Source organism: Amphiura filiformis, chromosome 16 (assembly GCF_039555335.1).
Source record: "Amphiura filiformis chromosome 16, Afil_fr2py, whole genome shotgun sequence".
In the NCBI taxonomy this organism is placed as follows: Eukaryota; Metazoa; Echinodermata; class Ophiuroidea; order Amphilepidida; family Amphiuridae; genus Amphiura; species Amphiura filiformis.
Window position 1 is genome coordinate 1,760,991 of NC_092643.1, and position 288,358 is coordinate 2,049,348.

General features: G+C 37.0%; 2 protein-coding genes across 2 annotated transcripts; both read right to left on the reverse strand.

Annotated features, from left to right (window-relative positions):
* Positions 1-20,123: 20,123 nt before the first annotated feature.
* LOC140135413 (ankyrin repeat domain-containing protein 27-like) lies at positions 20,124-210,104 on the reverse strand. Its single transcript, XM_072156903.1, has 24 exons — positions 209,994-210,104; positions 206,786-206,963; positions 205,385-205,564; positions 204,290-204,380; positions 203,839-203,913; positions 201,429-201,577; positions 199,448-199,570; positions 197,775-197,982; positions 194,259-194,394; positions 190,189-190,378; positions 189,343-189,473; positions 188,301-188,383; positions 187,138-187,253; positions 185,437-185,529; positions 184,439-184,550; positions 183,550-183,713; positions 182,449-182,568; positions 163,276-163,440; positions 159,174-159,374; positions 157,920-158,039; positions 154,385-154,546; positions 150,821-151,034; positions 119,195-119,370; positions 20,124-21,239 (listed from the first exon to the last, which is right to left on the reverse strand). Exons 2-24 carry the CDS (start codon positions 206,885-206,887, stop codon positions 20,136-20,138), a joined length of 4,215 nt encoding a protein of 1,404 aa, XP_072013004.1. The 5' UTR covers positions 206,888-206,963; positions 209,994-210,104; the 3' UTR covers positions 20,124-20,135.
* A 42,372-nt stretch (positions 210,105-252,476) lies between these two features.
* On the reverse strand, positions 252,477-283,692 carry LOC140135454 (mitofusin-2-like). Its single transcript, XM_072156948.1, has 16 exons — positions 283,504-283,692; positions 281,761-281,875; positions 280,460-280,619; positions 278,903-279,024; positions 275,472-275,694; positions 273,815-273,940; positions 271,758-271,818; positions 260,816-260,895; positions 260,140-260,261; positions 258,998-259,124; positions 257,619-257,711; positions 256,464-256,563; positions 255,685-255,920; positions 254,942-255,132; positions 253,931-254,071; positions 252,477-252,787 (listed from the first exon to the last, which is right to left on the reverse strand). The coding sequence occupies exons 1-16, from the start codon at positions 283,661-283,663 to the stop codon at positions 252,670-252,672; spliced, it is 2,175 nt and encodes a 724-aa protein (XP_072013049.1). The 5' UTR covers positions 283,664-283,692; the 3' UTR covers positions 252,477-252,669.
* Positions 283,693-288,358: the final 4,666 nt, after the last annotated feature.

The following is a 288,358-nucleotide window of genomic DNA, read 5'->3' on the forward strand; positions in this document are numbered from 1 at the left end:
TGCAGACAAATTAACTCTCAAAAAATGACTAAGTTCAGCTAATTAATATGCAAAATTGATGCCAATAGAAAACCGTACATGATATAAAGGTGCGGGTTTTTTTTAATACATATGTATACAAAGTTCTTTCAATTGATAACAAAAAATACACAAAAAGTAATTAATTATGCAAATTAGGTAATTACAGTTAATTATGTATTTATGATATTATTATGCAAATTAGGCATGAGTAATTTTGGGTTTTTTTTTCAATATTTAATGAACGTCTGTTCATTCATCATAAATTTTTTAAGAATGATCCTTTATGAGGTTGAATAAATGAACTGCGGTTAATTATTTAAAAACAATACAAAAAATAAAAAGTTTGACATTTTGACGGTGTCTGGAATATAATTTTCATTTTTACTGTAAACATGGTATGTGTTACCATTACTCAAAGCCAAGTCCGAAAAGTAAAAATAAAAATTCAGTTGCAATGAGACCTTAAATTAACATTTTGTCATCACGATTAACATGGGAGGACAATCGGTAAATGGAACAGCTATTTTACTGTACCGCGTGTACAAAAGTAGTATGGCCTTGGACACACACAATGGCTTAGCGCTATTGTGGTTTGGAAAATTACTCCCTAAAAATATCATTGATTAATGTTTTGCTTCAACAAGTTTTAGGGAAGTGCTTCATTCGTTGTCGACGGAAATAATTTACATGCTAAGAAAGATTAGTATTTCAGCTAAATGGTGGTAGGTAGGTCCCTTTACTTCAATAGGCCTATATTTACTGACTTATGAGCGATCTTCAAAAATCCATAAAAACAGGCAGTAGTTCTTAAACAAAACAATTTTTAATTTTGGGGGACCCGATGGTAGCCTCGGGAAGGCTTCACACACCATATATTAAAAATTCAAACAATTTGGATAAATGAAGCATATGAAGAAATTCATTTATCGACATGGATGTTTTCTAAAAATTGTCAAATTTGAAAGGCGCCCTGTTCAATTCACTGTTATGCTTGCATGCACAGTGTAGCAGAATTATTGTGCAGCCACTGTGACATACCTAGTATTAGTTTTATTATTAAAACTTTAAAGTTATTCCCATTGTGTAAGTTATTTGCTCGGTACTTTCTGTAATAATGTTATTTTAAAACATTATTTGCTCTGTATTTGCTGTAATCCTTTTGTTCTCATTTCAGAATGATTGCGTATTTCACCATGATTGCGTTGTGCAAACGATAGGTATATTTAAAAAGATACACTACCTGCAGATCAAGTAATATTTGACGAATAACGGAGATTATTGTTGAATCCTACAAAAACACCAATATGTCTTCGGCAACATGAATACCCAAACGCAATCTGATTCCTCCAAATCCTTCGGGCAAATCCTTCCCTTTTCACCCATGGATTGATAAAATGGAACCGAAATAACACGGGAAACAAACAAATCACATATCAGCGCGATTGGCGGCGTGGAGTGGTTTCATCTTTATTTAGTTCTTTATGCCATGTTCAAAAATAAATGTGGGTAGTAAGTAGTATTGATGAACAAGTGGAAATGAGAATTTGGCGGCTAATATGCAACTAGCAATATAAGCTGTAAGAATGCAGTTTCGTTGCAAAAAAGTGCTCATAGAACTCATTACTTTCGTAACTCTGTAATTTTAGAGGAACTATAATTTGATAATATCAAACGATAAAAGACACGTCAACGGATGAAAGCATGTATTGTGTTTAATATCTTTGCGTCTAGACGTCGCATGGGAGTAGTTTAAAAATATGTCATGAAATTGAGCAAATAATATAGCAATGGCTGTGTATAATTTTGTTAACTGTATTTTCCATGGACCTATTCGTGTTACTAATAACATTCATGTTACTAACAAAATGTATTATTTTTAGACATATAGTTTTCGTATGCAACAAGTATCATAGAATTGAGAAACAATGTGGTTCCTGCTAACGTTCGAAAGAATTCTGACATAAATTTAACGTAGATCTTAAAAACGCAATCTCTTTTGACTGCGGTGCAATACTTTTTAAAGACACCTTTCACAAGCTACTATAAATACCTAGGAAAATTATATTAATTTGAAGTTTGTTACTGACATCCTAAATACTTGCAGATATAGACATTCTTGAGTTGCATATTGGTAAAACAAGCATTTTCTATCGCTAATATGCTTATCAAAATGGTACCCGTCGGCTTTGGTGTTTTTGGACAGACTGTTTCTTCCAAATGTTACATTGGATCTTTCAGAAATGAGTTGAATGTCCAGTTCATGTACTTTATAACATTAATCTACCAAGGTGGATCTAATGTTTCACTTTTAAGTGGTAGTCTGGTCCATAATCACCACAAACTGATGGACATCGACAATGATGATTACCCGATTCAAACAGCTCAATCTAGCATCCTATGTATGTAAATAATTATATAAAGTACAAGCTCGTAATAGTGCAAAATGATAAAAGAGTTCATGGTCGATATGACTAATTAAGGAAATCTAAATGGTGAATCAATGAATTGAAACAATGCAGGAGGCGGAATCTACGACGTAAGTATAAATGCAAATGGCAAAATTAAATATATGGCGCCAAGAACAGGAATAATTAAAGGAAAAATTAAATATATTGTCTGTCAATAATGTTTGCCAGCTGATCTTATCTCGCTGTCTTTCATCTTAAATTCAAAGTTGATATAAATAAACTAAGTTACTTTATAGTAAAATACAATAAAAATTTGCTTGCATGTTTCTCGGTACATTGTGAATTATGAAGAAAGATGTGAGATAAAGAAAGGGAAAAGAAAACGAGAGAGAAAGGGGGAAACAAAATGAGGATGGATTGAAAGGCAGAAGACAGGACAGACAGACAAAGAGAGAGGAACAACGAATCTAAAAGATGCGATACGAGGAAGTATATACCATAACTAATTATGGCAAGATATTGTGTCCGAAAGTCAAAGCCAATCCTAGTAGTAGTAATGCAGTCGCATGCACAGTTGTCTGTACTTGGCCCTTTCATTCTTCGTTTTTCCTTCTTAATCCGTTGATTAACCTTGATTTCTTCAAACCTCACAAAAGCCACAGCAAACTACTTACTGCAAACCCTTGGCTACTATTTTTGCAGTAAAAGGTAAAATGATGATGCAGGTATATCAGAGTGAATTGGTAATTGAATAGTACTCTCTGTGTGGCCTTGATTAAGGAGAATAAGAAACAAATACAGGCAGCTGGATTAATCACAAAAATACTGGGGCAAAGTCATACAACAACAGAAGAATGAGTATCGTTAATATTCAAAGTACACAAACTTATAAAGGATGCGGCGTTAGCTGAAAACAGACTGTGTCAGGTGGTGTTTTAGAACGTTGAAAGAATATATAGTACAAAAGTGACTCTATGTTGTCACTGATGTAAGGGTTACTTAATAGTGGTTATTGTCTTATGAAATAATGAGATGGATGACATTGATAATGGGACTATGTCAGCTGGTATTCAACAAGGCAACGAACGCAAGGTTCTCTGTGAGGTCATCATCCTCTTCCATACAAAATAAATAAATAATTCTTTACTATTATTAACTTGTGATGACTTGACATCGACAACCCATCCATTTGATCTGGTTACACTTGAGTTGGAATAATTATAGTATTTTAATTGGTTATCGTTCACTACGTCCCATCTTTTGCGTGTACTTGATGTTAAGGTCTCTTCAGTTATTATATAGATAATTGAAAACACAAAAATGTAGCACAATTGTAGACACTAACTTTGACCATTTCCACAATCACAACATTCACAAACTTCTTGATATTGAACCCGGACCGGATGGTAAATGAGTATGATCGGGATAAGAAAATAAACACTCGATTTGTAATCGGTGCAATCATAATCGGCAAAATCTCATCTCAAAAGATGGACCAAGTAGTCTGATTGACAAGGTGGTCAAGTATGCAAGCAAGTAATCAAGCAAACAATGAACCAAGCAAGCAATCAAAATAGTGAATTTATAAAACGATTCAATAATGTCTATATAAATACCCATGACCAGAGAGGCAGTGCTGGGAAAATATAGCTTTGAACTATAAACCTATTTTAATAGCAACGTCCAACGTCCCTCTCAATAGTAGTTAAAATACACAAGTATTCACTTGTAGTAATTGCGGATATGAAAAAAAAAACCATACATTTCAGGATATTTCACAATTTTTCATTTTAACAAGTTCCCTCTAATTTGACATTCACTGTTAAAATTGAATTCATTAGTTCACCGCCATTAATGCATGATTTAAAGAACGGAAAAGAAATACGCAATAGATAGTGAAGAATTTGCTACATCGCATTCTTCAGAGAAGTACACTTTTCCATTTAAACTTAAAACCTTGCAACGAGAACTTAAAAAGTAGTGTCAATTAATCAGTAAATCTACCTTTAAGTGTCAATCTAGAACACGTATCAATTTCTAGGCTTTTATCCCTCAAGGCAAGACCAAAGGCCCGTCATATATTGCAACATTTTCACACCCATAATAACAAGAATAGAAGCGAAGAGGCAGGAAAGTAATAATGAAAGCAGCGAGGTAAATTGGCAGTATGTTTTAATTCATAAAACAGGCAGGTGTGTTTATTGTTCCTTTTAATTGCTCATAACTAGGCCACATGCTCTTCACAGGTTGGCTTTCACCTGTTCCGTTGACAATAGTCAGTTAGCCAATTCGATGCTGGGAAACCTTTATAAGGGAAGGTATCTCTGTATATTATGTTTGTTTATTTATAAGTGATGCTTGAAAGAAAACGCACAACTGCAAGGTGTTACTGATTATAAATCCAATTCTTCACATACAGCAGAAGAAATTGACGTGCGTAAAATGAGACACTGTTCTATTATGAATTAGATCATTTGCAAGCAAAGGTTAAACACATTCAGAAATGATAAAATGAAGTCACTGTTGTGACTTTATCCGATAGGGGATTTGACTTATGTAATACAGTAAGTCAAAGAATTAAGGTACCAGTTATGTTCACCCCTGTATATCATAAACAAAGACAAATATGTCAAAATTAAAACAAGCAGCCAATACCGGTACTCTTTAACTTTGATTTAAGACCTTATTTGTTGAAATTGGTTGAGAATTAAAGAAACGGTGATCTAAAACCTAAGGAAGAAACGAAATCAAAAGTTGCATTTTTGTGTTCTAGTCAATGAACGCACTGCGCTAGTTTTAACATGCTAAGCAATGGAAGCACTGCGCTAGTTCTCTTGTTCAAGAACGCTTTGTGTACAAATCAATAGGGCATGCAATGGAGCAAACTGCCGCTTTTGAATTTGCATCTTCCTTGGTTTCTGGATCGTCGTGTTTTTATTTCTTGAACGATTTCAACGAATGTGGTCTTTCTTGCAGCAAAGTTTTCAAAAATGTTTTTGAATGCTGTAAAAACCTTGTATACCCTATATACCTATAACCCGACATTTAAATGTTTTCTGTGTTGCATGTGTTGTGTTTGCTGACTAATACCAAGGAAACTGTCTCATGGATATATACTTTTCCTTCTGGGACACTCTGTATTATAACAAAATATATAATTGATATTTTGATAATACCTAGGAGTTGTCATTGGTGGAATGCGTTTTCAACAAAGTGTTGTGTTTCGCCAGCTGTGGGAGAATTTCTGTTTTCTACCATTACAATTGTACTTTATAGGGTGAATCGTCACCCGAAGGTGATTAGAGAAAGATGGTGCATTCACTGATCAAATTTCTTTGTTTTCATAATTTGCTCCAAATACCTGACCATTTCCTCCGATTAAATACCGATCAAAATGTCTTGCCTTAATCCTAAACCAATGGGACATAATTACAAAATGTAGGCACACTTTTACCCAACCTAAGTCCTTGCATGTTCTATCAACAACCCAACAGTTGCGTTGCAACTATTGCTTTCTTCAGTTTTAGTAACTGCAATGCTGCACCCATTCACCAATCACCGTACTTGACGTTTTTCACCAAGGTAGCATCCGGGCATATTTTATATTCCGTCGGGAGTATAATTGCCCATAAGATACTCTATTGCTAACACCGTGAGCTCCTCTCTGTATTTCGCTACTAATTTGCTCCAAAAGTCAAAGGACCATGCAAATAAATGAAAAATAACATAATCCTATCGAATGAAGTCACAACAGTGACTTCATTTTATCATTTCTGAATGTGTTCAACTTGCAAATGATTTAATTCATAATAGAAGAGTGTCTCATTTTACGCACGTCAATTTCTTCTGCTCTTTGTGACGAGTTAGATTTATTTCATTAGCACCCAATACGGCTGTTTGTTTCCTTTCTAGCAACACTTAAAAATAAACAAACAAATATAAGGAGATACCTTGACCCTCTAAAGGTTTCCCAGCACCGAATTGGCTAATTGACTATTGTCAACGGAACAGGTGAAAGCCAACCTGTGAAGAGCATGTGGCCTAGTTATGAGCAATTAAAAGGAACAATAAACACACCTGCCTGTTTTATGAATTAAAACATACTGCCAATTTACCTCGCTGCTTTCATTATTACTTTCCTGCCTCTTCGCTTCTATTCTTGTTTTATGGGTGTGAAAATGTTGCAATATATGACGGGCCTTTGGTCTTGCCTTGAGGGATAAAACCTAGAAATTGATACGTGTTCTAGATTGACACTTAAAGGTAGGTTTACTGATTAATTGACACAACTTTTAAGTTTTCTATAATTATGTTTTAAATCAACCCTCTGACAAATAGTGCCATTTTACAGCCTTTTTGATTGGTTAATTTAATTAATTACATAGTATATTCATATGAGGGACCAATTAAAATACAGCTTATAAATGTTTAAGCCGGGTTCTCGTCAGCCCTACCGCCATTCTTACCATCTTGCTGATTGTCTTCTTATAACCAATCAGCAGGTAGTAGTTATTGGGTTAAAATGGAAAACTGTGCTTGCCTCAAGAATGTGATGTAACAAAATCCACACTACTTATTGCTTTCTTGCCTTCTTTTTTCCCGAACTCATGCACTTAAACATGTCTGATAGGCACTGAACTAATGAATCCAATGTAAACAGTGAGTCAAATTAAACAGAACCTGTGAGGTTCAAAATTACGATCTACTTAAAAATTGTCATCTATTATGAAATTATTATTCGTTGCGACTGTTCATATCCTGCCAGTTGATGGGAATTTGATTCGATAGACAACTTGAAAACTTGCATTAAACTCGATTTTGATTAATTGATTGATTTATTGATTGCTTCATTGCTTGCTTGCTCTATTGTTTGTTTGCTGGCTTAATTGATCAACAGGACAAAAAACCTGAATCATTGCCAATATAGACAAATCCAACGAGCCAAGTCATGGTCAGGATTTGGTCGGCCATTTTCGGGTCCCCGCATGCACCAAACAGGTGTTGCAGTGGCGTAGCCAGTGGGGGGCAGGGGGCCGGTGCCCCCCCCCCCCTGCTCGTCATGGCCGTCGGTACATGTAAGGCCGTCAGTAGACGGAAGGTGTTGTTGAAAAAAAAAATTCGTTCACAATAGACTAATTTTCACCCAGGGTGACAGGAAAAAGGGGAGAATTGTAAAGAAAATGATGAAAAATTGTGAATTAAATGCCTATTATCCTTCAAGGCCGCATCATTCATCTATAGCGGCAATATAGTGATACATTTCAGTGTCATCCAGTAACCACAGAGTTGCATAACCACTTTTGATTTATTGCGTATTTTGTTCAGTACAATGAACCCTTTTCTCTAATTGAATCTTAAGAATTTGTCTTTTTCTACTGATAATAAGTAAATGTGTTTTAAAGTGTGTACTTCCAAGGTCAAGTACAACAAACTAGGTTATAGAAGTGACATAATTTAATTCATCAATATTCAAGCTCTTAAGCAGTAAGATAAGAAATTTGGTGTCACCATAGATTTTTGATAATCTATGGTGTCACCTCATTTTAAAGACACATACATATTTTATTCAATAGCATTATGCAACTAATGTACCAGTTGCCTACCATATAGAGTTCAAGGACACTTAAGAAATGAATTTTCCATCAATTCGATTTTTGAGTTGAAAGCCTTGTGGTTCGTCTTCTTCTTACCATGTCCACACATGCTAGATATTGTGTTTCAACCAGAGCCACACAGTTCTTAGCAACAATATTATCTGCAAGGTTCCTGCTTTGCATTCTTGCTCCAATAGTCATCCTATTTTGGAAGTTGATCACTCTTGACATTCCTTTCTTAACCAGTCCACTAGCATTAGTTTATTTCTTGACCCAGGTGATCCTTCAAAGCATTTTTTGCCAACACCATAGTTTGAAGGCATTGATTTGCTTGTAATCAGCCTTTGACATGGTTCACAACATATAGGTGTACTTTGCAATGAGAGAGCTTAGCTTGTATCTATAGAGGCCCTGCATGAAATTATCGATTGGCTCCAAACAAAGGATTTGAGCCAGTGTCCTTCACCATAGTTATGGCGGAGTGCAGTCCATTCAATCAAATGTTGTCATCAACCTAGTCGTAGTGTAGGGTTATGTGTGTGAGACGAACTGTCACGGTAGATTGCAATCATGCTTTTGTTGAATGCATTTGAGTAGTCCGCCATATTTACGGGATGATACGTCACATGCAAGGCCTCTATTGTGTCTTAACTGCCTCAGTGATGCCTCTAACCAGAGAAGATCTTACATATCACATGAACTCCAAAATAAGCCACAAAATACATACAAGTGTAGGTTAAGTAATCAACTTTATTTCCTCCTCATTCATAAACAAAATAATTAAAAGTAAATGTGATACAAAAATCATATTATATGATTCAAGCTTCAGTAAAATGATAACATAATTTTCATTTTCTATTATTCTTCTGTACATAATTGATACTATGTAATATGTACATATTTCATATGCAGTATTTTATACAAAGTCCACATAGAGGATACAATACATTTTGTTTATATTGTTTATAGTGAATAAAACTCATACAAATTACATTAATCATACATAATCAGTTTTCAGCCAGGTGACTTTTCAAGGGGGCACAATTGGAAGAAAATGGGCAAAAAAGGCTTAAAAATTTAGATTCTCACTGCATCCCACCAGATGGAGGTGGGCAAGTAGGGGGCCATGCCACTCTACATTATGGGTATATGATTAACATAACTGCACCTAGAGGGGTATTCTTGGATTTTGGTGGGGTTCCCATACTCATACAAGCCTATTAGGCAGGACAAGCAGAAACTCCTGGATAGAGTATGAATATCACATCATTTCCCCAAAATCCCCAAAAGGATCCATTTTGCTGTATATCTTGGAAGCAATTCTGTTCGAAGTGTCTGTAAGCCACAGAGAGCAAATAAAATTGTATATATTTATGAAAAGTCCAAGAAAGGGTACATAGGATATTGGGGTCTTTCTGTGATCTTAAGGTCCCAAATAGCTCACATAGGGGTAATTTTCACAGTTGTAGAGCCATTTAGTGTCATTGTAGCATCCATGGTGCATCAATAACACAGATCATGACCTAGTCCCCTAAACATCTCGACTGCACAGTGCCAGAAGTGGGTAAGTGCAATAGTTGCCATGTGTAGCTGCCATGTGTAGATGAGTACAATACATTGTGTGTAAATTGCCAAATATTCACAAGGCAGCTATTACACTTACTCATTTCTGGACTTAGGGCACTAGGATAAGATACAGTTTACTGCCCAGGCGTAAGTATGGCGACCCAACCAAGATCCATTAATCCTCCCCTGGGTAAACGCTATCTATTGAATATATAATCAGTTTGCATACATTGTTACGAGTTTGGCAGATTGCCAAATAGTGATTTGTCCCTTTGTATTCAGAGGGCAGGAGATGAGACGGTAGAGAGCTAGAGGGCAGCATATCAATTACTTAACAGCGATTCAAGATTCAAGATTGATTGTATTCAGCAGGATAAGTGAGTGGAACAGGGCAGCATAAGGGTGCACTGTCTGATCCCCTAATCTTTAAATCAATAGATTCACGCTTAACATGAATTTAAGAAAGAGATGAATCGCCATTTGGCATTCTGCAAACTCATAACAGTGAGGGAGAATGCGATTTAGTATACATTATGTCCATGGAGAGGAAAATAGGGCACTGCTGGATAGCTCCTACAAAAGTTACAAAATACAATGTATTTCATAGCTATTGTAAGTGAGATAGCTTGTAAATTGTGTTTTGTTTATATGGCACTTCATTTTTTTCAAATTGATTTTTAACTGGGACAGGTTGCGGATAATGTCCAGTAAATTATACTAGTATAATATTTATATGAGTTAACGTACATATGGAATGAATAATGAATAAGGTAAGGGGCTCATATACATAACACCCATAAATAAAAACAGCGGATACATTAATTTTAATGTCAGATTATGTTGTACATAAATGCAAATGACAAATTATGTTATACATAATTTAGATAGTTAAATAATATTCTTTGGGTTACAGGAATTGATACTGCTGTGATACAAAATATACACATTTATCTTGTTTTAAGGGATCAGATTTAATAAAACATATCCCTTCAATTTTGTTCAAAGTCGCCTTTTTTTACATGCATTTAATACTTGTCCATAGTTATACTAAAATCACTACCTGATATTGGTAAGCTTAAGGGGGTACTACACCCCTGTGGTAAATTTGTGACTATTTTTGAATTTTTCTCAAAAATAACAACACCCTGGTAATAAAAATTATGTATATTATTGGGGCAAGGAATCCAATTACTACACTGAAATTTCAGTGACTCAAGACAAGCGGTTCAGTATATATGATAGGAAATGAGGTACATGCTAGCGGTACCTTATTTCTTATCATAAATAACAAACCACTTGTCTTGGGCCACTGAAATTCCAGTGTAGTAATTAGATTCCTTGCCCCTATAATATACGTAACTTTTGTTACCACTGTGTTATTAGTTTTTGAGAAAAATGCAAAAATAGACACAAATTTAAAGGGTGTAGTACCCCCTTAAATTAATGGCCTTCATGAAAATTAAATCATGATTAATTAATCAAATTCAGGATCTCAAACTTATTTCCAAAAGTTCAATAGCTGAGGGAAAAGAGAGTCCCTTCATGTTTTTATCGATTGACTTCAAAGAAAGGCTTCAAACTAGAGTCCCTGACCATGATGCAGTCTATTCAATAAACTGCTGGGATCAACCTATGGTGCAAGTTTTACATTTTCTGTGGAATAAATTGGTTAGCATTGAAATGAGCAGAACATTTGGCCATGACTGCGGCTAACAACATCACATGAAGGGCTTCTATACTCGTAATGTGTCTTTTATTTTCAATTTGATAGATTTTTGTCTGTAAATACCAGTTCAGTCGGCACACTGAGTATCCAAATAATCAAAATACAGCTATATTTTGTCCTGGATTTTTGTTTTCTCAATCTCATCTGATATTTTTTCAATCTGACAAAGTCCCTTTAACTTATCAAAATGATTTTGCAGATATTGCACTGCTATTACAGTTCATACATACATGTAGTACAAGACAATGTTAAAAAATGACATTGATTTTCAATACTGCTTTCGAGTTCCATCATAATTCAGAACATGCCATAAAACTGACACAAAACAATAATGCACTTGAGCAAATTGATGTCACATTTTGAAGGTAAAATCACTATTTTTTACAGGTGACCTGTTTTAAAAAGCCACTTTACAACATCATGTAACTCACACAAATTGGGTTTCCCAGTGCCCGAGGTTTATAAATAGCACTTTTATGTTGATACAAGAACAGCATTCTGACATAGCATACATGGTGTGAGTCCCCAATAGAGGGAGCACTGAGGCTCACTTAACAGTCATTCTACAATATTTAACTCTTCACACGGATGTCGACTGCAGACGACAAGTTTCAAATTTTGTTTTAATTTTTCAAAAATTTCAGAATTGTAAATATTTATGACCATATTTGGAATCGGCATGACAAATGCATTAAAATGAGTATAAACAAGCCTAGTATTGGTTCAGTGGTTCTTAAGATAGCTCTTGATATTTTGAGAAAATATCTAAAAACGTGGACTTTTTATGTTGAAGCCTATGGCTAGCATTCAGAGCATTACTGTACTGCTTTTAAATTTTCATTTCAATGGGAGGGGGGAGAATAAGCGATGCACTTCTGTTTCCTTTTTTAGCTTGTTTTTGTTCACTTACTGCATAATCTGTGTACAACACACTGTCACTACTTGAAAACTTGAAAAATAATCATATGAACTAGATTTTTATTTTACAGGGTCATTATTTAATTCCAGTTTTTATCAAAACCTTTTTCAACAACCCATATGTTATAAATAGTCTAGTCCAACATTTTATATCAGTCTTTCTATACTGGGCTATTCCATTTAAAATCCACACCACCCCTTCCACAGAGGGAGTATGAGTTTCGAATAGGGTAGCTTGAATTTGAAATACTCACTCCAGTTGTGGAAGAGCCATATGTGGTAAAGCCATAGTCCAGGGGGAGTATGAGTTTCAAAATTATTAACTCTGACCAATTACATTTGAAAAACATACTCCCTCTGTGGAAGATTCTTCCAAAATCTTCCACAGGGGTAGTGCGGATTTCAACTGCAATAGCCTAATTTGTGCAATCTACTGTATCTATTTTCAAGGAATTCTGAGCATAACATACTCTCTTGTAAATGTAACTGTTATGTTATGTTTGATATTTGTGTAAGCTTTGAAAATGTGCTTTACTGGTTTTTTTAAAATTATTATTGTGGAAATTTTTTTTATTGTAAAGTGCCTCTTTCGATGTATGAATCAGGTCGAAAGTGATGGCCACTTAACTGTTAACCCAGCATACACACAAAATGTTTACCACCATTTGTTTACAAATTACCAAAACATTTTAATAACATTTAATGTCAGGTTATAAAATGTCCATAATACTGAATAAATTGAATTGAATTAAATAATACTGATTGCAATGAAAGGTTAGATTTATTAGGACTAGTATTTGTGTTAGGGTTAGAAAAAGTGTTTGGGTTAGTAAGAGATTTTGATATTGAGATTAGCATGATTAGGCTAAAGGAAAAGATCAAGTGCTGTACCATGGTGAATACTGCTATTATGTTTCTCTGATTTTCATCACAAGTATGACAGTAGGTACAGTGGTGCTGCCACGGGTAGGCGTGGGTGGCAAATGCCCCCTCCAGTCAGAACTCTTGCCCCTCCCAGTTAAAACCGAAAATTACAAACAAATGTCCACTTTTTGCAGCAATTTTGCGCAAAATTGGTTGAAATTCACATTGCCCCCCCCACCCAAAAAAATTTCAGGTACTGAATTCAACATACTTAATAGCCATTCTTTGATGAATTATCCATCAGCGTAAGCATCCTCTTCCAGAGTAATTATTTGCATGAAGTTGGATCGAAACTCAAAAATCAATAGAAGAAAGATTGTCTTGGCATTCAGTTTCAATGATTGCAACTTTTATTCTACTTCTTTATCATAAAGTGAAGCAACAGAGGGTATGCAATACGACATTACCCTCATTTAAATAAAATTCTGTACTCCGTAAGGTACCACAGGGCAATTTGCATGATAATACAATAAAACAGGTGATAGGTATGAATGGTTGTGGAATCGATCTAGAGACCTGTCCCTCTATCATCGTAAGCTATTTTAGAACTGTCCTCCAATATGGTTGCCATTTCAATCGGTATACTGTTCCAGTTAGTTTATTGTATACACTCTATAGTTTTGAGTGGAAAAATGTTCAGTTTACCCTCACAACTTTGGCCTATTGCAACAACTTTTATTGCCAATCATGCAAGTCATTTGAAGCAATAGAAGCACTAATAAAGTCAAATATAAGGCAAGGCGGGGGTTCCAAGATGAAAAAGTTGTCAAGTGTAAAATATATTTATTATATTCATTTTATCCATTTTACTTTTAGGCACTCACATTTTCAATTTAGCTGCATTTTTTCAACTTCAATAAACATTTCATTTGGAAAAGAATCAAGGTCTGCAAAAAAGATGGAAATTTACGTAATTTTGGGTTTTTACAGGGCGAGCGAGAGTTCTGACAGGGGGCATTTTCCCCATGCCCCCATGGTGCCACCACTGGGCTTGGGAAAAGTGCTAAAGCCTGGTCCCATCAGAATCAAAGTGTGTTCCCTCACTGAATACAGATAGATAATACAAAAGGCACATACAAGTACACAGAGATTCTACTTCAAAATCTTGCCTTAGGCCTACCAGTGATATTGCCTATTTATGAATGGCTTGAGCCTGCATATCAGGGCCCAAGTGTGTTTCCATACTGAAGACAGCTAAGAGACACACACATCATAAGATTCTACTTTAAAAATCTTGCCTTAGGCCAACCAGTGATATTGCCTATTTATGAATGAGCAATGCAAGAAGATGGTGATAGGCGTATTACTTCTAATCCCGCTATTTACCAATCATCTCAGCTCCCTATTTTTAGACGGTTCATTCATAATTAAACGCTGGCATACTTTTATCATCACAATCAACTTCTCAAAGCAAAGCAAAAATATATAACTCATTTTATATTCACGATACATTTACTTTGTAATAAAATAAGTACAAAATGAAAATGGTAGCAAATATTGTGAAAACTATTAACAACTATACATACAGTAGGTTTGCAGAAAGTCACTTTCATTAATTAAAAATATTAAACATATCTTGTGAAATCAGAGCGCAGTATAAATTCAGATGTTTTCTTCAGCATGATGTACGGTTTGGTAGTCAAATCTAATTGAATGGCAAGCGTTTTAAAAGTACAACAAAGCGGCAGTTAATGGCAGACAGCAGTTAGTCAGCCAATCATCAAACATACACATACATATTCCTCTTGTATGGATCATTAGGTGACTGATTCTATGTGTACTGAAAGTACGGTCAGTATTCCAATGTGAAACAATGGGCCATGCCTGTTGAAATCCATACGCCCCCTATGGAAGACATGACCTTAATCTCCCACACAGGAAGTGTAGATATCAAATGGAGTCCCCCGTTCCGGTAACCCCATTTGAAATTTACACTCCCTGTGTGAGAGATTAAGGTCATGTCTTCCATAAAGGGTGTATGGATTTTAACTGGAATAGCCCATTCTGATCCAACCAGGTCAAAGGCGTCAATTGTGAAATGAGGAACATAACCTCAAACAACCTTTGACCTCTGTATGTGACCTTGGATACCACCAATACCTGAAGGTGCCCACAGGTACAACCCAGATTTGGTTGCATTAGGATTTAAACTGTTCATGAGAAAAGATTTTAACCAAAAGTCTCCTGTGGATACTCATCAGGTGCAATACTACTGGTGCACCATAGCTAAAGTAGGTACTCTATAGGTACACTGGAGTGTATACATCAGAGGATAGGTAATCCAGAATCATATTGACTGCTCAGTGCCAGAAGCAGATAAGTGCAGTAGCTGCCATGTGAAAATTTGGGCATTTACACAAGGTAGCTATTGCACTTACCCACTTCTAGCAATAAGCTGTTGATATAGGAGATAATCTACAGGGGCACTTAGTACTCTGCTGAATGGATACACTGTTGGTACTTTTGAAGGTACATTGTGGGTACTTCTTTGAGGTATACACTGGAACCATTGTGGTCTATACGAAGGAACCTTATTATAACAAAACCCCTACAAGAGGGAATTTGCCTGTGCACTTCTTTCATCTACCACTCTCTAGACAACATGGTCTATTTATGGACAATGTGATGAAGTCACCTAATTTAGTGCATGATCTAATTTTGAAATACAAACAACATCGGCATGTTAAGACAGCATGAAACCAATCACATTGGCCCACATAGTTATGGTACAAAATTCTTTTGAGTAAAAAAGTTTTCATTTCAAGCTTTGATGTCAAGATGATTATTTTACATTATGAAGAAATTGCCAAAGAAATTGTTGTTTTTCTTCTGATATCTGGTTGACTCATAAAGTTCTCACTAAGTTTCCCACATAGTTAAGGTACAAAACAGTTTTGACTAAAAAAGTTTTCATTTCAAGCCTTGATGTCAAGATGATTATTTTACATAATGAAGAAATTGCCAAAGAAATTGTTGTTTTTCTTCTGGTATCTGGTTGCCTTAGAAAGTTCTAAGTTTCCCAAATGTAAGACCTGTAAATCACCACGACATTTAGCTTATAAGTTGTAGAGACAGAGGTCATGTGACCCAGTCAAGCAAAATGGGGTAAAAAAAAAGAATTTATAATTGAGCACTTCGTGAAATAACATTCCAGCAAAAACAAAAATGTTTTTAAAATGTTACAAATGCATTATATGTTATGGGTTTAGCCAAAACATGTAAATAACATTTAAATGTTGGGTTGTATAAAGGGCATGAAACATGTTTTTTAAATGTTTTATGCGAACAAAAAAAAACCATTTTAAAATCTCTGTCAAAATGTTATTGTTAAATGAATTTAGCTGAGTATAACATTATGTTCAAATGTATTTTAGAAAGTTTACAAAAAATGTTTTGGAATGGTATTCAAATTGTTATACCCTTTATATAACCTGACATTTAAATGTTTAGGCAATGAAAAAAAAAACCCTTTCAAAACGGACCTTTCAAGTAGGGTCGGTCAGTCAGGCTTTTTTTTATTTTTAGAAATGACCCAAAAAATCACCAAAATCTGTAAATATTTTGCAATTTGGGAATATACACACAAAAAATTGGTCCTGAAATTTTAGGAAAATATTTTTTCCCAATTTGTTCAAAATCTGGGTCCCTCGAGCCCGTAGAACAGGGTTTTCCTTTTTCATCGCCTTACTGGGATTTACTTGGTTACAGTTTGATCTGATGCAATCTCAATTATACCTATATATGATGACTCCAGTTAACTCAAAATCAACTTTGCAACATCATCCTCTTTGGGCTTCCCCAGTTGAAATCCATACATCCTCTGTGGAAGACATGACCTACACAGTGGGTGTAGATTTGAAATAGAGTCCACACATTTAGGTAAGCCCATTTGAAATTCACACTCCCTGTGTGTTAGATTAAGGTTGTGTCTTCCATAGGGGGTGTATGGGTTCAAACTGGAATATCCTATTATGCATAATCGTTGGGCAGGAAAAACCTCCTATGAGTTTGTGGCCCCTGAACATGTTTAAAACAAAACTGCCAACAGGTTACATAAAAGGTTTCACTTTAAACATGTTCAGGGGCCAATAACACATAGGAAGTTTTCCTGCCCAGTTACACTGAGTTACTTATCCTCTTATCGTCTACAATCTTTGGAAATAAGTCTTGGAACGCTTGCGTGTAAAGAACAGAAAACTATCACCCCCTCTCCCCCGTGGAATGTTGGGAAATGCTAATTTCAAACTTCAACAGTTTTCCAAAGTGTTCCAATGTTGACAGAGGGGAAGGGTAAATAATTGTAAATGACCCATCCATAAACAAAACTGGCATAGAAAATGCAGTCATTGATATACCAAATGGCTGGAAATGGGACCAACATTTGTGGCACATCTTCGTATGGTCAGAAGTACAAAATCTTCAGAAAGAGCATGTGGTTTTTGAGCAAACACTCAAAATAGGCAAAAAGGTTGAAAGAAATTCAAGGTTATGCAAACCATCCATTTTGGCACTGAATAACACAATAATAATGGCTGCGTGGAGCACAAAAAAGTCAACTGCTTGTACAACTTGGTGCACAAATAGGTTTATTGCTAAGGATAAGCAAAGATGATTAAACCTTTTGTGCTCAAGCCCATGTAGTTAGCCCTTTAGTAGGGATGGCCAATGAACCATCAACTTGATTAGAACACTCCCATAGACATGCAGGGAGCTCAACTGTGCACTGCTTGCACAGACATTTCTAAATTGATCTCATTCTTTTATTTTTCAATATTTTTCTGTACAAATTGGGGAAGTTAATGCCAATTATATTTTGTAACTATCTTGCAAATTACAGCAACATAACTTATTTAATTTTCCTTTAAGTTCGAATCAAAATTGGTCCATCACCACAGTGCGCTTAATTGCCAGTGGCTGAGTTCAGCACTGCTCAAGAATGGCACAAAATATTCATGTCAATAATTTCAGGTGAAAACGTGGCCTACTGAGCTGAAATTTGGCAGAGTTGCCAGTAATACCTCTATCATACCCTCTGTACAAAGGTTAAAATATTGAACAAGTAGATCTCGAGTTAAAATTAAATCACCAGCTTCCCTTTGGAATTTTCATATTCCTTTCGAATCATGCTAAGAAGACACCTTTCTGAACATAAATGTGAAGTTTCGTGCTCATTTGATGTATTTTTCACCTGATTTCAACCCTAAACATTTTCTTATATTTATACCATCTGCACTGATTTGCTGCTAAACACGCACAGGAGCTGTACTTTTAAAATACGCGTCTAATCAATAATGAGTCTTTCACTCCATTGTTAAAGTATTGTGCTCCCTGTAGCATATAAAGTGACCAGGCCCTGGAGTGTGATGGTTTTGTAGCACATGACAGTATTCATTCAAGCCTATCAAGGTCAGTTATTAGCCACTTGCTGAATGGCTGGGCATTATCAGCTATCAAAGAGATACCTTATGCTACTGCCAATCACAATAGAGGTTAAACATTTTGTTAAAACCCCAGAAGTGATATCAGGACAAAGCTGTGCATGTTGGTACTTGATTGTTTGGATTCCTATGTTGAAAATCCCTTGTAGTACATTAGTATTTTTCTTATGTGTAGTGTATATAATTGTAAAAAAAAAGTTCACCTGGACTTTTGATTTTGTGCCACTTTGGCCATTATGGATGATTTTTGGCAAATGTTTTCTAAAAGCATGATTTGAGTGCCACGCTTAGAAGAAATACTTAATGCTATTGACTAGTAAAGTGCCATTTCATAAGAAACCCTTTGATACTTTCACAATATGCTTGTTTCATGTTTGCATATATATTAAAATAAAGAAATATAAAAGGTAAATATATGCTTATACCAATTTTGCTCACATTGCTATATTTAGACTTTGTCAAGTTATTTCGTTCCAATGACCGGTCAGAATGGGAAACTTTGAAAATTCATAATCCGAAAAGTTTTTGACCGATTTTGACCATTTAACCACCATAATACTTCTGTTGATGAGTTCTTTCCAGAAAACAATCTTTTGTAGCAATAGGGGCAACATGAAATTATGATGGTCATCCCTACGGCTTTAGTGCTCCAAACAAATGATAATATGCTTAGACACAAGGCAGTTGCCTTCATTTGTAAAGCCATATTATAACATTTCCAAAAAAAATAGATTAGTATTTTGTTTCCATAAAATGTTAGCTTTTACTGTTAGATATGCCCCTTTTAATTTTGAAGAGAAGAACTGAGGTAAATTAAAAAAAAAGAAAATTGAAATTTACTACCAGCACCAATGTCACCAATATGTATCACTCTGTCGGTCTTGCTACGGCAAGGTCCTTTGATGTGTGTATGACTATCCTGTATGTCAATGTACATACTGTGTTTATGAACATCATGTATGCGGTCCACTAACATTTCCATGGTAATAATTAAACGACAGTTCCTGCACGATTTTGACAAAACTACAGCACTAAAGTCTTGATTTTTGTAGGATGTGTTAGTGTAATAAAGTACATTACAATCACATAAAAATCAGAATTTTGAAAAATATTAAAGGTCCTAAAGTCCTCAGCAGATGTTACAATATGGCTTTTATGTTTCTCTCTCACTAAACCAGTTTAAGTCACATGCAGTGACTTGAACAGTCGGAATTTACAAAATTGATAAAAATTCAGTTTTTGGCAATTTTAGAACAAGGAGTTATTTGTGATGTTTATGAAAAAAGCATGAGATGTTATGATCAGGGACAAGTGATTTGCTCGGAACTTTTTTTCTGCGCAATCTCCGCGCAATTGGCTATTTTTTTCCTATGGGCACGGATACATGATTTGCACTGAAAAAAAGTTCCACGCAATCTCCGCGTAATTTGCTATTTTTTTCCACGCAAATCGCCTGTCCCTGGTTATGATCAAATTGATCTGATTATGCTACATTTATGGCATTGTTATAGACAAAATATTTTGTACATAAAAGTGGACTTTAATCAGCGAATAATGGTTCCATATTTTCCACATCAGAATCGGTCAGAGGTGCATCGACAGACTTTGCAGGGCTGCTTGTATCAGTGCCGGTATCCACACCCCTATCAACATCAGGGGTTGAGCTAAGGGCTTCGGCAAACCCAACCCGTCGCTCATCCCCGTGCTGCGGGGATGTCTCCGAAGATGCGCTTGCTGCTTTCCTCATATCCATTGCCATGGCGGCCATTTCTTCTATCGTAACGTTAGACGAGCTGCGTTTGTGAGTCTTTACTGTTTCTGTGGGGATCTCCAGTTCCGTTTTGCCGCTGCCCTGGTAACACTTATCGCTCATGTCCTGCATCTCTGTTGGGGAAAGAGGTCTCGGATTACTTACCCGACCCACTTTATCATCGTCCATTTTATCGGTGACATCTCCACTAGCTTCAATTTCCTTTGAGCCTCCTCCACCAGTTTCCTGTTCTCCGGCACTTGACTCAACATGACTTTCTTGTGATGGTTCCTCATCACCAATACTCTCTAAATTGTCATTTTTTATTTGGATTTGTTTACTTCCTTTCATCTCAGGTTCACTGTCCTCTTTGTTTACGCTTTCGTCGTGATGCACGGCAACGTCGATAACTGGCACACGTTGAGCTTTTACATCACTCGTCGCATCCTCCTCCTCGGCAACGTGACATGTTCCATCATCCCGCTCTCCGCTCGTTACCTGCTCTGATTTCTCATGTGGCGTAGCAGAATATTTTTCCAATCTCGCTCTGCTACCACTCTCATCCCCATCATCGTTGGCAGTTTGCACATATGCATCATCATCTATAGTTACTTTACTAACCTCTGCGGTTTCCTCGGCAGACGTCTCGCGTACGTCCTGCGGTCTCATTTCGCTAGAGCCTCTCTCTAGTTTCATTTCTTCGATGTCCCATTTCCTCCTACCAGCGCCATCATCATCCTCATCGTTGTCGTCAGTTTTAGCATCTCCTTCCTCCTCCCTGTGTCTCTCTTTAATTCTGACATCCTCTGCCTCTAAACGCCATAACCTTGGACCGCTCTGGTCTCGAGTTTCAACGTGCTTGAGCATACGGTGATCGAAATGCTGAATGGATAGCTGTAGGTAAAACAGAGAAAGAAATACAAGAAAATATGTAAATAATAAGGCAATCATCACAGGATGGCAAATACACTAATGTACAGGTGGAATTTTTGTGAGATCAATTTTTCACGCATTGCCAATTTTGAACTGTTTCAGTTATTTTTAAATTTGTGATTCTATGCTTCCTTACACAGACCTATACACAAAAAAGAAATGTATTCACACATTCTTCTTAACCCCATGAGAACTACCTGCTGATTGGCCAAAATGAATATTGCGTCAAATTTTGAACCAATCAAGGAGGGTATTAAAAAGATCATCTACAAATGCAAATTTGACCTTAAAGCCTAGACATAATTGGCAATTGAAATGAACATTTCAAGTTATTAACCAATCAGAAATGTTGTTAGATGACCAGTAGTGTCCAGGTGGTTAAAATGCGAAAAATAAATGTAGCACAAAATTTCAACTTTTACAGTATTCCTGAACAGTGTTTGAAACGACTGAAGTACAAGTAAATCTCCCGCTTTCTCATCAATGTAGGATTAAAAAGAAATGACTGATAAGAAAGGATTTAAGTTAACAAAAAAATGTTTCAAACAAGCTGATAAATGATGTTGGCAATGTTTGAAAGACACATGTTACAATTTTTGGTGTGGTTCTAAATGTTTGATTGCTGTTATTTTCAAGGTTGACTCAAGCAATAACAAAAACAACAACACCATATATATCTATTTGTAGAGGGACTAGCTTGTCATGTGGGGGTCGGACAGTTGGGATTTTCTATAGCTAAATTACCCTAAAAAATCACAAAAAGCTTGAAAAGCCTGAAAATATTTCGCAAACATATTTTGAACATTTCAGCCCAATAATGGCTGGTAGTAATTGCATACACCTAACAAAAATTCCCCCAATGCAAAATCTGTGTCCAAAAATTTCTTGCAGATTAATTCATTTAGCACAAATATCGCCAAATTTGAATTACATTCTGGTACACCAGAACAAAATAACAACACAGTGGTCTATGGAGCAGTGTACTAAACATGCATAACTTGCAAACGCAAAATCAGAATCACTGAAATTTTGGGAATAAGCTTTTTTCATGCATATCTACTGAAAAATGTCATAAAAAGAGGATGCTATAATCACAAAATATTTCTTTAAGATGAATACAAACATACCCAGTATATATGGTACAGTGGTTCTTGAGATAGCTCTTGATATTTTGAGTAAATGCCTTTGACTTTTAATATAAGCCTATACTATGGCTAGCATGCAAAGAATTAAGCACTCAGTGCCCTGCAGAAGCGCTAGAGTACAAGCATAATGGGAGTCCTTCCCCCTTCTCTTTTCTTCTGCTAATGTTCTTTAATGTGACCAAATACAAGTGATAAGCTAGGCAGAATTAAGCACTCAGTGCCTTGCAGAAGCGCTAGAGGACAAGCATAATGGGAGTCCTTGCCCTTTCTCTTTTCTCCTGCTAATTTTCTTTAATGTGTGACTCAATACAAGTGATAAACTAGGCACATTAGAAATTCATGAATCATATTGCAATATTGTATGGATCAAAGAAAATTTCACTCCCAGGTTTTCACTACTTAAATTAAATTGTTTTCCATTCAAAGATTATGAATAATTTAAATTTGCATTATCCGAATAAGATTCATTCATTCATATCTGAAATATTGGGTATTGAAAAATTGCATCTTGCTAACAAGTTGATGGCAAAAAAATAATTAAGTTATTCCAGTTGAAATCCATACACCCCCTATGGAACACAAACCCTTTAAATTTCACACAATGAGTGTGAATTTCCAGGGGGTGGTACTCACTAAAAATGGGTGACAGGGATGTTCGGCCACATTGACCCCCATTCAACTCCCGCTCACTCAATGACCCCCTTTTTTGTTTTCTTGTCACAAAAGACCTTTTTTTTCAAAAATTTTGGGAACATTTCTGAAAATCTCTTACTGAATGACCTGTTTTTTCATTATTTTTCTTCAAATTTTTCAAAAAATTTGAAAATTTTGCAACAAATTTTATATCTTGACCCAAAATTTTCCCTAGTCTCACGGAACGACCCCCTTTTTTGGTAAAAATGTTTTCCAGTATCATGGAAAGACCCCATTTTTGGGGGCCTTCTCACTGAAAGACCCCCCTTTTTCGGTATCTAGGCTCTCACTGAAAGCCCCTAGTTTTGAACTGCTATCCGCACATCCCTGTCAATTCTAAAGTCGAGTGCCCCCGAGTGAATTTCAAATAAGGTTGCCTGAATGGGCGACTCCACAACTCGAAATCTAACCCCCTGTATGGGAGATTTAAGGTTGTGTCTTCCATGGGGAGTATGGATTTCAACCGTAATAGCCCATTTCACACATAGTAAGACACCTTTAAATTAGTGCGGTTTCTTTCTTCATTTCTCAAAACTGATTTTGATCCACTACAAGTTGAAAAATGTGATTATTATTTTCTTTTTGTAATTTTCTGGTGCAATATGTTTTACAATCATAGCTTAAAGGTCATTGGAAAAATATTATGTAATATGAAAACATAAGTATTGAAAATTCTCACAATACCGGTTATAAAACCAGCCATGATTGAATCACATAATAATGGAATCATTTGTTGCAATCACATTCATGCATGTATTTTTCACAAATAAATTGCGACAGAGTGTAGAATAAAAATTCCCTTTAAAGGGAAAGCCAGCTTCAATGCAGAAGATGCCTTGTAATAAGTTTGGGTGGTGGCATTTTAGGATCACTCTTTTTATGATCCATCATGTTTCATGACAGTCCACCAAACCATCAATGATGAGAACATGCACACAGAAACAGCAAACCAAACAACTCCTATAACTTCCTGTCAATTAATTACTCCAAATTGTTCTGTCTTTTTGTCTTTTCTGCCTTTTAGGCTACCCTTAGCTCATTATTAATATAAAGAAATGCAGTTTTTAGTTAATTGGCTAAAAACTGCCATCCTACTTTGCCTTATACATGCACATTAATTTTATATTAATTAGCAATTTATACGTAATATAGCACATTATAAAATGTATAAAGACTGATATTGTTCAATTATAATAGGCCTACATGTATATAAATTATACCCATATCAAAAATAGGCCCTGAAATTGCATCGATTTTTTCCCGTTGAAAAGACAAAACTGATGTTTAAGATAAATTATTTCATAAATGACATTTTGAGTCATTTTTATCCATAAAACGATACAGGATATAGGATATTTTTACTTTGACTTTTACGTCCATAAAGGTTTTAATCATGTTATCAATACACTCACATCTCATGCTGTGCTGATCTCCAGGAGGTCTGCTAATGTAAATCTAAGAACGCCTGATAACAAGGATTCTATAATTTTCTTTCGTTGATATGCTGTGGAAACTATTATAGGCCTGGCATGAACTTTTAATGTCATATTTCCTTCAAACCATAACTTTTGAAATTCTCACTGTTTTCATTCGTTGAAACGGCAAAACATACTTTCTTTTTCTTACAAATCCAATAACAGGTCTATTATATATTTTCACCATAAAAAGTTCCGCAAAAGTAATTCAAACCAATGCTAGTACCCGTAATCTCTTTAGCAAACAAAGACGATCTCCGAATTAGATCATAGCCAGCTAACGCTGGCGAAAACATGTAGTGTCAGATAGAGCACAGTGGGCTGAAGGTTAGGGCATTCAACCCCATATGACTCACAATCACAAGGTTGTGTGTTCAAGCTATGTCAAGGCCAATGTGTTGGGTTCTTAGGCAAGCCGCTTTATCTTGCATGCTACACTCCACCCAGTTGTACAATGGGGAGCTGTTAGGGATAGTCATACCGGTGTAAATGTTGTTGGCAGCACATGGTGTGATATATCCTCGTGGCAGCAGAAATAAATGTGAAGCACTTGGAACAAATACCACTATGAAAATACTTAAATAAAAATGGCTACCTTGGTAAATTCTATACATGGGTGCCTCCCTCAGAAGTTGGAAATTTTAGGAAAATGAAGGTCCAATTGAAGTCATTCTGTGCACCTTATTACACAATCATTGATATTATTGCTCAAAAGTGTATGGGTGTCCAAAATGGAAGTCAAAATGGCAAAAAATATGACCCTCATATATTTGGGGCCTCCTCTTCTGAAGAAAATGACAGCCCCTGTAAGTCAGTGAACATGAAAAAACAAATTACACACATGTACTTGGCGAAGAGAAAAGGGTTACAAGGAATTTCCAACATCAAACCAATCAGAACTGTTTTTCTTTGCCTTCTCTCTCATGCAGTGAATCAAAACATCCTTCCACTTGCATTGTATGGTATCTATAAAACACGACCCAATCAGGCACAGGATAAGAATCAACAAACTGAATTGCGGGACATTTTCATGAAATGTTTATTTTCTTGCTTTTTGTGTTTGTTTAATTTCAGAACCATGAATTAAAAATCCAGCGAAAATACTTTGGACCCACTGGCTTTAATGTCCTAGTTAGGCAGGAAAACCTCCTATGTGCTTATGGCCCCTGAACATGTTTTTAAACAAAACTGCCAACAGGTAACAATAGAGGTTTTGCTTTAAACATGTTCAGGGGCCAATGACACATAAGAGGTTTTTCCTGCCCAACGTCGATGTGTAGCTGTTAGAAACCGTGGATAAAAGATCAATGTACTTGACAATGAGTAAGGGCAAGGAGGAGAAATCCAAATATAAGACCAATCACAATTGCTGCTCTTTGCTTTCAGCCACATGTAGTGTTCCTGCAACCATCGATGTTATGAATCAAAATATCACTATGTTGGTATGACGGTTTACACAAATGTGACGCAGTAGGAGTCAGTGAGATACAGTTTTAGGATGAAAGGAATTATGCCAATAAGATGACATTCAAATTGTTTACATTTTTTACTTTAATTTTTCAAATTTTATAAACTTTTGGTTTTCAAAGTAAGTGTCGTTTTTTATTTTCAGGAAACTATACATTAGACCTTTAAAAAATCTGCATACCAAAATCCACAAAGCCAATTCAAGTGAGGTGTAGAAAAATAGTGAAATAGCACTGATACTCAACACATGAATTGAGTATCTGTGGGAATAGATTGCTGAATAATATTATATGGAAACACTGTCATTTAAACTGGCTCACCCACGAAGGCTCACCCAATTCTCGTTTGGTCACTAATAAATTGCTTTATGGTTTGAGCAAGGCCGAACTGTGGCTAACATCATATGTGACACATTACAAGATATTATACCTTATAGACTCCTATTGGTTCTAATTTACCAACAGTTTAGTTGAAAGGGGAATAATATAACTCATCCAACCATACCCTGATCAATATAGCCTTCCTGCATGACACCTGTTACCAACTGTCAACATTTGACAACTAGTTGACTCTGACAAAAGTCACTTTCTGGAAAGCTGGACTGGGTCATAAAGAGCACTGGACATGGGGAACACAACTATCACATAGAATTGCTTACAACTTCATGGGACATGTAGCATAAAGGAACCATTTGTGCAATTCTTAAATGAGGATTTCAGTTTTATCAGAGAGAGAACAATTTAAATGTGAAGATATGAATTAAATATTAGTATGTTTTATCGTTTTTCATATAATTTGCAAACTTTAATCATTGTTATCTGATAAATATTGTTATGCATTCACAGGAACACCATATTCATGAGGATCAGGTGCATCACTGTGGGGATCACTGTTAGTACCTTAACTCTCTTCACGCGGGTGTCGACTGCAGACGACATGTTTCAAATTTTTTTTTTTAATTTAAAAAATTTCAGAAATGTAAATTTCTATGACCATATTTGAAATCAGCATGAAAAATGCATTAAAATGAGTACAAACAAGCCTAATATTGGTTCAGTAGTTCTTAAGATAGCTCTTGGTATCTTGAGAAAATATTTCAAAACTTGAACTTTTTCCGTTGAAGGGGCATGGCTAGCATGCAGAGCATTAAGGGACCTTTAAACCTACATTGTATCACATATGATTTAAGAATTGATGCACAGATTTAGGCATTAAGTAAAATATAGACCATGAAGTAGAAAACTTGGGCAAGGACAAAACATGACTTGAATTATGTAATATTTGGAGATATTTGCGCGTTAAACCTTTTATACTTCATATCATTTCTATTTGTTATCTAGCTTGCTTTTGGCCATCAGTAGTGGTGTATTTACGGAAGTATATTTCTCCCTTTTGTAATGATTGTATATACAGTGGAAATTTGTTCCATTTCTTGTGCTCTCTTGAGAGAAGGAGTTTTTGTCTGCAACTGAGAAAGAGAGAATTACCGCGAGTATTACCCCATCTAGGTGTAAATGTAATGTCAAATTGTGACATTTCACATCATCACGTTTATACAGTATATATGATAATACACAGTCTCCGACATAATTCGATTGGAACCTACTAGAGTAAGTAAAATACAGACTAAATCAGAAGATTATTGCATCTGCGCAAAAACTTTTCCTACAGTTTGACTGGGTACATCCCCAACTCTAATGGTCATAGTTCCAACTAGAATTTTGTGGTTCTCATTTGTAGCATCTGTGACAAACTCAACAGAACAAATATGGGATATTCAATTTCAAATCCACACTACCCCTGTGGAAGATTTTGTTCAAGTCTTCTGCAGAGTATGAGTTTTGAATCAAACAGACAATTGGGTAACTTCCATTTGAAATACTCACTCCAGTTGTAGAAGATATACTAGTAAAGCCATAATACAGGTGGCGGTATGGGATGGGTTTCAAAATGATTAACTCTGACCATTTACATAAATACTCCCCCGTGGAAAATATTTCCAAAATCTTCCACAGGGGTAGTGTGGATTTTAAATGAAAATAGCCCAATCCGTCTTGGGTGTGGATAATGTGCGAGTTGCGAGTTGCGAGTGCGAGTGCGAGTTGTGAGTTGCGAGTGCGAGTTGCGAGATGCGAGTTGCGAGTTGCAGTTGCGAGTTGCGAGATGCGAGTTGAAATTTCCGAGTTGCGAGTTGAAATTTCCGAGTTGTCAAAGGAAGTTGCGAGTTGGTTTGCGAGTTGCGAGTAGACATTTGCGAGTTGAAATTTGCGAGTTGCGAGTTGAAATTTGCGAGTTGCAAGTTGAAATTTTGCGAGTTGCTAAGAAGAGTTTCGAGATTGTTCACAAATTCAACACATGTCAACATAATATTCTTCACATTCTGAAATGAAATCACATCACCTTAATTGGATTACTTATATGGGGATTTAATTAAAGACTACATGCACATGAGAGTATTGAAAATATTTCTCCGTATGATACATGTATGATAGGCCGATATCTTTAAAGTTAATGTTGCAGGTGACTTTGGGGTAATGTTTTAAAAGTACACATAGTGTAGCACTACTTACAGGCTCTGTTGCTTTAGTATACTATAATATTATAAAGCTGGGTTGCATTCATCTTGGTTGCAAGTGAAGCGAGCACCGAGCTTAGCGAGGGCTACTATTGGTGGAATATATCTTGGATCATCACAAGTATCAGAGTACACCACAGAGCCTGTGCTACATATAGGCTTATAACAGGAAAGAGCTCTAGTGGTGTCATGCATCATTGATTCTCTCACATCTGCACAAACAGGTTATAAATTACCTAGACTTGTGCCCGAGTTTACCTCATCTGAGTGGAGCCGAGTTGATTCGAATCCGAGTCCGAGCCAAGTCCGAGTCCTTTTGTATCCGGACTCCAGACCAGGGTGCCAAGTCTGAGCCAAGTCCGAGTCCAGCAAAACTATACGAACTGAGTCCAGCTCAAGTCCTGACTCAGTCCGAGTCCATGTTCAAAATTAAAATTATGAACATTATATCAAAGACTCCAAATAGAGATGAATTTGAACTGGTCCTATTTAGGTAGGCTATAGCATATGGGAAGCACGGTGGCCCAATGGTTCAGGTGCGAGCATCATAATCGAAAGGTTGTAGGTTTAAGCCCCACTGAGGCCAGTGTGTTGTGTCCTTGAGCAAGATAGCTTAATTCCCAATTGCTTTACTCCACCCAGGTATAAAATGGGGAGCTGCTGGGGTAATCACAATCTAAGTCGCTGACAGTACCTGCGCATCAGTTGCGGACTTGGTGAAGCACAAATATTCTGATATATCCTAATGGCAGCGGAAGTGTTGAAGTGTGCTTATAATTAGGTCATGCCTAGCTGAAGCACACATTTAATAAATCACTAACATTTACTTGATCAAAATGAATCTTTAGTTCACATATTTGTGAGTGTGTTGATATTGTTTCTCTGTTTAAAAAGATCCCTACTCTCTCAGGACTGCTCTCTTTTATAACAAAACTGGTGAACATTATATTTTGTCTAATTTTGAGAACGGAAACTGTTTGGAATTGACATCACATTAGTCAGTTCAATTAAAGCAATGTTTACAGTAGAACATGCTTGAACTTTTCTATCCTTTTGTCTGGAAAATTTGATACCCCACTACATCTCATTACAATCTAAAATAATATAACACTGTAATGTGGTTGAGCTTGATGTATGCTTTGAACAGGGAACCATAGAATTTTTAACTCTCAACGTAATGTCCAATGTTGTGCATGGAACTAGAGCACAGGCAATGAAGGTCTAGTTCCAATAGGGGTAAAACAATTTCTGCAAAAATTCGACAAATTAGCAACTTGGAAGAACTCGCAAATGTAAACTCACAACTCGCAAATGTAAACTCGCAACTCACAAATTTCAACTCGCAAATGGTAACTCGCAACTCGCAAATCAACTCGCAACTACCCTTGACAACTCGCAAATACCAACTCGCAACTCGCAAATCAACTCGCAACTACCTTTGGCAACTCGCAAATTTCAACTCGCAACTCGCAGATTTTCAACTCGCAACTCGCAACTCGAACTCGCAACTCACAACTCGCAAAATACCTTAACCCATCCGTCTTTAACCCATCTGATGATTTTATCACAGTTTCAAGTTAACAGGGGCAGTGTATAGGCTTAATAATTAAATATTCCTTTGTCATATACTTGATTTGCTTGGAGAGGAATTGGTGTTTTTACAAAAGTCTGATCATTCTTGTAAAGACATGTTAAAACAATCCCCCTGGGACAATCCAACATGATTGCTAACTGATGGACCAGTGCAATACAATGTTTGACCTATGAAATGAATTATACCACTTAGTTCTCTGGGTTGATAGGATGAACAAATTTCAATCTTTCCCCAGAGCAGCCAGTACACATAAACATTGAAAAACAAAACAAAAACCAGTGCATCTGGCCTGATTCGAACCGGCGACATTCGTAATACAAGCACAATGCTCTAGCCAACTTTCTTACCTGTGTGACTGTGTATTTGTTATAAATATGCAGTTCTGATGCCTTCCGATAGGAATGCAACAAATATCATTCAAACCTAATGCCTTTATATCTTCCATTGCGTGCCTCTGTGGCACATCCCTACCCAAACCAAATTTGAGTACCCCCAACCCCGGGTCCAGGAGCATAATTTGGGGATAGAATCCCACAGATCCAAGTCACTAGCACTAAAATGCTATTCTTGTCTGCATAAGGATTAAGGCCTCTTTGATAGTTATGATCCAATTTTTACCCGATAAGATTCAGTATGTCCATCATGCCATACCCTTACTGTCACTCACTTAATAAGACGAGATTCAGACGTCAGTGTTTTGCCAGCGCCTGGAGCTGATTGTTCTACATATTGGGCTTGGGAGTTATGCAAACAACCTACATTTTAATGGCTACAATGATTTTACTACGTAAATCCTGTCTAAATGCGATCAACTATGGAAAAATTAATTTTGTATGATGGTGTAAAAACAAGAGATAAGTGATGAAGTAGGGTGAGGTTGGTGGTGGAAGTAGAAGGCATGTCTTATATTGTGTATTTCATTTTATATAAAAATGCAGGTTGAAGGGCCATTCATAGCACAGATCTATCCCAAACTACAATATTCCACTCACCTGTCATTAGCTTGCACTTTTCAGATATTTATTAATGTAGTAATCAACCGCTATAATGACTAAGCTGTAGACACTGTATTTTCATGTTAAAGGGGTGTGGTTCAATATATTGCAATTATGGCTGATTTTATACATTGATAATAATGCAGGGGTGTTCTTTGTTTGTTCAGCATCATAGTTAGGATGCCAACATTAACATCCAGAAAAAAGGGAGGATTCAAACAAAAAATAGGGAGGGTTTCAAAATGCAAATTCAATGGCACAAAACTTGCCAGAAATAGGGAGGTTGCCAAATTTGGGTGTCAAAATGGACAAAAATGTTTACAAAAATAGGGAGATTCCATCTAAAATAGGGAGAGTTGGCATCTTTGCTATTAGGATGATCAAAGTAAGAAAGTAGCAAGCTAATGTATATAATTAAAATGTCAATTAACAGAGAAAATGTCAAATAAAAAGCAAATATTTAAATATTTTGCAATTCTCAATTTTGGATGCAGGAGGGAAACAGTAATCTCAAAATCAATTGTGATGGGCCTAAAGGTTATTTTCCCCGATTTGTGACCCCTTGGCACAACTGAGCCCGGATGTCGCCAGTGCCACTATTGAGATATGCTCCATCGAACTTAATAATAAACAATAGGAAACAAAGGATTTATTGACTGTTTTATTGATTTTTCACTACTAAAATGTCAAGTACTATAGACATGATATACATCATTTTAAAGCTAATTTCAAGCAGAATATTTTGGTTGAATATCTCAAAATGATGATTGGCGACTTCAGGGCTCAGTTGTGCCGAGGGGTCACATTTATCAAGCATTTTGAGTGACTTCAGAGTGCGTTGTTTATTGACAGATCTGTGAAAGTCCTTTAAACACATCCATGTTTTGTGTACACTAGGATCTGGTACTGCCCAAAAAAATTGATGAAAGATGTAACTAAAATTCTGTTTAAAGGTTTTTTTGATGGTGAAAATTCCCATTATAGGGCTGAATTTAAGGGATATGTGAGGGCAATCAGGCTTAAGGTAAAAAAAACACTTGCTATATTGGCTACTTTACTGTAGATCTCTACGGGGATTTAATGCTCTAATTACACATTAACTCAAAATTACTCTGTTGCCCTACAAACATGACTCCAATTAAGTATAAGTTGCAACTGTGTTAATATTACTAATATGCCAACAAAATCGGATTCGAAAAAAAAAAATTAATCAAAAAGATCTTACATTATGAAAAATCATGCCTCACACCAAAAGTTCCACATTAAATTCAAGGATAAATGTGAACCATGAAATATATACCTGTGTATGATGGTAGTGCTTTATAAAATGCACAATGGCATAAATGATGCATTTCAGACTGCTCTATGCAATCTAAATAATATATGAAGAAAACAGTTTGGAGTCAAATACAGTAGCCGGATCATGTATTTTTAATCACAGCCTCATCTTCTATCAAATATTGATAACTACTGTTGGTCTAACATTTAGGGCATCACAATTAAATGACTGTAAACAAAACTTAATTCTAGGGGGAAAACTCACGTTTCTCAGTGATGGCTGCGCAGCCACTCGAGCCCGCCAAGGCGAGTATACGACCAAAGTATATCATAGAGTATCAGAGAGCACCACTGAGGTCCTGGGTTTGTGCCACAGCTTTTCCCAGGTGACGTTATGAGCATTTGGTTTCCAGTCCATACCAGGGGTGAAAATAAGGAGTGATGGACCAGGAGCTACTTACTTTTACATAAAAATGGCACCTGGTTCAACAAATTTAACTAGGAACTAGGGGCCATCTCCAATCACCAAAGGGCCAATATAAATATAGTTGCTTTGAATTTGAAACTTTTGGTTCCCTATCCAGGGAGGGGGCCAGTTTTGTGAAAAAGTGTCCCCTGGTGGTCAATTAAATTGAGATGGAACTAGGGGCCATTTCAGAGTTTCTGGGGCCAAATGACTCCCGTCTCCCACTTATTTTCACCCTGGATCCATATGTCATCTTGCAGGTTTTCTCCAGGTTCTCCGGTTTCCTCCTGCATCTAAAAGTGGGCTTCTTCACTGAGTATATCGATCTTTCTTGTCTCCCGTATTGAATATGATAATCAGGTATTGGAAAATGATGCAAGTGGTCTGAGCCCGGGTCTGAGTAACCAATTAGAGCCATGCCGTCAATAATTGCAAGCAGTCACCAAACTTCTCCATTTTTTGTAACAATTTGCCAATAAACAAAGTTTCCAAAATAAGGATACTGACGTGGGAGCTTGATTCATAACATAATTATCAGATTGAAAGAAGCCTCTCTCTTATTTGCTATGCAAATAATAGCTTCACTTTTTTCTTGTCACCATAACCAATCACATCCAAACAATTTGACACCGAAAAGAAAATTTTTAAAACGAAAAGGAAAAAGTGTTGACGTCGGAGTTTGATTCATAATGCCATTATAAAATTGACAGCAGTATCTTCCTCGTACTAAGAAAATAATAGGATCACTTTTTTGTCAATAAATCCCTCAAAATCTGTGCAACAATTTGCAACACTAACTTTTTAACAAAATAAGGTGTTGACAGGGAAGTCTGGTTCTTATAATGCAACTGTATTGTCAGCAGTTGCCTCCTTTATTCTAAGCACATAATAGGTTCAGGTGTTTAATAGGTGTTTGACCTGCCATTTCTAGCCTCCTTGATGTAGTTTGTCATGATTTTGTTGAGGAGTTTAGTTACCCCCATCCACGCATACAGATTGGCTCTTGGGAGTCGGCACGGACCTGCTAGCAATCACCGTTCTGTCTTCACTATTCACCGATTTGTAACACAGGAATCTTTTCTTCCTGTTAATGTCTTTATGCAGTTCATTGACTTAAACTAAAATGTGGCTAATGTTCTTTTAATGTGTTTTACCGGAGTACATTTGGCAAATACAATTTCATTGGATCTATAAGAATGTATAAATGATGGCATGGAAATGCAGTAGCACCTCACTGCATTTCAAACTCTTGTCAGTGAATACGAGCTATTCCAGTTGAAGCCCAATTAACTCTCTTTCCTTCAGTACCTCACTCTGTCAACTTGTCATTTGAACACCTCTAAAAAAGAAAGTTCCACTTGTTTGAATGGTCATATTTAGATGTAAGCAGAAATAAGTAAAAGCAATAAGGCCTAAAAATGTTTTCTGGTTTTTTTCCATATTTGAATTTTCATATTTTTAGTATAAAATTCAACAAAATTTTGCCCGTTTGGAAATTGTACCTGCAAGTCAAGAAGTGTCAAAAAGAGAAGAGTCGAGTCAAGAAGAGTCAAGAAGAGACAGAAAGAGTCAAGGAGAATCAAGTCAAGTCAAGCATCTGTGAGTCAAGGAGAGGAAAGGAGAGGAGATTAACTCTCTTCACGCGGGTGTCGACTGCAGACGACAGTTTCAAAAAAAATTCAAAAATTCAACAATTTCAGAAATGTAAATTTTCATGACCATATTCGAATCAGCATGAAAAATGCATTAAAATGAGTACAAACAAGCCTAGTATTGGTTCAGTAGTTCTTAAGATAGCTCTTGATATTTTGAGAAAATATTTCAAAACTTGAACTTTTTCCGTTGAAGCGCATGGCTAGCACGCAGAGCATTAATTGATGGTGCTCAAAGTTAAGATGACTCAAACTAGCAGGGACTTTCTTTTTTAGTGTGTTTATATCTCACTCTCTCCCCTTTTCTAACACAATATACTGGAATTTTCAAATCACCACCTACTTCATTAACACAAATGTTTGAAAGCTTAATTAATATTGGTATTCAAAAGTTACTCTATTAATTCTGTCACTATCTTGCTCTCTCCCTCAAAATACCACTACATTAGAATTTCAAATTACCTACTACCTAGAAGTAAAACAAATGTTCATTACAAATCATTGTTGTACTACATGGTATACAAGTAGGCCATTCTGAAATAGCAACAATGTGCTGCAAAGTGGTTAAATCTTCTATCCTGAACACAATGCATAAGTGTATATAGCCACAAATGCCAGTCAACCTTATTTGTGCCCCCAAAATGCAACATGATGGCAAAATCTGAGGACTTCTATTTTGAAATATTAGCACTTTTGAGATTAGCACTCATCCACTGTAGTTAGATTATAAAAATATCAAAATATGACATGATATGACGAAGTTATACCACACAATGTTGGTCATAAAAACACTGAAAAACATGCTGGCTTGAATGTAAAATTGGCCTACAGCTCAAGAACAAGTTCTGCAACATTGCCCCTATTTCACATCTTAGATTGTGTGAGTGCGAACAAGTGCAATAGCTGCCTAATGTTAGAGTTTGAAATGGCATTTGAAGAAGAATCAGAAGACTTGACATAAATGTTTATCTTATTGGGCTATTCCAGAAATTAAAGGCACTCCCCCTAAAGAAGACATAGGATTCCCAACAGTTTTCACTGTTTTTGCTCTGGGAATTCCCCTAAAAATGGTAATTATTCTCAAAACCCTAAAGACGACATGGGTATTCCCAAGAAAAATACCACTTTTTAGGCTTGGGAATTCCCAAAAATGTTGGCAAAATTTTGCCTGTCTTCTTTAGGGGGGTGCCATTACTCTTCTGGAATAGCCCATTAGGGCAGTTGGGGTGGTTTATCAGGTGGTTAAACTTGCTTACTTGCTTCTGGAAGCATATCATATCAAACCCAGAATTTGTTGGTCTCATCACATACTGAGTTTAATACAAAATTGTTTCACAAACATAGCTGTAAGTTTAATATCACATAAACTCTAAAGATTGACATGTAAATTTCACCAAAATTAAAACTTTGATGCATCCTCTTCATAAAAAATACCCTGTTGGGGAAAATTAATTGAGCAATCTTTTGAGTAACATTGTTTAACATGATATATATAGCACTGGATGTGAAAATATTGTATTGCATCAAATAGATCAGTATGTGATGTGACCAATGCAGTGCTACCAAATTGGGCTATTCCAGTTGACATCCACACTACCCCTGTGGAAGATTTTGGAAATATCTTCCATAGAGGGAGTATAAATTTCAAATAGAATGAACAAATTACCAGCTCCACTCAATCTTCCTCAAAGAAAGATTCGGGTTGAATCTTTCTCAAAGGGCGTATGAAATTCAAGTGGAACTGCCTAATGTGTTCATTCCATTTGAAATTCATACTCTCCCAGCAGAAGATCTTTCCAAAATCTTCCACAGGGGTAGTGTGGATTTTATATGGAACAGCCCAATTTTCAATGTCAAAAGGTAGCTATTTACACATACTACTTTCTTGCACCCAGATGGTGATGCATCAGCAACTAAATTAGTCAAGTAACAACCCATGACTAATTGATGATTCGGTTCAGGTAATTGCCCATTTAGTATCCAGTATAATGTTATACTGATGACAAGATCAATTAGCCTAGATATAGAACTTAATACAAAGTCACACACATCTGACATGCATACAGAAATTCATGCCCTACACTCATTGAATCCACATTTAGGTGAACTGAACTACTTCAATAGAAAAAGTTAGTTTAGTGAAGTTTTCTTCTAATACAAGTGAAATTGAGATACCATAAGCAAACTTTGTTATAACATACATTTCCACAAGCAAATAAGTATTATAACCTTCCACTAATAATCCTTCAATCTTTTCAAGGAAATGATGACGAAAAAGCAATTTTTTATTAACTCAAAACATCAACAGCAATATGTACCTTTCCCCAACAGATTTCAGAATCCATATCATGATTATTTCCCCCAACAGATTTCTGAATCCATTTCATGGTCATTTCCTTAAGGGCTGGGGTATGAACGTTTGGACAGTATTTATTTTGGGACATTAGAGCACATCAGACATATCGAATTGCATTCTGAATACGAAGAATGTTATTCTGATATCAAATAATTTTGATTTTTTGAAATTCGCAATTTAATACACATTTTATTACAAATCATTAAAATTGATATTTTTGATATTTAACAGTACTTGAAGTAAACTTTATAAATCTGATGATTTATACTTAAAGTGTATGTAGGTGGGATGAAAAGCCGACGATCAATTGGAAATTTTGACCTTTCGTATTGAAGATATGGATTTTTTTTCCCCAAAACACCAAAAAAAATTAGGTCAATTTGAAAGGTCAAAATTTTCAATTGACCGTCGGCTTTTCCTTCCTGCTACATACACTTTAAGAATATATCATTAGATTTATATAATTTACTCGAGGACTGTTATATATCAAAATTTGAAAAATATCAAATTTTTATAATTTGTCATAAAATTTGTATTATATTGTGATTGTCAAAAAATGAAAATTATTTGATATCAGAAAGACATGCTTCGTATTCAGAATGCAATTCGATATGTCTGAGGTGCTCTCATGTCCCACAAAAATACTGTCAAAACGCAATAAACGCTCATTTTAGATCCCTTAACAGATTTTACAAAATCCATATCATGCTCATTTTACTTCAGCTTATGCGTATCATGATTGCCAATGTACCATGTGGCCATACATTAAGCATCTTATGGTAAAATGATACTTATAAGTATCATTTTTAACCTTGGACCAATGCTTCAATGCAGAACAATAAGAATGTCAATGACATCTACAGAAAGTTATCTTATTTATTAACCCTAACACTGAACACGAACATTAAAGAAGAAACAAAAAAGGAGAGAAGATGAACAAAGAAGTCACTTGGCACCCCTGCGATTCGAACTTTAGACCCCTTGCCTGCCAAGCACACAATCACGGACCGGTAGCCACAGGGGTTTCGCTGCCCCGGGCCAGTGATTCTGTGCGCATAAAGCACTTATGGTGATTGCGTCATGAGATCACATGGGATTCATGCACAGTGGTTATCCTCGTGGTAATTTGTGGTCTCTAGGCATGTTAGGGTTAAGTAGCATTTTTTATTTAACCTTGTACCGATGCTTCAATCCATTATGTGCAAAGCAAAAAGAATATCAATAACAGCAGCAGAAAGTTATCTTATTTTTATTAATCAAAATGATCAACCTGTGTCTGTCTTCCAAAATATGTAAATCAGCTATTAGCTTGTGCAAGCCATGGTTGCTTGATTTAGATTACATTGATTTAAACTGTAGTTCAATTGCATGATTTTTTCAATAAAATCATGACTTTATTATTTTATTTATTTTTGGATTTTACTAATTATGAACAATTCAACATAGTTTTGGTTATATAATTGTCTGCATTCCATTTTTATGTTTTGTAAAATTTTAAATTACTTAAGGGGGTACTACACCCCTCGATAAATTTGTGTCTGTTTTTGCATTTTTCAAAACTAATAACACAGTGGTAACAAAAGTTATGTATATTATAGGGGCAATTCCAATTATTACACTGGAATATCAGTGACCCAAGACAAGCGGTTCGTTATTTATGATAAGAAATAAGGTACCGCTAGTATGTACCTCATTTCCTATCATATATACTGAACCGCTTGTCTTGAGTCACTGACATTTCAGTGTAGTAATTGGATTCCTTGCCCCAATAATATACATAACTTTTGTTACCAGTGTGTTATTATTTTTGAGAAAAATGCAAAAATAGTCACAAATTTACCACAGGGGTGTAGTACCCCTTAAAGAACCTTTTGTAGGTATTTTACCAGTTAGGATTTTTACGCATTGTGTTTGGGGAGATTTTTTTTTTAAATCTGATATAAATTAAAAAGATCTGACTTAATATTTTTTAATCTGATTTTTTGATCAAATCATGCATCAACAATTAGCTTGTGCAAACTCTTCACACTAACTCACAGCTTTGTGCTTGCAACAAGATTGCACATTTCATACTAACTCACAGCTTTGTGCTTGCACATTTCACACTGGCTCACAGCATTGTGCTTGCAACAAACAAGCTTGCACATTTCACACTAACTCTCAGCGTTGTGCTTGCAACGAGCTTGCACATTTCACACTAGCTCACAGCTTTGTACTTGCAGCAAGCTGGCATATTTCACACCAGCTCATAGCTGTGTGCTTGCACATTCCACACCAACTCTCAGCTTTGTGCTTGCACCAAGTTTGCACATTTCAAAATAGCTCACAACTTTGTGCTTGCAACAAGCTTGCACATTTCGAACTAACTCACAGCATTGTGCGTGCAACAAGCTTGCACATTTCACACTAACTTGCAGCATTGTGCTTGCACATTTCACAATAGCTCACAGCATTGTGCTTGCAACAAACAAGCTTGCACATTTCACACTAAGTCTCAGCGTTGTGCTTGCAAAAAGCTTGCACATTTCACAATAGCTCACAGCTGTGTGCTTGAAGCAAGCTGGCATATTTCATACTAGCTCACAGCTTTGTACTAACAACAAGCTTGCACATTTCACAATAACACACAGCCTTGTGCTTGCAACAAACAAGCTTGCACATTTCACACAAACTCTCAGCTTCATGCCTGCACCAAGTTTGCACATTTCACAATAGCTCACAACTTTGTACTTGCAACAAGATTGCACATTTAAAACCAACTCACAGCATTATGCGTGCAACAAGCTTGCACATTTCACACTAACTTGCAGCATTGTGCTTGCAGCAATCTTGCAGATTACACACTAACTCACAACTTTGTGTTTGCAGCAAGCTTGCACATTCCACAAACTCTCAGCTTTGTGCTTACAACAAGCTTGCAAATTTCACACTAGATCACAGCTTTGTGCTTGCAATAAACAAGCTTGCAGATTACACACTAACTGTCAGCTTTGTGCTTACAACAAGCTTGCAGATTTCACACTAGATCACAGCTTTGTGCTTGCAATAAACAAGCTTGCAGATTACACACTAACTCTCAGCTTTATGCTTACAACAAGCTTGCAGATTTCACACTAGATCACAGCTTTGTGCTTGCAATAAACAAGCTTGCAGATTACACACTAACTCTCAGCTTTATGCTTACAACAAGCTTGCAGATTTCACACTAGATCACAGCTTTGTGCTTGCAATAAACAAGCTTGCAGATTACACACTAACTCTCAGCTTTGTGCTTACAAGCTTGCAGATTTCACACTAGATCACAGCTTTGTGCTTGCAATAAACAAGCTTGCAGATTACACACTAACTCTCAGCTTTGTGCTTACAACAAGCTTGCAGATTTCACACTAGATCACAGCTTTGTGCTTGCAATAAACAAGCTTGCAGATTACACACTAACTCTCAGCTTTGTGCTTACAACAAGCTTGCAAATTTCACACTAGATCACAGCTTTGTGCTTGCAATAAACAAGCTTGCAGATTACACACTAACTCTCAGCTTTGTGCTTACAACAAGCTTGCAAATTTCACACTAGATCACAGCTTTGTACTTGCAATAAATAAGCTTGCAGATTACACACTAACTCTCAGCTTTGTGCTTACAACAAGCTTGCAGATTTCACACTAGATCACAGCTTTGTGCTTGCAACAAACAAGCTTGCACATTTCACACTAGGTCACAGCTTTGTACTTGCAATAAACAAGCTTGCAGATTACACACTAACTCTCAGCTTTGTGCTTGCAACATGCTTGCACATTTCATACTAACTCTCAGTTTTGTGCTTGCAACAAGATTGCACATTTCACAATAACTCACAGCTTTGTGCTTGCAACAAGCTTGTACATTTCACAATAGCTCACAGCTTTGTGCTTGCAACAAGCTTGCACATGTCACACTAACTTTCAGCTTTGTGCTTGCAACAAGCTTGCACATTTCACACTAGCTCATAGCTGTGTGCTTGCACATTCCACACCAACTCTCAGCTTTGTGCTTGCACCAAGTTTGCACATTTCACACTGACTCTCAGCTTTGTGCTTGCATCAAGCTTGCACATTTCACACTAGATCACGGCTTTGTGCTTGCAACAAGCTTGCATATTTCACACTAGCTCAGTTTTGTGGTTGCAACAAGCTTGCACATTTCACACTAACTCACATCTTTGTGCTTGCAACAAGCTTGCACATTTCACACTAGCTCAGTTTTGTGGTTGCAACAAGCTTGCACATTTCACAATAACTCACATCTTTGTGCTTGCAACAAGCTTGCACATTTCACACTGGCTCACAGCCTTGTACTTGCAACAAACAAGCTTGCACATTTCACACTAACTCTCACTTTGTACTTGCAACAAGCTTGGCCATTTCACACTAACTCACAGCTTCGTGCTTACATCTAGGTAGAACCATAAGCTTACACAAATTGAAAAGTGACTGTTATGAATATCCTTAAAATATTGAGATTTTTCACCATACCCTCAAAACAACTGATACACAGTCATTAACCTCTAAATATTACATTACAGCATGTCATTCCAACTAATGTTAATTCAGGACAATAGAGCAGTAAGTCAATAACACCACACATTTGGTCACTCAAGGCCATACTCGATTCTCCAAGCAATGGTTTCATTTTACTTGATCCCAATCTTGTTTGCGAAACACCCAGATATCTTCTAACATGACCAGCCTCATTCTGCAAATGATGGAATCATGTATGACTATAATTGCTGCCCTTTGTTAGATATCAATTTATCATTTATGAAGTCCATTACATTAACTTAAAACCCAGGGTCTGTTTTGTTCCATACTATTAACAAGCAAGTAAGGGAACTGATTGAAAGCTTCATAGAAGATGAAGATGGAATGATGTATGACAATAGTTGCTGCCCTTTATTAGATATCAATTTATCATTTATAAAATCCATTACATTGACTTAAAACCCAGGGTCTTGTTTTGTTCCATACTATCAACAAGCAAGTATTAAAGGGAACTGATTGAAAGCTTCACAGGAGAACATACAGGAACATCTAATCTCTATTGTGAAGCTAGTTTAGTGGGTTGGCAAAGAGCATGTTTATACTGAACAATTGAATTACCATGCTTTTATTCCCCTGCATTTTTAATCCTCTCACATCAACTGGGGCGTTTCTACCGTTTCTACTGTGGCCGCTACCGCATATCCCTCATACCACCTTTCATTCCCCGTCAACCGTTTGCTCAGTAGAAACACGCTGTATGTGATCAGGTGGAGGAACAGCCTCATGCTGGCAATTGATGAGAAAGAGAAAAACCCATAAATAATGGACTTATAACATCAAGAATTGGAGTGGGAATAACTTTGAGTTGAAGACTTTATGGAACAGTTGGAGAGGGCAAGGAATAGTGGAAAATTATATCTCAAGAGCCAACAGCCTTCCAGGCAGCCTTCCAGCTATGGCAACAGATACAATGTTGATGAGTACAATTTTGATTTGATCATATGATTCAAAATGTCCGCAGCACAAAGTAGCTATTGTGTAGACCTGGTAATATCAGTTGCAGACAGTCAAGGCTGTGTGGTAGATAATAAGTATCAGCTTACATTGCATATTTAATGGTCACCTTGGTAAGGTTCCATTATCATGTCCCTTTGATACATTGAGGCCATCTATGTGTGACACTGAATCCACATCAATGTGCACTACTTCCAGATCCAGATCAAATTGGACTTGCATACTGACTTTGAGACTGTCAACGTGGCTGTCATTGTTATAACATATCAGCTGTAGCATGTTAAAATGCACATCACACCACTTGTATGGGCATTAAGGTGCACATTGCATTACAAGATATGTGGTAAAAGTTGGGAGGGTGTTGCTTGTACATGTTCCCCGAGACATGTTCATCACACAGTGCAGTACTATAGCATGTTAAAATTCAGATCACACCACTTGTTTGGGCATTAAGGTGTACATTGCATTACAAGATGTGCGGTAAAAGTTGGAAGGGTGTTTCTTGTACACGTCCCCCAGGACACGTTCATCACACAGTGTTGTAGCATGTTAAAATGAACATCACACCACTTGTATGGGCATTAAGGTGCACATTGTATTACAAGATATGTGGTAAAAGTTGGGAGGGCGTTGCTTGTGCACCTGTTCCCCGGGACACGTTCATATCACACAGTACAGTATCGTGGTACACCTGTTTAAAGGCACTGCAGGCCACGGACGTACCAGTGGCATACCAGCAAAAATTGCAAAATCATCCCACTGATCCGGTACCACAATGACATTACCCAGGCAAATGTGAGTGAAGTTTGCAAAAATTGCGATTTCAATGCTATTAATGGCCATAACGGGCCAAATGGAAAATTCACATCACAAATTTTGGTCATTTTTGTTCTGGTATTTCAAGCCAGAGGGCAACTTGCTTACCCTTCCCCCAGTCAGTATGCATAGAAGTACACATTGATGCACATTGTTGCAGATCACCTTTCCCGTGTAGCGCATTTATGGTATATTCATAACATTCGATACAATTCTATCAATATGATTGCATTCATTTCGATCCACATAATGTCTAAAAGCTAATGTTTTCAATAGTCAATACCAAAATCACTAGGAGCAAAATGGTCTCAATCCCAATGGTGCAGTTCATCAACCTACATTCAACAATCATACCTTAAAATTTGACCTCAAGTAAGGGAGTATGAGTTTTTGTACCCAGCATTCAAAGGTCATTCTATATGTGCAAACATATTGGGGTTGGTTAAATAACTGTGCTCTCTAACAGATTAGCATGTCTGAGATTCAATAACACTATGGTTTAGAGGAGATATTTTCATAAAGAATTTTAGAACGTAATTACAAATTTATGATACTTTTTTGCCTTTTCAAAAATGATTATAAATATCATGTTATAATGGATTATAATTGAGTTTGCAACCTTTAATAATTTAAGAAGATGGTGCATTGCCTTGGTGAGTAAATGGTTTCAATGCATTTGTCAGTATACATTACATTGTACCAGAGACTTTTTCTCATCTTCTCTGATAGTACAAAGTCATATATTCTGTCGCTCGGCGTGATGTCACAGTGTAACACTATCAAGTCCAAAACATTTTAAAATTGGAAAATTCAAGACCACTCCATAGACACCCCATAAAAAGTTTCACTCCAGTTTAGGTGAGTGAGTATGTCAAATTTAACAACCCTGACCAACAGAATAGAACCGATGGGTTGTTGTCCTGTCCAAAGGACATTGTACTCTCATGGTTTATTTACCCAATTCTAAATAAATCATAGGGAGAGTGGATATCCAAATTTTATCTATTGCCAAAGAAGGCAGACTTGTTTTCCCAGCAGGTTCCTAATGTTGGGAATTGAACACCAGACCTAATGCACCATCAGTAAGCAAGTAGCCTAACCACTGCACCATGCTGTAAAAGATCCGGAGGTTTATTGACAAAACCGCCTCTTCCACATGTAACTTTGGATCCATTTAATTATTAGCAATTTATACTGATTTCAGAATTTTCATCACACTATGCTATAGATCAGGTCATTTAAATTTATTCTTGTGTTGTCTGCATAAGAATTTTATGCACTTGCGTAGAGTTCACCATATTGCTATGTAATTTGACATTTATAAAGCCTTTCTTCCTTCCGTTAATGTCTGGCGGAACTCATAACACATCCATTCATATACCCAGACCTAATTAATGATCAATCCGGGTGATCAATCAATTAAAGTACAAGTTCATGTGATAAATTACTGGGAAACAGTAGACTTTCCCATAGGGTGATAGAACCTGCTAGTATGGGTGTCAAACACAGAAAACAGCTACATACAACACACCACTTCAATTATACATACACAATAGGTGTTTGCAGACATCAATAATCAGTGGCAGATCCAAAGAGGTGGAAGAGCAGGGACTCATTATCCTTGGGTACGAAGAGGAAGGGTCAACAGCAGACTCCAGTCTTATTTATTCGCTGTAGCAGTAGTGACGTAACAGGATTAATACAATACCACTCTTTTCAAAGATGTTAATCGTTCAGGTACGAGGGAACAGCATGATACGAACATTCTGTAGAATTACAATTCAGGTCTTTTCCCCTGTTCTTTGATAATCTATGTGCAATGCATGGAACAGCACAACATCTACTGCAGGTCAATACATTCAAAATATAGTGTAAATCCATTGCTACGGTAATAAATCCTGTTACATCACAACGTCTAGTGCAGGGCAATATATTTTTGTGTTCTTTGCATTATGGTTGTGTGGTCAACATAGCATTAGTCCAGTGCTGATGTCTGACAGACTTTCCTTGGCACTAACCAATTCACTGCACTCTCACTTGTGCAATTGTACAATGGTTTGTATGTGTCCTTGGTTATCTGACATACAGTAATTAAATGTGATGTGATCTGAAAAGGTGGAAACACAAGTGACAACAGTCTCCTAATTGAAGACCCACATATATTCTCCAGTTGGACACCAAACATTTAAATACTCCCTGATTATGGATAAGCATATTACTCCAGATAGAGGACATAGCATATTACCCCCAATAGAGGACATATCATCAAACTAATGCATCTTTTTACATTTTTCCTTGCCTTTCAGCTGCAACAACTAAGGACATAATTGAATAAATTGTTTGACCTCGTTTGGTAGCAATTACCAATGCATACATACATACAAAGTCCCATACATGGACACCATACATAGATTGAGACTGACACACACACCCAGTCAATGAACTTTCATAAGTGACAGAAAAAACCTTGCGATATGCCTTTCCTAATGAACTGTCAGTAACAATACACTAAAGTATCATACAAAACAACTTAATGTAGTCCATCACCCCAAAATGACATTCTTCATATCTCTTCGCTCATCCTCGATGTATAGTGTATCGGATTCAATTAGCCGAAAGATTAATTTAAACTTGAGGCCAGCGGGCAGAACAGATATGCAATTAATATGTTTGGAGCATAGTGAAGGTAACTTGTACTCTAGGCCATGTGAACTTGCTCTAATGTTTCATTGGTTTCCTTACAACATGATGGCATTATGAACCAAAATGGCCTCATCCTCAAATGCATAGTTCAATAACTCTATTTAACAAGCAGAACTCAAAATATGACCTGAAGTTGTGGAGTATGAGTTGTTGTACCCAGTACCTACAGAGGTCATACTATGAAGGTACAAACAGAAGGTCAAATAACTATGCCTGGACAGATGAGAATGTGTGGGTTCTATAGACGATGGTAACCTTCTTATTTGAGAGTTCAGTTTAAACTTGATATATGCATATCAGCAATGATGAAAGGTAGTGATGAAGGCAAGCCATGACCCACTGGTGCAAGATGACCATCCTGTTTTACACATTAGGGTAGGATCCGGATATGATGAGTGCCCATATTGGAAACTTCCATGCTCTTGAATAAACCTTCTATGTGTGCTTGAATCAGTTACTACTTCTGATTCCAGAAAAATACAGCACTAACTTTTCTGGATTATTTTATCATCTTGTTTTGACAAATGAAACATAACTAAATCTTAATCCTTTAGTTATAAAGAACTGGTAATAAAAGTCAAAAGGCCAATTTTTAGAAGCAAGTCCCAAAACAATGTCGTTTCAAATTCAAGGACTTTGAAATGATCTAGGGTTGGCTTGATGCAACCCACAAGTGTAATTCGGGAGAAGGAGGGAGTTAGTTCAAGAAAACCCAATCTGCAATAGCTGCCAGGTGTCAGATTTTCAGACATGTACAGTACGCCAAAAAATTAAGGTACCAGTTGCGTTCACCCCCTGTATATCCCAAACAAAGGCAAACATGTCATAATTGGAACCAACAGCCAATAGCTTCATCTTTCAGCTCGAATTTAAGACCTCATTCGTTGACATTTTCCAAGAAATAAAGACATGACGATCCAAAACCCAAGGAAGATGCAAATATAAAAGTTGCAGTTTGCCACATTACATGCCCTATTGATTTGTACATAAAGCGTACGCGAACAAGATAACTAGCGCTGTGCTTTCATTGATTAGCACGAAAAACAAGCATCGTGCTTTCATTGATTTGAACACAAAAGTGCAACTTTTTATTTCGTATCTTCATCAGGTTTCGGACTACCGTTTCTTTTATTCTCAACCAATTTCACAAATAAGGTCTTAAATCAGAGCTAAAAAGTACAGGCATCGGCTGCTTGTTTTAATTTTGACACATTTGTCTTTATTTAGAATATACAGGGGTGAACACAACTGCTACCTTAATTCTTTTGCTTACTGTATATAATATTGAATGCAGAACTAGGGCAGCTATTGCAGAGAACACCATCTTGCATCAGCCCTTCATCATTCCATTTTCCTCTCAATCTACCGTAGTCAATGCAGACATTGGTCTGACACATCACAGTCCTCTCAATCCCGCACTCAATCCAGACATCAGTCTGGCATATCACGGTCCAGTTCCTGCATTTCTTCAGTGCTGGTAATATTCTTCATGACCAGGGTCCACTGATTTCTGCAGAACAAATTCCCACAAAACTCCATGAAATTTCTCTGAACAATATACAGTGGCATAGCCAGTGGGGCAAGTTACCCCCAAAGAAATTTTCATGGATGAAAATGGGGACGGCAAAGAGTAAAGTGTCATTAAAATAGGAATGAAAATTGACAAATGGGGACAAAAATTTGGCTTTTCACCCTCACACTAAAAATCTGGCTATGCTGCTGACAATATACCCAGCTCATATTCTTTCATGTCATGATTTGCAAATGTATAGTCTGCTGTTTGTTTTCATCTCCTGTCCAGTTAGCCCAATTAAATTGAAATAGAAATAACAACTACTTTTTTCAAATGCATTTTTTGCAGCAATTCACCATTTATTTTAATCCCATGAGAACTACCTGCCGATTGGTCAAAAAGAAGTTTTCATTATCAATTGGACCAATCAGCAACATTGTTAGAATAATTTCACAACACAAAAAAATTGGGGTGAATTATTTGCAAAACTCCATTCTGATTGGTGATAAAAGTGAAAATATCATGTAATTGACCAATCAGAGGCAATGTTAGATTGACAGGTAGTGCTCAGGGGGTTAATGCATTTCCAGTAGTAGTGTAATTTGCTAAAATGTTGTCCACATAAGTTGTTGTGAATATTGTGGCATGTTTTATTGTGCAATCACCGGACCCTCCTTGGTGACTAATTATATTTTACTCTGATTGACCAATCTGTCTGGATCTGTGAAAAATGGATTACATTGGCTACAAGCAGGTTCAATGGAATTAGGTTGATGGATGGGTTCAAATACATATGACCGAGTGTGACCAGCATCAGCATCGATGAACACACAGACGCCTAGCATTTCTATAGCCCCCTTTACATTCTCTTAATAAAGGGTAACCTCACTGATAGCCTCATCCCCTCACCTTACCCAATCAAAATGCAGATCTTGGTATCAAGTGAAAGCTCATATTTTTCTCAATAACATATTGAAATTGGGCATTCCAAATTGGTATATTTTATGAATAAATCATCAAAAAACTGTTGAATTAGTCTTAGCCAGCGGGGCAAATTTCCCCCACATAAATTTTCATGGATGAAAATGGGGTGGCAAAGAGTAAAGTGTTATTAAAATGGTAAAAATTGGGATGAAAAATTGATAAATGGGGACGAACATTTGGCTTTGCTCCTTCACACTACAAAGCTGGCCAAACTGCTGACAATATACCCAGCTCATATTCTTTCATGTCAAATTTTGTATGATTTGCCTGTTGTTTTCATCACCTGACATCCAGTTCTCTCAAATAAATTGAAATAGAAATAACAACTACTTTTTTCAAATGCAATTTTTGCGGCAATTCACCATTTATTTTAACCCCATGAGAACTACCTGCTGATTGGTCAAAAAGAAGTTTTCATTATCAATTGGACCAATCAGCAACATTGTTAGAATAATTTCACCACGCAAAAAAATTGGGGTGAATTATTTGCAAAACTCCATTCTGATTGGTGATTAAAGTGAAAATATCATGTAATTGACCAATCAGAGGCAATGTTAGATTGGCAGGTAGTGCTCAGGGGTTAATGCATTTCCAGTAGCAGTGCAATTTGCTCAAATGTTGTCTGCATATGTTGTGAATATTGTGGCATGTTTTATTGTGCAATCACTGGACCCTCCTTGGTGACTAATTATATTTTACTCTGATTGACCAATCTGTCTGGATCTGTGAAAAATGGCTTACATTGGCTACAAGCAGGTTCAATGGAATTAGGTTGATGGATGGGTTAAAATACATTATGACCGAGTGTGACCAGCACCAGCATCGATGAACACACAGACGCCTAGCATTTGTATAGCCCCCATTACATTCACTTAATGGTGGGTAACCTGATTGATAGCCTCATCCCCCCACTTTACCCCCATCAAAATGCAGATTTTGGTATCAGGTGAAAGCTCATATTTTTCTCAATAACATATTGAAATTGGGCATTCCAAATTGGTATATTTTATGACGAAATCATCAAAAAACTGTTGAATTAGTCTTAGCCAGTGTGGCAAGTTTCCCCCACAGAAATTTTCATGGATGAAAATGGGGTGGCAAAGAGTAAAGTGTCATTAAAATGGGATGAAAAAATGATAAATGGGGACGAACATTTGGCTTTGCTCCTTCACACTACAAAGCTGGCCAAACTGCTGACAATATACCCAGCTCATATTCTTTCATGTCAAATTTTGTATAGTTTGCCTGTTGTTTTCATCACCTGACATCCAGTTCTCTCAAATAAATTGAAATAGAAATAACAACTACTTTTTTTCAAATGCATTTTTTGCGGCAATTCACCATTTATTTTAACCCCATGAGAACTACCTGCCGATTGGTCAAAAAGAAAGAAGTTTTCATTATCAATTGGATCAATCAGCAACATTGTTAGAATAATCTCACCATGCAAAAAAAATTGGGGGGAATTATTTGCAAAACTCCATTCTGATTGGTGATTAAAGTGAAAATAGCATGTAATTGACCAATCAGAGGCAATGTTAGATCAGCAGGTAGTGCTCAGGGGGTTAATGCATTTCCAGTAGCAGTGCAATTTGCTCAAGCATTGTCCACATAAGTTGTTGTGAATATTGTGGTATGTTTTATTGTGCAATCACCGGACCCTCCTTGGTGACTAATTATATTTTACTCTGATTGACCAATCTGTCTGGATCTGTGAAAAATGGATTACATTGGCTACAAGCAGGTTCAATGGAATTAGGTTGATGGATGGGTTGTAATACATATGACCGAGTGTGACCAGTACCAGCATGGATGGACACACAGACGCCTAGCATTTGTATAGTCCCCTTTGCATTTTCTTAAACGGAAAGTCTGTTTCATTGGTATCTGCTGAAATCATCACAAAATATACTCTTTTAAGTACAATATACACGTGTTTTTGTTTCAGTAATTTTATGTTTGATTTGATTATACATTGTAACAACCAATTTAAAAAAACTTAACTTCAATCATTCCTGATCCTATACTACACATGATTGTCACTCTTTCAATGCACTTTTTCATGTACATTCTAAAGGTTGCATATTTGACACATTTCTGAACAAACTCAATTTAATCTTTTGCAGTTTACAACACTTGCTTTGAAATGGTTAAGTTTGCTACTAAGCTGATCCGATATGATGTCCTAAGGATACCCTAGATCTTTGTTCAGTTTTACTCAATGCTATAACATCATGACTGCACACAGTGTAACCCACATTTTGCCTAATAAACCTGATATATGAGATCAATACACAGTGCAGAGGTAATTCTATGTTGCAATCTTGTGGGAGTGTTACACTGATGCTTTAATTTCTAAAGAATACATGATAGAATCCACTTTTCACCATCCCAGCTTCCGCCTAAAGCCAACAAACCCTTGAATTTGATATTTAAAATTTAACCATAAACCACACAAGAGTGATCCCATCACATTCCCAAGAATTCTCCAAAAGTCTTTTGATATCATTTTCTCATCGCAGGGAAAGTTTGCATTTTTGGTTTGCCTAGGTAGGGTCGATGAGGGTCCAATACGTGAATTGAATTCAGTGAGTGCCTCGACTTGTGTTATAAAAAGGTATATAATTATGATGATGCTTTAGTTGCATGGTGTAGATTGGTCATCCTGGAAGGAATTCAGTCAAGAATAGGGTTGAATTGTTAAGGAGTGAGAGTCAGCTTGAGAGAAATGTTATACTGTATAATGTCGCTGCGCTTATAATGTAATTCTTTCAGTTTCAATGCACTTTTTCATGTAAATTCTAAATATGCAAGGAAAAAAGCCCAGTAAAGGTTGCATGTTTGACACACTTCTGCACAAACTCAAATTAATCTTTTGCATGCAGTTTACGACACTTGCTTTCAAATGGTTAAGTTTGCTGTTAAGCTGATCTGATATGATGTCCTAAGGATACCCTAGATCTTTGTTCAATTTTACTCAATGTTACAACATCATGACTGCACACAGTGTAACCCACATTTTGCCTAATAAACCTGATATATGAGATCAATATACAGTGCAGAGGTAATTCTATGTTGCAATCTTGTGGGAGTGTTACACTGATGCTACAATTTCTAAAGAATACATGATAGAATCCACTTTTCACCATCCCAGCTTCCGCCTAAAGCCAACAAACCCTTGAATTTGATATTTGAAATTTAATGATAAACCACACAAAAGTGATCCCATCACATTTCTAAGATCTTCTAAATATCTTTATAACTCCCTTAATGGGTATTATGCATGGATCATGTTTATCTTCTCATCGCAGGGAAAGTTTGCATTTTGGGTTTGCCTAGGTAGGGTCGACGAGGGTCCAATACGTGAGTTGAATTCAGTGAGTGCCTCGACTTATGTTATAAAAAGATATAAAATTATGATGATGCTTTAGTTGCAAGGTGTAGATTGGTCATCCTGGAGGGAATTCAGTCTAGAATAGAGTAGAATTGTTAAGGAGTGTGAGTCTGCTTGAGAGAAATGTCATACTGTATAATATAATTCTTTCAATGCACTTTTTTAATGTACATTCTAAATATGCATGTAAAGGTTGCATGTTTGACACACTTCTGAACAAACTCAAATTAATGTTTTGTGGTTTACAACACTTGCTTTGAATTTGTTAAGTTTGCTAAGCTGATCCATTATGTCCTTAGGATATGTGGATCTTTGCTCAATTTTAATGAATGTTACAACATCATGATTGCACACAGTCACATCAGTATAACCCACATTTTGCCTATTAAACCTGATCAATATACACAGTGCAGAGGTAATTCTAGGTTGCAATCTTGTGGGAGTGTTACACTGATGCTTCAATTTCTAAAGAATACATGATATAATCCACTTTTCACCATCCCAGCTTCCGCCTAAAGCTAACAAACCCTTGAATTTGCTATTTAAAATTTAACGATAAACCACACAAGAGTGATCCCATCACATTCCCATGAATCCTCCAAAAGTCTTTATATCTCTCTTAATGGGCATCATGCATGGATCACGTTTATTTTCTCATCGCAGGGAAAGTTTGTATTTTTGGTTTGCCTAGGTAGGGTCGATGAGGATCCAATACGTGAGTTGAATTCAGTGAGTGCCTTGACTTGTGTTATAAAAAGATACAAAATTATGATGCTGCTTTAGTTGCAGGGTATAGATTGGTCATCCTGGAGGGAATTCAGTGAAGAATAGAGTAGAATTAGTAAGGATTGGGAGTTTGCATCTAGTGTATACTGTGATTTTCTTTTAAGATTGTGGTTTACATTTTGTGTGAATGACATTGAAAACTTGTTGTGGCCGTACCGACACCAAACTCAGTTTAGCAGTGCCCATGGAGTTAAGATTACCACACAATCATGGTGAACAATGGAGACTAGATGTTTCATCTCATCATGCTCTGACAAAACCACATTTTTTTAAAGTTAGAAATAAATGACACTACAATCTCATCACATGACAAAACCACATTCTTTCCCGTTACGAATAAATGATGTTACACACCATGACAGAATGACAAGAATGTTTTTGTTCTTCACAAATGTCATCATTACTAATAGTAACATGACCCTACACCGCCTACCCAACATTACCATCATACGTACTCGCAGCAAACAAGAAAAGATGTGTAATAAAACTACTACGTGCAGCTCAAGTTGTGCTTAAATCTTTCGATCAAATTTCGCTGAATGCAAGCTTACAGTGTTGTTATTTTTCAACACACCGAAATGTTGTGATAAACCCTCATTGCATCCACTGTGAATTGAGGCATCCAGTCAACATACTTGGGACCCCTTTGGGTATACATGAGTGAGATAAAAGACAAAATGAATTGGCTACAGTATGCAATTGTCAAATTTTAATGACTATAACGGGAACAGTTTTGGGTATCGGACGTGAGCCAAGATGCTGTATTCCCCTCACATTTCACGCCTAACTCCATTTGAATGATGTGATTGACGGATTGGATTGTAACACTTAGAATACCCCTGTACCTTCGGCAATGTTCATACGCAGTCGATTGTTACTTATTCGACACATGGCAACATTCTACCTTGCCAGTGAATGATAACATGCAATGCAATGATGTAACAAACAAATTGAGGAAAAATCGATTTGTCGGTTTTCCAGTTCTGACAATCCTATGTAAGTGAAAATAAAATAAATATCAACTATAGATGCAAATATACACATTAATAGTATGAAAAGTAAAATTCTACAACTTTTACAGGACACATTTGAGAGTTTCTCAAAATGAACGCAAGGCCAAGTTTCAAGACAATTCTGAAAAATGAAATCTGCATAAGTCTGTATGCATAGTTTAAGTAAATATTAGCCTATGTGTCTGTACTTCTGGTCATTTAACCACATTGACTGCATTAATTCTTGTTGCAAAAATTAAAATAGAAAAAAATAATACAAGGAATCTAAAAATACTTGTATTGTGAAAATAGAATGTCTGCTTTACTCAGGCAAAGAGAATATTGATTGGGGTACCTTGCTCAACATGATGAATCTACCACGTCTGTATTACAGATTTCGAGAAAGGTAAGTACTTTTTCAAAAATAGGGGATGTGTTACATCATAATATTTCTAACTGTGATTTCAGATTGCATAAGTGACACAATCTATTTCCAATCTGTTCATAGTCAGCAATAATGAAATTAAAAAAAATATAAGAAGCGAAAAACAAACAAAACGAAAAGCATGAGGAATTGGCTTGCAACCAAATACCATATTTCCTCGATAGTCACTCCTGGGGCGTTGCATTTTCCAAAAGGGGGCGTTTATTACAGGTCATTTTTAGACCGAAAATTCCTGCTAAAATCATTAGGTAAGCTTAAAACTCACACTGAAATGATGAACTATGAACTTAGGAACAACGACTTCCGGTTCACTTCCGGGTTTATGATTTTTTCGCCAATTACCGATGCCATTACCTACCATGTGTGCACCTTGGTTGGCTTACTATACAAGATAGCATGGAAATATCAGCATTTTTTAAACATCTTGGTTGGAAAAAGTGGTGGGGGCAATTAATTGATTTGAAGGGGCGACTATTCAAGGAAATACAGTATGCCAGAGACACAAATATTTCAACTTCAGTTAGCTGAGCAAGTTAGTAATGGTAATAACTAAATTACAAAATGCCCTACTTTGGTCTGAGTCGATCAGATCATATCACAAAAATGGGATTATAAAAAGAAGAAACTTTACTTGGTTTTTTCTTCATATCTTCAAAACCAAAATGTATATTTAAACAAGCGTGGTATTATTTTCAAGCTTTAATTGTTATCTGTCTAGTAAAGGTTAAATCGCAATTAATTGTCATACCCATAGGGTCTTTAATCACAATGTGTCACAAATGATTACATTAACAACATACCATGTGATCTTTCGCTCAACATTTTCTAAAATCCATTCAAGCTGAGATTTGATCCTGTTCTGAACTTCTGTTTACTTTACAAACAAATGTGTTGTTACAAATGTCTGTTGCTAATAGCACAATCAATTAAGCAAGATCATTTGTTTACTTTATAATTAGCTCTATGCTCAAAATATTGATGCAGATATAAATGCCTTTAAAATACTGATGTATGCCAAGAACAGAATAACCTAAATAATTTACAGATTATGTATGAAAAAACACCATTGTCATTGTTTACTTTATAATTAACAGCATACCTGAAATATTTACACAGACAGATCTACCTTTAATTTTTAAAGTATGCCAAGAATAGTTTCACTTTCTAAATAATGTTACAAATTGTATATGAAAATAACAACATCTTTTTCCACGAAAAAGTATCAGGCACAGTCAGTTTTGCTTAAAAATTAAATTGATATATTTCTTCCTTGCAGGCAAGATGTTGGCTGCATGTAGTATCAGGATTTTTTTATATAGTATCAGCATTGATTTTGTATGTAATGTAGAACACTTGCCCTTGTGGCGTGTACCTAATATACTAATATGACAATATTTCCATACTTGTCTGAATTTCAAGCTTTCATTTTTTTATTATTATTATTTTGTTATCTAGAACACGCACTGCTACAAGTTTTCAGTGTGAGAATAGCATAATGCATAATAGTAATATTAATAGAATTAAAAGGAAATCATTTACCAATATTCAATGCAAACATGCTTGAGTGTCTGTGGTTCTATAGTTCCTATCTTTTAGGTGGGGTAGTCTGATTGTAACAAATGGTGTTTTAAAACTCACTTTGATGCCCATAACCCAAACATTCTTATTCTAAGTTTTGATTAATATTGCTCAAGCTACATACATTCTAGATGCATAAAGTGTGTATTGCTAAAGCCCATAAACAGACACAACTAGCAGGGTGGCAATAACCAAACTACCATTTTTTTGTTCATAATGCCTAAACAAAACATACTCCAGGCTTTAAATGTAACTGGCTTATGACAAAAATATGATCTTTCCCCTGATACCAATATCTGTATTTGGATGGGGTAAAGTGGGGGTTGAGTCTGTCAATCTGGTCTTTTTAGATTGTGGTGCATTGATGTTTGGTGATGCCAGTTCGAGCCCAGGTGCAGTCCAATTTTGGCATGTTTGAGCTAGCTTGAAATTCCCCCAGACAATTAAGGAACTAACTGCTTCTGGTCTTGGTTATCTGTATGAGAGCTTCGAAGTTGATCCAGGCTGCGATGTATGGTGTGTCTTGATGAGCCACCGTGGTCAGCAAATTCCTATGTGTGCTGAAGCTTGCGGGTTTATGCCTCACACTATAAGTCACTTTTGTTAGTAATAAGTAAATTTGGAACAATATGAAAAGAGTTAATCTAAATCAGTTCCAATCTTCTACTATTTTCGTTTGTCAAATATAGCACATTTCAAAAGCTATATACTATAATGAAAATCCTCATTTGAGTTTCCCAAGAGACAAAGATTTTTCATGCTTTCAAAGACAGTGAAGCAGAAAATAAATTGAATGTAATTCCCCTCCATATTTGATGATCATCTTAATGACAAAGTACACCGGTTCTGCTTGACAATATAACAGTTTGTTATTTTAGGATGCAACGCTCTATCCGACTTTACATTATATTTGTCACATGTTATCAATTGCATTGTCTATACAAATAATACAAATTCACTTAATTTATATTTGATTATCAAGGACAAATTTCACAACCTCAAATACACTGTAATACATTGATATTGAATACATTTGATCTAATCGAAAACCACAACTCAAACTCCGGAGGTATTTTCTCCACAAAGAAGACTTTTCACCATTAATTATTGTTATTTTGACATTTAAATGCGTCAAAAACATTGAAATAAAGAGGAAGAAATATTGACCTGAATCGTGAGAAAACTTCTTTCCATTAATTGATGAAGCATGTAGCAGTTTACAGATATAGGCTAATGTTCTTGCTTGATGTGCTATAAAATCATCACATCAAGAAAACAACTTTGTGATAACTCCAGGCACAACAACGATTTTCATAAATGTCAATTCCCAATTAAGACCCCAAGCTGCATTCTATGAATTTTCACTATGTTTTTTCAAATCAGATCTTAATTGTCACCCGCTGGGCTAAAACATCAACATGATCAATGGAATAATACAAAACTGAAAGCATTTTCTTATTTTTGTGAAATATTTACGACGCTTGGTAGATTTTTTCAGAGATGATCGGTGTTTTACTTGTGAAAAAATGACTAAGTAGGATGTATAGTTAATGGCACCTTTGAGTCATTTATAAAGCTGCTTAATGGATAAAGCTTAACATGGTTTCTACAAAAATAACAAAATAAGAACGAAAAATTCTACAATAAGAAATGGCATTGCCCTGGATAAATTTAGGCACAAAAATCACAACCAAACCTAGTTTGTGCTGGATTTGTAGTAGGAAAGATATTAATGTCCTGTTTTTATAACCACACCCTAATGTGTAGCTGGCATATATATTTACCAAATACAAAATTCCTATAAAAAACTTAATCAGTTCCAATCTTCTGCTATTTTCTTTTGTCAAATATAGCACATTTCAAAAGCTATCTACTATAATGAAAATCTCATCAAAACCACACTGAGTTTCCCAAGAGACAAAGATTTTTCATGCTTTCAAAGACAGTGAAGCAGAAAATAAATTGAATGTAATTCCCATCAATATTTGATGATCATCTTAATGACAAAGTACACCAGTTCTGCTTGACAAAATAACAGTTTGTTATTTTAGGGTGTAACGCTCTATCAGACTTTACCTTCTATTTGTCACATGTTATCACTTGCATTGTCTATACAAATAATACAAATTCACTTAATTTATATTTGATTATCAAGGGCAAATTTCACAACCTCGATTACACTGTAATACATTGATATTGAATACATTTGATCTAATCGAAAACCACAACTCAAACTCCAGAGGTATTTTCTCCATAAATAAGACTTTTCACCATTAATTATTGTTATTTTGACATTTAAATGCGTCAAAAACATTGAAAACAAGAGGAAGCAATATTGACCTGAATCGTGAGGAAATTTCTTTCCATTAATTGATGAAGCATGTAGCAGTTTACAGATATAGGCTAATGTTCTTGCTTGATGTGCTATAAAATCATCACATCAAGAAAACAACTTTGTGATAACTCCGGGCACAACAACGATTTTCATAAATGTCAATTCCGAATGAAGACCCCAAGCTGCATTCTATGAATTTTCACTATGTTTTTTCAAATCAGATCTTAATTGTCACCCGCTGGGCTAAAACATCAACATGATCAATGGGATAATACAAAACTGAAAGCATTTTCTTATTTTTGTGAAATATTTACGACACTTGGTAGATTTTTTTTCAGAGATGATCGGTGTTTTACTTGTGAAAAAATGACTAAGTAGGATGTATAGTTAATGGCACCTTTGAGTCATTTATAAAGCTGCTTAATGGATAAAGCTTAACATGGTTTCTACAAAAATAACACACACAAAAAATCTACAATAAGATTATGGCATTGCCCTGGATAAAATTAGGCACAAAAATCACAACTTAAGCTAGTTTTATTGGATTTGTAATATGAAAGATATCAATGTCTTGTTGTTATAACCACACCCCAATGTGTAGCTGCCATATATATTTACCAAATACAAAATTCCTATAAAAAACTTAATCAGTTCCAATCTTCTACTATTTTTTTGGTCAAATATAGCACATTTCAAAAGCTATATACTATAATGAAAATCTCATCAAAACCACACTTGAGTTCCCCAAGAGACAAAGATTTTTCATGCTTTCAAAGACAGTGAAGCAGAAAATAAATTGAATGCAATTCCCATCTATATTTGATGATCATCTTAATGACAAAGTACACCGGTTCTGCTTGACAATGTAACAGTTTGTTACTTTAGGGTGCAACGCTCTATCAGATTTTACCTTCTATTTGTCACATGTTATCAATTGCATTGTCTATACAAATAATACAAATTCACTTCATTTATATTTCATTATCAAGGGCAAATTTCACAACCTCAAATACACTGTAATACATAATTTGAATACATTTGATCTAATCGAAAACCACAACTCAAACTCCGGAGGTATTTTCTCCATAAATAAGACTTTTCACCATTAATTATTGTTATTTTGACATTCAAATGTGTCAAAAGCATTGAAAAAAAGAGAAAGAAATATTGACCTGAATCATGAGGAAACTTCTTTCCATTAATTGATGAAGCATGTAGCACTTTACAGATATAGGCTAATGTTCTTGCTTGATGTGCTATAAAATCATCACATCAAGAAAACAACTTTGTGATAACTCCAGGCACAACAACGATTTTCATAAATGTCAATTCCCAATGAAGACCCCAAGCTGCATTCTATGAATTTTCACTATGTTTTTTCAAATCAGATCTTAATTGTCACCCGCTGGGCTAAAACATCAACATGATCAATGGGATAATACAAAACTGAAAGCATTTTCTTATTTTTGTGAAATATTTACGACACTTGGTAGATTTTTTTTCAGAGATGATCGGTGTTTTACTTGTGAAAAAAATGACTAAGTAGGATGTATAGTTAATGGCACCTTTGAGTCATTTATAAAGCTGCTTAATGGATAAAGCTTAACATGGTTTCTACAAAAATAACACACACAAAAAATCTACAATAAGATTATGGCATTGCCCTGGATAAAATTAGGCACAAAAATCACAACTTAAGCTAGTTTTATTGGATTTGTAATATGAAAGATATCAATGTCTTGTTTTTATAACCACACCCCAATGTGTAGCTGCCATATATATTTACCAAATACAAAATTCCTATAAAAAACTTAATCAGTTCCAATCTTCTACTATTTTTTTGGTCAAATATAGCACATTTCAAAAGCTATATACTATAATGAAAATCTCATCAAAACCACACTTGAGTTCCCCAAGAGACAAAGATTTTTCATGCTTTTAAAGACAGTGAAGCAGAAAATAAATTGAATGCAATTCCCATCTATATTTGATGATCATCTTAATGACAAAGTACACCGGTTCTGCTTGACAATGTAACAGTTTGTTACTTTAGGGTGCAACGCCTATCAGATTTTACCTTCTATTTGTCACATGTTATCAATTGCATTGTCTATACAAATAATACAAATTCACTTCATTTATATTTCATTATCAAGGGCAAATTTCACAACCTCAAATACACTGTAATACATAATTTGAATACATTTGATCTAATCGAAAACCACAACTCAAACTCCGGAGGTATTTTCTCCATAAATAAGACTTTTCACCATTAATTATTGTTATTTTGACATTTAAATGTGTCAAAAGCATTGAAAAAAAGAGGAAGAAATATTGACCTGAATCGTGAGGAAACTTCTTTCCATTAATTGATGAAGCATGTAGCACTTTACAGATATAGGCTAATGTTCTTGCTTGATGTGCTATAAAATCATCACATCAAGAAAACAACTTTGTGATAACTCCAGGCACAACAACGATTTTCATAAATGTCAATTCCCAATGAAGACCCCAAGCTGCATTCTATGAATTTTCACTATGTTTTTTCAAATCAGATCTTAAAGGAGTATTTCGTGATCCTAGCATCCTCTATATATGTCATTTTTCATTAGATATCCACGGAAAAAACCTATTCCCAAAATTTCAGTTGATTCCGATTTTGCGTTCGCGAGTTATGCATGATTATGTGCATTACACCAGAGCTCTGGTATTACACTGCTCCATAGACAATGCGTTGTAATTTCGTTCTGGTGCACCAGAACGAAATTCAAATTTCACGATATCTTTGCTAAACGAATTAATCTGCAAGAAATATTTTGTACATAAACATTATGTAGCTAGCCTTGATCAAGTCTTTCTCCCGTTACTTTTCTCTATTCATGCTCTTCTTAATACTATAGGACCCATGGTCGAAGTATCATATACTGGACTCCCTCTGATTTTTAGTCAGGTCAGAATTTTTGGGTAGGACGAAAGCCTTGACGGGTTTGTAATTGGATTAAATCTGGCCCTACACAAATGAATGGGAGAGCAAATAATCTGCAACACAGATCAGAAGAAACCAATCACATGCTTCCCCTGTTTAAGTCACTGCTATTTGGGAATCATAACTTTTAAAAAGGACCAACTTTGAATTTCATTTTAAAGAAATCAATGGTTTTGTTAAGAAATGTTCAACTATAGGAAAAACTATATCCCATTCTCAGGAAATCAAGCTTAACCATCATAAAGGAAGTGACATTATTTGTATAAATATTATATATTTCTTTTTACATTTTGTGTATAATTTGCAGTACAAACCTACTAAAATAAATGGACTTTCCCAGATTTTGAAAAATAACTGAAAGCCTCCCATGGTGCATTATGTAATCAATTACCAACTCTACAAGTCCTTGGCGCTGGCAACATGAGCTAGGGAGGAAGTATAGTATACCTTGTGGGCATGGTGTGCATTTTGCTCAAACACTACCCCCGGCAGTGCACAGTATGCCTGGGGTAAAGAATGATAAGAAAGTGATGATGGTAAATAATTATTTTGAAAGAATAGATAACTTCAAAACTTTGGAAAGAAATAGACATTTTTGGAAGATGTGGCAAAGCTTCCATGAATTTCACATTCACTAACTATGGACGCCAAAGGACTTGAAACAAGTCTATATGTAGCCAGAGGTTTCCAGTGATATAAAAATCTCAACTTTTTTTGAGAAAAGTGGGGGGATGAGGCTGTGGATCACGAAATGCCCTTTTAATTGTCACCCGCTGGGCTAAAACATCAACATGATCAATGGGATAATACAAAACTGAAAGTATTTTCTTATTTTTGTGAAATATTTACGATGCTTGGTAGATTTTTTTCAGAGATGATCTGTGTTTTACTTGTGAAAAAATGACTAAGTAGGATGTATAGTTAATGGCACCTTTGAGTCATTTATAAAGCTGCTTAATGGATAAAGCTTAACATGGTTTCTACAAAAATAACACAAAAATTCTACAATAAGAAACGGCATTACCCTAGATAAAATTGGGCACAAAAATCACAACCAAATCCAATTTTTATGGGATTTGTAATATTCAAGATAATGCCTTGTTAACAATAGATAACCATACCCTAATCTGATCCAGTAGTAATCTATGGTAGTGTAGCTAGCATATTTACTGACTGCATAATTCCTCAAAAAATAAGCTTACAGGGCTTTTGATTCAAACACTATAAAAAGGATTTTGTGATTATGGGCCTATATTTAGCATAATCTGTTCTAAGCCAATGTTAGAATTCTGATCTCACATCATAAATACAAAATAGAAATCTGAAACTGAAAAAGGTATTTTGTGATTGTAGTCTTATCCTCTTCTTATGGTATCTTTCAGTAGATATCCTTAAGGGGGGTACTACACCCCTCGATAAATTTGTGTCTATTTTTGCATTTTTCTCAAAAACTAATAACACAGTGGTAACAAAGGTTATGTATATTATAGGGCAAGGAATCCAATTACTACACTGGAATTTCAGTGACCCAAGACAAGCGGTTTGTTATTTATGATAAGAAATAAGGTACCGCTAGGATGTACCTCGCTTCCTATCATATATACTGAACCGCTTGTCTTGAGTCACTGAAATTTCAGTGTAGTAATTGGATTACTTGCCCCAATAATATACATAATTTTGTTTACCAGTGTGTTATTAGTTTTTGAGAAAAATGCAAAAATAGACACAATTTACCACATGGGTGTAGTACCCCCTTAAAAAAAGCTTAATCCAAAAAATACTGTTGATTCCTAATTTGCATTTGCTAGTTACCAACTACTAGCTAAAGATTTACTTGCTAGTACCTACTAAGTCCTGACTTGACATTTTATTCACTGCTACCAAAATATGTGTCAATTTCCGGAGATCATTCGGCATGGTTTTGCTATGTTATTTGCCTGAACACATAGCACTTAGCTCCTCAGCACCCAAAGAAAAACGCTTCCAGCATTCATCACAATGCCAGCCCGTTGACTCACAGCAACAAAGATGACCGACTTTACCAAGCACACCCTGGGAGCATACCAAGCACACCCTGGGAGCATACCAAGCACACCCTGGGAGCATACAACTTTTCATCTTCTTATGTAGTCATTGATCCATGAAAATTGAATGAAATAACTACCTGGTTTATCAGTTGCTCAAGTTATTGGCATATTTTGCATAATAGAGCTGCATTGCAAAAAAAGTAGCATACATCTTTAATATAGTACACAGGGATTGAGTTTTAAGGCCCGCGAGTGCAACCACACACCATCAAACATCTTAAGTCGCCTGTCCGAGTGCGATTTATAGTACACAATTCCTAAACTTTTTACTGAGTGCAAGTTAATAGAACAACTGACAACCCACTTTAACATTTCCAAAAGCGTGATTTGTAGCACTTCTGTTATTTTTAAAACTCAATCCCTGAGCGTACTAAGTACAAACAATCCTAGTGTTAATGTATTTTCATTTTAGTTCAGAGAAGTTACGGTGATGATACATACCCAGAGATGCCAACATTAACAACCAGAAAATAGGGTGGATTCAAACAAAAAATGGGGAGGTTTTCAAAATTACATGCAACTTTAATGGCACATAACTTGCCAGATAGAAATAGGGAGGTTGCCAAATTTGGGCATCAAAATGGACAAAAATGTTTACAAAATTAGGGAGCCTCCCTCTTAAATAGGGAAGGTTGGCATCTCTGCATACCGCAATGACAGTTTTGTGCTGTATCACAGCACTTTTTCAATTTGAATGCTCAGCTTTACCGCTTCTCGTCACCTGCTTCCTATTGGATGCTGTCATAGGTGTAATTTTTTAGCATCTGGTCATATAATATGCAGGAGGAAGTAGATACCACAATCCCTATTGTGAGTGTTAGCCTGCCCCCCTCTTTTTTTATCCATATTGTTTCCTTCATGTGTCTCCTTTTCCTGTTGGCTTCAATGTCTCTGATTTTCGCATATACATGACGAGCAGCGGTAAAAGCTGAGCATTCAATTTGAAAAAGTGCTGTGATATAGCACAAAACTGTCCTTGAGGTATGTCACATCCAGTGGCGGCACCACAAGGGGGAATGAGGGGGCAAATGCTCCCCAGTCAGAACTTTTACCCCCCCTGAAATTCACTTTTCCCCCCTAATGCCGCCCCCACAAAAAAATTCCTGGCACCCCCACTGGTCACATCACCTTTAATTGCATTTGTATAAAAACTATTGAAAATATAATTTTATGAACTATATATTTGTGGGTGCATTTTGCCATTTCTGATAATTTTGTAGTTGGTCTTAACACAACTTGTTTGGCATTTGGCTTTTGCTCGTTCTCGACATTATTTTATGGAAAAAATGCCCTTTACCCTGTTGTGGTCATTTTGATCTTTCTCTAGAAGCTTACAAATGAAGCATTCGGCATGATTTGGACATTGATATATACCACACGTAATGTATTCAGGCAATGCCCGCTACTTTGTGGTCAGTTTGCCCATAATAGCTACAGACGAGACTCGTGATTGTCATCCTAACGGTCAGATATAGGCAACCAGGCCAGGATAAACATTCAAACGTCTTCGCTAAACGAATAACAGAATAAAATCCATTTCAAGTGGTCAGTATTGCTGTCATGGAACGTACACAGAGTGCATTGCTTGTGTCATGCACACAACCATTTCACAGTTACAGATCAATAGTCCGAAAAACCGAATTTTAACCCTAACCCTGACCTTCACTCTATACTAACCCTAAACCTAACCCAAACCTTATTCCTAATCCTAACCTAACATGCCCTGAACCCTAACATTTTTTCATACACTCCTATATCAAAGCAGCCAATCAGAAAAGCAGTTAGAAAAGTATGTGGAGTGCATTGATAGTGTATAATGGCACTCTGTGTACTAAAACCAATATTGCAAGAAAATTTGACCCATTTTTATATGCGAGGGCCAAATTTTTGGCCAAATTTAATAAAATTGCAACATTTTTACACAATTTCACTTTTTGGGTGCTCCAGTAAGGGTATTTGTTTTAAAAATTTTGAAAAAATTACACTTTTATATCAAAATTGCATAGAAAAGGGGGCCATTGTTATACCACATGCACAAAAATGAGACCTGTATTATACAGCACATCCCTGTATGTCATTTGTACTGAGGATGTGCTCCTTTTCTTATAGTCGTGTTCACATTTTGAGTTACACCCGGCGTAAACGTACGCTAATATTGATCAAAATTCCCCAAATATTTCCCTACTCCTACCGCGTGTCCACACCTAGCCTACTCCGAGCAGTACGCCGACTAGTTCCACCAATCATTCACTTCTGGTCGGCGTAAACATTGGCTACCACTTCCGGTGTTTCTGTGACCTTTATCAACCACGCGATATGTAATTTCTTAGTTCTGACCAACAAAAGGTCAAACTTACTCTGGGTGCCAGGCGTAATCTGCGTTTACATTGCAACTTACGCCTGGCGGAGGTTACACCCAGCTTGCTACTCCTGACTTTTTTCAGGAGTAAATCGTTGGACGTACGCCTGGCGGAACTTACGCTGACCATCGTTCACACTGTCACTACTCCTGGCAGCGCCTACCGCTACTTCTAGCAACTTGTGCCGACCAAGTTCCGCCGGGCATATGTCCGACAATGTGAACACGACTATTGGCTGGAAATTGTGCTCCTTGCTCACCACCTGCCACTGCATTCGCCATGCCTATAGTATGATCAATATTGGTAACCCTGGGTCTTCATCCTAATTATGTTGTTCATGGAAAAAGGGGAATCCCCACGGGATTCGTTACTGTCATCGCTGAGTACTGAAGTGTAGACTATATTTAGTGCGTATCTTTCCTCGCTTTTCATTTATTGCCTCATTACATTGGCTTGTTGATGTTGTGAAATGAGAGACAAAAACTAATATGTCGAGTTTGTTTGTTTGTCAATCTGCTAGTAGTGATGATAGGAAGCAGTCAGGTAGGCTGACAGTATGTGGTGCTTTAATAAAAAGGCAAAGGACTGACTTATAGTGTTATTTCATAAGATACTAGCCTCGATCAAGGCTTTGTTTTTACTTTATCTGTAACTAGGTCAGCCATCCGGCGGCGGGAAGGGGGTGCGTTCTCAAGTTTGGTTTGGGTAGGAATGTGCCGCACGACATCAATATTTTTGGTGTAAAACAACTCGGCTTTACCTCGTTGTTGTACTTAATGATGTCGCTTGTGTTATATGAGATGATAGATGCACTCCAGTGGCTAAAAACAATATTCTCTTAATTCTCAATCAAAGTTAAGTGCTGCTAATTAAAAGCATGGCCACATATACATGCATATATTTATGGGCATCAATAATCCTGGGGGGACGGGGATGTGTCCTCCCACCTTTTCAGCCACTTTTTGACAATTCATGCCGGATATTCCACCCACATTTCAAGACGGATTGACAGTAATGCCTATATTGCTTGCAGGGTGTGTTAAAAGATTTCAGCCCGAATCGCAGGTCAAATAATCGAAAAGTCGTCCAATTTTTCTCTTTACCATTGGTTTCTATGGGGCATGAAACTATCGGAAGTCACGGGGGCCAATGTTGAAAAGTCGCCCAAATTTTTTCTTAACCATTGGTATCTATAGGACAGGAAATTGTCAAAAGTCACGGGAAAAATCTTCAAAAGTCACCCAATTGGGCTACTAAATCGCGGGGTTTGGCAACCCTGATTGCTTGAATAACTAATTTAGATTCTGGAAAAGGAAAAAGACAAATGAGATGTGATTTTCATTCATTAACTATGGACGCCCACAGACTTGTACAAGTCTAATAACATCCTTGCCCATCTTCAATGGAAGGTAATGAGAGTACAAGAGGCTCTTTTGGGGAGTCAACTAAGATTGCTTTTTATACTCCCTACCAAAACAATCTGGATACTTAATTGCACAAGAGTCAATTGCTGTGTTAAATTGGTTATATCATAGCACATGCCAATAAACTTAAATTTGAAATAACACATGCATCCGCAGGAAGAAATTCACTTTGACCCTATCGTAGTTGTCATAATTTCTATTGTTATCTCAAGATGATACCTAGGGTCACTGGAGCATAGATACCGTAAGGCATCGATACAGATCTGTATTCGCTGTAATAAGAGGATTAACTACCATAGCATTAGATGAATACAATTTTTGAATATATCACACTGCACTACAAGCAGGTTGCACTCATTACCTGTGTATGTCTGCAATCATAGATTGAATGCAATACCACTTTCTTTCAAGATACTGATCTTTACAGGTGTGAATGATCAGCATGATATGAATATTCTATAGAATTTACGATCCAGGTCTTTTATCCCTGTTCTTTGACATCTATGATTCAATGGATATGTACCGCATGAACGTTGTAGTGCAGGGCGATATATTCAAAAATTATATTCATCTATTGCTATGGCAGATAATCCTCTCATTTCTATGGCAACTTAAGTGAAAGAGTATCTGGATTGTTTTTACAGAGAGAACACTGCATACAATTTACAATTTACAGACTCAATTTTTAAGGTTCAACACTCAAACATGCCACAAACAAAACATATTGATTCCATCCATATTATGGGCATTCAAAAATTGTTAATATTGTTCATGAATCGATGACACAGTAGTTAACAAACACGTGCCTCAACTCAACCTCACTGTTTGATGCTATCTGATAGCGCCAATTACACTGACTGAAAAGACTTTGTGGCCACTTGCGCTATGCTCTTTGGCCAGTGCCACAATCAAGTACTAGCTGAGCCATTTCTAGTAGCATTTTGATCTCTGAGAGGAGATTGTTTCTTTACACAACAGGACATAAATTATACTGTCATCTGAAAACTCCACGGGCACTACCGGCCAATATATTGGCTTCTAAAAACTAGTTTGATTGGTTACAAACAGGGCTTTATTATGTATTGAGCCAATCAGAGAAGTGGTATTAGTTAGTAGGGCTGAAAGAAGGGATTAAGCTTAAAACCTAAAACCTCTATTTTGATTGGTTACTCAGATGATATCACATAATTAACCAATCAGAGTCACTGTAAGAAAGGTAGTAGTGCCCATGGGGTTAAACGGATGAACTCTTGGGAGGAATCTGGGTTAAAGACAATAATGATTTAAAGTGGCCTCATGTATTGACAGGCAAGATAAGAGTGAGGAAAGAAGTAGCGCTATTGAATTTCATGTGACATCATTTGAGCACCAATTGACAACGACATAGGTCAGGATAGGGTGTCTTGTTTTATTGAGCTCTATATAATTCCTTTGTTTTTCAACTCATGATAATTATTAGTGATGCAGTTCCAATATACAATTGGAAGGATTGAGACAAATTTATTGGTCAAGCTTTGAGTTTAGAAATAGTGCACAAGACAGAGTTTAGCGCAGTATTTTTAATACTCATAGCGGAACCAATATATGTGACCGTACACCACGAATGAGCCATAAATTTGCCAAATTGTATTCTGAGTTACAGTGTAAAAAGTGTATAAAGGTCGTATTCATAGACCTAGTACCTCAAGTTGGTGCTACATGTATCTCATTTTGGTAGTGCCAGTCAAACACCTTTTAAACCAATCAATAATCATATTGTTTAAGAGGATAATAAGCTTCTACCTATGTCTATAGAATTCTTCAATAGCTCTAGTCTTTGTTTGCTTTGGCTAAATCCTGTTCAAGTGGTGGGTTACAAAGCATTGTATTTTGTCTTGGTATGTATATTCAACAATTAACAATGAGAGGACATTTCTGAACCTTGCTGACTTGGGGATGATTTGAAATTACCGCCAATTATGACTGTTTGATATTTATTACCAGCAATGTGGAAAAAGAGACACACGTAGAACCGAAATAAGGTACCATATACCATTTGAAAGCTTAGATATATATTTTCTAAACACAAAATAAAACAAACTTGACAGGGGCCAACTTTACGGCTGGTTTGTGGTGGACGGTCACATATTTGTGTTTTGTGCAAAAAAATTATGCGGTTTGTAACAAAGGCATGAAAATACCAAAGGTTGTAATTATAAAGAAAGAATATGCAAATGAAGTTGTCAATATTGCAATAGCAATCGCAACTGTACATTACTACTTAATCCAAAATCAAGAAACCCCTGGCCCAACACTTTTATATACTTTCTTTCCAGATTGGTAACAACATAGGTGCCTATTTCGCTGGTTAGAGTATAAATCGTGCACACTAATCTAATCACACAGAGCATATAGAAAAGTGTACAAGCACGGTTTGATGGCACGTCTTCCAGTTCTTGAGTTTAAGCCAATAACATACCAAACATACATAAATAAATATACAACTCCATATTTGAGTGAAAACACCGCTAAGTCACGCTCCTCTCCACCCTACTTGAAAATACTCAATGCGCTATTTGTGCCGTAGAATACAACCTTAATATATTTGTGCCACAAAGTCCCAATATCTATCCAAAGTTGTGAATGCCTTGTTACTTAATGGTTATGATACATCACCCCAGAAATGTAGTAGGTGTCGTATCTTTATTGCAGTGAGACTATGAATATCAATGATATAAAGCGTTTCAGACATTTTCCCAGGTCTTGGGTGATGATAATGATCATGAGACTCGTTATCGCTGAAGGTTTCAATATACAGGTCTTGCCATGGTAAAAGAAGGTATCCAAGTAAGCTTATTACAATTATTTACTTCCTTTTATTTATGGCTAGTCCCGTAGACATTCTATGTTCATTACACACAAACAGGTGCATGAACTATGAAAAGGAAAAGAAGTTACTGTCTTTTACCAAAGATTAATGTAAATTCCTAAATCATTGCATGGGAATGGTATAAAGCTGGTATCATTTTGATAAAGTTTTGCTTTTAAAAAATGCCCAAATACTGGTAACATGTTCACAAATGAGTCAGAGAAAATGAAAGTCAAGTTTACTGAAGTTTACTGAAGTTGATCGAACTTTACATCCTTCTTAAGTATAAATAAATGATAAATTGCAGCGACATCCTGCCTACATCTGAAACATTGAATAGATTCAAAGATTAATTTACTTTGATACATCCACAAACTGCAATTTTCCAAGAACGTACTATTTATTACCACCGCTGAGAACATGAATAAGTACTACAACTAATCAGGCTATAGGGTAACTGGGTTGACTGAATGATATAGGTTTATGCTAGAAAAAAAAACATACATGGATTTTCTGCCAAATTCATCACAATGTGTTTTTTAGTCTTTATTTGTTTTAAGGTAGGGGATCCAGTGAAGTTTGAATTTCCTTCAAACTTAAGAATAATATCATCGAAGTAGTGGTGGTAAAAAGAAAATAATTTTTTTGATAGTTGAAGAAGCAAGTTCTGTAGTTTCAGTACACCAGAGTACCATCATACTACTGAGGACCCTCATTTGATAACCTAAATAACAGAACCTGTAAACAAATCTTAGAGTATTAAGAAAGAACGAGACAGACAGACAGACAGAAACACACACCCCTGAATGACTAATTTTGGTTGATTACACTGGGCACTGGGTAAGGGGGGGTACTGAAGTATTGGTTTGGGTTGGAATGTGCCTTTGAGAAGTCGAAAGTGGACACATATTGATACTGATTTTCCAAGAAAATTTGAGACATTTTATGCCTGTTAAAAGTAAAGTTGGAGTATTTTGTTCAAATTTTTTTTTAACCCAGAAAAGAAGCTCATTGTCATATCAGTGTCCCAAAAATGAGACCCAAATTTGTGGCATATCCCAGTATTGTCATTTCTACCAAGTACCCCCTTCACTAGATCCAGGGTTATGCAGCAAGGTTGTGTCATTCTTTCATCCCTCTCTCTTTCTTTATCTCTCCCTGTATCTTTTCTCTGTCTATCCCTCCATCCCCCTCTTTCAGCTTTGTGTGTAGGGGTGTGCCTGTGGAGCAGTGTGTGGTGTGGTGCGGTGTGTGTAATAACCTGCAAACGTGGACCTAAATTAGGATACACACAGTGAGACCATGGACACATCTGCAACTGTGGACATCTACGGTTGCTGTCTATAACCAGGACAACTCAAATAATGTAAAAATGCATTTAAAAGTGGTCCACCTTTGGGGGTTCAGGACAGGTCACAGTTGTCGGTAGTGTGTGGGGTAGGTCCACGGTGTGTTGATTGAAATCGGGAGTGTGTGTCCTTGGTTAGAGCATTAAATCATATGCAGAATGAGGTCCTCATTTGCAGGTATTTACAAACAGGAGTGTGTGTTTCTATCTATCTGTCTGTCTGTGTGTCTGTCTGTCTATCTGTCTGTCTGTCTCGCTCTTTCTTAATACTCCAAGATTTGTTTACAGATTCTGTTATTTAGGTTATCAAATGAGGGTAATCAGTTAGTCATGTCATCTTATATTTCCTGTGTTTATGTGGGCTGCTGGGCAATTCAGATTAAACAGAACACAACTCAATAATGCTCATTTGCAAATCTTGCATTTTCCCACTTGATCCAATCAGTTAAAACCAATCAAACCTTAACCCCGTGAGAACTACCTGCCGATTGGCCAAAAAGAAGTTTTCATTGTCAATTGGACCAATTAGCAACATTGTTAGAATAATTTCACCACGCAAAAAAATTGGGGTGAATAATTTGCAAAGCTCCATTCTGATTGGTGATTAAAATGAAGATATCATGTAATTGACCAAACAAAAGCAATGTTAGATTGGCAGGTAAAGCTCACGGGGTTAATATAATCAAAAGTCTCGGCTGGATAGATACAACCTCTGTGCATTCACTAATCCCACCAATGGATGCGATGCCCTTGACAAATGTCTTTTAATATAATGGTGTAATGATGTTACACTGGTCATCTTCAATGATCTACAGCGATTTAAACCTGTGTGAGACATCTCATGAAACCAATGCGAGACTTCTCGGCAACTCGTACAACATCAGGTCAATGAGGTCGGTATTCCTTACAGCAGACTGGGCAACAGACACAAAATGCCTGGGATTGTATGCGACAGGAATACCGACTGATAGCAATACAAACATATAATAGATAGATAAATCGGCTCTTATAATGCAAAAGGATGGAACTTACACCTACTTTAACATCCAGACAGTGTTTCTATCTAAAACTAATGCAAGACTTTTTAGCAGCTTATACAGTATGGTCAATGATGTCAGTATTCCTTAAATAACAGCCATGGCAACAGAATGCCTCGGATTATGTGTGACAGGAATAACAATTGGGTAATAGCAATTACAAACATATCTCAAATTGTCTACAGCTTCAATTCACAACTGTAGATGTATTAGAAGCTTGACTAACCAGCATTACCTCCTGCACATGCCTGGCTTATTATGCTCAAAGTTTGCGCCATGTCAGTAATCGAAAAGAACATAACATATTGGCCACTGTAGTGAATATGTTAGGCCTATACCTTAGTTACTGGTTCAAGCTTGGTTTGTACACCTGTTAGCAACCATTGACTTTGTGTTGTGATCATTTTGATTGTGGTTCCGAACACAGATAGGGTGAACCAGTTGATCTGGCAACAATCAATTCTGACATCACACTACGACAATAGCCAGGGCATTTCAAAACCCAGGGGAATCACTCAAATTTAGCCCCTTAATAAGATAATTGAATATAGAATTTACCCCCTATTGAGTTTTTGGCTAGTAAAAAAATGCCCTTTTTGGACTCGTAATTTACCAAAAATTTGAAAAGGTACCCTAAACAAGTTGTTCAGATTCAGAAAACTACCCTTATTCTTGAAAATCAGTGTTTTTAGACCCTAAATGCGTCACGCACGTAACTTGCCTTGCCTTAAAAAACACCCCCCTTTACTTGTTTTTTGGTCACGCATGTGTACAGACCATTTATGTGAGTGGCCCCCCAGGTTTCAAAACTACCAACTTGCGACTTTACACTCATTCTGTGGTAGCAGTCATACAATATGTGGCACAATCTGATACAATCACACCAAAGGAATCAAATTTGAAAATTATAGGAAAATTAAAAGAGAGAAAGAGCACACAGCTTAAAATGTTGATATGTTCTCAGCATGTAATGCTTGTAAAGTTGACATGTTCTTGCTGTATGTAGTAAATGAAAAGTCATGTTTATACATATGTTTAAAATAAATACAAATGAAATCATATACAACAATATCTGGATCAATGAAAACATCCTCACACAATTTTGAAAACAAAACGAGAAGAAATGCCCACAATTTGCCTATGATTACATACACTTTCCAGCTTCTTTGTGTCTTAATATTGGTGTTGCTTACACAACATCCACATGGATCTAAAAAAAAGAGAAGAAAAAAGAAAACTTAAACCGCATCTAATCTGGGTTGACATTCAAATTGTAGCCGTAAGTAAATAGTGAATCTAAGTTACAAAGGACTACATGGTGAGTTTCAAAACACTTAGGGCATATGCTTTTATGTGGTTGAACCTTTCTACTAATCATGGAGGAGTGTGAATGCATTTACAAGTCTTTACTATTTTCAGAACAAGTATTTCGTAACCAGGATAGGGCTGTCAGAAAAGCAGTCAATTATTGATATATAGATAGATATATAGACATGGATATCATGAAAGTGAGAGTTCAAAGAGTTGGCTTACACAACGCTGCTAGAATTCTTTTTTAACTAACATTGTTTTATGCTAGAGATAGCATTTGGAGCTATTCACTACGTCAGTGTAGAGTATCTGTCTATATATTAATTTATCTACAAAAATACCTGGATGTATAGATGTTACCCTTTGTTATAAATCTGGGTGTATATTGTACCCTTTTAATGTAGCCTTTTTCATTGGAAAATTTTACTGAATAATGGCATTTTGTGCCATTCACTGAATATTGGAATTGAGCATTGTGGATTTTGCTGTAGGCCTATATGGTAGTTACACACATTTTGGTGCTTTTGTTCGACTTTCATACCACCTTCCCTTCCTGAGATATTGTAATATTTACCGTTCGAAAATCTTCAGGAATATATCGAAAATTTGAATTAAAATTCCTCTATATTCTAAGGAATATTGCTTTTTTTTAATTATTATTTTTTCATGTTTTATGCCGCATACAACGTTCTTTAACTGAATTACTTTAAATAAACAAAAATTGGAGTTTCCGAAACGTTCAAAAAATGGCATTTATTGCCGAATGAAATGAAAAATTGAAAAACATAAATAACAAAATTGAATCTTTTTCTTATTTCAAAAGCATTTATAAAGATGCATCAAAGTTAAAATCAATTTCTATTGCAATAGTTATTTCTAGACAGGGGTAAACATCTTGTGTTGTGAAAGGGCTTACATCCACAAAATGCATGAAATAAAAGAAACAATAAAATAACTGTGAAGGCTAATAATTTGTACCAAACCTATATTTATGTCCTTATCCATCAAAATTTTGTCCCAAAACAAAATGAATTGAATCAAACAATTAATAAATGCAAATTAAACAAATGTGTTTTCTTCCACAAGAAAGATTCCACCTCTGACCTACAATTTACTGTAGACAAAGCTCCACATTGCCCTTCCCATTGTAAATAGTTCACTCTTTTTTACTATCTCTAGTGGAAAACATTTGCAATGTGCTTTTAGCGATGTTTACCATTTGCTATCTACTGTAGACAGCACTTTATACGCCTTCATTTACTTAAGACTATAGCGTGCATCTCCCAATCAACTCAAACATTTTACACAAGAGTATTTGCATCATGTTTTTCCACAATGGGATATTCTATTTGAAAAACACCCCCCCCCTCCCATTAAGAAGATTTTGAACTTTCAACCAAATTAGCCATTCTAAATCCAACACTTTTCATCAAAAACAGTGGGAAATGTGGGTAAGATTTTGGAATTCCAAACAACAGCTAGCTTCAACTATATTTATAAATACCAATTTATAAAACGCACATTGACCCATGGCAGCACCATACCAAGACAGCCAAGTGGGACCATTTTAAATTCTCAAATGATTGACTACTAAACAGGGTTAACTGATACTAACTTTTTAAACAAATATCATCAAAGTTAGTAATAACTTGACTAACAAAATTATTTACACTTGGGGATTCTGAATTTTGGATATGTTATGAACAAAAACATTTTGAAAATATTTGCCGACGGAAAAAAATACTCATCGATGGAAACATTTATAATAATATAACAAAGTTGAAAAATAGACAATTTTGATGTACAATCTGGTGTCGCTTTACTGCTTTTGCATTCAAATGTACAGGAAGACCACTTGCCTTGCCAAATGTCACTCTTTCAAACTTCCTGTCTACAAGCTGTTATGGCAGCACTGTCTGAGGTAGTCACATGCGTATTTATAAATAAGTATTTATAAATATAGTTGAAGGGAGCTGGATAAAACTTCCCAAAGAAGGCTAAATTATGTAAAATCCAACTAGGTCTCAACTTTTTTTGATTTTATCATAAAACAGGCAAAAATGTCCACCTGGATTCACCTTGTCATTTAACTATGAATGACATAGCAGACTCATCTTCCACAGGGAGTGAGAAATGCAGATGGAATAACCCAATACGCTGATGTGTTTCTCTTAATTAGAGGCATATACATTTAAGAAGTGCCAAGAGTTTCCTTAGAAGACTGTCACTCATCACACATATCAGGTGTACTTTCATCCGATCTTGCTTAAAAAAGAACACATATACATCGTCAGCAAACACGACCGGCATCAACCGAGATTAGTTTCATCAGAGGAGCGGAGGAGATGATGAGAAGAGAGGAAGTTTGACCATTAGAGGAGAGACATCTACACAAACCGGGCAACTCCCAGTGCCCTGATATTGGATGCCAAATAAACTGTTTGTGCAGCACTCTCTTGTCAAATCAAATTAACTCAGTTGATGGGAGTATCATGGTGACACTATTGTGGTGACACTAGACTATGGACCAAGATGCTCTCATTTCCAATGGCAAAGTCCAACATCCTGCATTCAACAACCACAGCTGAAAAAGTTGACCTCATGATGTGGGTACACTTTTTGAACCCAAATGCATTCAAAGGTCATTCTGTAAGCCATATTGGGGTTAAAGAACTGTGTACTCTTATATGAGCATATCGTCGCTGTAATGACACTTTTCAGTCAAATTGAGATTTTCTACTGATTTTGTAGCTAGCAAGCCAGGCTTTATACTGGCAAAACCTTGTATGTCTATCTGCAACTATAAACACATAGTCACCTTATTTTCAAAATTGCAGTAACAAAACCTTGTATCTAATATATCAGATATGTTAAGATATAAATATGCAGTTACTAGGTTTTGGTCTTTACACATTTTAGCCAATAGGGAAAGGAATGTTTATTGAAAGTATTGTGCAAAACCTTATATCTCCAAAAATCAAAACTATGAAACTCCATTTTTGTGTCTTTCTTTATGTTTAGAGTTATTATAGTCATGACTGTAGCAAAGCGCATACAAAACAAATACAAATAAAAAAGCATATTGGTATTTTCTCTGCTAAGAATTGAGTAAAACTGAAAGGCCATGTACAAATAGAGATTTCTCGAGGATATCCCCTTTGACAGCCCTCAGAAATGGGTAAGTGCAATAGATGGAACAACCCTGACCGACCAAGAGAATTATGATAAGGATAATGAACTGAGTGCAATGCATTCGTCAAGATAATCGCACGCGCCGTGGAGTTATTGCATTTAGCTCGAGAGCCGATAGGCTCAAGAGCTAAATGCAATAACTCCATGGCAAGTGCAATTATCCTGACGAATGCATTTGCACGAGTACATTATCCGTCATACACTTTGAGTGTAGGCCTATTAAAACAATAGGCAATATTAATTGCTGCATTCATTATATTAGTTTTAATATTAGGAAAATATCTTACATTTTAAAAACACCGTCAGGACATTGACCAGCTACGTAGCATTTAACTGGTAAAGAAAATCAATCCCTGTATAAGTATGGTATCGATGGTATCGATTAAGCCATACGTCATACTTTAGTAACTTATTCACGCATGGTTTGTAACCAATTGACTTTATGTTGTGATCATTTAATATCGTGGTTTCGAACACAGAGAGCACTGAACCAGTTCACCTGGAAACGATCGATTTAGATGTCCGACTAGTACTACGGTGAATATCAACTGGACTTTATAGCTCTATAATTTGAACTTTAAAATCTACTTATATTAAAACACACGACATTGGGATTTAACAATTTGTTCATAGGCCTGTGTTTGATGGCCTATGGTATTATAAAGCATGATCATGATATTATGCGCTAGTGTGTGTTTCCCGGGCCCGGCTATGTTATTTTAGATATAGGCCTACATGTATTTCATTTGTAAAATGCTGAATATTTTGCAATGGTGTCATCTTGTATAATTATGATCCACCTGTTTTTGGCCCTTTTTAATTAATAGAAGCTCGATTATTCTCATTTGATGTTTGATTTATTTGAGGTCATTAATCATAATTTATGACAATGATATTTGCACGACGATTGCCGAATAGGGTGCAACTCTACTAGTCTTATTATAAGACTGTCCGAACCCAACCCTAAACCCTAACCCTAACCTCTGTAAACGAGGACTGGACTCAAGTCTAGCGAGTTGCACCCTATTCGATAATTGTACCCTATTATAGAACACCGTTTGTAACTATACCATTTTAACACCACAGAATGTATATTCGTACTTTTTTGTTTGTTTATATATCGAACAGACAATTATATAGTTATGTGACCTCTGTGTCGAAAGCGTCACCTAACTCTACTATATGGTTATGTGAAAGTAGTATTTCTAGTATTTGAGCGTGCACGTATTATCTAGAATCTATTGTTTAGCGTGCAGGTTTTAGATAATGCATTGTTTAGCGTGCAGGTTTATATAATTTGGGCTGTGAAGGGTAGTTCGCGAAAATAATGCACGGGAGAAGAATACATAACGATGAATAGAAACGGGCACTAGAAGTGTATGAGAATAAAAAGGTTTAATGAAAGTAAACCTCTCTGAGAAACAACCCTATTATATGAAGAAGGGTCAATAACCCCGTTTGCCACAGACATACCTCTCAAGTTGTAAACCATCAATGTATAGACATCAGGTTGGTACAAGCAATTAACTGTCATTTTGGTCAGCTTGTTAAAAGAAACATGACATATCAATTACTTTCACTGATTGGTCATCTATTGTTGTATCCAAGTAATAATGTTATTATTTGAATCTTGGAGTAGGGCCAAGGTCAGTCACATATGTGATGCGATCAAGCAAAATCAGTCGGAACTCGGAAATATTGATTTTGAGATATAGTCAAACAAAGGAAATATTTCCTTTTGATTCCTGTTGTTTTGGAAACTCATCAATTGCTCATATCTTTGAAACTGGTGTTCAATTTCAATGGGCGTTTTCTGCAAAATGCAACTTTGCAAATGCTATTTATTATCCTATAAGAAACTGAAAATTTAATATTTCCGAGTTCCGACTGATTTTGCTTGATCGCATCACATATATAGAGACTTCAACCTCTGTCATTTTTTGAAATTGCAAGGTTGAGAAAAAATTAATAAAAAAGATATTTGAAAAGAGTAGAATCTATTCTCTATGCTACAAACACATTTGATTGATATGGTCTTGTCAGTATCAAGATTTCTTAGACTGGGGGTACTTTTTGTTCAGATTTAACCATAGGCCTTGATTTAACTCGCAAATCCATGTCTCAATATAGTTTCTCATCAGACTGGCAACCCACTATCTTGATCAAAATTACTTGAAATAACAGAATTATTTGTATTCCAGCTACAGATCAGCCTGACTTACTATTGTACCAAAAACATGTTGATTTAACCCTAACCCTAAGCAAGTTGATTATCTAGCTTCCCTAACCATATATCTCATCCTATCCCCTATCAACCAATCTTGGGTGCTTCTATTTTAGTAGTACCCAATCCAGGGTAAAACTAATGGAAATACATGTACACCGAATGCCTAGGGTACCCCCTGCCTTTGCATTGCTGTCCCCCAAAATGTGCATCTTTGGACGTATTCTTTAGCCTGTGATTGCCTTGGTGCCCTCCTCACAAAAAGCCATAATGCTTACCCTGCCAAATCTCATTATTCAATATCGATCAGGGGGAAAGGGTGCATTGTAATGATGACTTCTAGAAGGGTTCAAGCTCAATTTTGATTGGGTTCTTCTTCTTTCCTACATATACTGCTATTGGGGCTATAGAAGCTGACCAAAAATGGGCAATTCCAGTTAGAAATCATACACCTCCTATGGAAACCATGAACTTAAAATCTCCCACACACAGTTTGAAATTCACACTCCATGTGTAGAATATTACCAGGGCTGGATTTTAATCCAGCACCGAATGGTTAAAACCATTGGGCCAAATGGGCCCGGACACAGAGCCCCCAAATTGCCTGCAAACAGAAACGTTTACATAACGTCATGTCCATCTTCCTTTTTATCCTGAAAAATACAAAAAACAAGTAAAAGCCTAATATATAGCAAAATTCGCCTTAAGTAGTATGAAATTGAAATTTTTTCGCACACACAAATGTCCTAGCAAAATCGGAACAAAATTGTTAATGCTTCCGCCCCCACTGTTGATCTTTATATATTACATGACTGCTTCGGTTGCAAATGCCTTCCCCAAGATGAGTTTAGGGGCCTCCAAATTTTGGTCTGGCCCAGGGCCTCCAAAAAGGTAAATCCGGCCCTCAAGATTACAGTTGTCTTCCATAGGGGGTGATAGATTTCAACAGGAATAGCCCTATATTTGGCAAGATAGAATTCCTATCATCATTAAGCATGTTAAGTGATTCTTACTCTCCCATTTGCACTGCCTCAATAATGTATTCTGTTCCTAGAATCCCTTAATATGTAATGCCTTTTTGGTTTAAATTAACTTGAATTTTAATGATATAAGCATACGATTAAAAAAGAGAGAGCAACCTGGAAAAGAATTTTAGATGAAATTAGCTGAATTACGGTTTTGCATGAATGCATGATGATTTTCAATATAACCCATGGATCCATCAAAGCCGAACAATTCAGCTGTGTATTGTTAATGCTTAAAGTGGTATAGCAGATCTATTATGTAGCTAAAGAGCTCAAATTCCATACAAATTGAATGAAAAAAATATTGTTAAATGAATTAGGTGCTCACAGAATTCAAATTAGAGTTTGATAAAACCTAATAAATAGACCCATAAAATTGCACAGAGATTGAATATCATTTGCAGCTGCATGCTTGAATGCATCAACAATAATTATTCAGCTTATATTTTCACAAATGCTATGCACAATTCATTATTATTTCTCTCTTCTTAATTTTGGAATCATTTTTTTCACAAACCTATGGCACTCCCAATCAAAGGAATGAGATTGGAAGACGGTTGATGGATATTTTCACATTTGTGATGCGATCGAGCAAAATCAGTCGGAACTTGGAGATATTAAATTTTCAGTTTCTAACAGGATAATAAAAAGCATTTACAAAGCTGGATTTTTCAGAAAATCCCATTGAAATTGAACAACCCGTTCCAAAGATATGAGCAATTAAAAAGTTTACAAAACAACAAAAAACTTGAACAAAAGGAAATAGTTCCTTTGTTTGGCTATATCTCAAAATCAGTATTTCCGAGTTCCGACTGATTTTTGTTTGATCACATCACATTTTACCTGTGGTTAGACATCTTTATACTGGTACAAAATGCTTATAATATTTTAACCCCCTGAGCACTACCTGCCGATCTAACATTGCCTCTGATTGGTCAATTACATGATATCGTCAATTTAATCACCAATCAGAATGGAGCTTTGCAAATAATTCACCCCATTTTTTTGGGTGGTGAAATTATTCTAACAATGTTGCTGATTGGGCCAATTGATAATGAAAACTTCTTTTTGGCCAATCAGCAGGTAGTTCTCATGGAGTTAAGTGAATATCAATGTCAAGGCTTGCTATTTACCCCATCTACAGCAGAATTATGCCCATATTCCACAATTTTCATCACATTTTCCCCCTTGAAAGCTGCCTTGATAATTCAGTTTTTAAACAGACAAAAGATTTTCTCTTCCAATTCTCACAACCAAGATGAAGATCAGCATTATCTAAAAGATATAAAAAACTTTTAAGTTGTGTTGATGTTAAAACATCTACCGGTAATTTCAGCAGTACTATTATGCATCATATGAAATGCTTCACTTTTTTTGTGTTATCATTGTTATATGCTTAGCATGACGAAATGGAGCATGAAATATTAGAGCATTAATATTAAATTAAAAGATGAATTTATTATGCTCCTCGCAATTTATGCTAAAAATAGTAATACTTTGAAGTTCCTTTATAACAATGAAATTAGATCATTTAACAACTGTCATGTTAAGTATTGGGCTATTCCATTTGATATTCACCCCCCTGTGGAAGATTAGACTGCTATTTGAATTCCAGTTGCATCACACCAGAGAAGATCTTGCCCTTCCCAGAATCCTTTGCAACATGATACATCACCTCATTTCATCAAATGACACTCCTATTTCTTTGTATAATTACGTTCAACTTGTTTTCATGTTGAGAGCAGACTGGCTAAACATGGGTCGATTTGCTGTCAAAGTGGTGTAATAATCGGGTTAACTACCATAGCAATACGCCGTAGAAGTGACGTATCTAATTGGATTAACTACCATAGCAATGGATGAATACAATTCTGACTATATTGCCCTGCACTGCAACGTTCACACGGTACCGATGCATTGAACCATAGAGGTCAAAAAAATGCTAATCACTCGCACCTGTCAGATTAGTATCATTGAAAAGAGCGGTATTGTATTCAATCTATGATTGCAGGCATACACAGGTGATGAGTGCAACCTGCCTGTAGTGCAGCGCGGTACATTCATAAATTGTATTCATCCATTGCTATGGTAGTTAATCCGATTATGACGTCACTTCTATGGCGTATAGGTTCAAAAAAATTTTGATGATATCGCGCTGCAAGTTGCACTCATCACTCATAGAATGAATACAATACCGCTCTTTTCAATGGTTCTAATCTTCCAGGTGCATGTGATCAGCATGCATATGAATATTCTATAGAAATATGATCCAGGTCTTTATCCCTGCTCTCTGACACCTATGGTTCAATGCCGAGGTACCGCGTGAAAGTACTAGTGCAGTGCGATATAATCAAAAATTGCTTGAACCTATTGCTATATAGTAGTTAATCCGATTATTACATCATTTCGACAGCGAATAGTCATGAAGTAAACATAATTTACAAGCTCTTGATGTGCTCTGTTCATTGAGGTACCTTCTGTCACTATCGACACGTTGCACTGGATAGCAAATCAGTATAGATTATTGAAATTGAAGAAATGCATTGTGGGAAGAAGTGTAAGATACAATGTATCTTTCCTGGCAGCAGAGAGTCAATCCAATTAGGGACCGTTCACAAACACTTGTAAGGGGGGGGGGGCCTGATGCAAAAAGGGGGCCCTGAAAATTTTCCACCCTCCTAAGGGGGGGCCCTGAAAAAAATGACCATGATTTTTCCTGGGAAAATGGAGTTTATATGCTTTTCTATGGGATTGACCGATAATTTTCATGTCGAAAAAGGGGGGCGCTGAAATTGTCGAGGTCTGTAAAGGGGGGGCCGAAAAATGTTCGCGATAATTTTTTTTTTCATCAGCCCCCCCCCCTACAAGTGTTTGTGAACGGTCCCTTAGTATGTTTTGCTTGTTCTATGTTAACGTCCAGTTCACAACTGGTAGAATTTTTGGAATTCTGTTGAGTCTTACACAATTGCCCCCTCATTGGAAAATATTGTTTGGAATTCCAAAATCTTCCACATATTTTCCAATATTTAGGGGTGAAAACTTTTGGATCTGGAATAGCTAAAACAGTAAAACTGTGTTAATTCAAGACCAAATGAAAGACTAGTTTGCGTATGATGTCCTGTCAACTAGACCGAAAATACCGTACTGTCCAGGTCAGCAACAAATCACGCTGCACCATTGCCTGACATCAGACGCAAACTAGTCTTTTTACTAGTAATTAGGTCTTTGATTATAATTACGGTTGAAATTCAAAAATGATCCTCAAGGGGGGGGGTGGATTTCAGATGGAATCGCCCATTGCTGGTTTGTCACTAATCTGTGTAAATGAAATATTCATGACACTTGTTCCCTAGAATATTTAAAGGAGGTTAGTGCAATGCAATAGCTGCCCTATAGACATTTGCCAATTTCTGCATTCCATACTGTACACATCTAAGAATCTGACACCTACCAGGCAGCTATTGCAGGTAGGGCATTCTTGTCTTATACCTTTGATATGATGTTTAGAGGAAACATGCTCCTTTTTTTATAAACTGCTGGAGAGGGTTGATGCAGCAAACTTCATAAATGCTCTTTTGTTAAGTTTTGAATACACGAAGCAATATCATATTCCCTAACATATTACGGTACCACATTCGACCTAATTTGCACACCGGGTGATTAAGTCAAGTCATGTCATGAGGGGAAAGAACTTATTAAAATGATGAAATGAATGTAACAGATAATAAGACAATCTTACTTTAATAGTTCATCTCAAAGCCCTTCCCAAGTTAAAAACCTAATGCGGAATCCATTTCTTAAGTGTTTTTGGTGGACCGCATAGCGGGAACTGCATAGCGGGAACACCCTACATTAGTGTATGTTACTAGCTTACTTACTAACTAACTAACCATTTGGTCTTAAATGGGCATATCTCGAACGAGAGGTCAACCAAGGTCAAAGGTCATATGGGTCAATGGGATAGGCTTAACTCGATCCACCAGTTTGCGGTGCAATAGCCGCTCTTTTTTTTCTTAATCTGTGGGACGAGCTTTTTGACAAACATAGACCACCTTTTCATCTCTTGAGGTTTCACAATATGAAGAATTTTATTGGGATATATGATTTAAGCTATTTTGACGTCTGGCGATATCAGACGTGAGATTTTTATGTGGTGGATTTGAAAAAAAAAACAGTGGGGAAAAAAAGAATAACATGCAAAAAGCGGGCAATTTTTCCAATGCACGCTGGGGCTTGAGACGAACTATTAAATTAAGATGGCCTAGTGTGCATAAACAGTATATCTGAAGACAACATCACCATAATCTTTAACCTGGAAGTTTTAGATGGTAATTTTATTCAGGCATATGGGATTAGTTGTACACGTATATTTCATAGGTGGGGGGACTTCGGCAGTTGTCCCTCGATAAATACCACAGAAAGCACTTATTAGGAGAGGGCACTTTATTAAGTCAAATACAGTAATAGTAGTTAACTGAGATGTATGAATGTGTAATGAAAATTTGTGACATGCATGAGATGCAGGTTTCAACTGCACCAATTTCCTTACTCTATTGATATTCAGTACTCTATTGATATTCAGCCTAAAATAATTGCCACTCCCTAGTTAGCTTGTTATCCGGGCTTGCTACAGGCCTTCATTGAAGAAATAAATGTGTACAGGACAGAAAATGTGAATAAACTCTCAAATCTGACACTCGTCTTGTCTCAAAATGTTGACTCATCTGACACTTGTCTCGAAATCCTATGGTCTGATATGTCCATTGCCATGACAACATAACCTCTTTACTATCAACCATAATAGTCTCATACCCAAGTGCAAATTTTATTAACCTCCAGTAACTATTGTACATCAAAAGTTGACCTCAAGTCATGGAGTATGAGTATGAGTCCAATACATTCAAAGGTCATTCTGTGATCGTATTCAGTGATATTGAGGTTGAAGAACTGTGTCCTGTAGATGAGCTTGTTTCATATGTTAGTGTCTACACATCGTAGACATTCAGACAATGACGTCAAATCTGTCTACATTTTAGGCATTTTATACTGATACCAAATTGTGACACGATCTGCTCCATGGAGGCCAAAGGAGGCATTTTTGAACATTGAGTTACTAGATAATTATTACCTTATAAAAACATTAGGCTATACTTAAAACACCAAAAGGTCTAGCATACTTGGTTATAAACTTACAAAGTTTTGTGATATCCATTTTGCTATGTATTTTCTTGTTTTTTGCTCCTTATTTTTGCCTTCTCAATTTCATATTTGCCGCCTTTGACCTCCATAGACCAGATCGCATCACAATTGATACCTGGTTATATGATTGGCATATGGTAAGATTTGTTTAAATTTTAAGTGCAAGGTCTACTCGAAGATAAGCCATTTTGAAATCTAAGCTGCAATTTCTGCATACAGCGGTTTAATTTTCGTACTTTTCACGGCTGAACTGGCAGCTGTGAATTATTAACTTCGCAAAAACATTTATTACACATAGTACTTTTAATTCTCATTTCCAAATATATTCACATTAAAATGTGAATATATTTGGAAATGAGAATTAAAATTAAAATTAAAAACCCACTTAACCACCCAGAATTGATAAAAATATCAGCAAAAATATCCCACTATACAACAATTCTACATTAACTAAAATAATTAGTTGCTTTCAAGAAAGCACATAACATGAAATGACCCCCTTTGTGAAAAAATAGTGCATGTAGTACTTCTTCTCTGTAAAAAGTTTTAAGACATTTTCAAATAGCTTTTCCTCAAAAAGGGGGCATAACACATGCTGTGGTACATTCCATTGTTGAGAAAAATAGGGTATTTATTTGAGGCAAATTTCAAATGAAAAAAATCGCTATGTAAGCTTAACCACTGTGGAAAATTATGACTTAATTCCAGGTTAAAACGGCTGCCAATTTAGGAATTTGTAAAAGATTATCACAAAGAAAGAACAAAATTGTAATTTGTATTTACTTCGCAATACCATTCCAGTGTAGTCCAAAGTAAATACAAACAATAACTTCCCAGCAAACACAAAATGTTTTACATGGAACGTTTAAATGTCAGGTTATATATATAGGGTATAAAATGTTTTAATAATATTCAGAAAACATATTTGAAAATTTAATGCAAATCATTCTAGCATAATGTTATTAAGTGTTGACAAAATATTTTGCAAATATGTTTGTCAGAAATATTTTGCAATAACATTTTGACAACCATTTTAAAATGTTGTTGTAGTGTTTATTCATAAACCTTTATGTAACCTGACATTTAAATGTTAGTAAAACATTTTGATCAAAACCAAAATGCATTCATAACATTTAAAACATATTTGTGTTTGCTAAGTTTACCCTTTGTGGATACCAAATTGTAATTTTTTAGATATTTTGAACATTTTTGGCTATTTCCGAAATATTGGTAATAAATTGTATTAAAAGAGGCTACAATAAGGCTAAGTTGCGCAGAGACAATCTTAAACCCCTGGACCCATCCATGAGGACTTCAAACTTTGCAATATTTTTCTCAGAAAATGTTCAGCACTCTTCTTCAAATTTTCAAAAAGACTAAACATTTTCTGGAGGACTGCACCTCAACAACCATCACGTTCCATTAACAACTAAATATTAATCTAATAGCACAGATGCACCTGATTCAACTCCAGCGAGATCTGATCAAAATAACATTTCCGAAATGCTTTCAATAATTGGATGAAATTTGAACAGACAAGAAACAAATCCCCTTATATTTGCACCACTTTCAACCAGCAGAGATAAGTTAACTCTCTTCACGCGGGTGTCGACTGCAGAAAAAAATTTAAAAATTCAAAAATTTCAGAAATATAAATTTTCATAACCATATTTGGAATCAGCATGAAAAATGCATTAAAATGAGTACAAACAAGCCTAGTATGGGTTCAGTAGTTCTTAAGTAGCTCTTGATATTTTGAGAAAATATTTCAAAACTTCAACTTTTTCCGTTGAAGCGCATGGCTAGCACACAGAGCATTAATATGAAAACCTATATACAACCCTATGAGTCTTACCACGCAGCTCTGTGGTATATCTCCTAGAATCATCCTCTCAATATCTTGAAATAACACATGAAATCTAAGAAACAATGTAAGATGTGTTTTGAGTTGAGCCCCTATCTATAGAAATCAGATCAAGTTATGTTTGGTTTAAATTGAGTAGGAATTACTATTTAATCATCTCCCACTGATTGTTATTTACAAATGCAATGCTCAAATATGGATATGTCTATAGAGGGCAGTATATAGACTTGAAACTTGAAGCTTGCATATTTTTGTAATACTATTTTTTTATAAAGCAGGTTAAAACATTTTAAAGTATACAAATGTCACATGGGAATGTCAACAAACTTCAGATAACATACTATTATTGTTCTAGTTGCAACAAATTAAAGTCAACAATTTTTTAAAGAAGATGGCAACCTTGCTCTGTCTTTTTAGAGGCAACAATTCAGCCACTAGGCAAGGAGCAACTATACTTTGGTAGCTCTTCATAGTAGACGAGAGGTAAGCTGCTCTAAATGACTCTTTTCAGAGGCTCTAGTTCTAGTACTACTGGATATCTGGGTGGACAACTTGTTTGTTATATCGTGCCCAGCTTGTCCTCTTGAACCATGAGGGTGGAGTTCAGATATTAGGACCGGGGATGATCCCCCTTCTCTTTTTCGAATAGCTCTGACACTTTAATGTGTACAGTGGTGACTTGTCCTATACACAGGACCAACGGCTTTATGCGACTTCCGAACCACGAGATGTCGCACATACACTGCCTTTACTGCACATGCTAAACAGTGCAGGGGGGGGGTGAGAAGAGATTCTACAATTACATTCTGTGGTGTAACTGAACGCAATTGCAGGATTTCTGACCTTTAGGAACATTATTTGGGAAAGGAAGAGAATTCTCACCTAAGACAAGTATAAGGCTCAAACCCTCGCCGATTGTATTCTCCCGACCGACAGTGCAATGCTTTAACCACTCGACTATCTCACCCAAATTCAACTGCTTATAATTAGTACAAATTTGGTAGGAAAGGAGCAACAAGCTTGGAATTACTCTTTTCAGAGATACCAGTTCTTTGGTACGCAAGGGAAAATTGCACTGAATATTTCTTTAAAGAGTCACGAATACATTAGTAGACAAGGGGCAACCTACATTAAATGATACTTTATGGTATAATGTAATCAAAAGTGCGACAAGTTTTAATCAATTTTGTTTCATATGTTGAAAGCTACGTTTCTGCTCAAAAGAAGACTCTGAAAAGGCATTTCTTTACGCATCAGATGCTGCGGAAATTGTTCTTTATCATATGATACATGATAAAGTAGTGCACAGGTTACAATTGAATACCTGAGTGGAAGAAGGGCCCAACTCCAATTTTTTACAAAAATGAGTTAGACCCAGCATTTTATTGCCAGCAGACTGATCTTCCTTGTGTGTGAAAGATGAGCCAAAATCCACTCTCTAAATAGTCTTTCACGTACACTTAATCATGGTTTTCATGGAAGAAAGGCCCAACTCCATGGAGTTGGGCCCTTCTTCCACAAATATAGGGTTAAAGATGAATTTTGTTCATCCATGAAATCTGCTTTTCACTACAATAAATTTTCTTGCTAACATATTACATGAGTTCTACATGTGCAATTAATGGTGATTACGTAATTTCTGTAGCTATTTATAACACAGAACTGGCACTTGCAGTATATTAGTGGAAGAAGGGCCCAACTCCAAACTCGTATTAAGACCTGTACCGCTGCCTTGGAAACATCAAATATAATTTCGAATGTATGTACTATTGTATGTTCATGTATTGAAGGTCCCCTAAAGATGAAAACGTTCTGTCTATAAAACTTTTCTAAAAATTAAGTTTTTTCTTAATATCTCAAAAACAGTTTTGATGGAGTTGGGCCCTTCTTCCACTCAGGTATTCAATTATAAGAAATTACAACTCCTAAATGCAAGTTTTACATCAAATCCTACTGGCTATTGGTAATGCTACCCTAGAAAATGTCTTAATCGTGCCATTGTGAGCCACAATGATATTATATTTAAGACAAAATCTGCGATCAATACATGCATGCAATTTGCAATTCTCATCCTCCCAGTAAAATACACATTAACACTGAACATACTCAAGCATACGTACAAGTAGCATTATCTTTAATATCTCATTTATGAAATAATGAATATTTGCTTTAAATGTTATAATACAAAATATCTAATATTGGTCTAGAAATACAATCAAAACAAGTCGATATCTGGGGCACAAAAAAAATCCACTTACATTGGTTACATTTATGTCAGACAGTTATCCGTGAGTTTTGACAAGCGGTGTTTTAGCTAAGTGGGTCAACTCATAGTAGGCTAGTAGCTAATGTAGCCTGGAAGAAAACCATCTATATACTATGAAACCACATCACAGATGATGCTTTCCCTGCATGCTTTGTTTCTGAACCATTAGGTTATTCCAGTGGAAATCCATACATCCTCTTTTAAGCAGTCAAGTTAGCTCATTCGATAAGGCGTTCGACTATGGTGCAAGAGGTTGTGGGTTCAAACCCTGGCGGTGCCTACGCACTCGTGGAAAATTGAGTTTGAAATTCCCCTGGACAAGGAACTTTCTGCTAATTGTCTTGTTGTAACCCGTATGAAACTCGGGGAGCTGATCCTGGTTGCGAAGGTTATTTGTGGAATGTCTAGGGTGGGCGCTCTTGAAGCAGCAAAGTCCCTGAATTGTTGTTGAATGGTTTATGGAATGATGTGGGACCGTAGTGGTCAGCGACAACCTGTAAAGTGTGATGGGGCTTGTGGATCAACGTCTGGGCATTGTGCCTGTGCGTAGCGCACTATAAATCACTGCACTTTCTTTCTTTTTTGAAGACATGATCTTCTCCCACACAGGTCTAGGGTTCTAAGGAGACACCAAAAATTGGCTTGAGTCAAGTCATTTGGCTTAGCTCAAGTCAAGCCACTGTACAATGCCAATGGGGTCCAGTCAGGCTGGCACATATTTATTATCAGTTTGACATAGTGCCTAATATCGATTCATCTATGTGCTAAATTCATGTTAGTTATCCATTACTTCGCTTTCCTTGCTAGAAAGGAATCAGCTATGTTGCCACTAACCCTGTATGCTGCCCTCTTTTGCTCACTTATCATGCTGATTCACTGTTAAATAAACGATATACTGCCCTCTGGCTCTCTATTGCATGATCCCCTGTTCTATAATTCAAGAGAATTCATGTGTCAATGAAAAGAGAAGAATCAATATTTGGTGCTCTGCAAACTAATAATGATGTAATCTAGCTCAATTTCCTGCAATGCATGATGGGAGGAATATATTGTCTACTGTGGAATGAACACAGCAATCCACGTAGGCAATCACCTTTGCTCATTACAGTGGTATATCACAACCTCTCCTCATTTTAAAGGTATGCTGACTATACCAGCATTTCCCAAGCAGGTTTGTGCATGTGCCCTGAATGAAAACCATCTACAGCCAAGGTTACCAAACATTCCAGCCCAAATCACAGGTAAAATTATCTAAAATTCACCCAATTTGTCTTGGCCATTGGTTTATAAGGGACAAGAAACTACCGAGAGTCGCGGGAGCCCATGTCAAAAAGTCACCCAATTTTTTTTAACCATTGGTATCTATGGAACATGCGGCGGTCAAAAGTTGCACAGAAAATCTTCAAAAGTTGCCAGGGTCTTAGCTAGAAATTGAGGGTTGCCCGTCATTTGAATAAAATTGCCTGTCCTAATGTGACATTTAAAACATTTACCAGACATCTATAGCCCATTGGGGGTTAAAAGAGTTCAGATATGTGCTGATCTGGCCTTGTTCTACAAATTGGGTGTACTAAAAAGGTCAATTAGCTTCTCAAAACATACAATTTATAATATAGCATCTGTTAAAGGCATTAATTTTGCCCGTCCCAGGAGCAAACTGGCCGTCTAAAATGACGGCCAGACAGGTGGCTAGCTAAGACCTTGACAGTCACCCTATTCGCTGTCAAAGTGACATAATAATTGTTGTAACTACCATAGCAATAGATGATGAATACAATTTTTGAATAGATTGCCCTGCACTACAAGCAGGTTGCACTAGTCACCATTTCTTTTATATTATAATGGTTCAATACATAGGTAACGCAAAACGTTGTAGTGCAGGGTGATCTATTCAAAAATTGTATTCATCTATTACTATGGTAGCTAATCTGATTATTAAATCACTTCGACAGCGAATTGGGCAACCAAATGACAAGTTTGATCACTCACCTGTTTTTCTTACCTGAGAGTTACTTTGCCTGGTTGCAAAACAACAACAACAACAACAACAACAACATCCCACTTGTTTTGCTTTTGGCCACCCATGTGTACAGTTTATTTCCTGAGTGGCCCACACTCATCCCTGGTTATGTATGATAACCGGTAGCAATGATCTACATGTAGTGTGATAGGCATGTTCCTTGCCCTCATTTTGTATTGATTAATTTCTCCACTTATTACTTACAGAGTTGACGCATGGTTGCCTCTGGTGTACGCTAAAACCACACCTTGCCTTGTACCTTCATTGGTAGGTAACAGGCGGGCTTCGTAACATTGCAAAATGATAATAAGTTCCAAGCAACATAAGGCATGTGTAATGCACCTTAGTGTTGATAAGATGGACACAATAGGGGATTTCTTTTATGCGTGGATGAACTAACCAAATAATTTCTGCCTACATGTTGATCAAATTGTACACCTACATAAGAACACCTATACCTTCATGAATTTATTATAAATATGCAGTTCTAATACCTTCTGCTAGGAATGTGACAAACCCCATTTAAATTGAATACCTATAGACCACTTGACATGGGACACCATTGCCCGGCAGTATGCGCACAAATTATGGCAATATCCATTGTTCTTTGCCCTGCAATGTGCGTACGCATTGTAGTTTGCTTAGGGCATATGCATTTTAAATTGCCCACCACATTTCATATAATACAAGAAAGTTATTGAGCAGTGTAGCAGTTCGTTCAAGCATATCGACAGACCAGTCCCTTGTTTTTGTTGATAAACCATGATGTCAAGTGAACTATAGATTTCAATCTTCCAATCTTCCATGCTTCTGTTGTTCAATTGATTAGAGCGTCATGCTAGTATTACAAAGGTTGCCGGTTCAAATCCGGCAAGATGCACTGTTGTTGGATTTTTTCACAGTTTATATGGGCTGGCTGCTCTGGCTAAAGATTAAAATTTCTTCACCTATACTTTGCTTACTTGTCTTTCAAAGTCCCTCAGGGTTAATACCCTATACTGGCTGCTCCCAATGTCACTGCTTTGCGAAACTAGGCCTTTAAACTTTATCAATGCTTTGTGAAACTGGGCCTTCATACTATTAATCCAAAACTACTGTAAATTGACAAAAAACTTGTCTTCATTTCTGCTTTATGATGATACCCCATCTGGTGCAGTACATTTTAAGAGACAGTTCTGTCTTCATTTCTGCTTGATGATGATAGCCCATCTGGTGCTGTACATTAAACCAGACAGTTCTAACACTTCCGAGTATCTGATGACTAAAGCAACAGAGTAAGTGTCAAGTTCACCTTGACATTCGAAAAATGTTATCGATAGCTACAAATAACAAAATTGAAACTGAAAGGACTGAAATTGAACCCTAATATCTAATTGGAATGCCACTGTGAGACCCATGTGTTGGGAATCTAGTCACTCATATGAATTTGAGTAATAAAATCTCAATTACTTCTGTTGTTAACACTTCCAAAGAGTGCAGCTGCTGCAGTAGTAACATACGTACACCAGGGTCTTTCTAGGATTTGACAAGTGCCTATCATTTTCACTAAAACTGCCTGTCCAAAATGTAACCCTGAAAATATAAACCAGATATCTGCCCCTTCTGGTTCAAGTAGTTCAAATAGCTATTGCTATAACCTTCAGTTGTTAGCCTGGTCTTGTTTTGAGTTAAAGGCGCACATAAAAGTAACAGATGTGGGAATAGGGAGTATAAACTGACCAGTAGATACCAGTTGTAGTCCTACTAATTCATGGCATATTGGACGGCCTAGGGGAAAGTTAGCCCATATTTGCAAGACTATCCTTACCTTCAAGGTGAAAGAAACCTACTCATGTTACCCTCTGACCATGGTCTGGCCTGCTGTCAGATCTTACCCACGGAAAGATGACATTGCAATATTCCTCTTTACCAGCCATTAATTTTACCTGTCTCTGGAGCAAACTGCCTGTCCAAAATGATCTATGGATAGGTAGCTAGCTAACACCCTGATATTATTCAAAATGTTCTTTTTCGATTTTAGCAGTCAAATTAGCTCAATCTGAAAGCTGCTAGAATGGTCAAAGATCCCACATGTGGAATGCTATCAGACCTCAGGTCAGTTTCAGTTAGCAGTCTCTGCAAGATGCTCTAGTTTTATGCTGTAAATGCCCAAACCACACTTGAGTACCCCCTCCCTGGTGTTAATGCCTAGATAGGCCTTAACATGAATTTAAAAAAAAAGATTCTGATGCATTGGTGTGAAGCAATGTGAGTTCAAGCCCTGACATTGTCCCTGTTTGTTCTCATGCAATAATTGCGCTATGGCTGTGATGGTTTATTGTGGATGTACAAGGATGTTACTGTTGTTAGCTACAAGTCCCTGTATGTTTCTAAATGGTTTCATGGTGTGCCGTGGGCCACAATAGTCAGCAAATGCGGGTTTATGCCTGTGCATAGTGCACTATAATCACTGCACTGTTTTAATTGTCATCTTATTCTTTCTTTAAATTTTGCATTTCCTCAACCATAATTGCATTCTACATGAAAAATGCAAGTACAAATTTCTGTAAAAAATATGCCTAGTCAGTAGTCGTCAAGTATTTGATATGTATAGTCTGGGCCTTCCAAAAAGACATCTATTTCTTGCAATATTTACTCTTGTTTATTTTGTTTTTGCTCTGTTTTGTTTTTATTTTTGTATTTGTCTTTCCTTCTGTCTTAGCTTTGGTGAAACATGCACAGTATCTGACAGGAAGCAGAACCAGGAATGATAATTAAAATGGTGATGAATGATTTGAGTAGTGGTTGTTTTTGAATTGCGCTATTCTAATTAAAACCCACACACCCCCTATGGAAGACATAACCTTAATCTTCCACACAAGGACTGTGAATTTCAAATGGGGTTACCTGAATGGATGACTGCATTTGAAAGCTACACTCCCTGTGTGGTACATTGCGGTCACATCTTCCACAAGGGGTATATGGATTTCAACTGGAATAGCCCATTGATGCTGCCATAGAGTAATATGCAGTCATCACCGCATACAGATTGTGTAATTACGAAGTGTCAAGATGACACTGCCATTCATCTCTGATAACTCTGCCCGATTCACGCTGTCAATCAAATCATAGCAACTCTAAACCAAAACAGACTCGTGGTCACATATAATGTGTCAACAACTGGTCAGGATCAGATTCTGCGAAGTTCCGAAACTAAATCCGGGGATATATCTTCATGGATCAACATTTCGCACTATTACATAAGTTCTGAATTTCCGTTGAGTAATTGGTGCGTAGGAAATAATCCACATGACTGGGTCAAGTGAAATGTGGATACAATCGGGAAATTACAATATGGGAGGTATTGGTTCTCTTAAGAAAAACAACATTTCATCAGTTGAAGTTAAGGAGGCAATCAGATATATGCTGTATAAATCATTTTGTAGATCTTCTCAAGCAGATGATCAACATGCATAAATAGATTTGATCTGATCATACTACCTCATACAAATCTTGCAAATAACTGATTATGTACAAGTCAATGGCTATCCCTAGCATTGACTGCTTGTGATCATATGTTATCTATACTTTCTGAATTCGCCAGGCTAACTTGCATTAGGAAAAAAAATAACATTCATATTCTGTATCCACAATTTCACAATCCTGTTAGATGTCTAATTTTTAGTAGACCATTAATTGCAACAGAATCTATTTCACAGGCATCCATCTAACAAAAGAAAAAAAACCAGAATTAATGATAAGAACAACAAGAAGAAGGCCACTCCCAATAAATTATGTTAACAGTAACAACCATAGATACCACAAAATACCACGATGAAAACCACTGCGCATGCGTGCATCCCAGGGTCTGCGATGACGCAATCACCCTAAGTGTTATATGCTCATGGAATCGCTGCGTAAGCCGTGTAGCTACAAGGTCATGCGGGGGGCTACATGTAAGGTTCAGATCCTGGGGGTGCCAAGTGACTTCTTTCTTCATCTTCTCTCCTTTTTTGTTTCTTCTTTGACTTCTGATAGCAAAAAGCAGGGTTGGGTGTTAGGGTTAATAAGTTTACCATTACCTTTGGGTCAATACAGAAGAACTTCACAATCCAATCTCAACTGCCACAGAGGTCGTTTATGCTGCAAAATTCACCCAAAACTTTTATTGCTGCTAAAAGCAAAGACTTCTTTCCCTAAGCAGTAAAACAAACTACATAATAGCACTAAAATATCATGGATTATCTAATATCTCATTTGGCCTATACTTACCCTATGGACCACAATAGCCTCATCCCAATGGCATAGTCCAAAAACCTCAATTACATAATCATAGTGCAAAATTTGACCTCAAGTTGCAGAGTATGAGTTTTTGTACCCAAATCTTCAAAGGTCATTCAATGAATGTACAAATGTATTGGGATTAAAGAACTGTGCCCCCAGTAGATGAGCATGTTGTGGATCCTAGTGACTGTCACGTTGCAAGTTGAAGGTGACAGGAGAGCATTTCAGAGTTTTGCAATATTAAAACACACGTGTGATGCTTGTAGCTAAACCAGAATGTACGCCATTGGCTTATCATATGCGTGTTTAACTCTCTCCACACGGGTGTCGACTGCAGATGACATGTTTCAAAAAAATTCAAAAATTCCAGAAATGTAAATTTTCATGACCATATTTGGAATCAGCATGAAAAATGCATTAAAATGAGTACAAACAAGCCTATAGTATTGGTTCAGTAGTTCTTAAAATAGCTCTTGATATTTTGAGAAAATATTTCAAAACTTTAACTTTTTCCGTTGAAGCGCATGCCTAACATGCAGAGCATTAATACAGCGAGGCTTGATATATGCTGTATTGTTGCATTCATGATGAGATGGTATAATATGCTATCATTCTTAAAGGTGTATTTTTAGATTCACAACTTTTCTCTCATGTTGTTTCCTTTTCAATTCTCAGACACTACGATATTCCAGAGGGCCTTGGTCAATGCTATAGGTGTACTTTGCAACAACTCCAAGAGTGCTGTTGTGGTGGTTGGCAACATCTCAGACAGAGTCATTGCTAGTGCCCATCATTTTCACCAAAACTGCCTGTCCAAAATTTGACCCTGAAAACATAAACCAGACCTCTGCCCCTTCTGGGGGTTCAGTCAGTTCAAATAGCTATTGCTATACCCTTCATTTATTAGTCTGGTCTTGTTTAGAGTTCACAGAACTTATTCATGCATTAATTTTAGAATTAAGCATATGTCACAGCCATTAATTTTGCCTGTCCCTGGAGCAAACTGCCCGTCCAAAGTGACGGGTGGACGGGTGGCTAAACACCCTGATCTTAAGCGTAATTTACATGGAGACTCTATTGCTGGAAATTTATTTCCAGCAAGGGAAAGTCCCCGTGTATATTGGTAATTTTGCCAGGCAATGCTCCTGGACCTCTGACCTTTCATAGTTTCCTCAAAATAGAACCGGGGCTATTTTTTCAGGACAGTATACACTCTCCAGAGAGTTTTCTCTGGTATGTTGATGACATATGCACACTTTTGTTGTCCTCCTCAAAGTTCAAGTCCATTTCCTTGGCCTTTTCAGCACATTTACCTGGTTTATGGTTTTATAGGTCACATAGCTGCCCCAGATATAGTTGATTGAGGTCATAATTGCTGGACTCTATGTCCCCATGTAAATTGCATGCCAGGGCAAGTAATCCATCAAAATAAAATGTATGGTTATTATGTAGGCAAGAGTAAAGTCCCCATGTAAATTACGCTTTAGAACAGTTCCAGGTATCCACCGGGGTACTGAAGGGGGATGTTCTGGCGCCATTCTTGTTCATCATACTCATAGACTATATACCTGATGTAAACCAAGGCTACCTACTCTGGTGTAGTAACACACCTGTGTCAGTCAAGTCGATTTTATGCTCTTTATGTTCCATTGCATGGCAAAGGAGACCAGGGTGACAAAAATTGAACAACGATTTACAACCACATGGTATTGCCTCACTAGCTGTGGAGCTATGGTAGTCCTTGGGGAAATTTTGTAGTCGCCTGCTCTGCAGTCAAATGAAATAAAAAATGTTTCCCTTCTACAAGGAAGTTGACATTTTCATTGGCCCATCTAGGCTGCAGTTTGATTGAGACATATTAAATAAAAGTATCCTGTTTCTGACGTAACTTGTTTCAACTATAATGGGAAACCTATAAATTACATGGTTCATAGACATACAGGCTGAGTCAAAAAGAAGTAAACTCATGTTTGAGGGGCTGCAACTCGAGATCTGTAAGGAATTTGCTCAAAATGAAAATACCGCTGGAAAGAGCAAATTCAACACGTCTAAATAAAAAAAGAATTGTTGCAATTGCTCACAGCAAACTAAAGTTATACTCGCTTTGAATACAACCACTCATTTTTGTAGCTGCACACAGCTGGATTTATTGTTGAAAGCTTTTAATTAATATTAAACAACGTCTATGACGGTACTATAGTTTGTATGGATACCAATTCAAGTCTTTATGAACGATCCGACAGAAACCAGATTGGGGAATGTTGGGTAAAGGATTGAGCTGATCTTTGGTCTTGCTGTAACGCATGACTAACTCTAGCAATGTTCACTTGTGATCTAGCAGTTCGTGGTCTGCCTGAAGCTTCCGGCTGGCTGTTCCTTAGTGTCCATTGCACATTGAGCTTGTTCACATTCTTATATACTGCTCCCTTACATGAAACCCGGTTAGCTGTAGGAAATTGAAGACGAAAAAGATGCTGAACTTCAGTGGGACTCTTAGTTTCATGATACTTCGTCGACAGAAACGTGCGCTCCCGTGCGGTAAATTGTGGTGCCATGTTGTCATTTAGCCCGTTTTATTATAATGTAGTGCAATTAGGTAAATGTCATATTGAAAAGAGCCTTGTAACATGTAGGAATTATTGTTCTAAACCACACCTGCCACAGAACTTTATTTGCATTTGAATATCGCGCCTTACCAATCAATATAATAGGTAGGCCCCTACTTGGGAAGTGAATCCGTGTGCAGCTACAAAAATGGGTGGTTGTATTCAAATGAGTTTAAATTGAGTTTGCTGTTAGCAATTGCAACAATTCTTTTTTGTATTTAGACGTGTAGAATTTGCTCTTTCCAGTGGTATTTTCATTTTTAGCAGATTCCTTACAGATATCAAGTTACAGCCCCTCAAACATGAGTTTACTTCTTTTTGACTCAGCCTGTACAACAATTGTTATTCTGGGTGAGTGGTCATATGGCCAGGCCAGCACCCTAGGCCAGATATTACTCCTCATGTGGCTTTTACTTCTTGGAATGACGGAATGAATCAATTCTTGTCAAACACATTTATTCCACATACCTTGCAGCAACCAACATTGTGGTCAGTACCAACGACCTTCAGCTGGGTTGTGACGTTCAACACCTTGATATTCGGTAACTTCAGGTTGGTGTATGACGTCATATGAAAACGTTTAACATCACAACCCAAGTCAGTGGTACTGACCGCATTGTGGTTGCTCTACTACGGTATGTGGAATAATCTGGCCGATTTCCAGACGATTGAGAGTATTCACACAACAAAAATACATTTTGATACATACAGTGGTGGCACCCCAGGATTTGGGGGGTATAGGGGGAAGTGAATTGCAGGGGGGCAAAATCGAACAATTTTGCAAAAAATTGCTGCAAAAGTGAAAATTTGTGTGATTTTTGCCTCAAAAGTGGGAGGGTAAACTGGGGGGTGTAAGAAAAAAACTGGGGGGAGGGGGGAATGCCCCCTTGCCCCCCCTAGCGCCGCCACTGGATACGTACTGAAAACAAACCCTAGTGCTCCTTTAAGACAGAATGAGCGCCACATCACAAACTAGTTAAAAGAGATATTCAAATGAAGCATTAACAATCATGCAATATTCATCCCTGCAACAGAAATATTCAAAATGCCAAAGCATTCCCCCTCCCATCTACATTTTCTTGACAAGTTAGGAGGTCTTTGACACCGCATTAATCAATGCCGAAAATCATATCCCTAAAAGATAATCCATGAATGACCCTGAAAGCTTGCCAATACAAGCTATCATCATGTATACCGGAGCTTTACCTCAGAGTTAGTTTACCTCTTAAGGTAGGATAAGATAAGGTAAGATATGCACAGCCTAATGTGCACAGTTTAAAACAGTATTGGGTCAGTCCATGTCAAAACAGACTGAGTGTACACCCACCCTCTTGGATTATGCTCTCCTTTGGCTCAGGGGTACCTTTCATGGACCCCTAGGTGAGGTCACAAGAAAAAAATTCAAATTCAATTTCGTTTCCAAATGGCGGGCCATCTAAGTTTGGCGACCTTGACCAAAATTGGGAATTTAAGGTGTCCAAATGACAAAGCGCTCTCTTTGAGAGGCATTTTCTTCTTAATTAAATCAGTTGTGACCCTCTTTTTGAATGTGGTCACTCACTGGCTGTGTCTGAAATGCCTAATGCCAAAAAAGATTGATTTGAATTTCGTTGGGATTTCAGAGGGGTCAAAATCAGCACTTCATACTGTTCAATCAAATTATCTTTGATTTTGAAGGACCCATGATAATGCCACAGTGCACTTATAGGTCCTAATTATGTTCAGAATGGATTAACCATGTGCCAATGTCTATGAGCAATTCAAAAAAAGAGACATTTCTAGACCCCCTACAGAATTTTAGGCCCCCCTAAAGTGGTTCAGCCACAAATGGCGCTTAAAATCGGCAAATTGTGACACCTAATAACTTTAGGTGTACACCAGATATGAATTTCTAGTCTTTTGCATCTGAAAGAATGTAGTCTAATGTTACTAGGAACATAAGATTTGTTTTGTATTTTTGTGTTTTGATACTTTCAAAAGGGTCGTTGACCTATGAACATTTTTTTTTTCATAGCGCCCTCCTGAAAGGTCTGACACATAACAAACTATACATTTTTGGAATCCTCATGACCATACGAGTAATTTGGTATATTACTTGACATAATTGGGAGCATTCTGAAAATTTGACCCCATAACCTGTACTTTGCATGTGCATCGTTGCCAGGAAGTGCATTTTGACCCCTTAAAAATCCATACAGAGGATTAGAAAGTAGTTTTTCTTATTACTTGACTCAAGAGCAACTTGAAATATCAGGATAAATAATACAAATGGCTATAAAGTGATCAAAAATATAAAAAAATATCATACTAAAATTGGCATTTTGTACCGTATCCTGTATGCATGGTATGTTAGGCAAAAATGACTATTTTTGAAAGCGTCAACTTAATACTAAAACACAAAAAATACAAAACAAATCTTATGTTCCTAGTAACATTAAACTACATTCTTTCAGATGCAAAAGACTAGAAATTCATATCTAGTGTACACCTAAAGTTATTAGGGGTCAAAATTTGCCGACTTTAAGTGCCATTTGTGGCTGAACCACTTTAGGGGTGGCCTAAAATTCTGTAGGGTCTAGAAATTTCTCTTTTTTTAATTGCTCATAGACATTGGCATATGGTTAATCCATTCTGAACATAATTAGGACCTATAAGTGCACTGTGACATTATCATGGGTCCTTCAAAATCAAGATAATTTGATTGAACAGTACGAAGTGCTGATTTTGACCCCCTCTGAAATCCCAACGAAATTCAAATCTATCTTTTTGGCATTAGGTATTTCAGACACAGCCAGTGAGTGACCACATTCAAAAAGAGGATCACAACTGATTCACTTCAGAAGAACGTGCCCCTCAAACAGCGCACTTTGTCATTTGGACCCCTTAAATTCACAATTTTGGTCGAGGTCGCCAAACTTTGATTGCCCGCCATTCGCAAACGAAATGGAATTTGAATTTTTTCTTGTGACCTCACCTAGGGATCCATGAAAGGTACCCTGAGCCAAAGGAGAGCAAAATCCAAGAGGGTGGGTGTACACTCAATCTGTTTCGACATGGACTGACCCTATTACTGAAGAGTAGGATTTATACCATTTTTGCAAATATTGTGCAAGAATTTTGCATTTTTCATAATTTCTGATCAATTTTTCTTCAAAAATATCACCATAATTGTTTTACGCATGGGCAATATCTGGAAAAAAGTAAGCTCAAAGAACTTCCTGTTGCTACATTAGGCAAACTACACAGAAGATATCTTGCCCTCTCAATCCTTTGCAACATGATGCATCACCTCACTACATGAAATGACACTCCTATTACTTTGCACAGGTTCCCTTATCTTTCATGTTGAGAATAGACTGGCTAAACATGAGTCGATAGTCAATAAACATATTTTGCAAGATCTGGATATGCTCTGCTCATTGAGGTACTTTTTGTCATTATATCCACTCATGTTGCATTAGATAGCAAATCAGCACAGAAAATTAAAATGGAAGAAATGCATTGTGGGAAGTGTAAGATATCTTCTCTGGGCAAACTACAATGCAATTGTAATTTGAAGACATATTTACTCTAAATCTTGTCCACATAGATGCTAACTCTCTGAAGGATTACACGGAGGCAGCTTCTACAGACATTTCTCTGTGATAAATTATACAAGGTAAAGGACTGGTTGGTTTGTTAAAGCCTTAATGTACGATTTCCGTCAAATTTTAATTTTTTTATTCTTTCTTCAAAATGTTGAACTAATATTAGTAATAACTGCCGGGAAGGGCTGCTGTCCATTTTAAGTGGAAATAACAAGGTAAAGTGAAAGAAACCCCACTGGTTATTTTGTGCATTTAACATACAGTTCTATGGGAGGACATATTATCATAATCTTTAAATTATGATAATATGTCGAACTTTCCTCTGTTGACCTACAAAGACAACAAATTTGGCCGATTCCATTTAGGTGCAAGTTGGGACATGTGTAAACATTACAAATATGCAAAAACAAATAGGTTTGACAAAAATGAACCAATTTCATATTATAAGATCGTACATTATGGCTTTAACCCAGCCATAACTTCAACAAATTAAAGGTAGCCTAACTCTCAGATAAGTAAGTCTTAACTCGTTATCGTCTGAACATCCCTCCTGACGTGTGGGCTTATAAATAAATTCAGCAGGATGCTGTCTGAAGGGCATCAACTGGATTTACCTGCAGAAAAACATGGTGCGAGGAGAGATGCATTTCATGAAGCTAAAATCCATAGCCATTATTTTCACTCATATTTTCTATTGTTTAGAGTAGATCATATTGTATATGAAATGCCTGCTTTCCATAGAAGCTTGGGTAAACAAAACACATCTAGGCTGGTGATGGTTTCAACTCTCCCTGCATGATATCGACTGTACTGTTCAAAGTATTGTGATTCTCTGCTTTTGTGTATTATCCATTTATTCCCTGCTTATTTCTTATCTGAAAGCACTTTGTATAACACAACTATTTTCTGAGTTCCCAGATCAATAGATGCTTAAGAAAGAAGATTTTTCACCTTCAAAAAGTGTTCAAAAATCAATTTCAGTCATTTCTGATTTTGATGTGATGAACTGCATAGATAAAGCAGTATGATTGGCATTGCTGATGAAATAGTGCATTCATGAGCGCAGTCGGCCCTCCGGCATTTGGTGGGTTGGTTGTCAAGGTCGGATAAATATCCTCAAAATGCAATATATCAAGCATAATTTTGGAATCTCATGCTAAACTCAATATGATTAGATATCTCAATAAAATAGTGCACTTGAGGTGATAGTCAGACCCTCTGGCTTTCTGTTGGTTTGAGAAGGTTGGAAAAATATCCTCAAATATCTATCCAGTATTAAGTACATGTGACACGATCAGATCCACTCAAGTTGAAGTCTGTGATTATGAATATTGAGTTATCAAAGTTAGCTTTATCATGCTACAAGCTTTTTATCTGTAACATATTTGGTTTGTGAGTTAGGTTATTCCAATCTTATTTATGCCTTCGGTGTATGCCTTAATTTGCTTTTGTGACCATGGTGACAAAATTGAACTCCTAGACAGAAGAGAAACTTATAAAAAGGACTTTATAAATAGAGGTTATCTATAAGTTGCATATCTGCTATACCTTGTTTAGGACTTTCAAAAGAAGCACATGCATGTGCAGCCATGACTGTTTCAAAATAGCCCGCCAAAGTTATGCAGGCAACACCAAGGTCATGCATTGAATTGGTTTGAATGAGGAATACTACAGGAACCAGTGCCTTTTGTTAAAAGTCACACATGAGTAAAGTGGATAACCTCTATTGTTGAGTTATTAAGCAACAGTGGTGAAGACCATGTGCCACGAATCAGCCAAGTCAATTTTTTCTCTGTGTCACTATTTCTCATCAACTCCCTATTCCCTTCATTCATGTTCCATTCTCATATTTTTGACTTCTTTCCTCAATTTTAACATTCCCCATATTATATCTGTATTTTACTGCAGATTACTTATACAATAGCCTACCCATAGAAGCCCCATGCTATGCTAATGAAGTAGCCATCATTATTTCATGTCAGATCAGGCAGGCAGCTGAGGCTGTGAACACCAGGTGCTGTCTACTGAAGATAGCGATTCTATTTGTTACCATCCGCAACAAATGTGCTCTAATTTTGACACAGATTATTATATGGTCCATTGAACCTCTCAAAAAAACAATAGAAACCAAAGGATTTCCCTAATTTTTTACCAATTTTTACGACATTGCAAACAAGCAACAAGTAATATATCATTGTAAAGCTTATTTCCAGGAAATGTTGCCTATATCTCAAAATGTGAAAATGCTGACATTACAGCATTTGGACACTAACATTATTAGTCCATAAGATATTGTATAAAAGTTCATCTTTTTTTTCTGGAAGAGGCTTTAAGTGACTCTACAAAATCTAAGAAAGCTTGGATAATTTGAACAACTTTTTACATAAATTTAAAAATCAATCCATTTTGGCCACAAAAAAAAAGCGCTGTTTAAAATAAATCTCCAAACTCCAAAATCTGGATCAGTCGGACCTGTAGAAAAAAAAGGATTGTTTTGTTGTTGCCTTATCACAGACATTACCAGGCTTCTCCAAACAGTACCTTTACTGGGTAATGGTACTTTGCAAGACTTGTGCATTACTACATGATTTAAGGTGTTTTGATGTTGGTTTTGGCTCCCTTGTGTATCGAACAAAATTGTTGTCCTTGAAAAAAATAAAAAATTCTTCATAAACAACATAAATCCACCCAAAGCATTGTCTTATTAGCCATGTGATACAAAGCTCTGAGGTTTGTATTGATCAGTTGCTGCAACATGCAGGGGGAAATATAAAATCCTTCCATTATCGATGTTGATGTATGATTGTCTATAGGCAAAATACCCAATTCTCGATCATGAGAGCCGGTTTGGGTATGCACAGATATTTGCGTTGAGAGTACTACACCAGACCATACCCTCATGGAGCAAGCACATATTTTGAGAATTGATCAATCACGGTCTGAGATCACATGATCGTGTTGTTCCCCAAAAAGTATGCTGACGCAACAGTACACAGAAGGTACGTCCTCTCAAGATCAAGAATTATATATTTTGCCTATTGTCTCCAAAGTACTGTAAACATGGTTCGTTCCAAATGAACTTGTTCAAAAAAAATGTCTCCAAAGTACTTTTTAAAGCTTCATGTGCATAATTTGCACAGATAATTTGGTTTCACTAGCAACTAGCAATTTCTAGAGTAAGTTAAAAACATCTACCATTTTGGAGCCTATTATGTCAAAAACCTGCAACTTGTTTTTCCAACAGACTATCAGAGTTGCAATTTGTTACAAGCAGACAATGTTACTTACATAGTGACTGGATCCCACGGGGAAACCTGCACTTTATATTCACCCCTTAATTTTCACCTTTAACACTGTTGCTTCCTCCAGGCTACCTGACAAACACTATAAGTGAAAATGGTCTTAATGTCAGTGGCACAGGTTATAATATATAGACCTCCATTCAACAATATATTATAAATGCTTAAATATTTGACCTCAATTCATCAAGTTTTTGTACCCAATTCACTCAAAGGTCATTCTATGAATATACAGGCATATTGAGGTTAAAGAACTGTGTACCGACAGATGAGCATATTTGAGACTTGCGTTTGAGATCTTATTGACATACTTGCATAATAAGCAGATCGACAGCAAAATATACTGCTTTAAGGGCACTGATTATCTTATCTTTGCTCGCGCTAAATTCAAGGGCATCGCCGTTTGCGAACGGGGCTAGTTCTAGGCCAGTAGTGCCCAAGAGGTTTGCTCGTGCTATTCGAAGGGCATTGCGGTTTGCGGATGGGGCTAGTTCTAGGCCGGTAGTTCCCATGGGTTAACCTACTTGCATATATACAGCTTTAAGGGCACCGATTATCTTCGCTCGAACTACTCAAGGGCATTGCGGTTTGTTAACAGGGCTAGTTGTAGGTCAGCAGAGCCTATGGGTTTAACCTACTTGCATAAAATACTGCTACAGAATTAGATCACCCGAAGCTTATCCATCAAGATTGCTGTTTATACCTCCTTTTCCTGCCCCCAAATCAATATAGAGAATGAGCTGTATGACAACAACATTACACAAACTGACCTAAAACAAATTTTGTCCTGTTTGTGCAAGAAAGACGACTGGCTTTTGCTACTGTAAAAGTGGCAGTGGCATAGCCATCATTTTTCCAGAGGGTGGGGGACACAATTTGACAAGCACAGGCAAAATTTCATGGTGGTTAGCATCCCATAAGGGGGCGATGTCCCACAGGAAGCACCTTCTTCTCCTCCATCTCTTCTAGGCTACACCACTGGCAAGTGGAAATTTGGAACTCTGTCAGTTTCATGCTTTAAGTGCTTCCTTGTCCTAAACCTGTATACAATTTGAAGTGAAGAAACCAGTTTCTTTGGTTCGCAAGCCATGTAGAAAATGTGTGACATTTAGTGAAAAAGAAACTAATACAAATTAATGTCTTGTTGCATGCTTACAAATTCAAATTCCAAAGAAATTCACCACCTTTATTTTAATACAGGTGGTAAATTTCTTTTAAATGATATAAATATCTTTTTTGTGTGTGTACTTGCAAAAGTATACTCTTTGCAAGTACACACACAATTATACTCTTGACAGAGAAAAAAATGTTGCTTTCATTATCAAGCAAAGGTCAATGTTCTACACTTATTACTGCAAATTTATTTACCCTAGTTCATCTCTTGAGCATGGTCTGAAATTGGAAAAACTTCAAGCCATAAAGATTCATGAAAGGTGATTCACGATAGGAATGTTAAAGTAAATGGCTAAGTGCTCCTGCACCATCTTTGATATCTACTTCATATAATACACCATCATCGATCACTTTTCTTGCCTTTATCTCCTTATGCATTTCAGAAAGAGATTTACTATCGGTAAAATGGGCATCTACCTTTTTCTCTCCTTCCTTTTATTTATTAATAGTTAACCGTCTCTTATGGCTGATATAAAGCGGAGGCTTGTGTATATAGTATTATATAAAACCAACATCGCCCAACATATTTGATGTGTCAGATTTCAAAGCACACATTGGAAAAGTGCTGAGCTGATACTTAGTAAAGTTGACAAAACATCGATAGCATTGGCAATAATCTTGGCATGCCATTTGTGATGGAGTGCCGCGTTAGCTAACCTTTAATGCGTGCATGCATATATAGGGCCCATTTGATTTGAGCAAATCTGAGAGAGCAAAATACGATGACTGGGTTTTTTTCTGTCGTAATACCTTGTACATTTGGATATAGAAATTTACTGTACTTTATGTCAGGGTAATAGAATCGATAAGACACTGGTGCATGCAGCATAGCATTACATACAGGGGAGGCATCCCTGGTCCTCATGGAAGAACAGAGGATACCTTAAATTATCCACTGAATGAGTAACCCAGGTAAAAGAAGAAATAAAACAAAACAAAACAAAGGGTATAAGTTCAAGCCCCAGCAACGTCAATAGTTTGTTTTTGTGACAAATTTGAATAAACTTGCAATTCTCCTGGACTGAAGAAAAGCTTTTAATTAAAAAGGACTTTGCAGAACAATTGTTATCTTCAGAAAATAATAACTAGTATAGCTGATAACATTGCTCTGGCAAGCCTATTACTTTTGGTCAAGTGTAGTCAGTGCAGATTTCACTGGACACAGCTTATAATAATATTAAGCATTCATTCAAAGTACTGGTGTACACACATGCCCTAGTTTCAAGATACTGCATTGTGATGCATGAAAGGAAGTGTGCTGCCACAAAGAACTATATAGGCCTACTTGCTATCTTCAGTAGATAGCTGCTAAAATATCTGGTACAAGACAAGTTTGTGTTCAGCATTTTTTGGTAATGACGACTAATATCTTTGGTAAATAGCACTTATATATAGTGTGTAGCCAGACCCATAGACTTGATGTGTTTATTTGGGGGGATTGTTTCAAAAAAAATACCTAAAATATCACCAAGTGACCTCTTCATTGTGCAAAACTATGTAAATATTAAATATTCAAAGAGGTCCATTTTCATTTGGTGTTAAAATACTTGGTTTATACAAGCCTAGAGTTTATTTTGTTCTAAAAGGGGGCATTTTACATTAACATGTGCACACGCTACGACAAGTGATTTAACCAGAATATGTCAGATATATCTTCATACATTATCATACATTGGGAACATGAATGAGTTTTCATCCTTTCATCAAGATAATAATAATAAAACCACATAGCATTGCATCCAAGGGAGGCAATTCCCTGAGGGGAGAACAACTATATTTCTTACAGTGTTTCTGATTGGTTAATAATGCTATATAATCATCTGAGTGACCAATTAAAATACAGCTTCTAAATATTTAAGCTCAATCTTCTTCAGTCCTACCATCATTCTTACAATGCAGCTGATTGGCTCACTAAATCATAATAGTCTTCATGTAACGAATCAGCAGGCAGTACTCATGGAGTTAAGCCTCTTCAGCCCTACTGCAATTCTTACCATGCAGTTGATTGGATCCATAAATCATAATACTCTTCATGTAGCCAATCAGCAATTAGTACTCATGGTGTTAATACAAATCTAGCCCGTTGTACAGACACCCTTCCTCGCATCCTGTTATTTCTAAAAACACCCAAAGGGATAGGTATATTCTTATTGCATTCACTAATTTGGCATTCAAAATCTCTATTATGCAAGGAGGTACTAATGAATGCTATAGATTAGTATTTGGATAGGCTCAATAATCAAAAATCCTTAGGCATGAATGAAGGTTAGTACCATCCATTCTGTCATTATACAATGCTGTATCTTATTATTACTATCACAATATGAAAACATTACACACAAAGAACCACACTTGTTTGAGTGGGTGACATTATTTGATAGCATTAATTAAAGGATGAAAGTGATATGGACGTGTTTAGAATTTTGTTAGCTGTGGTTTCATATCTCACTTACCGAAATAGAATTTAAAATCTTCCAGAAATCTTCCATATTGTAATGATATTTTTGAAATTAAGAGTGATTCTACAAGTAGCAAATTGCAAACAGATTATACGGTGTGAAATTGCTAAGCCTAAAGATATTCCACTCACCATAGGGGAGTGACGGTCAGTGTGTTATCAATAAGCAAGCTTGACAGAATTGCAGAAGGTGTGGGTTGAACATGTTGAAAGGCCTATATTGTATTCAAGTTTGACATAACCACATACCAGTAACTCTTTCATGTACCTATTTAATCCTCCTTTTCATTCCTCTCTTCCTTCTTTCCTAATTGCTGCCCAGTCGCCACATTATACCGACTCTACCATTGTCCACAGAGAGAGTTCATCAGCAATTTGTGTTCCCGTGCAAGCGTGTCACATTGCGTGTACACCAACGCGCCGACGATGCATGAAGATAAGTAATGCATGATCTTCCTTATTTCCCCCTAACATTTAAAAAAAATCACAATTTCCAGATATTTTCCTGAAAAGAGGATGGTTTAATAGACATAAGACTATACTTTAAGGCGACGCGATCTTTTGTTGGTCGAAGCAACCAAAAAATAGATTTCCATTATCTGAATGAATATATTATTGAAAAATAACACTTTAATGTTTTGCAAAAGTTCATTCTACAAATCATATACTTTGAAATCTTGCTTGATTTATTGTTGTTAATGAGTTATGTACATTTTACAAAAGTGTTGTTGTTTCAGCCCTCTTTACAACATAACTCAAGAACCACAGGACCTACAAAAGTATATCTGTGATATTTGAATTCTTCTACACACTCGCTATGAAATGATCAATGCAATTTTTGCCAAAGCTCACTACTATTCGCAAGATGCTGTGAACTACCAAGTCACAACATTTTAAAATAGTTGCTAACCTTAAGACAGTATTGTTCTTTAGTCATTAGGATCAGTAACCAAAGGCATCAGTACACAAAGTAGAAAGTCTCCTGGCAAATTTCAATAAGAAAACCAATACTAGACAGTCCTGGAGGAAATCCACATTGGGCTATTCCGGTTGAAATCCATACACCACCTACGACATGACCTTAATTAAAGCAATAATGTGCGATTTGCATAAAGAATAGATTCCTATTTAAATGTTAGTTTTCACTGATAGTTACTGATCACATTGTCCCCTTTTAATTTCAAGCCAAATAAATAAGGTAAAACAAAGAAAATGTATATTTCATTCCAGCGCCTATGCATATATTAGCTTTGCCGATCATATTATATGTATCACTGAGCGGAGCTTCACGCAGCTGAGACGTAAAAATAAGACGTAAGACTAATAGTGATATGCACAGAGTTCATACATCACTGGTTCAATGATATATACATGTACACATGAGGTTACATGCACGAGATGTGTTTGCCATCATTCTATCGGTGAACTTGGAATAAAACTGGAAATATCCAGATTTAATATAAAAACTTAAATTTTAATGCAATTAAAGCACTTCAGGCTTAGCCTTCCGCATGGTATTTTAGTACACCATTGAGCATTACAATCACGCAAAAAGTAGAAATTGGAGAAAAATTGAGGGCGTCGCTGTAGAGCAAATCACATGACTTTCATCTCTCACTCATACAGGGGGTGTAAATTTCACACAGGGGGTATGGCTTTCATCTGGAATAGCACATTACCTTCACCCATGGTATATGCCCATTTGCAATTGGTGACTGTTGGCAGAGCATAGAGACTTGCATTATATCTTGTGGCATTCAATATTACCCCTTTATAAGATCACAGACCCTCTATACATGGTAAGATGGAACTGGGATTCTCTGGGGCCATTGGTATCACATGATGGCTTAAATGTTGTCATCCTCGAGCAGCCCTCATAGTTTCCAATCCCAACCCACTGATAAATGTAAATAAAGATTTTGTTGTTGTGAAATTTGGGGTGAAATGGCCAGGATTAAAAACAAACAACATAGTTCGATTCCTATCAAATTCATACCATAGACAGTGACTTGTAGGCCTACAGTGCCATAAGCCTACTATTTTTCAGTAAAGAACTCTGAAATTGGGATCCTAAATGCAGTACATGATATCCGGTGCAAACCCTACACTTTCCCCAAATTTCTGCTCAAGGATAACAACATATTGGGTTTGACTGCCTCCCTCTCCCAGACTGAAATTATATAAATACAATTGTCAGGCAGTCAACATTTTGTGGAAGGGACCAATTTTTTTGTATTTGACAAACACTAATTAGGATCAATGATTACCGGTAATAGTTAGTGCTCAACATTTTTGAATTCTTTCTTCTGAATATTAATATTTTGCTTTGGAAGGAAATAGTTCATAATTTTTTGAAACTGAGCATACAACCTTATCCAAAGAGGTTTTTATGTATAAATATTAAAAGTCACACAACCTGCCCATACCTTGACAAAAAAGTAAGGAAATTGTTTAAAACATGCACTCCAATGATGTGAATTAAATGTGCACTCAGTGTGCAGTGATAGAGTACCATCTGAAAATTCTGTGGTTGGAATTAACTTTGTCATAAAAATCTACCAACACAGATGAACTTTCATAAACTATTAAGTCCGATTCAGACTTCACATTGTGGCTGCGATATCACTGCTAGGTTTTGACGAGCTTGGCGGTGAAAATTATCATTGTCAATTCAAACAATAAACTGCAATTTTTATTGCACATTTAAATGCATTTTTGCATCAAAATCTACATTTCCAACATAGAACTTGTTCACAGAATTCTTACAATCAAGCTCCATTCAGTGTCGCTTTTATTCCCCATGTGGCGCCCTCTCCCAATACACAAAGGCGCTTAATTGTAACTTATCACTTTACTTTAAACATAAATTACCTCCTTGTTTTTGACTGTTAATAATTCTCTTTTTTGCAAGAGTAGTAAACATTTAAATTAATGCACAGCTCACAAAACATAGCTGCATTGAAATGAATATTTTAAATTATTGATTCTTGGGGAATTGACAATTTAATTTGGCTCGCATTTGCATGCAAAGATGATAATTCTGCAGTTATGTGCTTTGAATTTCAATATTGTACCTGGTACAAGACGGTAGAAAATTATGCATTACATTATTACCGTCTTCGACCTAATTAGCACCCCTTGGTAGAGCCCCTGTGGACTATTCAAACTCACACATTTTTAGCAAACTTTAATTGCAATTTTAGGGTAAGGGATATTGGGCTGTTCCAGATAAAACCCATACACCCCCTATGGAAGTCATTACTTTAATCTTCCATACAAGGGGTTGATTTCAAATGGAGTCACCCATTCTTGCAACCCCAAGGGATATTGGGCTGTTCCAGATGAAACCCATACACCCCCTATGAAAGACATGACCTTAATCTTCCAATACAGGGGGTGTGGATTTCAAATGGAGTCACCCATTCAGGCAACTCCACACTCCCCATGTGGGAGTTTAAGGTCATGTCTTCCATAGGAGGTGTATAATGGATTTCAACTGGAATAACCCATTATTAAATCACCGGGAAATCCACTGGGAATTGAATTGCATTAGCGTTACAAGTTGGCTTTCTATTATCCTGAATTTTCACATCATTTTACAGGAAATATGTCCATTTTGACTGAAGTAGTTAAGTAATACAGCACACCCTTGAAATGACTTTAATGCCGAGGATGCCAATTAGGTTAACTATTGCATCACTTAATATGAATATCCTACTCAGTTGTGACATGAAACTTCATTTTTCACTCTGGCCTCACAACTTTTTCACAGACCTACATAAATTTACACACTATATGACCATAAGATATTGCAAGGTATCTCAAACACAGATGGGTCCCCGGGTCCCTCATATGTGGTGTGATCAAGCAAAATCAGCCTGAAGTCGGGCATATTCAATTTTCATTCTACTGAATGTATAAAGCATTTCATTTTGCAGAAAATCCCATTGAAATTGGACAAATTGTTCCAAAGATATATGAACAGTTGAAGGGTTTCCAAAACAATAGGAAAGTAAAGAAATTATTTCCTTTGTTTGACTATTATTGCAAAATTAATATTTCTGACTTCCGACTAATTTTAACAGAGATAACAAGCAGTTAGTTCCTTGCCCTGAGGAATTTCAAGTTAGCTCAGTTATTTCGCAGACTACACACAGGGGTTTGAACTCACATCGCCACACTTCAATGCACCGGAGTCTAACACAGGAAAGTAAATGACAGGTTAACTGGGTTGCCCACCCAGTAAATTATTTTGTCTACCCAGTAAATTCAACTTGCCCATTGCCCAAAAATGAACACAAAGTAAATTATTTTCCCTGAATTGGGAGCAAAATAAATTGAAATGCCCACCCAGTAAATTATTTCCCTGTAAAAGTAAATTGTTTTCCCTGATTTGAGGGAAAAATAAATCTAATTGCCCACCTAGTAAATTATCCTAATTTACCTTCCTGGTCTAACACCTTACCAATTGAGTTGACTTGACTGCCAGCATGGACCCTTAACACAACCTTAGACATAAGCAGACATAGCAACAAGAACACATACCACAGATATAAAATGCCCTGTAACATTATTTTCAACCAGATCAAAATACTGTGACATAATTTCAGCCCTGTATCATAGACCAGTTAACAATAGTATCATAAACCAGTTAACATGCCCTGTAACATTAGTTTCAATCATATCAAAATACTGTGACATAATTTCAGCTCTGTATCATAGACCAGTTAAATGTCAGATAACCCACAAAGTATGTTGTCTGATCCCGGACTACATTATTCTATATTATAACCTGCAACTCGGTCTGATTATGCAATCATCATGTAAATCGGATTACGAGTGAGCAGACCACCCTGGCCAGACAGATAATCATGAATGTTCTTGCATGCGCTGATACGTGTCTCTACGTGCGCCAGCAACATTTTAAAGTTCTTTCCTAAAATAAAGCTGCCTTTTTTCTTACTGCATAACCCCATACTATTTGTTTATACTCACTTTCATGCCTTTGTTATGAACGACTCAAATACCACCAGAAATTGAAACATTTGTGGCAATTTTCATGAAATTTTCACTTGTTGTCTGCCATTCGTCGTCTGCCATCGTATCCACATTCAAAGAGTTAAAAAGTGTTGAGTCTGACCACAAAGCCTCTTAGTTAATAATTCCACACCGGCTAGTTACCTAACTATCTACCGGCTGGCAATGACCTTCGGAGACATGATGCACTGACACAAATTAATATTTTGTACAACTTGTTTCTCTTCTTTCCTTAGAGCTTCCAAAAAAGATTATATAGAGAGAGTACATTGGCCTCTATATGACTCTATGGGACAAATAATGTCTTGAGTTAAGCTTGCCTTCTATACAGATGGGTTGAATTAGTACACAATAGTCAATAAGCCACATAACTGAGATGAATGAACTATCATGCTGTACAATGTGTTAAACCTTCAAGCTGGAATGCCAAGTGCTGAAACAGGCAGGCAAAAAACATTACAGAAATAAACAGAAATTAACACTTTGCAGACCTTATTTAAAGTAATATTATGGTAATACCTCAATTAACCCCCTGGACACTACTGGTCATCTAACAGCATTTCTGATTGGTTGATAACTTGAAATGCTCATTTCAATTGCCAATTATGACTAGGCTTTAAACAATTTATGGTCAAACTTGCATTTGCAGATGATCTTATTAATACTCTCCTTGATTGGTTCAAAATTGGACACAATATTCATTTTGGCCAATCGGCAGGTAGTTTTCATGGGGTTAAAGAGCACACAGTGACAGGACTAGTAATGTTTCATGGTTCTTGGGTTACATTTGAATCTCTGGGTTAAGCTTCTCAAGTCTGACATGTTTGTACATTAAAACTCGACGATAGTTGCAAGCAAAATGCAATAATACTTGGCTTAATTGTCAACATGCTGTACAATTTCACTTAAGATTCCTTTGAACTCACATCAAATAATTGTACATATTTTGTCTTGCAGTTGCATTTTTTGAATAAGCAACCATGACCAAAGCTTTTATGAAACAAATCTACTTCACCGACTCTATGGATTTTTGCAACGCCTGCGACTCAAATCGCAGCCAATCTTGAACCAATTTGCCAAAGTCAAAATTGGACAGAGGGGAAGGCTTATGACTGGGGATTTAGATTTTGTGCAGTTGTATAGAGGTCGGTATCCGATGGGATTGATATTAGGTAGTTATTTGTTGTGACCGGGGGAAATAATCTCTCTTTGGTCGCTAGGTATTACGAGGTTGACGACCACAAAAAGAAAAAGCTATTTAATTACCCGATTCTATCTTGACTAATAACATCAAATGCACGGGTGAAATACACAATCCCATTTTGTTCTTTAAAATTAAGCGGGCAATAGGAGGGCAAAAACCTATCAGACAAACACAGATTAGATACTATAGTGACCCAATTGGCTAATGCCTCATATCGTCAGCCTACTACGATAATTGCCTATGTCAATTTTGAGAACAAAGTACAAAATATGGTTCAAGCATGCATTCAAACATATTTATTCACCAATCTTTGCACAAGAACAAATGATGAGACAAATTAAATGGAATAATTAGGGTGATTATGTAACTGATGCATGCTTGAACTGTACTTTGTTCTCAAAATTACAAAAAAAAAGATAGCACAACCTCTTGATATAGATAGCAACACTCCTAAGGCTTCTGTGCTATCTTCAGTAGATAGCAACATTCATAAGGTCCCTTCAAAACAAGGCATTGCACATATCTTTACTAGAAAGCTTTGACTATTCTACATGTAATTGATAGCAACACTCCTAACTCAAAGAGATAGCAAAGCTCAAGTACTATCTTCAGTAGATAGCAACACTCATATGTCCCTTCCCAGTTCAAAACAAGTCACTACACAGCTTCACATATTCTACAAATAATTGATAGCAACACTCCTAAACTCAAAATTTGCTATATTTAGAAGATAGCAACACCCCTATAGACGAATCTTAATTCACGCATTCCTACACCTGACTAGCAGCCTTTAGTTGGGTAGCCGTCAGCTACAATGCACTCAAAATGTGAAATGATTCGGCCTTGGCGGAAAGTTTAAACTGCATTCCATCACCCATTTTACACCTTGCGCGAAAACACAGGCAGACGTAGACAAAAGAATAACACAATACAGTTCCCTTCGACAAAACACACAGCATGGTCTATTCGCTGTTGAAGTGACATAATAATCGGATTAACTACACATGGTATCTATGCATTGATATACTTGCAAACAAAAGGACTATGTATGAATGCGACGGGATTACCTGCGGAATTATCTCCATTATATATATTATTAGCTATTATTCTATTAACTCCTCGTCCTTGCATCTTCTCTAGGTGTTAGGCGGCTTTTATTTGCACAATTTGGACGCTCAAAACACCAGGTTGGTGCTAGCGGCTACCCAAAGATGTCCGACCAAATCCTGACCATGACTTGGCTACTTGGATTCGTCTATATCCTCTTCAATAGATAGCACAACATCTACCTACACCCATATACTAAATAGGTGTATAAGTTATGCTGATACACTAGTCAGTAGATAGCAACACCATGCCATCTTCTACGGATAACCAGTGTCCTATACTCCCTACAGTAGATAACATTCTATGCTACCTTCAATAGATAGCAATATGTCATAACTTTATATTATCTTCACTAGATAGCAACACCTTCAATGCTATATTATACATAGTTCATATAAGATATCTTCAATACAACTCTATACCATCTTTAATACAACAATAAGGTATAACATGCCATACATAGTAACACCACAGGCCAATCAACTTATATTTTAGCAGGTATAGACTGTATGTGGTGCTGAAATGCAATGAACTTATCTCTCCGTGTGAGGGCACTATATACACATGGATAACATGCATACACAGATAGCTATATCTTGTTGGGTATGTCCCACAGTTTTGATAACCTTGGTAATACGAAAGCCACAATTGTGGCTTTCATGGGGTTGCTATGGTTAAAATCATTACAACTGTTTCATACAATCTTACAAACATGATGTACAATTATATCTATGGGCTACTTTAGCTATAGTATGAAGCAGGGATGTGAGAGTAGACCCCTACATCCTTGTATGAAGGCATGGCAATTTTGTATGGCAATTAAGATGCTAAACCTGAATCTGTTTTTAAACTATCTAAAAAATGTTATACATTGTAGTTGCTGCCCAATGGGCTATTCCATTTACAGACCACTCTCCCTCTGTAGGAGATTTTGGATATATCTTCCACAGGGGGTATGAATTTCAAATAGAATCACCACATTAACCAGCTCTTATTTGGAACTCACTCTAACTCTGTGGAAGATTCAAGTTGAATGGAGCTGCCTAAATGTGTTCATTCCAATTGAAATTCATACTCCCCCTATGGAAGATATGTCCAGTATCATTCACAGGGGGAGTATGGAACGTAAATATAATAACCCATTTCATGCCCTGGTCAAGTATTACATCATATGCCATTAACCCCACCTAATTCTCACATTCCCAGTGATGTGTCCAGATAAATATCACCGTAAAACCAGCCATTTCTATGCGTCAATTATGAGCTAGAAGCGTTACAACATACGCCATTTACCCCACCTATGCAAATTTTGAGATTAATCTTTCTTCAGTTCAAATGAATTCATTCTATTCAGTGATACCATCTTTGTCATTATCAAACACATTTACTACTTGTCCTTTTTAGGGTCACAGTCTTAGTTAGATGGAGATGCCACAGGAGTACCATCTTGGCAGTGTCTTCAGTAGGTGAAGACTCCAAACCATTTTTTAATATGGCAGAATAATAAAGCTTACATGATTTTTCTCTCTTGTAAGTTAAAGCTTTTAAACTAAAATATTGACGGAAGAGTAAAATGAAGAAAAACATTTTAAATTATACTCAAAGGTATTGATGCTTCAACTTATTGGCAATTCAACTTGTCATCCATTGATTCTTATTTGCTATTTAGTACTACTGCATATTTTGTTGGGCTAACACTAACCCGCCAGGGGCTTTTTGGCAACGGGAAGGGAAAGAAGGAAGGAATAAAGAGAGAAAACAAAGAAAGAAGTTGTTTGCTCTGGGTTGGATTCGAACCCGACCCCTCGCATGCCAAGTACTGGGTCAGCGACACTTTGCCACAGGTCTTGGGCTTTGCTGGCCAGCGAAATCGTGCCTATATATCACTTAGGGCGATTGCATCATCACACCACGTGGGATGCACACACGAACAGCGCATATATCAAGTAGTATTTTGTAGTACTCAGGCGTGTTAGGGTTAAGAGTGGCAAGAGAGGCTTAACCATGAATGTAAACCAAGACACAGACAAATGTTTTATGGTTACAAACCATGTCAAAACAAATTTCTAACTGAGCCAAATTCCTGACAAGTTTCATCATGTGGTTGAAATAAAATGCCACTGTGGTCTAACATTTTGTCATATCTTAGCCTTGATGTTATTGTGGTCTAACATTTTGTCATATCATGGACTTGGCTCAATATATAGGACTAATACCTGCAAATTATAAGCATCCTCTTATTACCTGATGACATATTTATCTGTCCAGCCTTGTTACAAACCCAGCTAAAAACAAAATTTCTTACCGAGCCAAATTCCTGACAAGTTTCGTCATGTGGCTGAAATAAAATGCTTTTGTGGCCCAACATTTTGTCAAATCATGGACTTGGTTTAATATATAGGCCTAATAACTGCAAATAAACATCCTCTTATTACCTGATGACATAGTTATTTGTCCAGCCTTGTTACAAACCTAGTTAAAAACAAATTTCTTACCGAACCTAATGCCTGACAAGTTTCATCATGTGGCTGAAATAAAATGCTATTGTGGTCTAACATTTTGTCATATCATGGACTTGGTTCAATATATAATACCTGGAAATAAACATCCTCTTATTACCTGATGACGTAGTTATTTATCCGGCCTTATTACAAACCCAGCTAAAAACAAATTTCTTACTGAGCCTAATTCCCGACAGGTTTCATCATGTGGCTGAAATAAAATGCATTTGTGGCCCAACATTTTGTAACATCATGGACTAGGTTCAATATATAGGACTAATACCTGCAAATTATAAGCATACTCTTATTACCTGATGACATATTTATTTGTCTGGCTTTGTCACAAACCAAGCTGAAAACAATTTTCTTCCTGAGCCTAATTCCCGACAAGTTTCATCATGTGGCTGAAATAAAATGCTACTGTGGTCTAACATTTTGTCATATCATGGACTTGGTTCAATATATAATACCTAGAAATAAACATCCTCTTATTACCTGATGACGTAGTTATTTGTCCGGCCTTTTTACAAACCCAGCTATAAACAAATTTATTCCTGAGACAAATTCCTGACAAGTTTCATCACATGGCTGAAATAAAATGCTATTATGGTCTAACATTTTGTCATATCATAGCCTTGACGCTATATTATGGTGTAACATTTTATCATATCACAGCCTTGATTCACTACTAATATCTGCAAAAAAACATCCTCTTACCTGATGGCGTAATTGTTTGTCCAGCCTTGGGGTGCTTTTATCGATAGTTTTGGTACGTTTCAGCCTATGCGGTGGATCAAAATCCCTTATTGAGCGATGTAAGTCCTTCAAGGCCATGTCCATCTCTGTGGCAGCTCTCAGAAGGTCTTTAGTTGGCACCTGTTGTACAGTAGTACCTGTAAGGTGAATTGTAAAGAAAATACTACAGGTTACAAAACAAATATTTATTTTCAAAACAGATATAATTTCAATTGAATCTACCATGATTTTAATAGTATAAACTGTATAAAAATGCTAGGCCGGTGAAGTATTACTTACAACTATTACTTGAAACTAATAAAAATGGGAAACGTCATGTTTATCTTCAATTCAAAAGGTCAAAATTTTCATGATGGTTGGCTTTTTATCCCAGCTACATACACTTGTAGCACGTAACTTGTAGTATGTAGCATTGGGTAGTTGTAAATTTAGTAACGTATCGAAACGTATGGAAACGTATGGAAATGGATGGAAATGGATGGAAATGGATGGAAATAAGATAGGAACGGATCGAAAAGAATGAAAATGGGTCGGAATAAATCAAAATATGACTCGAACATCTTAAAATGGGTACAATAAGAGCTAAAATTCATCAGAATGTGTTTCATCCATCCCGGGCATCCATCGGTCTAAATACAAAGCTCGTCTCCGAAGACTTCACCACTAGTGCTAGGCGATACGTGATACCAATAGCTTCCTCCATGCTTTCAGCGGCATGGAAACACCCAAACACTATCAAGTTTCTTCAACTTCATTCAATTATTTAAATCAATAAACTAACTTTCTTTCCTTCCTTCCTTCCTTCCTTCCTTCCTTCCTTCCTTCCTTCCTTCCTTCCTTCCTTCCTTCCTTCCTTCCTTCCTTCCTTCCTTCCTTCCTTCCTTCCTTCCTTCCTTCCTTCCTTCCTTCCTTCCTTCCTTCTTCTTTCTTTCTTTCTTTCTTTCTTTCTTTCTTTCTTTCTTTCTTTCTTTCTTTCTTTCTTTTTTTTTTGCCTTACTTTTCTTTTATTTCTCTCTTCTTTTCGTGTCTTTTTTCTTATATTTTGTCTTTCATTTTTCTTTTTTTTCTTTTCTTTTCTTTTCTTTTCTTTTCTTTTCTTGTGTCTTCATTTGTTTTCTTATCTTCCCTATTTTTGCATTTCTTTCTTTCTTGCTTTTTCTTTTCATGCAAATAAAATTCAAATAATGGAAGGAAAAAAAACAATTTTGTTTTAATTAATCAATTAACACAAGAAGGAAATAATGAAAGAACAATTCTTCTTTAATTAAGAATAAATAAATTGATTTTTATTGATTTTTAGATTAATATTAGGCCTAAATGATATTAATAAATAAAATAAATAATTGTACTTAATTTTTCTCAATAACACTACTTATTAGCATTAAATAAACTCCATGCATTTTTTTACCACCCAAGTCTAAAATCATAAAATAATGACCTTGGTGACCTTGACCCACTAACCAAAACAAACATTTTGCTTAGTGATCCTCTGGTCACAATCCACACACTCCCCCCCCCCGACCTCCATGCAATTAGCTACTGCAGAACTAGAGCAATAGCAATTGCGTGCATGTTTACTTGCTACCCGGCGATTTGAAAACATTTCTTCGCTTATTTTGTACGCTTTTGCAGTACCTTTGCATCAATTTCGAGCCATGGTGGAATATTTTGACCCATCTCCATCCATTCTTACCCATTTCCATCCGTTCCTACCCATTTCCATCCATTTCCATACGTTTCCATACGTTTCGATACGTTACTAAATTTACAACTACCCATGTAGCATTAGATTTATAAAGTCTGCCTAGTTTACTTCGAGGACTGTTAAATATCAAAAATGTAAATTTTTCATAATTTGCTATCAAATTTGTATCAAATTTCAAATAATCAAAATTATTTGATATCAGAAGGATATTAATCATATTCAGAATGCAATTTGGTGTGCCTGATGTGCTCTCAGGTCCCATAAAAATACTGTGCGAATAATTAGCCTGTTTGTCCTATGGTACAATTGCTCAAGATTCAAATGTGTGCATAATTCTCATAAATATCATTAGCGCATCATCGATGCTGAACTGGGCAATTTGACGCCCCTAAGGGTGGCACCCAGGGGCTTATTTACGCCAATGACAATTTTGGTTTTGATTGAAGTTTGCTCAATCAAAACCTGATTATGATGAGGCATTCACCTACCAGTGACAGGTTATACCAATACATACAGACACACACACCCCTGCAAACCCTAAAAGTTCCTTTATACAAGTAAATCTAGAAAGACTAAATACATGAGCATATATCTGAATCTTATATTTTAGCACAATTGTGCAAAACCAGCTTTCCCGCAACTTTTATCAAAGAATTGATCAAACTAAAGTGCATTACTGATCTATAGGTATTCATATTCTCTGACACTGATTTGCTTCGATAAATAGTTTCTTTTAACCGATGTGTGATGTATTATATAAAAAAAGGTTGCCCACCCCTGCTGTATGAACAAGAAGAAATATCCATGCGCATGGAAATTTCACAATTTTCGCAAATGATAATTTAAGAACTTGTCATAACTGTCAAATATTTATATCCCCTATAGCCAGAAAAAAGGAGAAAGTAAAAATGCTACAATTTTGCAAAAAAAAAATCCTATTATAAAAATAGAGTTTCTTTCAAATTGTGAACATTTTGTGTCACAAAAATATTGTATACTGATTTCTATAACCCTGACAAAGGCGTAAGTGCCATGGATCAACGACTCATCCAGGTTAGCGGATGTAAGATTCCAGCGTACAAATCCACGCTATTAGTTTTAATGCATGTCTTCACTTATGGTACATCTTGTCTTCTTGTCTGAACGTCCCATTTTGAAATTCAATCAACATCATATCTACCTCCTCATGTAATTTCAAACCATTATTGTTACACAGAAGGGCGCTAAAGTTGCCTATTTATGTGTTGTTTTAATGCTAAATCTACATCTGAGTTTGCTCAAATCCTATGTTACGAACTCAATACTGTCAGCGATAGCCAGAAATTCTTGGAGACGAGATTCAAAAAAAAGAAAGGAAAAAAAAATCAATTGGCAGTGGATATGTGGGCTAATCACTACGCCAACATGTATTTATTTACTACGAAACATGATCCAAATGGTATATAATGGTTAGGGTCAATGAACAACAACATGATTATGTTTCCTGTTAAATTGTTTTTGTGTTTTTAACGTTGGCGTCTTCTTTATTATTTGAAGAACACTTCCATAGTGTTAGATAACATAGGCTGGGATTAAGGTAGGAAATTCTTTGTAGATCAGGGAGTGTTGAAATGTTAAGACTATGATTTAGTTTTTGAGCCAAGAAACAGTATGACCTATGCGAACTGCTGTATAAGGTGGCACCATTACTTCATTTACTACAGTGTGTCCCAGTATACAAATATTAACTGTCTATGAGTGTGATGGTCGAAATATAATCACGAGGTGAAAGATGGATTGTTCCATTCCACGAGCCGGAACGGCGAGTGGAATGGAACAATACATCTTTCACCGAGTGATTATATTTCGACCATTTTCACCGAGTGATTATATTTCGACCAAATTTAAGACAGTTAATATTTGTTTTATATCACTCATGCATAAATTCTATTACTAAAATACTATTTAAGGGATCCAAAATGAGCGTTTATTATGCGTTTCGACAGTATTTTTGTGGGACATGAGAGCACCTCAGACCTATCGAATTGCATTCTGAATACTGGCATGTCTTTCTGATATCAAATAATTTTCATTTTTTAAAATTACAATATAATACAAATTTTATGACAAATTGTAAAATTTTGATATTTTTCAAATTTTGATATATAACAGTCCTCGGTAAATTATATAAATCTAATGATATATTCTTAAAGTGTATGTAGCAGGGAGGAAAAGCCGACGGTCAATTGAAAATTTTGACCTTTCATATTGAAGATATGGATTTTTTCCCAAAAGACCTATTTTTTTGGTGTTTTGGGAAAAAAATCCATATCTTCAATACTGAAGGTCAAAATTTTCAATTGATCGTCGGCTTTTCATCCCACCTACATACACTTTAAGTATAAATCATCAGATTTATAAAGTTTACTTCAAGTACTGTTAAATATCAAAATATCAATTTTTAATGATTTGCCATAAAATGTGTATTAAATTGCGAATTTCATAAAATCAAAATTATTTGATATCAGAATGACATTCTTCGTATTCAGAATGCAATTCGATATGTCTGATATGCTCTAATGTCCCAAAATAAATACTGTCCAAACGTTCATACCCCAGCCCTTAAGGTAGGATATACATTTCTTCATCAACATAACACCATGTTTTGCCGTGATATACTTCACATTTTGGGGTCCACCCCATAATTAAATCGGCGAGTCCAAGAGTCAGCGCACGGCTTTGCGCGAGGCGCACTCACGGCAGAGCACATGATGGTAAAGACTATCACACGGAGAGGGTGATAGTAAAAATGATAAACGGTAATCAACCAATGAACTGTCTAGAATTTATGTATGAGTGATATAAAATGATCTATATCATGTTTGAAGAAAAAAAACACATTACAAGTATAAGATCAACAGTGTATCTAATTTTAATATGCGAAATAAAATGGTACACAAGTCATTTATTGATGAAACAGCTTGATTCATTTTCACATGACATTGATTTTATTGAAAATTTACAAACCTGGATGTGTAATTTACAATGCATAAGCCTCACAAGACATGCTTTATCACCATCGTCCAGCCATATTGTGCAATGGGCTATTCCATTTAAAATCCACACTACACCTGGGGAAGATTTTGGAAATATCTTTCATGGGGAGTATGCATTTTAAATGGAATTAACATATTTGGCAGCTCAATTTGAATTTCATACGCCCTCTGAGAAAGATTCAGTCTGAATCTTCCACAGAGGGAATTTGAAATGGAGCTGCCGAGTGTTCATTCCATTTGAAATTCATCCTCCCGCTGTGGATGGTATTTCCAACATCTTCCCTGAAGATGAAAACATTGTGTCTATAAAACTTGTCCAAATATTAAGTTTTTTCTTAATATCTCAAACACAGTTTTGATGGAGCCCTTCTTCCATTCAGGTATTCAATTTTGAATGGAGAATCATTTTTCCAAGAATTTGACATACTGACGTATAGGTTTAATGAAAAATTAAAATTAATTAGTGAATGACCAGAGAATGACAAGATGTAGTCTATACATTAAATGTAACTTAAATATCTCTTTTTTCATACCAATTAAAAAAACCGGTTCATTTTAATTTTAATGTAATGTATGACAAATGGGTAAAAGTTGCAAAAGCTTCAAATGCAATTATCTCAAAATGGCAATTTTCGTGATATGTCACTATATGTCATTTGAGCGATGATTTAATGGGGATTGTTTTCCACCGTGTATCTTTAAAAGTAACAAAGATGAGTAAAGGAAAGTTAGTATGGAAGGACTCTTGAACTAACTTTCCACAACTTGAGAAAAAGGCAGTTTTTAAGAAAATCACACACAAAAAAGAGTTTTTTCCATACAAGTTAGAAACTGAGAGGCCTTCCTTCATTTCTATGCACCTTGCGGATATTACACAACATGCTCAACTGCTTACATCATTCAGTCGTCAACAACAACCAAGAATCTTGTGTTCCCAGCATGCTATTCCAATTGAAATCCATACACCCCCTATGGAAGATGTGACCTCAATCTTCCAGGGAGTGTGAATTTCAATTGGATGCACCTACTCAGGTAACCCCATTTGCAATTCACACTCCCTGTGTGCAGGAGATTAAGATCATGTGTTCCGGTGTTCGGATTTCAACAGGAATAGCCCAAATAATAATTATTTAATGTTTCTAAACCAGTGCATAACAGCTACTTTTAGAAAATTGCAGATAACTGCTTCATCTGCAGTTTGGGGGCACTTAACACAAATGACCATACCGGTATATTCCCTGGGAAAGACCCCTGGCCTGGTTTTTTGAACGTGCAGCTCCTAAAGATCCTTGAATTTGACCAAAACAGAATGCTGAAGAAACACTCTTGATTTGGATAATTTCGGCTCTTAAAGACCCAAAAATTGCTCATTCTTCTCATTTCTTGTTTTTTTTCCCGGAAGGAATACCCTTGATTTTGACCGTTTACAGCTCCAAAAGACCCCTTTTAATGGTACCCCACGCAGTCCACCATCTCCAAATTATTCCCGGGGGAAATACCCACCAAAAAATTGTTGATGATCCACAAATGACCTTTTCGGTAAATCCCATAATTCTTTGCGATTAGACCCCAGATGTCATCATTTGATGTCACACCGACTTGTAAGTAACAATGTTCGCTAAAAACGATGTACGCTTCCAGCGTGACATCAAACGACAACATCTCAGGTCTACTCGCAAAGGCTTATCGGATTTACCGAAAAGGTAAATTACAACAAAGTATAGCAAGATTTCATTTTCAGCAATGCATCATGGGTAGGGAAATTTTGTCTGCTGTAGTCTGCAATGAAGAAACCAACTCTAAATAGGATAATCAGTCTTTGTTTACTCCATGTACCACCGGCAATTAGTCTACCCATGCATCTTCAACACTTCTTGGTTTATATTTTTAACAGACATTCAATGGCTCTTTTATATTGCATGTTATCTTAAGACTTGTGATCGTTCATCTTGTCTCGTTTCATCAACCCACTATTTCTTCAACTTGTTTACAGGAGACTCAATTACAAAGCACAACATAGCCCTTTCGACACAAACACTGTTTATTCCTTCTTGAGACTAAGAAAATAAAGTAATAAATGCGAGAGATTCATCACATGTTATGTGTTACCTGCAGTTAGCACCATTTACAATTGATCTTCATGGCCTGAGATGATTCAAAAACCATTTGGTATCGCTCCTGCACTTATAACAAGTGCGCTTATTTAGCTGTGCAATATGGAGGAGAAAAGTGACTGGTATTTCATGAACAAAAAAGTTCACAAAAATCAAGAAAATAAGTATGTTTTTCAAAGTTATAGTCATAGGAATGAATGCCCCCTTGGTTGATATAATACTCATTGATGTAAGCTTTTAAGCTTAGCCTATACATCAATGAGCTCCCTACAGTTGTCAAGCTTTATGCTGGTGGCACTGCCATTTCTAGCCTTGATCAAGGCTTCCTCCTTACTTTTTCTCTATTCATGCTCTTCATTGGATCCATGTATAATCAGTGGTAGAAGTAGGCCTATCATATACTGGACTCTCTAAAAATTTTAGTCAGGTCAGATTTATGAGCTAGGGAGGAAGTGTGCCTTGTGGGGTGGGCGTGGTGGGCATTTTGCTCAAACACTACCCCTGCAGTGCACAGTATGCCTGGAGTAAAGTAAGATTAGAAAGTCCACTATCTGGCCTCAACAATTTAATGTCAAATACATTTTTACAAAGTTATGATGCTAAATAATTATTTCTATTAAATGAATAACTTTTGAAACAGAAATTTTTGTGGCAAAGCTTCCATGAATTTTACATTTACTAACTATGGACGCCAAAGGACTTGAAACAAGTCTATGCCATTTCACATGTTAGCAACAACATTCTGGTATGCAGAGTCTTGCTAAATGGCTTAGCCAACATAGGCTGACATTGAATGTGATTAAAACCAATAATGTTGTTTGGATCTGAACACTTGAATCCTCTGATCCTAGCTCATATCAGCCCCTTTGGTGTGTCCCACATATTGTCACCAAAGTATAAGTGCATCAGTGTCATAGACCAGAGAGGGATGTCCACTTTTGGTCCACACACTAATGCCCTTGCCTTTTCAAAGTCTCATTGAAATGGGCTATTCCATTTAAAATCCACACACCCTGTGAAAGATTTTGGAAATATCTTCCACAGGGCAATATATTTTCCAAATATAACTGGTCATGGTTAATCATTTTGAAACCCATACTCCCCTGCATTATGGCTTTACCTATATCTTCCACAACTGGAGTGAGTATTTCAAATGGAAGTTACCCAATTGTCTATTCTATTCAAAACTCATACTCCCCTGTGGATGATATTTCCAAAATCTCCCACAGGGGTAGTGTGGATTTTAAATGGAATAGCCCAATGGAACAGTCCATATATCACCTCATAAAATAGTTTTACCATTGTGCTCATAACCGTCAATAGTTTGGATTTACAACAAGCCCCCTTTCTCATCCCAAGCATAAAACAATTCACTAATTGATAAGAAATTTTTGCACACAAAAACCTCAATAGCTAATATTACAAATAATTGACACCCACTCACTCAATATGTGCAGATTATTACAGGTACTTTAATGGTATTGTTTCAGTCAGCATTCATTATGTAATTTGATCAAGTGATATTTACAAGACAAATCCCTATCCATTTGCTACCATTTACAGATTGCACTCAAGAAAAACTGTGGCCTCAAACTGATATTGATTAGCAGGGTGACCCAAATCCACGATTTAGCAGCCCTACTTTTGACGCTTTTCACCATAATTTTGACCATTTCCGTCCAGTAGAAGCAAATGGTTAAGAAAAATATTGGGTTACTTTTCAACATTGAATCCCACAACTCCCTGTACTTTTCATGTTCTATTCTAATGGTTAACTTAGAGAAACATTGGTTGGCTTTTGTGTGATTTGACCTGTGATTTGGGCTGAAAATCTTTTGCAACTCTATTGATTTATCTTGTGAATCAGGTTGATGATGTAGTAATGGGAGGAGTTTGGTTTGGGATATAAAAAAAGTGGACCAATATGTGTATAAACTTATTGATTCTCCTTGGGACCTCCATACCCATAGGCAGCTCTGCAGCTCCCATCAACCCCAATCTTGTGTCTTCAGCTCTTTGCTTTAGCTACACATACATGTACTACTGCCTGTCCTACAGATAATTAATCTTCTTCCTCTTGGTCTCTTCCCATCCATCCTTCCTTCTATCATTATGTCCAGGAACCCTCAATATGTGAACATTTCAGTTCTTTCTGCTTATGATGGGACTTCTTAATGACCTCACTTCTCCCACAGCATTTAAATACTTCCACATTGCTTTGCACTTTTTCCATTCTTCTCCACACCAACATCTCGAAAGCTTCCAGTTTCCTCACATCCTCTTTCTTCAGTGTCCTTGTCAGGGGCGTAGGCAGCTTTCTTGGTCAGGAGGGGCAAAATAAAATTTTGGGGGCACAGACGAAAAAAATTGCAGTTGCATCATACAATACATTTTTACAGAGGCTTTATTGGGACGATTTGCGCGTGTAGCGCCAAAAAAATTGTATTTTGCACTATTTTCGCACATGATTGGGGTGAAAAGGGCTTTGTGACAAAATTTTTATATTTTACAATATTTAGGCCATGATCGGGGTGAATTTTGGTAGAAAAGGGCGCTCCTTGCCCCTGTTCTTTTCCTTTGCCCTCCAGATTTTCTCATTCATTTTTTTGTCAGAGGGCACTTTTTCTTTCATTTTTTTGTCAGGGGGCACTCTGCCCCCTTGCCACCCCCACTGGCTACGCTTACTGGTCCTTGTCTCAGCTCCATACATGACCACAAAGTACTCATTAACTACTGACTTTACAATTTTCTTCTGTATGTAACTGTTTAAATTTTTGGTAAGCAGCACTTTTCTTTTATTGAACATCCTTTGCCATGTCAATCATTGCTCTTATCTCTGTTAGACTCCTCCCATCCTCTGTAAACTGTTTAGTTCTTTGGCTTCCGGTTTCATGTTGTTTTGTACCTTAACTTACTTTGAGAGAAAATTGGCATGGTTAAGATTTATTTCCTACAATGTATTTACCAGAGGCTATTCATGTAAAAAACATCACTTAGTCTGATTTTGGGATCTTAAAAACTTTCATGACAATACTGGTTGCCAATGATGAGATTTTCCGCTGATCAAAGCCGTTTGTCATGTTTAACTCATGATTTCTAAGAAAGGTTAGTCAGAGGCATCCGGAACAACGCATGAGTTCAGAATGCTTGAAAATGACATCTTTCTTTCTGTTAAGCTTTCATCATCATTCATCATCAACAGATAGTCAAATGTCACAAGTATACTAGGGCTGCCATTGTCCAACGGCTACATACATTGAAAGTGCCCATTTTGCTATTTTGATAAAAAGAGCCCTTTTAAGCACGCTACTTGTGTAAGTGTCAAACCACTGAAGAGTTCCCAGAAGGCGCTAACATGATCAATGATTGATCAATTTATCAAATTGTGGCGTTTCTTGAGTGACAAATAGTTGGTTCAGAGTTTTCTGTGAATTCTAAGACTTGAAGCAGAGTAGTTGCCTCAACATTTGCCCCCTATAGGAAACAAATTAGGAGTAAATTGGGGAATGTTCAAACTCTACATCTTATTCTTTGCATGTACTGTTAGAACATAATGTAAGGATAATGTTATCAGGAATTCTTTTCACCTTAGGTGACTCTCTGGTATGTACCATCAAAGATTGCTGTGGGTAAGCTTACTTCATGTGGGTACTCTAAATTCATGGCTTTACCCTGTTATATTCTATTATATCTGACACAATGGGAAGAAACCACAATCTGTCCTCATGGGCACTACTACCTTTCTTACAGTGCATGTGATTGGATAATTACATAATAAAATCATCTGAGTAACCAATCAAAATAGAGCTCTTAGATCTTTAAGCAATTTTAGCTTAATCTGCTTCAGCCCTACTGACAATTGTTACCATATATGTGGTGCGATCAAGCAAAATCAGTCTGAAGTCGGCATATTCAATTTTTTTTCAAAGTTTTTTACATGATTGTATAAAGCATTTGCAAAGCTACATTTTGCTAAAAACCCCATTGAAATTGAACATTTAGTTCCAAAGATATGATAGTGTTTCCAAAACAATATGCAACAAATGAAATTATTGCTTTGTTTGGCTATATCTGAAAATCAATCCAACTTCCGACTGATCTTGCTTGATCACATCACATATCGTGATAATTTGCCTTTTTGGTGAATCCCATAAGCCTTCGTGTTTGGATTCCTGATGTTGTCACGCTGATGCATACATCGCTACTGTGCACTGCAATAATGGTGTGCTCATTGGCATGACAACATCAAGGGTCCAAAGGCTTTATATGTGATTTACCGAAAAATGTGCATTTCATGGGTTAATAAACTGCTTTGACACTCTCTTCTTGGTATCTTAAAGCGGCTGTTCACCACACCTCAGGCAGAATGCATGTGTGGCAACAAAATCAAATGAGTCGGAAGTCAGTAAATGCAAATTTGTGGTAGACGCTGAAATATACACCCCAATTGATTTGCAAGATTTTTTTTGCAAATGTAAATGCTATAAATAAGGCATATTGCTGATAGCAATTGTTAGGCAAACGTGATGCATGCTGGGAATGAAAAGGACTAAAAAAAATCGAATTTGAGCCCTTTTCATTCCCAGCATGCATCATTTTTGCCTATCAATCGCTATCAGCAACATACCCAATATGATCCATTTCAAAAATCAATTTGTAATAGACATTACAGTACTACCAAAATCTCAATTGTTGAATTTCTGACATTCGCCTGAAATACTGTGTCGTTGGCTCAAACATATCAACATTGTTGTACAATCAACCTTGTTATACACTACTCGAAAAATTTAAAGGATCACAATCTGACAATCTTGATTTTACCTTCTTTCTTTTTGTTCTTATGGTGCAAACCAAGGTGTTTTTCAGTGTCACAAGACTTCAGTACTCGGTGTAGTGCAAGTGCAGGCATGAGAATGATGATCCATGAAAAAACCTGAAAAGTTTGAAAAAGCCTGAAAATGCGTGTGGAATTACATGTAGGCTAAAAAGACCAAAAACGGGCTGAAATTAAAAGAAAGTGCGGAAATTTGGACCAAAATAAAAGCCTGAATTCAGGCTTAAGCCTGAAAATTCTCATGCCTGCAAGTGTTCTGTTGCCTGAAACATTACTGAATGAAATGACACTCACCTGATTTACAATATTAAAATACTAATAAATAAGTCTGATCCTTTTAATTTTGTTGAGTAGTGTATATATCATATATGCAACAACATAAGCCAAGATGAAATCTTCCCTGCTCTCTTGGGGTATAAAATAAATCTATTGACCAAAAAAGCAATCCACAAAGCCACAAAGTACTAAAAGATGAAAAAAGCAAAACTCCTCCTTGTTTTCACAGCTTCAGACAAGGGAACCGAGCAGTAATTTCACCACCACACATCAATTCATATTTTCTCTATTGAAGCCTACGGGGACATGAGGGAGCAATGATCTATCAAGTGGGAAGGATTGTTGGATAATAATACATCAAGCTGATGCTTTCATGAATAGTTTTGCATACGTGTAAGTTACACTGGTAAAGTCGCCATATTTCTCCCACAAAACTAACCAAAAATACTTCCAAACACTTTAGATTTACTATTGTACTAGTAGCTACCAACAATGCATTTCTGAACTCATTTTTATGTAGATTTGTAATACACTGCATTTTTCTACAATAACGCAAAATTCCTGTCAACTGCTTCCAAAATTCTGCACCTACAGGGTTTAGATAAAGTGGTAATTTTCATAAAGGTTTTATTTTCGAGGACAGAGTTCCATCCACGAAATTAACAACTCGCAAAAAAAAATGTAATAACATATCTATTGGAAGTACAGGGCTAGAGCAGGAATAGGCAATCGTGAAAATAACACATTCCTAAACATCTCTCTCACCTTCAAATTGTGAAAATAAATTGATGTAAAAAAATCGTCACTTGTACAGTCAGTAGATGAAGAAGTGAATTCTCCGGGGCGAAAAGCGGTTGCTGTGAGTGCTACGAACAATTCTCATGTTTTCATACGGCCGTCAGCTATTAACTCTCACCATCACCAAGGTCAGACTGATATTTTTTCGACAAGAAAAGTGACATTAATGAATCTGCCAATCTGCGCACACGATGTTCAGGAAAGAAGCTATTATCATGGGGGGTTTTTGTAACTGTTAACTAAATATAGCGATGACGAGAAAGAGAGGGAGAGAACTTGTAAAAGTAGCTCACAGTCTGAATGCCTGCAGAAGCACTCATACTTGTTAAGTACTTCTGTGGCTGAATCGGGCTATTCCATTTAAAATCCACACTCCCCCTGTGGAAGATTTTCAAAATATCTGCCACCGGGGGAGCATGTTTTTCAAATGTAATTAGTCAGGGTTAATCATTTTGAAAACCATACTACCCCTGTATAATGACTTTACCTATAGATTCCACAACTGGAGTGAATTTTTCAAATGGAAGTTACCCAACTGTCAAACTCATACTCCCTCTGTGGCAGATATTTCCAAAATCTTCCACAGGGGTAGTGTGGATTTTAAATGGAATTTTTATCGTCATTTACTTTATTTATTTAGTATAAACGACAACATGGATATTATGATTTATTTTATGACAAATTTGGCTTGTTCTCAAACCAGTAAACAGAAATTGTTTTAGAGAAAACGTTTAAATGTCGGGTTATATTAAAGGGTATAAAACATTTTAATAATATTCAAAAACATTTTTGAAAACTTGTAATTTTACAATAACATTTTGTAATGTTGTTGTAGTGCTTTTTCGTATAAAATGTTTTAAACACATTTTCATTACCTTTATGTAACCTGACATTTAAATATTATTAAATGTTTTTGACCAAAACCAAAACATGTTTATAACACTTTTATAATGTTTAAAAAAATTCGTGTGTTTGCTCCATCCTTGACAAAAATCCCAGCTATGTCATTATTGAAAGCTGATGAAGACTGGTATTGGACATTTTCAAATTATGTTGCACACATTTAACTCCAGTATCAGATTTAATTTGAAGAAACAAGGTGGATGGTGGAAACAACACTGGGTGGATAATCTACACCATGATATAATGATTTGATAATTTTGAGAAGTTGTATAATGTATGGATGGGTTGGTGGCTGGCTGTCTGGTTAGCTGGGTTATGCAACAATTAAGTAAACACGCAGCGAGCAAGCGAGTATACGCAAACAATCAAGTGTTATATTTAAGTCGTAGCATAATAACACTAATATACCTTAAAAACGAATATCCAAACACAGAGCGAGTGACTTACATAATGTCCTAACGGAACAAGCTTTACAAAGTTACATAATGGTTCCGAGATGATCTTATTTTATCCCACTGCTAATTAAAACAATTAGCTGGGGATAAATTGCTTTCTACAGGACCCAAGGATGTATTCTATCTTGCTTACCTTTTCATTTTCAGGTTTGAAAGCATTTTCATCTTGGCAAAAACAAATTATTTCAAAACACCGCAAACATTTCTAGTGCTTGGTCAGTAGTTCTTAAAATATCCTAAAAACACTTTTCAACATATTCAATATTTTGTAAAATATTAAAAACTTGTATGCTGTTATAGAGTGCCTCAGTGTGTAAATTATTAACACTAATCATATTACCTAACACTGTCAACTAATCCATACAGATGAAAGTGATCGGGCATCTTACGACAGAAAATAAAGTATAGAAACACCATCAAAAATTTCATTATGTACTTCTATAAAAACCTGACATATTGCCGAAATTGATATGCAATCAACGGAAAAAAATATCTTTAAAGCAAATTTGTAACCAAATCTGCCGTCAATTTAAATGGATGGTCCAAGTGAGGCATATTGGTTTCACTGTTGCTTAAGTGAGATAATCTAGAGACTTGGCTAATTTTAATGTGCAGCCAGCTTTGATTTCAGCCCCTCTGGCTGTTCGACCAAATTACTTGTTTTCTATTCACTTTTCAAGCCATTTAGTTAATGTTTCAGAAGTTTTTCGAAGTTTAGCCAATACTTCTGAGAGTCTGTAGATTGATACTTGATAAGCTACTCTGTAATGGTATAGAAGTTAGAAGTGGATGGTCTATTAGTGAGGTATATGTCTAAGTGAAGCTAAGTGAGGAATATTGTCAAAGTGAGATATATTGTCTAAGTAAGGTATATTGCTTTCATTGTTACTAAATGCACTATTAGTGATCCGTGCAAAGGAGTAAAAATACTGGTCTTTGTTATTGGCTTTCTGGTTGAAAATCGCCTGAAAAATACAGAAATGTGAGGTATGAGCAATTTAGGGGTATTTTAGAGCTGAAATTATCAAAGTCAGGGTATTTCAGAGCTCTATTTTGGTCAAATTTAGCGGGTCTTTCGGAGCTGCGAAATCCAAAAATGGGTGTCTTTCCGGGGGAACATGTACCCGTATGGAAATTTGTGTTAAAATGTATTTGCTGCATGCAGCACCTTGATTAAATAACTGTTACATGTACTTACATATTAAAATGCAATGTATAATTTTTCATCATTTTTATTCTATTATCATTTTATTTCTACAATGATGATGATGATGATGATGATGATGATGATGATGATGATGATGATGATGATGATGATGATGATGATGATGATGATGATGATGTAAACAAAGAAGATGAAGATGACAATGACAAAGATGACGACAACAATGTAGATGATGATGACAATAATAATAACAAATACAACAACAACAACAACAAACCATTTTCTGAAACATCAACAATCACATTTCCCATCCCTGATACTCGCATTTTGACTAAGAGTATAGAATGTTGCGCGGACGTGTTCATTTTATTATCACAGAAAATTGTCAATGTATCATATAACATAGCTACATATATAACGTGCTAGATATTGAGAACATTATGAACCCTGGACCATGGCTATGCTTTAATGATCACTCTAATGCTGGAAGCAGGATGTAAACAAACACCTCAACAACATTGAACATGTAATGCAATATGTTGCTCATCAACATGCAACTTGGCCATTTTTAATAACCGGAACAGGGAAACAGAATCATGTCTCACTTAACCCTATGGGCACTACCGGTCAAAATGTAGCAGCCTCTAAGAACTATTTTGATTGGCTGCAAAGCGGGCTATATCATGTATTGAGCCAATCAGAGATCAGGTAAGAATAGTAGAAGGGAATTAAGCCAGAACTTGCTAACAGATCTCAAAGCAATATTTTGATTGATTATAACATATAATTAACCAATCAGCAGCACTATAAAAGAAGGCACTCTTCCTCCGTTGCTTACACTCTTTGCCCCCTCCTAAATTCAAGTTCACCATTCCCTCCCCATAAATTTTGATTGGTCCCTATTTTTGTTTTTGTCAATGGCATAATGATGCAAGTTCAAGCCCTGGCAGAGTCCATGTTTGTTCTCTTGAAATAATTGAAGTAATTTGACATTCCCCTAGACAAGGAAGTACCTGCTTACTGTAATGGTTACCTGTAACTATACTGGAACTCAGGGAGCTGATCCTGACTATTTCTACCTTGAAACTTGCAGATGGCACTCCATCTTTATTCAATCTGAAGAAATCTTTATCTATAGTATTTTTGACCTCTGACCCAGCAACAATGTCACAGTTTCATGGAAGTTAGAACATGTTTTACGCACAGTCTTCTTCACCTTGAATTCAAACCACCATTGGATGGTGTCCATACAAAGTCTATAAAATAGGATGGAATTTGAAAGAGTGTAGACTTACAGAACTTGGTTCCAAACTTCTAAGAAAATTGTGCATCATTAGGAATGGGGAGAAAAGACTAGAAGAATTCTGGAGAAAAGACCAGTAGAGATCTGTGGCTTGACATATGTAATGATACAGTGTGATCTAAACTGCCCTTGCATAGACTCATGACCCCAACACCAGACCCCACAACATAAGGGATGGACACATATTTGCAGCACTTTCCCACATAGTGGTTACAGACATAATCCACATAATTAAAATGAAGAAGTAGCATTGGGCTGGCTATCTTACAAGATCAACAGATAATAGATGGACATAGAATGTCACAGATTGGAACCCTTGGCTGGGCTCAAGACACCAAAGCAGACAGAAAGTCAAATGGAGGGATGAGATATCAAGTTTCATAGGGATCAGGTGGATGGCAAAAGCAAATGACAGGAATCTTTGGTGCTAACTTGGGGAATCTTTTGTCATGCATTGGGCTGAATATGGCTGACAACGATGATGATGATGATGAGTAAGAGTAGGACTAGGGTTAGGGAGAACCAGTCCTGTTAAATTGTTCAACACTTTTTTAGGCTATATCTAATAATACACTGTAGCAAGAAACAGTTCATCTGCTTAGCAAGCAACAGCTCAGCTTCTTTAAATGAGTAACATATATACATACATATATACAGATAATACTCATTCATGAGGATCTAGAAGCCAACAGCTATTCATTGCCAGTCCAAGCCAGACATTGAGCTACAGGCTAGAATATATACATGAAATATGTGTTAAACTTTTCACTTCTTTGCAACTTTGATTAGTTCTTGGTAAGTTACTCCTAATTTAATCTCATTCTAAGCACTGGCATGGCCAATATTTTTCCAGAGGGGGTCAAATGGGGGAAAAGGGGCAAGGTATCTTTCTAGGTGTATAATTTGACCAAAATAGGTCTAAAAATCTTTAAAATTCAGGTTTTTTTGTTCGTTTTTGTTAATGATGTCCGCAGCACATACCCTCCAAGTGATAAGACTGTACATGACGTAATAACAAACAAACAAAATATTATACAAATATTGACTGCTATGAGGGGCATGGTGTACGCCTCGGAGCATAGTCATGGTTTTGAGATCACCGCGGGCCTATAATTTTAACCATGCCCCGAATAAAAAGCAGTCAATATTTGTTTTATATACCAACTCTTAAGATTCTTGTCATCTGTTTGGTTAGAAAGCATCGATTTTAGGAAGAGAAATTAATAGTTCAATGCGAACGGCACAGATTACAATCTGCGATTTCCGCGTACTTATAGCGCGTGAAAACATTAACATGTGCGTAATATCATTTTACAATGGGAACAAAGCACACACAGAACTATGCCTGGGGAATAGTTACTTTTGCAGGCATAGTCAAAACTATATGCCCGCGCTTTTAACCAATCAGATGGTGGGAATCTTTAGATGAGGTATATAACACGTTTTAGACAACTAGGAGATCACCAGTCTTTTGTGCTTCATAAATGCATAGAGTTTGAATTTGATTGCTCACAAGCGTTACATGAAATCTTTGTATGTTGTTACCATTGGGGGATTAAGTTGCTGAAGGCGTCAGGGGATTAAGTCCCCTCCCTGTAAATAATAAAAGTCCCCCGTACAACCACATCCTAAAATCATAGGGCTACTATTGAATCTTCTCCCCCATAGAATTCCAATGTAGGACTACACTGACAATGAAAGAAATACTGACAGAATCGACCCCCTCCTTCACCATAGTCTACACAGTAAAATCAATTTGCCCAGTAGGACTACCCCCTTGCAGCCCTACAGTGAAAAAAGAAATAAAACCACTTCCCCCCACCATAGGAAATAAAACATAATGGCATTTTTATTGACATATTCCTCACTCTAAAGCTATACCTACAACTTTCGAATATTTGTGATCTCTGATGGTGCTTTCAAGAACCTCTATCCCAATATATTTGGACATGTGATGACCAGACCTGCCAACCTCTGGGATCACAAAACTGTATTCTGAAACCCCAAAACCTGCATTTTTCATTAAAAAACTGTATTTTGTACGACAGCGTGAAAACGCACGGGCGATCTTGCTATCTGGAAACATCTCATGACCACAACTTTTCCACCTCATACCACTTGCCTGGATTCAACTTTTAAAATACTGTTTCATATTTTTTTCAAGTCAATGTCCGTAAAATGGACGTAGACGGGCCCTGATCATTTTCAAACTAACAAATACTGGTTTTGTGTTACATAATCACACTTGCCTGTATGTAAGTGATAACGTCCAGCCATTGTACATCTAAATGCATTGAGTTAATTGTTAGCATAACTAGATCCGATGGGCTATTCCATCCATACACCCCCCCCTATGGAAGATATGACCTTAACCTTCAACACATGGAGTGTGAATTTCAAGTGGGGATACCTGAATAGGTGACTCTATATGAAATTTGTGTGGGAGATTAAGGTCACGTCTTCCACAGGGGGGTGTTGGTCTCAACTGGAATAGCCCAATTGCACTATTCACTGGTATCTCAGGCAAGCTCATCCGTCAGTACACAGTTCCTTAACCCCAACACATTCATACATTCACAGAATGACCTTTGTATAAAACTCATACTCTACAACTTAAGGTCAATTTTGAGCTATCAATGTTGACTAGAAATTAATGAACTCTGCCATTGGGGGTGAGATCATTATAGCTCATAGTGATTGTCGTATAACTCAATGGTAATGGTTACAGCATCTTACTGTCCTTGATTCTTCTCTTCTTCAATATTTGTCTGTAATAGCTGCCAGCATAGACTGTAACTTTTTTACAGTCTATACTATGCTGGCAGGTGTCATATCTTTAGATATGTACAATATAGAATGCAGAAATTGTTGAATGTCTATAGAGCAGCTATTACAGGTAGGGTTCATCTGCAATATTATTACAATAGCTGCCAGGTGCCATCTTTAGATATGTACAATAAATAGAATGCAGATATTGTTAACTGTCTATAGAGCAGCTATTATAGATTAGGCCTTCTTGCCCCTTGGATTTACCTCTTATATTCGATCCATCACACTTACCCAAGATGTCGATATTGAAGGGAAAAAAATCCTTTTAGTGCATAAAAACCCTTGATACAGTTTCAATTGGGGCCAAAAAACTCTGTTATGCACCATTACAACATCATTTCAAAGCATTAATCATATACAATGGGGTTGTAATGTAATTGCAGTCCACTCACACTTGCACATCTTTTATTTGCTCAATTTTCCAACAATGATTAATGGACAGGATATAGTAGTTTCAAATCCCAGCCACCATGATATTTTCTGTGGTACATGATAGATCCTATATGGTATATCATGTTATTTCCTCAGGGCCACTCAAGTTTCATAGTATAGACGAATCCAACGAGCCAAGTGATGGTCTGGATTCAGTCGGCCATTCCTGGGTCATGTCTGCACCAAACTGGTGTTGTTACTGCCCAATTGGGTGGATTAAATCTGCTTAAAAATCGATGTTGAATTGCATTGTGTTGTAAACTTTCATCATTCTTTTGTCTACGTATAACAGGGGTGATGGAATGCAGTTTAATATTAATAATACCACTTCATCTAAACCCTGTAATCTAAAGTGAAATCTGGGAGTAAATTGAGCAAGAAATGGTAAGATTTCTAGGGATTTCAACATTCTGATGATTCACAAAAATATACCCTATTTTTTAATTTCGAGTACACTGTCGTCAAAAACGACCCTATATTTTTTAAAGTTCGCGAACATAGTTTTAAACAAATAACCCCTTTTTTCATGAAATTGGGAACCATCATACGTAACACCGGGTCTTTACCCAATCTGTTTTTACCGAGGTCCTTACTGCATATTCCTTGCATCAACCTGCATTAACTTGCATTACCCGTCAACTGTTTGCTCAGTAGATACACACTGCAGTAAAATGAGCTTAATTGGAGGATTTACAGACAGGTCTGTAGATCCATTCCACTTACCATTTTAAGGAAAATTAACACTGGCAGAATTTCATTCTAAAAAGAGGATGAATCATTATAATGATGATGTATTTGCATACACTCTATAACTTTTAATGCTTTATTGCTACACACAGGCCCATACGCAGGATTGTTTCCCCTTTTTTTGACTAAACACTAGCAAATTAGAATTTGTTGGGACTTTTTATACTTTTGCAAATTTGGGGAGTGCAGTCGCACCCCAGCACCCCCTGCATACAGGTCTGGCTACACAACTACCAATAAACTGCAAGTGATTTAGCACCAACAATTTCTTCCTTCTCTAACCATCCAAAGAATAGAATGAAAGCATCATCCTTCTATACGACCACCAGTGAATCTCAAACTAATTAAACATGGCATAAAGATGGGTAATATTCCCAAGATGATATTTTCTTTGTATAGTCAAAGGTAAGATGAGAAAAAAGACATCTGAAAGTGGTATATGAATAACAACACAGCTGGCAAAACTGTCTCCAGTGAAGCAGTAGTCATTCAACTATATATTACCAATGAGTGATAGCTTGCGCAAACTGCTGGATAAACATCACCAAATTCCAGCACTGTCAGGAGGAAGTATTATCTCTTGAAACAATATCATTACTCTCTCAATGCAATTTCTTGCATTACTATAGTATAGAGAGCCCGGGGTACTCTGTACAATTGATCATACGGACGATGTGCTGCAAATATGGGGTCTCATTTTTTAGCCTCTGGTATAACAAAATTCTTACTCCTCTTTCTAGGTCAATTCTGGTATAAAAATGGTAATTTTGTCAACATTTTTGAACAAAAAAATACCCCGATTTCCCTTTACTGGAACCCAAATTTTAAGATTTTGGGAAAATGTTGTAAAAATTTCGCAAAATTCTGCAATTTTGGCCCAAAAATATCTGGACTTTGGTATTACAAAAATCCAGTTTTCTTTGAACATTGGTGTAAATATGGATTCTCACAATTTCTCAGAGGCATGTCCCTACACAAAGCAAACTTGAGCACCATCCATTCTCCCCCTCCCCTAGAATAGAGAAAGGCAGATAAAAAAAATGTGGTTTTAAAAAAGGTCTGGTTTCCTGCTTGTGTACTGGTTTACTGCAGCTGCAAGGATGAGAGCTCCTATGTGGTTAAGGATGTATGAAACCATCTTTATTTCACAATATTTTTTATTTCCCAAGATTCCCAAGATGATTTTATCTTATTTTGTATTTTACCGTCAAATTGGAATTTTTCAAGCACACCCCGAGTAGAGAAAAGCAAAAAAAAGACAAAATGTGGTTTTAAAAAAGGTCTGGTTTCCTCCTTGTGTACTGGTTTACTGCAGCTGCCAGGATGAGAGCTCCTACATGGTTAAGGATGTATGATACCACCTCTTCTTTCATAATATTTTTTATTTCCCAAGATGATTTTTTATCTTTTTTTTATTTACTGTCAAATTGGAATTTTTGAAGCACCCCGAATAGAGAAAGGCAAAAAAACAAACAAATTATGTGGTTTTATGAAAGGTCCGATTTCTCCTTGTGTACTGGTTTACTGCACCTGCCAAGGTGAGAGCTCCTACGTGGTTAAGGATGTATGATTCCCCCTCTTATTTCATAATATTTTTTATTTCCCAAGATGATATTTCTTTTTTGTATTTCACTGTCAAATTGAACATTTTTGCGGACCAGTAATTTTCATGTTTATCAAGCTCCATGCAACTACCGCGAAAATGAAAAGTGCATGTAATGTTCTTTCATGTATGGATCTATGTAAGAAAACTCAAAAGTATGAATTGAGAAACAAGCGAAGTAGTACAAAATGGGCAAAGCTTGAAAAATGATATGTGTGAAAATGACAACTTTCACAGTATTCCAGCATTTTAATATCATACAAAGAGGAAGTGCCAGAAGAAATAGAACAAAATAAAAGTTGGATTGTAAAGTTTGCATGGTGTGGGTTGTCTGTGGGCATATGCTGAACTTGTTGCTCAAGTTCCCCCCTCCCTGGTTACGGGCCTGGTGGCTGTCACCTAAACTGTACCTAACCACACAAATTTGGAAGAAAACTTAACATAATATTGACCTTGTTGAGTTAAAATGGTAGAAATAAACCTCAAAATCTAGTTTTTAGCCTATGAAGTCCGGGTATGAAGTCAACTTCTTATATTCAAATCAAATTTATTTTTAGTGTATAATTTTGGTGAAAGGAATGCCCCCACAGAAAACCAATCCTTACAACTCAATGCTATTGGCAACTCTTTCCATCTCTTATATCCCAATATACTATCTACCCAATAGACCGTCCGCGTCCAAAACACATCAAGAGGATGGCCCCTCTGGACTTATCCGTGAGCGACAGAACACAATAACCTATGACGCTTCTTACTCATATAGGTGTCAAGGACAGAGCAATCTACAACGGGAGCTGATTTGTATAAAACTGCATCAATGCAGATATTCGCAGCCTCTATTACATCTAAACAGATATTCTGCACTGTGCTGTTAATGCATGTAACCCCATGGGTACTACTGTCTTTCATTATACAGTACTTGATTGGTTAATTACATGTTATAATCATCTGAGTAACCAATCACAATACAGCTATTTAGATTCTGGAACAATTTTAAGCTTAATCCACTTCAGCCCTACTCATATGCACTCTTTCATTATGTGCTGCATGATGTGAAAATGTATGTAAAATTTGCACTGCACTGTGCAGTCAGTCTCAATACGTACTACACATTGAATCCGGATTGTCCACATTGATCTGAGTTAGCAACAACCAAATTGATGTGGATCTAATACCTAAGATTTCTCCAACAGCTTCCGTGGTAAACCGTATATATAGCTCCATCACTTGATGAAAGTACGTTATTAGTAGACATGAGTTAAAAAGCTATCTGGGCTAGAACTATTGCAACTGTAGGGGTGAGCTTGCCTCATCACACACTTTAATGTTTAAGGTGCAAACAAACATTTTTGCATGAAATAGTTTGCCTTTTAACTGCTCCAAATATTGAGCAACTAGTATATTTAATTAAGTCAATTAGATCACAAAGCAGCAGGGAAAGAAATCCTGTGGAATTTGGGGATTACAATTTTGTTTGATATGCATATCAATTACCACAGGTGTATTGATTTTATTGAAAAAATGTGAGCGAAGATAGTTGGCCAATTTCGTACAGATTTTGGTGATTTTTTTTTTGTTATTTGCCAAAAAAATGACTTTACACGCTTTACACTTTCAAAATATCAAGCATTAACATATACATCCCTTCCATTTTTTCTTGAGAAAGTACGTACTCTAATATAGAATGTTGTTACTGTGAATCCATGAATGAGCCAGATTTAAAAAAGCTTAAGTCTTGTTGAAGTTGAAAGGTAGCTCACTGACTCGTATAATTAAAATTTGAACAACTATATCAGGTTGATCAATTTGTTTTCCTTTAGCAGGGGGGATTTAGTTTCCATCTTGCCGGTAAATTGCATGCAATATTAATTACCCATGTGCAAATTGCAAAATTTACTGTCATTATTTAATGAACTTGGCTACCCACTAGAGATTCGGTGAACTTGAGTGAACTAGTAATGCTCCTACTCTGCTACATGGGCTATGTGATTTATAACATCACACTGTCTTCAATCAAACCATTCAACTCATCTTTTAACCCGTGTGCACTACTGTCTTTCTTACAATACTTCTAATTGGTTGATTACATGATCACCTGAGCAACCAACCAATCAAAATAGAGCTTTCAGATCTATTAGCAATTTTAAACTTAATACCCTACAGTCCGACTGACTATTGTTACTATATCCCTGATTGGCTCAATATATGATATAGCCCTCCTTGTAACCAATCAAAATAGTTCTTTTTTGGCTAGTAGTGCCATAGAGTTAACAGATCTTTCTCTATCCTGCAACACCCCTCCTCTCTCTATATGCTATCTCCGCTATCTCCGCTATTTCTTTGCCAGTTCTCTTCTAGATCATTTCCTCTCTTCTTCCATTTTCTCTCTCTCCCTCTATCTCATAATTTCCTTCTTTTCTCTCCCTCCCTCCCTCTTCCTCCCCTCCCCCTCTCTTTTTGTGATCACCACTAATTTCCATGTTACAGCCCATTGTTACTGCGCTGCAATAAATATGATGTATTGTAACAAATTGAGATGTTAATTTTGAAGATTTATAAGTTGTAAAAACTATACGCTAAAGCCCATATCATAATTAAATAAACAATAAATTCTTAGCACACAAACTACTGCAGTGCTTTTCTTAAACTGGGGAGGGCGAGTTAGCGCAGCGGTAGTTCCCTCGCTTTGCACCACTGAGGTCCCGGTACAAGCCCGGCGCGGCCCAAGGACTCATGTGCACTTGGTTTATCCCGATTCCATACTCGCTCTCGTAGGTTTTCTCCGGGATCTCCGGTTTCCTCCTGTACCGCAAAAAATTGGTGATTAGTTGTTTGGTTATCAAAAACTTCCTTCACCCAATTGGTGGATGTTACAATCTAAATGCGGATAGGTGTGCGCCGCTCGGCAGCAACTGGCCTAGTTGATGTGACCTGATTGTGATGATTCACCATTGCAGCGAAATTACAGTGCTTTGAGTCCTCTAAGATCTGGAGAAAGGCGCTTTATAAATCCAAAATTTATTTATTTATTTATTAAACAACAGAATACCAAACAACAGTCGGCACATCTTGGCTTTATGTCAAAATCAATTTTTCATGACTTCTCAAGACATGTTTACTCAAATTTTCATCCCAAATGTTGTGAGCAATCATGATGCGATTTAACGATGGCCAGACACCAGCGTCCCTCTGGGAATTCTCATGGTCACGTTTACCAGCTTTAATGATACAAACACCAGAGACACAGGCTGGTACTCCCGACGCTGGGTTCTGCTTCACGTACCCCATCACTTATTGGTGATGATGTGCTTTAAGCTGTGTAATCTATGCCATAATGCTATCCAGCTTCTCCCTTTTCAGGCAGCAGGCTGTGTACTACTATCACACGTTCCAGTAATTGATGGTCCATTCTTAAAACGTGCTCGCTTTGGCAATTTGAGTTCATTGTAGCATGTTGTCAATTTTCAGTTTGGGTTTAACATTCTTGTCCTTTGGAATAACACACAAATACGGTAACCGGCACACATGATGGTGTAAGAGAGCATGACAATACAGTAGCAGAGCAAACTGCACAGGGGAGCATGTAAAGCATTCCTTTAAAATACAAGTTACAACAGAAATACCAATACTAACCTGATTCATGGGTATTTTACAGAAGGGCTTATTTTTTCCATACCTTAATTTTTAAGAGATCCTTACTAATACATGACTTGCCATGTTTTTCAATAAGTAAAAAAACTTTTTTTCTTCCATAACTTCCAAAAGTGCTTATTTTTTTCCATACCCAAATAGTGTCAAATTGTCAAGTTTATATACCCCTGTAATGTTGATGATCAACATGGGCATTAATTATGAAGAAAACAACCAAGAGAAGGTACCAAATCATTGGAATAATGAGTGGGCTCAATGTCTTGGCACTTTGGTGTACATAAAAAAAAACTGCAGTGATTTATAGTGCGCTACACAAAGACACAACGCCTAGACGTTGAACCACAAGCCTCAGCACACTTTACAGGTTGTTGCTGATCACTAAGGCCCTACATCATTCCATAAACCATTTAATAACAAAACAGGGACTTTGCTGCTTCAAGAGCGCACACCCTAGACATTCCACAAATAGCAATTGCAACCAGGATCAGCTCCAGGGGAATTTCAAGCTAACTCAATTTTTCCACGCGAGCGTACTTTACCACCGCCAGGGTTCGAACCCGCATCATCTCATACCAACAATTCCTAGTCTGAAAAGCTTTTCTACTGGAAAAGATGGAAAGTGATTTAGTTGCTGCTTCTGGAACGGAAGGCTTCCCAGGACCAAACCTCCCAACTCGCCATCGCCCATCCCAAATAGTGAGCAGTAGTAGCAAGTTTGCCAAAACTGATAAACACAGGAATGTTGTTTGGTCTGGGCTTGATTAGCTATAGCATCTACCTTTAACAACTGTGCCCATCCTTAAAAAAACATTGATGCATATCAAGCCAGGAAGCAGCCACACCCAGCCATGGCACTTCACTCAATAAACTAAATTTTAAAAGGGACTCTGGCTAAAGAGAGAAGAAAGGTTGGAAGACACAAATTTATGAACTTTACACAAGATGGGAAACACTTGCTAAATACACTAACATCAAATTCCTAACCCAAATGAAAATATATACACCCATCCCTTAATCACAAGTAACCAGAGCACCGCAACATTTCCATATTTTTCATCACAATCTCGCATCTATATCGATCCAAGCCAATGCATTCATACATTTTGTTACATTTAATTTACTAAACTAGAAGAATTGATTTCCACGCTACACTTTTTCGACACATGAATTAAACATCCAATTAACTGTGCTAAGGAAAATAACTAGGTGGTGGTGACACACACCCATCTTCACATTCACAAATGCACTCATTGTTTAAAAATCAGGCCACATTTGACAATAGATACATTTCCTCTTGTTTTTCATCCAAAATAAAGCCTTTGAATGGAGCATGAACTACGGTGGTATTTTGCATGAATGTGTCTTCCTAAGCATGAAAAATGTGCTCTTTGTCAATACTTAATTGTAAACTTTGGCTACCATTTAAGTACTATATTTTACATTAGGCATGTCCACAGAGACAGCTTTATGCTTAAGCAACTCGGTTCTCAAGCAAAAATATAGTAAAATCCGCCCTGGGAACTGTCTCGATGTTTCCGATCCCTAAGTTTGCTTCCAAATATGCCCAAGAAATTTAGGGGATTTTGCGATTTCCCCGAGTGATCCTCGAGTGGTCCTCAAGTGTGAAGGATACATTTTCTGATTCTCAACAGCTGAGCTTAACCTATGACCTTGGTTTAATACTGCCACATTGATACAGGCATGGAGCAAAAATTGGGGGTATTCGGTTTCCCTCGGAATGCGCTCGAGGCATTCGTTGTCATGCACGCACGATATGGGTGATGGGCGCATTTGAGAGATGCACTTGATGCGACCTGCAGGCGAGTACCAAGACGCTTCAGGTGGAACGCAGAATTGTTTTCGTTCGTATCCGCGCACCGTCGGCAAGGACCCATATACCCCCGATTTTCAACCCATAGCTGAAGACACAGTTTTACGTGGCGGTATAGGGAGTCCCGGTTCTCCTCTAAATCTGTGAATACTGCTCAAATTAAGCATTTGGCACGCCACTAGATAGGTCACAGTAAACCTCTGGTTGCAATTCCAGAGCTGATGTTATCAGGCACTCAAGGATTCCAAGCTTCAATTGAGTCATGTAGACATGCAACTTGGGGATTAACTTAGAAATCGCAATTCTCGAGCACAGCGATATTCGAGAATTGTATGGACGTCTGAACACGACTTCTGTAACCAATTAAATGCATCACTTCAACTATGTGGATACAACTTCCTTTTGTTCTCTTTTCATAAACAATTTTAAAATGAAACAGTAACACAACCACTTTCTTGTTATAAAATATCAAAGTTAATTTATTTAATGATTTTTAAAATAGTAATTGTGACAATATAGTCAGTCAATTATTAATTTAAGCAGCAGCACCCTAATTTGATAGATAGACATTAACCTATTAAGGTTGTGCTACAAAATATTCAGCTATAATTTGGTTAAAATTTTTAATTTAAGATACATGTTTATTAAGCTGGACACTTGGGGAGAAAAAAAAGGACACTAAAGCTTTTCAATTTCAGCATAGACTTCAAAGTTTTTCATAGTATAATTCTAAGAAAAAACTCACATTTCCATACAGTTTCGGCAATCCAGTCTGTTGCCTTCCTCGGACCAATTGATCCTGAGGGCGTCATCATCTTCCGATGACATCATACCATCCAACAAAGGATCGATTGGCAGACACCATTGAGAAAGGCAACAAACTGGATTGCCGAAACTGTATAGAAAACATGAGTTTTTTCTTGGAATTATACTATGAAAAACTCTGAATATTGTATTCTTGATGAATCTCTTCAAAAATTATTTCAGCATAGCCTTAATTTGGTAAAAACACTATCTTTGAGTTTCACACAATTAGGGCTGACTGCAGTCATTTTCACTTTTAAAATCAGTTTTCACTTAACTGGAAAAGTGGAAATTCTCTCTCAACATTAATTTCTAATCTTTCTGTGAAAATAAAAGTGCACAAATAATTATGTTCTTTCATGTATAGGACAATGTAAGAAGCCTTAAAATCACAAATTTATAAACAAGCCAAGTAATTCTGAATCGGCAAATTAAAGTGTGTATAAATTACACAAGAGAAAACTGACGCTACCAGAGAGTCACGCCTCTGATTGGTAAAAATATTACTGTTATCAAAGAGTTAAAAAAACATCATAATTTGCAATACCTGATTTCTAATTAAAAGTTTTTGTTATCTATCTAATTTAAAGTTTTGGAAATACATTTCAAAAACATATTATTAGAAATATGTGAACTATACAATCTTGTATTAATCCCAAAGGGTTTTAGAATGTTTTTAACTTAAAAAGACAGAATAAAAGTTTTTTGTGAGTTGACATATGTCCTCCAACCATAAAAGTAACCTTTTTTAAATGCCCTGTAGTTACGTTGACAAAATTCCAAGTAATTAAAAATTGTCAAATTCAATCAATACTTTTTTATTCATGATTCATTTACTTAATTTAAAGTGTCATTTTAATTGCATATATCAGGAAGCGAGAGTGTCATCAGTGAACATCAATGGCAATATTATGAAACCTTTGGTAATGAACTCTGGAAATATCTATTTAAAATTCTCTTGGTCCGGGTTGTTCCATCTATTGAACTTACCCACTTCTCACAACACTCGCAAAATCCCTATTGGTTTGTACAGGGCCTTTCAGTTCCAGCTAATTTTCTCCACCTAAAAAATACCAATTTGATTTGTAATTATTCAGAGTTTATTCCCCTGATATTTAACTTTTTGAATTGCTTCACCAAGAGGTGTTTAGTTTATGGCATGTTTTGTTATTTCTACTATTGAGCACAACGATAAGTGTCCCCTTCATGTCAGAGGGCGCCGAATGGAACAGCCGAATCCCGGCAAAAACAACCAATGAGATGAAGCGATCCATCGCAACTGACATTACGTCGACTGACCGGACAGACCTATATAACATCCAACCAGCATCACCTACAGCTTGCAAGTACATCAATAGTTCCATGTTTGACGACAACATGGGACACTATTAATAAATAACTCATGCTATAGTAACTGAACCCCTTGCGATTAATTTCATAGAATTAATTATTCACATCCATGTTCCAGATACCCGTCTCTCAACACGTCTCGTCTTTCATTATGTAATTCTCTTTTTATTTTGACTCAATTTAATATGGATCTATAAGGCACACATGATATAACTACGCAAATATATCCCAAATCTTAAAGACACAAAACGACATAATTTGCGTCATATCAGGTAACACATCCATTGGATCGCAGGAATTTGTAAATCGCAGGTAGTGTATCTTTGAACAATTTACTGAGAATTCACATCACACTGGGGACGCATGTTTGAACAAAATTTTGCTCAACAGAGGTGCTAAGATGATGCAAATAACAACTTCAATATCCTTTCATAGTTTTTTGAGAAAGTCCTTACCCGATTTCAAAAGCAATTTGTCAACCGACTACAAAATTTGCCACAGAGGTATATACTATGACGATACAAATTACAATATCCATACATATTTGTTTGTAAAAGTCCTTGCCTAATTTCCAAAGCAAATTGTCAACCGATTAATTTTATCCCTCGCTTGGATTGTGTGTGTGTTTATTTACTTACCAGGACTATTTGTGTTTTATATCAACCAAACACAGACACCTCCCAACTGGGGACATCCCTGGTTGGCAGCATTTCCTAAAATCCCTTAAATACCATAAAAATATGAATAGACAGAACTGGGGACCAAACAAATCAACCTCATTTGGTCAATAATGATTGTTTCCTTGTGTGTGTAAGTTTATACGAGATAACTATTTGTCCCTGTTTGCATTATTAATAACGCAAAACAAACATGTCCATGGTTTTCACACATTTTGGGTGGGGTTTGTGTAGGATGGCAGTGTGGGGGCGCTGGGTGTTATCATCGACAAACAAGGACACATATATGAGAAATCGAGTACAACAGTGGACACACACGAAGAGTGGATGTCCACGGTTCCAAGATGGTGTTTCTAGATATAAAATGCCATAAGACAGTATTTTGGCTAATGATTGACCTCAGTTGCAAGTATTGGGCAAGTCCGCATTTGTATAGCATTAACTTAACCACATCCACAGTAAGGTGAAAAAAAATCAAACTTTTGCATCCATGGTTGGATAGTAAAACACTATCTTGTTTGACAGTAATTACATAGGAGTGTGTGGGGGTAATGGGGAGTATATCATACAGGGATGCCAGAAGCCTGAAGTGACTTTGCAGGAAAAGCCTGAAAAGCGTATGAATGTGGGCTAAAAGCCTCAAAACAGGCTGAAAAAAAAATAAAGTGCATATATATAGAGTAACAAAGAGTAGGAAATCCTACAATTGAATGAAATCTGGCATCCCTGATCATATGTGTAAAAATTTATGGAATATTATGGAATTTATGGAATAAATGGATGAGCTGAAGATAACCATTTATTATTGTACAGCAGATTTTCTTTCAAATGGAGGTTTAATTTTTAAAATCTCACTATATTCTGCTTCAGAAACAAAAACAAATTTAATCTGCATAATTAAATTATAAATTTTTTTATAGGAGCTATTCAACAACTAACAGCTCCCCATTGTAAACCTGTGTGGAATGGGACAAGCAAGATAAAGTGTATTGTCCAAGGCCCCAACACATTGACTCTTATGGGATTTGAACCCAAAACCTCATGATCCATAAAATGGCAATGAAAAAGGTCTTACCCATTTCCTGTGGAGGAGAAGATCCCAACCTTGGAGGAGAAGATCCCAGCATAGGAGAAGAAGAGCCCAACCTTGGCGGTTTGAGTAACGGATCGCTATCGTGACTACTGGCAAGGTCCTCCGATAGTGCTTCCTCGCTCCGAGATTCCTCGCTTGTCTCCGCGTCCAACAGTTCTACGCTCGCTTTCTTCAACAGATCCACGATATTATCACGCTGGAGATATATGGAAATGGAATTAAAATGGTTTTAATCAGTATGTGGATGGATATGGAATCATTCGATCTGGCCCTTGGCCAGGTGGCCGAGCACTCGCATCCAGCAATGAACATTATGGGGGCTCGTCCGGGAATATGCTTACTATGGCAGGCAGGGGTAGCGCGAGCACAAAAAATCAAGGGGTCCAATTTAATTTTTCTGGACCCTTTGATACGTGCAAAAGCAACATTTAAGGGGTCCGATGAGAATTTAAGGAGTCCATCTGTCTGAAATTCTAAACTTCTGAACTTGTCAAATATTCCAGTGAAATTATTAGTGTTGTTGGCCTATGGTGATTCAAAAGATTTACTGATCTATTTATTTTTTTATTTTTAATTGATGATTTATGCCTCCATGCATCGTTAAATTAAGGAGTCCATACAGTTTTTATCGGACCCTTTGGTCACTTTCAACTTGAGATTTAAGGAGTCCAAAATGGGCAAAATCAAAAAATAAGGAGTCCTTGGACGCGCAAACTCCTTAAATGTGACCCCTGATGGCAGGGGTTAAAGTAGTCAAATTGTTTTGCTCTTAAGCTGAAAATTTTAATACCATCATCCAAATTATAGAAATGTAAAAAAAATATAAATATATATTTCCAGAATTTTTTTATGGCCCTATTTCTGGAATTCTGGAAATTTCTGTAAGATTTACATCAATGTGGAATTAAATTGGTTAAAATTGAAACAATGAAATATGTGTGGCAATGGGTATATGTCAGCAAATGTGAATAATTGGTATAGGGAGACATGCATTGCTGAGATACTAAACCTAAATTTTAGAATTTCATCAGCCTCATGTACTTATACTTGCAATAAATAACATACAAAAAAACTCTGTGCTGCTGACAGTTTTTTGAAAACTAAGATAAATTCTATACTCAAATATCATCCAGTCTTGCAGATATGGGTCAACTCAAAATATGAAAAAACAATTCAATTTTTGATTGAACTCAAGTTCACCTAAAAGTATTCCTTTTTATTTTTCTGGCATAAAGTATTTTGTCCCCGGCTTTTTGTAATTTAAAATATACATCCAAAGTTTAATACACAAGCTATGGTGAATGTGCCAAATTCCCACTAGACCTGACAACAAAGCAGCAGACAGATTCTACAATTCTAAGCTTGAAAATCTGACATTTGCATGAAAAATGTACCATTTTCCAAAAATAAATTTAAATCTTGAAAAGATGACATTTGCATGAAAAATTTACCATTTTCCAAAAATATATTTTTAATTGAGTGTGGGCTTCAATATTAAATCAGTCAATTGCCTAAAAGCATCTATTCATAGAGGGATTATTTAATAGTTTAAATTGCACAAGTCCCAATGGCACTTTTCATAAATGGTAATAGAACATACGATACTGAGGTATCATTGACAACATCATTACATCTTGGAAGTAATTGTGCTATGAACATAATTTTTGTGCCATTTTAAAGGTAATTTTCTGTCTGGTGCTTGCTTCCAATTTTTTCCTTATCCTCCAGGATTTTGCAACAGAGGAGATATTGCATTATAAAGTGTAATCCTTTCATGATATGTTTGTTAGTATGATCAATTTTGGTTGGCATATCTCATCATCATTGACTTTCTTTTTTCTCTCTTAAAGATGTTTTCTTGGAAACGGCTAGAGACCAACCAAGAAAACATCAGAGCTAACAACATCAGCTGATGACGAGGAAATTCCTTGAAAGCGCTCCCAGTAAGCGAAATAAACAAGTAGCGTTGAAGTTTAAATTAATAATTTTTATTACCACTATGTATGAATCTGCAATTCTATATAATTCAATTTTTGATTGAACCCAAGTTCACCTAAAATGATTCCTTCTTATTTTTCTGGCATAAATAAGCTTTTTGTCCCCTGCTTTTTGTAATTCCAAATTTGCATCCACAGTTACACAAGCTATGATAAATGTGATTACATATCCCACTAGACCTAACAACAAAGCAGCAGATAGATTCTACAATTATAAGCTTGAAAAGATGACATTTGCATGAAAAATGTACCACTTTCCAAAAATATATTTAAAGCTTGAAAAGATAACATTTTCATGAAAAATTTACCATTTTCCAAAAATATATTTTTCATTGAGTGTGGGCTTCAATATTAAATCAGTCAAATGCCTAAAAGCATCTATTCATAGAGGGATTATTTAATAGTTTAAATTGCACAAGTCCCAATGGCACTTTTCATAAATGGTAATAGGACATACGATACTGAGCTATCATTGACAACATCATTACATCTTGTAAGTAATCGTGCTATGAACATAATTTTTGTGCCATTTTAAAGGTAATTTTCTGTCTGGTGCTTGCTTCTAATTTTTTTCGTTATCCTCCTGGATTTTGCAGTAGAAGAGATATTGCAATAGTATAATCCTATTGTGAGTATGCGTTTGTATATTTGTAGGTATGATCAATTTTGGTTATTGACCCTCTTTTCTCTCTTAAAGGAGCATTTCATGATCCATAGTCAGGGTGTTGGCTGGCCACCTGTCCACCTGCGAGATCAACTTTGATGCATGTGATATGGTCTGTGAAATGCACACCTACATCACTTCCGAATTCGAGGCTAACCATTGTATAGCTAAGACCCTGTTTATAACCTCATCCCCCACTTTTTGCAAATAATTTGATTGCTATTCTGTATAATGAATACATTTGTATGCTCTGTTGTTGAAAGTCATACTGATGCTAAGTAAAATAGCAGCTCAAAATAATGTAAGCTACAACCCCAATAAAAGATATAATTGAAAATGTTGATCCCATGAGGAAGCGAAAAGACAATTGATCCATAAAGTAAAGTAAAGGAGTCGAACCTGCATTTTACAGGACACAGTGGCCATCTCTCTTTCATTAGCGATTAGGCCAGACTCCACAAATGTTGCTGTGGGGGGATCGCCACACCTCTTCCACACCGAGTCTGATACTTTCCCAGCATTTAAGAAATCCGTTACCCATTTATACCCCTGGGTGGAGAAGAGTAATCGAGATAAAGTGCCTTGCTCAAAGGCACAACACAATGGTGTCGCTGGGGTTCGAACCCACGATCTTCAGATTTTGATCCATATGACATGGCAAAACAAGATTCCCTCAAACTAAAACTTATTGGGGGATAGTGTGTAAGTAGGGTCACCACAAAACAAAATTTGTGGGAGAAATTTAAAACTCATAATTAATGTTCCTTTAATTACATGGCAGGAAGATGAGATACACATCTCGACCATGTTTGTCCAAAACCACAGGGATGTGTAAATATTACTTGCTTATTTTGTTTTTTACAAATTTCCATCAACCTAGCCTACCTGAGCCAGTTGTATAGGAGTGAGTTGTGCTTTGTTTCTGCTCAGTGGATTAGCATGTCCTATTCGAATCAGTATCTCCACCAATTCTTGAAAGTTGTACCGAGCAGCTTCGTGGAGAGGAGTGTTGCCACGTTGATTTGTTTGGTTCACGTTGGCACCATGCTACATGAATGAAAAGAAAGAAAATTATTGCATACATGTACATGAATCAATCAAGATTTGGCTGCTGTCACATGCTCACAGTTTCAGTTTATTTATTTACCATATCAATAATGCAATGAAAAGATATAAAATACATAATGGAAGGATGAACAGACAATGTGTTTTCCATTGCATAGAGACTGCATTTTTGGTTCTCCACAGTGATATTTGGTTCTCTGCTGCACATTTCCACTTAAATTACCAGAATCAGCATCATTTTTTAATCATTCAAAGCATTGATATGACAACAATGTTGAGGCATTTGACAAAATGGGGTGGCCAAATGTACAGAACATAATTGGGTTTCTTTTCTTATTTTAACTTTTAAAAAATATGATACACAGACTTTAGTGGATCAGATAGCAATGTTTGCACAGTATTTTTTTGTGAGACCTGAGAGCATATCAGAAACACCAAATTGCATTCTGAACATTTTATAGGTCTTTTGGGGGAAAAATTGTATATCTTCAATACCAAAGGCAAAAATTTTCAAATGATGGTCGGCTTTTCCTCCCAGATACATACACTTTAAATACATATCATTATATTTTTGCTTAAGTTTGCTTCGAGAACTGTTAAATGTCAAAAATATAAATTTTTAATCTTTTGTATCTTATTTTGCAAATTTCAAAAAATCAAAAAATCATCAGGACATTCCTCGTATTCATAATGCAATTTGGAGTGTCTGATGATCAGGTCCCATAAAAATACTGTGCAAACGTCATTATCCGATCCCTCAATGTATTCCATTAAATGGGGTAGTTGCTACTTGTGATGCGATATACACCAATAATGCCCATCTAAAACTTAGACATGGAATAAGCTGTAGTATGTGATAACATTTTTGTTAATTTCCAATCAGCTTAACATTTACAAACCACTTCAGAACAATGAGAAAAAAATTGACTAGTAGCTTAATTGTTCCAATTTCATTGCACATTCTATTCTACTTAATGCATATAAATATGCAACTGATTGCATTTAAGAAGCTATTATCCTGCCACAAAATGAGCTGCCAAACAGGAATTCTAATTATCAATCAGAAGCACAATATACAAATTACCTCATCATAATGCCCGAGGGGATTGATATTTGATTGATCATAACCATAATCAAATCATAGCATTACACTGATCTAGATATGTCATGTTATGAAAGCTCCTTGAAACATATCCACGTACCATTTACAAGAAATTCTTGGCACCCTAGTTGATTATTGTCTAAATTTAGAAGTAACTCATCTCTTTACTCTGCTTGTCAGTCAAAAGAAGATTGCGCACCAAAATATTCTGTACCTTAGCCAAATTGTGCTGTTCCATTTATAATTCACAACCCCTGTGCAAGATTTCACTGTCATCTTATTTTCTATTGCATCTTATGCTCAATCCAGAGGGACATTTTGCTCATTTTATGTTAAATTCCAATTGAAACTTGTTGAAATTTATGAAATCTAGTTGAATTTTGCACACTTTGGCCTAAAATTTTGTTTGGAATTCTTAAAATATTCCAAACCTTTTGTACTTTTCAACAGATCTGAAATTTTTTTATTGTTTAATTTGAATTTAGTTGTAATTCCAAATATCCCACAGTGGTGATATGACTTTCAAATGTAATAGCCCATTATCAGATCTCATTTCTGTAATTGTCAGTTAACATAAGATTTGTATATCTTCAATATCTTGTAAGTACCTACCGCCAAACCACCCCACACCTTAGCCAATTAGCTGCTCTCTTTCCCTAATTGTAAATGAACATTAGATTGCACACCTGTAAAGGTCCTACAGCCAAATTATTACTCTTCTCCTGTAGCCAAATCATCATCTTGAACTCTTTCTCCAAACTGACAGTCACCATGAGATTAAGCACCCATAAAGTACTTACTACAAACATATTATGCCCCCTTAGCCAAATTATGTTCTCGTTCCCCTAATTGTCACTCAACATCTGATAACACACCTAATAAAGTACCTAAAACATACCCACAAGCCACCCCTGCATTGCCAATAAATTTTAATCTAAATAGTGGGGTAAATCACCAAAATGCAATTTGCAATTTTTGTTCTTTCACCACTGTTACATTTTTACAGTGATCCAATTTTACAGTGATAAATGCTGACAATTCATCCCATTTTTCTATTAAAAACCATCCTTTTCTTTATAGCAGAAAATTACCACAGATTGGGGCAGAAATCTTTTGAAATTACTTAATTAGGCTACCAAACCAAATTGGTTCTTGGATAATCTGGCAAATCACCTAATTTTTACCTAGCGGTAAAATCATTTATCATACCATTAAAACCATAATAGGGAAACATCAAAAAATGCCGCTTGCTAAAATATATATTTTTGAACTAGGTCAATGACATTTGACTAATATCTGTACTTGTGTACCATTTTAACTTGAAGTTTAAAAGTGCTAAACTGCAAAGAAAATATAATGGCTTCAGGATTGTTCCATTTGTCACTTTAAAGAAGCTCAAGGTTGCTTTATATGTGCAAAATTGATATTTTGAGGGTTTTGTATGTTTGTTTTTTTTTGGTTTTTTTAATTTTGAAACATCTAGAGTGTGATAATATTTAAATGTTACAATTTGGCATTCCCTGCATTAATTTGCATTTTTGTTTCCAGTAGTAAATGAGCATCTTGGTTGGGTCGGCATGATTATTAAGAGAGCAGTAGTGTTGCTTAATGTTAAGAAGTACAAGTTCCCTGTTGATTCGGTAACTTATTGGTTAACCTGCCTGACTGACTGGTGCCATGATAAGTTTTAGGAACCCACCCTATTAACAAGTAGTGTGCCCGGAGGGTAGAGTTGCCACAAGTCATGACTTGTGACTCAACCCCATTGAATTTGTACAGTGACTCAATTGACTTGATTTGACTCAATCTAAGAATAAGTCTAAATGACTTGACTCAAGCTGAATTGTTGGTTACTCATTACAACCCTGCCATAGGGGTACTCAAGTTTCATGGCTTAGTAGAAATCTGAAAGTGGACCCATATTTACACCAATTTTCAAAGAAAATTGAACCCAATGATTTTTATAACAGAGGGCCAGATTTTTGGTTGAATTTAACCCACTTTGGTCAAGTATTTACAAAATTTCAAAATTTTTGTTGAAATTTGGGCTCCAGTTCGGTGAAATTTAGTATTTTTTCATCAAAACATTAAAATTATCCACTTTATACCAAAATTGACCTAGAACAGCCATTGTTATACAAGATACCCCAAAGAAGAGACCCATATTTGCAGCATATCCCCAATCCATTTGGTCATCTGTACTGAGTACCCCCTCCCCCTGGCCACATTGTTAACCAGTGGTATGGCACTTACATTAATGAGTATCTTAGCTGGGTCTGCATGACCGTTGAGACAGCAGTAGTGTAACGGTGAGTTGCCACGTGCATCTTTGATATTGCACTTTGCTCCTTGCTGAAGTAGCATGGAGACTACCTGTACGCAAACAAACAAATAAACAAACAAACATAAAAATTCAATACGACTGTAAAAATATCAAGCAGCTCACTTTTTTCAATTTTTATGGCACTTTCCATGTTTTAATGTCTATTTGCCTTCTATGAGGAAGATTAGGATTTCTTTAAAAGGTCCTTGATCAATTGACAGCATCAACCCCCATTTTTCTTCACCAAAATTAAGATTTTGGTATGAAAACAAAGCTCATTATCCCAGTTAAATTTAACGCCCAAGATATTTTCATTTAAAGGGTGTGAACAAAAACGTTGTGATTTGTGGTAACCACACAAGAAGTGTATGCGCTATCCTATGGGCATTATTATATATGTTTTTGCTTCTCATTTCAAAACCACTGGAGCAATACAACTCAAAATTTGGAAACTCAAAATAATGGTAGGCCTCAATCTAAGATAGAAGACAGAACATGAAAAATCAGGACTACACCTTTTTACCAGCTTTTATAGCGAAATTCTGTGAGATTGATTCCAGGAATCCTCTTATCACAATAGGTCCCACATTATATCGTTATGAGTTTGGCAAAGTGATGAATATCGATTTGTCTTTTTTGTGTGTGTTAAATTCATGTTACATATGTGACCTGATCTGATCCACTCAGGCCAAAGTAGAAACTTTTGAAAATTGAGTTCCTACCATTACTAATTTGCTCAGTACCACACTGATGTTGAATCCCCAGGTCTCTTGAATACTTGGTTGCAATGTAATGAACCTTTTATTCATTCATTTTCTTATGTTTTTTCTCCTCCCCTTTGCCTATATCTCAGTTTCATTATTGCCGACTTCAGCCTGATTGGATCAGCTCTGGACACATATGAATTATCTTGAATTAGTGAACACAGGATCAGCACTTCAGAGCTAGAGGGCAGCATTTCACTTAATGAATGGTGACTCAGTATCATAAGTGAGCCAAATAGGGCAGCATACAGGGTTAGCTACTGGTGCACAGTCTGATCCCTGTTGGCTGATTCAAGAGAATTTGTGTGTAACATGCATTTAACATAGAGACTTACATTTGGCAGTTTGCCAAACTCATAAAAATATATCATCAAAAAAACATTTCAAATCACATTAATTTCTGAATAAATCCAAACTCACTCCAACATGATTGTATTGGCATGCCAAATGCAGGGGAGTACACTGCTGACTACTGCTATTCCTGTTATTAATGTTGCCCCCTCTTCTGAGCAGTAATGCCAACATAGGTTCACGGCCATGTAAGGCAGCCACATGAAGGGGAGTAAATCCATCAGAGTTGACAGCATTTACACTAAGGCCTGTAGAAGTAACTGATGTTCGCTGAAATAATAAAGCAAAACAAAGATGTTACACATGAGTATATACCGTAAAGCGGTGAGAAAAAAACAGTCCTGTTCCAGGGGTCCCACTGACCCAGATATTGCATTTTGGGGATCTGCTTTTTTATGTATGCATGTAAAATCAACCATTTCTGTACTGTTTGGATTTTTTTCCCAAAAGTGGATTGATTTTGATCTAAGTGAGTAAAAAAACAATTGCACCGTTTAACCCTATTCTATTACCCCCATCAAAAGTGATATATTTGAGTGGTGTGGAGGTATCATATTAACTACTGCGTTGCAGTGTTATTGGTTGGGTAAAACCAATAAGTGGCATACCATTGGCAAGCTTGGACCTTAAGCTTTTAGCAAAACAAGTTAAATAATTAATTATGTAAATTTTATGTAAATTAGCTCATGAATAATTAATGAGCTCATAGCCAAATATGATGAAAATAATATTTTGATTTACATTTTTGAAGTGTATGAGTACATCAATGTTGCATTTTAATGCAGTTTTAAATACACTGCCGTGTTTCTACATATTTTAAAAAGAAATCCAAGTTACTTTGGACTATATTTAAAAAAAATTATGGATATTTTGGGCCATTTTTAGGGCAAAATTTGATCTAAAAATGGTTAAAATATGCAAGTTTCCAACATTTTGAACCATTTTATGATGTGTAAATGGTAGTTATATTAGGAAAAAAGGTTTTTTGTAGATAGAGAAGTGATAAATTATCAAAACTGTTCAAAAGATAAGACCTTATTTGTGTTTCATATTTGTTCACTTTTTGGGACAGCCATCAGAGCTAAACAAATAAAAGTCTCCCCCGTTGCATTAAGCTTAGGCGTCAAATGCGTTGCACTTTTTGTTTTCTCTCACGACTCCTTGCGCGTTTCTGTACTCATGTCTTCATTTGTTTTCCAGCACACAAAAGGTTTTCACTTCAAACTTGACAAAGGTCTATGACCGAAAATTTGTATAATATTTTTGCAATGCAAATAAATTATGTGGTTTGACACTAAATATTTTTCTTGGACTATATTATAGAGTTAAACAAGTAATGTCTTGGCTAAAGCCAGGGGGGATAAAATCAGAAAACATTTACCGTTCTACCGCCTTTGGGCCTCCATGGATCAGATCGTGTCACATACGATGATACAATGCAACATATTGTCAAACAGTGCAGAATAACCAAAACCAAATGGGCTAATCAAGTTGAAATTCATACACCCCCTATTAAGGACCATCGATATATAACTAATAATCAATAAATCAAGTATCCATTAATATCGATATTGCCGATATTACTTTCTGAAGAAAATCAATATATCTAAGTTGCCGATAATGAAAAAAAAAGTATCGAAAAATTGGGCGTATGCAGTGTGTTCGCCACCACTATTACACTAGAACAGACATATTTTGAAATGTCAAAACCTGTGGAATCAATAACTGTTGATTTACTTTACCGCAGTTGAAAGTTTATATTCCATATTCTACTTTTTGAAGCTTTTGGCAACTTGAATTTTTAGATCACAAAAGTTGGGAGGAAAATCGATATATCAATTTTTATCGATATTGAGTGGCTGATATATCAATTTTTTTAATCCTGACATCGACGGTCCTTACCCCAATGGAAGATATGACCTTAATCTCCGACACAGGGAGTGTGAATTTCAAATGGGGTTACCTGAATGGGTGATTCCATTTGAAATCTACAGTCCTTGTGTGGAAGATTAAGGTCATGTCTTCCATAGGGGGTGTATGGATTTCAACTGGAAAAGGCCCATGTCATCATTTGTTATAGTTTACTTAGTATTTTAAAGCCAAGACATCTATCATTATTCATTACTACTCGGTAAAGAGAAAAATTCTTAGGATATTGCCAAGACTGTTGTACTCTGAACCTGCACAATAGGTTATCAAGAGATAAACTGAGCTCAAAAAGAAACTTATAATTTTTCACAAGGTCATATCTTGAAATCCTGTCCATCAAAATGAACCAAAATTACACACAGATTTACTTCAATACTCTACTCTTAACACATGTCAGTAACCAAGCAGTTATCCAACTGACACAGCAGCAAAATGCACTGACATGGGACAGCTTCCTGGACCACATTCACAGCCCAGCCGTGTTTCATGAAAAAAGTGTATGAAAAGCAGAAAGCAGCACCGTTTTATCATGTGTGCATTCTCACAGATTTTTTGTCCTGGGTGCCAAATGTTGGGCTGTGAAAGTGAAGGAAGTCCACAAAGCTGTCCCATGACAGTGCATTTTGCTGTTGTGTCAGTTGGACAACTGCTTGGTTACTGACATGTGTTTTAGTAGAGTATTAAAGATACTACACCCCTGCCCAATTTTGTGCCTATTTTTGCATTTTTTCTCAAAAATTATAGCGCATTGGTGACAAGTAAAATATGTATATTATAGGGCAAGGACTGCAACTACTGCACTGGAAATTTTATTTCAGCACAGACAACAGTTGTGGAGTTACAGTCAAAAATGAGGAAAACCAATATTTAATCAATAAATCAATAACTACTTGCCTTGAGTTGCTGAATTTTCAGTGCAGTAGTTGTTGTCTTTGCCCCTATAATATACATATCTTACCTGTCACCAATGCGCTATAATTTTTGAGAAAAATGCAAAAATATGCACAAAATTGACCAGGGGTGTAGTACCCCCTTAAGGTAACCCTGTGTGTAATTTTGGTTCATTTTGATTGACAGTGTTTTAAAATATGACCTTGTGATTCACAAGTTGTAAAAAATTATAAGTTTCTTTTTGAGCTCAGTTTAGAAGTGGTACCAAGACAGTGAGAAGGGCATGAGGGGACATTTATCCACCCCTACATCTTTGGCTTTTACCCCCCTCCCAGTTCCCCCCGTTAGAAAAAAAATCACTGAAAACCCCAATATTTTGGGCAAATATTGCAAAATTTTCCCCAAGATTTCACTTTCCCCCATCCCTCTTCCTCCCCATACCTGAAAAAAATTTGGTGCTGCCACTGACAAGAGTACATTATGTTGGTACTTACATCATAATTGCTTTCTCTCACTAAACTGAAAATATTACAAAACAAACTACCTTTGGACATCCTCCCTAATCATGTAATAAATAACAATGTAAGATTTTTTTACACTTAAACAATAAAGAAATGTAAAAAAAAGGTAAGGACTGGGACAGGTCACCACCACAGATTCAACTCACTTTTCCCAGAATAGCCCACGCTACAACCACTAGCAGTCCAGCCTTGATTCAAGCCCGTATCCACCCGGGGTCACATACTGTATGTTACGTGTGTCAGTAACAGCCAACGATGGTGATCGATGGGGGTGCTCAAATATAAGGTCTTGATCAACCTGTATTATATCTCCGAGATTCTACCAAATATAGAAAATAATGAGATGTCGCTGAATATTCATGACTTTAGCCATCCAATCATGTACCAAGATCTTGTTTGTCATTTATTGTTTGAAACGTAAACACTCGCGCCAGTGACAGCTGTTTCGTATCGGAAAAACACAACCCTCTCGACCGCAAGATTGACAGCAAATGGGCGGTCTGATCATCGTACAACCACCAATGAAAACAGTGTATTTCGTCAGTGCATTGGGTCATTTACATACAAACATTAATGAGCTAAACAAGTTGTACAAGACGATCCCCGATCGCGGTTTGTATCAAATATCATGAAGATAAAACTTACAGTGCCAATTGCTGTGAGTGCACTTCGCTTGCCAATGATGGTGCGAAATATAACTGATCAGTGCAGAAATTAAGTTGATTTTATTGGCCATATAAAGTGGCCGGGGCTTGAGGAAATTAGCTGGCCACAGTGAGACCATCTTGAACAAGACTACTAGCAGTCAAGCTGACCACTCACTCACTAACCTTTTGTAAGGTAGCACACTTGCTGCACTGACAGAGCGGATGACATAACACAGCATCAGCGTCTACATCATCATCATCGCTGTCATCGCTGTCATTCAACCAGTTCAACAGATACTTCACCATCAGGATGTCACCATCGGCTACGGAACGCAATAGCTTCTCCACCTGAGGGCATATATAACATGTCATAGAAGAAAAAATGGTAAATGTATATAAAGGTTTATGTATAAATGGATGACATCTACAAATGTACTGAGAGTCTTGCTGTTTTGGGGTGTTTTTTAACTGAAACATAATATAGGGTTGGGGTGACATTATTTCTTTAAATAGGGGTGGAATTTAAAATGGACAATAAACTCAAGTCAGCCAAGCTAACGGTAAAATTTTTTTAAATATTTCTTTAACATTGCAACTAAAATTACGACATAACAGGTAACAAAAATATAAATATACACTCTTAACATAAAAGAGCGAAAGAGTGTTCGGAGGGACCGCTCACCAATGAGTAAAAAGTTGAAATTTCAAACTTTGAAAAGTAAGTAGAAGTAACATGAAATTTTCCATGTATTAGTAGAGAATTCATCATTGAAAGTTAAGTTGACCATCTGCAAATAAGTTCATCAGGATTGTCAATAAAACAGATAATTGAAAGATTCTTGTGAACAAATCCAATATTTTGGGTTGATTGTCATTGAGGTACGTAACATCAACCCAAAATATTGGATTTGTTCAGAAGAATCTTGACCATATTTTATTCTTTGAAATTTCACTCTTTTCTCTTTGTCCCAGAATGGCCCCTTGATACTGTACTCCAAAAGAGTGCATTTTCACTCTTTTTACATTCAGAGAATAAAGCTTTCAGATGGTGAGTGACACATTTGATACATTTCACACAAACTAATGTTACATCTTTCTATGGCTCTATTTTTGTATTAAAATCTATAGCCATTTACATGCCACTATAGCTTGTCAAATGGGCTATTCCATTTAAAATCCACACTACCCCTGTGGAATATTTTGGAAATAACTTCCACAGGGGGAGTATGAATTTTAAATGGAATGAACACATTATGCACTCCATTTGAATTTCATACTCCCTCTGAGAAAGATTCAACCTGAATCTTCCACAGAGGGAGTGTGAGTTTCAAATGGAGCTGTCTATCATGTTCATTCCATTAAAATTCATACTCCCCTGTGGAAGATATTTCAAATCTTCCACAGGGGTAGTATGAATTTTAAATGGAATAGCCCAATAAAGCAATATTACACCGACTGTCACACTGTCCTTACAATATTGCCTTTTTTCATTTGATTGCTGTGCAATAAAAATCACATTTGTCAGTGATGAGGTGACTAACCCATAGGAGATTCATATCACACTCTTGACAAATAGTACCTGTTCTAAAGGCTGTTATGTACGGTGATCTCTTCAATATTACATTATACATGTAGGTGACATTGTGATACATAATGTGATATGATCTGATCCAATCAAACCAAAGTCTACAATAATGAAAATGCAACGTATAGGCAACAATAAGGAGCAGAGGAACATAAGAAAATGGACTTCTAAATAATTGGTCAGGTTTTTAGTGGGTTCGCTGTCCGACAAGTTTAGAACTGTCAAGCTTTCGCCTGACTTCTTAAGAATGAGACATGTAGGCCGCCCCTTGCCTATTGGTGGCTCTGAAAAGAGCTGTTCACTGAAGACTGCCTCTTGTCAACAGAGAACAAGCAGACCTTGTCTATCTGCTAAATTTTTAGGTTTGGTGGCTCTGAAAAGAGCCGTTCACTGAAGACTGCCCCTTGTCAGCAGAGAACAAGCAGACCTCGCCTATCTGCTGATGCAACTCCAGAGAGTTTGCAACAAAGTTGATCATCGACTGTCGTCAGATGATCATTTGACTCTTAAATATTGCATAACTTATGTCAGGGATCTAGGGATTTCAACACCAGTAAGCATTTGGTACTATGTATATTAGTAATGGTAATATTAGTAATGGTAATAACTCAATTTTCAAAATGTCCAACTTTGGTTTGAGTGGATCAGATAGATTGTGTCACATGATATTGTATTAAATTGTATTAAATAACACCATTCTGATTGACCATTCTGATTGACCACACTGAGGCAACTGATTAATCAGGATGTTGCTTTGTATTGGCATCATACTCAGCTCTATAGTTGTTTTTCTTTTCATTTTGACACATTCTTAGAATCCCAAATTTTTTATTACAACAGTATTGCCTCTGTGCATCTCAACAAGGAACGGAAATACTGCACTTGTATTTTATGTATCATGTGGTTTTGTATTATATGTATATTTTGTGGTTTTTAAAGGCATTATTAGTTAAATCAGAAAGTCTAAATAAATCAATGAAAGTCAGACAAAATCAAATTTTACTCAATGTTCGGAGTATGCCCGTACAGACACTTAGAGCTTCACACAAGTTAATGGAACTTCTCTTTCTGTGTCAGGTGGCACTCTGTAGTGCTGCTTTGGTCTTCACAAGAGTACGCCATATCACTCGATCTGATGCGAAGTGCGTTGCACCTTGCATTCCTTGGTTAGAAATCAGCTTCACGTCATTAGTCCAAGATGTCGGTGGATGTCCCCTTCCTCGTCGGCCTTCCATAGCCCTTGCAAAATTTGTTTTTCTACACCTCCATGTTTCTTGACAATATGGCCAAAGTAGTTCAGCTTTCTCTCCATTGTGCCATTTCTGATGGTTAAACTTGTACCTATCTTGTCTAGGATCCAAGAATTTGTTCTCCTGTCTTTCCATGTCACTTGCAGAAGCCTCCTGTAACACCACATCTCAAAAGCATCAACTCTTTTCCTGTCATTCTTGGTTATATAGCCCAAGACTTGCATCCGTAAGTAGCTATGGAAAACATAGTTACACAAAATTGGCATACCTAGAGGTCAATGGATAGGCCTTGGAACTTCATATTAATCAATACTGTGCCAGTTACTTCCTTTTTCCTGACAAATTTTCATATGAAAAAAAGCATAATGACAATTTGAATGACTTATCCTTCACTTTTACGCGATTCCTAAAACACCTAATAATTTTACTCCTTTGCAGAGATCACTGATATTGTGCCAAAAAGTGTCAAAACACTCATTTTGTATTCATTGTCATACCTTCCAATCCCCAAGAGCTGAAAGCATAATATCTGAACTCCATAGAAATGCCAAAATAAGATCTATATATGTCTTGCTTACGTCAAAAAGTTTCAAAAACATTTTGTATTCATTTTGATATCTTTAACACTTATTCTCCAAACATCAAGTACCGAAAACATAACATTTGAACTCTGTAGAAATGTCAAAATAAGATCTATATGTCTTGCTTACGTCAAAAAGTATCAAAACGAAGAATTTGTATTCATTTTCTTACCTTTACACAGAGCTAAAACATAACATTTGAACTCCATAGAAATTCTAAGTAAGATCTATATATCTTACTTGGGCCCAAAAGTGTCAAAACAACCATTTTGTATTCATTTTCGTATCTGAACACTTATTCTCCAAATCCCAAGAGCTAAAAACATAACATTTGAGCTCCATAGAAATAAGACCTATATATGTCTTGCTTAGAAGAAGCATGTAGTGATTTGGTCCCATCTACTGATCATGTGACTGGATCGATGAGGACCACAGAAGATATCTTACACTTCCCATAATGCATTTAGTTTTCTGCACTGATTTTCTATCTAGTGCAAAATATGTTTATTTCTTGACCATCGACCCACCTTTAGCCAGTTTATTCTCCAAATGAAAACAAAGGGAACCTGTACAAAGTAATGGGAGTGTCATTTTTATCCTATAGTGATGCGCTTAAATTTTGCAAGTTTGACACCCTTTCTGATAGGAGGGAGGAGCACTGTCTTAGGTTCGCCGAAGGGCGTGCCAAAACTAATCGCACAAGTTCTCTCATCCCTCCTACCAGAAAGGAGTGTCATGGCCGTTCTTTGCGTAACAGTAATAATTTTTCTCAGTTTAGGACCAGGACTAACCGTTTCAAAAATAGTCCTCTTACTTTCTTTGTTGATATTCTTAATAAATAATTTTTGCTATTACTTTGCCACCCAGAGTTGTTCTGCATACTATACTATTCTATGCTAATCTATTCATGTCATTTTATAATGTTAAAAAGTGCAATATTCATAAAAATGATTTTATATGCAATTTTCTAAAATAATGTTAATTCAAATTGTATATTTTTGTGTGTTTCTTATCATGTGCAATTTCTTGCTTAAATATTTAATTCTGATTGTTTTTATATGTGTATTTTTATATTGTAATTTATTGTATGTAATTTGGCCCACGGGCCACGAGTTTGCAATAAAATCAAAAATCAATCAATCATTTGATGAAATGAGGTGGTGTATCATGTTGCAAAGGATTCTGGGAAGGGTAAGATATCATCTCTAGATGAGGACAATATCACCAATTTGTTTGTGACATATGAGTTGATTTTGCATTCAAACCATTTTGTCCTATATAGTAACCCTATGAGCACAGCCAACCCAATTATCAACTTGGCATCTAAGAACTATTTCAATGGTTACAATATACAAATATTGACAGCTCAACAGGGAAATTGCTCAAAATATTGCCCCAAGGTGAGCTGGAGACCGTGGGCCTGCTATTTTCCCAAGACGTATGTGGAGGGGAAATATTTTGAACCATTTTCGGAATAAAGAGCAGTCAATATTTGTTTTTTAACATATGAAAATATTCAGACTGTCAGAGCCTCAAACATGTCAAAAAGTAAGTAAACAATGAGCAAATGATCTGATTAGCGAGTATCAGCGTCAAATAGACTGAGGTTGCGATGATCAGTGGGGCAAGAAGTTCCTATGAAAAGTAACTATTGACCAGTGTTTCATATTTATCAATACTGCCATTTTCTTCCATTATACCAATAGTTTTCATGCATAATGACAATTTGAATGACTTATCCTTCACTTTTAAGCCATCTAAAACATCTAATATATGAGTTGATTTCCATTCAAATCCTTGTGTCCTATATAGAAACCCTGTGAGCACAGCCAGCCCAATTATCAACTTGGCATCTAAGAACTATTTCAATGGTTACAATATACAAATATTGACAGCTCAAGATAGAGGGAAATTGCTCAAAATATTGCCTGTTATTTTCCCAAGACGTATGTGGAGGGGAAATATTTTGAACCATTTTCCGAATAAAGAGCAGTCAATATTTGTTTTTTAACATATGAAAATATTCAGACTGTCAGAGCCTCAAACATGTCAAAAAGTAAGTTAACAATGAGCAAATTGTCTGATTGGCGTCAAATAGATTCATCGAGGTCGCCATCATGAGTGAGACAAGAAGTTCCAATAAAAAGTGACTATTGACCAGTGTTGACGTCATCACCGGTCAGTAGTCACTTACTGTGAAATATCGGGGAAATAGTCAGAATATTTTATGGCATGTATTGCAACATCCACTACAGTCCATGTGCCTTCCTCAAGGCAGTAATTTAGTTTTTTATTACATTTCAGAAAGTAATGATGGCAAGCATATAAAACTATGTATTTTCAGAGAGAACATGATATAAGGAATCCAAATAGCATTTACACAGATTCTACTAAACAGCTGGTGTGGTTGAGGAATAAATTAGCTACTTTTTGAATTTTGACAATTGACCACACTGTTCTGGATATATAAGAATTTAATGAAACTCCCTCATTTTCAAACCTTTCCACTGATTCAAATATCAATCGATGATCTGTATTCGGAGTGCTAATCACTGCAGATCATCAGCGCATGAGGCGTCTATTGTCATTGATAGATATTCGACTCCGTGGAATGGATTGAAAATGAGGTAGTTTCATATAATTCTTTTATTTAAAAAATGGAGCGGTCAATTGTCAAATTCAACTAAAGTATGTGATATCAACCACATCAGTTATTTAGTTATGTTTGGCATTAAAGTACCCAAAAAATTAAGTTTCCGACGATACAGTTCGTTCAGGGATACCCTGTATGATAACAGACAATGACTCCTCAATAAGTGATTAGGCCTAAACAAAATTGTTTGATTGATGTAACATTTAAAAAAATTATGGTAGGTAGGTAGGGATTTTTTTTTAACTAAAGCTGTAAATTGCATTTGATAAAGGCCTTGGAGCTTTTTTTCTTCTTTGTTTTAAATATATTTTTTTATTTACTTTTTTATATATTTTTTTTTGCAAAAAAAAGTCTAGGGTCGGGCCTAATTTTAGGGTAGGTCGGGTTCGCCAATCAACAAATTTATTTTTAGGCCAAACTATATGAATGCAGTTTTGATATGGCCTATAAATACATATTAAACTACTCTAACAGATCTGTACAAAGGTTGTAATTCTTATCAGTTTGTACCATGCAGAGCTTTATCTGGCTATTTTAACATCCCGGTTCATTTGTATGCAACCTTTTCAAGGTACATGATCATTATTGTATGAACTGCCAAAATATTAAACACAACATGGCTGCTTCTGTGTCATCAGTCCAAAGAAGGGAAGATTTCAAAGAGAAGTTTTTGACTTGCTCCATTTGTGCCAAGCCGTATGACAATGATGAAAATAAAGCAAAATATCTGCCTTGTTTACATACCTATTGTGAGGCATGTTTGCAAAGCATTGCCGGTAAGCGATCAAAAATTGACTGTCCAAAATGTCGTAAGCTTGTTACATTACCAGGGGGAACTGTCGTAAATCTGCCCAACAACTACATCGTGGAGAACGTGAAAGAGTACCAAGATATTTTCAACTCGTCTACCTCTTGTGGCAGTTGTGACAGTCGGCAAGCAGTTACTTTTTGTCATAATTGTGGTCTGTTTCTGTGCCAGAAATGCTTACATGCACACAAGCAATTTGGCCCCCACAAACACCATAAGCTCTCAACAATCCTGGAGCTAAAAGAAAAGAAATGCAATCCCATGATGCAACAGCAGCACCATTGTACAAAACATCCAGAGCAAAATGTGACATTATACTGTACGGAAGCCAACTGCAAAGTGCCAGTTTGTGCAACATGCGGCCTTCTAGACCATCAGAGTCATAAGCTTATTGCGTTATCTGTAGCCATAACTCGAATTATTGATGATATTCACAAAACCTCAGCAGACGTTAATAGCAGAAGCCGAGAGTTGGCTAGAAAGCAAACAGTACTAGAACGCCAGCAAGAAACTCTAACCATCAACTTTAAAAAGAAAGAAAAAGAAATGCAAAAATATGTGCAGGAATTACACCAACAAATTGACGCTAATTACAACATAGCTCACACTGACTTGACAAACTTGTACGAAAAAGAGATGAACCATTTGACTACAAGTATTGAATCCATAGACTCTCTCGCAGCACAAATGACCAGCTCCTGTGAGTTTGCAAACCAGTCGTGTGAGATGAACCATTCTATGCAGCTTCTGAACTCAAAACACCACATCATGGACAGACTGAATGAGCTAAACCAAACAGAGCTACCTAACACTGTATTACACAACACTGACTTTGTTTTCACTGAGAAGCATACAGCTAAAAGAAAGATTCAAGAATCACTGCAGGATTTGTATGAAATTGGGTGGAAACAACATGTAGACCCACCGGGCTATTCCAGTTGAAATCCACACTCCCCCTGTGGAAGATTTAGGAAATATCTTCCACAGGGGGAGTATGTTTTTCAAATGTAATTGGTCAGGATTAATCATTTTGAAACCTACACTCCCCCTGTATTATGGCTTTACCTCTATCTTCCACAACTGGAGTGAGTATTTCAGATGTAAGTTACCCGATTGTCTCTTCTATTTGAAACTCATACTCCCTCTGTGGAAGACTTTGGCTAAATCTTCCACAGGGGTAGTGTGGATTTTAAGTGGAATAGCCCAATGTACCATTCAATTAGGGCTTCCATGTGCAAAGAAAAGAAGGATAGCCAAAATTCAAACTGTAGATCACAGTGGACGTAAGGTAACCATTGGTGGTGCAAAAGTATCGGTTACACCAGCGCATCCTGATCGCATTTGGTGGAAGCCAGACCGCACATGGTTTGCCAAGGACAACAATGATGGCACATATACAACTGAATATAGCACAGTCAGCTACTCATCCCTTGATATTGCCATAAATGGGACAAAAATGAAAGGAAGTCCATTCAAAAGAGAAGACAGAGATATAAAGAAACTTGAATAAATTAACTTCCAGTACAGTACTTTATGACTGATCAATGGATAATTAAAAAAATTAACAACTTGAGCAACTCAAAAACCCTTAAAATTCAATCAAGTAAAGATTTAAAAAAATGCTGTTGAAAGGTAGCCAGAAAAGTCACATTACAATTTTTCTAGCCACTGCAAGCGATCTTTCCATTCCAATTTGGTGGCTAAACCAGGTATTGGCATTACTTTGGATAACTAAGATGACAGATGACAGTTATATAAGTAACAAACAAACCACTTGATGTCATCTGTCCTCAAGATGAATTTCATTTCCAAGAAGAGTTATTGATTGAATTTTTTTCTCCTCTGTTGTTATAGCTTTAAAGAACTATGACAAGTAAAAGACTTTCTAAATATACACTATATAGACTGTAGATTACCTGACGCTTAAAACCAATTATAAATCGGAGACCCATTTTTACGTAAATATCATCTGACCCTTAAGTGCCAATGAACAAATTTTTATGTAAATATAATTTCCGAAATTGTATATTGCTTATGACTACTTCAAATTACACTTGACATAAATGGTGGTAAGATGACCCAGAGGATATGCTATGCTCAGGGTTGCCAAACCCATGATTTGGTAGCCCAATTGGATGACTTTTGAAGATTTTCCCTCGACTTATGACAATTTCCTGTCCCATGGAAACCAATGGTTAAGAAAAAAATTGGGCGACTTTTCAACATTGGCTCCCGCGACTTCCGATAGTTTCCTGCCCCATAGAAACCTACAACAAGTGGTCCAGTTGATGACATCATCAGTGCAACTGAAAATTGATGCAAGTTGGCATTTTGCTTACAAACAAACATCCAAATCAATAAAATGGTATTGGGCCTATTTTTTTTTATATCAAACATTTGTTTCCTCTTTTTATTTTAAACTTCCCAGGTAAGTATAATGGCTTTTATTCGTTAAAATTGGACAAAATTAACAAAATCATGCATCCATCTTCAAAATCAAAATAATGCTCTTTGTCCACCCAAATGTCATGATAGTATGATGCATCTTTTCATCTGTTAATGGAAATTGAATACCCATGTTTCTTTCAAGTTGTAGCTATTGATATTTTAAAGTAAGTTAAAGTTACACCACAGTATCATTATGGACTTGTGACCCTAGTTAGGGGAAAAAGTTCACTTTGGTGACCACTCTCTGGCTAGTAAGGTTTGACGATTGATTCGACTTCTATGGAACATTTAGAAAAAAATAGCCACCATGTCCCTCGCGAAAATCCCGTCATTTTTCGCTAGAGGCCAAAATCCAAAATGGCCGCCACCACCATTTTGAAAATTTAAGTTTTGAACCAGAGCACCTATAATCATGTACAAAGATACTTTTTCGGATATGTCGAGTACAAGGATTCCGATTCTGACATTAGTTTGACATTACGGCATCATTTTCACCCAGAAATCCAAGATGGTGGCCGGCACCATCTTGAAAAATTTAGTTTAGAACAAGAGGACCTTAAATCGTGTACAAAGACACTTTTTGGATAAGTCGACCACGAGGATTTCAAATTTGACATTACTTTGACATTACGAACTCATATTTACCCAGAAATCCAAGATGGTGGCCGCGGCACCATCTTGAAAAAAATAAATTTTGAACCCGATTACCTAAAATCGTGTACAAAGACACTTTATCCGGTAAGTCGACCCCAAGAAATCCGAATCTGACATTAATTTGACGTTACAAAATCATTTTTGCCCAGAAATCCAAGATGGCCCCCATTTGGTAGAGCGTAAATGTGATTTTTGAATGAAAGCAGAAGCATAAATGTGTCATTTCCGCCTTATCTGGGGTTCATGTCCCTTATATGGGGTTTAAACTGCCTTATCTTGGGTTTACATCCCTTATCTAGGGATAAGGCGCCTTACCTGTGGTTTAGACGGCCTTATCCTGGGTTTACGTTCCTTACCTGTGGCTAAGATGCCTTAACCTTAGCATATCGCAGTCTAAACCCAGATAAGGCATCTAAACCCCAGATAATGCGCCTTAACCCCAGATCAGGGACGTAGACCGCCGATAAAGCAGTCCAACCCCCAAACAAGGCGCTTTAACCCTAAATGAGGAACATAAACCTAAGATAAGGCATCTAAACCCCACATAAGGTGCCCAAACTCTAGATACGGGTCGTTAACCCCAGATAAGGGTCGTAAAACTCAGATAAGACATCTAAACCCAAGATAAGGCGCCTTAACCCCAGATAAGAGACGTAAACTCAGATATGACAGTTTAAACCCCACATAAGGCGCCGTAACCCCAGATAAGGGACGTACACCTCAGATAAACCAGTCCCAACCCCAAATAAGGCGCCTTAACCATAAATAAGGAACATAAACCTAATATAAGAGAAGTAAAACCCAGACGGCGCCTTATCTGGGGTTTAAACTGCCATATCTGAGTTTACGTCTCTTATCTGGGGTTAAGGCGCCTTATCTTGGGTTTAGATGCCTTATCTGAGGTTTACGACCCTTATCTGGGGTTAACAACCCTTATCTAGAGTTAAGGCACCTTATGTGGGGTTTAGATGTCTTTTCTGGGGTTTATGTTCCTTATTTAGGGTTAAGGCGCCTTATTTGGGGTTTAGACTGCTTTATCTGGGGTCTACGTCGCTTATCTGGGGTTACGGTGCATTATCTGGGGTTTATATGCCTTATCTGGGTTTAGACTGCGATATGCTAAGGTTAAGGCATCTTAGCCACAGGTAAGGAACGTAAACCCATGATAAGGCCGGCTAAACCACAGATAAGGCGCCTTATCCATAGATAAGGGATGTAAACCCAAGATAAGGCAGTTGAAACCCCATATAAGAGACATGAACCCCAGATAAGGCGGAAATGACACACTTATGCTTCTGCTCTCATTCAAAAATCACATTTACGCTCTACCAAATGGGGGCCATCTTGGATTTCTGGGCAAAAATTATTTTGTAACGCCAACTTAATGTCAGATTCGGATTTCTTGGGGTCGACTTATCGGATAAAGTGTCTTTGTACACGATTTTAGGTAATCTGGTTCAAAACTTATTTTTTTCAAGATGGCACCGGCGGCCACCATTTTGGATTTCTGGGTAAATATGAGTTCGTAATGTCAAAGTAATGTCAAATTTGAAATCCTTGTGGTCGACTTATCCAAAAAGTATCTTTGTATACCATTTAAGGTCCTCTTGTTCAAAACTAATTTTTCAAGATGGTGCCGCCACCATCTTGGATTTCTGGGTGAAAATGATGCCGTAATGTCAAACTAATGTCAGAATCGGAATCCTTGTACTCGACATATCCCAAAAAGTGTCTTTGTACATGATTATAGGTGCTCTGCATGGTTCAAAACTTAAATTTTCAAAATGGTGGCGGCGGCCATTTTGGATTTTGGCCTCTAGCGAAAAATGCCGGGATTTTCGCGAGGGACATGGTGGCTATTTTTTTTCTAAATGGTCCATAGAAGTCGAATCAATCGTCAAACCTTACTAGCCAGAGAGTGGTCACTAAAGTGAACTTTTCCCCCTAACTACCCTGAGGGTGTCTTCGTGGAAAAGTGGGTACAAGGATTTCCTGCCGATTTGGAGTGTGTTTTGAGGCTTTTTTGTATAACTTTGGGTTGCAATTTTTAGAAAACTATTCTAGAGGTAGGATGGGATTTTTTTTTTTTTCAAATTGTCTCCAGTTGAGAATTCTTGAAAAGGTACAGATCCTACATTGTTTTTTAGCCACATTTGTTAACATTTTCAAGAATTTACCATAATTTTGAGCAGAAATGATAAAAAATAAGTATAATTTTGGATTGCTTTTAAATCAAATGTGGAATATTTTGGGGAATACGTTTGGAATCCTTGCTGCATGTCTCTGCCAGGATTCGATTTAGCGAAAACCTTATTCTTATAATACCGTATTGGTCCGAGTATAGTCCCACCCGTTTTTTATGTGAAAATTTTTCACAATTGGGGGGTGGGATTATACTCGAATAGGATCATTCATGGTTGTATTTTTAATATGAAAATTGATACTTTGTTTTCATGTCATACTCTATTAATGATTTCAAAATGCATTCAAATTCAATGCATTTTGAAATCATTATTCATAACCTCATTAATAAACGCGATGCGTGCGATCCAATTACATTTAGTTATTTGTGAAAACGCGAACGCAAATCGAGGTCATTAATATCTCACAATTGACCGCAAAATGTGTGATTGTTCCAATGTCGCACACACAATTGACCGGCGTTTGCGTGTTGTTGTCGTCGAACAAACCGCGCTTCGCGTTGGCTGCCAGTATTTGGATTGCGCGCTACCATATTTGCACAGATTGTGATACGCACTTTTGTTATTGGTCGTCTTGTTTTAGCCTGATCGATTTTGGGAAAGGGAAGATGTAAAAATTGTTTATTTTTACAAACTTTTGAGGAAACTTTTGTGTTATTTTGTAAAGTTAAAAGATCAAAGTGACGGTTATGAATGAGGTTAATAACTTTGCATCGGTTATATGTTGGACCTCAGAATATCGGGATATTCCTCGGTTCCAAAGGCAAAATGTTTAGATTTTTCACAATGCCCTCCAAATAACCGATGCGCAGTTATTAACCTCTAAATAGAGTATAACATGAATACAAATTATTAATTTTCATATTAAAAATACAAAATATCTTGAATTTTTTTTATTTTTTATTTTTTTTTTTAGGTCAACCATGAATGATCCTTTTTTTACAATTTCTGAAATTTTTCGAAAAATGGGGGATGGGATTATACTCGAACGTGGGACTATACGGTATTAGCATATGTTTACATTGTAAAAAAGGCTATACAAGCTGAAATTTGTGTAGCAGGTTGTCCAAAATGGGATCATTTTGCTCCAAGACACCAGTTAAATCAAACCCTAGTCTCTGCCTAATCTAAATTCAAGGGTTGGCCCCATGTACCAGAAATGGAGTTTGACATTTTGACTGAACTGTCTAACTCACTTGTAAACAAATAACCTGATTTGACAGTGATTTACATCATACAAATCACATCTAAATCTTATACAAAGACGTACAAACCAATTTGAATAGACAGTATGGAACAAGGACTCAAAACCAGTTAAAGTCAAACCACCCACATATGTGTTACCAGATCTGATCCAATCAGGCTAAAGTCGGAAATAATGAAACTGAGATAAACAAAAAGTAAGGAGAAAAACAATAAAAACATAAGCAAATGGATATATAAAAGGTTCATAACTTTGCAACCAAGTATTCAAGACACATAGGGATTCAACATCAGTAAGGGTAGGTACTGAGCAAGTTAGTAATGGTAGTAACTCAATTTTCAAAATGTCTGACTTTGGCCTGAGTGGATCAGATTGGGTCACTTTTGTTAGCCAGTGCTAGAAATTGACATGCAACAAATGAAATATTCAGTTTAAAAAAAACCATATCGTCGTTGGGCAAGGACAAACCGCCTATGTACTTAATGCCCTTGAACATGTTTAAAACAAAACTGCCAAGAGGTTACATTTTAGAGGTTTTGCTTTAAACATGTTCAGGGGCCCATGACAAATAGGAGGTTTTTCCTGCCAACTGACGATTATATGCCATCGCTGTCTTGTGTTGGTTTTTATTAAAATTGAATATGAAAAAATATCATAACACACAAGTTTTCAAATAAAAGATGATTCATTATTCATTATACATGGTGGCCCTGAAAGAACTACATCATCGTAAACTTAATTGTTTTGGTATTTTAACACCACTACTAAACATAACTAAATATTTGGTGAGGTTAAAGAATAAATCAGCTTTCACATACTTTCTGAATTTTGATAATTGACCATCCATTCTTGAAATATAAGAATTTTCCGAAACTCTCTCATTTCCAAGCCTTTCCACAGATTCAAATATCAATCGATGATCTACATAGTATATTCAGAGTGCTAAGGCCATCTCGTCTCAAAGCCCCGCAGGCATTAGTAAAATCGCCTGTTTTTTCACGTTATTCCCGCTGGATTGAGTAAATTTCAGTTTTTTTCTGCTTTTTTTTTACCATAATCCACAACACAAAAATCTCACGTCTGACATACATCGTCAGACGTCAACATAGCCCAAAGCGTAAATCTCAATAAACTAGATGGACCGCGGTTCTCGGATGTCACGGTTTTCGACGCACAGCGTCGACCGTGATGCCTCCACCAAAGGGAGTGATGTGGAATTCACAAGTTGATACAAAGCTTCAAGCCTAAAAGAGGAGACTGAATTTGACCTTAGATGACACCTGGATGACCCAAAAACAACCTTTCAATGACCGCCAAAATGACCGCCCAAAAATTTGGCTCCAAATGTTGACTGTAGCCACCAAGTTTCATACCCATATAGTAATTATACTAATTTGACCTCAGATGACCCCTGGTGACCCCAAAATGACCTTCCAAAAATTTGGCTCTAAATGTTAGCTGTACCCACCAAGTTTCATGCCCATACGATAGTTTTTACTAATTTGACCTCAGATGACCCCTGGTGACCCCAAAATGACCTTCCAAAAAATTGGTTCTAAATGTTGACTGTACCCACCAAGTTTCATGCCCATACGACAGTTTTTACTAATTTGACCCCTGGATGACCTCAGATGACCCCAAAATGACCTTCCATAAATTTGGCTCTGAATATTGACTGTACCCACCAAATTTCATGCCCATACGACAGTTTTTACTAATTTGACCTCAGATGACCCATGGGTGACCCTGAATGACCCCAAAATGACCTTCAAAAAATTAGGCTCTGAATGTTGACTATACCCTCCAAGTTTCATGCCCATACGACAGTTTTTACTAATTTGACCTCAGATGACCCCTGGGTGACCCCAGATGACCCCAAAATGACCTTCCAAAAACTTGGCTCTAAATGTTGATTGTACCTACCAAGTTTCATGGCCATATGACTATTTTTGCTAATTTGACCTCAGATGACCCCTGCATGACCTCAGGAGACCTTGACCCACTAACCAATATAAACTTGTTTGGTCTGGGGTCAAGATGCACCCACCCACCAAGTTTGAGGAATGTACGACCCCCAGTCTCCGAGAAAAGAGGTAAATAATGAAAATGGGCCCTCTGACCTCAAATGACCTTTTACCTCAGTATATGACCTTGAACCTCACCCAAAAAAAAGTAGCCAGAGTTTTTGACCATGACCCACCTATCCTGAAAATCTGAAGTCAATCCGCCCATCCATGCCCGCGATATCGCATCCGGACGTCCGGACGGAAGGACGGAAGGACGGAAGCACGGACATTGCAAAAACAGTATGCCTCGCGGTGGAGGCATAAAAATTCTTCTTGACCATAGTGCAACCTCCCTGAGCATGCTGAGAGATGAAAAGGTGGTCTAATCCTGCCACAGATACACAAAATTAAAGTACAAAAATAAATCAATTAATAAATTAATTAAAACCGCATTCCGTATTAGGTTTTTAACTTTGGAAGAGCTTTGAGACAAACTGTTAAGATTAAAAATTAAGACGGCCCAATCACTGCGCACCATCATCGCATGATGCGTCTCATGTCATTGATAGATATTGACTACGTGGAAAGGCTTGAAATTGAGGGAGTTTCATACAATTCTGTTATTTCAAAAACGTAGCGGTCAATTGTCAAAATTCTGTTATTGTATGTGATAGCTGATATGTTCCTCAACATCATCAGTTATTTAGTTACATTTATGCCTTAAGGGATCTAAAATGAGCATTTATTGCGTTTCGACAGTATTTTTTGTGGGACATGAGAGCACCTCAGACCTATCGAATTGCATTCTGAATACGAAGCATGTATTTCTGATATCAAATAATTTTCATTTTTGAAAATCACAATATAATACTGAATTTTATGACAAATTATAAAAATTTGATATTTTTCAAATTTTTGATATATAACAGTCCTCGAAGTAAATTATATAAATCTAATGATATATTCTTAAAGTGTATGTTGCAGGGAGGAAAAGCCGACGGTCAATTGAAAATTTTGACCTTTCATATTGAAGATATGGATTTTTTTCCCAAAAAGACCTAATTTTTTTTGGTGTTTTGGGAAAAAAATCCATATCTTCAATACTGAAAGGTCAAAATTTTCAATTGATCGTCGGCTTTTCATCCCACCTACATACACTTTAAGTACAAATCATCAGATTTACAAAGTTTACTTCAAGTACTCTTAAATATCAAAAATATCAATTTTTAATGATTTTCCATAAAATGTGTATTAAATTGCGAATTTCAAAAAATCAAAATTATTTGATATCAGAATGACATTCTTTGTATTCAGAATGCAATTCGATATGTCTGATGTGCTCTAATGTCCCAAAATAAATACTGTCCAAACGTTCATACCCCAGCCCTTAAAGTACCAAAAATCAGTTCCTGATGATACAGTTCTTTCAGGGACACCCTGTAGAATATCCATTTAAAAAAATCAGGCACACAAAATTATTTAAACAAAAAGAAATGCACTTATTACAGAACTAACACAAGCCTTTGTATACATGTATATCAAGTTTTGCTTCTGATCTTTTCAAATGAAAGCAAACTGGTATACACATCAGGACAGACATGCCTTACAGATAACACCAAGAAATGTTATTTTAAAGCATTATCCTTAAAATACAGTAGAACAAAAGATACAATGAAATAATATCAATGTAGAAGATTATGGACAGTGGTAACCCACAAGCACAAAATTGTTTTTAAAACATCAAAAATGTGTTATATACGCATTTTGGTTTTAAATAATATTATGTTAGAATTTTTTGCAGCCAAGTTTTCAAAAGTGTTTTTGAATGTTATCAAAACGTATTATACCTTTATATACCATTTACATGTGACGTGTCATGTCAAAAGGAGACACTTTTGGGCAGGTTATCAATTTTGAGGTTTTTATATATCTTAAATAAACAGATATTTTGCTCCACAACACCATTTTCCCCAATGAAATCGGACATTCCTAAGCGAAGATATTGAGTTCGTAAATTATGGTATTATAAAATTGGAAATTGAGTTATCGGCCTTTAAAAATATTATTGACAATGTTGAGAGTAGGAATTACCTTCAAAAATGTCTCAAAAAATACAAGATGCCAGTTATATTCCGGTCTGAAACTATCAGACAATATTGTTAACATTAATAACATCACAAATTCGCAACAAACCCAAATTGTGAAAAAATCACCCAACGCAAATTTTTGGCTATTTCTCCATTTACGATCCTGCCCAAAAGTGTCTCCTTTTGACATGACACGTCACATATAACCTGACATTTAATTCTGTAAAATGTTTTGCTATTGTGGAATTAGACAACTTGAAGGGCATGTGCCAAATTTTAAACCAGCTTTATTATCCTTGCATCACATTTTAGACAAGCCCACTGAATCATATCAACAATATTATTTCACTTAGAAACTGAACACTTTCTGAGGAGCACAATTACAAGTACAGAATTTAAGCTTACCTAGCCACCAGGCCTAACCAATGCGTATTGTAAGCTTACCTCTTCACTTTATTGTTTTCTACTTTTTCTTCCCCCCAAAAAAAAAAAAAACGGAATATGGCTATTCGCTGCTTTACTTGTAGATGTGGATTATATTTCTTCAACAATATTCATCCAGAATTGCCGCAAATTAAGTTTGTTGTTTTAAATATCCCGTAACACGGTAGGGCCTATGTTATACTGTTCGCCGATCGGACTGAAAAAACATGCAATTTAGCCGTGCAATAGAACGTACGGAATATAACAAAAATGCACGGTCCATATAACGAAAATGCACGGCGCATATAACCAAATTCCACGGTAGTGATGTAGGCCGTAAAATAGTTTATTTATTGTATGACATGTGACCAACAATCATCAACCAATCAAATGACAAGGATCTACTTAGGTGTTATATAAACAACACTAGTAAGAACAGAAGTCAATACAGTTTACTTTCAGAGGGAGCTACCATATTCTCTCTCATTAGCACCCCCGGGGTGTAACATTTTCCAAAAGGTGGTGTTGGGAACCAAAGGCCTCACACAGTATTGTTACTGTGCATCCATCTACTGTTTGCTTTGTAATGGTGAATCCAACTGAAATTACTATACCTATATCATCACAACCCATTGCAATATCGTACCGGTAAATCAGAAACATGTGTTTGTGGACTTAACATGGTTTGGAACCAAGCTCTTCAAATACTGTAAATGCTGTTGATAACAATGGCCGCACACATGCATATATCGTGAAATCGGCAATCAAAGTTCAAAAATACGGGGACTGTATGGTATTTTGACAGCATTTATGTAACAAGTTTGGTTGAAAAAATGGTGGGGGTGGGGGCATTTATTAGAGAGGGGTTTTAATTAGGAAGAATACAGTATATAACTTTATTTTGTTTTCTCTAAACCTAGCACACAAATTTTACAAAAAACTCCATCAACAATGTCAGAGATGGAAAAAATGTGATTTCCCAGAAATTATAAACTCAAAATTTGCATCAAAGATCACATGATTTCCCTTCTATTTGTTATGCGGTTCTTTTTTTTTCAAACCTCAATTTTCCCTACAAAAAAACCCAAATTTGATAAGGGGCAATACAATCATGTTTTCAACAATCATCTTGGGAAAAAACAGACAACTGCATCCTCTGCGGTAACCAGTGGATTGTCACAACAAAATAGTGTCGAAAAAGTAGTTTGCTAGAGTACATCAACACAGAATACTGTTTTCTTGGACTAGAATTATGAAAAACCCAAATTTGATGAGGGGCAATACAATCATGTTTTCAATGATCTTCTTGGAAAACAAACTGGCAACTGCATCCTCCGAGGTGACCAGTAGATCATTACAACAAAATAGTGTTGAAAAAGTAGGCTGCTAAACTTCGGCCACACCGAATACTGTTTTCTTGGACTAGAAATATGAATAATTTAATAGAATAACTCACCTCTTTCGAATTACCTGAAGGACTATGTCTGCCAGAGTTTGATGACACAGATCGCTTCACTTTGCGCAGAGACTCTGAGCTGCCAGCACGATTCAGAGTACTTGCTATATTTGGACCAGACTACAGAATAAACAGGATGGATATGATCAGTCAGAAAGGAAAGCTAATGATTGCAATTTAATATATTTTATTTATAAGATTCGGCCAAAGCCAGGCAAAGCCTAGTGGCACAGGGACCACTAAAGTAAAGGGATGCCCAAAACAAACAAAAACAAAAACAAAAAGGACCAGACAAAATGGGTAAAACAACTAAACAAGATGGTGGCTAACTGCCGTTTTGAATGAAGCTGAAGTAAGGCACTTGACAATTGACTCGGGAAGATAATTCCACAAGGTGGGTGCGTAAGGGTTAGTGGTGTGATTTTCGGGTAATTTTGTGTCCGGGTACCCGGCACATTTTTCGGGCGGGTAACCGGGTACCCCGAAATTGCAAAAAAGAAAAAAAAATCCGAATTTGTTTCTTTTTGGGAATTTCAGGCACCCGGCAGGGTATTTCCTGCCCGGGTAACGTAGTCTCGGGCTGGTACCCGCGAGCCCGCCTGAAAATCCCTGGCTTAGTATGGGTAAAAAGGTTTTTTTAGAGACTACAAAAGAGGATCAAAAGCAGAGCTGTTGAGGTTCAGGAGATTGGGTCGGTGCACGGGAACAAATGTAAACACAATTTTGCATCTCATCTGAAGCAGTGGCGTAGCCAGGGGGGCAGGGGGCCAGGCCCCCCTGTCATGGCTTTCTGTTCATGTAACAATATACTATTTTTACCCAGGGTGACAGAAAAAGGGGAGAATAACTTCCGTCGGCAAAAAATATTACAAGTTGTGCCCCCTCGGTTCTAAAATCCTGGCTACGCCACTGATCTGAAGTGTATGTATTGCATGCAGGTCGCATCAAGTGCATCTCTCAAATGCATCTGGAATGTTGCACAACGACTGCCTCATGCACATTACAAGCGAAACAAAATACCCCCCATTTTTGCTCCATGCGTGTATCAAGATGGCGATCAAGTCCGTGTTCTCCCGTTTTAATTCTATGATAGACACTTACAGGCACATATATCAAGTCTGGTAGATCCGAGACGTCCTGTGGAGCAGCTGCCAGCAGGGTCTTGGAGATGTTGACGTTATGGGAACACATTAGTGGAGTCTCCTTACGTCGGTTATGTGCTTCCACAGATGCCCCGTGTTCCAGTAATACTTCTACAATGGATTCTGTACAAGATGGGATTAAATGACTTAATTAAGTTTTGTTAGTAACTTGAGAATGTATATCAGCAAGAAAGAATGAATGAATGAACGAATGGACAAATGAACAAACGAACGAAATGAATGAACAAATTGAAATAAGTGGACAAATGAATGAATTACTGAATGACTACTTACTGGCTGACTGAATGGCTGACTAAATGAATGAATGAATAAATGACAGACTGACTTACTGACTGAATAAATTAATAAAAATGGTAAATAAATATATGAATAAATGAATGTAGGAATAAATGAAATAACAGAAGCATAAATGAGCAGCTTTAAGGGGGTACTACACCCCTGGCCAATTTTGTGCCTATTTTTGCATTTTTCTCAAAAATTATAGTGCATTGGTGACAAGTAAGATATGTATATTATAGGGGCAAGGACTACAACTACTGCACTGAAAATTCAGCAACTCAAGGCAAGTAGTTATTGATTTATTGATCAAACATTGGTTTTCCCTCATTTTTGACTGTAACTCCACAACTGCTGTCTGTGCTGAAATAAAATTTCCAGTACAGTAGTTGTAGTCCTTGCCCCTATAATATACATATCTTACTTGTCACCAATGCGCTATAATTTTTGAGAAAATGCAAAAATAGGCACAAAATTGGCCAGGGTGTAGTACCCCTTTAATGAATGTATGAATAAATGAACCTATAATAATGTGAGCACTGTACACTTACCATAACCCCACCTAGCAGCAAGATGAAGCGGTGTATCTCTTTGTGCATTAGCTGCATTCACATCCACATCTTGATCTATGGATTTATTGTGGTATAAAAGGGCACTGACACACTGCAAAGCAAAATTACAAAAAAAACATTGAAAAACACTTGCTTCGACAAATAATTTTTGCTCTCTGCTGTGAAAGTAAGCATTATTGTGCTTCAATTGTCTTCAGGTCTTAGAAAAATCTTCAATTCCTGAGAAGGTAAGCAAGCACATTTCCCATAAAGAAATACATGAAGTTCTTTTGGGAAAAGAAATTTTACCTCCAAATGAAGTGCTTCCTGCTGTGTTCCATGTAAGGTCATGAGGTGCTCAAATGTCAAGTTGAGAAATAATATGGACCAGGATAATTGGAGAAAAAGTTTATGAATATGGGATATTCCAGTTGAAATCCATGCACCCTTTATGGAAGACATGACTTTAAATCTTTCACACAGGGGGTGTAGATTACAATGTGGAGTTACCTGAATAGGTAATTCCATTTGAAATCTACACCTCCTGTGTGTGGAAGATTAAGGTCATGTCTTCCATATAAGGGAGTGTATGGGTTTCAACTAGAACATCAGGATGAAAACATTTTTGTGGTTCATTATGCCAAATTTGGGCCAAAATTATGAAAGTGGCCCAAGCAGAAAATCCTTCAAGGGAAAACTGCTTTGATGCATTCAGTCTGTTTATCTTCATACTCCCAATCATCTTTTAAAGTTATATATTGAGACTGAGCAACACAAACATTTATTAGTCTGGACAAACTTTTGCAACTGTTCCCATGCCAAAATCAAATCGACTAAACCTACGAATTTTTAAATTTTGTGTGAACAAATGTAACAAAATTGTCATCACCATCTCACTTTATTTTACAAAAAAATCTTAAGCATTCTCATTGTTAAACCTTAGTAAGCTGAACACTGTCCACTTGATGGTTAATGTAATTATTGATGTGTGTACATACCTCTTCGTGGCCATTGGCACAGCACAGATGTAGCGGTGTATTACCGTCGTTATCTTCAGGATTTAATTTGGCTCCTTGGTCCAAAAGAAACAACTGTAAGAATGAAATAAGAATAAAATGTTAAGATGCAAATCATTTCAAGATGAAATATAGTACAATATGAATGATTTTATATTCTGGTTTCCTCAAATTATTTGATAACCCTTAAGTTTTCTTACATGCTAGATGATTCATGAGGTGGTGTGTGCAAAGGGAGACAGGGTGACTGCACAAAGAGGGACCAGGGTGGAACTTTATAATGAAAGACAAAGATAAAAAAAAAGACTGGTTTGCGTCTGACGTCATCTGTCAATCAAACTCGAGCACGGTTTGTTTATAATTGTCGTGATGATATGAGTTTCTGAACGCGGCGGTAAAACCGAGTGCCTTATTGTTAATTTTGCACCTACAAACATACAAACCATCTCAAAAATTAGGTCTTTATGGTAGGAAACTTTCTCTTTTATCTTTGTCTTTCATTATACCTACTTAGGGAAAATTGTCAGTCAGGGGATAAAATTGTCAGTCGAGTGAACTGAAGATTAGTTCAGTTCAGTTCAGTTTTATTTCATCAAATTCAACCATATAAATAATTACAATGGTTATGAAAAAGCTTTTACAAACATTGGTTAACATGGTGAAAATGATGAGGATGCCACTGAAAAAGTGTTATTTTAGCACCCTTTACAAAGGTCAGTATTAAATAATTGTATAACACTACTTAGCAAAACTTCTTGGAGACCTTACTGACATGCCAGATATGTAACAGGTATGAATCATGGTAATCAATGGCACAAACAAATGTTACACCTGACATTAACTAGAGTTAGGCATTGCATTACCTTAGTTTAAATACTACTTACCAAAACTTTTTGGTGACCTTTCTGACATGCTAGATGTAATGGGGATGAACCATGGTAATCCATGGCATAAACAAAGGTTACTTCTGTTGTTAACTAGAGTTAGGCATTGCATTACCTTAGTTTAAATACTACTTACCAGAACTTTTTGGTGACCTTTCTGACATGCTAGATGTAATGGGGATGGACCATGGTAATACATGGCATTTGCAAAGGTTACTTCTGTTGTTAACTAGAGTTAGGCATTGCATTACCTTAGTTTAAATACTACTTACCAGAACTTTTTGGTGACCTTTCTGACATGCCATATGTAATGGAGATAATCCATGGCATAAACAAAGGTTACTTATTTTGTTAACTAGAGTTAGGCATTGTATTACCTTAGTTTAAATACTACTTACCAAAACTTTTTGGTGACCTTTCTGACATGCCATATGTAATGGAGATAATCCATGGCATAAACAAAGGTTACTTATTTTGTTAACTAGAGTTAGGCATTGTATTACCTTAGTTTAAATACTACTTACCAAAACTTTTTGGTGACCTTTCTGACATGCTAGATGTAATGGGGATGAACCATGGTAATCCATGGCATAAACAAAGGTTACTTCTGTTGTTAACTAGAGTTAGGCATTGCATTACCTCAGTTTAAATACTACTTACCAAAACTTTTTGGTGACCTTTCTGACATGCTAGATGTAATGGGGATGAACCATGGTAATCCATGGCATAAACAAATGTTACTTCTGTTGTTAACTAGAGTTAGGCATTGCATTACCTTAGTTTAAATACTAGTACTTACCAGAACTTTTTGGTGACCTTTCTGACATGCCAGATGTAGCGGAGATGACCCATGATAATCTGTTGCATTAACATCTGCTCCTTTCTTACGTAGGACTTCTGCAACATGCAAGTGTCCTGGAAATTGATAATTGAACAAAAAAATTAATACAACTCGCATGTTTCTCGACAGCAACTATTTGTTATCAATTTATCAATTTTCACTTTCATTTAATTAGCGTTCCCAATTCTCTGTTATATGCCATCTCCAGAAGCTCTGTCGCTTTATGTTCAGCTCCCCTTTCTTTTAGCCAGTCTTTCAGATTTGATAACCACATCACTCTCTTCCTGCCTCTGCTCCTTGTGCCTTCTATCCTTCCTGTCAATACTAGTTTCTCAAAACCATCCTTTCGGAGGATATGACCAAGGAATTTGAGCTGCTTAACTCTGATTTCACGCAACAGCTTCCTGTTCACATTTGCTCTACTTAGGACATCGTCATTAGACACTTTATCAGTCCACGGGATCTTCATCATTCTTCTAAGGAACCACATCTCACAGCTTTCCAATGTTCTTTTAATGTCTGTTGTTATTGATCATGCTTCACTTCCATTCACTCGGTCGGGCATCCGGAAACATTGTCCCCTTCGTCCCCTTTGCACAAGCGTGTGCATAGCAACCAGCTCGAGAAAGGGGAACTGCACATGCGTACATTGGTTTTACAAGGCTATTTCCCCTTTGTGACGTCAGCCCGACCAAGAGAATACATTAGTACAGGAACGACATAGCAGTTGCTTTTTAGGGTGCTAAATAGGTCAAATATATATGGTACCTCTTTTTAAGGTGTGTCCTAGTCCTTTAAAACTGTCCAGGACACACTTTCTTTGAAATATGTGTGACCTGCTACCACAAAATGAGTGTAAAGTTGCAAATTGATAGTTTCGAGATGTCCTGGCTGCTGTGTTAGTGTTCTTTGTTTTACACGTATCTGTTCAAGCAAATAATATATCCTTTGTGAATGGGGCACCATGGACCATTCACAAAGTATATACTACTGACTTGTACAGGTACACAGCAAACACAGAACATCAATTCAGCAGACAAGATGTCTTGAAACTACCAACTTGTGACTTTACACTCATTTTATGGTCCAGGTCACACATTAAAAGCATGCAATCTACTTACCATTCATAGCAGCCATATGCATGGCAGTACAACCTCTGTCATCTCGAGAAGATGCCGTCACAGCTCTGGGGTCATTACGTTTCCTGCAAAATCAAATGGATACAAGTTATCAGGAATAGCATATAGAATAAATCAAGAGCTATATCTTTGTGTACATGAAACTTTCCTTTTTACTTGGAAATGCATTTCCCATTGTTTTAAAACATTCAAAGAGATTGTACTTTTTTCATAATTCGTCACTGGGCGGGAAAAACCTCATATGTACTTTTTGCCCTTGAATATGGATGAAGCAAACCCTTCAATATAAACTACAAGGCTTTATCCATTTTCAAGGGCTAAAAGTAAATACGAGGTGTTTCCTGCATGTTCTTTTGGCCCTTGAACGTGGATGAAACAATCTCTTCAATATAAAGTCTACACCTACAAGGCTTTATCCATGTTCAAGGGCCAAAAGTACATATGTGACACGATCTGGTCCGTGGGGGCCAAAGGAGGCATTTTTGAAAATTGAGTTACTGTAATTATTACATTATACATACAATAGGCTATCATTTACTGAAAACACCAAAGGTCTAGCATACTTGGTTCTAAAGTTATGAAGTGTTTTGATGCCTATTTTCTTATGTATTTCATTGTTTTTTTATTCCATATTATTACCTTTATCTCACTTTCAAATTTGCCGCCTTTGGCCCCCATGGACCAGATCGTGTCACATATGAGGTTTTTCCCGCCCGGTAACGATATTGAGCCTTGGATTCTTTACCAAAATTGTTTCTGAGAGCAATCTGCCCAGTCTATACTTGTCCTGTTGTCTTGTCTTGTCTTTGTTCTATTTTTGTGCTAATAACCTTTCTTTATAAAAACTTTATTTCTATTTTGTATTATTTGGTCTGCTGATTTGGTAAAAATATGTGTTTTGTTGTAAAGGACCCCTGACTCATCAAGCTCCTGACAAGTTTTCTTCACAACCCTTAGCACTATATTCTGTATTTTGTTCTCATTTGTACATTGCTCTTACTTTGCTGACACTTGTATAACTTACGTTGCTACTAACTCTTCACATTTGTCACAGCTGCATAACGGATGGCACATCTGATCCATCAACCAGCTATTATCACTGGAGTGTAATTCTAGCAGTCGGTTCACTTCAATTGTATGCCCCATTCTGGCGTGCTGCAAAATAAATGACATAAATTGTTGAAAAGCTTCATCAACCTTTTCCAATAGAATTTTTTTATTACTGTGGGAACATTTTACCAATGGTAATCCGCCTCTTTTTTTTTTTTTTTATTCTAGACTTGGCAATCTGCTGATGTTCAGTACTGCTTAAAAATGTTGTCACCAAAGGTCAGAAATCAATTGAAAATTGTAGTTTGAGCTTTACCCAAATAAATGTTGTTGTGCCTGTGCCACTAAGGGCGTGTTAGGCCAAATTAATTTAAGTCTGTCTCAAAGCCCTTCCCAAGTTGAACCACTTGTGCTGAATGCAGGTTTGTTTAGGATTTTTTTTACTTTAATTTTTATGGGGCAATGGGACAAGCTTTTTGACAAGAATATGTCGGGGAATACATATGCATAGTTTCACAGTGTTCAAGATGAAGAAATAGATTGAGATTTACGACTCGGGCTATTTATGTATAGATTTTGGAAAAAAATAAAAACAGCAGAAAAAAATTAAATTTATTCAATCTGGAAAGAAATAACTCACAAAAAGGAGGCAATTTTACTAATACGCGCGACGAGGGCTTTGAGACAAACTATATTAAATTAAGATGGCCTATCAGCACCAGGCCTTACATGCATATCCCAAACAAGCATATACGCCTAAAATCAAAGTAAGGCAGAGTCCAAGTTTTCTTTACAGTCAAATTCTGTGTTTTCAACATACCTCAAAAAGTAAATCTAATGATGGAATATTTTCTGGATCGACTGCTTCTATTTTTTGCCAGATGCCATCATTACTGGTGTGTCTGGTAAGAACTCTCAGCCTCTGTGGGTTGGCAACACCTAACGCTATGTTTTCCATGTTGCCAGATTTGACATGCTCAACGGCAGCTTCATATGATGCTAAGTAAAACCTGCACAAAGGGAAATGCAATTGGTGAATTTTGTAAAGATATTTATTGCATTTTTGTTCTAAAATAAAAGTTAATCAAGAATATTATGTGATGCGAACAAGCTAACTTATTCATTTGCCTAGCAATATCAAAATTCATTCTTCAATTTGATTTTATGTGCCATTTTCAGAGATTAATGCTGCCGACAGCTCCATCACAATTGTGACCTGCTACCACAAAATGAGTGTTAAGTTGCAAATAGGTAGTTTTGAGACCTCCTAGCTGCTGTGTTCTTTGTTTGATGCACACATGTACAAGCCAGTGAAAGCCCAATTGTGCATGTTGTGCCCCATTCACAAAGGACATACTACTGGCATACATGATGTACCATTCACAAAGACATACTTCTGGCAAGTACAGGTGCACTCCAAACAAACAACATCAATTCGGCAGCCAAGGGTCTCAAAACTACCAACTTGCGTCTTTACGCTCATTTCCTGGGAGCAGGTCACAATTGGACTAAAAATATGGTCATTTTAGTGTTGGTCAGAATAATAAAATACAAAGAAAGATGAATATCATTATTGCCTATATCTCAAAATCAATTTTATCGACAAATGCAGAGACTATCTTTTGAGAGGAGTGAGAGCAATCACTCCACTACAGCTTCTTTTAAGTTGCATTTGCAAGCACGATCTAAAGTACCTGGGAACCAAGGGAGAATAGTGCCAGTGCATTGATTGATCACCCCAGGTTAAATAAGAAATAAATAAATAAATAAATAAATAAATAAATAAAGCTCCTTTTGATGCCTCTTTACATTTTAATTGCCATATTTGCAAACAGCTCTTCTAACGCTCTTCTTGAAGAGACCAGAAGAGCATTCTATAGCTGTTAAGGCCAGAGTAAGGGGAGACACATTCGTCCACACCCGAATTTGAGATTTCTTGACATTTATCAACACTAAGATGCATTCTTTCACTTGAAACTCATAAAAATACAACTTCCTAATATTCACTTGTATTCTTGCTTGATTTATTTCACTCTTTTCAACTCTAAAAAGTCACATGGCTTAGTAAATTGCCGGGAAATAATGAGTCGGCAATGCGCGAATGCGAAATATTGTGATTACGCCATGAGTCGTGTGACGCTGGCGCAACTCTCTTGCTGTATGTCCAACGAGTCAAGGCGCATTCGGTATGTTGTTAGCGCCAGCAAATGTGATGTAAACAAAACAAAAATTTGCAGTGAAAAAGCCACTTAGATTTTTTAATTATTTTGGATTTAGGCGCACTAAAAACAGACATTATAGATTCATTGGTGCAAAAAGATGCATATTTAGACCATGCACCAGATACAGCTTTTACAAGCGTGAAAGTCTTGCCGATTTAAAAATATAAGGACGTTTTGTCCATAATTTTGACAATTTTCTACACAAACGTCGATTTCTAAGAGTTCATTTTTAACAATATTGAACGATTTTTGTGACAAGATAACTCGAAAAATATGCAAGCAAAAGGTAAACCTTCTGCACTATCGTTTAGAGCACATCAAAGTCTAGGGAAGGTTTTCTCATTTTTTCAAAATATTTGTTTTGAACAAAAATATACACCATTATGTGCAATTTTTAGCTTAATAGAGTGACAGAATTGCTTTTTTCGCATGTTTTTTGCAATATTTCGAAAAATAAGACGAATTTCAAAAAAATATAAAAACCTTCCCTAAGTTCATGTCTCTTCTCCATGAAAAACTAACTTTTTTTTTTACTCGAACAGATTTTTTTTAAAGTTGTCACAAAAAAATTGGATAATGAAGAAGGAGGGTGGCCTATATGCTTCACCCTGGCAGGGCGTAAGACAATGCGAAACACAAATTAATATATGCGAGGATCGGAAATAAACGATGCAAGCCCGAGAAATTATAATTTAAATGGCGTGATTGGGGCTCGAGCAAACTGGCATATGAAAATATTGAGAGAGAAAAAATCAGGACTCAGCGGGGATTGAACCCCGGTCGCTGGATTACCGGTAATATGCCAGTTTGCTCGAGCCCCAATCACGCCACAAAAAAATTGGGTTAAAAAAGTGCATTTTTGTGATTTTTTTCAAAAACTCGAGATTTTTGAACAAATCTGACGCCACCATGGGATTCCTTGACTCATTTCCTTTCCAAAAATGTATAGTTTTATATACTTTGGACATACAATTCAAAAATAATGATGCTCGAAAAGGTCCGTGTTCTCTCCCATTACTCTGCCCTTAAGGTGGCTGTATCGGCTACAGTGTCATGCTCAGAACTCCTTGAAAATGATATAAGATGTGTGTATTGATGAGAAAACCTTACTTGCCAAGTTTTAATTTTTTCCAACAAAGCGTTTTTGAGTTACGCATTTTTTGTCATCTCAAAATCCCATTGAATTACTACAGGGAAGGGCTTTTGGCACTTTGCCAATTTCTCAAAATAGCAACATTTTTGAAAACAAAGATTTTTTTTAACTGATTTTCTCTCCTTTATAGCAGTTGTATATAAAAGTTTTTAGTTTCATTTTGCTGCCAATATATCACAGAATAATACAAACCAAGTTAATTTTCTAACTTAGTGTTACTTAGGTTATATATTTAACAGGAATGTTGGTACTTTTTTATGATTTTTTGATTTTTTCTAGAAACACTAAATTACCTAAATTCTAGGATTTTTGTAGCCAACAGGGAAGGGTGCTATGGTTACCAAACTTTCAAGGATGGTAAATAAGATTAATATCTAAATTCTCTCGTCAGTTTTTTCCAATTAAGTGTTTCTATTTTATGCTACAGTGTTTCTAACATTCCCTAAAATTAAAAATGGAAAAAATAATTTTTTTCAAAAAGTAAACACTTTATCCAAAAAAACTGACCAGAGAATTCAGATATTAAGCTTATTTACCATCCCTGAAAGTTTGGTAACCATAGCTCCTTCCTAAGTGGGCAAAACAAATCAAAAACGGTCAAAATTAAGGAAATTTTCAAAAAATAAAGAAAAACATAAGAATTGTTACAATTCTTATAAGACTCTTAAAATAGGTGGGGAAAATACTTTTCTTTGTTATGTTAATGATTTAAATGAATAGACCTGATTGATCAGACACAGGAGCTATTTTTCTGCAAGGGTGTTGTATCCGAGGCAGCTACCTTAACCTCATTTTTAAAAGATAGTCATTTATGTTGATCACATCACATTGTGCAATTTTCATTTCAATTTAATGTTGTTAATAGTAGTGGTTGTACACAACTGCATAGAATCAATTTTGCAGGTAACTTTTTTTTGGGAAAAGACATCACAAAATTGAACATACGTTTGTCAGTCCATCAACAGCTACATTGCACCTGTCTATCTATTCAAATACAGGTAGATTGGGTTATTCCAGTTGAAATCCATACACCCCCTATGGAAGACATGACCTTAATCTTACACACAGGGAGTGTGAATTTCAAATGGGGTTACCTGAATGGGTGAGTAACTTCATTTGAAATCTAAAGGTCATGTTTTCCATAGGGGGTGTATGGATTTGAACTGGAATAACCCATTATCACTATTCAATGATATCACATCAGGGGTCCATTTCACTAAACTTTTAACCCTTCATAACTCAAGTAACCGTTCTTTAAGTTACGAATACCCAATACTAGATATAACTTTACGAAGGGTCCCTGTATTAAAAATCTCTAAACAATGGGTACAGTTCGTAAGTAAGTTTAGTGAGATGGAACTTACGACTCGTCATAAGTTACTAACAATTTCGAGACTTACAAAGCTTCGTAACATTTAGTGAAATGAACCCCTGGAGTACATGACACAACATTACACATTATAGCAAAAGCACCTATTGAAAAAGGAACAATTTCACACACAGCAAATCACCTACCCAAATTCTCCATCCGCAAAGCTGGAGAACCTGAAATTCTCCATATAGGCAAGGTTAGCCCACCAATTAGGGACTTCAGACTTGACGACTAAAAACACCAACAATGGTAGCAGGTCATCGGACGACATAGCAGGGGCTAGAAAAGGAAGTACACAAAAACATTTATACAGCATATAAACACATACATACAACTAATTCTATAAGCTTTTATAATTATAGGGTCAGAGAACATGGTTAATAATTATCAAACTGTTCAAACTGGTAGCGGCTTGTAATGCTCTATATCCAAAAGTAGAGACCAAAGTTTTCTGTTTTCTAAAAGGCAAATTCCGTTTTGTGAATTGCAATACCAGTTTCCAACAGTTTTCAAATTGCAAATTTGCACCCTCAACATATACAGATCATTGTTGTTAGCAATGAATTTGGAGTGTTTAAGGTAAAGCAAAGCTAAATGCCATTAATTAGTCTGATGAAGTCTTCTCTAAGAAGTTATGACATAAACTGGTTTTCCACCAAAACAATGAATGCCGTTTTCTTAACCGGTAAAACAGAAAACGTTGGTTTCTATCCTAAAGACAAGGGATACAACACAATAGAAATCCATCAAAATCTGACTGGCTTCATGTAAAATTTGTCCAAAATAATCAAAAATATCCATCCATCATCTAAAACACACCTAAGTTGCATTCTAAATGTGATGCTGATTGCGTAGCAGTAAACTATGCTGATCGTGTAGGTGGCACTCCACTGGCACCCCATACAGCAATGCATCATATTCAAAGTCCTCCTGTTGGACCACAAACTGTCTCTTGTTACATCTGATTTGCTTCGCCCACAACCAGTTCGTCAACAACTGCAGCCATCTACCAGGGCTGGAAAAAATGCAATATTTCCCGGGAACATCATCAAAATTTCCCTCTTAAGTTTGCAAAATTTCCCTCCGGTATTGAAAATGTTCCCATTATTTCTTATGTATTTCTTTGTTTAGATTAAGACAAAAATTTCCCTCCAAATAGCAAAATTTCCTGGGATTCCCAAGTTCCCCACTTTTCTCAGGCATGGCCATCAACCTCATCTCCTTAGTTTCTTGAACTCAGAACCCACAGTGTGTCATTCGCATTCTCATGCTTTGGACCAAAAGAATGGAACAAACTTCCCATCCATATTAGGAATGCTCAGACTGTTGGCATTTTCAAGAAGCTGCTAAAATGCAATCTCTTCCAACAAGTCTATCAGATTTGATTTCTTGTGTCTACCCATCAGCACCTTTGAACAATTGACTTTTTGTAGATTGGTGCTATATAAATTTGTATTGTTGTTGTTATGGGATGCTGGCAACACTTGCCACACAACCCGATGTTTGCCCCACACGTGTGTCAAATTTGCACTTAGCTGCGTTTCGTATTCATGTTCTGTAGCATGCAAACAATAAGTAGCCAAGTTCCTAGGGTACTGTGACTATCATCTTCAGAATTCCATTTGGTGGAACCGAAAGGTGCGTCTTAAAACTAAGAAGTTCTTTTTTTATCAGGATTGGTTTGAACATGGTATTTGCACTCTGAATGACCTTAGTAGAGGTCATAACTTAGTGAAAACATTTGAAGATCTTGTTATGGAACTTGATATCTCTATTAAGGACAGAAGAAAATACAACTCTCTTATGAATGGTATTTTAATTGATTGGTTCTACAGTCCCAAAACGGTTCAGGTGAATATTTTTGATAACATAGTTGCTACTTTGTTTGAAAATAGCAAAATTACCAAATATTCTTACAATATTTTGAAAGCAAAGTACAGTCCTGTAAACACCGAACTATTTTGGATTGATGCCTTGAATCTTGAAGACGAGATTGAATGGAATAAAATTCATGATAACAACTTTACTTGCAGTATTGAAACTCAGATGAGAGCATTTTACTTTAAAGTTTTTCATAGAGCTGTTTGTACCAATAAATTTCTTCATAAGATTGGTAGAACTGATTCTCCATTTTGTTGTTTTTGTAAAAAAATGATGAGACCCTGGTACATTTGTTTTGTGAATGTGAAAAAATTACTTGTTTGTGGGATAGCTTGAGTGCCTTGATTGAAAGTAAAACCGGTGAGTGTTTTGGATTCTCAAATTTTCAGAAAATGTTTGGTTTGGATGTTGAAGAATCTGAGCACAAAAATGCCATCAACTTTCTTGTTTTATGTTTGAAATATTATATTCATAGATGCAAATTTCAAGATGTCAACCCTAGTTTTCAAGCTTACAAGAACATGGTGAAAGTTAAATTTGGCACAGAATATAAAATTGCGGAAAGCAAGGGAAAACTGGGTAACCATTTTAAGAAATTTTCCTTTGATCTTGGTTTTTAATGGGATGCAATTTTCATTTATCATGGTGTGTTTTATATATTTTTACCCTTTTTTCATTTTCTTTTTCTTTTTCTTGCCATGGTGGACCATGTTATTTGCACTGTGATATGGGAAAGTTTTCAGTGTTTTGTTTTGTCACTTGTCCTGCATGTTTGTGTGTGGGGTGTCTAGGGGGGATTTGTGTTTTGTGTAGAAAATCCCTGGTCTAATTTTTTGATGCACTCGTAACCAACATGAGTTGCTTGATCTTATTATGCATGTTGTATGGTGCTGATTCTGCCCACCCATGGCAGGGGGACCCAACAGTTGCCTTTGTGTTTTCATGCTTTTGCTGGGCTACCACTTCTTTTTCTGCTTGCCTTTTTCATCACTCTTGGTAGCGTAGCATTTGCTCTTTTTTTTAATGAATTTTTTAACAGAGGTATTGGTTGGGTCCTGTTGTCATGGTGGGGCAGTATTATTTAAATCTCATTGTCATAATCTGATTGTATCTTTGCATCTATCTTGGTTACCGTAATTAAGATGGGGTCTGGTGGACCATGTCTGTATGTTCTTTTTTCCCTTCCACCAGGCCCAAGTACAGGTGAATAAAAATGGGGAAAAAAAATAAATAACAAAATAAGTAGCCAAGTTTCCTAGTCAGAACCCAGAGAAGATATTTTACACTAACCACAATGCATTTCTCACATTTTGATTTCATGTACTGATTAGCTATGTAGTGCCACATGGGTTGATAGCTACAAACTGTACCTCAATGAACAAAGCACATCCAGATCTTGCAAACTATGTTTATTTTTTTACTATCGACCAATGTTTAACCAGTATATTCTCAACATGAAAACAAAGGGAGTCTGTCCTGTACAGTAATAAGAGTGTCATTTGATGAAAGGAAGTGATACCGAAAAACCCTGTCTACAAGCATATAGAGTGCTTCTGATAAAAGCTAAATTAATCCAGGCGCCATTATGGAGTTTCAGCAAATAAATTACAGATCCAAGCATATACAAACAAATATTATTGTAAGACCAATCTATATTGTATTGTCATATTTACGCATGTATCGTATTAATTTAACTTTCATCAAACACACTATATATGCTTGTAGACGAGGTTTTACGGTATATCATGTTGCACAGGATTCTCGGAAGGGTATCTCACCAGGTGTTTTTGACCTGTAACCAGGCTGACTAATAGCCATAATGGTGCGTCTTAGACAATGCAACTTCTCCAATGGTGTTCTGTATTGGTTTAATGTGGATAATTCACGTCTGGCTCGTGGCACGTTGGCTGTGAAGTCTGCACGCACACCAACGTCGCGGACTTGCAGGTCGGAAAGGTTCCTGGTTGTTTTGTTCATGGCCGCATCCTGATGAGAAATCAAGAGAGATAAAGTAACAAACAGATATTACTGATTCTTGAATACCGTATTGTCTATAATAAACGTTCCCCCTCTAATAAACGCCCCCTCCAATTTTTCTGTGAAAAGTTGACAAAAATGCAAACATTTAAGCTTAAAACTTGCATTAGTCATGTCAGTCTTGTCAGTGACGATCACTAAGTTGCATGGACAAAACCTATTATGACTCACACTTCTATCCATTCCATTGCCTAATTATGGTAGAATTTCACCAGATTTTTGCTTGATGATGCACATACAGGTGTAATTTGAAAATTTGCGCCATGGTAGTAGTATTAGTCTAGTCGTAAATCCCTCCTTTCTACGGAGCACCATCGGAAAATTTAACCCAATTTTTAAGTTTTTTTACTGACAATTCAACTTCAATAAACACCCCCCTTTTGGAAAAATGCAACGCCCCGGGGTGTTTATTACAGACAATACGGTAGATTCATCAGGACTATCCCATAAAAGTGTATATTTTCATATACAAGTCCAGATTATAATAAACTTACGTGCAGACGTTTCAATAACTACCAATTATCTTTCTCAATGCTACTGTTGATGTGATGATTGTTGAACAGCAGTTGAGAGGGAAAAGGAATAAGTACAGAAGATGTATAAATGAGGCCAACACCAAATTGAACCGAGTAGAGGGCCAATATAATCCGAGTCATATTTTTGACGACCTGTTGATAGAGAAATCATATGGCAACTCTAATGCCAAGCAGCGATCATCACATCAACAGTAGCACTGAGAAAGACAACTGGTAGTTATCGAAACATCTGCATGTATAAAGTGTTTTATAATCTGGAATTTTATGTGAAAAAATATACAGATATTACTGATATTATGCTTTTAACTGTTAGCAAGGTTAATTTAGTTTATCCTTTGCGTAAGAGAGTACGGAATTTGGCGTATAGATTACAATGAGGGATTATGAGCTTTATTCCATGACATTTTGTTAATCACCTTGCACTAAAGATACACCTTCAATTTGCACATTTTGGACCGTAAAGCATTCTTGTTAGAAACAGCGAAGGAAGCATAGAACACTGACTATCACCCCAAACCATAATCCTAAGTCAAATGCTTAAATCTCAATATCAAAATCTCTTAATCCTAAAAGCTCTATTTTGATTGGTTACTCAGATGTTTATACCTTGTAATTAACCAATCAGGGGCACTGTACGAAAGCATGGGGTAAAGTCTTGCCCAGTGGTGGCGCCATGAATTTTTTCGGGGTGGGGGGAGTGAATTTCGTGGGTGGGGGTATGGGGTAAAATCAGCAAATTTTGCATAAAATTGCTGCTAAATGTTGGATATTTTCGTAATTTTGGGTTTTTAAGGCGGATAAAGCATTTTTTGGCCCACTTTGATACCCCACTCCCCTGAGTGCTGCCACTGGTCTTGGCACAAACATATTTTGCCTACCTTTTTTGCCAAGAAATGACTGATGGCATTGAATACTTTAGGGTAGGCTTCATGCATGACATAGGTTTCCATAGCAACCTTCAAATTGTCCATGTGACCTCGGTGCTGTCGGACTGTTTTTCGCTGCAAAATAAAACAAAGTTTCAAATTATTTTTGATTAAAAAAATGACAATAACTGGATAAACTGAATTGAGGAATAAAGTTGCAATTTTTTTTTATCTATATGGCATTTTGGTGCTTACGTAGCATATTATTGTATGATCGAAGGCTGTTGTCATATCTTGAACTTCTAAAAGGTATATTATTCTTCACAAGAATAAGTAAATTGAAACTATGGTTAACTATGGAAGCCCCTTTCAAGAGACATTCATAGATCCATCTATCCCAAACTACACTATACCCCACATAAGCCACTTTTTTTCACTTTTATACATTGTAGTGTAATAATAATAATAATAATAATGGAGGGATCTTAGGCGCACAATTGTCAAAAGAACTCAAGGCGCACAAACAATAAAGACAAACAAGTCACATCTTTGAATCCGGAAAAGCATGAAGAAAAAGATGAGTTTTAAGTTGCTTTTTGAACTGAGTAAGTAAATGTGTGTTACGGAGGCTGTTTGGAAGCGAATTCCAAACAGCCGGAGCAGCAAAATGAAAGCAGCGTTCACCGTCCAATGTAAGATTAACACAGGGAGATTTCAATCATCTTTCAGTAGAAGACCGAAGTGATCGAGCTGGTTTGTACGTGCAGAGTGTAGCAGACAGGTAAGTTGGTAAGTAACCCCAACAATGAATAAGCTAGACATTTTCATGTCAAAAGAGACTAATCTTAAGGGATCTAGAATGAGCGTTTATGGCGTTTCGACAGTATTTTTTGTGGGACATGAGAGCACCTCAGACCTATCGAATTGCATTCTGAATACGAAGCATGTCTTTGTGATATCAAATAATTTTCATTTTTGAAAATCACAATATAATACAAATTTTATGACAAATTATAAAAATTTGATATTTTTCAAATTTTTGATATATAACAGTCCTCGAAGTAAATTATATAAATCTAATGATATATTCTTAAAGTTTATGTAGCTGGGAGGAAAAGCCGACGGTCAATTGAAAATTTTGACCTTTCATATTGAAGATATGGATTTTTTTCCAAAAGACCTAATTTTTTTTGGTGTTTTTGGAAAAAAAATCATATATTCAATACGAAAGGTCAAAATTTTCAATTGATCGTCGGCTTTTTATCCCACCTACATACACTTTAAGTATAAATCATCAGATTTATAAAGTTTACTTTAGTACTGTTAAATATCAAAAATATCAATTTTAATGATTTGCCATAAAATGTGTATTAAATTGCTAATTTCAAAAAATCAAAATTATTTGATATCAGAAGGACATTCTTCGTATTCAAAATTCAATTCGATATGTCTGATGTGTTCTAATGTCCCAAAATAAATACTGTCCAAACGTTCATACCCCAGCCCTTAATACTACCTGCATGGGCATAGGAATTCCATGCAAATCCAATAGGGGACGCGGTCTCAAGACGGGCAAACTATTTGGGGTTAAGTTTTACGAAAATCAAAGCAACTTTAATTTTTGACTCCTGTACAACTTGAAAATTGATCTGCGACACTTTCTGGCACATAACTTCGCAAGCACAGGTTGAAGATGCACACACTTAATATTTTTGCGATTCTTATGACCAGACAGATATTTTGATATGCTTTTGAGTGAAATCAGAGCATTTAAAATTTTGACCCCTGTATAATCATAAGGGGTCATTTTTGAGGGTTATTTCGAGGGTCAGATACTCAAACTAAAGCGTGGAATCTGGTATGTGCCACTATTGGATTCAGCAGGTACAATGAGGCAAAATACCTAGGATACCAACAATGCCTTATAAGTCTGATTTATTGATATATTGTCTAGTCTACCAGGAATATGTCTACATATATACATAATACTTACAAGTATGGGATCCTTGAGAGCAATTTGAATAGTGTTGGTGAATAGTGAATTAGTCAAATCGATGACTTGTCGCAATGATTCATGTTGATGAGGAGTTGTCAGGAAATACACAATTAACTCATCTACTTTGGTTTGTGACTGTTTGCTAACTGTAGAAATATAAGTTATAAAAATTCAAATGATGAGAGTCATGTTGTCTGTTTTAAGGGAGATAAGTTTGCTACACGGAAGAATTGAAATAATTGTGGGCAGAGTGCAAGACCATCATTAAAGTGCAGGAGAATGTAACACCTGCCTTTTTGCAACACAACCCCTTCATTGGTAATGGTTGATGTTATGTATTACTTGCCTGATGGCCAATAAGCTAACCCAATATACCGGGTGTCCCAAAAGTCCCTTAACATTGTGAATTTGCCATAACTTGCGTTAGGTTAATAGTGTTGTTACAAAAATTGCACAGTATGTAGATAATTCTTTTAGAAATGTTATGATACCAAACATGCCTATGTGGTCATGACCTTTTGGCATGAAATTCATGGATATCTACCGTGCCGTAAAACCCACTTTTATAAACGCAAAATAAGTCTCGTCATTTGAGACGTGAACACGATATTACGTGTTATCATTTTAAAATCTGTTTTGTTTAATTTGGCTGTGTTTGTTTGATTGTTTGTTTGTTTGTTTTCAATGCGTAATCTTCATTTTCTCTTTTATCTGGGTTTTATATGGAATCTAATAAGATCTTTTCTGAGGATTCGATGAACAGTTGTACGCGGTACGTTGTTCTCCATTGAAAGTCGATGTACTGATCGCCTTGGGCTTTTCGCCACCGCTCTTCGTATGACGTCAATGTTTGTAGGCGATCTTCCTGTTCTTCCATGCCCTGCCCGAAGTAGATCATGAACAGATCCAGTTGATAGGAATTTCAGCACTTGTTGCTGGGTTGTATTTCGGCTGGGTAGTGCATAATTTACATTAAACTGTTCCTTAAACATTGCTTCAGTGAGTTTGTCCGACTTTGTCTCGGCAAAGAACCATACGACCTGAATCCGTTGATCTATAGGAAATTCATCTTCACTTCAATTGTTTTAAAGTAAAGTTTAATATTGTCAATATATCCTAATTATAATCTTAAACAGCAGTCACGCTTACGCTAAGCCATGTAATCCATGAATGTTCATACCTAAATGTAGCGTGCGCTGTGAGTGAACCAACTCTATTGTTCAGGGAAGCACATCATCATTCATGTTCTTGAACAAAGAACACATGAGCTTGCTTTTGTGGGTTTGATACACACATATGTACAGTCGCACAGTAAGGTCAAAGGGTCATCAATAATGCTGTTTTGGGTATCAGAATAATTCTAAAAGATCAATCTATATGAATATGTTCTCCATTTTGGTATGAAGTAGGAAATATTTGAGATATGGCCAATTCACAATGTTAAGTTACTTTTGGGACACGCTGTATCACCTTTATATCTTCATATATCATTTTTGATCCCAAGTGAGTACTTTTATTGAAAATGGCAAATGGCAGCTATTACATTCTACTTCACTTACGACAGTCATGCACTCTGCCCACAGAATATATCTAAAGATTTTGTGTCATTATTATTACACTGGGTCAAAAATTATTATTACATTGTGTCACTTTAATTCTGTTACTCATAACTCCTACTCTCTCTCTCAGGGTGGTTTGGTTAGAGGGGCCATATGTGTGTTGCCCCCCCCCCCCCTGCAAAGGGGAGGCATCCAGGCTGTTGGGTTTTGTTGCATTTAGGAGAGTTACACTTAACGAGTAATTGGTTGTCATTCTAAATTTTGTCATTTCAATGACGACTTCAATCATCAAGTAACTTTCTACAATATAACAAACACACCAGAGGCAGTCAAGAAGTTCATAGAACATGATATTTAAAATTGTTCAAACCATTATTCTTTCTATCTCACTTTTCAACTTGGTCCCTGAAATTCTTCCAAATGCTCCATTAGATACTCTTCAGTTTATTATTGTTATCGGATTTATATTGCAAAAGAACAAGCATTCAAATGAGCCAAATTTATTACCATGGACACTACTACCTTTCTTACAGTGCCTCTGATTGGTTAATTACATGATAAAATCATCTTGAGCAGAGTAACCAATCAAAATACAAAATAGAGCTTTTAGAAATCTTATCAATTTAAAGGTAAATCCTCTTCAGCCCTAACAACTATTCTTACCATTATCTCTGATTGGCTCAATAAATGATATAGTCCTCTTTATAACCAATCAAAATAGTTCTTAGAGACTGATAATTCTGCCACTGGTGCCCATGTGGTTAATCCTTGTACATAAATTATTGAAAACAAAGACTCAATTAGAGCTTTCTCTGGTGTCAGCATTGTACTTCTTTCAATGAACTTACACTTATTTCCCCACAAAAACTCAGAACAATCATCAAGCGTTTCCAGGCACGTCATTACCGGATCCTCAACAACTTCTGTAAAATTAATTGAAATAGTGAGAAACAAATGATACATTTTTAGTCAAGTCAACATTTATGCAGTCTTCTGTTCAGATTATGAGTTATTCAACCCCAAAGCAGACTCCAGGGGTAGTTACCTAAAATTGATTAAAATCATGCAAAATCAGCTCATTTCAGACAATTATAGTCTGGCCCCCAGCCTAATTGGCCATCCTGGTTCCGCCCCTGGACTCCTTAACACATCTTGAATTCTTAAGAATTTATCAAAAAAAGGAATAATTGCTTGATTGATGAGTAACTAATGATTGAATAGTATTTGATTAATTGTTGACTAATTGAATGAGATTGAGTAATTTTGATATTTAGCTGATCCTGGAGCTAATAGTTTTACCTGATCCTCCTTCCAACATCCTATCAATACACAGGACCTTGAATGATTCTGATGCTTCTGTGTAATAGGTTTCTTCAAACAGCACATGAACCTAATAAAACAAGAAAATGATTTGCATTAATAATGATCAATAATAATAACACAACTTACAAGTGATTTATATAGCATTTAGCATGCCTCAATGTGCTTTACAATAACTACAGATTAAAATGATAGTACACTAAAAACAAATTAAGCAAGTGAATTTAAGCATAAGGTCAAAATACAATTAAGACATCATGTGCTACCAGCGTCTTCTACATGTATTATCTTCCAACTTGTTCATAAACTTTTGAAGGAATTTAGTTACTGAAAACTGGGCTAATTTCTTCTTTCCTTTTTAAACCCCAACTCCCTGTCTGCTTTTTGCCACAATTAAGACATCATGTGCTACCAGCGTCTTCTACATGTATTATCTTCCAACTTGTTCATAAACTTTTGAAGGAATTTAGTTACTGAAAACTGGGCTAATTTCTTCTTTCCTTTTTAAACCCCAACTCCCTGTCTGCTTTTTGCCTAAGTGGAAGGAAAGAAAGAAGGAAAGAAGAAAGAAGATGAAGAGAAAAATTGTTTTCTCTGCTCGAAAATTGACCCATTGACCCCTCGGGTGCCAACCAGCAGAATGGGAATAGCAAACCATGTGTGTAACCGTGGCCTGGTCAACGGTTTTGTGCCTATATATAGTTTGGCAGGATAATATGTAATCGGATCATGTGGGAATGCATGGTCTTGCAGTCGCTTTGTGCTGTATAGTAAGTAAGTTTTGTATTGTCTAGTAGCGTTGGGGTTAACAGTGCAGTCATACCACGCATGAAGTATGTACCCGTCTTCGGATATCGGGTGCTTTATACAGAAAACGTTACCTGCTTGTGTTATGTCATAAATAATAATGAAGTAATGAAGCAAGCATTACCCGTACCATCTGTAACATAGATATTTCTTTTAATCTTAAGTATGTCTCTTACTCTGATATCCAAGCTGTGCACATTCATTTGCATGCTTCCATAGTTCCAAACTTATTTTCTACTGCATGCTTTGCATGCTTTAGTTACTTACGGTGCGTATATCTTTGAAGCCATTTGTGGTTGTGATTGCCGAATCACTAACATGGACTTCCTTGTTATTTGCTGTGTAGTAGACTCCAGCCCTACCTATAGCAGGATGAAGTAGGTGATTCTCAAAATCAGCTTGACTCAAAGAGAACCTGGCAAATACACCTGTACGCGGTATGCAGACCTGCAAATAAAGGAAATGGTCTTGTCATTAAAAAGGTTATATTCAAGGCTATTTAAGAATGGTCCAATATCATCAAATTTTATCTTTTTAATTCATTGATGACCCACTTTCTATAGTGTGCGTCTCGTCTCAAGTTGAGAGTGTAATCTAAACACATAGTGCGTATACACATTCATAGAAGCGCAGTGTGTCCTTACGCTGGTGGCGCAATCGTGTTATACACTGACTGCACTCTCAACTTGAGATAAGATACAGTACATGTACATCGGTGGAGTTCCATGTCGTCGTTGGGCAGGAAAAACCTCTTATGTGTAAATGGCCCCTGAACATAGGAGGTTTAAAGCAAAACCTCCTATGTAACATGTTGGCAGTTTTGTTTTAAACATGTTCAGGGGCCAAAAGCATATAGGATTTTCCTGCCCAGCGACAATATGGGTTTTCTAAGTTAACCAGAGAGCTTGGTACACAGGGAATCTGAAAATTACTTTTGATATGAGAGGCTAAACATGCATCTGGGTAACCAGTCTGACTAAACTTCACCTCGAGCCTGGTTGTGATGTCAGTACCTTAAAGCCTTAATGTATGATTTCCGTCAAATTTGAATTTTGTTATTCTTCATTCAAAATGTTGAAATAATATTAGTAATTAAATGCCGGAAAGGGTTCCTGTCCATTTCAAGCTGAAATAACAAGGTAAAGTGTAAGTAATCCCAGAACAAATGATAATGATACTACATGTAAAGGGAAATAATCCCAAATAATTAGTGTGATTACGTAGCTGATGCATGTTTGAACCGCATTTTGTTCTTTGTTCTCAAAATTACAAAAAATGAAGTGGGCAATTAGCGTAGCAGGCTGACAAAATATTGATTTGTCACTTTGTTAAATTCATGCTAAAGTTACACATAAATTATATTAAATTAGCAAACAGGAGATCAGGTGGAAGAGAGCCAGATGGCAGAATATCAACTATTTAATGGTGATTCAGTGTGATAAGTGAGCAAAAGAGGGTGCTGATAACCCAAATTTCCTTACTGCAACTTTTCTATGCCCTGTAGTTTTCATCTCAAGTTCAGGAGTGATATGCTTTTTTGCGGGTGCGCTGCAAGCGTACAAACAAACCACCCTTGTACACATGTGTGTACACTCTTTTATGTGTGCAATTTGCACTTGCGTCACTAGCAAACTTGAGGTGAACCAAAACTTTATCAATAATACTCACCGTCCACTTCTGTGAAGTCGCATTTTCATACAGCTGCTTGTATTTGTTCTGGAGTATGATGAAGAAGCGATTTTCCGAGAGGTCCTCATCATAGCTCTCCATATTGATGATGCTATTCTTTACTTCCTCATGTATGGTAGCTACTTCTTATCTTCAAATTTACAAACTGATATTTAGCCTACAGAAAGATACATAAATGTAACAAAATTAGATTAAAAGTATCTAGTATTTTAACAATCCAACACTTTTTAGCAATCTCACAGAAGATAGTTTTGTTGATTATTGACAATACAACGTTAGAATTTAAAAGGCTAATTTTTGATGTTCAATCATGTAACGACACATGCGCACTGTTATTTTGCTGAAGAAGTCTATATGGATCTACACCTAAAAGTTAAATACCATATTACTCCAGCCACACACAAGACAGTACAGTGACGCCCGTCATTTCTGAAGCTCATCACTGTTCAAGGTCAATTTTGATGCTAGAGTCCACCACTAAAATTTTTAAAACGTGTGCATTTCAAGCATAATAATATTGGAACAATATAGTAGACTTTTAAAGGCTAAAACGGTACTCAGAGTCTGATCTCTGAATTTACATGCACTTGTTTCGTACATGCTTGACGAGAGTGACAATATGGACAAAATTGACTGACTGACCAGTGGCAGGCCACAGTACAAAAATAAGTATGGCGTCCCTACCATTATACTAGGTACATGTAGTGGGTGTACAACCCTTGTTACTTTCCTATTTGGCAAGGATCCTTGTTTGTTTACAAACAGAGAGGTAGCTAGACAAAAGACCTGTCAAAACTGTCCCGGTTGTCCAAACACTTAACTCCGTTATCTGGTTAGTGTTACTGTTAATATCATGACATTTGGTCATTTTCTCACGGTCTCATGCCAAGGTAATTTATAATCTCACGCCTTGGTAGTAAATCTCACGCAAAGAGCCATCAAATTAGTCACTTTGACACTCAATTTCATGAAAATTTGGTTTAAGAAAGATTGTTTTTATTTATTTTTGTTTAAATTCATTTGTTTCCAAAATTTTTATAGGAAAGTGTGCCATTTTTTTAATTGTTTCCATATATGGTCAATTCCAAGCAACCTCGCCCAAATTGTCAAAATTTAAAAATCAAGTCAATTATGTGATTTTGGTCTCATATTGTAGCTAAAAAGCGATATTTTCTGAAAACGTATTTTTTAGGAGGAAATGGTGTCCATTGTTAGAAAAAACATCCTAATTCGCATAAATTTGCATATTCTTGACTGGTAAAAGCAGCAAAACTAAAAACACAGCAACTGCTCTGTACTGTCCGAAATTTATTTAAATTTATTATTACTGTAAAATTTTTGGAAACAAATAAACAAATTTTATAACGTGTAGCTTCGTCAGCATTGTTTGAGTACCAATTTTACGATTAAAAGCATCATTCCGCAAAGCAAAAGTATCATTTATTACCACTGCAATTTTAAAATAAGGTTGATTTTCATTGAAACTAGAATGCAAAGCAAATTTATTCATCCCTATCCAATGAAACAAAAATAATTTTCAAAAAGTCTAATTTATGCGTAACGACCAATTAAAGTTGCATAATTCCATAACGCTATGCGGAATGATGCATAATTCATAATGTGCCCGCTTTGAAATTTTTTTCACAATTTTGGGTTAAAACTTTCTGAAATGCATTGCACAGAACTATCTTTACAGTAATTGATGTTTCAGCATTGCCTGAACCATTGTCAGTGACATTTCTCCACAAAACCCCTGCATCATTCCGCAAACGCCATAAGGATTCACGGATTGCAAGGATTTTTTCTTTAAATTTATGATAAAATAAAAACAGTGATGATTATTTCTTGATAGATGGTGATAGTTGTTATGTTACATTCTATGGCTAACATCCAGTGCTAAATTTCACTTCCAAGAATTTTAGACTAGCAGAATGTTGACATAATTTTAGTTTCAAAATGTGACCATGCAACACAAGTTATCGGATTAAAAAAAAATGGGTGATAAATATTTTTGGATAAATATTGATATTTGTCAGCTAACATAAGTAGCTAAGTATATAAAACACAATTTACTCAAATTTATTGATATATTTATTTTTATTTTCAAACATGGACTGCTTTTCATTTTCTATGGATTTTACACACAGCATCATTCCAAGCGCTCCTTGCATCATTCCATAACGTGACCTAGTGTCGGCAAATTTGGCATAAAGAGACGATGCCCTTTTTTTTTTAAATCGATACTGACAATTGTCAGTTTACATCCTAAGCTTTACATTAAGTGGCAAATTTAATATCTCAGATTACTAAACTCACAGAGTTTGTTAAAAATGTTTTAGTGCAAAAAGACTGCTCCTGCATGCATCATTCCATAACGCTTGACTTTGCATATGCAAATTAGGAAATTAGGGTGGTTTGGAAAAGTTTCTCCTACCTTAATCATTCACTTATCAAAAATACTTTAACATTATGCTATTCACCTTATGCTGAGTGTTAATACATATTTGGCTGCTGCATCAAAAAGAAATTCGTACGAAGGCAGTTTGCATCATTCCGCAACGCTTGGAATTGCCCATATAATCCCTATTATTAAACACGCCCCCTCCCAACACACACACCTACACCAACAACAACATGCCAAGTCTTGGCGAAAGTTGTACATCGTGCAACCGCGCGCGTGCACCATCCATCATTGGCACATTGCCCCGCTAAAATACACTACCCTATTACGAGCAATGGAATAGCCCGTCAATCATACACAGTGGTTGCTCCTGGAAGGAAGATTATACCCGATATGACGTGGTTGCTCATGGAAGACAAGAAGGATTATACCCCTTTTCATCAAATCTAACTCTCTAGAAAGTGTATGTACTGTAACTTAGAACAACACCAAGACAAGTAAGAGAATGTCCTGCATCAGGACCTTGACCCGTAGTACCCGTACTGACACTGATGTGAAATTTCACTGTGCTGTGTGTATGCATAGACTGTATGTCATGTGTTTCCAGTGCACTGCCCCGGTGCACTGCCACTGTCACTGTGTGTGAATCCGATTCTGAATGAATGATCACTGTGATGATAGTTGATACGACATTTTTTCGCCCTAACTTTGGCTTCAAATTGTTATAGTATTAATCACGTTCTTGTATTCAAATTCATAACTTCATATCAGCTTGCATTTCCTTACCTCCTTCTCAAATTACAGATCAAATCAGACTCAAATAGTACGTGAAATACATGAAACATACGCTTGTCAGAACCACTATGCCGATGCGTTATGTAATCTACCATCCCTGTGCGCTGACATGTTGAGGGGGCGCAACACTAAATAAGCGTCCCATAGGATAACGTGTGATTTTGGCCTACTTCGAGCGCCATTCCTGGCGTCCCTGCAATACTTGACAAAATAAATTTGGTATCAAATTAAAGCTCTGTTTCTGTAGATTCCAAAACTTTTGTCGGCATATATCGATGACCGTTGACTTTTTTCGCTATTTCGCGGTGCAAAAAATATGGCCTAAAATATACTAAATTCACCACTCACATTTCAAAATCGGAAGTTGTCTTCATCCGCCACAGAGAATTGCTTTTGAGATAAAATGTCCGGTTTTTTTGCATGTTATCATTGAAGACACTTGTCGAATTCATATGAGCTGATATTGAGTGATTTAAAGTGAACATGTCGGTAGATATGGTCGCTACAATCTCATACTCACTATGGACTATATTAGCCGAATTTCGTTCTTACATAAAATGCGTAGTGATTTAGTGTTGCGCCCCTTATAAGGATTTTAAAGTTTTCAAAATCCACATTTGTCACTTATTAATTAAATTAGAGAAAATTTGTAGCTCAACACCGAAAATTTCATGTCTCTGCGACATTTCGTTCAAGAGAAATGTTGTTTTAAAGATGAGTGCCGAAACGCGGAAAATCGCATATTTCGACTTTTCCTCCAATATGCGAGAGTTTGCACAAAACTCATTAAAACTAGTGACAGACAACAATTTAAGCACGTCTTTGAACCAAGTTTAATTTCTTTTCTGGATTATCTGTCTTGCCATTTTGTTTTGGAAAGCACTTGTTAATGAGTGTGAAGTACAAACACCCCCCCCCCCCTGTTTCAGTAGTAACAATTATGGTCTTTTTGCATAGGCCTACTGAATATGCAGCAAAACGGCTTCATGCAGATTAACAATGCCTATTAACTTTAAAACCCATTTTTGAGCCTTTTTGAAGATTTTTGGATACAATTTCTAGACTTTGCAGGCGCCTGCTCGGCCAATAAAGCATTTTTCCCAATAATAATTCATCAGGGTGACTTTTCGTAATCCTTGTTTATCATCATGATTGAAATAGAACACATTTCATGACGCGCATTTCTTATTTTACGCGAAGAATGTAAAAAGAACGCGTTCATAGCGACGGCCGTTAAAAAAAGGGGGCGCAACACTAAATAAGCGTCCCATAGGATAACGTGTGATTTTGGCCTACTTCGAGCGCCATTCCTGGCGTCCCTGCAATACTTGACAAAATAAATTTGGTATCAAATTAAAGCTCTGTTTCTGTAGATTCCAAAACTTTTGTCGGCATATATCGATGACCGTTGACTTTTTTCGCTATTTCGCGGTGCAAAAAATATGGCCTAAAAATATACTAAATTCACCACTCACATTTCAAAATCGGAAGTTGTCTTCATCCGCCACAGAGAATTGCTTTTGAGATAAAATGTCCGGTTTTTTCTGCATGTTATCATTGAAGACACTTGTCGAATTCATATGAGCTGATATTGAGTGATTTAAAGTGAACATGTCGGTAGATATGGTCGCTACAATCTCATACTCACTATGGACTATATTAGCCGAATTTCGTTCTTACATAAAATGCGTAGTGATTTAGTGTTGCGCCCCTTATAAGGATTTTAAAGTTTTCAAAATCCACATTTGTCACTTATTAATTAAATTAGAGAAAATTTGTAGCTCAACACCGAAAATTTCATGTCTCTGCGACATTTCGTTCAAGAGAAATGTTGTTTTAAAGATGAGTGCCGAAACGCGGAAAATCGCATATTTCGACTTTTCCTCCAATATGCGAGAGTTTGCACAAAACTCATTAAAACTAGTGACAGACAACAATTTAAGCACGTCTTTGAACCAAGTTTAATTTTTTTTCTGGATTATCTGTCTTGCCATTTTGTTTTGGAAAGCACTTGTTAATGAGTGTGAAGTACAAACACCCCCCTGTTTCAGTAGTAACAATTATGGTCTTTTGCATAGGCCTACTGAATATGCAGCAAAACGGCTTCATGCAGATTAACAATGCCTATTAACTTTAAAACCCATTTTTGAGCCTTTTTGAAGATTTTTGGATACAATTTCTAGACTTTGCAGGCGCCTGCTCGGCCAATAAAGCATTTTTCCCAATAATAATTCATCAGGGTGACTTTTCGTAATCCTTGTTTATCATCATGATTGAAATAGAACACATTTCATGACGCGCATTTCTTATTTTACGCGAAGAATGTAAAAAGAACGCGTTCATAGCGACGGCCGTTACAAGGGGGCGCAACACTAAATAAGCGTCCCATAGGATAACGTGTGATTTTGGCCTACTTCGAGCGCCATTCCTGGCGTCCCTGCAATACTTGACAAAATAAATTTGGTATCAAATTAAAGCTCTGTTTCTGTAGATTCCAAAACTTTTGTCGGCATATATCGATGACCGTTGACTTTTTTCGCTATTTCGCGGTGCAAAAAATATGGCCTAAAATATACTAAATTCACCACTCACATTTCAAAATCGGAAGTTGTCTTCATCCGCCACAGAGAATTGCTTTTGAGATAAAATGTCCGGTTTTTTCTGCATGTTATCATTGAAGACACTTGTCGAATTCATATGAGCTGATATTGAGTGATTTAAAGTGAACATGTCGGTAGATATGGTCGCTACAATCTCATACTCACTATGGACTATATTAGCCGAATTTCGTTCTTACATAAAATGCGTAGTGATTTAGTGTTGCGCCCCCTTATAAGGATTTTAAAGTTTTCAAAATCCACATTTGTCACTTCCTCCAATATGCGAGAGTTTGCACAAAACTCATTAAAACTAGTGACAGACAACAATTTAAGCACGTCTTTGAACCAAGTTTAATTTCTTTTCTGGATTATCTGTCTTGCCATTTTGTTTTGGAAAGCACTTGTTAATGAGTGTGAAGTACAAACACCCCCCTGTTTCAGTAGTAACAATTATGGTCTTTTTGCATAGGCCTACTGAATATGCAGCAAAACGGCTTCATGCAGATTAACAATGCCTATTAACTTTAAGACCCATTTTTGAGCCTTTTTGAGATTTTTGGATACAATTTCTAGACTTTGCAGGCGCCTGCTCGGCCAATAAAGCATTTTTCCCAATAATAATTCATCAGGGTGACTTTTCGTAATCCTTGTTTATCATCATGATTGAAATAGAACACATTTCATGACGCGCATTTCTTATTTTACGCGAAGAATGTAAAAAGAACGCGTTCATAGCGACGGCCGTTACAAGGGGCGCAACACTAAATAAGCGTCCCATAGGATAACGTGTGATTTTGGCCTACTTCGAGCGCCATTCCTGGCGTCCCTGCAATACTTGACAAAATAAATTTGGTATCAAATTAAAGCTCTGTTTCTGTAGATTCCAAAACTTTTGTCGGCATATATCGATGACCGTTGACTTTTTTCGCTATTTCGCGGTGCAAAAAATATGGCCTAAAAATATACTAAATTCACCACTCACATTTCAAAATCGGAAGTTGTCTTCATCCGCCACAGAGAATTGCTTTTGAGATAAAATGTCCGGTTTTTTCTGCATGTTATCATTGAAGACACTTGTCGAATTCATATGAGCTGATATTGAGTGATTTAAAGTGAACATGTCGGTAGATATGGTCGCTACAATCTCATACTCACTATGGACTATATTAGCCGAATTTCGTTCTTACATAAAATGCGTAGTGATTTAGTGTTGCGCCCCTTATAAGGATTTTAAAGTTTTCAAAATCCACATTTGTCACTTATTAATTAAATTAGAGAAAATTTGTAGCTCAACACCGAAAATTTCATGTCTCTGCGACATTTCGTTCAAGAGAAATGTTGTTTTAAAGATGAGTGCCGAAACGCGGAAAATCGCATATTTCGACTTTTCCTCCAATATGCGAGAGTTTGCACAAAACTCATTAAAACTAGTGACAGACAACAATTTAAGCACGTCTTTGAACCAAGTTTAATTTCTTTTCTGGATTATCTGTCTTGCCATTTTGTTTTGGAAAGCACTTGTTAATGAGTGTGAAGTACAAACACCCCCCCCCCCTGTTTCAGTAGTAACAATTATGGTCTTTTTGCATAGGCCTACTGAATATGCAGCAAAACGGCTTCATGCAGATTAACAATGCCTATTAACTTTAAAACCCATTTTGAGCCTTTTTGAAGATTTTTGGATACAATTTCTAGACTTTGCAGGCGCCTGCTCGGCCAATAAAGCATTTTTCCCAATAATAATTCATCAGGGTGACTTTTCGTAATCCTTGTTTATCATCATGATTGAAATAGAACACATTTCATGACGCGCATTTCTTATTTTACGCGAAGAATGTAAAAAGAACGCGTTCATAGCGACGGCCGTTAAAAGGGGGCGCAACACTAAATAAGCGTCCCATAGGATAACGTGTGATTTTGGCCTACTTCGAGCGCCATTCCTGGCGTCCCTGCAATACTTGACAAAATAAATTTGGTATCAAATTAAAGCTCTGTTTCTGTAGATTCCAAAACTTTTGTCGGCATATATCGATGACCGTTGACTTTTTTCGCTATTTCGCGGTGCAAAAAATATGGCCTAAAATATACTAAATTCACCACTCACATTTCAAAATCGGAAGTTGTCTTCATCCGCCACAGAGAATTGCTTTTGAGATAAAATGTCCGGTTTTTTCTGCATGTTATCATTGAAGACACTTGTCGAATTCATATGAGCTGATATTGAGTGATTTAAAGTGAACATGTCGGTAGATATGGTCGCTACAATCTCATACTCACTATGGACTATATTAGCCGAATTTCGTTCTTACATAAAATGCGTAGTGATTTAGTGTTGCGCCCCTTGACATTTTACACTTTTCTTTGCATACGTTTAAAAGTATCAAAATGTGTCTTGTGCGCAATATTTTATGCCATTTATTGCTTCAATATATTAAAATCTAAATTAATATCAATTATAGTATTATGTCTGATAATTCTAAAAATAAATCAAGTCAATAAAGCACTTTTATTTGTGTATACGCCAAACGAATAATAAGAAGAATGAGCAAAGTAACGTTCGTTTGTTGGAAGTAGGCCAGCATATCTCCACTAATGAGATTAGTGCATGTGTACGTGTGTGTGACAGTTCCACAGAATTAGAGAAGTTCTGTGGACAGTTCAGAGTTCGGATGACTTGCAATTTCATTCAGTTTCGCAAGTTTAATTTTACAGTTAACAAAATATAGCGAAGTCCCAATTGTGTAGACAAATTTATGAAATAATATTCAGATTTTCAGAAAATGATGACTGGGCTTCCCCGACAAAAATTGAAGTTTTATTTCATGATTATTTTCTTAAAGAAAAATCTTTTAACCCTAACGCTGGGATCTAACGATGTTTTGCCGTGTTCGTTTGTTTGCTGTTGTTGATTTTTAGATGTTGAGAATAAGCCCTTATATTACCTTTTCAATACATCATAATATATAGACCTATTGCATTAGACCCTACCAAAAAGGTTTGTATCTAGATTTTAGATTTTTTAATTCAAATCAAAGTAGGCCTGATTAAATCCCGGGAATTCAATTTAATATTTAAGCAAAACAAAATTTCCCTAGTCTCATTCCCCGGGCTTCATTTTCACAATACTGTAGGGGAGAGTGGGGTAAGTTGAGCCACTTTTTACATTTCCTTTCACTATGCACAAATAAATAAAGCAGGACCCAAATGCAGTGTTACAAATGAAAGATATGTATGTTTACTTGGTTATGATACCACAAAATTGTAATCAATGTTTTGCACTTTCTCACAGTGAGACGCCAAAAATTATTTGCAAATTGGCTCAACTTACCCCAATGGTGGGGTAAGTTGAGCCAGTCGTGGGGGTAAGTTGAGCCACCATAGAAATGCACAGGTATATGCCATAGCTGTGAAATTCAATTTTGCCTTTTTTCTAAATTGTTATTTTCATGTATTTATTTCGAAAAATAGTTTAATATAGAAGTAGTTTGATCTAAATATTGCATACAAGTAATTTCGGACAAGATTTTACTTTGAATAAAAAAATTGGGGAAATTTCTGCAGGTTTTTCCTATGTTCAACTTGCCCCATGGCCTTTGGATCAACTTACCCCCATGTGACCCTTTTTGTCAACAACCAAGCCTCCTGTCTGACTAAATCTTGTTACAGTTGTAAATAGTTTTCTAAAATAGTGTTCATATATCACATCCTCAATACCCAGAATGCTATCATTTTAGCCTTTTTCTTTCTGGGTGAAACATGAAAAAAATAGTTTTTTTCTAAAAGTTCAACAAAAGTGCCAAAAATGAACTTTCTAATGGCACTTTCTTACCATATGTGCAAGTGATTCCATATTACACTTGAGAAGCCTCTAGTATGTCATATACAAATAAGTGGAACTGCAAAGTAAGATAAGTTTTTAATTTTCCTTCTAGAGGGGTGGATCAACTTACCCCTGGCTCAACTTACCCCACTCTCCCCTACAGTTTATAGTGACAATTTGAAAAATGAGAGGACGTTGGTTGAATTCGAATGCACTTTTTTGCTATGCAAAGACTCAAAAAGTAAGAAAATTCATTGTACAAAATAACATGTAGGCTATATAGTAACAGGGTTGGCAATACAGACTCAAAAAGTAAGAAAATTCATTGTACAAAATAACATGTAACTATAATAATAACAGGGTTGGCAAATTATACCCCGAGATACTAAGAATGAGAAATACCATAAAAATGAAGGGAATGTTAGAAGTCATACTGATATCTATTCTAAAAAGCTATAAGACCTCCATTAATTTCATGATAATTCATTATTTTGATATCATCTAGTTTTACCAAAAGTAAAGCATTGTCTAAGCATCATGGCTTACGCAGCGGGCCGGCCATCACCATTGGGAAGTGTAGAGGTACGACCGACCGCCCACCCCTCCCCGGTGATTCCTAAAAAAGGGAAAAGAGAAAGGAAGGAAGAGAGAGAAGAGAGAGAGAGAGAGAGGAATGGGAGAGAGGGTGTAAATGTGTAGAGAGAGGGGGGATGAGAGGTGGAAGAGTACCGTAGTGGGAGTAGGAGATTGTCTCTCACATCATGTGAGAGAGAGGGTTTACGAAATAGGCAAAGAACTAATAATTTTACCAAATAGCCTAAATATGTGTGCACCAATCCAATGGAGTAACGCCCTGTGGCGGTGTGGCAAGTTACCCTCCCATGCTCAGTCGACATAAATATAGGGACAAAAATTTGCGATTTACATAAAATTATCTTTCATAGTTCATTATCTATTTAGACCCGAGATTAACACCCTGTCCCATTTAGCATTAAAATGCCGAATTTCAGCGCACTTCGCGTGCATTTATCCCGGTAAACCCATTGTGAGAGCAGATCAGCAAGATGGCCCCAGGAAATTAAATGTTTCTTCTCGAATTTCGTTAAAAATCAGATCTATAATTCCATCCTTTCTATCACTGTCTATTAAGTTATGCGTGCTTAGGGCAACTCTTCTGATGAGCCTATAAACTCATGAGCTCAGTAGCAAACTTCACTTTTTTCACTCTGTAGGGGCGCTGGTAACGACAAGCGAAAGCGTCTGCGAAAGCGATTCAACTGCGCGATGTCTACTACCTGCCGCGCATCGTTGGACCGCGAGTAATCTCTCTCATACAGGAGGTCTATCACGTTTATCATCTTTGTTGAGTAATCTGACTTCTGCCCACTCAAAAGGTAGGCCTAAACAACAGACAAACACACACACAAATAGACAAAGAAAGAAACAAACAAGCAAACAATAAAAACACGACGATCAAAATGAAACAACATGAGTCTTGTTGAAAAGTTTAATCGACTGCGACAGTGCAGTGCGTATCGAGCTCGCCCAATCTCGGCGCGCGCTGAGATGCGTAGCCTACATTTGCATAGCAACACCACCACTTTGTGTTATTAGGGATCACTGGAGGAAACGTCTCGACGATTTACTTGATTCGATGGTTTTATGATTCGACAAGAATTCTGTGATTCTTCCGCGGTTTTATCAAAATTTTGGCGAAAGTATCAAATTGGCTGAAGGAAAAACCTTGTTTGCTTTTACAAGATCTGAAGGCGGATATATCCAGCATGGATAAAAAAGAAAAGAAGAAGAAAGAAAAGGCTGGTTCTTCGAGAAAATCGGAGGTATGTATAGCATTTTCATGTGTGAGCTCGCGGCTGAGCCCGGCGCCCATAACTTAGTTTCCATCCTAAATATTAAACAGAGTTGTTCCTCACACTCACACCCATCTTTTCATCAGCCAGTTTAGGTAGCCAGTTTTCTTGGTCGGGTGGGGGGGGCAGTTATTATAATAGTTCTGCACATTTTGAACGTTTGAGGACCTTAGTTCTCAAGATCATGAGTTGTAGGCCTAGAACGTTCTGTACAAGTAACTCCATGACCCTTCCTTCCTTCCTTCCTTTCCGTTGTTGTAGGCCTAGAACGTTCTGTACAAGTAACTCCATGTCCCTTCCTTCAATCCTTCCTTTCCGTTAAAGTGCAGACCACATAGACGTGGATAATTTCACTGCGTTGGTGACTCATGTGTGGAGCAAACATGTCTGTCAACAACTGATTGACATTGCGGCTGACTTCAATTTTGATCAAATGGTCACGAAACCGACGCGTAAGAATAGAATCATTGATCTTTTCTTTACTAACAATCAAACCTTGGTGGAAAACTCCAATGTCATTCCCGGTATTAGTGATCACGACGGAATCCCTGAGATTATGATCAACATCAGACCTAAGATCAACCGTCAAAAACCACGTAAAGTGTTCTTATATCACAAAGGTGACATAGATGGGTTAAAAAAGTACATGAATGATTTCATGAAGGACTTCACAAATACGTGTAATGAGGACATAAACAAGGAGTCAGTAGAGGAGTTGTGGTTACAATTTAAAAATAAGACCCTTACAGCCATGGATAAGTAGGCTACATCCCCTCCAAAATGGCTAGTAATCAGAGTAAGGCGCCATGGATAAATCACAAGATTAAAAGATTATCGCGGCGTAAACAAAGAGCGTATAACAGAGCGCGCAAGAGTGGTAATGAAACTGATTGGAACCATTTTAAAGAAATGAGAATGAGCATAAACAAAACGTCTAGATCAGCCTACCGCAGATACGTGAGAGAGTTCTGCATGGAGTCCAAGAAACAGTTCTGGAGCTTTGTTAAAAAATTACGCAAAGATGCGTCTGGTATCCCAGCCCTCAGTGATCAAGGGCTACTCATTTCTGATAACACCAAAAAAGCAAATTTGCTGAATGCGCAATTCCAGTCCGTGTTTACAAAAGAAAACCTGACCTCTCTTCCTGATCAGAAATCTTGTGATTTGCCTCAAATCCCCGATATCATAATAAAAACTCATGGTATTGAAAAACTGCTCTCAAACCTGCATGCAAACAAAGCGCCAGGCCCTGACGGCATACCACCGCGCATTTTGAAAGAATGTGCAGCAGAAATTGCGCCCATCCTCACTGTTATATTCCAAAAATCAATTGAAACTGGTATCTTACCTAGTGACTGGAAGCAGGCTAATATATCACCTATTTATAAAAAAGGTGATAAGTCCAAGGCAAGTAACTATAGACCCGTTTCACTTACCTCGGTCTGCTGTAAGGTGCTAGAACATTGTATACACTCCCATATCATGTCATATTTTGATAAGTACCACATTCTAACACAACAACAACATGGTTTCAGAAGTGGGCACTCGTGCGAAACACAACTTATACAGTCTATTCATGATCTCACCTTTGCTCAAAATAACCGAACTCATACAGATGTCATAATTATGGATTTCTCGAAAGCCTTCGACATGGAACCTCATCAAAGATTACTTCTCAAATTATCTCAATATGGCATAAATGGCAACATCAAAACTTGGCTTGAAGCATTTCTTACAAACCGTTCACAACGCGTTGTAGTTGGAGGTGAACATTCAAATTGGGTCAGAGTGGAATCGGGAGTACCACAAGGGACGGTACTCGGCCCGCTGCTTTTCCTTACATATTTAAATGACTTGCCGGATAATTTACATTCCACCGTGCGCCTGTTCGCAGACGACTGCGTGATATATAGAGAGATAAAAACCCAACAGGATTCAAAACTTCTTCAGGAAGATCTAGATACACTTTCTAAATGGGAACAAAAATGGCAAATGGCTTTTAACACGCAAAAGTGTTATGTTCTGAGAATTCCAGCTTCCAAATCAACCGAGTCTGTTAATTATACTCTTGGGGGCTGTGCCCTTCAAGAAACAGCATCCCACTCTTACTTGGGTGTTGAGATTACGCAAGATCTGAAGTGGAATTCCCATATAAATAAAATAACAAACCAAGCTAGTAAGACCCTTGGATTTATCCGCAGAAACCTGGCATCATGTACCAAAGACACAAAAATCACTGCATACAAAGCCCTCGTCAGGCCTACCTTAGAGTACTGTTCAGGGGTATGGGACCCCCACACTAAAGAGCAGATACTTAAGGTGGGTAAGATTCAGCGCCGAGCGGCGAGACTAGTTTGTAACAATTACGACTGGAAGGCCAGTGTCTCTGAAATGATGTCAGACCTACAATGGGAGATGCTGTCAACAAGAAGAAAAATAGCCAGACTTTCCATTCTTCAAAAAGCCATAGGGGGGCACCTGGCACTACCAGTCCAGACCTATCTGCAACCGACTCAAAGACGCACTCGTCGTTCAAACCAAAATACCTACATCCAGCCTCAAGCCCGGACAGAAAACTTCAAATACTCGTATGTTCCAAGAACTATCAAAGACTGGAACGACCTGCCACCGGATTTATCATCTATAGTAGAACCAGAGCAATTTAAACAAGCACTCCACACCCATTTCCACATTAAGGACTTGGGGATCAAAGACTAATCAAATCTTCTGCATGCACACTCATCCCTGCTCGTCAGCTTCCCCAAGGAGGATTGGGCAGTACTCAAGAAGAAGAAGAAGAAGAAGACGGCTAAAATATCAGGTGCGATAATTCCTTCCTCAGTGCAGTTTTGAACGCGTTGAGGGTTGAGAAGGCACCAAGATGTTCCAATCCTTTTTTGTTGTTAGAGTGGGAAAAAAGATTTGGAGTAGGCAGCTGAGTTGCAGTGTTGGCACAGGATAGAAACAAGATGAATGAACTTTGGTTTTGGACGTTGATGGAGGAAGATAACTAGACTACTCGATGTAGTGAGGCGAGTGAGGGCCACTGACATGACTGAAGATGTTCCATCGTGGTTACACTTTCTGTCGTTGATTCCTGTGACGAATCTTGCCGAGTTACGCAGCATGAGTAGGCCTATCCCACGCAGTAGCCGAATACTGTTGTGGCGATATATTATTTTATATCCCGTGCCTTCTATTTTAATTTATTTATTTAATCAAAATTATGGTGTCATTCACCCCGAGTGAGATCACTCTCTCGTATCATTTAGATTAGACTATCGTAAAACGTCACAATGGTCTATTGTAAAACGAAGGTTTTGTGGACGACGCAAACTGAGAATGAATTGTAGTCTGTGGCAGTCACTCAGAGGCTTAACACCTCTCCATAAACTCTCCGTGTGCGTCAAGATTTGAACACAACTTCTTAGTTTAGGGCGAGAACAATTCTCGCTAATTATTACTTGATAATGGAGTTTGTTCTACTCCTATAGTTCACTTGTTAGTTTTAATATAAAGTTTCATACCGAATGAAGAAGATGTAGTAAGTAATAAATATAACTTAAATAACAGTAAATTGTGGTTTTGATTGTCCACATGATTGTGTGTTAAATTTCAGTTTGGAGTTCAGCTGTAGGAGGTATTTAGCTGACTCTACCAGTTCCAACTCATGTCCATGGTTGGTGTAAGATCCATTGATATGTTTGAACTTGTTTGTGATTCGCATGACCTGGTACTTGGTATAGCGTTGAACATGAGCCATCTAGATTCCCAGTCTAGAAGAGCATCCAGATCGTTTTGGGGCAGGGTACTATCATCAGGAGTAGATAATGCGTCTGTACAGCAAAATGTCGTCGACGAAATGACTGGTGATAGAAAGGATGTTAGGCCGGTACTCCGATATGTGGCTAGCACGGTGCAATGGATTATATGCATGCACACTTACATTGCGATTGAAGTAAAGGGAGACGGGAGATCGGTCTGTAGTTTCTGCTGATAAACGACTTCTTTTTTGTAGATAGAAACAACAGTGGCTTTCTTCCAGGAGGGGCCAGTGGGAGGCGGGGAAAGTTGTACCCCCACAAAAATTTTCAAGAACGAAAATGGGGACGGCAAAGAGCAAAGTGTTATTCAAATGACTGGAAATGGGACCAAAAATGGACAAATGGGGACGAAATTTGCTTTTTTGTTTTGGACATGTTTGGTGCACACTCTGTATTGTTATCGTCAAAGTTCAGCTTTTTTTTTTGACAGTTCGTTTCTTTACTGCTCTTCAGGAAGCCTATTTAATGAAGCACATTTTTTTGTTCTGTTATCTCATTCTTACACAGGAGAAAAAGTATAAGCCCGCTAAATTATCGCGACCTGCAACAGAAACAGAAATGACCGTGCACCCCATGCAGAGGATGGCCAAAGGAAAACTAGAATTTCTGAAGCATGTGGATCCAACAAAAGTTGAATTAGCACTCGACTATGCCAAATTGGATCCGATGATGGCAGAATCAGAACAAGTACATACACTTTGCTTCTTTGACTTGTAATGTGGAATACTTATGCTCAATCGATAAGGCGTTCGACTATTGTGCGAGAGCTTGCGGGTTCGAACCCTGGTGATGCCTATAGTATGCTCTCGGGGAAAAATTGAGTTTTCTTGAAATTCCCCTATAAAAGGAACTTACTGCACATTTGTCTCGTTGTAACCCGTATGAAACTCGGAGAGCTGATCCTGGTTACGAAGGTTATTTGTGGAATGTCTAGGGTGTAAGCTCTTGAAGCAGCAAAGTCCCTGAATTGTTGTTTAATGGTTTGTGGAATGATGTGGGGCCGTAGTGGTCAGCGCATCATGTAAAGTGTGCTGAGGCTTATTTGTCTTATTTGAAAGTGTCTAATATAATAATTAGATGTAGTGCTCCGATTATTGACCTTTTCCCATTTTTCTTCTTCATTTGTACACAGGACAAAGATGTCGACAATGACGCCAGGTCTTCTGATCCTAGTAGTTCTCCAAAACCGAAAAAGGCGAAGAAAAGATTCCGTCATTCGTCCATGCAGACGAGGGTGGGATATGTTCCTGCTATCGTAGACACAGATGACATGTCCACGCAGACAGAAGACACGCCTACGCAGACGCAGGATGCATCTATACAAACAGAAGTTGATAAATCTACAGAACCGATCATACAACCTCAAATAATCATCCGGGTCCCTTCCTCCTTGCAATTATCATCTGAGAAGCAGTTATCATCTACCAAACCCACGAACGCAGCAACTGTGCCAGTACCTACCAGACCTAAAGATACGACTAAAAAACGCAGAGGGAAAAAGCCAAGTCGCTTCAAACGAATTATCCGGAGATGGAAAACATTCCTTTACATAGTTTTGTCGTCAAGCTGTGTCAGTGTGTTTGCATATGTCTTTGCTGAAGCGGGACTTTTAGTAACATTCATACTTTGTTTCATCATGATTGGACTTTTCAGAATTCTCGAATCAATGTCTTCTAAATGTGAATGTCATACTTCACCAAATGTCATTCCAATTGGCGTACACAAAAAAATATTGGCGCGACGACAGCGAGCCATTGTCCACAAAACCGTTAATTATTTGGCTACACATGAGTTCAGTATTCGAGTCGATAATGCCGAGGAGCGTTTAGTAAAAGCAGCTGCTCTTGACGCAAAAGAGAACGATGACGACGACACATCTGGACATGAATTGGAGCCAGGTTATTGCCATGATTTGTCAGAAAGCTGAAACACTCTTTGAATAATTCATTATTAAAACAAATACATTTCCATATATGTCGTTGTTACGTGTCATCTTTGTAGTATGTACTATAATACTTTAGACGGAGTTCCCAATCCCCTACAGACACGAACGCAATTGCTTTCCGGTTTTTGGACCATCATAGTTCAACGATCTGTCCGGTTTTTGGACCATCATAGTTCAACGATCTTCCCGGTTTTTGGACCATCATATAGTTCAACCATTTTTGTCCACTTTATGGTGTGGTTTATGGTCCTTTCCTTGTTAATATTCAGTCGAGTTTCTTACAAGTAATGACTTTGACCATTTGTTAAAAATTGATGCTGTGTGTTGTGCAACTGATATTCATGTTCGATTTACACAATGACGCCCTCAATTTTTGTTCGAATTTGTACTATTTCCCGATTTTATTACACAATGATTAAATGGTTTTCTTTACTTTTACCTCAATATTTCGGCTTAAAATGACGAAGAAAACCTTATTGTCAGTTGCTACTATATTGTCCTGTCCTAATTTTGGCAAAGAATAACACAATTCAAATTTAAACGAAACCCTAAAATTGTAACGTTGACTTTCCCGTCTTTGGATCACCGTGGGTTACACTGTAAAGTCGACTTTTCCGTCTTTGGATCACCGTGGGTTTACATTGTAATGTTGACTTTCCCGTCTTTGGATCACCGTGGGTTACATTGTAAAGTCGACTTTCCCGTCTTTGGATCACCGTGGGTTACATTGTAAAGTCGACTTTCCTGTCTTTGGATCACCGTGGGTTACATTGTAACGTTGACTTTCCCGTCTTTGGATCACCGTGGGTTACATTGTAACGTCGACTTTCCCGTCTTTGGATCACCGTGGGTTTATATTGTAAAGTCGACTTTCCCGTCTTTGGATCACCGTGGGTTACATTGTAAAGTCGACTTTCCCGTCTTTGGATCACCGTGGGTTACATTGTAAAGTCGACTTTCCCGTCTTTGGATCATCGTGGGTTACATTGTAAAATCGACTTTCTCCTCTTTGGATCACCGTGAGTTACAGTGTAACGTTGACTTTCCCGTCTTTGGATCATCGTGGGTTACATTGTAACGTTGACTTTCCTGTCTTTGGATCACCGTGGGTTACATTGTAACGTCGACTTTCCCGTCTTTGGATCACCGTGGGTTACATTGTAACGTTGACTTTCCCGTCTTTGGATCACCGTGGGTTACATTGTAACGTTGACTTTCCCGTCTTTGGATCACCGTGGGTTACATTGTAACGTTGACTTTCCTGTCTTTGGATCACCGTGGGTTACATTGTAACGTTGACTTTCCTGTCTTTGGATCACCGTGGGTTACATTGTAACGTTGACTTTCCCGTCTTTGGATCACCGTGGGTTACATTGTAACGTTGACTTTCCTGTCTTTGGATCACCGTGGGTTACATTGTAAAGTTGACTTTCCTGTCTTTGGATCACCGTGGGTTACATTGTAACGTTGACTTTCCCGTCTTTGGATCACCGTGGGTTACATTGTAACGTTGACTTTCCTGTCTTTGGATCACCGTGGGCTACATTGTAACGTTGACTTTCCTGTCTTTGGATCACCGTGGGTTATATTGTAAAGTCGACTTTCCCGTCTTTGGATCACCGTGGGTTACATTGTAACGTTGACTTTCCCGTCTTTGGATCACCGTGGGTTACATTGTAAAGTTGACTTTCCTGTCTTTGGATCACCGTGGGTTACATTGTAAAGTCGACTTTCCTGTCTTTGGATCACCGTGGGTTACATTGTAACGTTGACTTTCCCGTCTTTGGATCACCGTGGGTTACATTGTAACGTTGACTTTCCCGTCTTTGGATCACCGTGGGTTACATTGTAAAGTTGACTTTCCCGTCTTTGGATCACCGTGGGTTACATTGTAAAGTCGACTTTCCTGTCTTTGGATCACCGTGGGTTACATTGTAACGTTGACTTTCCCGTCTTTGGATCACCGTGGGCTACATTGTAAAGTAGACTTTCCCGTTTTGGATCACCGTGGGTTACATTGTAACGTCGACTTTCCTGTATTTGGATCACCGTGGGTTACATTGTAACGTTGACTTTCCTGTCTTTGGATCACCGTGGGTTACATTGTAACGTTGACTTTCCCGTCTTTGGATCACCGTGGGTTACATTGTAACGTTGACTTTCCCGTCTTTGGATCACCGTGGGTTACATTGTAAAGTTGACTTTCCTGTCTTTGGATCACCGTGGGTTACATTGTAAAGTCGACTTTCCTGTCTTTGGATCACCGTGGGTTACATTGTAACGTTGACTTTCCGGATCACCGTGGGCTACATTGTAAAGTAGACTTTCCCGTTTTGGATCACCGTGGGTTACATTGTAACGTCGACTTTCCTGTATTTGGATCACCGTGGGTTACATTGTAACGTTGACTTTCCTGTCTTTGGATCACCGTGGGTTACATTGTAAAGTCGACTTTCCTGTCTTTGGATCACCGTGGGTTACATTGTAAAGTCGACTTTCCTGTCTTTGGATCACCGTGGGTTACATTGTAAAGTCGACTTTCCTGTCTTTGGATCACCGTGGGTTACATTGTAAAGTCGACTTTCCTGTCTTTGGATCACCGTGGGTTACATTGTAACGTTGACTTTCCCGTCTTTGGATCACCGTGGGTTACATTGTAACGTTGACTTTCCCGTCTTTGGATCACCGTGGGTTACATTGTAAAGTCGACTTTCCCGTCTTTGGATCACCGTGGGTTACATTGTAAAGTCGACTTTCCCGTTTTGGATCACCGTGGGTTACACTGTAAAGTCGACTTTCCCGTCTTTGGATCACCGTGGGTTTCATTGTAAAGTCGACTTTCCCGTCTTTGGATCACCGTGGGTTACATTGTAAAGTCGACTTTCCTGTCTTTGGATCACCGTGGGTTACATTGTAAAGTCGACTTTCCTGTCTTTGGATCACCGTGGGTTACATTGTAAAGTCGACTTTCCTGTCTTTGGATCACCGTGGGTTACATTGTAAAGTCGACTTTCCCGTTTTGGATCACCGTGGGTTACATTGTAAAGTCGACTTTCCCGTCTTTGGATCACCGTGGGTTACATTGTAAAGTCGACTTTCCTGTCTTTGGATCACCGTGGGTTACATTGTAAAGTTGACTTTCCTGTCTTTGGATCACCGTGGGTTACATTGTAAAGTCGACTTTCCTGTCTTTGGATCACCGTGGGTTACATTGTAAAGTCGACTTTCCTGTCTTTGGATCACCGTGGGTTACATTGTAAAGTTGACTTTCCCGTCTTTGGATCACCGTGGGTTACATTGTAAAGTCGACTTTCCCGTCTTTGGATCACCGTGGGTTACATTGTAAAGTCGACTTTTCCTGTCTTTGGATCACCGTGGGTTACATTGTAAAGTCGACTTTCCTGTCTTTGGATCACCGTGGGTTACATTGTAAAGTCGACTTTCCTGTCTTTGGATCACCGTGGGTTACATTGTAAAGTCGACTTTCCCGTCTTTGGATCACCGTGGGTTACATTGTAAAGTCGACTTTCCTGTCTTTGGATCACCGTGGGTTATATTGTAAAGTCGACTTTCCCGTCTTTGGATCACCGTGGGTTACATTGTAAAGTCGACTTTCCTGTCTTTGGATCACCGTGGGTTACATTGTAAAGTCGACTTTCCCGTTTTGGATCACCGTGGGTTACATTATAAAGTCGACTTTCCTGTCTTTGGATCACCGTGGGTTACATTGTAAAGTCGACTTTCCCGTCTTTGGATCACCGTGGGTTACATTGTAAAGTTGACTTTCCTGTCTTTGGATCACCGTGGGTTACATTGTAAAGTCGACTTTCCTGTCTTTGGATCACCGTGGGTTACATTGTAAAGTTGACTTTCCTGTCTTTGGATCACCGTGGGTTACATTGTAAAGTTGACTTTCCTGTCTTTGGATCACCGTGGGTTACATTGTAAAGTCGACTTTCCTGTATTTGGATCACCGTGGGTTACATTGTAAAGTCGACTTTCCCGTCTTTGGATCACCGTGGGTTACATTGTAAAGTTGACTTTCCCGTCTTTGGATCACCGTGGGTTACATTGTAAAGTCGACTTTCCCGTCTTTGGATCACCGTGGGTTACATTGTAAAGTCGACTTTCCTGTATTTGGATCACCGTGGGTTACATTGTAAAGTCGACTTTCCCGTCTTTGGATCACCGTGGGGTACATTGTAAAGTCGACTTTCCCGTCTTTGGATCACCGTGGGTTACATTGTAAAGTAGACTTTCCCGTCTTTCGATCACCGTGGGTTACATTGTAAAGTCTACTAAGTTCCCGTCTTTGGATCACCGTGGGCTACATTGTAAAGTAGACTTTCCCGTTTTGGATCACCGTTGGTTACATTGTAAAGTCAACTTTCCTGTCTTTGGATCACCGTGGGTTACATTGTAAAGTCGACTTTCCCGTTTTGGATCACCGTGGGTTACACTGTAAAGTCGACTTTCCTGTATTTGGATCACCGTGGGTTACATTGTAAAGTCGACTTTCCCGTCTTTGGATCACCGTGGGGTACATTGTAAAGTCGACTTTCCCGTCTTTGGATCACCGTGGGTTACATTGTAAAGTAGACTTTCTCGTCTTTCGATCACCGTGGGTTACATTGTAAAGTCTACTAAGTTCCCGTCTTTGGATCACCGTGGGCTACATTGTAAAGTAGACTTTCCCGTTTTGGATCACCGTTGGTTACATTGTAAAGTCAACTTTCCTGTCTTTGGATCACCGTGGGTTACATTGTAAAGTCGACTTTCCCGTCTTTGGATCACCGTGGGTTACATTGTAACGTTGACTTTCCCGTCTTTGGATCACCGTGGGTTACATGGATCGCCGTGGGTTACATTGTAACGTTGACTTTCCCGTCTTTGGATCAACGTGGGTTACCTTTTTTTCATTTGGGATGCATGTTTCAAATCTTGAATATACATTTAAATTAAAGATTTGAATACGTGTGTTGCTAGCAGACTGGTCACTGCCATAATTTTGCATGGATACAATATAAGAGTACTTAAAGGAGTATTTCGTGATCCTAGCATCCTCTTTTTATGACATTTTCGGTAGATATCAACAAAAAAAGCTTATTCCCAAAATTTCAGTTGATTCCGATTAAAATTGCGTTTGCGAGTTATGCATGATTATGTGTATTACACTGCTCCATAGACAATGTGTTGTAATTTCGTTCTATATACCACAACGAAATTCAAATTTCACGATATCTTTGCTAAACGAATTAATCTGCAAGAATTTTTTTGTACATAAACATTATGTAGCCAGAGGTTTCCAGTGATATAAAAATCTCAACTTTTTTGTTGGATGGATTTTTGGGGGATGATGCTGTGGATCACGAAATGTCCTTAAGGGAAGGGAACTTTAAATTTCATATGCAGTCTATTGTGTGCTGAGGCCTGTGGTTTATGCCTTTGTACTGAAGGTACTATAAATCACTGCGTATTTTTTTTATTGCTGTCGTCTGCTATATTTATCATCAATACAAGCAAATATTAATTATATAGAAGAAAAGTAATAGTATAGGAGACATAAGTATTCTACTTTATAGTAATGGGTTCCGAGTAGCTCGGCATCGCGTATGTCAGATTGGGCCTTTAATGGTCTATTTTGCGGTACTTCTTTGTGAAACTTAACAACACGAAACCTTGATGAAGAAAATTAAATAGTTACTCAAAGCGGAAATTTGCTCACCTAAGAACTTTCGAATGTAACTTTATTTCTTGTTTACTCTGTTGATGGGCTGGTCTTTTAAGCCTTTTAAGATTATAAATTATATTATATTAAAATTATAACTTTTACTTCATGCCGCCTTAGCACATATAAATATCTGAATTTTGATCAATTTTGGGTGTTCTGGTTCGGCAAATCACAGACAATCCCTTTAACGCGGCTGTGTACTCTAGATATTGTTTCTTTCGCAAAATTGAGTTTTTTTGATATGTTTGTACTTTGTTATGTTTTTTATAAATACAAGGAATGAAAATCCAGATTTCTAAACTCCAACTGCAATATTTGAAGGATTTTATTTCACTATTCCACTCGTGTTTGAAATTGAAAAGGAAAGAAAACCTTTGTTGTACCAGCAGGGTACACGCGCGCAACAACGCATCGCGTTGCGTATCGCGCAATTTGTTAACGCACAAATACGCTACGCATACGCGACGCTTATCTGCATGCGCGGCGCATCTTATGGAAAAGCATTGACTTCACAAAAACCTAGTGGTCAAATGGCTCCGTTTTAGCTGATAAAATGTGGGTTTTTTCAAGTTCTTTTCCCCGATTTAAATATCGAGTTATGAATGGATTTCTCTCAAACTTCTCAAGGGGCCGTGGATTTACCCGATGTTTATGTAATGTAAGGTAGAAAAACGAAAACTGCCGCATTCTCCTGTGAGATTCTATGAAAGTGCAAAATGTGACCACTTTAAACTTCAACGGCCATTATTTCAATGTTCATTTTCTCGGAAAATGACGATTTAGGTACACGATAACTCAATAAATACAGCATCTATAGGTAATCAAATATGATCATCGTAAAAAGCATGATCGACTCAAGAAACGTTTTTCTCATTTTTTTTTATATTTTGGTCATTTTCCGATTTAAGGCATCATTTTGTGCAAAAAGGGGTTTATAAATTTAAAAAAGTTCAATTTGATGCCTTATATGGGCAATATCTCAAAAAATAAGGCCAATATCGAAAAAATAAAAACCGTTTTTGGAATGGAGCCTCAAGATTGAGCTAAAAACAAAATAAAATATTTTGGAAAGAGTGTTTTTTGTTATGATGTACCTAACAAATATTGCCAAAAACTCACTTTTTGTGATTTTCTTCATAATTGTTGTTTTTACCCCAAATTTGTATTTATATTAAGATTTATTGATGTCTTGCCTTCATAAAAATGTATACTTTTATATGTCTTGCGCGAATAATTACAAAGTTATTGCACTTTTACCACATGCATGTCTGAGAGTACACAGCTGCCTTAATATTTTGAGATTCTATTAAATAAAATAGTACTGCAGTATCAAGCACTGACACATTCCAATGTATTACCTTATTCCAAACCAAACTAAATAATTGAAATGTTCTCGAAAAATTCCTTAGTGTCAAGACCGTTATACCTATTCGTTTACCAGTTGAGTAAGTTTTACGGGTCATTTCATTTCAATGTATTCGTGATCAAACAATATCTGTCATAGCTTATACCCTGGCCTTGACGTTGGCACATTACCATTATATATATATTATTAGGTTGCACGACTTGTTACAAGTGAAAACTAACATTATTGAGCGTTTGTCACCAAGTCTATTTGGCGTGTTTACAAAGGTGAACTCACACTATCACCTGATCACAGTCATGAACGAGGAGATAAATTGTTTCTACAACTGAAGTCAAGAGCATTCAACTCAGCACCCATTGTATATTCTGCAGTCATAATTTGTCTACTGAGTCAAAGTTGGTTTAACTTTGTGAAACTGTGGTGGAAATACTCTTTTGTCTTAATAGGTGGTTTTGCAAGAAAATTGCGAAATAATAACATTCTTGAAAGGCTGATTTCTTCGCAGCGTCACACAGCCTTCGTAATACCTGCTGGCTGCATAGACAACATTAATTCCGGGCTACATTTGATCTTCATAGAACAGCAATTAAGGTGTTTAATACGACGGCAAAACTGTTGAAACCATATACATGTATAGTATGGAACAGCAATTAGTGATTGATGTCTGATTTCACGCTAAGGTGGTTGCATGAACGAGCTGCAAAAATGACAATTAACGAAGGAACATAATTGACATGACAGAAATAGTTATGTTTGTTACGCTATTGTCAATATCAACTTCAAGGTCTGATGGTCCTGACTGAATGCCACAGCTATAACTATTCACAACACCTGCAACTCTTTTTATCTGCGTAAAGGCAGCAAGGTTACTACTGTTAATTACTATCTCTAAACATAAAACTGTTTTAAACCTATTCCGTCAGTTTATGCAGTATTATGACTATATATTTCTTCGGAGAACAAGATTGTAAATAGACTCTTCTTCACGATATCGATATAAAATGGCGCATGGTCCTTCACCCCGTGTTTCGGGTTTCATGTGCAAAGTGTGCAGCGGATTTCTCATTGATCCAGAAGATCTTCCATGTGGTTGTAACTGTTGTGGCAGATGTTACCATAAAGCCATCCGCGCTTCTTCACTTGAAGACTTCAAGTGTCCTGTATCGTCCTGTGGGAAGGTTGTAAGCAACACAACCTTGAAGAAGAAACCCAAGAAGACATTCTTGTATTCCCCTCGCGGTGTGGCTCCGTTTCCAGGCAATGGGTATGCAAAAGTGCACACAGATGCTTCGGCTATTGAGATCGTCAAATACTCCTCTTTAAAGCAGCAGTTTTACACGCACAAACGGTTTCAAGCTAGAATCAGATTAAAGGTACGTGATGTCACACAATCGATTATGAAACCTTGGGACGTCGCTGTCAGTTCCGACAAGGAAATTTTCGTCACTAACGGAACACCTTTTGTTCACGTGTACGACGACAACGGCTTATATCAAAGGCGCTTTGCTGCAATAACACTTGATGGAGGAGCATCCAATGAACTTCGTGATCCAATGAGCGCTCTTCATGGAATCACTTTCAACAATAGAGGACACCTGATGGTTGGCGATACTAACTATAAATACATTAGCATTCTTACTACAAGTGGGCATCATATCCAATCACTCCCCGTTGAGATCGCACCAAAATTCATAGCATCGACACCTCTTAATCAAGTTGTTGTCAGTTCATGCAAATGTGGTCCAGCAGATATTGTGGATATAGAAACAGAGCGTACCGTCAAGTCGATACATGCACCCGCAAGCGAAAACGTCGGAGAGTGGTGCCCCAGTGGTGTGTGTTGCAGCTGGGGTGAGGAAGAGATCCTGATCGCAAACCAGTTGGGTAAAGTAGGTATTTATAGCTTCAGTCTGGAAGGAAATTTCCTGGAGTTCTTTGATGATTACGATAAAGTGAACACTCCCTGGGGCATTGCAGTGTCTGAAAACGAGAAATATCTATTTGTTTCCAATTCAGATAGATCGGGAAAGAGTATCTTCGAAACCGACAACGGTGACAATCAGTCGGAGTCTGATGAAGAAAATGCGGATGATGTTTCGTCTCTTTAACGCGACTATTATTTCAATATTGAATACAATATTATTCTACTCCTGGATAGATGCTGGAAGATGTAAACTGAAACTTATACAGAAGATACTGATAGCCAAGGACCATAATTATTCATAAGAAACACTCCTTAAGTTGAAAGTTTATACTTTAACCAGAAAAAACTTATTCGTCAAATTATGCACGCGGTTTCAAAATATATACAATCATTATACAGTCAGCAGTGGTCACACTGCTCAGTACAATAAATAAAGTAGCAGTTCATGAATCATCACCTTATAATGAAGGTCGATTTCGAAAATGAAGGGGACCATATTGACCGAAAGGATAATTCTTTTATTTCAAATACCAGTAATGGCAAATGATGCAGAAATATTTATGAAACGTTATGAAACTAAAACCGATAAAAGGTGCAAATTCAAAAGTTGCAATCTTCAGTTTCCATCAACGTGTTATTTAGTGTATAGCAAGCAAGTCCCATTAGTCTTTTCGAAGCATGGCGTACACAATTATAGGAGGGCAGTATTCAATATGGGTAAAACCCGCCAAATTCAAAAGCCTTTACCCATTTCGTGCAGCTCCATCCTATTGTGTCCGCCATACCTCTAACAGGCTAATTGTCCATGGCACTCACCATAATGAAACACGGTTATTGTCACGGGCACTCGTGACATGTATTTATATAAACTTTTTGAATCTGCACCTTCTATCGTTTAACCGGTTTCGTTTCATATCTTTTTTTTTTGTTGTTGCTGCAAAGCTTCAAATTTAAAGTTGCTGACACCCTGTTCTCATATTATCAAAATAGTTTCCTCGTGGTTGTAGGGATGCTCATCACGTGTGTATGTCTGCAATCATAGATTGAATACAATACCGGTCTTTTCAAAGATACTAATCTTACAGGTGCGAGTGATGAACATGATATGGTTTAATGCAAAGGTACCAGTGCAGCGCGTTATATTCAAAAGTTGTTTTCACCTATTGCTATGGTTTAGTTAATCCGATTATTACATCACTTCGCCAGCGTATATCATGCTGATCACTCGCACCTGTAAGATTAGTATCTTTGAAAAGAACGGGTTTGTATTCAATCTATGATTTGCAGACATACACAGGTGATGAGTGCAACATGCTTGTAGTGCAGGGCGATATAGTCAAATTTGTATTCATCTATTGCTATGGTAGTTAATCCGATTTATTATATCACTTCTACAGCGAATAATGCCCTGATGTCTTGTTGTGTTTTTTTTTTAATTGTGGGATCATTCAAAATAATGACGTTGACCGCTTTGAAAATAACCCACCAAAACAACACCCAACCCTCTAACAATGACGAAAATAGAGCCCCGTATAGACGAATCCAATTTCACGCATTCCTATACCTTAATGGCTGCCAAAGTTGGGTCCCCGTCGGCTCAATCTCACCTAAAATGTGAAATAATGCGGCATTGGGGGTATTTTAAACTGCATTTTATCACCCGTGTTACACGTAGACAAAAGAATGATCACAGTTTACAACACAAAAGAATCTAACATCAATTTTTAAGCGACTTTTTGGTGTTGCGGGGACCCAAAGATGGCCGACCAAATCGTGACCATGACTTGGCTCGTTGGATTCGTCTATACGCCTTCATTAAACTTACAGATGTTCAAAATTAAAAATCAAAGAAAATTATATGAATTTGGGCCAATTCCAACAATTGCAAGTACCATACATTCCCATTTTGCCATCTATTATTATACCTTAGATATCGTGCCATCGCTAAGTGAAGGTCTTGTTTTGTTCTCTGAATCACAAATTTTGAATGCAATTTATCATTTTTGTTACTGGTTTATTTATTACGCTAATAATAAAACAAAAATAGTACCGTTAATTCTTTGTGTTCTAGGTGAATAATAAAATGTAGGCTTACTATTATTTCGCAAACCGAACAACTACAGTAGGTTATATGAATAAAGAGTAATGTATGGCAATCTCGTTTGATTTGTACTTTCTGGAGAGCCACATTTGTTCCGTAACTTTTGTTCTCATTGTCAAATAAAGGTGTCATATTTAATTTGCACACATGCAGATTTTAAAAATTATTTTGAAGTCAATCAGTTTCCTTGTTATTGACCCAAGAGTCTGAAGATCAATTTTAGTGACCATGCACAGCATCTTTAATAAAGAAAGGATGATTGTATTTCTTCCACGTCTTCCCATAAGAACCCATTATCTTCCCTTAACCCCAGGCCCTTACAATCTTTTAAAATATAGGGCCTACGCATCAAAAGCGGAAGTTCATTCAAAAAACGTTTCAATCCACTATAACGTCTAGTTGGTGCAGCCACCTAACCATTACAACCACTCAACAATAAGCTACAAGTATGACAATAAGCTATGGTTATCAATATCAATAAACGAAATGTATTTTTGTTCCAAAATACCAGCAGAAAATATAGGGCCTCGTAAAAAGCACAGCGGTTTCAAATTGATTCGAAAGATTTCCACGAACTTACCACATTTCATGTGAAACGCAAGTTGCACTGATAGGAGTCAAAACTGAGTATGAAAACTTTTATATATATATATTTTTATGATACTTCTAAAATCGCTGACCCAGAAAACGTCTCCAATATGTTAGAATCTTTCTTTGCTAAAATTGGCCCTATTGCTTCCAAATATCCACCCCCATCCTTCTCTGATTCCCTCAAGAACCCTGACCCCACTTCTTTATAATCCAACCCATGAAGCTCCATGAAATGGAAATCCTTGACATCGTCAATAGATTCATGATTGACAAGAGCTCCGGTTATGATGGCATCATTCCAACCACAATAATTGTTAAACATGTCATATCCCTTAGCATCAAGCCCTTGGCCCACATCGTTAATCTTTCCCTGTCTACTGGGGTCTTCCCTTCAGCTCTCAAAATTGCGAAACTCTAAAGATGACCCACACACCTCCAATATTAGGCCAATTTTCCTTCTACCAGCATACCAAACTGTACTAAGGTTCTAGAACGTCAGATTGATAACAAACTTGATCATTTTCTTTAATAAATCAATATGGCTTTCGCAATTATCCATCTTGCTCTTCTAGATATCTACAATATCGCTTCTCTCTCGCTCTCAACCACCACAACTATTAGGATCTTCATAGACATGAGACATATTTATCTAAGGCTTTCGACACTTTTGACCATAACATTCTTCTCACCAAATTCTTCTTCTCACCAAATTCTTCTCACCAACATTCTTCTCACCAAATCAAGGGATACTGGAAGATACCAAATAGAATTCATCCTTGTCACGCCAAGATACAGTGTAACAAGTCAGGTCATCCTTGTCACGCTAAGATAGAGTGTGACGAGTTGTAACACATATCCAGCATGTCCAGGGAACTTTTACAGACAGTATGCAGAATCGTCCTAAAAAATCGGAAGTAAGACGCTAGTCAGAAAGTGGAACCGGGAGGCTCTAGATGGTATTCATGTTCATCCAATTCCATTCCAAGAAGGTATGGTAAAGAAGTAGACGTTCATCGGGAAGGAAACATATGGGGAAAGGTGTAAATGAAGAGTGCACAGACCAATATTGACCACAAGAATAGCAGAAGCTAACAGAGCCTCCATGCAGTAGAAAGTGGAAGACAGTTAATTCTGAAAAAGGAAGATAAAGGTAAATGAAGCTTAACATTCAGTTAAGAAGAGACACAGAAAAGGCCAGAAAAAAGTGGTACAAACAACAGTGTGAATTGGAAGATCTAGAGAGAAAGGGAAATTTTGATTATATTTTGTGCCTGCAAAAGTAAGAGAACTGACAGGCAGAGCGAAGAATACGGCCGGCCAGATGACTTCATGAAAGTACCATGGCAAATGCTCCTTTGTTGTACAGGGCAATCAGGGGCACTTTGTTGTCTCTGTCCAAGGAGTTGGACCACTCTTGGGTCAGCTGTGCTGTGGTGCGGCCTAAATCCAGACTATCTATCTGATATTAGTAGTTGGTTTCCAAGCGGTTCTGTACAACAGCCTCCATGACCTTGCCGATGATGCAGAATAGAGAGATGGGCGGTACATAGATGGATAATACTTCGAATCTCTCTTGTGAATAGGGATGGCAGATGCAGCCTCCCATTGCCTCGGGAAACTCCCTTGGAGAAGCAAAGCTCAAACAGCAGGCTGAGTGGTCTTGCAAGTTTGGCGCTGCACTCCTTCAGGACTCTTGCAGGGATTGCATCAAGATAAGTAGCTTTAGCTGGTGCCTGAGAAGCTTCCTAACATCTTTGACCTTGAAGGCTTTCTTTTCCATAGAGCATGTTGTTGAATGCTGAACTTGAGGAGCAGATTCTTCTGCGCTGGCAAGCTGACATTTATCGGCAAAGGTATGGCAGAATTTCTCAGCTTTGTCTTTTGACGTAGTGTAGACTTGACGCCCATTCGTCAGCACTGGTATATCAACTCTGGTGGACTTACCAGACAGGGCGTTAACAGCATTCCACCGTTACTTGCTGCCGAGTCTGCCAAAGAGTTATGTCCTCAACTTGTTGTTAGCCTTCTGGTTATTACCTTCTCTGTATGATTGTACTCCTTCCTAGCTTTTGTAAACTTAACCTTGTACAAAGACTAAAGAACCCATCAGTCTGATTCCGTGTGCATCAAAGATCATTCTGCAAATCATACCAAGAAGGTGGAATCAGAGGCTAATGACTATTGGAACAAACCCATTTGGCTTTAGGCAGGGTCGTGTCACCAGGAATATTGGAGTGATGGGAATGCTCAGCGAGGCAAGCCTGGAACATGGCAAACCAATATGTGTTTGTTTTGTAGACTTTGAAAAAGCCTTTGACATGGTGAGCTGGGTGAAGCTGTTACACATTCTGAAGAGAATGTCTAACAGTTTCGATTTTTAGAATCTTTTAATATTTTTACACTTTATGCTCGCTTTTTTCTTCAATACAATTCCCTAGTCGTAGAAATGCTTTAATTTGTAGTGAAAAAAATGTGTTGCAATTAGTAGTTCCAAGTGGAGAGAGAAAAGTCATAAAGTTTAAATGACTAGACTGACAGGATCATAAAAATGTCAACAAATTGAATAGAATTAATATTGGCTTTGAGTGTATTGTGTATACGGAAACAAATGCGACATGATTTGCATGCCTGATAGCCCAGTCAAATTGTGAAACCACCCACTACTAATTGCAACAGAATCCATTTCACACGCACCCATCAAAAGCTCACACATAAACATATCAAAAGTCCCGGAAAATCCAAGTAGTGGAATAAAGCCTGATTTGAACAAATCCAAAATGGCTGCTTATGCAGGGATGAAATTTCAAAGTTGGTCAAATCTTGTTTTAAACATGATGTAAGGATTCAGACAAAATTATAGTTTAACAAATCTCCAATGTATATCCTACATTGGTATGTCTGTTTTAAAAAGATATGACCAACTTTAAAAATTTCATCCACTGCATAAGCGGCCATTTTGGTTTCATGCAAATTAGGCACTGTTCCACTACTTGGCTTGTTAGGGACTTTTGATATGTTATTTGATGATTTTCTGAAACGAATGGTGATTAAATGGATTTTATTACAAGTAGTGATGGGATAAATCTTTATTTTTCTAATTTGACTGGGCTATAAAAGTCTCCTTTATATTCAACAGATAATACATTGATCAGTTTATGTCCATATATGGTGATATCAGTTTATGTCCATATATGGTGATATCAAACATGACAGCTGATATTTTATTCTTCCAATCTGTACACGTTCATTCGGAAAACTTTTGTCAAAATAGCTAAAAAGGTTCACATTCATCAGTCCACATATCAGTATTTTAAAATGTCTGCCTACTCAAGCAAAGCAAGGTCACTTGCAATCACTTAGTAAATAGATTGATTATATAGGCCTACTGTAAAAACTCGATGGATAGCATATGTGCTTACTATCGAGCGCTTTTGAAAACATGAAAGTGTACCAAAGTCTGGTGCTTTACCAACTGAGCTAATGGGGTTGAGACACAAATTTGCAGGTTTACTTGTTCGTATATAACTATGTGTATCGATGATTTGTTCAAAACACTTTACACTTTTGTGGATGGGGCACTTCATGTTTGCATGTTTTACAAGCGCTCGATTAAGTTTTTATGGTAATGTCAGTTTGGTTCACTATTTTGGACCGCCATCAGGATTAAACAGATGTTTTTAATATCCATTTTATAAAATGTTGTTTTTAATAAATCTGCATATTTAGCTTTATTCCATGTATAAATTAGCAAATGTCTTCACATTTTTAGATGAACTCCTGTGTATTGGTTAATGAAGATTCCTAGTCTCCTACCCTACCTACCTACCTACCTACTCTTAGTCTCCTACCCTTAGACATGTTAGAGGACATGGTGGCTCAGTGGTTACGGCCTTGGACTCATAATCTGAGAACTTGCTTGACGTGCATGGGTTTGATTCCCCGTCCCACCACTGTGTTGCGCCTTTGGGCCAGGCGCTTTGCCTCACCCCACCCAGGTGCAATGGGAAGCTGTTAGGGGTAGTCACAGTCGTTGTACTGATGAACCCTGTGTCATTTGTAGGCTGCAATCGTGGTTCCAATATATTCTAATGACGGGGGAATAAATGTAAAAGCATTTGAGGCTGTTTACGGCATAAGGCGCTATATAAATATCTACATTTATTTACATTTATTACATTTATTTATATTTATTTATATATGATCCTGTGTAATATACTCAGGTACCCAAAAAGATGGTTTTGTTACATTTTGATGTGCAGCTTGGATTTCAAAACACTGTCTCTTGAGTATTCCGTCATTACTCGTGTTTTTAACCTGTTTTAATTTTTAATTATTTTCTTATGACGTTTGGCATGAAATGTGCCAAGGGTGGTTGAGGATTAGGAGGAGGAGGATTAGGAGCAGGGATCCGTGATCGTAAATTTTATCTAAAACCCCATTAAAAATTTGAATCTAGTAAAAAAATGTCTAAATGAACTCCCAGACATCTAAACCAAGTAAATAAATACAGAAGGTCATTTCAAAGACTAATACTTAAATGCTCAGAATGATTGTAAATGTGGAAAAAAGAGGTGGGGTTAAATCCCACCTACTTTGTGATTGTTTTTGCCGGCACTCATTTTTTAACCGATTTCCATAAAAAAGGTGTCAAAATGCTCAGGAGGATGAACCACTTCAAATGAGACGTGTAGGTAAAATGTTTGAAACATTTCATTTTTTTACTATGTAACACAAAGGTACCCCAGGTTGTGACACAGGACCATATATCCTATCCCTACATACACACCTGCATGATCACCCCTACATGTTTAACTGACGACAGGTGTGCATGATATTACAATGTAAAAAGTAAATACACACAAAAAAATATATATACCCCATTGCTGCATGCTGGTCTTTTGGGGCCAGTTCAAAACTTGTAAACATATGTTATTTCTCCTTCAGTTTTCTGTTCATTGTTATGGTGTTGTCTTAATCTTGTATGCTAACTAACTTGGAAATACCCATCAAACAAAACTATTTTCAAAACTCAATCGCTGCTCAAGTTCTAGCTGTTGTTATTATACTTTGCCGAGGCCAAGTTTAATTGGATTACAACATTATATGTTATGGTTGTGTAGAGAACTATCCAATAAAGCATGGAAACATGTATCAAATTAGCAAGTCACGCTTTACATGCATGAATAACTTTGTTCCTTTTGTTGTCTATTTCCCATTCCCTTTTATCTTCTCAAATCTATGTAGTATAATTTAAATTTGCCCTAATATGGGTCTACGCTATACCTTCCACGCCCACACATGACAAAAAACACAGACAAACTGACAAACACATACACAAACAAACATTCCTGATAAATAGGTTGTATGATCTAGCAGGAGCAGCAGGCGTATTATCAGTGGCAAAGCAAGGTTTTAAATGCATCCAAGAATCTAAAAAGTAGGGGTGGGGGAGGGGTTGCAGAGCAAAATTTTCCAAATGTGTTTCAACACACTTTTACATATCAATATCATTCAAGGGCAAAAACGTAAGGCTCACATCCAAGATTTATAACAGTGCACACAAAATTGTCTTTTGTTGACCCAAAATTTGTATGCCCGAGTTTGTGTACTTAGATTAACTGACAGCCATGATGAGCAGCGGAGGGGGGGGGGTACTGCCCCACTGGCTACGTCACTGCGATACACAAAGACCTGAGTGATAGTCCCACTCTACTATGTTTGTTGTCACTGTATCCAACAAACATTAATTCCCAGCACATATTTTGATCTGCATGCAACATGTTCAAATTGCGAACACAGGCTCGTTCGCAGGATTTATCCATGGTGCGCGACTTCCAAAAAGTGGACCTTTCTCATAAGTCATGTAGAATAATAAGCCTGATAGGCATGTTAGGCAGTATGATTGAAGAATATATTATACAATCATGTACTGTCTGTGCATATATGGGCCACTGTGATACACATTTCTTTCACTTCTAGAATCCAAACTGCTGGAGCAATTGGAATGTTTTGGTGATAGGCCTCAATGAGAAGTGTATTATATCATGTGTTACAATTGGACTGCTCACCTCCAAAATGCCAATTATAGCAAAATAATTGTATGAGGTGTACTTATTTCACTTATTTGGTACCCATGGGTGACAATCTAATGTTAGTAGATTTCTCATAGCATTACACATGAGTGTCTAAGCTCTCCTACATTAACTTCATTCTTTGGTCAAACACAGAGTCTCTCAGTGACAAAATATAATTCTTGATTAACATATTTTTGACATTATATGCTACAAAGACATAATTTTATTATTTCTATGCAGTACAAAGATTATCCTGTCTACAGCAATACTCTCTATCTATATACATATAGTATTACATGATACACGTACAATTTGGATAAATTACCAAAATAAAAACTCTGAATATAATAGTAAAAACATAATGTATACAATATATGCAATTGTGGTATTCGCCATTATAGTGTGACATCAAAATCTATCATTGCCAGGTCTACTGGCTCACACTATCTGTGTTTGGAACCATGATCAAAATAATCACAACACAAAGTCAATAGGTTGCTAACAGGTGTGCAAACCAAACATGAACAAGTGACTCAAGTTTATTCTGCTTATAATAGGCAAAAAAACATAACATAACATCGTGTATTGATTTAGAATGGTATGCAGAGTAGCACTTACGCTAGTTGCGTGTTGCATAATGTGTGACTGCCGCACGCTTATGTGAGTTGCAACAAAACATTAATAATTTTTGCCTATTATAAGATGAGGTATGACTTATTGACTATGACAGCGAATACACTGATCACATATTATAAGTTCTTACTTGACAGCATGCTCACTACATTTGTTGTTTTACAGTTTCTGCCATGATTTTATTTAACTCCATAATTCATCAATTGAATTGACCAAAATGAACCATTATTGACCATTATTTACCAATTAAAAAGCATAATATTAGAATGGATGGGACCAGTAAAATCAGTCACATTTTGACAATTTCTTATTAATTTGAAAATGAGAATAGACAGACAATTTTTGAATTCAGTTTGATTTCTGTTTTTCATACACTATTCTTTCCTATTATTTAACTGACATTAGACTGAAATAGCATTGTCCACCATGTCCACTGTGAACCATGTCTTATGTGGCATCATTATACAAAAACCGTACCTCAATCAAATTCTGAAATTAAATTATCACACTAAAAGAACATGCTCATACATGCACAACCATTAAATTCTTAAAATAAAAAAATAAAAAACAACTCATAAGTTGCATTAATTTGGCAGGAAGTGATACACAAAATTCATTAAATTATGTCAATGTAATGTAACCTTCTTTTTTTCAGATTTTGACATAATTTCTTGAATTTTGGCTTTTGGAAAGTGTGACAATTTAATTTAAGAAATTGATTGAGGTATTTGTATGATGATGCCATCTAAGACATGGTTCACAATATGGTAAAAGACAAAAAGTACATGCTTCCTATTTCTTTAGTTATATTCATCTCAGACCATACTCTCAATTTATTAAATGCCAGTTTGCAGAAGCTTCATACAAGTAATTTAACTTACACTGCATGAGATCAGGACATTGCTCCATTTCTACTAAGTGCAGAACACAATCGGTATCTGTAACAATGATAAAAAGAAACTTGCTTCTTTCGGCCAAATCTAAAAATAATATTGAAATACAAAATGACTCATTTTGTTTGAATCCATTATACATTTTGACAAACATAAAATAACTTAAAGTTCATTGCACCCTTTTGTTTGTGCATTCCTTACTTTTCAACTTCTGTCATGTCTGCACCACTCTTGTTATTCACATTCATACAATGGTTGTTACAGTTGAAATCCATACACCCCCTATGGAAGACTTAATCTCCCACACAGGGAGTGTGAATTTCAAGTGGGGTTACCTGAATGGGTGACTCCATTTGAAATCTACACTCCCTGTGTGGGAGATTAAGGGGGTGTATGGATTTCAACTGGAATAGCCCAATACTACATAATATAGAATTGTAATGGATGCATGATTTTAGTTGCTAAGCAACATGAGTAAAAGTCATAATGTACAATCTTTTTAAAATGAATTTGGTTAATATTTTTGAAACTCAAGTTTTTGACATAAATTTGTAATGTTCACACATGTCGAAACTTAAACCTAATAATGGATTCAGCCAAGTTCAAATCAGAGCCATGTTGAATAATTAATGTCTTAATCCCCATACTAGAACACCACGGCCAAGATGGTTTTGTTTCATTTTAGCTCATTATTTTGGTTTAAAATGACCACCAAACCTTCCTGACAGTTGTTACTAATAATATTTTATATTTGACACAAACAAAATTTGAACCAAACCATATCTATGTGACCTGCTTCCACAAAATGAGCATAAAGTCTCAAGTTGGGAGTTTCAAGACTTTCCAATTGTTGAGTTGATGTAAGACACCTGTATAGTGGTTATCCACTTCACTCATGTGTGACTTCTAACAAAAGGCGCTGGTTCCTGTAGTATTCCTCATTCAAACCAATTCAATGCACAACCTCGGAGTTACCTGCATGACTTTGGCGGGCTATTTTGAAACAGTCATGGTTGCACATGCAGGTACTTCTTTTGAAAGTCCTAAACAAGGTATAGCAGTCGCTGATAGGATATGCAACTTATAGAACACGCATAACCTCTATTGGCAGTGGTATGTCCTTCGTGAATGGGGACATAATACCGAGTACAGCATAGTATGCCCCCATTCCCAAAGGACAAGTCTGCTGGAGCTACCCTACGACTCCTCTGGCAGAAGGGCGTGTCATCATTGAGATTGGTGTGATGCTTCACAGCGGAAGTACCCCCAATGTCCAGGTCATTTGTGGAAAAGGCTGTCCGATGCTTATCCAACACCTGACGAATCCTCTCTTTCCATGCAGGAGAGATCTGGGAGTCATCGACACTGAACAGTTGGGGTGCCTCAACACTGGCACTCACATGCTGGGCAAACACTCGTTTGCCCTTCGTCAAATTGGCTTTACCAAAATCAGGTGGCAAAACAGAGTAAGGTAGGAAGGCCTGGCCTATCAGATGCTTGTTCCCCAGTTTGATAAACTTTTGCAAGTTGTTACAGACTCGCAACTTAATCCTACCAACTTGCCCTTGAGGCTGACACCACACACTAAATCCACTGTGCTTCCACCATGGACTACCGTTGGGTTGAGAAGTTTCACCTGGCCCAGGAGACCATCTTGGCCACACTTTTCAAGGGTGGCAGCCTCTGCATAGGCAGTCAACCAAGCCATGCTTACCTGCAACTTCTGCATAAACTTCTTTCCCGGCCGCAACCCTCCAGCAGCCACAGACCATTGGTGCCGAGCAGAAATGGGGTGTCGCGATTTGTGTTATTGTCTGGCATAACCTGAGCCAGTGTCCTCACAATCTTCTTAATCCCAGCCTCAATCACCATGGGCGTGACATTGACGTCAATGTAGCCCAGATAGGGGACATTCTGCCCACCAGCCCCGGTGGCACCCAGGTCCATAGCTTCAGATGAGACAGCTTGGAACTATAGAAAGACTGTGAGATGTAAGTCACTTGCGATCCACTGTTTAGAAGCGTCTGGCACTGTTTGCCATCCAACGACACAGTCGCTAGCATCCTTTCACTGTGGAGGGCACCTTAGATGTGTGGGGCATGTTTAGTGCTGTTTGGGCACCCGCCTGCCCTCTTGCAGGTGCCCTTCGCCATTTCCCAATCTTTGTGCTTGTGCTAGCAGCTTCTGCTGCACAAGCTCAGGGTTTGGGTGGCATCACAACCTGCATGCATGTGGCCTGGCTGTCCCCACTTGTAACAGAAGGTGGTAGGCCGAGGTCTAGATCTGTACTGTTGACCCGGGTTGCTCCTCTGCATATCCTCCAGTGCATTCTTCAGCCTCCGTACCTCAGACAGTAAGTCTGCTGTGTCACCCTGTTTGGATACAGGCGAGTACCAAACGCTGGTGACTGATGAAGGTCCAAGAGCCTGGAATGCAGCCACTAGGGCCTTCAACTCACTCAGCTCTCAGGCCAGGCCATCCAATGAGCTTGAGGCTACGGCAACATTAGAATGGACCTTCTTGACAGGTTTGTCCAGCTGGTGTTTTTTCAATCTTGACAATTCTGCTGCCTCTTCTATACGAACCTCCTGATTCCCCTTCCATTAGCAAAGCTACAGGGTGCCCACCAAGCCTTCGCTGTAAATACAGCCCTTGAAAAGAATCAGCCTCGCTGTTGCTGACCTCCCTGAAAACAATGGTCCTATCTGAGGCTTCTTCCAACCTGGTCAGGTAGACGGATGGGGTCTCGCCTGCTTTCTCTGAAGATAGGATATAACTCGCAAGTCTCGCAGGCGACCCCAAATGCTTTCCTGAGTTATATAATTAGCTCAGGGGCTGTCAATGAGGATCCGGAAAGGTGTCTTCAAACAAAGAACTGCAAATCAACAATTGGAAGGTCTCGAAACCACTAACTTGCGACTGTACACTCATTTTGTGGGAAAAGGTCACATATTACAGGTCACATATTACAGGAAATAGTACCTCTTTCTTTGATGAAAGACTATACAACCATACAACCATACAATAAATTCTAATTTGATCACAATATCCAAGGTCTAATTCATAATTATCAATTTAAATAACTTTCTTTGCAAGTGTCAACTGTTATCACCATCGTTGACTACTATAGCTTTGAAGTTCAGCGTTGGCTTAAAATGGCTTCTTGTGTGTACATATGTGTACATATGTGCCGCGTTGATTGTGTGCGTAAAAGTATGTACACGCACCAAATAACGCTAAGCTAATGCAGAACACGCTGAACCTCAGAGCTAGTGTCGCTGACTGGAGGTAGATAAAGGGTTCAAAAAACATAATTCCCCCCCATAAAATTAGAAAACATTTCTTTCAATAACTTGACATACATTTTAAAAATGTAAAAAACCTGTGAATAAAGGTATCGATTTACTACCCTCCCAAAGTTCTTTCTTCTCAAAATCTTTTTGTTTTGGCCAAAAATAATCACATTTTCTAAAAATGATGCTTTCAGAAAAAGTTGCACTTTTCAACATCCTGTACATGTAATGTACAAAAACATTCTCGATATCAATGTTTTGACAAGTTATGCAAAGAAATGTTTTGTAACTCCTAAATTGATTTTACCATTTTTGAAACACCGGCTCATTAAACCTAGAAAAACCCTGTACGTTTTAATAAATCATTGTTTTATACTGCAAGATGATTGCATGGGTGACTGGGTTATCGTATACATAAAAATTAAAGAAAACAAAAACACCATTAAATCAATCCTCATACATTAAAAGTATAGGATGTTGAAAAGTGCAACTTTTTATGAAAGCACCATTTTTGGAAAATGTGATTATTTTTTACCAAAAAAAATTGTTTTTGGAAATGGGACAACTTTGGGCGGGTAGCAAAAGGATTCTTTTATTCACAACTTGAATTTTTCAAATCAACAACATGTACGTCCATTGGGGGGGGGGATTATTTCTTTAGAATCCTAAGTATATGTCTTTCACACAATAACAAACGGTACAGACATACTTTTATCCTTCCTTCATTTGACATCACATTTTGTCTTTATCTAAGGGCTCATATTGAAATACCCTACCACGTTTTCACACAGAAAGAAGGCAGGATTCCCCTCGCTAAGCCTTAGGAAAGCTCGGTCAGGAAAGCGCGCTCCTAATTTAAGTGGCTATTGCAGTGTTATAATCACAAAACAAAAGAAGGCTAGCACAGGAAAGCTGCAGGATTGCGCACACCTTCCTGTGTAAGGGAAATTCAAAAAGAGCCCTATTTGCTTTCACACTTGCCATTTGTTAGCTTCATTAACACAAGAAATTGACAAATATTACTGAAAGTGACATAAAGCAACTTACTTACTTGAAGTTGAGTAATAATTTTATTATGCAGTGGAACTGACAAGAAATGTATAGCAAACAATAAAGCTAGTAATACAAAACAGCACCAAAATAAACCAGGAAATAACCTAGATCCTTTGTTTGCTTTTATTGTGAAATATAATATTTGCAAGTAAGATATACCGGTAAATTAAGATAAAAATAAGGCATAACCCGCCAGAATCCATGATTGCAGGAAATGATGTTGGATGCAAATTTTGATTCCCTAGCTTCCCTAAGTTAAAGCTTTAATGTACGATTTCCGTCAAATTTTAATTTTGTTATTCTTTATTCAAATGTTGAAATAATATTAGTAATAACTGCCAGAAAGGGTTGCTGTCCATTTTAAGCTGAAATAACAAGGTAAAGTGAAAGAAACCCCACTGGTTATTTTGGGCATTAAACATGCAGTTCTATGGGAGGACAAAAAGTCATAATTTTCTAAAATTATGATTTTATGTTGAATTTTGCTCTGTTGACCTCACAACAAAATGGCTGATTCCATTTAAGTGCAAGTTGGGACAAGTGTAAACATTGCAAATATGCAAAAGAATCAGGTTTGAAAAAAATTAACCAATTTCATATTTTAAGATCGTACATTATGGCTTTACTATCCCACAATAAGTTGTGTTAACTTTCAATAGATGTGAGCTAGCATCATAAAAACTGATTTAAGTCAGCAAATTCACAGCCCAAGAGCTATTTCCTGTTGACTGCTACTGCCTGCTAGCACTAACAATTGCAATTTAATTGAGTTGTTTACAAAATTTGTAACATTACATGTGTCACCATCCACCAAGAATAAGAGCAAGAAAACAAATTGATGATGGGGGTTTTCAAGATTATATGTTGGATATGAACAGGTTTATTTGAGTATGGAATCTGTTATTTTTCAATCCTGGGAATGTGCGGAAAAGTTCATATTGTTGATGAACAGAAAAACCACACAATTGTAAAATGAGGCTGAAAAACAGATATTGTAGCATAATGGAAAACCCTGTACACATTCTCATGTAGTCTGTTTTACAGACCATATAATTATATTCAAAAGAGAAAAATACTACTAGGTAGCACATTCGTTGATCCACCTTTTACAGCAGAAAATTTCGTATGAATGAACACAGCTGTCAACAGCGTGACGATTCTCTGCATACACTGTGATGAATGCTTGTATGTGCATAACCTGGAAGTGAATCCAACCTTGCAAACTCACTCATGATTGGTTAGTATTTTCATTATTGTATTGACGGTCATGCGTTTGTGTTGTATTTTGAAAAACGCATCATATGATCATGGTTGGATCGCCTACAACTGTTGGCAGCTGTGTTCATTCAAATGAAATTTGTCACTTACCCTGCATCTTATTCTTAAATAAGGCAACATTAAAAAAGACCCAGTCTTACAGGCCCGACAGACTCAACTTTTGTATTTCGGGAGATTAAAAAAATGTTTTTGCTTAACTCATATACAACCAGCCATTCTTTGGCAAATATGAATTGATTTTGACTGAAATTTTTTTGAAAAAAAAATCAGAATATTTTCAAAATATGTTTGCAAGAAAAGAAATTTTTTTGGCCAGATTTTAAAGCTTTCGGTGATATTTTAGGGTCATTTTAACCTTCAGAAATGGGGGGAAAATCCAGACCAACTGACTGACCCTACATGTAGGCCTACTTGAAAAGTCTGTCTGCCCGTAAAATTTTTTTTTTTGTCGCCTAAGCATGCACATACAGTTATTTAACCATTTTGATGGTATGGAAATGTTACATGAATTATGTTTTGTTTCATGTACTTTTAAAGAAAAATATTCTTTAAAATTTTAATGTTTGGAACACCTTAAAAGGTTATAAATATGTCATAAACAAGTTTTGGGTTTATTTAAAACATTTTAATGACATTTAAATATCGAGTTATATAAAGGTCATGAAAACATTGTAAAAACATTTTATATGTAAAAGCACTACAACAAATGTTGTCAAAATGTTATTGTAAAATAATTTGAAGCAAAATTTTGCAAAATATTCTTTCCTTCCCCCCTCGTCAAAAAGCACCTGGGGCGTTGGGGTTAAGGAGAGAAATTGAGTTGAATAAACTTTTATAGAGCAAAATATACATAATATCTTTCTACAAAGATAAAACGACTACTTTCAATTATCTATTTGCAGCATTTTTCTTAATAACAAGAAACTCCTCCCATGGAATGGAGGAACTCATGAACTAATTTAATAAGCATGTACATGGTTGTCCCATTACAGCTCCTGGGATTTCACTTGAATATGGCAGAGATGCCAGTGACATATCAAAAGAAATTATGAAAAAAATACGGACAATATATTGCGAGCCACATAGGGAGCCTAGCAACCGGAGCATAGCGCTTCACTGCCGGGGTCCCTTTTAGATATAAAATTGTAATTTTTTGGTGATTGTTTCCCCAATTAAAAAAAAAATCAACCACAAATGATTGTAGCACTTAGCTCTAGGTCCAGGGACTCTCCAAATCCAATTTTTTTGAAAATTCAGAAACTTTTTTGAATTTATAAAATCCAAATAAATTTGGGAAACTAACATCTCTGGATATGGGGAGCTCTTCAAGTGCAATATTTTAAAAAAAAATGGGATAGGACATGTTTTAAACTGTTGGTCTTAACTCTTAAGGGCATATATATATATATATATATCATACTAACAGTTAGTTAGTAATCAAATGACTAGTAATCAAACGCTGGTAGCGTTTCACAAATGCTACCAGCGTTTAGAACTGGCTAGCTATGTAATGACAAAGTTGCCTTCAAGTCAACTGTTTGTGATTTGATGCTAGGGTATGCTGGCAACTTATAGATATCATCAATCACTTTTTGATAAGTGATGGATGTCACCAAAAACTGCTATGCTCCTTGTGATTGCTTAGTATACTACTACATGCATTATAGACATGCTTCAACCAGGATCAAACATTTTATGAAAGTAACTTTCACATCCGCACACAATAACACATGAATGATGATGATGCTACTGTACAGAAAATAACTACCATAAATACAAACATATCGTAATTAATAGGAACACTATAGTAAATGTGATCCGATCTGATCCACTCAGGCAGAAGTCGGATTTTGAAAATCGAGCTACTAACTTAATCGCTCAGTACCTACACTTTACTGATCTTGAATCCCCAGGTTTCTTGAATACTTTTATAATGTCCATTTTCTTATGTTTTTTGTTTTTTCTCCTCACATTTGCCTACGTCAAAGTTTCATTATTGCTGACTTCAGCCCGATTGGTTCAGATCTGATCACAAATCTAACATCTTGATATTCCTGGCAGTGCATCCTTGTTTGGTTAAAAACAAATACATATTCATTGCAGCAATTAATCCACATGCATGGCCATCCCTGCAGAGGATCTACATATTAAAACTATAATTGATATCATGAATTACAAACATGATAAACGTATATATTCATTTTGCTTGTCTAAATGAAGTTAATAATTTTACTCACTGAATATTTTGTCCTTCACATTATGGGAGGATTTCATCAGAATTGACTAATCTGGTCATTGGATCCAAAGACAGAGTGAAGACTACTGGTATTAGAAGCCAGTTTTCTTGGAAAATGGGTCAGATGACAAGATCAGTGTGAGGCGAAGGATAAAATATTAAGCAAGTAACAATATTCACTTCGTTTTGGCAAACAAATTACAAATTGAACCTGATGAATCTATTTAATGAGTGTCAATATTCATGGTTAACAAACGTTTAACCCGCTATGGTTGACATAACTTACTTGGACTTCTGCCCTTTGTGCATGTTGTGGATAGACATCTAACGTGTCTCATCAACCCGAGCCAAATCACTGACAACAGTGGCTGCGGAAGCATTAAAAGTAATGGGGGTCAAGCATATTTTATGCCAGTTTTGGCATTTGTGCGCAAAGCGCATGAAAAATTTTAAATTTTTTAACCTTAAATTAAGGTGAGTTATGGTATTTGATGAACCAGTGTGCGCAAAGCGATGATTTGCACCATGCTCTTTATGTGTTGTGTTTTTTAACATGCAGTGCATGTGACGCAAAGCAGCGACCCCCGATGACACAGATTTGGTTTGTACTTCTAGGTTGAAGCAGTTTAAAGGCAGCGGAAGATTCAGTCCATTTTTGGCATATTGACATAAATTGTATCATCCAACCAAAGTCATGTGACGTCAGGTTCTTACGCCGCCTAAAGTTGGTTTAGTTTCTTTCTATTACTCTCATGATCTCCTCTTCATGTCTTCACCTGAACATTTTATGGACTTTGTGCAATTCAATAATCGCTAGTAATCAAACGCTGGTAGCTACCAGCATTCAGTCTTGACTAACGGCATTGCGACAAAACTGCCTTCAAGTCAACAGCTTGCAATTTGATGCTAAGACATGTAGCGATTTATCTATCAGAAATCAGCAGTCACCTTTCCGATAAGCGAAGGAAGTTTTGACATAAAAAAGTTATGCTCCTTGAGATGGCTTTTAATTAGTATGATATGGGTGCTACACCAGACAGGGGCAGTGCTTATCAAAGTTAATGAGACATCACTCAACAAAAATGAAGTCTACTGCCAAAAAGGTCATGACTTGATGATACAGATAGATCAACAGGCTCACCGATGAAAGACAGAGTAACATCTGAAAATTCCAATGTACAAGGTAGGAAATATAGTTTTTGTGTTTGGATAAAAAGTTGTAAACTTCATTCCCCCTGCATCTTATATGAAGGAAAATCAGACATGTGTCTGCAACAAAATCATGTAATAGCTGATACCAAATCCTGATATAGCTCTTTCCCATAGTTTTATACAGACGAGAGGATAAAAATTCCTGAAATCGTGGGCAGAAAATCCTGATACAAGGAAAATCCTGAGAAATCACACCCCCGGAAATACATTAGTTTATGGCTATCAATAAAACTGCCAGTCATCATACATGGATTCATTTTCACTGTCAACATCCTCTGGTCTATCCTGGAGGTAGTTCCAATGGAACTGCTCAAAACTCTTCTTCACAGTCTGGAGTTGTCTGAAAAATCAAACAAACAAATAATATAATAGAATTTTTTTTTAATGCAAAGTGATAATGGGCTATCCCAGTTGAAATTCATACATTCCCTTAATCTCCCATACAGGGGGTGTAGATTTCAAATGGAGTCACCCATTCAGGTAATACATTTGAAATTCACACTCCCTGTGTGGAAGATAAAGGTCATATCTCCTATAGGGGGTGTATGGATTTCAACTAGAATAGCCCAATGCACGGGTAAAGAAATAAAATAAATTTAGAGAACATCAAAGAGGAAACATCATTGGCCAGACCAACTAGCCAGGGAGGTAGCAGTAAATGTTTATACTAGGATTTGGGTTGGGGTCCTTGTCCTTGTTCTTTTACACTGGTCTGGATCTTGGCGAGTTGGACACTTCAATTATCACGGATTATGTTTCCCTGTAAAATGTTGAGCTTGTTATAACACTTTATGAATAAATTCAGACGTGCTATTTCCTCTTTAAGTGATGCCATAATAAAATAATGAGTGAGCGTGATAAGTAAAATAAAAAGGCCAGCATACAGGGTTTGTTAACGTTGCAGAGCTGCGACGGCTCATCTTGCTTCTATAACTTAAGATAATTCATGCACAACATGAATTTAACAAAGACACAAATCAATGTTTGATATTCTGCCAATTTCTGCAATTTCTTGTCTAAAGATATTGGAAAATTTGACCAATATCAATGCATCCACCTTCAAGAAAAAGGAATCCTGCAAGATGTGGACACAGCACAAAGTACGCGGAACTGCGCATAAGTGCAATTATACAATATTTATGTACTCCGCAAATGTTTTAAACAGCTTTTGATTGGCTATGTGGTTCTAAGAGTCTATGAAATAGTCATAAAGTGCAACATAAATATCTCCTTTAGCTTGAAAGAGTGATAAAATGTATCGTTGCCTATAGCTAAAATAATAGTTTCTTGATCATGAGAGCTCAATAGGAACGCAATGACACAACACCTACCACACACGCTTTGGGTAGTGCTGCATTTCCTGTGCGTGCACAATCGATCGCGCTATCGTGTCATTCCACTAAACTTACGACAGTACGCAGTGCACGCAGTACATTCATACTCTCATGATCGAGAAACTATTATTTTAGCTATAGCAACTTACGATTTCTTGTAGATCTTCAGACATTCCGATGCTACTCTGAGTTGTTGAATGCAGACTTCCAAGGAGCTGATGAGATTCCTATTGGCATCTACTTTGCCATTTATCTTCTCATTGAAAGTTTCCTTGATATTGTTGGCAAGTCTATAATGGAACCAAAGGTAAGATTATAAAATTAGTTATAACATCATTGAAGGTATTAGGATTGCTGCAGTATTCCCATCGGTCGGGTTGTTCCATCTATTGTATTTACCCATTTCTCAAGTCTGTCAAAGGGGACACCCTCGCCCTATCCATATTGGTTTGTACAGCACCTTTAAGTTCCAGACAAATTTCTCAGCACACAAAATACCAATTTGCCTTTTCTTTTGAAATTATTGGAAGTTGATTTCCCTGATAAGACTCTTGGAATTGTTTCTCAAAGAGGTATGTTTGATTTGATTTGATTTGTTCGGGTTCTGACAACCCTGGATAACCCAAGAAATCCTCTATTGAAGCTTATTTCCATTGGGTCCATGTAAACACGGGGACGGATTGGGAACAGTCAGGGGTTAACACCCTACTCTTTTCAAAACTGGCTGAGAATTACATGTACAGGTGTGGCTCTCTGTACACGGGACTGGCGGCTTTACGTCCCCTCCGAAGGACAGGGTACTTTCATGATTCATTTTCTCAATTCTAAGTGAACCATGGGGAGAGCGGAAGTCTGAATTTAATCTATAGAAGTTGCCAATTAATTTCAGACTTTTTTTCCAAGTCAATATCCCAGCAAATCGCCACTGCCGGGAATTGAACCCGGGAAATCATGCACTAAAGGCAAGTACCCTAACCATTGCACCGCGTTGGCATGTTTTGCGATTTCTCCTCATTGAGTGCAACAGTAAGCATCTGCTTCATGTCAGAGGGTGTGAGATGGAACAGCTAAATTGAGTCACCCGAGTGAGTAACCCATTCTCATAATAATTATCTTATTTGGCAAAACGAGTGAAATATTGATGACAATACACTACTTACTGTCCGGCTGTAGTAAGACAAGTAACCTGTGCTATATGTTCCTGATCATCTAACCATGTCTTGTAATTCCTCATGATAGTTTCTAGGATCTGTCGTTTTCTTGCCTCCCTATTACTTTCAAGATACTTGGCAATTCCTATGGCTCCACCACCGATGAGCAGGATTCCTGTTCCTACTCCTGTACTTCCAGCCTACAGGGAAATAGTTAATAAAACACATAACTTTGACATTTCTAATGGTCCGACAGGTTGCAGAGAGAGAGTTTAGGAGTTTGAGATCAATCTCAGGTCAAAAAGGTCATGACCTCATTAATCTTCCTGATGAAAGCTGGGAGTCATGAGTGCTTTCTAAATATTCTGAGGTAAAACACAATTTTTGTGTTTGGATTAAATGTTTAATCTTGAATCGCCAATTTACCAACATTTCACTATGGCATTAGATAGGACGAAGAAGAAGAAGAGTCAAATAATTAATTATATAGTTAACAAGTATCGACAAGCATCGATGATTGATCGAAATATCAAACTAATTTGGTTCTATTGCCTAACAGTGTGCACTTCGTAAGTCCTTGCTCTATCCTAACTCTAACATTATAACCTATGGAAGAGTTATAATGTGATGGAATTATGGCTTACAATGCATTGTAACTCTCAATTAAATCCACCTGAAATCCAGATTGTATATAAATAAATAAAGGACACTAAAGAATTCTCATTGAAGTCCAAAATAATTCCCAAACTTACAGCTACACCAGCACCTGCCCCTAGCGCCGACCCGGCAAGAGTTGTCATTTTCGCTTTGAAGGATGACATTCCTCTTCTGAACCATGCCATGTTATCCGTATATGATGGAGGGTCTATGTGAAGATCTTTTGCTGCTGCGTCGCTGAGGGAAGTCGGAGGTTTCCGTAATCTGAACCTAGTTCCGGTTGTGTGTGGTGTTCTTGTAAAGTTGATGGCATCACCAATGTCAGCAAGATCTGTGAAGTAATAAAAATACAATATTAGAGGTAGAAACAGTTCAAGAATTATACTTTCCAATTCTTTTGTTTTGTTGCTATGATGGTTTATGATTTGTGTTACACTATATACATTTATAATTATAGTCTGATCAGGCTAGCTAAAAATCATTAATCTTTGCCTTATCAATAGAGGTGAGAATCCTGTTGTGAATGCCCAACCACAAATCCCCTGGAGACACTTACCTATTTACAGTTCCCATTTGACATACAAGGCAATAGTTAACTGTGCATAACATTTGATTTATCATAAAAATGTGCCAGAGATTACTCAAGCTGTGAAAGCTGTTTTGGCCCAAAACGTTTTAGATAGAGTGAACAGTGTCAAATATGACCAGGAAAAAAAATCTCTGAAAATCAGCAAATTTGGTCGGTATTCATTTCCTTATTTAATTTGGGTCACCCATATAGCGATACTTTCCTCATTATCAGTCTGCATCTACATAAAGTGCATGACATGATGGCACTGTCAGTGTTAAAAGCACCCTCTATAATTCTACTAACCTTCCATTTCTCTCCTAATGTCTGCCAAGTCATCTGTTACAGCTTCTTCTATGTTGCCATGGAGCTCATCATCATTTGCCCTGAATCTATCAAGTATGGTCTGAAAAAAAAGTTAATGAAACTTGTAGTGTGCTGCAGAATCACAAATTATTTTTTATTTTTACTGTTTTTACATCTTTTGCAGAAACCCCATGTTTTGTGAATCACACAGTAGGAATGTTATTAGTAGTGTTGTTGTTATTTCATTTTTCTTTGGTGACATGTCACCAAACTTAAGACTCTGATGTCCAATCTTTGTCAACCAACAAGAAAAAATATTGTGTTGATAAAATTTCTAAATTCAGCTAATGCAACACTTAGGTTATTCATACATCCATGAGAGCCAATTGCAACCATAAAATAGCATCGATTAACTGCACAGGCAATGCAGAATTAAAACTACAATATTTCTCTTGAATTAATTGAAAGTCTCCTGAACATAATTCTTGTTGAAAAGTTTCATTTATTTGCTTTTCCCCCTTTATTTTTAGGATTTATAATGCCAAATTACGATTGCCAAAGTAGAAGATCTTTTTTTTTTATGTCGAAGCATATCCAGGCATTAACAGCTGTTATCGTTACGATAAAGCCGGTGCTAGATAGCTGTTAACCTCCTTTTTGAAGCTGGCCCATTTCACAATTCCTGGAATGTGAGGCGGGAGTGCATTCCATGTGCAGGCTGTAGATGGAATGAAGGACAGCTCATGACTAACAACTTTAGATCTTGGAATATATGAACTGCGAGGTTGTGTGATCTAACAAAGCGGCAAAGACGAGGGTCAGTCTGGAGCTGGTCAGGAAGTAGTTGGCATAGTAACTCAGGAGTATTCCCATAGAACATTCGATGGAACAAAGTAGAGGCACCAACTGCTCTACCGTGGGCCAAAGGCGGAATTTGAAGAGAGGAAGGTTCTTCCCCAGAGAGATCTATGATACTTGCAACAACCTGTGTAAATGGTATCTGACATGGATTTTCACTTGTAATTAGTTGTGCATGATAATTATTTTATTAATACTATTTTGTTGACAGTGATGACTCTCTATAATCGACAGTCGCAAAAAAATCACGTCTTCTCATTAGCAACAATTTTGGTGACAACATTCAAAACAACTTACCTCTTTATACATATCTATTCCATCTTCTTCAAAAGGAATCTCTGCCAGTGTCTGGTCTAATATCCCACGTAATTCATCTTTCTTCTGACGTACCTGAAATTACAAATACAGAGACGGCATAATGTACTTTCACTATAATATACGCAGTAATATGTGAGAATAATACAAGATCAAAAGATACTTTTTGCTTGCAAATGTGACACAATCTGGCCCATGGGCGCCAAAGGCGGCAAATTTGAAATTGAGATAATAGCACAAATGTGGAGAAAATACACATCACAAAGCTTCAGAACTTTAGAACCAAGTATGCTAGACCTTGGGTGTTTTCAGTATATGATAGCCTATTGTTTGTATAAGGTAATAATTATAGTAACTCAATTTTCAAAAATGCCCCCTTTGGCCCCCATGGAGCAGATCATGTCACAAATAATGTTCAATGCATTATATTAGTTTGGTCCATGGTTGCTCAGTTTTGGCTCCTGGTGTGTCCAATATTTTACACTGCAAACTATAGGACCGGGAGCCATCTCTGGGACCAGGAGCTCATTTTAGCTCCTGGTCCAGGCATACTTAATATAAGGCCTGCCCATCCATATACCAAAATCGGATTAGAAAAAGGGGTCATTGATATACCAAAAGGCTAAATGCTACCCATGTTTGCAACATGTCCCCCCGTATAGTCATTTGCATGAACCATAGCTTGCCTTCTAATATGCTTGCACCTTTGTGCGCGGCTGTGTAGGATTGCAAGCTGAATGTTCTACAATATGTTAGTATAGTCATACTGACCATGTTTACTTGCAAGGTCATGAGCAGCATTATTCATACGGCCCTTAGGCCTCGTATCCATAGGCTGTTCCCTTGTGGCGTGTGCCCTTGTTCCGTGGTTACTTTTTCCCATGTGACCTGCCACACAGACAACCTATGGATACGGCCACTAAGCAAAACAAAGGTTCGTTGTCTGTGTGGCAGGTCACATGGGAAAAAGTAAACACGGAACAAGGGCACACGCCACAAGGGAACAGCCTATGGATACGAGGCCTTACCAACAACACCCTGCTAGTAGACAGCTAGGGCGCTAGTTGTTAGAAATCATCGTTGGTAACTTGCAAGCAGCTCAACAATGAGCTTGCTCACATAGACCAACAAGTTACCAATGATCATGTTAACTCATTTATAATCAGGCATGAGACTGCATTTTCCTTTAAAAAAATAAAAAACTGAAAATGCAAGTGAAATTGGGCAAAAAGTACCAAAAACATTGGGCAAAAAGTACCAAAAACAGACTGAAATTGAATCAAGTTGCAGAAATTTTGACTAAAAAAATGAATTCAGTTTTAACACTGAAAATTCTCATGACTGTATAATGTGTTACTTACTCTTCTTTCAAGTTTCGTCTTAGCCTCTTCCGTCATATCTTCACAAGCCATTCCGAAATTGACTTGTTTTGATTTTAGCTGCTCATTCTCTTCAATTAAGGCACCGTTTCTTTCCACTAGTTCATTCCTGTGGTATGTGAAAAGATCAAGATAACTCTTGTATCAATGACACTAAACCATATTTTGGGTTGAACATCAAAATATTTATGAGCTTTCAAATTAGTTTATATAGGTATAGTCACTCTCACATATGGAACTTGATGGTTAACTAATTGAAGAAATGTTCTATATGTTTGTACTCAGTCAATGTCTAGAAATGTCTTAGCAGCCTAAAGAAAAAGTTTAATCCATAACCAAAACTGAAGGATAAAAATCATTTGCTCAATATGAATCAATCTGATTCAATAGGCTATAGGTACAACTTTGAAATATCACAGGCACAAAGACACATAGAGTGCACTCCAGAGTCAAAGGTGGGGTGATAGATCTATGAGCACAGCAGCTATAACAAGTAGATTACATTGCCACACTTGCAAACATTTAAGGGTGCCATCCCCTTGGAGCAAGAAAAAAAGCAATGTTCCTGGTCCTGTAACATCTTTTAATCTAAGAAGCATATAAAGGGGTTTTTGATTTGGAATTGATTTCTGAACCTCTTTCTACTTTGCTTCTTGGATGAGAAGACGTAAGAGGATTTGGATCGAATTGGATACCCATTATAGTTCAGCTGGAAGAGCACTGGACAGGTAAACCAAAGGTCCCATCAGGATTCAATGGAATTTTTCAGTGGCTATCTATCATTCATGTTGTGTGATGCAAAGTTTAAATCCTATACTATTGTTATTGGGCTATTCCATTTGAAATCCACACTACCCCTGCCTGTGGAAGATTTTGGAAATATCTTCCACAGGGGGAGTATGTTTTTCATATGTAATTGGTCAAGGTTTTCCAATTTGAAAGCCACACTCCCCCTGTCATATGGAAATACCTATTTCTTCCACAAGTGGAGTGATTATTTCTAATGGAAGTTACACAGTTGTCTATTCTATTCAAAATTCATACTCCCTCTGTGCAAGATGTTAGTTCAATCTTCCACAGGGGTAGTGTGGATTTTAAATGGAATAGCCCATTTTATTTCTTACATGGCATGATCAAGGCTGTCTAGAATTCCTTGAGCTATTGCATCTAATCTGTCACACAGAGCAATACCTTCATTACAGTGTGGTCCAAACTTAGTCTTGATTGCACATGCAGATATACTCTTCTGTAAAGTAAATGAATATGAAGAAGTAGTATATATTAGTAAGCCAATTGTTTTGATAATAAATGCACTGGACCAAGAGATTAGTTTAATGAAAGTCAATGTCAAGTTTCCTGTCGTTCACAAGGATCACCTTTTGTCGGGAAGTAATTTTGCAGGAATGGTTCATTATTTTCCCAGTTTATTGAAACTTGGAATATTTCGGGGCTTTTTTATACATAATAAATATGCTATAGTATTGACTTGCCATCTTCTTGCCTTCAATGTTTTGTAGGTATTGTTAATACTCGTAAATTCACTGATATCTGTTTAATACTGAATGATGAATGAGTCACCTCATTACTTGGCAATAATATGCGACATGAAACTCGATCAACATCAACTTTTATTTAGCCTTTATGGTTAGGGTTTAGCATTAGGATTAAGAAGATTTAGGATAAAGATGCTAAAATTTTAAAAAGAGTATGTTGATATCACAAAATGCACATTTAAACTAGTCTGAAAAAAATAATTTGACCTAAACCTCACCAGCTGACCCATTTGAATCCATTTCTTACCTGCAGCTCTTCAAGGAACCTGTTAAATTCTGCTTTCCTCAGTTGATGGTCATCCAGTAAACGAGCTGCATGTGTCTTGGCTGCAATCAACAAATATATATAGTCAGGCAGTGCAATAAATAGGGTAGCAGGTTATGAATCATATCTCACAGCAAATGTGACGGTAGATTTCAAATAAATCAACGGGACTATACTGCTTCAACCTAGCAGTACGACGGACTATACACTATGAAATCTTGACAATGAAAATCACACTGAAATTTTCACCACCACTGAAAATATGCTGAAAAAAATTTCAGTGTGAAAAATCACACTGAAAACGAATCCTTTTTTATGCACCATGCAAATGAGGGTAATGAATATTCAATACAGAAATTGGCAAGAGGAGAATGGTCCAGATTTGTCTAGGGTAACTTTGAACACTGAAAATGCACTGAAACATCACAGAAAAGTTTAACCTAGGGCTAATCACACTGAAAATCTACTGAAAAGAATCAACATGTTGGTAATCACACTGAAATTGTTAACAACCATGACATTGGTAATAACAGACACTTATAGGAGGCTATAAATATAAAGTATCACTCTATTAACAAGTGTTGGGGCACTAGTTGTGGGTGAGTGATAATGGGCCTACTAGTAAATCCAATTAAGAGATCACATTCACACATTGTATGGAAGAAAGCTTTGAGCTGTGTTGATTTAATACACTGTACATGTTTTGAGGGTTCTTTCATTCCATCTACAGCCTGCACATTCCTGGAATTGAGAAACGGACCAGCTTCAAAAAGAAGGTTAATAGCTATCTAGGTGCCAACCCATCGGCTTTATCGTAATGATAACAGCTATTAATGCCTTGATGTCTTGACATTAAAAAAATATATATATAGGCCTAGGACCAGAAATTTACAAAATTATGAAACTACAAAATTATGAAACTTCTAGGACCCATGGCTAATGCTATACCACTTCAAACCTGATTTTTACTACCGATGCATATACCAACATAGAATAGACACCCATGACTAGGCCTATACCAGTTGAAAAGACAAAAATACCACCCATTGATATACCAAACCCATATACCACTATATGTTTAATTTAGAATACCATAACAAATTTTCATATCATATTTTTTATTTCTTGTTTACTGTATTTTGTATTTTTTTTTTAATTCTAGGTTCTATCAAGGCCAGGGTCTATCATTTATTAATTATTATTATTTTGTTTGTTATAGGGTGGTGCAATAATTATTATGTGTACCCCGGGTGGTGAATTATAGGGGGGCAAACGCGTCAAAGTTTTTTTTGGCAGGCCAAAGGGGGGGGGGGCAATTTTTGGTAGCACATTTTGAGAATTCACCACCCCGGGTACACATAATTGTTGCACCACCCCTTATTTTGTAATGAATACAAATCCAAAATATATTTATTGTTGTTTTGTTTTCTCAGTTCCCTTCATTTATGTTTGTTTGTCTTGTAGGGGCCAATATCTACAGTACCTGGCGTGTAAGTGACCGCGTGCCACGCATTTTTTGCCGTGTTATTTGCGTGTTGAAAATCCGTATTACAACACGCGTGTTGACTTTAAGTGGTCTAAATCAGCTGTCCCGAGTTTTCTTGGGTGTTTATGACTCAAAGCTACCGCGATCTGACGGTACAACACGCGCTCTCACGGTATAACACGCTTGATGATAATGTATCGCTGATGAAATTACCAAGTGTCAAGTGCTTTGTCAATAAACACTTGAGAATTATTGAGTTTTTGGTCATGATTTACACCCACAGTATTTTTATTATGTTGATCATCTGAGTGACATCGCCGGGCAATTCCTTTCCAATATCGGTTATGTCATGCGGTACAGGTTGGCTAAAACTGCAGTGCTAATTCATTTAGCCTATCAGAACATTAAGTTTAAATTTTGACTTATTTTTATATGTTTTAAGTGGAAGTAGAAATTCTCTAGGCTTTATGGGTAAATAGTGATAGGCCTACGCAAGTTCAGTCTCGTAAATTTCACTATTTCATTTACGGTTTTCTTCAAATAATGAAATAATGATAGGCCTATGTATCATTAAAATATAGTTTTAATTGGGTTTTAATGCCAAAGTTAGTTTAAAATATAATAAGAGCCAGTGTGACTGCTTTAGCCGCCCCTTGCATGCTTGGCCTTTTATTCTGAATGCAGCTCCGGGGAAAAAATGAACCGTCATGACGGGCCATCCCCGGGCCATCCGACCGATGATCACCGTAATCCCGGCCAGTGATCTCCCATGGAAAACAGGCCGACATCGCGACAGTTTGCAAACGCTTTGCGTGATGCAATGGAACTCGAAGTTCTCGGGTATCTGTAAAACTAAGTGAATATCATCCGAGTATGACTTTGTGATACATGTCTATCTTTTTCCCTGATGGTCAAATATCATCTGATTTATCATTTCATTCAATCACATGTCAACATGTTATATCATTTTTCATGATACGATCGATCCATTAATTTGATGTGTTGTTGGTTTTACTGTCTAGGCCTATTAGGCTATTTATTTATTATTGTTAATTAATCGGGCAATATTAATAACAAGTATATTATTGTTACGAAAAAAAAGTCACGTATGACATAGTTACAATTTAATATCTCAAACAATCTGGAATATTCAACATCTAATAAATCCGTAAAAGTGAAAAATGTAATTTCATGACATTCACGGATTTTGCGTCATGGCACGAAGAAGACAACACATGCAGTCCCAGAAGTTGATTGCCAGGATCCATAATAAATAATGTTAATATTGTAATATTTTATACAATTAAATCACAATACAATATTTTACATAATACATAGATGGACTGTATACTTGGGGTTTGCGAAAAAGTAAGTTCAAATCGTACATTCTTACGGCAAAGTATTTCAATTACATATGCTAATGACCCACCATGATACTCATAATCTGATTGGTCCGAACAGAGTGTGAGACACCATCTCGGGGAATCCCCTGTCATATGGAGAGGCCTGGAGGGGACGCTTAAGAGTATGCATAAATTAGCAACAGGTGTTTTTGTCTACTTCAGGCACACAACACTTCATAGAATGACATTGAACCAAACCAACTAAAACGGAGCTGGGATACACGCATCCCCATTTTAGATTTTCGTATCAATTGTCTGGCCGTTCGTCCTGATTCCTAGTATTTTTAAATATTTAATAGGAATTAAAATGGAGGAAGATGCGTGTTCCGTATAATCACCCCCCCCATGTTGACGCCAAGGCGTGTGTGTGCATATTTTAAATTACAAACCTCACATTTTCGCGGGCTTGGCGCTATTTGGTAATACTTTTAAGCGATGTGTTATCATGTGTACCAAGAGACAGAATACCCCATAGACCTCAGGCTACTTCAGTAATGTTTCACCAACTGGCTCCCCCCCCCCAAAAAAAAAATCTACACCACTGAGAGGCAGTCCTTTGCAATGAAACTTAACCTCCGCAACACCTATCTCGCAAACTGAGCACGTATTTACCCATAGACTGTGATTTACCGTACATTGTCTTTCATCTCATGCTTCTGATATCATAGTACTTGTTCTATTTCCTTATTTTCGTTGCAGAACTAAACGAGCAAGTCAGATTATATATCCAATGATCCATTTGCGAAGTGAACCACAGCCCACGTCTTCCCCCCGGATTGAAAGAAACCATAGACCTGGGGTCTTCATTGATCCACCCAGCCGGGCAGCAAGGCATGCAAGACCTCACCCAAAAAAGATCATGGCACGGCTATGAAGTCCTATCCTTTACTGACCCGATTGCAGCTCCGGCCAACATTTATTTTATAACGTGATCTTTAATTTTGTTGAAGAAATTGCATCGGAATCCTGAATGTCAAGCAATTACGCCATTTTTGCGTTCTTTGAACTCCGCTCAGCCAAAAACAAAACCTGTATTGAATGTTGTGATGTTAGGGACGCACCATTAGACTCTCAGGGTGGGGGTAGGATGTTTTTGAAAAAAAAAACCTTCCCCCACTACATGAGCAAAAAAAAAAAAACTTTCCCCACCAGCAAAAAAACAAAACAACTTTCCCCACCAACACTAAAAAAAAAACTTTCCCCACCTAATTGTGTACATAAATGCATGAAATTTAAAAAAAAACTTACCGCTTTCAAGTAATGAAAAAAATCCCCGACCCCAACTTCCTACCCCCACCCTGAGAATCTAATGGTGTGTCCCTTATTTATTTGTCTGTATTTTGTCCAAATTTGATTTATAATCCCGGAACAAAATTCAATATTAAATGGCCAACCACAACAACCGTACCACGTGGTATGGAGTTTACCGTTCATCTGTCTATGAGTTTACTCTGGAATGTGATGTGGTGCATGCGCGTATCGCATACACGTGGTATGATACTAGTACATGACTGATGTAAACAATAATAATACCACCAAACTTTGACCAAAGACGTCAAAGACATGTACTATTAGAAAGTCCACTCCCAGCTGTGGAAAAGAGAAAAAAAAGTCCACTGCTGATCTAGACAAGTTGTAAAATATTAAAATGTGCATGTTTATTTGACGAACTTGGGTGATTTTGTTGATTTTCATAACAATATTTTCAATTAAAAAAAAATTAATGAAACACGATTTATATTTTGACGGTTCATAAAATGAAAGAGCTTTATAATTTTAATCAAGCAAACAGATCTGCAGGAAACCCTCCAAGTCATTTAATTTTGTTCACTAATACTTACTTCCATGCCCGGCTTCCATGCAGCATGCAGTGAGGGAGGGAGGGTGGGGGGTGAGTGAGAGAGAAAGACAGATAGAGAAAGAGAAGAGGCCTGGGCATACTTCACCGTTGATGTGGTTGGGGGCTTGGGGGACCAGACGAAACGGCTCCTAAACACATGTGGGTGTAGTCAGAATCTTAATGTTTATGAATGTTTGATAGGAGTAAAATACCAAGTGGGGATGTACCAAAAATGGTATAAGAAATGACAAACAAGCAACAACACAATTGATGATGTATATTGCTTATGGTGATTTTCGGGAGGGGGCACTGACAAGTGAATTTCAGCAGGGGTATTCAACATTTCCACAGTGGAACTTTTCTTCGTAGTTTTGGATTTTTACTACAGAAGGGTCAAGAGTTCTGATTGGGGAGATTTCCCCCATGCGCATGCCCATGTTCCTCAAACTTGGTGTGTGTGGTTAGAGGGTCAAGGTCACCCGAGGTCATCCAGGGGTCATCTGAGGTCAAATTAGTAAAAAACTGCCTGATGGGCATGACACTTCGTGGTATCGTGGGTACAGTCAACATTTAGAGCCAAATTTTGGAAGGTCATTTTGGGGTCACCGTGGGTCAACAGGTCAAATTTGTAAAAACTGTCATATAGGCATGTAATTTGGTGATGGGTACAGTCACCAATACTCACCATCCATCACGACAGCCGAGAACCGCCAAATAATAGGTAACCGCCTAGTATTTCATTCATTATTTCATGTAATTTTATAATGGGGTCTTTTAGTGTATTGTGAAGCCAATAAAAACAATAATATTGAAAAAAAGCCACATATATTTCTATATTTTTAATGCAATTTTATGCTAAGGGTCACTATCTGGCGCATTCAAAATGTATCACACTGGTGCTCCTTCAAAAGAACAGAAATTCCCGGCAAGCGCCCAATTTCTATGACGGATGATTGCATCATTATAAGGGATGACAGCTTTACTATCACTTAGTCCCATTCAGTGATCCCAGCGAAAGTGTAAACAAATTAAAATTGTTTATAAATTGCTTAAAAGTGAAGGATAAGTTCAAATTGTCATTTGGTATTTTTGAAATGAAACTTAGCAAAAAAAAACAAAGAAAACAGCAGTATTGACGGTTGAAGTCAAGTCAAAGGGCCTGTGCAATAATTATGAGCATCGGGGGTAAATTTGTCAAATTATTCCCCCCCCCTCTCTCGGCCTGCCAAAATGGCCCCCCCTGCCTGTCAAAAATTCTTTGCATATTTGAACGCTTATGTAGTGTTTTCCTAAGCCTTTCTAGAGCGTGTTATTTGAAAGGTGGTCCCTAAATGTGCTAAAAATTACTTGCCCCCCCTCGGCCTGCCAAAAAATTAATTTAAAAAAGCAAAAAGAATTATAGTGTTTTGATCATTAAGACTTAGGTCGATCAATGATTTAACATGTAGATTATCAATTTTTTAATAAAATCAGTAATATTGGAAAATGCCACATATTTCTATATTTTTTAATGTAATTTTATGCCAAGGGTCGATCACTAGGGTCATTTGGTGTATTGTGAATGGTGATACCAATTGCCCACAACCACCTGACGCGCATTCAAAGTGTATCACACTGGTGCTCCTTCAAGAGAACGGAAATTCCCAGCAAACGCTCAATTTTTATGATGGATGATTGCGCGTTATGTAAGGGATGACAGCTTTACTATCACTTAGTCCCATTCAGTGATCCCAGCGAAAGTGTAAACAAATTAAAATTGTTTATAAATTGCTTAAAAGTGAAGGATAAGTTCAAATTGTCATTTGGTATTTTTGAAATGAAACTTGGCAAAAACAACAACAAAGAAAACAGCAGTATTGACGAAGATGAAGCCCAAAGTCAAAGGGCCTGTGCAATCATTATGAGCACGGGGGTAAAATTTGTCAAATTATTTCCTCCCCCCCTCTATCTCGGCCTGCCAAAATGGCTTAAGCTTCCCCCTGCCTGTCAAAAATTCTTTGCATATTTTAACGTTTATGTAGTGTTTTCCTAAGCCTTTCTAGAGCGTGTTATTTGAAAGGTGGTCCCTAAATGTGTGCAAAATTACTTGCCCCCCCCTTCGGCCTGCCAAAAAATTAATTTAAAAAAGCAAAAAGAATTATAGTGTTTTGATCATGAAGACTTAGGTTGATCAATGATTTAACATGTAGATTATCAATTTTTTAATAAAATCAGTAATATTGGAAAATGCCACATATTTCTATATTTTTTAATGTAATTTTATGCCAAGGGTCGATCACTAGGGTCATTTGGTGTATTGTGAATGGTGAAACCAATTGCCCACAACCACCTGACGCGCGCATTCAAAGTGTATCACACTGGTGCTCCTTCAAAAGAACGGAAATTCCCAGCAAACGCTCAATTTTTATGATGGATGATTGCGTCGTTATGTAAGGGATGACAGCTTTACCATTGTTTACTATCACTTAGTCCCATTCAGTGATCCCAGCGAAAGTGTATAAACAAATTTGTTTATTGCTTAAAAGTGAAGGATAAGTCCTTTAAATAATTGTCATTTGGTATTTTTGAAATGAAACTTGGCAAAAAGACAAAGAAAACAGCAGTATTGACGAAGTTGAAGCCCAAAGTCATAAGGGCCTGTGCAATAATTATGAGCACGGAGGAGGGGGGGTAAAATTTTGAAATTACCCCCCCCTCGGCCTGCCAAAATGGCCTCCCTCTGCCCTTAGCCCCAGTGGTATAAAAATGTCAACTTTTTGAGAAAAGTGGGGGATAAGGCTGTGGATCACGAAGTGCCCTTGTAATAGTGTCAAAACTGATCCAAGACTAAATTTTTTTTAAAAGCACAAAAAACGTTTATCCGCGGTATCAGGAATTACGGGGGGGCAGAGAGAGGGAGGGAGTGGGATATATTGGTATACCAATATACAAGTATACCGACCCCCTCACTTGTTAGATTCTTGAGCGCTGTGGAACATAAATCGGGGTCAACAATTCACAACTTCTGTCACCAAATTACAAGTTGAGCCCCACCCCCCCTCTGGCCCTTGCTACGCCACTGTGTAGACAAATTAACTTGACATTACATATTATTAGCCAGCAATATTGTTGGGAAACTGTGACAACGTGACTGCCTCACCCCACCCCGTCATTAATATCATAAATCTGATACCCCAATAACAATCTGACCAATTAGGCGCAGTATGAATCGAGTAACAGGTTTTAATGAAATAAAAATGTTAAAAGTTTTCAAATGGTGTGCCAAAATGCCCCCACCGCCTGCCAACAAATCTTTGCCCCCCTCCTTACATGCCAAAATTGTTGGGATCCCAATTTGCAAAAACCCCAAAAAAAAACAGTTTTTAGAGCATTTTTATTTTATTGAAAAGGCGCCCCACAAATGTGTGCCAACCCCCCTGGCTTGCCACCCCCCCCTTGGCTTGCCAAATATCGCCCCTCCCCCTGGGTTTCCCCTCCTTCCGGCTGGCCAAAAAATTCTTACCCCCCCCCCCTCGGGCTCATAATTATTGCACAGTCCCTGATGTAAAATTGCTTCCCACAGCTTGTTCCCCAACGGCTGTACACAGTACACATTGACCACAAAGACCACCGCCCGGCGTTACCATAGTTACAACTCGATGAGCATGGTACCAGGGATGTGAGAGTAGCCTCACATCCCTGATGTAAATAACATACTTGACCCGTTGATGACCTATCATCATGATCATAATTATTGGAGAGCGGTTGGGTGGACCATGTGCCTGTAACCATGGTAATCAGACGGAACGGCGACAAGACAGGTGTGCGTGTAAACCTGGTGTAAACATAATTTTGATATTGACTTTTAAAATTCAATATCAAAATGTTTATCCGCACGGTGTTGGGAATTATGGGAGGGGAGCAGCGAGAGGAGGGAAACAGATATTGGTATATAAGGGGCTGGCATTTTCTTCGAAGAGGGTAGGTCCCAAATAAACTGGGGCTCATAAACTTTTGGAAAAAAAAGGGGGGGGTCATAAAATTTTTGATGACCAAAATGAATAGGGAGTCACAAGATGACCACAGATAGTGTGTTTTAAGCATGTTAAGGGGGGAAGGGGGGGGGGGGAAGTTATTAAATATTTGTTGTCAAAATAGGGGGTCGCAATTTTATTGGCGCTGACTTTTTATAAATTTGGACCCCTCCTTCCGAAGAAAATGCCAGCCCCATAGGCGTGCTGTTAAAAATTGTTGGAAAAGTTTCCTCTGTACCCCAATCTCCCTCCCTTTTTTGTTAGATTCTTGAGCTCTGGGCCCCCCAAAATCGGGTTCTGTTGGCAAAAAATATAGCAAGTCGGTGGCCATCCCCCCTCCGTCCGTTCTGAAAAACTGGCTACACACCAATGTGTAGTACAACTAGATATTTTAATATTTAAAATATTGGCCAGCATTATTGTTGGGAAACAACGCTACCTGCCTCCCCCTCCCCGTAATTAATAGCTACTCCAATAATAATTTGACAAATTAGAGCGCAATGAGTATGAATTCAGTATAAAGCATGGAAAGGCTAGTACGTCCATGGTATAACATGCAGTGGCATAGATTTATTTTTGACATGGGGGGTGGGGTTGGAAAAAAGTATAGTGAATCAAGCACCTTTTGGCAAGAGAATAAGTTTATGGTACAAATGAAAAATTGTGCCTTATTAAAGCTGAACTGGTGAAAAGATGTTGCAAAAGTGGAATAATTTCGCAAAAATTGGCACCAATCCTGATTGGGGGCACAAGCCCTTTTTGGGCATTTTCCTATGGGATTTTCTAAATTTTGCAATCAATGGGGGGACACGCGCCCTTTGACGCGACGCCTCTGGGAGGATGAATGTATGGACCATCCCCATGGCAAAATATTGGGAGGATATATCCCCACCCGGGATCTACGCCTATGGTGGCATACATTTCTAATGGGGTTGGAAAAATTCTTGGAAGTAAAGTGAATCCGAAAATTCTTTGTCCCCACCCCAATTCTTTGTCCCCACCGCTGCTCATAACTATTGCACAGCCCCTGATAATAGTGATATGAACTCGTTTTCCACACTGTGATTGGTTGTACGCTCAGGGTTGTTTGTAATGTAAACCCATGATATACCAGACATCGACCACAAAGATCACCGCCCGGCGTTACCATGGTTACAACTCCATGCATGGTACACGTAGACGTACCAATGGTATGGACATCGACCACAAAGACCACCGCCCGGCGTTACCATGGTTACAACTCATACATATGGTAATGTACCGATGATATGGGCTTGTTGGCAATATTCCAGAGAAAATCAGCTGTTGCCATGCCATGGTGCTAAATACTAAATTGTACATGTACTGCAAGCGAGGCCTGGTGTACTCGCTCCCGGGTATATTTCAAAATTTCAAGCCATTTTGTACCTGAATCAGATAGTGAACTGGGCCCGAACTGGGATTCCATGGCGGGCCCGCCGCCCCGCCGCGCTGATCGCTGGCGGGATCTATGTCGTCAAGGTTGTGTTCATTGAATTGAATTTTCTAGTGTGGTCAGCCAGAATATTAGAGATGCGAACACCAGCCCGAAGGCGAAAGGCTGCCTTCACCCTGATTTTCACTGATATCTCCGATAGGCTTCGTGTGAGGTTTAATAGCAACAAGAAAGATGATGTTTTGGCTCATGGTAGGCATCGGGCAGGCGAGCTGCAGTGCAGGGCAATGTCCATGGATGGATCGCGCAAAGGATCACTGATCCATAGACTTTCATCATCATCAGTCGACTTTACGGGTCCATTTTTTGACAGGATATAGCCTAATACCAAAGATAAAACGATGACTTAGCCTACGTTTTAAAATGGAAATACGATGCAACATTCACTCTAGGGTCTTTGAAAAATGGAAAAGATAAACTAATGACCCTATACCATGTGCATGTGTTGTCATGATGAGATGGAGAACAAGCATGACAAGTATCTGACAAGAAAAATGCCGTCATCGGACGATTGTAAAAAAATGTAGTGGGAACATGTGCAAAAAGTACGAAAAACACTGCTGAACAAAAATTATGTCTTGAAATGATTTAAAGCAATACACGCAATATAAATCAGGTAAGAAATGTGCAAGATAGGCCTATAAAATTACAAGTCTTGTGATAAATTCTTGCACATGAAGTACGTCTATAATCTCAAAATAAATTTACCTTCAACTTGATTCCCTTGATGTTTCAAGTTGAACTTCTTGTTGATTTTAAAGCGGTAGACCTACACGATGTGTCGATCGAATACAAATTACTTGTTCAACGCTCAAGGATCGAATCATCATAGGACCTTTTAAGACACTACTTTCATTTAATTTTAGCATTCCTAGAGTGCAACGAGTGGAGATTCAACACGGCGAAAACCCAGGGCGAAAATATATCTAACGAGCTGAAGAGTTTGGCTATCTGGCCTGCTAGCATCGGGCCGCTATCTAGGCTCGCTACAGGTCATCAGCTGGCCGGGTTTCGCGGCTGGCCTGCGCCTATATCACTGGACTGGGTAGTGTTGATGCTTCCACGAGTCCCTGGTTGAGAATGTCTCGATCCCAGTCTCGATGCCTGGGTACACGCAAACTTTAGTATTGAGATGAAAACCACATAATTTTACAAACCGTAAATTACAGCCAAGAAACATTTTCTTTTTTCCCCCATAGGCGAAGTTCAAATAACTAATAATTATAGGCCTAGGGTGGGTAAAAATATAGTTTTACTTTTAATAACAGGGGCTTATATAAATGGCTCATCGTGGCGAACAAGTATATTTCTTACTAAAATCATTATATTTGAAAATGATTTCCAACACTATTTATAATTAGGCCTGTAGGGATAAACGTAAACTGAAAGCTAGTACAAAGGCCAAGGTGCCGACGCCAACAAGGGAAACTTAAACATAAAAGCAAACTAGTACTTTAGGCAAAATAACGGTCCCAGATAACAGTCACGGATAACGGTCACGGATTATGTACATTATAAATAGCACATCAATTAGCTTCAATTGGGATAATACGAAGTGTCAAGTGGTACTTAAACATGTTGAATCATATTCTGATCAAAATAAATATAATGATTGCACTGCGCTTGTGGAAGAATTTCAGCGCATTTTCAGCGTGGATCACACTCCCGTATATGGTAGTAGTTTATGATCATTTGCATACGGTTACCATAGATGCCGATCGGCACAATTGATATGTAAATTAGTAGCCAGAATCATTGCTCATTATAGCAAGAGCACCGATTGTTGAAAAATACACTGAAAATTTGCTGATAATTTTTTTCAGCGTAGACCTTCTATGGGAAAACGCATTTCAGCGTTGAGGTAGGCTTTTCAGTGTGATTTTCATTGTCAAGATTTCATAGTGATATAATGTGCTATAATGTGCAAAAGGTTGTTTTCTTTTGTTTGAGATACCAGTGATGTTAAATATGATGCAGAAATCAGCAAGTTATGAAATGTAAAGCAATGGACTGTACAGATTTAAAGTAGCTATGTTTGCTTCTGTCAACATTTCCCGTAGGAGACCCATTGATTTCTACACAATGAGTGCACACATCGGACATACAACAATAAGCCTTTATACTCAAAAGGTGCATGCATGGTGTGGGAGATAATGGTAATGCCTTGCATAGGGGTTGTATGGTTTTCAACTGGAATAGTCCAATTTGGCATTATTTCAGTTCCCCCAATACTCTACTCAAGCAGGTTACACACAAAAAAAGTTTTTCACTTCCCAATACTTAATTAAGCAGCTTACAAATTTTAGTTTCCGAAATCACATATTTTAAGGAGAAAAATGTATCGTTGCAAGTGACTGAGCTGGTTACCTAAATAGCCACATGTCAATCCAAGGTTGTTATTTTTTGCCTTTAGGTAAAAAAAAAAAAAAGATTTGTCTCATGTCCCAAGGGAGTTTGAAATCCAATAGGGTATGTGTTTTTTTATTTTTATAAATTGAACAACACCAATTTTGGGTATTCTGACCTTAGAAGTGTTCAGGCTATGTTTAGCTGCAATTCGGAGTTACGGTGTGATCAGAAAGAAAATTGAAATTGAACATAGATTTTACAGACAATTTATGGCCAAATTTCATTCAAATGTAAAAAAAAAAATACAAAATATAATTCAACTTCTACAATTTTGCTTGAGCAAACGTGCAGCATAAATCAAATGCGTGTGGGGAACATGAGACAAATCTATTTGTTTTATTTGGCCTTTAACATACACTTCCCCATATAATTTCTCTTGCTGACACAAAAAATATTTTCTTTGTATCAAATTCTTCTTCTACTTCTGCATTGAGTCCTTCTCTTAACAAATCTTTGGCAGCTTTAACATGCTGCTGTCGAACCTAGCAAAAAGAAAGAACACAACATTGTATGAAAATTATGAACTTCATATGTGACACGATCTGGTCCATGGGGGCCAAAGGAGGCAATTTTGAACATTGAGTTACTGTAATTATTACATTATAATACATAAAATAGGCTATCATTTACTGAAAACACCAAAGGTCTAGCATACTTGGTTCTAAAGTTATGATGTTTTTTGATGTCTATTTTCTTATGTATTTTATTGTTTTTTACTCCATATTTTTACCTTTATCTCAGTTTCAAATTTGCCACCTTTGGCCCCCATGGACCAGATAGTGTCACATATTAGAGTATAAAATGGAATGGTATTTTGTTATTGTTGGTTCGACTATCTGCTATCATGCCATAAAGAATTAGCAGGTCCAATATTATGAGCAGCCAAAGCTGTTATAGTCTATATGGCTTTTCTAGGCAGTAATGTAGATTTTTTTTTTCATTGTATCTCTAAATGTAATGATGATAAGTATATAAAAGTATACATTCAGAAAGGAAATGATGCAAGGAGTCCAACTAGCTTAACAGATTCCTGCAAAAATGAGCAGTTTGTGAGAAAATCTCAAAATTTGATTTTACTTTACTGCCTCACGGAAGGCATACGACTATAGCATATTAGTAGATAATTCTTTGCACCATTTTTTAACTGCTTGATTTTGAGATTTCTTATATAGATCTATACTTAAAAAAGAACAGTATTTGTGCCTTTTTATTTTCACGGTAGCTGCATTGAGTGTGAAAATTAATGAGCTGTGAAAATTACAACTTTTACAGTTTCCTCAATTGCCCATTATAATGTACACGTAGTCAATGTCCAGCCAAACTTAGTGCTTTACAAGCTAAATCATGTCCAGTGACATGCTGCAAACATGGGTCACATTTTCAGCCATTTAATCAATGACACTTTCCTTGTCCAATTTTGGTATATGGATGGTCATTTTTTACAAATTGGTTTGGAAAATCAACTCTTCAGTCTTCAAGTGTTGTTCTCTTATCAAAGCTAAGTTAATCCAAGGAGTTAGGTGATGATGCTCATAAATTTCCAGAGTGCAGAACAACAAACGGTGTAAATTAAAAAAAACGGAGAGCAGATTAGATGACTTGGTGAATAGCAGTGGGCTGCTAGATTGCTCACTGCTGGCAGGGTTATGGCTTGGAAAACATGGAGCATGGTTCTGCAGGTAGCCTGTTCCAAGTTCGGATTGTCCGCACAAAAAGCATTTGTAAGTGTTGCAGGTAGCCAAGACTGGAAGGTAGTGTAGGTTGTGGGGTCTTCAAGAGGTTGGGTGAAGCTTGATGTTTGGTGGAAAGCACATGTTAACTAGACCATGATGGATTTTATAAAACATTTGTGCATTGAGACATCACTCTTCTAGTGGCTAACTAGTTTAATTGCAGCTGATCCAGGTTTGGAAAGACTAAATTGGTATAGTGAAGGATCCACTTTCAGGTTTTAAGCGGCATCTCAGCACCCTAACCAAACTTGAACCCCCCTCCCCCAGGCTCCAACCTTACCTTTTGATTCCTTTCAGGTTTCTTAGTGTAAGCTGACTCATCCCATTTGTTGTAAACAAAGAAGATATTAGGTTTAGAGAGTTTCTTAGCAACACTCATGAAGTATTCTCTAGATTCTGTCGTTATGGAAGCCACAGAGTCTACCACAAATATGTGAACATCCGCATCGCTACACTTGTCGTTGACTATCTTATCCACCTCAGGGTTACTGCTGATGCCAGGCCTAGGAATGTCAAAGGAAAAGTATACTGATATTATATATATGTGATATGATCAAGGGGAATGAGTTACATGTCGGCCCTGGTCGAAAATGAGTTTTACACAGGTTTCTAAGGATGACATTTAGAGCTTTCAGAAACTGAAAACCCCATGTTGATACGACTTTTCTTCGTGAAGTTACGTCAATTTATCAATCGCTAAAAACAATATAAAACGAGATCTGATTGCGTTCGCCTGCGACTGCGAGCATGCACAGCCAGCAGTGACAAATGAGTTATGACCCCGAATCTGTGAGAACCGGAAGTGATCCCTTAATTACCTTTGACCCATAAAAATATTACATAGTGCTTAGGATGTCATAAGGAATATTCCTAGTGAATTTCAGCTTAATCGGAACTTATACATGGATTTTGATTTTTTTTTAAAATTTATGATTGACCTTTTGACCCCTTTAATGACCTTTGACCTCAATGAAAAAAAAACCTTATGTACACCAACAAAATGCATTGTTCCAATTTTAAATAAAAAATTCTACTTTGTTTAATTGTCGAGATAAAAATTCTTAAAGTTATTTAGCTAAAAACAGGAAGTGACCCCTTAATGACCTTTGACCCCAAAAATAAAAATACCATGCATACATCAGGTAACACTAATTCATGTATGATGATTATATTACTCTGGTCTGTTTACATTTTGAGATAAAAAATTTTAAACTTTTTTGATAATTTTGATTTTTGACCGGAAGTAACCCCTTAATGACCTTTGACCCCAAAACTGTAGGCATCCTAAAGACCCTAGCTAGTAGCGATGCATGTGTGCTAATGGCGACTCTCTGCTATGTAATATGTAAAGACAGTGATTTTTTGAATATTTTTTACAAATCTTTCAGACTTTTACCGGAAGTGACCCCTTAAGGTAGTATGAACGGCTACGGTGTCATGCTCAGATTTGCTTTAAAATGATACAGAATGTGGAGATGGGTGAGAAAAAACTCACCTGCCAATTTTTAATTTTTTTTTTTTCCAAAAGAGCGTTTTTGACTTATGTAATTTTTTGTGATTGGAAAACCCCATAGACTTTGCACACGCCGTGTTTTTGGCATGTTGCCAAGTTCTTCAAATCGGCTTAATTTTTGAAAACAAGTAATTTGTTTAAATGTAATTTTCTCCCCTTTATACCCACTGCATAAATCTGGTTTTTAATTTATTTTATTGCAAATATACTACTTAATAAAGGACAGCCATTTTTTCCAAGATATTGACCTTAACAAAGGAGATATAAAATGGTAATGTTAGTACTTTTTTCAATTTTCTTGACTTTTTCTAGAAACACTAAATTACCTAAATTCTAGAATTTTTTTGGAGCTAACTATAGGTCCAATTTCAACAAACAAGGTGTCATATGAAAGGTAATCAAATTTAGAAAATTCTCTCGCCAGCTTTTTTTAATTAAGTGTTTCTATTTTAAGTTATAAGTGTTTCTAAATTTCCCTAAAATCAAAAATTTAAAAATTAATTTTCTAAAAAATTAAACACTTTATCCAAAAAAGCTGGCGAGAGAATTTAGATATTAAGCTTATACACCATCCCTGAAAGTTTAGAAACCATAGCACACTCCATGTAGGCAAAAAAAATTATAATGTGGAAAAATTTAGGGAATTTTCAAAAAATAAAGAAATACATAAGAAATGGTAAAATTTTTATGAAACTCTAAAAATAGGTGGAGTGAAGACTTATCTTTAGTTTGTTTTAAGTTTTAAATTAATACACAATTCCAATTTGCTATTGTGGCTATTTTGCTGCAAGCTTGATTAGCCGTTCATACTACCTTAATGACCTTTGATCCCAATTCTGTGAAGGACTTTTAGACACTGGCTATAGGTGATGTATGTGTGCAAGTGACGTCACGATGCTATGTTATATGTGGGAGGAGTAGCATTTTAGTGAAAATCACGCTTTTGGCCACTGACCGGAAGTGGATGACATTTGATCGGAAGTTCATCATGTGACATCTGTGGCACCACCCAATAGTCCTAGTGACCAACTATGATCAACATGGCTGAAAGCATGTGGCTACGATGGCTGATTTAATGATGTTGACAGAAAGAAGTTGAAAGAAAGAAAGAACGCGGAAAAAAGAATGCACAGCGCCGATAGCGGCTGTGCAACAAAAGAATTTTAACACTTTCTTTGCCAATATCTCAAAATCAATATTAGCAACATCTGACTCATTTCCCTTGATTGTGTCACATATTATTTTCTACTGCCTCCACCATCCATAATTCAAAAGTGACTGGGCTGGTTACTTACATAGCCACCCGTCATTCCAAGTGATTTTTGCCCTTAACATTTACACTTACCCCCATATAATTTCTCAAATGGATTTAACTGGAATGTACCCTAAATGCATCTGAAATGCAGTAAAGCACAACACATTCTCCGCAGAGCAATTCATACCGTCACTTACGCTGTTGATATATGTATGCGCTCTACCTTATTTGTTGTAAACAACAGGTAAAAAAGTGATAATATGTGACACGATCTGGTAAATGAAGGCCAAAGGAGGCATTTTCGAAAATTGAGTTATGTTTATATAAACATTACTGAAACACTTAAGGTCTAGCATACTTGGTTCTGAAGTTTTTTAATGTCTATTTTCTTATGTAATTCATTGTTTTTCTACTCCATATTTTTGCCTTAATCTCAATTTCAAATTTGCCGCTTTTGGCTTCCATCGACCAGATCAGGTCACATATAACTTTAAATCCCATTATTTTTTTTATGCTCTAGGTATTAACAGCTGAAATCTAGGAGATAATGCTGACGAAACTTCGGCCAGGCACAAGTGACCTGGTGAAGGGGGTCGCCGTAGATAGCTGGTCGGGGCAATTTTACAAGACAGATAAGTGTAGCCAACAATCGGGCGTTACCCTGATCGGAACCGACTGTAACAAGGTCTTGTATCATGGATCATCTGCTCCGCCATTACCAGATGAACCACGGGGAGAGCGGAGATTTTTTTTGGGGTCCTGTGGGGAATTGAACCCGGGACCGTTCGCACCAAAGGCAAAGACCTTAACCAGTGTGCCATGCTGTAATAAATAGAAATAAAATGCAAAATGAATGCACGCTGTTAAATGAATGTATGCAGCAGCTTTGAGGCATACCTTTTTGGGCCTAAGACAAATTAACACACTGTCCTATTTGACCTACCTGTCCACTATCTGTATATCATTACTTAATAATTCACATTTTGATTTTGGCCAGTACACAATTGCTGTTTCCCCTGCTCCTAAGTGTATATCTTCTAATTCACTACCAAGTTCTTCCAAATCCTGTGTAGCAAATGAAAGATTAATGTTACCAAAGTTAAATGCATTACAACAACAAATCATTGCAACTTTTGATACCAGTTATTATACTAATCAATTTTATAGTTTGGGCAAACACACAATCACACTTGAAAGTAGACTCTATTTTTTATATCACAATATTTTGCATTCGTTCATATTTTCCTGCCAATTTGCTTTAGCTGTGTTGAGCCATGTGACTTTTTAGAGTTGGAAAAAGTAAAATAGTGATTTTTAAATGAAAAGTGGGAGGAAATATTAAAAAGTTGTATTTTAACAGTTTCAAGTGAAATAATATATCTTAGTGTTTTTAAGTATCAACGAATGTCAAATGTGGATGTGGACAAAATGTGTCTTCTCATATCCTGCCCTTAAGGGGGTACTACACCCCTGCCAAATGTTGTGCCTATTTTTGCATTTTTCTCAAAAATTATAGTGCATTGGTGACAAGTAAGATATGTATATTATAGGGGCAAGGACTACAACTACTGCACTGGAAATTTTATTTCAGCACAGACAACAGTTGTGGAGTTACAGTCAAAAATGAGGGAAAACCAGTATTTGATCAATAAATCAATAACTACTTGCCTTGAGTTGCTGAATTTTCAGTGCAGTAGTTGTAGTCCTTGCCCCTATAATATACATATCTTACTTGGATCAAATATGCTATAATTTTTGAGAAAAAATACAAAAATAGGCACCAAATTGGCCAGGGGGTGTAGTACCCCCTTAACACTAAGGGCACCAATCTCTTTCTCAGAGAGCCCCTGATTGGTTATTTACATGATATAATCATCTGAGTAACCAATCAAAATAGAGCTTTTAGATTGCTTAACAATTTTTTTAAAGATCTAAACCCTCTTCAGCTATACTGACCTTTTCTTACCATATCTCTGATTGGCTCAATACATGATATAGCCTTCCCTGCAACCAATCAAAATAATTCTTTGAAATTTGGCCTGTAGTACCCATGGCATTAACAAAACAAAGCAACCTATTATAATCAAAGACAAAATTAAAAAGACTAACTTGTGTCTGATGTCATCTATCAATCAAACTCGAGCACAGTTGTTTACGACTGTTGGTGATGACCGAGTGCCTGAACGCGGCAGTAAAACAGCGTGCCTTAAGGTTCATCTTACACCTTCAAATATACAAACCATCTCAAAAGTTAGGTCTTAGTAATAGGAAACTTTTTTTCCTACAAGTACCATGTCAAAAATGCCTACAAAAGTTTTTTTGTCAATTTCAAGATTCCTTTTCTCCAATCGGCCCCAGATGAATCAACCTTCCTTTTATGCCCTAAGTACCGATCAAGCGTTGTGGGGAGTTTGATTGACAATGATGTCAGACGCAAACTAGTCTTTTTAATTCTGTCTCAGTTTCTACCCTGCCATGATATAACATAACATCTACTTACTTGTACACTTCTCTGTGTTCCATCTGGTAAAGTCAAGAATGAGTCCTCCCCATCACATCCTTCTATTTGCACCAAACATGATGAGCATACTCCCATGCTGGTAGGAAGAACATCGTCGTCTAGCATAGCATTGATGAGAGTTGATTTACCGCTACTAGTACTGTAAATCAATGATAAAAGGAATGATGACGACGATTGAAGGAGTGGTCAATATAGGGTGTGTTATTCCATATGTATTTCATTGCACATGACAAGACAACACATGTACAGTGATGTCATTAAATGGATAATTTAGTAGCTGGTCATGTGCCCTAAGTTGGTACTATAAAAATGAGGATTGTGTCTCTTCATTCAATATTTCTTTAACCCTAACACCAAACCCTGCTTTTTGATATCGGAAGTTAAAGAAGATACGAAAAAGAAAAGAAGATGAAGAAAGAAGTCACTTGGCACCCCTGGGATTCGAACCTTTGACCCCCCGCATGCCAAGCACACGATCACGGACCAGTAGCTACATGGGTAACGCTGCCCCGGGCAGCAATTCCGTGAGCATTTAACACTTGGCGATTGCGTCATCGCAGACCCTGGGATTCACGCATGCGCAGTGGTTTTCATCGTGGTATTTTGTGGTATTTATGGGTGTTAGGGTTCATTTTAAAGCTTCTTGCCCTGATTTTATGAACTTTTGATATCCTTATAATATCAGGTTTGCAAAATGTATACAGGCAATGTTGCAGGCATTTAGATTAAAATGTTTGTTTGTTTTTTTGATATTTTTAACACTATGTAACATCAATTGTGCCCAACTTATAATGCATGACTAGCTCCTCCCACAGAACTTTCATCCACTTTACTTCAAGATTAATACAATAGGTTCGGATTGCATTTTTTGCAGCAACGTTGTATCATTATGACTTCTTGATGTTGACTGCATAATTAAAACACTTGATTCCATAGAGGAAAGAGATAAACAGAGAAAGTACCACCAGTCAAAGTCCCGTGTATTGTATGCTACCAGTTCTCGCGATATTCATGAGGGCCGATTGTTCGATCGTGCCGTGTCAAACAATCACGCCAGCGCTGCGTGCCTTCACGTATACGCGATAGAGCGTTATGCGTGCTTTCGCAATTACGCGATAGACCATGAAAATATACTGTAATTGCGTAGCAGTCTCGCCTGTCGCATTTCATGGAACAATCGGCCCTCATTATCGGATGAGGCGGAGACTTTGACTGGTGGTACGCGCTCTGTAGTCCTCTGTGCTTGATTCCAACTGATTTTGATATTTTGTCAAACTTACCATCCAAATACAACAGCTTTCATCTTGTCTCTTTGTAGTATGGGCATAATGGCTAGAGTTTTCTGTCGACACTCATTCAGTTGCATCTGGAAGGCTTTCAGCTCATCATCATGAACTACAAATAAAAAAATGACATGTTAAAAATGGTTTTAACAGATTCGCTGTCATTATTTCTTATTACCGTATTGGTCCGAGTATAGTCCCACCCGTTTTTTATGTGAAAATTTTTCACAATTGGGGGTGGGATTATACTCAATTTCAAAAAAAAAAAAAAAAAAAAAAAAATGGAGTGTCCCTGGACCTAGACCTATATGCTAGGATCATTCATGGTTGACCTAAAAAATAAAAAAAATAAATAAAAAAATTTCAAGATATTTTGTATTTTTAATATGAAAATTGATACTTTGTTTTCATGTCATACTCTATTAATGATTTCAAAATGCATTCAAATTCAATTTTTTTTTTTTTTTACAATTTCTGAAATTTTTTGAAAAATGGGGGGTGGGATTATACTCGAACGTGGGACTATACTCGGACGAATACGGTAATATAATATTAATATAATACATTTTATGATTTTGGTCAAATCTTATTTTTGTTATTCTTTGCCAAAAATTATTAAAAAAATGTTACTGTTGCTATTTCTAATTCTCAGAAGAAAGTGTACGTGCTGAGCGTTGTGTCACTTACGTGTGCATACTTCGCAAAAGCTTCAACCTTTAGTGACCAGCAGCCCAGTAAAAACATTGCGTAGCATGATTTGTTATATGTATTTTTTGAGTTGTGCGTAGTTCACAGCGTCTTATGCGTGTGGAATGGTTGTGGATGCTCTCTTTGCTTTTGTGTCCGAGAATTAAATATAGCAACAGTAGTAACAACTATCAGGAACTGTTTCTGGACATTTAAAAAGATTGTACATTATGGCTTTCAAGGAGGAAACAGAAAAGTGATCCTGCTCGGGAATTGAACCCAAGACCTCAGGTTTACAAGACCTTAACCACAGGATCTGGATCTGGATGCTGTACTCCGATTAAGCAGGACTAGCCTACATCACATCAGAGTTTCTTGATTAATGATTAGAAGTTCAAAGTATAAGCTTTTCTTCATGCTGTATTAAATCAGACCTCTTTCCACTTATATCGGCTGATACCATTTCATGGTTCAGCAAAAATCATGCAAAATTGCATGTTGTGGCCTATTATTTCCACTCAAATTGCAAAAGTATGAAAATAATTGGACTTTATAGCCAATTAGAACTTTCTAAAGGATCAAGATCAAGCTATGTTTCATTTCGCAAAACAGTATACCATTTTTAAATCCAATAAAATTAGTACTGTATTTTTCAGGAATTCAGGAGTAAATTATGCTCCACAACAATACCTTGAGATCCATATTTATACCAAACACAAGAAATCTTATGCTGGTTTTATACTTTCCTGCCGTTTGCCAGTCTGACGATGATTTTGTTTCACTGCATAGTTGCACTAGAAACACTAGCAGTGACCAGTCGCAAGCCGATATATCGATCACTCCACCGCTTTGCCCAAGCGGCAGCATCGCTAGGAGTTAATCAAGTCAACTCTGGAGCGGTGCTGCTCTGACGTTTGAGAACAAAATTTTTGGTGATGCTGAGTGGCAACTTTGGCTTTCATAGGCATTCCGCTGCTGCTGAGCAGCATGCCGCTCCGCTTGCAGAAAAGTATGAGGCCAGCATTATTCTCTGAAATACAATAATGAACTCACCTGTTTCTCTTGGAAGGCTTGTAGTGTTTTCAGACACCTCACAGCATGGCTGAATAACCTGTTCTATTAAATCTTGAAAGTTTTTGCATATGTTGGTTCTCGCATTCACAAATCGTCCTGCTGGAGTGGCTCCTCGAATAAACCTATGAACCATATCCATGTTGTTGCTTGAACTCGGCCCAGCACTGCAAAAACAAAAATACCAAGTCAACTTATTATATATTTTAATTATTACCAGGGGCTGTGACCCGCATCATATTCACTTCCTGTACAAACAGGTGAAGTCACTTCATTTATATTAGAGACATTTTTAGCCTAAACTTTATGTATGTGTGAGCCAACACATGCTTGTGTATTGTTTCAATAGTGGAACTGGTTTAACTAAGTTTTGTTTTGTTTTTTGGGATAGGGAGTAGTTGCAGATCTTTTCACAGTTACAACTTACAATACAACTTTTTAGCTGCTGGTAGGAAATCTTCAGAAATTAGTTCAGAAAGATGTAAACAAAAAACCATAACCAATCACACACTGGCGAGTCTGTTCAATGATCGAGTGGTATGATATGATTATTCATACCAATCATTGCGTTGGTCTTACTAGATGCAGCATATTGAATGTAGTGTCCACTGCGTGGCCTAATGCATGTTCAAATTGAAATTTTGAAAGTATAAGATTACATTTATTTGTTACAAGAAAGAACTTGTGAGACATAGTTTACTTATTTTGTTGAGTTTCACATTTGAAAAATGTAAATGTAATTAGATCACTCTTCCATGACATCGTTATGAATTGAATACCTGAGTGGAAGAAGGGCCCAACTCCATCAAAACTGTTTTTGAGATATTAAGAAAAAACTTAATATTTGGAAAAGTTTTATAGACAGATCGTTTTCATCTTCAGGGGACCTTTAATACATGAACATACAATAGTACATACATTCAAAATAATAAATGATGTTTCCATGGCAACGGTACAGGTCTTAATACGAGCTGGAGTTGGGCCCTTCTTCCACAAATATACCGCAAGTGCCAGTTCTGTGTTATAAATAGCTACAGAAATTAGGTAATTACCATTAATTGCACAAGTAGAACTCATGTAATATATTAGCAAGAAAAATTATTGTAGTGAAAAGCAGATTTCATGGATGAACAAAATTACTATTTAACTCTATATTTGTGGAAGAAGGGCCCAACTCCATGGAGTTGGGCCTTTCTTCCATGAAAACCATGATTAAGTGTATGTGGAAGACTATTTAGAGAGTGGATTTTAGCTCATCTTTCACATACAAGGAAGAACAGTCTGCTGGCAATAAAATGCTGGGTCTAACTCATTTTTGTAAAAAATTGGAGTTGGGCCCTTCTTCCACTCAGGTATTCAATTTGGCAGACAGCCAAATCCAGATTTTGGTAAATTTATGTTACGAGATCAATGCCTTTCATAATAGAGAGCAGCATATCAAATTTTTAACAGAGATCGGATGATAACAGCATGTAATCAGAAGAGGGCGGCATACAGGGTGCATAACCGTTAAAAAATTGATATGCTGCCATTCTATAAGCAAAGCATTGATCCTTAGTTCTATAATTCAAAAATAATGCATGCGTAACATGAATTTACCAAAAGCCAAATTCATAATGACATGATCCAAGTCTAGCATCATCTGTAGGTCTGGTCTGTTCACCAGATCAGCGACTGACTTCATTTATCCTACAGGTAAATTACGTTATTCTTGGCCAAACTCGAACATTATGAACGCTAGTGGCTCCGCGATAAACACACACACAAATAGCGTGGTACAGAAGAAAGCATACACGCGCCTTACATTGCGTACACGCTTAGTACGCTACATGGACGCGGCGTGCATGTTCCAGCTTGGCCAAGAAATACTTAATTTACCTGTAGTATTTTATAAAGTTATTCCGGAATGCTTGTTATTACCAAGGCTGACCTTAATCTTGCCCATAGTCATAACCCATTGAGAGACATCAGTGGCATAGCCAGGATTTTGGAACCGAGGGGGCACAACTTGTAAATGTACCGACGGAAATATTTTTTGCCGACGGAAGTTGTGATTTGTTGACCCAATTTTTTTTTTGCATGGTTTGAAAAAGTGAAGAGCAAAAAAAAAAAAGGATATCATTAGTATACCTCATCTGCATGATCTGTACCTCTTTCATAAATGGTAAACCAATTAAGAAGGGAGAATACCATTTAAAAGCGAACAAAAATAATAGCAAAATCATCTAACTTGATCATTAGCTCAGCTAGAGCATTATCAAATGATCAGTAACCCAAGGGTCCTGGGTTTGATTCAAGATGGTCAGTGTAATTCTTTTTTACTAACTGTCATAACTGTGCATGAGGAAAGAAATTCTGTATACATGTTGTTTCTTTGTTTCAGTTTGTACTTTGTACGATGTCAATTTGGGATGAAGAATAAAATAAAAATGATATGAATGTTCAAAATACTGACCGGAAGAACTGTCAACCTTGTTTCGCTTTAGATTGGTTTTGTTCCTCTCTGGCTGTCCTTGATTCAACCTTCTCTTCATCTAGACTTTGAGGTCAACATTCATGCTGAAAGGGAAAAGACCAAGTAGAAGGCAAAAATAATGTTAATACACTAACAGAATGATAGTTCGCAACACAAACTTTAAAAAATCGGGCAAAACAGACACATCATTTATCAGTAGGACATTTTCGTATTGATGCTGCCCTATTTAAGTTTGCACTGAAGTGCCATCTCAGTTTGGGTGCGCCGTTATGCGGAGCTACTATGGTATGGGTTCCCTGTACTATTAAACAGAATCATTACTTGTTTCTGACAAAGTACAGTCGGGCCACCGTCCACAGGCTCAATCCAATGTTCCGCTGCCAAAGCCTGCCATACACGATTCAGGATGATTTTTTGTTCTAGAACAGTTCTTCAGCGGTCTGCCAATTTGGCACAGTTTATGGCAAATACGGAAGTTCTGGGTTCTGATTGGCTAATTGAATCAGATGATCATCACATCGTCATCGCGCATGCCATCGGCACCTCATTCAATTCGCTGGTCAAGCTGCGTATTCTCTGATCAGCTCGTAATATGCGGGACTCATAACATCGTGGATTGATATAGAATGGCGTATACAAAGCTGGGCGTAGCACCTACACGATCTGTGTTTTGCGTGATTGACGCGTGCTTTTGTGAATTTACGCGTGCGTAAGTTGGGACTTTATTGACTTGCGCAGTAACAAAAACCGAATAATTCCTGCCTATTAAGAGCTGATCATAGTATAGCTAGCTGCGTCAAGTGACCTAGTTCTTTTTTACGTAGTAACAGGGCTGTCAACTCTCACGCATTGGCCGTGAGTCTCACGCATTGGGTCACTTTCTCACGGTCTCACACCAAGGTAGTATAATCTCACGCCAAGGTAGTAAATCTCACGCAAAAAGCTGGAAAATGAGTAAGATCTCACGCATCGTCATGAATAATTTGTTGCTCTAGCTCCTACCCGCACCCCCCCCCCTCTTTTCACATTCTCAAGCACCGGTACGCCTCTGTCTCACGCCAAGCAATGCCAAAAAGTTGACAGCCCTGGTAGTAATCAAACAGAGCAGATGGACACCGCTGAAGTAATTTGCTGAATAGTATAACATCGTTAACGACATGGTATTTGCAAAATACTGTAGGGTGCAAAATTATGCAGTCTTGCACGGTTGCACTAGCCATAATTTAAGTGATGTCTTTTTAATGAATTAATGGTTTGCAATACCATTGACACAAGTCATGCAAGTTGTAACTTACCTCTAGAACCTTATTAACACACCATACCCGTCATATCCAGTCACTGGTTGCCTAATAAACAGCACAAAACACGGCAAAGTCAGCCCCACAATATTCACAAAACAACAATCTTCGCAGATCTAAAAATAACATTGACCTCATGCATTGTTTCTAGAATTAAAACTTTGATACATTGAAAATAATTATATCAAAATGTGATTGAGTATATTTATGTGTGTACTTTTTATCTGGGTGTTTGTATTATTCCTGCTGATTTGCTAAATTTAAGTTACTATAACAAACAGGTGTATTTTAATGTCTATTGTAAATTTAACTTAAGATAAAACGCTTACATAGGCTTCCCACGATTGCATCATTGCATCGATGCTTGGGGATTTCCCAATAGTAAACAAACCCGGGAAACAAACACCCGAAGTGAAACGATCAATCAATTTTTAGGCCCCGGGGATCATTTTAGGGGGCTGTCATTTTATTCGGAAGGAGGTGGGTCCCAAATTTATTAGGGGGTCATACATTTTTGGAAAGAAAAATAGGGGGGTCATAAAATTTTAGTAACCAAAATGTAGGGATTCACAAGAAGACCATAGTGTCACTGTGTTTATTTATTATTTTATTCAAAAAGACCGATTTCAATACAATTTTAACCTGTTTATGGTAGGGTATATCGGTGGTGGGGTGGTCATAAAATTTTTGTTGCCGAAGTAGGATGCAATTTTATTGACACCGACTTTTTTGTAAAATTGGGATCCCCTTCCGAAGAAAATGCCAGCCCCCTTATAGCCATTGGTCAAAAATCGATGACGTGTGACGTCAAATGACGATATCTGAGGTGTACTCCCAAAGGCTTATGGGATTTACCGAAAAGGTCAATTTAGTTTTCATTTAGGGGGGATGTCATTTTCTTTGGAAGGGGGGGTCTATGTTGGTTACTGGAGTCAATTTTGTTATGATCCCCCATCACAGGCTGAATTTGTTTATGACCCCCTATCTTGGGTCAGAAATTTTTATGACCCCTCCCCCTTCAAACTTATGACAAATTATTCAATTCCGAGACACGGAGCATGCA

Bases quoted from the DNA above. Each gene is read 5' to 3' on its own strand.
- LOC140135413 (XM_072156903.1), bottom strand. From the start codon at position 206,887: ATGGAGAGCTATGATGAGGACCTCTCGGAAAATCGCTTCTTCATCATA. The intron at 203,914-204,289 runs GTAAAACTATTA...TTAATTTTACAG, and splicing joins GATGTTGGAAGGAGGATCAG to AAGTTGTTGAGGATCCGGTA. The intron at 154,547-157,919 runs GTAAGTGCCATA...TCATTCATGTAG, and splicing joins CAGCTAAGATACTCATTAAT to CATGGTGCCAACGTGAACCA.
- LOC140135454 (XM_072156948.1), bottom strand. From the start codon at position 283,663: ATGGATATGGTTCATAGGTTTATTCGAGGAGCCACTCCAGCAGGACGA. The intron at 257,712-258,997 runs GTAAGTAACACA...TTGTAATTTCAG, and splicing joins AGACGAAACTTGAAAGAAGA to GTACGTCAGAAGAAAGATGA. The intron at 255,921-256,463 runs GTTAGTAGAATT...ATTACTTCACAG, and splicing joins CATTAGGAGAGAAATGGAAG to ATCTTGCTGACATTGGTGAT.